We start from the raw sequence: 288358 nt of genomic DNA, 5'->3' as shown, positions 1-288358 counted from the left end.
ATTGAGAGTATATGAAACCCAATGCTGCTTGAAGGCATTCGGCTTAAATCTGACCTCATGATCCATCACTAGTTCTGGCTGGACCACACCAAAATCTACCATTGCTCCCTCGCCTCAGTCAAATCAGGCTTCTTTCTCCGTGATCATCCATCGACCCAAAACAACCCGAAGCTCCTCTTCTCTACAACCGACCGCCTCCTCCACCCGTGCTTCATCCATCCTCACCTTCAACTCACCAGACACCTCCACGTTCTTCAGCTACTGACCCAAACCCCACCTGCCCTTCCTCTCCAAGGTGCTCAAATGAATATAAGTTCTCCCTGCTTCGTACGTCCTGCTTGCTATGTGTCCGTTCATATCCAAGTTCTCATATTAACCAGTGTTATTATCATCCAGCAATAAAGCTCCTCCATTTACCTAATGTTTGTCATGGTTGTGATTCTCTCAAAATCTTACAGCATCTGTCTTTATTGGACCTGAACCATGATTTCACCTATTAAATTATTTATGTACTCGTAAAGAGTTGAATGCTGAATTATAGAGCCCAAACAGCTTTTTCGAAAAACTCTCCATATATCATTAAATCTCCCCAGAACAGAATACAACAGTTCTATGTATAGCTGCAGAGTTATTAAATACTCATTGCAGCTCTGTTGAAATGCAAATATTAACTAATTTAAAAATAAAGCCAACATTCTTACACAGTAATTTGCAGAGCATAATTAATTCATTATTGGTAATATTCATTTAAACATTTTTCCCAGGGTTTTTCCTGTGATTTTTCTCTTGTAATGAACTTTAATAATAATATAACACTTGTATTTGATATAGGGTCTTATCACGTCTTCAGAGAATACATTGTAAAGTGACTTGACTGTACATTTTGTGGGCGCAACACGGAAGCCAATTGCGCACAGCAGTGTCCCACAAACAGTCGTGGATTGAGTGACCAAATTCTTATTTTTTTTTAAACTACTTCTACACAATACTGGTTGTGGTGTGATGCTGAGTCATACACTCTAGGGGGTCCATTCTCCAATGTCTTGCTGACAGAGAAGTGCTTTTGAATTGGGGAGTAATTTGACGATGGCTGTGCAAATTAACTCAGAAAATGAGACCTGCTTACACGAGATCCAAAAGAAAATTCACACTGGCACAGCTCAAATCTTTAAGCGTTTTGAGACGTGTTGAAGAGGTGATAAGGCGCTCTATTAAATGCAAGGATTATTGTTAGTAGTATTATGAATCCTTAATTGGAGCTGATGAGCATGGACTCTCAAATCCCATATGTGCACTTATTGCACTTAAACCTGTATCAAGGTGCACTATCACAAGACACAAGTGTCTGTAGGTCCCTTTAAAAGCACTATGCAACAGAAGAGAATCACCAAGTTTAACGTATCCCCCATGCACAACCTCTTCCCAACCGTAGATAAGGTGAGACTTATGTTGCCTAGTAACAGATTGCCTAATATAGTTTACTCCTACAGAATCATGCGTGAAATCAACAAGAAAAGTTCGGCTAAAGAAGACCCTTCAGCCCGCTTGATCTCATTCTTCCAGCAAACCCACCCTGTGATCATCCAGTTAACTTGCAGTGGTACCTTTGCCTGGTTTGCCATGAGTAAGCTCATCTCAGTGCTACAACACAACAATTGTTGACAGCTGATGTAACCCAAGGAAGCATAGAAAGCACTTTGCACAGTAGGACATCCATTGGCTCGTGCCATCTGTTCCGTAACTCCTTTTCTGAACAACGTTCATATATCTATTATATAATAGTTGTGGAGTCCTGTAGCTCAGTGGTTAGAGCACTCGCTTTGCAAGCGAGAGACCTGAGTTCAATTCCAGGCAGAGGGCGAAACCTTGGGCAAGTTTCCTTACTCCACACAGAGCCTAATAATAATCCCTCCAAAACCAAAAACAATAATAAATTGGTCATTTTCAATCCACAACTGTTTGTGGGACTTTGCTGTGCGCAATTGGCTGCCGCGTTCGCCCACAAATATAATTCACTTTACAGTGTGTTCTGTGAAGCGCTTTCGGACGTCCTCCCGACGTGAAAAGCACTATATCAAATGCAAGGATTATTATTATAATATATATAGTATATGTAGAAGGGAGGAATATGAATGTGGAATGAGATAACGCCACTGAACCAAGACAGACCTTAGTTTATTTATTATCTCATCCAAAGGATGGCATTTTCTGCGCAGACACACTGGAGTGTCAGTCGAGAAAGAGCTCAAGTTGCCTAATTTTAGTTGTGACAGAAAAAGAGTTACATATTTATTTATGCTCCTGGAACCAGCGTTCACAACCACTTTTGGAGGACTCCAAAACCAGAGCTTTGAGAGAAAGGAAGTTCCACTGGGTGCAATGCCTGTAGTGACTCCGGCTTGGCTGTTATCTTCCTGCCAGATTTTCTTCCTGGTTTTCAGCCTGGCTCTACACTCGCCCCCCCCCCCCCGAGGGGATGTTTTTGGAATGATTTGGCCAAAGAGACCGGGGAAGCATAGCTAAATCTGGCCTTCCTTTGCCATGCTTCTGCTTCTCATCCAGGCATGAACTGTGATGCCATTTCAAGTTCCAATTGACATCGATGTCATCCAGAGACACTCAGCGGCCAAGAATCATCTGACTGGGTTTGTTGAAAGCCAGTTCTAAAAGCTGCTTCCAGTTTCGCTCGGCTGCAAACTGCGATCCTGCCAGAAACTGAGAGTCACATTGAGGAATCTGGCTCTCCGTCCGTCCACTTGTGCAACTAAACTCCTGATTAGAGCAGCCTGATGAGCAGAATTTCAACCCGTGGACTCTCTCCAGTCTATTCAGTCTGACCACAAGCACGAACCCACTGTGACTGACGAGTAGAAAAGAAACTTTGAGAAATTTCTTCCTGATCCCAAAACAATTGAGTCAAATCTCAGAGGGAACAGTGATAGTCATGGGAAGAGTCCTGGTCATCTTCTCCACATAATGTCCTGTTCCTAATGTGCAACTGGCTGCCAAGTTTCGCCCACAAAATACACAGTCAATTCACTTCACAGTATATTCTGTAACGGGCATTGAGACGTCTCGAAGACATGATCAGGCGCTATATCAAATGCAAGGATTAATATTATTATACCTCGGCCACTCTTCCTTGCAATCTGTTCCAGTTTTTAATTACCCTCTGGGAAAAGCCTATGACTAATAGTTTTTGTTATACATTGTCACTAGACTTCACAGTAAAATCCTGTAAAGTGCCGTGAGTCGTAGCAACAACATGATAAGGTGCCACGAGATTGTTATAAATATTATTTTATTGCACAGTTTCATATCGGGAAATCCAAGTTCAAAGAGTAGCAAGCGTGACTCAAAAACAGTTGAAAAATACCATTCCTGCCACTGCTGATTTTTCATCCAAGAAATAAGCAAATATATAAATGATCATGTTCGGATAAACACAAAAGCTTTTTGCAGAATAAAGTCCCTGGCCAAAAAGTAACCTTGACTAATGAGCGTCTGCCTGAGTAATTCCAATAAAGAAATGATGAAATGCCCATCTCATAATCTAGTCACCGAAGAGCTTGTAAGACAATAATGTTAGATGAAATTGATCAGGTCATAAATTGTTGGGGATCTAAGGAAGCCCAGACAAATGCAGTGACTTATGCCTTCCTCCTAGGACTTCATTGATTGTTCTGTAGATCTGTGAGCAGCTCAATTGTTTCGTAGAGCAAGACAAAGAACTCAGTAGATAGTTTTCAATCTGATCAGATTGAAAACACTAATCACAAACAATCTGTGTAGGCCACCAGAATTTCAATGGCGTTCTGAGCCTTTTAAACAGTATGAGTAGTTCTTACATGCTGGAGATAAAATACATCGTCAATCTTGTTACATTCTAAAGCATGGCGACATGATTTGCATAGTACACAACATTAATTTTACAGTATTCGCTGCGTACAATGCTTGTCTGGGAAAATAATTGTTTTGCAAGTTATTGTTCTAGACGAACCAAGGCCAGACAATTGCTAAATACTCGCGGGATTAGGTCATTTAGGCTTCTTTGCAAATGGACAGAGCATAGTCAGTATGGATTTGGCCCATGTGATGGTCCTCTCTAAATTGGCTCAGGATGTCTGCAGAGACCTTAGGTTCCAATAAAGGCAAGAGTGGATATACCAGCAAGAATATTTCAGTCAATAATGCTCTATTATCAGATATAGTGCAGACATCCAAGAGTAACTCGTAGCTATTTGGTCACGTAGCAGTTCAAAGTTGATCAATTAACATAGGCAACAATTGGTGACCAACAAAATTAGGAAATAAACCAACAAATTCACAGTTACAGGATTGTTAACGTCCACCTGAACGGGCAGAAGAGAGCTCGCTGAAATCCGAAGGACGGCAACTCCAACAATGCAGCGCACCCCCAGCACTGCATTCGAGTGTCAGTCTAGACTATGTGAATTCAAAGTCCTGATCACAGGATTGGTGTGGACGAAGAAGGTCCTTCCGCCCATCTGACCTCATTCCCCTCAGAACACACCCCACAACCCCCTCGCCCCCATCACTGCATCAATTTTGTAGGGCTTAAACTTGCAACCTTCTAACTCAGAGGCAAGAGTACTACTAATCGAGCCAGGATGACACTGTGGTACCTAAAATAACATAGAAGAAAATTGCTTCATGCAGAATATATTCTTTGTAGTCTCATTTCTTCTTTCACTAATTGCTCAAATCAGTCCCTTTCGGTCTGTCATTTACAGTACCGGCTACATTGCTCAGCTGTCTGATGAAACCCATGAGATACTATCTTCAAACGGCAAGTCGGTCCTCAAGATGGACTGAAGAGAACATGCTCTGTGATCAAACTCTTCCCTTTTGCTCCCACGTTTGAGAAATCGTTCACTAAATAATTAATATTCCCATAGCAATGGCCGTGACACCACTCAACAATTAATTCTGTCCAGCGCTTTGGGACATCCTTCTAACATGAAAGGTGTTATACAAATGCAATTTGTTGTTGCTTCTGTTGTCCATCACATAGAATGATGTGATATGGAGGGACAGACGTAGGCAGTTTCAGAGCTTAAGGGTAGAATTAGAAAGCTCGGAGAGTTGTGCAAATAGCGTATAAAGAACTAATATGCACCTCTTAGATTCAGATTGATTCCAGAGTTAGGTGAGAAAAGTGACTCATAAATGTTACCCATTTGAAAGGTGTTTGAAAAACGTCTTTCACCTGTGACCTATACCTGACTTGAGCCTGTTAGCCTCTTTCAAAAGAGGTTCAATGGTCAAAGTTCACTGCACCAGCTATTTCTCACGAGAAGACTCGAAACTATCTAACCCTGACACTCAGTCCTGTAGCTACTAGATTTACAAATCACCACCAAGGCAATGAAAGAGGTTAACGAGAGGCAAGAGTGAATCAGTCGATACTGATCACTGTGACTTCAAGGTTAAATAAGATTCACGGCACAAAGGCAGTTCTCGCATCACTTAACGACTTCAAAAAAACACAAGTTGGTTTAAAAAGATAGCACAAGGAAAATCAATAATGAACAAACACATCAATTGCTCGATCCCGATTAAAGGGCACAAAGCAATTTTAACAAGCACCAATTGATGCAGAATTTCAGCAGGAGGCGGTTTCATGCTCGATCTGGTCTCTACCACCTCACAATTTGGCTACAAAACACCACAATAGATCAGCAAGCTCATAAATCCAGAATGAATAAGACATCAATGAGGGTCGTATTTCATATTATTGACAGAATGAACTGTACACTTCACCTTTCACTGGTGCTTCACTTTGTAACCTCTTCATACAAATCCCTGTCCTCCACCTCAGCCACAAGAACAGGAACAACAACAACAACAGATTACATTGGTGTAGCGCCTCGCACTGCAATCCCGAGGGGAATATTTGCTGTGTCCATGACTTACTGACTGTTTCCTTTTACAATGACATGAAGCGATTCTACATTGGACGGAAAACATAATCCGCCACTTAACGGTCCGAGATTTGGGATATTTCGGAATGATTGTGGGAACAGGAACAAAGGCAATGAGGTTCATCAGTTACAAGTGCGTCACAGCATTAAGTGGTCCTTCACAAACCCTACCGAAGATGGGCACAACAACAACTTGCATTTACATAACGGCCTTCACACGGGGTAGAGTCCCAGAGTTCTTGATATACTCTCTCAGCACAGTTGGTCCTCTGTAATTTACTTCCCCCCGCCCCTAATTTATCATTTGCTGGTTCATAACCAGATCTGTCGACCGTTCCCTTATAGGATTTGCTGGTGACGCCAATCTGTGTGGCCAGCTGTTTAGTTAATGGAGATTGAGAGTTTGGGATCTGTACCAGTTGATCGGATGGGCGAAGGAATAATGGATGGATTTTAACAAAGATAAATGCAATGTTACGCTCACTCGAACGGGAAACCAGAAATTTGGGCGTGCATTGTGAAAAATGGAGCCGGAAGAGGATTTGGGTGTGAAAATTGTCCACTTACTAAAAGCACCCAGTCAATGCAAAGCTGTTCTCAATGAAGCTGATCAAATGTGAACTCAAGTCCCATCATTCTGAGTCAAGTGGGCTATTTTAACCCTTTGCAATTCACTGGAATAATCATATTTGGAATAATTTGGTTGAAATTTCACTTAAGTAATGTAAATAGCATTTGATACAACACCTTTCACATCAGGGGGAACATCTGAAATTGCTTTGTAGGATTTACTGCAAAGAGTATTTTGTAGGCAAATGTGGCAAGCCAATTTGCACACAGCAACTGCTCACAGAATGTATCCCAACAGTTGCTGATTGATCCAGATTCTATTGCTATAAATGGTGCCTATCTCCTAGGATGCCATTTTATTTTGGCTAACTGACCCACAGACTCCATCCACCCTGCTGGGACTCGAACCCAAGTCTCTCGCTTGCGAGGCGAGTGCTCTAACCACCGAGCGATAGGACTCCACAGGAGATGTGCCTTCCCCCAGCTCAGCAGAATTTATGATAGCATTCACCGGGCTCATACGGGATAAAAGCAACAAGCCTATCCTCAGCAACGTATGGAAAAGACGATCAAAATGAGATCCCCCTCTAAAGTTATCCTCTGCCAGAATTTCCTTCCCATGTTGACTCACTAAGGAAGTCACGGGGCACTTTTTACATTACACACAACAGATGACTGCTTTGTTGGAATAAACAGATGCCGTTCCACCCCTGCAGTTATGCCTTACCCGAAGCATGGACATTTATACCTGTACAAATAAAAGGCAGCAATATCTCTTTTGGTCTCCACACATACTAATATTTATTGTTACATAGCAATCTCTTTTGAAGTGTTGTGGCTGCTGTAATACTGTATTGTGAGACACTGAAATATGAGCAAGGATTTTTTTGTTGTACTTGCAAGTGCCTCTTATTATTGCCTCCCTACCTAAATATCATTACCTTTCCTTGTTTATCACTCGTATTTTATATCCTCTGTGCTAACAATTAACTTGCTTGCTGGATGGTGTGTACTGCTGTACCCAGAATGATTCACAACATTTGGACTTGAATGAATTGGTGCCCAGCACACCGTACAAGTACTTCAACCCATGTGGCGAGAATTTCGACCTGGTCGACTTTGATCTTAGAATCACAGGATGCAGTGCAAAACTGCAACAAGCCACAAGTGAGAATGAAGATTGGAAAAATATCCTCCCCTCTCCCTCCCACAGAGACGTTGATGTGTGGCATTGACTCGAAGCAAAATAACGCTCCTGCGGTACAGGTACCATGGATGAGTTGCCTATAAAATGCAACAGAACCCTGAGGGATTATTATCCTGTAGGTTTATTTGATTTCTCCTGGCGGGGGACATTTCCTGGAGTTTTAAGCTTTAACTGCTTGAGTTGTTTCCATTAAGAGTTTTAGTTGGTGCAGTCAGTTCACGATGTGACTGGGTGAACAATGCCTTTTCTCATCCCATTCTCTCCTAGTTGCTTCCGAACCGTTCTTAACATAAAGCAATAAAGCGCTGTTGATGTTGAACATGGACAAACGTGCGTCGCGAACCAAAACTACATTTCAACTTCCTTCTAAAACACCCTAACTCGGTCATTAACGAAAGCCAAAACAAATCTTCTATCGTGACGAGAGCTGAATTTGCTAATTGATCTTTTCACTACTGTCTGTGTTTGTCTGGGTAGAATAGTGCCACATGGCAGGATACAGTTTTTGAACTGTGATTCCCCACGTGGTGAATTGTATGATTTCATAGGATGCGATAAGTACAAATCAGGCCACCGACCACAGGGAGATAGAGAGTAATATCACCTCACTCGCTTATTACGACGCCTTGTCACACTGAACTGTTCCACTTGAACTTAGAGCATCACCTCACATACCTTCCATCAAAGTAGTGCAGTTCGGATGCAGCTCTGAATTTCAAGCTAAGGATCAGGATCTTTGACTTCTGAGTGGTTGGAGGTTTGGTGTGGTTGCTATGAGTAGGGTGATGGATTGGAGGAGCCTGGCTGTTAAATCCTAATGTTGACTTGCAATGAGTTAAGTTGAATGATAAGAGTGAGACATCGGTACCAAGCCTTAGTGTGATGAAATAGGAAAGTGTCAGGCTCCATTCCCCAACGTGAGGGGAACTGGTCAGAGGTAGTGAATATCAAACATAGAGGTCTGCTTCGCGACCACATCACTCCCATCCTCGCCCTCGCTCGCCTCCACTGGCTCCCCATCCCCCAGAGGATCGAATTCAAGATCCTCATCCTCACCTACAAGGCCATTCACGGCCTTGCTCCCTCCTACCGCTCCGACCTACTATCCCCCTATTTACCTGCCCGTACCCTCCGTTCCTCTGGCTCCGGTCTGCTCCACACACCCCACACTAACCGCCCTACCATCGGTGGCCGGGCCTTCAGCCTTTCAGCCCCGAGGCTCTGGAACTCCATCCCCCAGTGCCTTCGCCGCTTCCTCCCTTTCCTCCTTCAAGGCCGGTCTCAAGACCTTTCTCTTCAACCGTGCCTTCAGCTCCCCTCTTGACTCTCTACCCCCTCCTCGCTCCCTCCCTTCCCTCCCCTCCCCTCACCCTGACCATTCCCCCCAATGCTCGGGTCCCGACCCAACTGTCCAGCGCCTTGGGACGTCCTCCCGACGTGAAAGGCGCTCTATAAATGCAATCTTGTTGTTGTTGTCTTGGCTGAGCAGTATCCAATAGGTCTGATGGAGGTCTAGGAACATAGAACAGAGTTCTATAAACTCTGAGACACAGACAACAACAACTTGAATTTATCTGGCACCTGAAGTAACGTCTCAGAGTATTTTGAACACCCATGTTAGGTCGGTTTTAGATTACAATAACTGGAGGTTAGTGATAAAAGAATAAGATGGTTATCCTTTGGTCTTTTACTAACCTCAGAAAATAAGACGTTAGAAAAACAGGATCCCAAAGAAAAGACGATATACGATTGATGCCTCCTCTAACTGAACACATCTTGATTAGACTGGGTTGGATAAAATGCGAAATAGAATATTTATGGAAATGCGTGGGCTGAGGTTACAATGGATTCAATGAAACTGGAGAAAGAGAGAGAGAGAAATAAAACATAAAAATGACACCTAACAAGCCTGCCTCCCTCTGATTACCTACCCCACTGAGTACTTATTGAGTGGTATTTGCAGTAATGAGATTATACATCCACCGATGATAACAGTCGCTTATAAAACCTGAAAACTTCAGACAAGAAGTGTGAATCCTTGGTTAAAAATCCGTCTTTCAGCTCAGAGGACTGAAACGGATCTCGCTGTGAAATTAATCAGCTCAACTGTTGACTTTAACCGATGATTAATTCATGCCAGGATTAATTTGTGTGTGTAAAACAGATTCACATATCACCCCACAATTACACGAAATGCAATTTAAAACCCATCAAAAGTGGGACTCTTTTCGAACCGTGTGATCCCATCGAAAAGAGAAAGAGTTTCTCTCAATGTACAAGGCAGGTAAAAATTGTCGTGGCTATTTGTTGCACATTCTGTGCGGAAATTGACTGGTGGGGTTACCAATTTACCCGACAGATTAATTAAAAATAGAAAACTCTGGAAAGGCAGCGGTCAATCGGGATTCGGAAAAAGCCAGTCGATGCGTTTAGCTCCTGAGGTCATTTGGGAGCAGAAGTCATGAAGGCGGATGCCAATAAGGGAATAATTTTGCATCAATAACTCGGATGCTGTTCATCAGTTGTGTAGCCAGGGATAGAGCACAAGCCCCAGCAAGTGATAATAAGCTTGTATAAAACGCAAAGCACTGGCTCAATCTCGCATTGCAACCGCTCACATACGTGGCTTACTTGGCATTCAAGGAGAGGCTCACATAAGGAGAAAGAGGAAGGTTAACCCTCGTTCTCCGACCTTCATTGAAATCAAGATTTATCACAATGCCTTCTACTCTAACTAATTCCTTCCATGGACCTGACAATTGTGAAACACCTCAGTCATTCCTGCCTTTTACATTCTACAGGGGACTACATCGCAAATTTAGCATCGGGACATCGGTATTTTTTGATTCAGATCTTGATCGTTCTGACTTTTTTTTATCTCCCTCGAGTCCTGCGCAATGGGACTCGATCCTTTGTTCCTAGTTTTTCATGAAGGGAAAAACACAAGGACTTTTAACATTTGTAATGAGTCTTTGAGAATATACTCAAAGTCTGACAGGCAGGCAGGGTTTATTCTCCCAGGTCCCTGAAAATGTGAGCCATCAATAAGAACATAAGAAATGCGAGACGAAAAAAAAAGACCAAAGCCCATCTAGTTCGCCTTCCACCTTCCTGCCAGTCGGATATACATATGTCTCGAACTACCTATCTACTAATATCCCAATCAGAGGGGACCAGACACAATTCTAAGGGGGAGTTGACAGGGTAAATAGGAAGAAGCTGGCAGGGGAGTCAGGAACTAGAGGCATAGATCTGAGTCACAAGAAGAGTTTAGGAGAATTTGTTTGCCAGGCCAACTAACGTTGTAGAGGCAGAGTCCATTGAAACGATAGAGGCTTGAAGGGGTATGGGGATAAGGTGGGGCAGTGGGATTCAATGAACCACTTCTTTTGAGCGTTGGGATAGACTCGATGGGCCGAATGGCCTCCTTCTGCACTGTAAATATCCATGATTCATTTTCAAACTCGCACCGTCTTACTGAAACCAATCCTCTCTGGATTGTACTCAGTCCATCTCCAATGAGGAAACAGTACAATGTTCCCCCTCAAGGATGAAATCGTACAGAGAGATAATGCTTTTGCAGGCAGCTATGAGCCTGTTTGTGACCTTGTGTATATAATCATATCAATAAAGTGCGATGAACAGTAATGTGAAATCAATCTATTCCTTATATAAAGATAGCACTTTCAGTTACAGGCACCAACCCTGGTGAGATCTGACACTTGATCCCACAGCCACAAGGCATTAACATTTAATCAGTCATCACCAGTGGCTATTACAGACCCTCTGGTTTGGAGGTTGATGAATACCTTGGAAGGCACTCGATAATAATATTCCTTGCATTTCATATAGTCCCTTATCACGTCTTTGAGACGTCTCAAAGTGCTTCACAGAATACACTGTAAAGTGAATTGACTGTGTATTTGGGGGGGGTGAAATGGGGCAGCCGATTGCGCACAGCAGTGTCCCACAAACAGTCGTGGATTGAGTGACCAAATTATTTCGTTTTTTTTAAGGAATCATTACCCCCGGAAAAGTGATCTGCCAATCAATTAACAACCGGGTTCCTACTTACTGCCAGGTAAACAGAGACGTATGGGGGAAGGAAACTTGCCCAACGTTTCGCCTTGCCAGGAATCAGAACCCAGGACTCTCGTTTACAAGGCAAGTGCTGTAATCACTGAGCTACCACCCGTCTCACAGCAAACATGTCAGCTCTGAACTCAGTGTGACACTGCGGACTGGGTTTTAATTTGTCTTCTCTCCCCGTCCTATTGAAGACGAGTGGAGGCAAGTTGGAAGCCATCAGATAGAAACTGGAAGGACATGAATAAAGCTCAAGACATCTACACGGAAACATTTGAACACCATCTCCGAGTTTAAATGCCTTGTCAATACTCCCACATAGGTATGTGTCCATTTAGGAAAACTGCCTCGCTGTTCTTTGGGGAGCTTTGACCCTTCATGACTTCTTATTAATGCTCCAGACCAGATATTATGCCTTTTCTAGATCATTTCCAGCCTCTCCAATCATAATACTTACTGAGTGCAGTGTGTGCTTTTGAAAATGTCACCAAAATCTAACTCCAACAAACGGCAAAACATTCTGGAACTTAACAATAATATTCGTTGCATTATCACATCGTTGAGACGTCTCAAAGCGCTTCACAGAATGTACCGTAAACTGAATGGACTGCATATTTTGTGAGTGAAACGCGGCAGTCAATTGCACACAGCAACCAGTTGTGGATTGAGTGGACAAATTATTATTATTTCTTTTAACAGACTGCCGTGAGTTTAATACCTACCTAAAGCAAGCCACTAAAGCAGCAAGAATTCACAAATCTAATTGCAGAGCTCGTGTGTGAAAGAATATGTACTTAATAGAGAAATTGACAGACTCTGTTCTCGAAAGACTTGAAACCAAAAGCCTGAAACGTCAGCAAATGTTGCTCATGCTGCCTGCAGAGCGAGTAGATTGTGCAAACCTTAACCTGTGACCTTTTCCCCCTCTTTACATCTGAATTGCAGGACATTTCGATTTGAAAAATATTAATGCAATTATATTTTACACTCAAGTCTTCAGGCATGCTTGGAATTGTAATTCTTGCTCTTGCTCTGTCCCATTAAATCACAGCCTGCTTTAAAGCTAAGCCTCGTTCCACCCTTACCAGAAAGCTCTGTGATTTGTCGTCTCTGGAATAAGGCCTCCCCTTCTCTGAAGAATCTGCAATTCAAGCCACATTATTCACTGCCGTGCTGACCTGGCTATGACCAAAAGATGTGGTCACCGTGGATTGCAATGACTTCCCCAGAATGGCCTAAAATAGGCCAATTTCCGCAGCAGCTTTTAGTTTGCCGCCAGCAAAGTGGTCGGCCCTACCCAGTGGGTTTTCACTGGGTTAGACGTTTTGACCCTACTTTGCTGGCGTGCCTGACCACTACAGGGTAAAAGTAGCAAGGTGTTAGCCTTAAGAGAATTATTGTTTAAGGTTAAACAGCTACCGGCAACTGAGCTTAACTGCTTTCATCCACCCATAGTGTGGAGTGAACGCATTGGTGAAATATCGTCACGTGCAATTGACCAGTAGAAGAGCACGACAATCTTTTAGTGACCCGAACAGGTACGCACTGAAACAACGGAGTCCAACACGCTCTGCCAGTGAACTACTTTCAGCTTTCATGAATATGGTTCCCATCAAGCGGAGAACAAAACATTTGCTTTCGCTAACAACCTGGTCTCTCTTTATGTTATAATACTAAGTGATCAGAATCAGGCTAATAGCAGGACAGTAAGAGGAGTGTGAAATGAGAGTGTATTTTCTGCCAGTGGATTGATCGGATGACACTCGACAGCCAAAACACAAACTGGACACATTTATACAAATTGCTTGAGATGCTACTCCAGTTACAGTGGGGAGTCGTTTATTGTAGTGAGTCTCAGATTTGGGAAACGATGCATTCCTCAAGGTGAGATACTATGAATCCAGGGCAATTCAATGTGTCTTTTTTCTAAAAATAGAATTCAACATCACAATTTGGTCACTTCAGTCCACGACTGTTTGAGGGGACGCTGCGATGCGCAATTGGCTGCCGCGTTTCGCCCGCAAAATATGCAGTCAATTGATTTTACGTTATGCTCTGCGACCGCTTTGAGACGACTCGAAGACGTGATGAGGCGCTATATCGAATGCAAGGATTAATAATAATACTAATAACAAGATTAGTTTAAATGAAGAAGGCCCAGATTAAATAAGTCTCTACATAGTCATATGAAATACTCCCAGGCTGAGTATTGCATCAAACTGGATTTAGAGCCAAGATCCTTTTTAATTCACATAAAGCACACTGAGTCAGCCACAGAACCAGTTAGATAGAGTAAATCTCCCTCGATACTGTCCTTTCGAGCACTTTCAGCTCTAGTAAAGTCAGGCTAGATACTGAATGGAGTTCCCTTTCCTCTTCCCTCCCTGGCCTCCTTCAAGACCCATTTCAAGACCCTCCTCTTTAACCGTGCCTTCGGTCAGCCTCCTTCAACCACTGATCTCCACCCTCCCCGATCCCGGCCCCCAGCTCGGGTCCGAAACACTGGCTGTCCAGCGCCTTGTGACGTCCTCCCGACGTGAAAGGCGCTATACAAATGTAATTATGTTGTTGTTGTCATCAAACACTCCAAAGTACAGTTAAAGCTTCCTCTACTCTCTTCCAGCCTCAAGATCCTACTCACGTGACATTTCTATTTCCCCAAACAACCACACCATCCTTGCAGAGTCAAACTGCCAACATGAACACCGTTATAGCCAGTTCTGTACCAAAGACTCAAACAGCTGGATGAGACTGTTCAAAATGATTTTGCAGAGGAGGAGACTTAAAAGTCCAGTACTATGTGCGTTCAAACCCCAAATTCCCAGAAGTACAACTCCGAGGTTCTTAGCCTGCTGCAAATCCATTTTTAGAATGACTTGAGATAAGGACGATTATAAGATAAAGATTTTTGGAAAGCTTTTAAAAAGCTTTGCACTCGATCTGCCTCACCCCTTCCTTGCTGGTGCGAACAGGTTTTCCTTTCAAACAACGGAAATTCGTGTGTTCAACGTTTGGTTTTGCTATCTTAAATTTCATTCTTGCCTTACGCGACATTTCTGGCACCTTGTAGCTGTTAAACTCTGTTGTGTGTGTGTGTGTGTTTTACAACTAACATTGGGAAAACTGCACCAACTGGAATATTGTATAATCTTTGTCCCTTAATCTTGTTAAGAGTTTCGTACCTTGTCTTTTTGTCGCTGCATTTGACACACGGCTTCTTGCCTGATACTGTACTGTATTTTCACGTCTGTGTTTTTTTTGTAAGTGGGAGAGGTAAAAAGTTCACATCAAGGAGCTTTCACAGTCTTCATTTTCTGTTCGACAATTTAACATTCTTTCTCCTCCCCATTATAATAATAAATAATCATCCTTGCATTTGATATAGAGCTTTTCACGTCTTCTAGAGGTCTCAAAGCACTTCACAGAATGGACTGTAAAGTGAATTGGCTGTATATTTGTGGGCGAAATGGGGCGGCCAATTGTGCACAGCAGTGTCCCACAAACAGTCGTGGTTTGAAGTGACCAGTTTATTATTGTTTTATTTTCTTGAGAGATTATTATCAGGCGTGTGGAGTAAGGAAACTTGCCCAAGGTTTCACCCTGCTGGGGAGCGAACCCAGGGCTCTCGCTTGCAAAGCGAGTGCTCTAACCACTGAGCTACAGGACTCCACTATTATTATGCCTACCAGGAGTGCCTTTATTTGCTGGGGTTTGGGAAGAAATCAAATGCAATTACTTTCCACAGAAGTGCTTTCCCATCCAGAGAATGAATGGTCTTATTATAAACTAAAACAGGAAAACTCTGTCTAAACCACTGACTAATAATGTTGCAGCAATGCCATGCACGTTTCCAGTCCTTCGAATGTACAGATAACCACAGTGGTCATAAAACCAGCAGTTAATCGCTCTCAAAGAGATCTGTCCAATTTGAACCCATTATTATTTGTCTTTGCAGAACCAATTGTGCAACAGATACACACAAAGGGCAGAGAAGTCTCCAGAAGTAACCAGCAGCGGATATATATTGTAAGATCTTGTCTACGAATTTCGTAATTCTGCAAACCCATTCTTATATCCTCCAAATAGTAATTTATACACAGGCGTAACTTAGCACAATGGTAATCATACAGGAATGATGTGACTGGTAATCACATTTCTACATGAAACTGTATAAGCGCTATGGGACCTTGTCCTATGTGAGGGGCGCTATATAAATGCAGGTTGTAGTTGTTTAAGAGTAATAGGAAATAACTGAAAGCATTTGCTTTCTGTGTCTATTCTGCATCTCATCCACTTAAGAGACTTGCGGCCAAACTAAGATGGAAGGGTAGCAAAGTGGATAGCTGAATGGTTTCGTAAGAGGATCCAAATCAGAGTGAGAATTCCACGTAGGTGTGTCACCTTAGACATGGACATTTTCCCGAGTCTGGAATGAAATGCCCGTTCTCTCCCTTGAGTGAGGACCCTGCTTACCTAATTCTGGAGAGAATTAGACGCAGGTTGGCAAGAACCAAGGCTTGGGGATCCCAGAGTGTATGTTGCTGGAGTTTACAGTACAATACAGAGTTTAACCAGCTAAAGCAACATAGCTTGCCATTGAGAATACTGGGTAGCAAGCGTCTTGCTACTTGTCCAGCGAGGACCACACTACATGTTAGGCTTTAGCTTGCTGGATGGGTTAACAGGAGCCAAGCGGGAAGAATCCAAACCACATGCCAACAGACGGTAGGCGAATTGGGAATAGGATGGTTTCTTGAGGATACACTCATACGGTGGATTTTCATTCATTTATACTTAACGCTTTGCCTTCCGACCTGTCAGCCAACTAATCCGGTGAAATAAAACGTACATAAGGATTTTTCGATCCAGAATCCCAAATGTTTATCTGGCACCAGTGTGGGAAAGTTGATGTGATTCTGCAGGAAAACTATCTGATTTTTAATAAAATGAACTAGTTTTCCTAGAAGCCAAAGAGCCACTCGGGAGATAATGTTGTGGAGCGTGGCAGACTGGAGAGAGGGAGAAAACGAGGAGCTACTCATTCTGCACTTTAGAAAACATGAGTTTATTATTAGACGTTTGAAACAATAATTACTGCTGCTGGCAGGTGCAGAGGGACTGGTGCTCCCAGGTAACGCACAGATTCATCGTGACTGCATTTGTTAGATATTTAATGTGCTTCAACGATCTAGAGCCATTTTTACATTTATCTTAATATGTGTTGATTAAATCAACAGTGTAGTGCTTAATAATGCCATAATTGAAAGATTAAACCTGATGTTTTCCAATTATATTTTTGGGGGCGAAATCCTTCCTCTTACAATCCAGACTGGTATTAAGGGATAAATCCGCAAAGAATTAAAAAGACACGAATGAAAAATTAACAGTTGAAGTCAGATTATTCCTTCTGCATTTGTTCTAAACAATCACTCTGTGATAATAATAATAATACTTGCTTTGGACATAGCCCCTTATCACGACTTCGAGACGTCTCAAAGCGCTTCACAGAATATACTGAATTGACTGTATATTTTGTGGGCGAAACTCGGCAGCTAATTGCGCCCGGCAGCGTCTCACGAAGTCGTGGATTGAGTGACCAAATTATTATTATTTTTTTGAAGTGATTCTTACCCCCTTAATGCTGGATTTGGATCATTTTATTTTGTTCTATACATTTTTACTGTTGTCCAGAATGGGCCAGTTGACTCCAAATTTCAGCATTGGTCGAGAAATCTCTAGGCAAAAGCTACACAAAAATAATTCAATCATAGAACCGGTGCCAGAATCGGGGGGGTGGGGGGTGGGGGGAGATGACTGAAGGAGGATAGAGGCTCTCTCGGGTGGGGAGATAATGTGGGAGACATGAAGATGGTTGGTGTTCACTAAGCAGATGGAGTGGCTAGGTCGGTACTGGAGCAAGAGGTCGCAAAGGTAGGGTACATTCATGACATCGAGGCTTAACTATGCAAACTCCTTGCTTGGCAACCTCTCCAACTCCTCCCTCCACAGGCTGCGGATCATCCAGAACTCTGCAGCCCGTGTCCTCACACACACCAGGCTCCGTGATCCTATCACCCCTATCCTCGCCCGACTCCACTGGCTTCCCATCACACAGAGGATACAGTTCAAGATCCTGGTCCTCACCTTCGAAGCCCTCCATGGTCTTGCTCTCCCTACCTCTGGGACCTCCTAATCCCCTACCATCCTGCTTGCTCCCTCCGCTCAGCGAGCTCCAGCCTGCTTCACGTCCCCCGCCTCACAAGCCTTCTACCCTCACCCTCTGAAACTCCACCCCGCAGTCCCTCTGCCTCGCCCCCTCCCTTGCCTCCTTCCAGACCCATCTCAAGACCCTACTCTTCGACCGTGCTTTCGATCACCCTACTTCCCCCCCTGACTTCCAGGGGAGAGAGGGGGAAAGGCAGAGGGATTGAGTGAGATTGGCTCCTATCAGCGCCTCGAAACCTCAGGTGCTGACAGCATCACCATCCATAGATGCACACTTGACTAAGCCAATGGTGGAAGTCAATGGAATTGGGCCAGCCTCCTTCCTCTTTCTCCACGGGAGTGTTGGGGCTAATTCACTGAAGAAATAAAGTTCTGGAAGTGCTCCAAGCACTACAGAGAGAGTTGAGGTGAGTGAACAGCTAACAGCCAGTAATCATCGACCCATGAACATCTTAAAATTATGTCGTGCTGCAATGTCATCACAAGGTTAAATCAGGAATTACATCACCCTGGCAGCACAAAACCTCTAATCTGTTGCAATATCTCAATAATCTCGCTATCCAGTCCTAGATGACCATCTGAAAATGATAAGTACTAAATGTATTGAACAGGATCCCTAGGGAGACGGCGGAAACAGAAAGTGTTGACTCTTTCAAGAACAAATTAGCCAGATTTCCGTTAGGAAATAATATTCATATTAATAAGGATTATTATTATTAATATCTTGGCATTTGACACAGCGCCTCATCACGTCTTTGAGACGTCTCAAAGTACTTCACTGAATATACCGTAAAGCGTAGTGACTGTATATTTTGTGGGCGAAACGCGGCAGCCAATTGCGCACAGCGGCGTATAGTCCGGGAATACCACGTGCACGCGATTGCCAGGATGGTGGAAGGTGAACTGGAATGGCGTAGGTGGCAATCCTTATGTACTTAAGATGAAATGCGCAGGCTTTTCTTGGACACATGCCGGGTTATAGCTGTTTCATGGTTGGGTTGCAATGTAAACAATCCACATCCGTAAGCGTTTGAACTCTAATGACTCCATTTGACAGTACAAGTGGGCCGGTGGTGTCAACCAAATGGAACTGCTGCTAATTACATGTTGAAAATTAATTCTTGCCACAGGGAAGCTCATCCATACAAGTAGTGGAGCATTCACCTGCCCTTCTACCAGATGGTCATAAGCTTCACTCCCAAGGCTGCTTTGCCTGGCACCCGAGCTAACCCGCTACGATCAGGAGGCAGTTCAGTACTATTTCGGGCTTTGCTGCTAACGTCAGGCTCTCCCAAAAGCAAGGCACTTCATCTGGCGTGTGGTAAAAAGGCCCATCGCACAGTTTGGGCTATACTCGGGGTGTTTCGCCCAGAAAATACAGTTAATTCACTTTACAACGTGACCTGTGAAGCGCTTTGAGATTTCTCAGCGACGCGATAAGGCACTCTAACAAAAGCAAGGCTTATTATGATTACTTTTCATTGGCTGATCACAGAATAGCAGGAGGGTCTTGGCAGAAAAAGACTCGTCTTGTGGACTTGTGACACGCTGCACAAGTTTGCAAAAGCTGCGTGTTGCTCCTGTGGGGAAGTAAATAATCAATGTAGCTCCTTATCACCTTGTCAAACCATCTCAAATCCCTTGGCACGATTTGACTGTGAGGTGCAATGACTGTTTGCTCTGTAGGCGAATCCATAGGCAACTTACGCACAGCAATCTTCCAGAAAGAGTCACAAAGTAAACGTCCAATTTTATCTGGAGGATTGTCGGCCAGGACACCGAGGGAAACTTGTCTCTTTGCACGCTGCCATGGAATCTTTAACATTTACCTAACCAGGTGGACAGGACCTCAGTTTAACGTCTCCACTGAAGGAACGGCATCTCTAATAACAAGCCACTCGCTCAGCATTGAAGTGTCAGCCTAAGGTATCAGCCGGACACTTGAGAATTGGGAGGCTCATGAAATAAAATAAAACAAAATTACGAATTCACAGGAAAATAAGAGACACATCCCAACAGAATGGGTTCAGCAGAAGCTACAATGGATCATTGACACTCTAATTCCAAGTTCACTCTGCTTTACAAATCCTGGGAGCTATCAGATGAAACCATTGCAGTTTAATTGTTTTGAAGCTTGGTTTACAACTTGTAGCAGAATTTTCACATCAAAAGAAACACATAGGGACATACAAACACACACACACAGTTCTTATTCCACTCAATTCCTTAATATACTTGGCATATTCACCTTTCCCAAAAAAAAGTGGCCAGAGAGAGAGAGAGAAAAAAAATAATAATTAAAAAGGTTTAGCACATCAAGCAGCATTTGATCTTAAATCGTTCAACGACTCGAATTTGATTCTGGGGCCAAGTTTAATAAGGTGCTTTCTTCTCCATTTGACCAATTCGAAATGTATTAGTTCGTTCAGTTAATTGCTGCCAATTCACCTGCAGTCAGTCTCCACACACACACACACACACAACACACACACACGAGAGCATTCTGCTGTAAAATTATATTCAGTGCAGTGGAGGATGCAGGAAGGGTAATGCTGTACAGGAGATTTAAAGAAGATTTGTGCAGGATAAAGGGAACATTTGCAATGCATTTTCGACACCACCACCACCACAGCCTCTTTTGGAATCCTTTTCCAGATTGCAGCTCACAATTCTAGATGGATTTACAACCAGTATAACAGAGAAAAAGAGTATGGGGAGGGGGGGTGTGTGGGGAAAGGGGTCCAGTGATTTTTCAAAACGTTATATATATATATATATATAAGGAATCATACACTACTCACCCTCAGAATAGAGATAATCCATCAATAGTCCTGGTGCTTGGGTTAAGGAGATGGCCATAAAGGTAACAGTTGTGGGTTGTCCTAATGGAACAGTTTGGCTCTGCAGCACTTGATCAGTTTTCTCCTTGGAGGAAAACACAGAGAGAGAGAGAGAGCATTTGCTTTCCTTTCTCCTTACACTCCACCCCCAGCAGTTGTCAGTCGGTTCTTGTCTTGTGTTGTCTTGTGATCAAGGCTTTAAACAAGGTAGAGTAGGGGACAGGAGAGCTGTGGGTTGGGTGCACTGATGGAGAAGTGATCTGGGAGTGATTGGGTGGGGAGGAGGTTGTTGGGAGGAGGGAAGGAGGAGGATGGAAGGAAGGAAGGAAGGAAGGAAGGAAGAGGGGTGTAGGAAATGGGAAAGGATGGGGGGTTAGTCTACACAGCAGAGGTTGAGAACCCCAGAGAGCTTGTCGCTATGCAACACCCCTCCCTCAACACATCCATCACTTTGGAGCAGCAGCAATTAATGAGGTTATTACTTAGTAAAGGAGTGAGTGTGCCAGAGAGCGAGAGAGAGAGAGAGAGAGAGGGAAGGAGATAGATAGATAGGTGGAGATAGAGAGATGCAATGACAAAAGCCAGGGAGGAAGATGAGTGGGAGTCAGAGATATTAAGCCAAACCACAGGTCTTTGGGGAGAAGGGAGGGGGGGAAAAAAAGTACAGTCTGTTGCACACTGTTGTCCAATCTATTTGCAAACAGTACGAGTATTTGTTTAAACAGAATACTTAGGAGAAACGAGATCATTTTACAATCAAAGTCTGGGGTGGGGGGGATGGATGGATGGAGAGAGGGATGGTGTTAGATGGTTATTCTAGTCTCCAGAGTAATAGCAGGTAACGTTATTCCCTTTAAACTCAGCCCTGAATTGTGTGTATGTGTGTGTGTGTGTGTGTTTCTCTCTCTCTCTCTCTCTTCTCTATTGCAAAGACCAACAACACTTAAGACTTAAAAGAGAAGAGCAGAGTTAAGATCACATCTTACCTGGGATCATGTGTTGCCTCCAGTACATTTGAAACAGGTCCAAGGTTGGGGTTGGTGGGGGGGGGGGGGGAGAGGTTTATGCATTGATGGGATCAAAAAGAGGATTTGTCTCCTGGCAAAGCAAGAATTATTCAAAGTAAATTTGCTGAGAAAAAGAGAGAGACTGAGATTATTCCCTTAAGGAACTTCCCTGACCCTCTTTCCCTTAAGTTTGTTTCCCTAATCAGATCAGCTCAGCATTCATCATCATCATCATCATTATTATTGTTGTTATTATTATTTTGCATAGGAAGCAAATCTTCCTCCAACCTTCACGATTGCTGCTCATTCCTCTCTCTGTAACCCATCCACATCCACACACACACACACACACAGTCCCTCCCTCCCTCTGGTGCTCACAGTCAGCTCTCTGACATTGCTCTCCACACAGCTGACACTTTGCACCACTTTCTATCTACTAAGACCTTCAAAAGAGGGATTCTATCACAACGTGTGTTTGTGTGTGTGTGTGTGTGTAGTGAAGGGCTGTGTGTGTATGGATTGTGTGTGTGGATTGTGTGTGTGTGTAGTGAAGGGCTGTGTGTGTATGGATTGTGTGTGTATATGGATTGTGTGTGTGTGTGTGTAGTGAAGGGCTGTGTGTATGGATTGTGTGTGTATATGGATTGTGTGTGTGTGGTGAAGGGCTGTGTGTGTATGGATTGTGTGTGTGTATGGATTGTGTGTGGTGAAGGGCTGTGTGTGTATGGATTATGTGTGTGTATGGATTGTGTGTGTACGTGTGTGCAGTGAAGGTCTGTGCGCCTATGGATTATGTGTGTAGTGAAGGGCTGTGTGTGTATGGATTGTGTGTGTATGGATCTGTGCGCATCTGTGGGTGGGGGGACAGGACTCAGCGTGAGTGCGAGGAGCCTTGTTTACGGGTGGTGGGGGGTGGTAGGGGTTTGTCGGTGTATTAGGGGGAAGCTATATGTCAGGTACAGGAACCCATCATCATGCTTAAGAGTATCTAAACCAGACAGTGTTCCAAATATGTACGCCACCCACACATGGAATATTTCCGAGTGTCTGGAATGAATTGTGCACCCTCCGCTGGGAGGGATGCAGAGCTATGTAATTCCGGATGGTATTGGGTGCAGGTTGGCAAGAGCCAAGGCCCTGGGGGACCCCCAGAATGTGCGTCGGCGTAACTGTTGGAATTTAACCAGGTAAAACTGCACAGGTTGCATTTGAGCGCATTCGTCTGGCAAAGCTTTCCCGCTGCTTGTCCAGGTAGGACCACCTGTTAGGGCTTTGAGTTGCAGGATGAAGAGCAGCTGAGTTGGAAATAATCACTGCTTCCAGTAATTGGTTTGCCTCGCCAAGTCCTGCAAATGAACCAGGCTGTCAGGTATGCCATCAGCAGTACAACAACAACAACAACAACAACAAGATTCCATTTATAAAGCGCCTTTCACGTCAGGAGGACGTCCCAAGGCGCTGCCGGACGGACGGAGTACCCGGAGTACTGTGGACCTGCCTGGTTCAAGAACCACCACAGAGGGTCGTGTGTATATGTGTGGGGAGGGTGGGGGGGGGGGGTATTGTGTGTTGATATAAGAAACTTTGGGCATATGGGAAGTTGTGTGTGTGTGGAAGGCTGTGTGGGCGGGGTGGGCATTTATAGGCCGTCTAAAGAACAGGCTCGAGGGAAGCTGAGAACTAGGTTATGAGGTTTGAAAACAGCTAGACATCTCCAACACCCTCGAAAGCAGGGCTTACACACATAAAATAATAATAGTCATCATCCCTGCATTTGACGAAGCACCTTATCACGCCGTGGCGACGTCTCAAAGCGCTTCACAGAATATATTGGAAAGTGGAGTGACTGTGTATTTTGTGGGAGAAACGCGGCAGCCAATTACGCAGTTTCCCACAAACCGTCGTGGATTGAGTGACCACTTTTTTTTTTGGAGGGATTATTACGCCCGGAAAGCGATTCACCAATCGACTAACAACCGAGTACCTTACTGTTAGGTAAACAGAGGAGTGTGGAGTAAGGAAACTTGCCTGAGGTTTTGCCCCAATGAATCTGTGTAATATATACTAAACATACACACATATATATATAAAATGCAGTATTGTTCCGAATAAGTCAATCTGAATTATAAGGCCAATTTTCATAGTTATATTTGAGGAAAAAAAAAGAAAAATTGTGACACGATAATTATGGAATAGAATACTCCAAAACACATTTTGCATAATTCTAGAGCAATATTACGGCACATTAACATTGGGCTAATAAGGGTGCAAAGTTTTCCAAATTTTAAAACATTGGTGCTTCATTCTCCACGGTTGTCATGACATCACATCAATGCCAGCTTTCGCTCGCTCTGACTCTCTGAATCATTCTCCGACTCTCAACTTTCTGTCTCTGAGGGGTTGAAATGCCACACATTACATTGCAAGTGGAGGAAAAACATTCTGTTGTAATTTGGGCAGTGAGAGGAGGTGGATCCTTACATATCGTATTCCCATTTGCGTGTTATTTATCGGGAATATACTTCTGTGTCATCCGACCCATGGAAAGGAATTTCCTTAGGTTTTCAGGTAGTTGGGTCCTGATAACTTTCTCTCTCTCTGTTCTAACCTCTTCGACAATGCCTAGGGACACCTCCCCTACCTCACTGTTCCGAGACACCATCCTGTGAGAAGGATGCTATATACATGTAGGTTGTTGCGTGACTGTCAACAGAAACAGTGCTCACAGTATTATTAGAGATGCCATTGACCTCTATTCTGTTGGGAAATTTTAACAATAATAATAATAACCAATTACATTTATTTAGTGCCTTTCATGTCAGAAGGAGGCCCCAAGATGCGGACTTTATATTATTATAAATAATCAAGCTTGCATGTATGCAGCTTCATAATTCTCATTTATGCGTGCAGCTGTATTTGTGTATCATTATCTTGCAGATTTTGGCTCGTCTGTGAATATAAGGCAAGTAGCAGTTTGGAAACTTAGATTAGAGAAAGAAATATTGCCTTTTATTTGGAACAATATGGTGTATATACCATATTAATATTACCATAATAATAATCCCTCCAAAAAACCAAAAACAATAATTAAATTGGTCATTTTCAATCTACGACTGTTTGTGGGACATTGCTGTGCGCAATTGGCTGCCGCGTTCGCCCACAAATATACAGTCAATTCACTTTACAGTGTGTTCTGTGAAGCGCTTTGGGACGTCCTCCCGACGTGAAAAGCGCTATATCAAATGCAAGGATTATTATAGGATTATTATTATTATTACATTATAGGTTAGGCATCTTTTGTCTGCTGTGACTGACTGGCAATATTAGAAATATTTTGGGTAGCATTACATCAAAGGAACTAAACAGTAACATGCAATAAATATAAGAGGTATACGCCTTATGGAATGCTGCTATATCTGACACATTTCCTGTGGCTTAGTGGTGAAAGCACTCGCCCGCAAGCGAGAGGATCTGGATTCGATTCCTGGCAGGGCGAAATGTTGGGCGAGTTTCCTCACTCCAAACGTCTCTTTTTACTTAGCAGTAAGTAGGAACCCGGTTGTTAGACGATAGGTGGATCGCTTTTCTGGGGGTAATAATCCCTTCGCAATCCAAAATAAATAAAAAATAATAATAATTTGGTCACTCAATTTACGACTGAGTGACTGTATGTGGGACGCTGCCGTGTTTCGCCGACAAAACATACAGTCAATTCACTTTACAGTATATTCTGTGAAGCGCTTTGGGACGTCTAGAAGACGGGAAAAGGCGCGATATCAAATGCAAGGATTATTATTATGTATGTTATTCTAATTTATTAGAAGTCGTTTAGAATCAGATTGGCCTAAACGTGGTCTAGGATTCTGAAAGGATTCAGGAGCTGAAGGAGTGAGAGAGGAGAGGCTGCGGATGGGAAGATGAGTGTTTCAATTAAGTTCTGAGGGCAGATAATTTATATCAGTGGAAGACAGAAATATTATTAAAATATGGATTTGAATGTCAGAGCAAAGTGACCCAATCCTACCTATATTTGGATTGTTCCATGTGTGCTTAATATGTTGTCTTGCCAACGCTTTGTAGTCTTGGCTGACCTCAGGTTTAAATGCATTAAACTACATAACTATCTTATAATTTACTTTGTCGCATGGCAACAGTCCCAGGTTAGACAAACCTCTTGGCGAAACACATAAATCTCTCCACATGGAAGTTGTAAAACCTCTGCAAACGCACAGGTCGAAATCCACTGTGCTATTTTATCACCATAGCATTGGTAAAGTGGAGGGAGTTTGGGAGGAAAATATCACACAATCATATCTTACTCCCAAAGGAAATAAAAAAAACACACAACCAAATTCTGCGGGAGTACGTTTTGCTGTTTTTCACATGTGCAATAATAATCCTTGCACTTAGCGCCTTCGCATGTCGTCGAGACGTTTCAAAGTGCTCGAATTGATGAGAGAAAAACATTGACACTCAGCCTACGCTACGCACAGGGATGATTTTTTTTCAGATAAGAGGGTAGCTGAAAATTAAACCTTTTGGTCATCCTGTGCATTACACATAAACCTGCAGCTCTGCTAACTATCGTACGGCAAATACTGTCTTTCGTGGCAGGCACTTCAACTGTTCCTGAGTTGCCTCGAACTAAGTGCCGATGAATTTCCATTCTGCATCATTTCATTCACAAACGATCCCTGCAGGTGAATTACCTGTAGAGCGAGAGAGACAGAGAAAGGAGGTCCAGTGATTTTTTTTTTTAGTTACCTCAGCTCCAAGCCCCCGCTCTCAAAAAGGATCGTTTGTTGTTTGACAACAGGTGAAGGTTTATTAGGTGGCTAGCAGGTCGAATGAACTCCATTGCAAGCTTCCAGTTGAGAAGTACACCTCAGCCTGTGGAGTACCGTAGCTTAGTGATTAAAGCCAGCGAGAGGACCCGGGTTCGATTCCCAGGCGTAACGAAATATTGGGCGAGTTTCCTTACCCCACACGTTTCTGTTTAGCAGTAAGTAGGAATCCAGTCGATTGATGGATTGCTTTTCCAGGGATATTAATCCCTTCAAAAGAAAATAATAATAAGAAATAACTAATAATTTGGTCACTCATCCACAACCGTTTGTGGGACACTGTTGTGCGTAATTGACTGCTGTGTTTTGCCCACAAAATACACAGTCACCCCACTTTACAGTATATTCTGTGAAGCACTTTGAGATGTCTCAACAACGTGATGAGGCACTACATCAAATGCAAGATTATTATATCATCTAGAGACCCAAGTGGAATTTCTGGCCAGCAGAGATTCAACATAATTTTCAGCTTCTGTCTTCATTTGTCCAGGGTCCAGTTGATGACCTTGTTTATCAAGGCCGTTTTTGAGCTGAAAAATACTGCGGAGTAGGGATGTGATGCATGGCTGACAGTGAGAGATGGCCAAGAAGGAATTAGTTCAAAACTAATAACTCAGAGGTAAATAAAACTTTGTGAAACAAGGAGAAAAGACCGAAGGACGTACATGGCAACGGTCCAGGTTTGTGTGAAGCTCCTTGGTAATTCTTCATTGTTGGCCTCTTTGGTTTCTCCTTTGTTCCACCAAGAATGCTGCGATGTCCCATTTTGACTGGCTCTGTCGAAGGAGGGCACCTGGCGAGCTAAGCTGGTTGCTCCGTTCAGACATAGAATTGGTGTATTAAAGGAGGAAGCAGTTCCGAAGGCAATTTGTCTCACGGAAGTAGTGGGACTTGCAGTGTGTCTGCCAAACCCTGCATTGGGACTTGGAACTCATGTCCTCGAGGCTGACACTCCAATGCTGTACTGGGGCTGCGCTGTGTTGCTTGAGGTGCTGTCCTTTGGATGAGCTGTAAACCGAGGTCCTGGATGCCTGCCGGTCCAGGAGAATCTTAAAGATTCCATTGCAACTCTTCAAACAGAGAAGGGAGTTTCTTTTAGTATCGTGACCCGCGTTCCATAGAATTGGTCACTCACTTCACATTGGTGAGTGCAAATTGTCTGCCTCCTTTGTCCACGACATACAGAGTCACTCTACATTGCAGGAAAGCACTATTGAGATGTCCTCTCGACCTGAAAGGCACCATATCAAACGTGAGGATTGCAATTTGGAAAAGCTGTGTTGCACGCTGATATCTGCCACTTTGTGCAGTTATGTTCTTCACCGGATGAAAGTCCAGCATCCTTTCCAAGTAGAGACATATACAAATATTAATTCTTGCATCTGACACAACGCCTTAACACGTCGTTGAAACATTTCAAAGCGCTTCTCAGGAAATAGTGTGACTGTATGCGTGTGTTACTGGCTTGCTGTCATTCCACTTCGGAAAATTATGATGGATTATTCGAAACTCATTGCTAGTGCCTGTGTTCGGCGAAGCTACCCCTCCCAGGCTTCTGTTTTTCTGTTCAACCCCCCCCCCCACCCTCCTCTCCCTGTCATCGGGGAATCGAGGCACTTGTCTCCTCTCTTTGGACTGATTTGCTTGGATTTCCAAGCATGAACCCTCAATCCTTTCACCTTTCTCCAGCAAAGACTTGAAATGTCGGGTGACTTTTACGGATAAAGAAAAGCCACTCCAATTTAACTCTCTTCTCTCTGATGAGAAGGGCAGGAGTCCAGGGCATTCAGTTACCACGACAACGCAGACCACAAAATCCGAGAGAGTAAGCTCGTTGCACGGCTGAATAACAGTCAAACTTGCGGTTTTTAAGTTGACTGGGTCTGTATCGAAGCTGGCACGGTTATCTCCAGTTAATCTTTTAGCAAATAACAAGCGGAATTATCAACAAAGATGTGTAGTGGGAATAAACATCTAATACAAGTTAATTATGCGGAAAATGGTGTCTTCTTAACGACTCGGATTCACCAAAATTGCAGGAACGCAACAGCCTGTTACGATACACTGGGGACGCCACGTTTACAACATCACGTCGGGTTCAACGGCCAAACTTTCTGGAGGACATTGATCCATTGAAATCCAGGCAGAGAAGAGAGATGAGGAGCTCTCATCCACATCCTCACAAGGCCAAATATACATCCAGTCCCCTATGGACCTGGGACCAATGTCTCAAAGAGCCTAAGGAAGGAGACAGACACTGAGAGATGGGAACAATTTAGAGGAGTGAAGGCAGGTTGAAAGATACTGATGCGTTGCAAATGGTGAGCCATGTGATGGATTCTCACATCAGCTATTAGGCTTGAAGACGAGTTAATAGAATTGGGGTTAATCAATAAAGCGGAAATCAACAAATACTTGGAACTGAATGAGGAATACAAGACAAATAGCAGGCGTCTGCAGAGCAGCAATCAGTCACTGACACGGAATTCAGTGAGGATATTTCATTGAAGTCTGACTATTTCATTAGTGACCACCTACCTGCAAAGAATGCTTCCAACACCTTAGGAACCCGCTGGTTAGTTGATTGGCGGATCGCTTTTCCGGGGGTAATAATCCCTATAAAAAAAATAATAATTTGCTCACTTAATCCACTACTGTTGGTCGGACGCTGCTGTGTGCAATTGACTGCCGCGTTTCGCCCACACAATACCCAGTATGTTCTGTGAAGCGTTTTGAGACGTCTCGAAGGCGTGATAAGGCGCTGTATCGAATGCAAGGATTATTATTACTCTGTTTTGCAATAGTTTGAAAACTAATATGTAAATATATTACGTTAAAATTATGCAGGGGGATTGCAAAAGCAACCAGTCCTGCCTCCAGATCAGCTGTGGTATGTGATCAACTCGTTGCTTGTGCTCTTCTCCCACGCTCTCCATGTGAGAGACGGAAACCTGTTCACTCCACCCACATTCGAAATGCTCGGAGGTGTGCTGGTCTGGAACTTGCTTAAATAAAAGTAAACTTTTTAAAAAAATATTAACCGGCAGAATGTTGACGGTGGAATCTTAACATGAACGGTGCGAAAGAAGAGGACACTCTAACCCACAAACTTAAAACCTCTCCACGGACACAGACTCAATATTGCTCCCAACATCCATAAGCCCAATCCTGCCCACTCAATGTACAGCATCCATAGGAATTGGTAGACCAAAAAAGACCATCTTGTTTGCCTTCCACCACCCGTGGTAATCGCATGCTACAATAATGGAGATGTTGGTAGCACGGATCATGTTCTCAGTTGACCATGGATTCCAGGACATCTTTCTAACCTCCTGAGGAGGGCCTGTTTCTTGATCTTCCAAAGCAATCAAGCAGAACGCTAAGATATCTCTACAATCTTACAAATTACAACCCTAATCCACTGTCATTGTCACGGTCCCAACAGCAGAGGCATCATCATCGATCTGTGTCTGTACCTCCTGTGGAGAGCTTTCATGTTTCCAGCTAATCAAATCTTCTTCCAAACCTTTTGCATTTTATACAGCACCTTATCACGTTGTTGAGACGTCTCAAAGCGCTTGGCAGCACGTATTGTAAAGTGGATTGACTGTATTTTGTGGGTGAAATGAGGCAGCAAATAGTGCACAGCGGGGTTGCAGATGTCAGCTGTGGGGTGCTGAGGACACTCCAGATCGACTGAACTCAATGGGTCAGGGAGGAAAAATGATGAGGACAGGATCAGACTTGGCTGTGGCGTCTCCTGGCTGACGATCACAGCCCGTTCCGCTCACATCCCAGCACACAGGCATAATTTTGGCATTGATTATTTTGATGCTGTTGGAAGGTCAACTGACAACTGTCGATGGGCTGCGGAAGACAAATAACACATAGCAGCAGCCCTGAACTAGTGGGACAATTCCCTCGTTGTAAATAACAGCAACAACAACTTGCACTTATAGAGTACCCTCCACGCAGGTTAGCGTCTCAGAGCATCTCCCTCTAACGCCCGTAGAATCTTCAACTTTCTCCTCTGGTTCGAATTCGGCAGGAAAAACACTCTTGCGGCAAAACAATTTACATCAATTCCCTTTAAACAGAGAGAGACATTTCAGCGATATCAATAATTTAGCAAACGTGCCTTTGTTTTTGGAAAAGATGGAGGAAAGCCTCTTCCAATTAACCTCTTCCAATTAACCTCTGTCTGCCACAGCCACCGTTGAACTGGTGAGAGATGCACTCACAAGTAGAAATGTTATCAAATATCACCGCCTCTCAAGGTCATAGCTGACACCAGCCATTTCTACATTAGGGTTCATTGGATTTATCATGTTATCTGCATTCATTTACATCCTTTCTGTTTAATGAGTAACACTATTGATGAAATAAGATCGCTGCCAATGGCCCGAATCCCATCATTAAATATTTAACATCTCGAGACAAGGGTCACAAACTATAATGTCTCTGACTATTCCTAAATGCGTATTTTCTTAATGGTGCTGTGAATCTCTGACACTGGAAATCAACGAACATAAGCAGGACATTACCCTACCGGTTAGATGGAGTGAGAACATGTTTAAGACTATACTTTGTCTTTCTGTCCCAGTGATCACAGACAGACTTTCCTTGTGACACACGCCCGTCACTCCTGTAATCTCACCCTCCTTTGTTTCAGGAAGGTGCCCTCTAATAAATCGTTCGGTGGTTCGAATTTTGGTGCATTGAATACTGTTCTCTAAGGCTTCCCAACCATCCTGATCAATGCATCCCAAGCATTGTACTGCTCTGGAAGTGTAGGCACAGAAGAGGCTGCGAATCCACTTTTGCTCGCTTGACACTAGTAGAAAAGGATCTTGCGACTGACTGGAGTTGTTTCTGATGGACTGTGAGAGGGAGACACGGATCTTTCACAACCGTTTTCAGTTTGGGAGCAACCTGCCTGCTCAGGTCCCTGTGGCACAAAACACTCACATGGTCTTAGACTTAAGACGACTGTGTTAAAATATCAGACCTTCCCCCATCGGCATTGTAAATGCAGCAACAACATTTGACAATATCAGACGAGTCTCCATTTAATCAAGAGCACACCCAAATAAATTTAGCGGTTGCCTGGCAACAACGCTGGCCTGTGTATGTGCACTTTTCTGACTCCGTGTTAAATTCTACCTCCGCCGCGGTGAATTTCCACGCTGGTCAGGGAGTGGTGGGCGAGGTTTGGTAGAGATAGGTGCTGAAGCTGAGTTTGTACCAAAGTGCAAAAAAGGTGCGTTACCTTCACGGAGATATACCTGGCAAAGCTTTTTGTTGATTAGGCTACAAACACAATGTGTATGTTCACCGTAACAATATTGGAAGTTACTGGCTGTGATCAATGGTGAACTTCCAATCCCATGTGCAGAAATAATAATCATAATCCTTGCGTTTGATATAGCGCCTTATCACGTCTCAAAGCGCTTCACAGAATATCCTGTGAAGTGAATCGATTGTATATTTGCGGGCGAAACGCAGCAGCCAATCGTGCACAGCAGCGTCCACAAGCAGTCGCGGATTGAGTGACCAAACTATTATTATTTTTTAAAATTTTATTTGGATGGGACTATTATCCCTGGAAAAGTGACCCAACAATCAACTAACTATCAACCATGTTCCTACTTACTGCTAGGTCAACCGAGGTACGTGGAGTACGGGAAACTTGCCTAAGATTTTTTCCCAGCCCCGGAATTGAACTCGGGTCATCTTGCTTATGAGGTTGGTGCTCTCACCAATACGTTACAGGACGCCACAAGTAGAGAGGGCATCAGTCACGTAGAGCTAACATCAAAGGATGGCAGGGGTCGCTGCTGAATTGCGTCCTCCGTAATGCCTTCGCATACTGCCTGCAGACTTCTCTATCCCAGTATTCTATCAGCTTGTTGAATTACTTTGACATTGTCTGATTGACAGTGCGAGTGTAATATAATTCCTTCAGTCTATCTCTGCTCGAATTTGATTCATTCGTGGTACACAGTGGACATTGTTAGATTCTGAAATTAGGAGCTGTTCTGAGATCACATGCTATTTGGTAACCCAAAATGACAAAAGACCGTTTTGTGTAAAAAGCATCGATGAATGAAACAATCAGACTTTTTTTTTGATTACAGCGTTCAGCGATAGTCAAGTGATTGATGAATTGCAAGCTGTTGCCCCAAACAATATGAAATCACTGCAGCTGCTCAATTGCTGTATGGTAGGAACACTGTCAGCCTGACTCTGTTAATGGCCATTTTGCCCGCAAGTCGCAAGTTTGTGGTGCAAACTGCATTGTCGGAGGTGTCGACCTTCAGATGAGACGTGAAACTGAAACCGCCTGTACAGTTGCACTGTTTGTAAAGGAGAAGGGACTTTCTCCATGTATCCTGGCCAACAATCCCCCCCCCAAACAAAATTGAGCATTCAATTCATGGCTGTTGGGGCACGTTGCCGCGATCACCTACAGTCACTGCACGTCACAGGATATCCCGTGTGACCTGCTTCAAGACGTCCTCATAAAAACGTTAGGTATCTGCAGTTAAATCTTATCAGAGAATGTAACGGGTTGATCGAAAGAGAGACACTGCTGAACGATACAGATTTTCCGATCGCCAGGTGCCTGTACGTGAGGCCAGTCCTGTTGGGTTGTCCCTTTAATTAGTCGCTGCACCTGGCAGCTTTTGCAAACCTATATTTTATCAATGTACTTGAGCCTTCGGTCACACCCATTTCAGCAATGAACACTTTTATTGATTCGGGTTGGAGCACTGAATCAGGTCGGGTAATTATATATTCATTATGTGTCACATTTTTGCCCTGGGAAATAATCAGACCTTTTGCTTCAAACCTGTCCACTGAATTGTCGCAGGCTTTTTCTCCTCCTGGTGTATTTTCGTCGGATGTGTTTTTGTCGAATCCTTATCACATCGCTGAGATGTCTCAAAGCGCTTCACGAGCTACACTGTAAAACGGATTGACTATGTATTTTGCAGAATGCGGCAGCCACTTTGAGCGCAGCAATGACCCCACAAATGGCCAGGGAGTGAGTCACCAAATTTCATTTGGGGGGTTTATTAACCGGGACACCGGGAGAAACTCCCTTCTCTTTTCAAACAGTGCCACGGGATCTTTAATGTCCAACCGAACAGGCAGTTTGGACCTCGTCTCATCTGAAGGACAGCATGCGGCAACGTAAATTCCCAACAAGTCCCAGCATGGAGCCACGACTTTCTGACTTAGAGACGAGAGGGCTACCGATAAACTGGGCTGAGTGAGAGGGAGAGGGAGAGGGAGAGTACGTGCAAACCTGAGACTCAATTTTCAGATTCATAAAAGATTTAAAGTACATTTAAAGTGTAAAATGAAAACTTGGGGTGCGGGAGATGAACGGAAGGGGTGGGGGGGGGATGGGTTATGCAGTTATAACGGTTGCCAAGCTGATCCGAAGAAACTAGCGTTGGAAAATCATTGCATAAACTGTAAATATATTTGCACAGCTGTGGTTTTACGTTTCCAAGAGCTTGAATTATGCTCGTGGGGTGAGAGTCAGCAGATGTTTTGTGCAGAAAATCCCCCGATGACACAGTAAAGCTCCAACTCAGTGGCAATTGTGATTGGAAGCAATGGGTTAGCTGTTTCCTCACTTCGTAATGCCATAGGAAAGAGAACTCTGTGTAAAATACCTGCTCCCAGTCCGTACCTAATCAGCCCAGGGACCTGCCACGTGCCAAAACTCCTGCCATGGTTAAAAATCTCCAGTCGTGACTGAATACTAAGTAAAGCAGGGTTCCAGTTTGTCGGTTCATTCTCCTGGAAGCTACGTTTGACGCATTTAGAACACCGGCGACAAAAACAATAAGTTTCATTTGCAAGTAAAGGCCAAAATAAATAAAAATAATCCTTACATTTGATAGAGCGCCTTTCACTGCAGGCGGATGGCTCAAAGTGCTTCGCAGGATGCATACACCCTGAAGTGCAGTGGCTATGTATTTGTAGACACACCAATTTGCACACAGCAATGTCCCACAAACAGCCATGAAGAGCGAGTGACCAATTTTATTCGAGGGGGAATTGTTGGCCAGGATTCTGCAAGAAACTTTCTTCTCTCATCCTCCTTGCCTTTTGAATGCCTCAAAACGTAATTGATTAGAAATAAAAGTCAATAATACTAATGATCCTTGCTTTTGATATCGCGCCTTCTCATATCTTTGAGATGTCTGAAAACGCTTCCCAGGATATACTATAAAGTGAATTGACTGTATACTTTGCGGCCGAAACGCGAGAGCCAATTGCGCACAGCAGCGTCCCACAAACCGTCGTGGATTGAGTGACCAAATTATTATTTTTTTTAAGGAATTATTAGCTTTGGAAAAGTGATCCGCCAATCGATTAACACTGGGTTCCCACTGACTGCTAGGTAAACAGAGGCGTGTGTGCGGAGTAAGGAAACTTGCCCAATGTTTCAACCTGTTGGGAATCAAACCCAGGTCTCTCGCTTGCGAGGCGAGTGCTCTAACCATTGAGCTACAGGACTCCAATGATGTTAAATAGGCAAACACGGCAGCAGCATCCCATAAACAATGTGATAAATAGAATTAAATTGAATTTGGGGATGAATTTGGTTATGGAGGGGAATATTGAACAGGGAAAAGACTCCCTGTTACACCCTCTAGACAGGGGCTGAATTACGAGGAATCAAGCCTTTTGGAACGTGAAATGGCTTTGCTGGAATTTTCTGAAGAACCGGCAGATCTCTTCCAGCATGACGTGGAATAATTTTGTACAATTCAGTGGAACCTGCTTCCCCTTTAAATCCAAGATGAAAGATAACGCGGAAGATTTTAGTACCTTGTCAGGCCTCTGCATTCAATTTGCGAAAAACACAACCTCTGCTTATAGACCAAGAATTATTCAGCAAGCGTTCATCTCTTATCTGACCTCATTGATTCCCGTACTGATCAAGAGACATGCAGTGGCTCTCAAGCACAGGTTTATTTAATGGAGAAATATTTACAGCTCAGACCAGGAAATGTCTAAAAATCTGCTCGATAGTTAGTGGTGGGACATCTCACTCCGCCAATATCAGTACGTGCTACAGCATACACCTGGAAATTGTCTTTGCGAGGCGCAGTATTCCCATTTAAGGGAATGCAACACAGCATAGCCACATTTAGAGAGGCAACAACAGTGAGAGTCAGCTTTCTACTCTTTAGAGTGTAATCAAATAATAACCCTTGCAGCAGATCCAGCTCTTTTCACGTCAGGAAGACGTCTCGAAGCAAATTTGCTGTAAAGTATAGTGACCGTATTTGTAGGCAAATTCCTGCCATCACTCACTATCCAGGCCTACAGGCAAAAAAAAACAGTTATGCGTGCAAAATACTGATGAATATGTGGAGTCTATTTGAACTGTGCCCCAATGCAAGTCAGTGGCTTCAAGAGGAGGTTATATAATATAACAGGTCAAAATCTGCTCACTCAGTACCAAGCATCTGAGACAATCCCAGGCTCTATATCACAGCCACGACTGGATAAACCCAGAGATTTTAATGGCACATTGCACGTAATAAAAATAGAACAGTATTCCACTTTCACATCTGGGAACAGATGCAGTCGTTCATACCTTATGCTTTGAATTGAAGCACATTATAATTAACCTTTGCCGAGTTGAAGTATTGTCTCGCTCGTTCGCTAACTTACAACCAGAGAATAGCTTTGACCTGCTCCATAAATCAACGTCCTTCACGTAACCCAACACTGACACATCAATGTACTCAGAAGAGCCAGCTGGGCATTGTGTTCATGTACACAGAACCGTGGCACTCTACAGTGTGTTATAACTGGGTTGGCAAAGCTCATAGCTGGATAAGTCCTCTGGGATGATACCCTGCGTGAAGGGAGCTATATAAATGCAAGTGGTTGTTGTTCTTCTCCAAAAATAGGAATAAAAAGCGTGACCCTTCGTAGAACTGGGCGCACGTGATTGCCGGAGACCTATGCCTAAAATGTTAATCTTGGAGTCCTGTAGCTCAGTGGTTAGAGCCTCGCCAGCGAGAGGACCTGGGTTTGATTCCCGGGCAGGGGACCGTTGGGCAAGTTTCCTTACTCCACAAGCCTCTGATTACCTAGCAGTAAGTAGGAACCTGGTTGTTTAGTTAATTGGCGGATTGCTTTTACCGGGGATAATAATTCTTTCAAAATAAATAAATAAATAAAAATTTGGCCATTCAATCCACGACTGTTTGTGGGACATTGCCGTGCGCAATTGGCTGCCATGTTTCACCAACAAATGTACAGTCAATTCTCACTAGAGTATATTCTGTGAAGCGCTTCGAGACGTCTCGAAGACGTGATAAGGCACTATACCAAATGCAAAGATTATTATTATTATAAATGAGTTATATTGTTAACAATCCTCAGCTGCAGAGCAACCTCACTGGATTGCAAAGGATCGTCTTCGTCTACAGGAGACCAGAAAATCTCTCACAACCTGTTCCGTATGAAAACAAACCAATCCTACGCTCACTTGCTGCCTGGATCAAAGCACCTGCGATACGATAAGAATTAGTCAGACATCAGTATGGACGAAACAAATGGAACCAGCACCACATGGAAAGGATGAGCGACAGCACTATTCCTGGAGGATTTCCTCTCCGATTTTCTGAAGACACTGACTTGTGTTGAGTTGCCATCCCAAGGGCACGATGCACACACCAAAGCGAGCATTCTTGAGGTGTGAACTTAGACCAGAAGTGATCAGCTGGGGAGGGCAAAGAGGTTGGGGAGTGATCGCAACTGACTCAGATCCTGCTCTCACCTGATGTTGCCAATATCCACACTCTCTGACATGAATCACTGGATTAAAAAAAAGGCAAATGCACGTGTTTCACCTACAAAATATATACAGTCAATTGGCCATACAGTATATTCTGTAAAGCGCTTTGAGACATCTCAAAGACATGATAAGGCACTATATCAAATGCAAGGATTATTATTATTATAATAAAAGTGAAACACCATTACAAGAAATCTGATTGTTCCTAACCTCTTTCACTGGGTTGGTTTTAACAGCAATCTCTGTTAATCTCCGTGATATATATCTCTGTCGACTTGCTCCTTCCTCAGCTGTTTATCCAACTGTCAGAATGACCACAAAAAAACTAAGTGGTAGATTTGAGTGGCTGGTAGCCCAAGCAAGAGATTAACTGAATACATGAGTCAGATAATGTAGACACGAACAATTCAGTTCAAACTAAACGCAGAAATAGAGGGAATGAACAGAAGGTTCTGCGTTTATTCATTAAGTCATTGGAGAAAACTTATTAATTCCTTGTAGGCAATTCTCAGCATGGGGATTTGTTGGAATTAGTTATGAAGAAAGGTTTCTCCAATAGCTTAATGAACAAATCCAACACCTGGTGTGATATTGAGCTGTGGAAATCAGTTGGATGGTCATTCCTTGTGTGTAATGAATTGGGACACTGCTGTTACCTGATCGCTAAACAAATGTAATCTTGTTGTTGTTGTTGTCGTTTCCCCATTCCCAATGCCAAAAGATGGGTGTATATGTACGTGTGTGTAAGGATGTGAGGAGACTATCAGGCTCAACTCTGATCTCATGGGTGAATAGGTTGGCACCAGCCATTCTGTCGCCTCACACATCAAGGCTGGTGATTTGGAATGAGTTCTTGAACCAACAGAGTGGACTGTAGACAAAAAGGAATACGCAGAAAGAAGCAAACAGAAATGAGAAGATAGAAAAATATTGTTGTCGTGGTAGTGATCGTACCATTCTTCGGATCTATTGAACTCCATCCCACAGACCTTTCGTCTTGCTCCCTCTCTTGTTTCCTTCAAGGCTTGTCTCAAGACCCTAGTCTTTGACCGTGCCTTCGGTCACCCTCCTACCCTCCCTGCCTTCCACCCCCACCCCTGATCCCAATCTCTAGCTCGGGTCCAGATCCCTGGGCCTTGTGACATCCTCCTGACATGAAAGGCGCTGTACAAATGTAATTTGCTGTCATTGCTGGACTTATGAGAGCGATATGTTGAAGGAAAGTGTTAAAAGCAATTAATTATGCTAAGGACGCCATGTAGCACAGCAGCGTTGGATCTGTAAAATAATCTGTCCAGAAAATGAAATGTTTATCTAATTACCATATTCCTAATAGCCACTTCTCTGATATTTGAATTATTCATATCGTTAGAATATTGCAGATCTAAATAATCTTGCGTTAAACACAGGAATTTGTCAGCTCGTTAGAAAATTGCCCAATGTCAATCTTCTCCTTAACCTGCCCATTAAACGACTAATTAGAATAACATCTGAGGACTATTAGAAGGAACGATTCTGCTGCTGAAGGCCATACACTGTTGGGAACCATTCCTCTGAACTCCGTGAATTAATGCAACCAGCGCAAGCCAAGAGAAACCCAGTGAATAGGGAAATCGCACTCCTGCTATTGCATTTTGTAAAAGGTAAAAAAATCCCCGGTAGTAAATGGTGAAGCCGCTGGTTTCATTCACAACTCTTCTCAAGTGTTTAAGTGCGTTCGAGCGTCGCAACCCGCGAAATGTGCAGCCGCTACACTTAATGATATTTCGTTTGTGGGGACGCTGCCTCGTTTCGCCCACAAAATCTACAGTCAATTCACTTTACAGTATATTCTGTGAAGCGCTTTGAGTCGTCTCGAAGACGTGATAAGTGCTAATATCAAACGCAAGGATTATTATTTACAGTAAAAATAATGTAAGCACTTTTGAGATGTTCACCTGACATTAAAGGCGCCATTTCAAATACAAGGATTATTATTATTATTATTATTACTATTTCATCTGACCATGCAATCACTCTCTCCGCCCTGGCTGGTTGATAATAATAAAAATAATGATCCTTGCATTTGATATAGCGCCTTGTCAAGTCTTTGCGATGTCTCAAAGCGCTTCACAGAATATACTCTAAAGGGAATTGACTGTATATTGTGTGGGACAACTTCCGGATTATGCAATGCAGCAATTTTGATAAGGATTTGAGAGCTTCAGTACGTCAATCTCCAGAGTAGTGAGCTTGACACACAGTGTTGGCATTTCTGCAGATGCCACACACTCGCTGGAACAACAGTTGGCAACTTGTCCCACCTCAACAAACAACTTCGAATCCCTTCCCCCCCCATCGAAAGGGCAGGAAACTCTTGCTCATGATGAATCATCTCAAGGAATATACAGTTCAGTATCAATAACAACACCATTTTAATTCCTTCCCCGTTGCTTTGTCAACAAATTATTTTATTTTTAGAGTGTTAAATGGAATAGACAAGCAGCTTGCTAATGAGGAGAGAGATATAAGAGTTATGGAGGATTAATTAATGGGACCATTAGCGGAGGTGCTCCTCTCTGCTGAAGGCATCTGGGATAGCCTCCTGTTTCCAGCCTGATTCTTGCCATCAACTCATTGTTTAAGGAAAATGCGAGCGTAATCGATAGAGGACGAGCAGGACTTCCACTTATGTTTTAAAACAAAACATGCCAATTGCACTGGGGAAACAACTTCTACAATAGATCAAACCTAAAACCCAGATGTTGTGGTTAGAGCACTCGCCTCGCAAATGAAAGGATCCGGGTTCGATTCCCGGCCGGCAGGGCGAAACCGATGGCAAGTTTCCTTACTCCACACGCTTCTGTTTACCCAGGGGTAAGTAGGAATCCGGTTGTTAGTCGATTGACTGATTGCTTTCCATCATTAAAAAAAATTGGTCACTCAATCCACGACTGTTTGCGGGACGCTGCTGTGCGCAATCGGCTGCCGCGTTTCGCCCACAAATACACAGTTAACTCACTTTACAGTATATTCTGTGAAGCGCTTTGAGACGTCTCAACGATGTGATCAGGAGCGATAATTATTATTATTATTATTAAGACAGCAAGTTCCTAATTTGCAAAGATTCCAGCCCATTCTTAGTGGGTCTAGCAAGTCACAGCAGTCAACAAAGGATGCCTTGCAATGCCATTTGCCATCAAAAACTATATTAACGTCTACAGCTGGATCCTATTATAGACAAACATTGAGGACAAACCGGCAAGAAAATCAAATACAAATTGACAGCAATTAAGGCTCGTTGTACTATTATTCATTAATCATGGAAAAGGATATGTTGCTTTGGAACAATTTGCTTAAATAAATGATTTGACATTCAGCTGAAATGTAAATATAATTGTACCAATACAAAATTACATTTTTATAGCACCTTTCACGTCGGGAGGACACTGGACATCAGTTAGTAACCAATCTAGTAACCCAGGCCTAAAGGGAAGCCAGGACGGAACAGAATATTAGGTCAGGATAAAATTATGGCTCATTTGATTCTGAATTTGTACCTTGGCTGCATGGAACGATTGTGTATTCTGTTATACTTCCCAAGGTTTGGTCGGTAAACAGAAAGATGAAGGGAAAACATATCAGATTAACTAACCCACATGGTAATGATCCTTTTAGATGTCCTCTCTACGGTATCCCAAAACACAGTCAGTAACAGGCAATTAGGAAACACTATCTGTCGTAAGAAGTAGCACATTACAGATAAAAGGCAGCAATCTGGGTCCAATGTATTACTTGCCAGATTAATTGTGTGTGTGTGTGTGTGTGTGTGAATTTGGTTGATAGAATTGTTGCTGCATAAACGAAGAACACAGATCCCAACGCTCTGAGAACAGATAACCGCACATCAGAATGCAGATTCATTTAATACAGTGCTTTTTTTGCCCACAGGTATTCTAGTCTGGTCTGATTTTAAATAAATAACTTTCACGTCCAAGATAGGAACCGTGTAAACACCTAGCGAGGAGCAACGACTGGAACTTTGTCAAACTGTCTACTTTTTGTCACCTCCAACTCCCAATTTATGGGAGCCCAGAATCCATTCCAATTCCACAGGTTCAGTGAGCCATAAGAATTGCCCTTTCAGATAAGTACAGAAGCAAGTTAGCGAAAATGAGATCAGGAAGGTTGTTTTTGTTGGCCTGGAAATAGGAGACTTGAAAGCGATCTGACTGAAGGTGAGATTGAAAGATCCGTTGTGTCCTTTTCCCGAACTGACCCCCCACCCCTCTCTCTGCTCTCAGTTATTATGGAAAAGTAATCTCACTGCAATGTTAATACACAAAGTATTTCCTTCAGAATGGAAAGTGCAACAGATTGGGCCCCCAGATAGCTCCACTAGTATTGTCAATGTCATTTGTTAGGGAATACAGGGGTGTAGGAGAGGAGAATAAATGGGTATGAGAAAGGAGAATACATGGATATAGGAGAGGGGAAAAGAGGGGTACAGGAGAGGGGAATAGGAGGAGTGGGAGCTCATGTGGAGTAAAGCACCAGCACTGTTTAGTTGGGCCAAATAGCTTATTTGCATCCTGTATCACTCTGTGCAACTCTTTGTCAATCTATTGTTGAGCAGAATGTTGTGCTCGTGAACATCATGTGTGATTTGGCTCAGCTGGAGAACAGATGAAACGCTCAGGGCATAAGATCCTACAATGACAAGTAGTTCTAGGATAAACACAAACCTCCAGCCAACATTAACTTGCTATCTTTTCTATCAAAACAGCTATTAATAATTCCTTCAAATACAGTAGAAATCCCCACACCTGAACACAGTAAATTAGAAAAAAAGTGCATTAGAAAACAGTATTATATAAAAACAAGATGATTAACTGAAACACCAATCTGATGACAAACTTTAAGATGAAGGGTGGAGTCTTAAGAGATCAAGTCAGACTTCCGCACGATAGCTGTAACATCTGGAGACCAGCTGCTCGTCTTTCAAATTAACACCCTAAAGGAAAAAAATGGTATTTTGAAAGCAATTTTACCCCTTTCAAACACATGGTTCTTAAAGACTTGGATTAAAACGCAGCTGATTACGTTGAAGCTCCTTTGGATTCTCAAAACGACGGCAATAATCTCCATCTGGGAGCTGTTGTGCGATGCCAACTCTGAGAGAATGTTTGTGTGATTCCGGAGCTAGTTTTGCATCATTAGGTCTTGCCTGAGAATTCATTGATATCCTATCCTAGAATGCTGTTAATTTGGGTTAATTGTTGAAAGAATGGATGCTTTGTTCACTCTATTTATTGATTTGACCTCTGGTGTCAGCTGCTGTTAACCATTATCTAACAAACTCAGTTAGATTTTCCTATGTTGCAGTTTCTCTGACCTTTCTGTTTTAAAATGATTATATCCATGTGATTAATACCACCTTATCTTTTAAAGGGAGTGCCTAACTGATCAAATAAGATTTGCCATTGTTTCTCTACCCCAATGTTGTCCTCCCATTATCAGTGGGAGGATATAACATATAGTTTCATGAACAATACTAGCTGTTTAACAACACACCCAAATGGGCATTATTTATGTGTCAGCCAACACAATTGGCATAGGCAGACTATTCAAATACAGGGCACATCAGGGTCAATCCAGCACAAGGTACAGACCAACACAGTTCTGGACACACAATGGTTCGATTTCCAATAGCGTTCAGTAAACAGCAAGTAAAAAGGAGCAGCCATGAACCTAACCTGAGCACTCGTACAGTGAGCACTTGTAAGCTATTCGACTTGTTCAAATTATCACAGTCTTCCCATCTGTTGAGAAGATCCATCAAAAGCATCAACTGAAAATAAAGCAGGAGCTTGCAAAAGGTATTTGATAACCTCAGTGATTTGTCTCCACAAGAGAGAGCTTGACACAAGCCATTGGTACTTTAGTGCATGTGTCACACAGAGACCGTCCTGAGCAATAACATTTTGCAATCTCTCCCGTTTGGTTTGATGTTCTCCACTGAAAGGGCAAAAACAAAGCCCTTTGGATCAAAATACAATGCATTATCATTTACAGATGATGTGATGAGGTTTGATTTTATTATCGTGAAACTACAGGGAGGAATAGTATGTTGGATGGAATATTTGAAGCTAAGGCAGAACAAGACACGCGATGGAGAGAGAGAGACTTTGGAGGTTAGAGATGAAGTGCATTAACCACGGATTATGGATTGGTTACAACATTAACTTTGATTCCTTTCAATAGGAATCCAAACCCAGCTTCCAATGTAAAGATGATTATGATCATTAGCACTGAATAATAACACTTCCGACACAAACCTCTCCCGGAGGGAGAATAACAATAATCCTTGCATTTGCTAAAAGCGCCTTATCACGTCGTTGAGACGTCTCGAAGCGCTTCACAGAATATACTGTAAAGTGGATTGACTGGATTTTGTGTACGAATGATACATTTCTGTGCTTGCGGACCCTATCACAAATAACAAGCCCAATAACAAATTCCAAGACATTGCCCATTAATCCAACATGAATTCATCTCTTATCTGCTGACAGAGTCTAATGGTTCAGGTAATTTGCCGCTGTTTAGTAAACACATTTTGTGTAGCTCTGTGCTGTCTCGCTCTTGTGTGGTATTAGTGACATCCCCAATGCTAGTATTTCTGTCTTTGCCCTAGAAACAAAAGAGGTACTTTTTCACTTGTCTGGCACTTAATGTATTTGTTAGTCGTTTCTGCATGTGCTACACTTAAATAGTGGAGAAGCGGATACGAGATAGGGAACACAGGATTAAACACCTTCACACCCTCATTGCTCTCAGCAGGCACTGCTACTAACCTATAACTCCATCCTGTTTCTAAACAGTTATCAATTATGTCAACATACAGTCCATTCTGTGAAGCGCTTTGAGACGTCTAGAAGATGTGAAAAGCGCTATATCAAATGCATAGGATTATTATTATCATTATTATTAATAATGCAATCCCTTTGAAGGAGTCAATTGATCCAGGGCTAAGTACATTTCCCTGGAATCCGTGCCAAATGCAATATTTATAGTCTCCTGTGAAAAAAAATCTGGAGAAGAACAGAATTGTTCATGTCGCCTATCTGAGTTTCCAAAGCGATCGAGTTTTTAATCAATTTTTTAAAAAAAATCAGAGTGACTACTTCACGTGCGGAGTTGAAAGGTCTTGTTTGAATGATTGAACCCTCATTGGGATATTGTACCTCCACTCGCAATTACTTTCTAGTTTCATAATTAAAAGGCGTTAGAGGCTACATTTCTTGTTGCCCGAAAAATGTTGAATTCACTTTCAATGTTCTGTCAAACAAGACGTGGATGAAAATGCATTTGGCAGCAAGAGTCTGTGATTCCCACAACTCTTCTTTCTTACAGGGTTGTTGTAAAAAAAAATGGCTCAGGGTCCAAGTGGTAATGAATGTACTTCCTCCACATCCTAGATTCTGTTTTTTAATGCATACCTCTATCTGATACAATTTACATTTATATAGCACCTTTCATGTCAGGATGGCATGCATCTCAAATTGCTTGATACTCCCTGGCTAGGCATCTGAGCTGGGGTGGGAGATAATAATAATAATCCTTGCATTTCATATAATAATAATCCTTGCATTTGATACAGCGTCTTATCACATCTTCGAGATGTCTTAAAGCGCTTCTCAGATTATTCTGTAAATTGACTGAATTGACTGTGTATTTTGTGGAAGAAACGCGGCAGCCGATTGCACACAGCAGCGTCCCACAAACAGTCTTGGATTGAGTGAGCAATTTTATTGTTACTTTTTTTTTCAAAAAGGATTTATTATCCCCGGAAAAGCAATCCGCCAATTGACTAACAACCGGATTCCTACTTACTGCTAGGTAAACAGTGGCATGTGGAGCAAGGAAACTCGCCCGATGTTTCGCCCCTGCCCGGGAATCAAACCCAGGTCCTCCCGCTTGTGAAGCGAATGCTCTAAGCTCTTCTCTTTATAGTTCCTCCAATGGCTAGATATAGCACCAAGCATCAATTTGCTAAGGAATGGCACACTCTGGATTTTTCACATACCTGCAGTGCTCAAGATTTCTTCATGGTTTGATGCACGAATGTGGTTCACCTTTCATCACACGTTCTCATTGACAATCTCTAGGCTCAGTTCTAGCCCCAAGCAATGACTGCCTGACATTTAGCTTCCTTCCCTTCTAATAAGCGTTTCTGAAAAACATATAGTAACTACCGGTATTTTCCTTTAATCCAAGAAATACAAGGGTTGCCTTTCCTTACATCAACCAAAACAGGAAGAGCAGCTTCTCAATAAGATTTGGATCACTGGGGCGGTATTCTCTGAGGATTGTGATCAGCAGACAATCCAAATAGTACATTTCTCTAAGGGCACTGTGGCAGTAGCCTTTAATTTTACCACAAATATACCAGAAAGAGTTTTACTAGAGAGAATAAACCTATTCGTTCCCGCCCCTTCACCTTGACTGGAGGGTACCATTAACCTGTCCGCTCACCAGTGTCGCAAAAAATAGGTTCTGCCTCAAAGTTAAATACCTTTTATACATCAACTGCTCTGTAGGAAAAACACAGGATTGTAGAAAATTACAGCATAGAAGGCCATTCAGTCATAAATCCAAACACTCTAGAAAATGACTCATCGATCTGTGGATACATCTCTCTATCCCCACGCAGTTTCTTTGAGAAAGGCAACCCAATTGTGGAGTCCTGTAGCTCAGTGGTTAGAGCACTCGCCTCGCAAGTGAGAGATCCGAGTTCGATTCCTGGCACGGCGGAATGACGGGCCTGGTTACCTCACAGTAAGTAGGAACCCGGTTGTTAGTTGATTGGCGGATCACTTTTCCAGGGATAATACTCACTCGGGAAAAAAATAATTTGGTCACTCAATCCACTGCTGTTTGCGGGGACGCTGCTGTGCGCAATTGGCTGCCAAGTTTCGCCCACAAATATACGGTCGATTCACTTTACAGTATATTCTGTGAAGCGCTTTGAGACGTCTCGAAGACGTGAAAAGCGCTGTATCAAATGCAAGGATTAGTATTATTATTCAGTCCCACTTTCCAGCCTTTGTCTCACGCCCCTTCAAAGTACTCCTTTTCAAGACACCTATCTAGTTCCCTTTTGAAAGATAATATAGATGTATATAGATAATATACATCCTTCCTCGACCTCCACAATCAAAGGGTGTTCCACATCCTAACAGCTCTCTATATTAAAAAATTCCTCCTCATCTCACCTCCAATGTTTTCAATTGATACCTTCTAGTCAATAACTTAGCAACCTGTGGAAATAATTTCTCCCTATCTACTCTATCTAAACCAGACCTCTCTCAAAGGTCTCCCCTCAACCTTCAGTTGCAATGAGATCCAGTTCCTCTAGTCTCTGCTCATAAGTCAAACCCCACATCCCAGGTACCATGATAACAAATCTCCTCGGACCCAATGGTATCGGTTTTGTGAACTTCTTCGCACACCGATAGATATCTTCAGTCAGGGCTGCCCCCAATGGAAGATCTGGAGATAGCAAGAGCGCTCATGCTCTGAGAAATGTTCCCCATCATTAACCTCAGTCTATGGAAGGAGCGGGGAGTGTGCCTGAGCGCTCGTGCTGTCTCGTACGTTTACGTTTAAGAAAGATTAATGGTAAATGATCGCGGCTGGAGAAGCGTTAATTGTCTTACCGAGACAATTTAGTATTTGTTCCAGCACCTAATCATTTTTCATATTCCCTTCATCTGCTGTTAATGAACAACATTAATTTACATTTAACCTGAACTAATAGCACTTAACACTGCCATCAGAGGTGCTGATCAATCATGCCCTTCAAAAAGATGGTCCCGGTATCACACAAGAATCCAGAAGCACATTAACACTAATGAGCTCATTTATTTTCCTGACTTCTCTTGCAACAACTGATTCAATTTCTTTCTGAATAATAATGATAAATAAATTAATTATGCACTTAAACGATCATTTAACAAAAAAATCTTGAGCAATAACACTCGATAGAAAGTTCGAGGGAATGAGAGTCTCCATAGAAACAGAATATATCTGAATTAAATATATATGTAACATCATTTCTCAGGACTGACTGGGATAAGCACGGGTTCAGGTGAGGGATCAACTGTTTATAAAATGGCCTGCCAAAATAATAATAATCCTTGCATTTGATATAGCGCCTTATCAAATCGTTGAGACGTCTCAAAGCGCTTCATAGAATATACTGTAAAGTGAATTGACTGTATATTTTGTGGGCGAAACGTGGCACATAGCAGTGTCCCACAAACAGGGATATTGAAGGGATTATTAGCGCCGGAAAAGCGATCTGACACCTGGGCTCCTACTCACTGCGAGGTAAGCAAGGGATAACACAAAGTTTTTTTTTTGTGTTGGCATTTTCCGATTTTCCTACAACCTTGTGACTGTCCTCCTGACATCCCCTCGTCTCCTTGTTTCAGCACAATCCCATTCTCCGCGGTGCACAGCGTGAAGTCAGAAACGTGAGGAGCATGCAAAATGCTTTGTAATTTGCGCAAGTGCCACGTGTGGCCCAGAGCATCACATCTGCAATCGAGCGCTAGAAATATTTAAAATATAACAATTACAGGAGATCTGTGACTCCCTTTAGCAGCGAGTCACACATATGCGCACACTCTCACACATACACACTCTCACACACACACACATACTCTCACACACACTCACACACAACAAGAACAACAAAATTACATTTGTACAGCGCCTTTCACCTCAGGAGACGTCCCAAGGCCCTGGACAGACAGTCTCACACACACAGACACACACAGTAGCAATCCACTGTATTCTGCATGCCATTGGATTGAGTTTCCTCTCCTGCCAAATGTTTTGTCACCGCATCAGGGTAGCTTCCAAAGACTCGGGTTTAATTAGATTTTTCTGCGTTTCAGCTACGAAGGGACGCCCGCTCTGTGAAGGCAGAGTTAAACGGATCGTAAATCGGAGGGTGAGGGGTTAAAGGCTTAGCCGGTTCTCACATCAAGGAGCCCGAGGTGAGCTGTTGCCGTTGATTGATTCCAGTCTTCAGGGAATCTTGGTTGGTCGCCTCTTACACATCAAAACAGCTCGAACAGCTCCTGCATAATGGAAGCTGCGCAGCAAAGAAGTCGGTATTGGGCTGGAATGCAAAACGAGAAGTTCTCTCCGGATGTGTGTGTTTTGCATTTTTAATAATAATAATCCTTGCATTTTGATTATAGCACTTTTCACATCTTCAAGACGTCTCAAAGCGCTTCACGGAAGACTGTAAAATGAATTGACTGCGCAATTTTTTCTCATCAAGTCGGTCTGCCAGGTTTGTCCATAAGTATAGTGTAACTACACTTGACAGCAAATACTGCATTCGTGACACATTTCGAGAGATTGCAATGTGATCGATATTAATATTATCGTTAAGCTGAAATAAGGACAAATGAGATGAAACTCATGACGTTAAACTCAATATAGTCGAGTGCAACGCTAGGACGTGTGTGCTATTGATGGAGACTTTAAACTAAGGCTCTCTCACCTGTTCAGGTGGACGTTAAAAGTCTATTCGAAAGTGACGCGAGTTTCTCCCAATGTCCAAGCCAACAGTGCCCTGATTAAAGCTGTGCTGTTTGTTCGTGGACATTGTTATTGACAGTCATGGTCACCAACAAGGTACACACGACGATATCAATTTACAATACATTTGTGAAGTGCCTTTGAGATGTCCTCCTGACATGAAAGGGGGTATATCAAATGTAAGATTTATTATTGTGAGTAAACTGGCTTGATGGGCTGAATGGCCTCCTCCTGTCCTCCTTGGTTCAATGAAGTAAGACCCTGTTGGACAGAATTGGATGAATGAACAATTCTACTGGGGGTGAAGCTGCTAAAGCATTTGACAAACATTTGGGTGAGCCCAGGATGGTAGAAATTAAAATGCTTTCCCTGCGAGAGGACACTATATATATATATATATATCGTCACTTCTGGAGCCGTCTTCTTCTTTCTGTAATCATTTTACCAATATTCTGCTATTGTAATCAGTTAACACTATTCCTGCAGCATTCTCACTGAAATCAGCGCTCGCCCCATTAGACATCCAGCCTCAGTGGTTTGTAACTAATGAACTGTCCAGACAGCAGCTCCCCATCCTTTGAATGAGACGTTAAATCGGGTTGTGTCTGCCTGTCCAGTTGGACACGAAAGATCCCATGGCAACATTTGAGGAAGATTTTTCCTGGTCAACAGTCCCCCCAGATAAAATCGATCATGCTCTATCGTGGCTGATCATTGATCATTCTCTTTGTGGGACATCGATGCATGCAATTTGGCTGTTGCGTTCACCTACAGAATATGCGGTCACTACACCTGACAGTAAATCCTGTGAAGCGCTTTGAGACGACTCAACAATGCGAGAAGGACATATTCCAAAAGGTCACAACATGTGTCAGTTATTACTGTTAAATAGTGGTTTAAGCCGTTATCAAGCCTTTATCAATGGTCTGACTATATAAATTCAAATTCTTCCAATAGCAATCAGTGGTAATCCTACCAGTGCGGATACGGGCGGACCTGCAATGAACAGTTTAAAATCTTAAGTCGTTAAGACTTCAGCTGGTGTAATGGAAGAGAAAAGGCAGAATGTAAAGAAGTTCAATTATAATTTGCCGTGCGTTGTAAAGATGGAGCCCAAGACAGGCAACATACTAAAAAGCACCAGCAGTTTATGAATCTTTTATTTCTACTTCAACAACCTTAGATACTCATTTGTTGTGTAAATAAACAGGGGACTTGTAAATTAATCAAGGGGATTTTGCTGTGGAAAAGAGACTTGCTCAGATGAAAATGTAATTCTGGGCTTATGTCAGATAGTATGAGATGTGGAGGGAATGACAAAGCACAGAAGGGTTGAAAGCAAATAACTCCTGACGTTTGCTGCAATCTACCACTCTCCAGAGACAGTGATTAGCAGAAGGTTTGTGGCGTTGTCTGGACTTTAAACCAGAATTTGTTAGGGAATATGCATTAAACGCCAGGGATCCTGTGTACAGTACTGAGGTTCTGGGATTCAATAACCCTCAGCTATACCAGTCACCGCCACAATTCACTTCATGACTGTTTGAGGGACACCAAATTGGCTGCAGTGTTCGCCTACAAAATACGATAATAATCCTTGCATTTGATATCGGGCCTTATCATGTCTTCGAGACGTCTCAAGGTGCTTCACACAATATACTTTAAAGTGAATTGATTGTATATTTTGTGGGCGAAACAATCACTACATTTTACAGTAAAGACCTCTTAACATCTTGGAAACATCCAAGTAAGTGCAGAGATCCATTTAGAAACACTTTTGTCAATAGCTCAGGAAACGTACGTAAATTTTTTCCTAACACAGCCTCAATCCTGCAGTGTAATTGAAACCGATTGTGATGTGGTTCACAGAGGAACCAGACGTTTCCATCTCCTGTCACAAGTCTTGAGTATTTACTCAATGTCCTCCGAAGAAATGGAAAGCGTTGGCTATTACGGCAGCAAAAAACATTAACACGTGGAACAGATAAGAAAAGTAGAGATTAATGGCAGGGCCACAAAGCTTGTAGGTGATGGTCTGAACGTTCAACAATCCTGGAAAGTGTAGCATTGACATGAAACGAGTGAAATTATGTTCGTGAATGTCAGCACGAGATATCGGATTGACATTGCAGTGTGAACCATTGCCTGGCACAGATAGAAAAATCTAACTTGGCGCAGGAGATAAAAGCTCCGCAATCAACTTTAATGGTTAAGAGCCCGTCACAAGAGGACAGAATGAGGCAGTGTCCGGGACAACAGCAGCGATAGGGTCTGGGATTGGCTGTAGCTTAGTGGAGCCGGGCTATAATCACTCAGCTCTTGTCAGCGCTCGCTTGCCATTTAGCAGGCTCTGAAAAGTACCAGCTATGAAACGAGTGGAAAATCCTCAGCTGTGTCAGACAGTGTTAGCGCGCAGACAATGCCATCAAAAGAGTTTAGAGGGTAAAACAAAAAAAATGGGGTTAATAAGGTAGTTGGTTCTTTGTATCCACAGCCTTTACGAATGTGAATCACTCAACGTGCACTTTAAAACGATGGCTCTCAGGGCAGATGACCTGCCATTTCCTGCTGTCAGTGACAGACATCACATCCCCAACACTTTGTGGGGAAACGGCGACAGCCCCAGAGTCTTCACATCGACAAAGGCCCCGAAGGCAATTTCACCGGTTGTAACCGCAGTTCAAAGCCTCACAGTAACCTCCTTGATTTCTCCTTGGATCAACCATCCAAAAGCAACAGCAAAACCTTCTAACTTTGATGTTTTCAACCTCAAAGAAATACACCGATTCCGACCCAAAACGCAGCCTGATATTACCCATTCGAGCCATTTCTTTCTCGCTTTCTGTTTTCGCCTCCGCTTCGCCCCATCCTTCCCCATCTTCAGATCGTGCCTCAAAGAACTTCCTCTTCAACCGTGCCTACGGTCACCAACCCCCTGCCACAGTCAAGAACTCTGGGATGCTATCCTGCGTGAAGGGGCGGTGTGAATGCGAGCTGTTATTGTACACAGGATCTGGTGCAAGATTGAATTCAGGAAATTGACCATTAACCACAACAAATATCTTTTGCGCCGGCAGCTCCCAGTATTATTTGTACCTAACGTGGTCAGTAGGTTTAAGAACTTGCAGACTAATGAACTCCTCCGACAATTGGTTTCAGCTCTTTAGGGTTTTCTCGCATTTATTACACTTGGGCGGCAGGAAACCGTAAACCAATTTCCTGTGTTAACGCTGGTCTCAGCAGTGTCATCAGCAACAAAACAGTACGACCCTCATCTCTCCAATGTCCAATCCCTGAATTACCAACACGCTGGCTTTCCAATACTGTTCCATTCGCTCTGGCCGGTCGTTGTAATTTGCTACGTCGATTATCCCCACGTTTCTATTGAATTGAGTCATTAAGTGACAAATATAATTGTGGAGTCCTGTAGCTCAGTGGTTAGAGCACTCGCCTGGCAAGTTTCCTTACTCCACACACAGCCTAATAATAATCCCTCCAAAACAAAACAATAATAAATTGGTCATTTTCAATCCACGACTGTTTGTGGGACATTGCTGTGCGCAATTGGTTGCTGCTTTTCGCCCACAGACATACAGTCAAATCACTTTACAGTCTATTCTGTGAAGCGCTTTGAGAAGTCGAGAAGACGTGAAAAGCGCTATATCAAATGCAAGGATTATTATTATTGTCATCCAAATGTCGCAGAATTCACTTTCTAATCAGATGGTTGTTTTACTCCCAGCTCCGCAAACGATCGAGCTCCACAATGTAGGACACCAACGAGGTTTAAGCGTGAAACGTAGGCACCCTCCAGAGTTATTAGAGTGTAGGAAGAAGGGAAGACCGAGGAAAGGAATGAGGTTGAGTTAAAGACTTTTATTTGCTTTTCATCCGCCCCCACTCTCTTTGTCACCATGTTTGAGTGGAGCACCGGGGATAGTTGGATACAAATAGTGTCAGGATAATTTATTGGAAATCAAGGCAAGTGAATTAATTCAGTATAGTCCAAGGCATCATGTGGAGATCAGGAGACAAGGAGATGAGTAGCGAATGTACAGTATAGCAAGCAAACTAAACAGAACACTAAATCGGGTATGTTTTAAGCAGGCTGCACTGTGCTATTGGTATAAAAGCAATCCCTCAAATGTTTGTGTATCAGCACATCCTAGGTTAGAGGCAGACTTTTATAATAATAATCAATAGTAATAATCCTTGTATTTGATTTAGTGGCTTATCACATCGTTGAGATGTCTCACAGTGCTTCACAGGATATATTGTGAAGTGGACTGGCTGCATATTTTGTGGGCGAAACTTGCAATAGATGTTTACACATCATTGAACCCGGTAAAAATACACAAAATCCCAGATTGGGAAGGCGATAGGACCAAGGTTGGAACATGGCTTCAATTCTGATACTTAACAAAAACTTTAACGGTTAATGTTTACCAGATAGTGAGTCACAAGAGTACAGAGCGCGATTTATGGGCAACGGACAAGGTAGGTAGAGCAGTATTGTTCAACGTTGACGTGGACCTTCGGAACATGAAGGTGACTGGCACTCAAACTCTCCTGTGAATATCTTCCCCACACTGAAAGCAGATGTTCATCAAATAGCTGGTGAGAAACTCAAGGCTTGGGATGATCGCTTCTGGAGTCCAGCTTCATAAACACATGTTCATATATCCAGGGCTTGAAGTACACCTTTGTTTGGCGTGCAGAGAGGTAAGCAGCTGCAGCTCAAGCAAATCTGCCTACTCCGCTGTCGTGTCAATTTCCTCCATAGCTTTCTGCTGACTTCATCACTCTTAGTCTAACCTCCTGATTTACTGTCAAATTTAGACTTCATTTCTTCAACTCCTGGATCCAGATGATTGACACACAGCGAGAACCAGAGGGATCCTAATACCGATCCCTGAGGCACCCTCCAAATTATTCCATGAGTCTTTAGTTTGGGTCACAAGGCTTATGTGGCAAGGTTAAGCATCCAGGTTTCTACCCAACGTGTAGGATGCTATATAAATGTAAACTTTTGTTGTTGGGGAGATTTATTAGATGTGCGCAAAATTATGAGGGGCTTTGATAGGGTAAATAAGGAGAAACTGTTTCCTGTGGTGAGTGAGTCGGTAATCAGAGGACACAGATGGGCAAAAGAACCAGAGGGGAGACGAGGAGAATTTTTTTTACCCAGAGCGTTGTTGCGATCTGGAACACACTGCCTGAAACGGTGGTGGAAGCAGATTTGATAGTAGCTTTGAGTAAAAGGGAATTGGATAGGTACTCGAAAAGGAAACAATTCCGGGGCTATGGGGTAAGAACGGGGGAGTGGGACTAGTTGGATAGCTCTCCCAAAGAGCTGGCACAGGTACAATGGGCTGAATGGCCTCCTTCTGTTCTGGAAGATTCTACAATTCTGTCTTCTCGAAGGCCTTCCCAAAATGCAAATATCAACTGAATCTCCGTCATCCACACCCTTGATTACCTCTTCAAAGAATTCAATCAAATTAATCTGACGTAAGCTTCCCTTTACAAACCTTACAGGGGATCCTTTCCCCAACCCAGTTTGATGGGAGAACCAAGTAATATTGTGGTTCAGTGCAGCAATCCGTGCCTAAAAGAGGATTAGAAACCAGTAGAAGATTACGGCTTCATAAAAGCACACAGGGGAGTAAATTGCAAGCCTTATGAATATAATCTGAAAGAAGAGATGGTTACTGTGTTGACTGATCTTTCAGCGATTGACAAACTGCTGGAGAGAGAGAGAGAGAGAGAGACAAAAATAGATTCTATCCACTATACAAGAGTTGCGTATGTGCATCCACTGCAGGTTTGTAAAGATTTTATAGATCCCATTGATGTTTGGCAATTATTTATTACGAGTATGTATAACGCAGGCAAGCCAGAGAAACATTGTGATATATACGCAGGTACGCGATGAGAAAAGACCATAATAATAAGCCTTGCATTCGATATAGCACCTTATCACGTCTTCTAGACGTCTCAAAGCGCCTCACAGGAAATACTGCATATACTGTAATGAGTAGTGACTGTATGTTTTGTGGCCATTGGATGCATCACCAGATATCAAAGGTAACGAGACATTTTCAGACCCTACTCCACGCAAAGGACCGCTATATAAATTCAAGACGCTGTTGTAGTAATCAAATTAAACCTGGACATTCTCACTGCGCCCAGTAGTGTCCCAAAAATAATCATAACTTACTTGCTTTGAGCCCAGGAACGATACCCACCCAGTCCCTCTGCAGAGATGTCGCAGCTCAGGGGAACAGCGGTAAAAGCAATCCTGATTCAAGTATTGGATTCCATTGTTCCGAGTCATTCCCATTGGAACGGATGAAAGGTCTAATGTTGAGAGACTGCTTTTGGCAAAGTTATTGGGCATTTTTCATGTTAGCCTCATAATTAGTTCAGAGGAGAATAATAAGCAACTTCAAAAGACAAACGACTCCTCGCGATAAGTTCCCTTTGATATAAATGCCACGAGGATACATTAAGAAAGATTCCCTTAATCGTATTAATTAGCGAGTCATTGCATCACTTAATGTATGAACGGGTAGAGAATGAAACGGCTGAACACAAGGTCATCTGTCGACCCGAGCAGGTTGTCAGTTGTCGGACTGCACGTTTGAAGAGTAAAAAACACAATCAAAGCCTCGCAATCGATCAAAGCCATTGAAATAATGTCCTCGGGTGGAGGGATGTTGATGAACATGCTTTATAGCCCAGGTCAGCCACAACACAATCCGCGACCGTCTCCTAACTAACTAAGTGCACGTCACAGTTTTCTTACTGTGAGGCTTGTGTGAGCAATGCCACGCAACTGCAATGAATTCCTAGAGAAAAGCAATAGAATGTAACCCTCGAGCCCACAACCTTGTAGTCGAACTGAGCACAGCTGACGCTAGGAGGAACTAAAACTACTCCCTCCCAAGCGGACGTGTTTTAGAGATCAGCCAGACAACTGGTGTGCCTAGGCCAACTCAAGCCAGAGTGTACGAGGGCTGGGGATATAGACTTGTCCTGTTCGATGTTGCTAATCAAGCGCCTTGACTCAAACTGCCAGGCCACCCACCGGGATCTCAGTCATCTAATTCAGCCTCTGCAACCTAATGGCCTCACGCGGCTCCAGATACAAAGCTACTATCTTTCGTGTTAGTGAACTGCCAAACCACCCACATCACTCTCAGCTCACAGCATGATCTACTATGTGAAACCTTCTCTGGCACAAGCAAGTGTAAATAGAACTAAGCTGTTTAAACCATCTCTTCGAATCTAAAACGCCCAAATAAGGGCCATCAATCCAGTTACCTGATTAGATCCTTCAAAGTCAAGTCACAATCTCTCTCTGTCTTCTACCCCCCACCCGCCCCATTCAAGTCAACGGATTGCAGTGATGTATAACAGGATTCCTTGGCGACTTCATCCAGAATCCATGCACATCTCACTAACCCCTTTGAAATTAGACCAGGTTGAAGTGGAGTTCCCATGGGTGGCTGCGCTGTATTGCTGGGGATCCCTTATTGAGGAATCCCATTAAAGTCACCACATATTGGGGAAGACAAATTTTCAGGGCTATGGGGAGAGAGCGGGGGAGTGGGATTGAATTGCATAGCTCTTTTCAAAGATGAGCCGAACGGCCTCCTTCTGTCCTTCAGACTGCCTGTCGGACATCAAGTCCTGGATGAGGGCAAATTTCCTACAGTTGAATGTGAACAAGACTGAGGCCCTCCTGATTGGCTCGCGCCAGCGCCTCAGCACCTCCTGCTCTGGCAACATCAACCTCCATGGTTGCACACTACAACTCACCAGCCAGTCAGGAACCGAGGTGTCTTGTTCCTCCCTTAACTGTCTTTTCTCCCCCAAATTCAAGCCATCGCCCAACTCTGCCACTACCTCACCCCTCATGCGCTGAAACACTTGTTCGTGCCTTCATCACCTCCAGGCTCGACTATGCAAACGCCCTGCGTGTCGGCCTTCCCATCTCCTCCCTCCACAGGCTGCAGATAATCCAGAACTCTGCAGCCCGTGCCCTCTCCCGCACCAAACTCCGTGACCCCATCTCGGCTACTCTCACCCGACTCCACTGGCTCCCTGTCCTTCGGAGGATCCAATTCAAAATCCTGGTCCTCACATGCAAAGCCCTCCATGGCCTCGCCCCACCCTACCTCTGCGACCTCCTACCAACTCGCCCGTTCCTTCCGCTCAGCCGGCTCTGGCTGCTCCACGTCCCCTGACCACCTGCTCCACCATTGGCGGGAGAGCCTTCAGCCACTCTGCCCCCAACCTCTGGAACTCCATCCCCCAATCACTCCGCCTCGCCCCCTCCTTAGCCTCCTTCAAGTCCTGCCTCAAGACCCTCCTCTTCGACCATGTCATCGGCCACCCCCTTCCCCCCCCAACCCCAGCTCAGGTCTGAAATGCTGTACTCTGTCCAGCGCCTTGGGACGTCCTCCTGACGTGAAAGGCGCTACACAAATGTAATCTTGTTGTTGTATAATTCTATGATATTAGACCAAACCACCAGATTGTGCCTTGCAGCAGTAACCTCCTATTCAGAGAGCATTTGCACTGAGGTGAAAACCATGACCTTGGGAATCGTCTCAAGCTGCCCTTTGATTATTATATTTCTTGGACAAACATAAAAGCCCTGGGTTACTTGGAATCAACGAGCATTTCTTACACGCAGTATTCAGCTGCCATTGAGCTCACCCGCTCTGGGGCTTATACAGCTGGAGATTAAAGACGCACAGTGTTTGGGGATGTAGGCGGAATCAGCCTCAGAACCGTCATATCTCAAGTCACAGTCGTAATTGATCGGAACGCTTGATTCAAAAATAAAGCTTGCAAAGGAGTATTTGTGGTGTTCTCTGTTCAGCCCCGATTTTACGCCGAGAGATTTGCTGCACTTCTGCTTAAAAAGAAATGCTGCAAACAAAAACCTATTTGACGTGGAGACTTTCCCGACACGTTTGGAACGACAGAGAATGTTCTCCCATCGACTTTGCTTTTGGACAGATACGTTAAATTAAACCTTGCTCGCAACAAAGGGGAGAAGAGGCTCAGTTTGTCATCACAAACCCTTGCACTGGGTAGAAGGGTACAAAAGATGGGGGTCACTGCAAGCTCACGTCAGGTAAATAATAATAATTATTATTATTTGATGTAGCGCCTTATCACGTCTTCGAGACACCTCCAAGATGCAAGCTAGGAACAGTGCGAGGCCTTTCAGCCCATCAAGCCTGTTCCACTAGTTCATTAGATCTTGGCAGATCTTTTCGTCCAAAGGCCCCGCCACTTTATACTTCTACCGCCCAAGTATCTGTCAATCTCTCTGGTAAAACACTTCTATCGATATCTCTACCGGTTGCATCTCTGGAGCAGAGCATTCTACATCTTCACCAGCCTCTGTGTGAAGAAATCATGGTTCAAGCTGTCTTGGTTCTGAATTTAAGGCCAAACAATTCTGTTCTTACGTAGCTGGGACTGTTGTGTATGTATGCGTCATGTACGGTCTGCAATAGCGCTGGGTTCAGTAATGCACTGGGGAAAGTTATCCACAGTGTATCTTACCAACAGGGTAGGACAGCACAGGTCTGGTATATGTTCTCAAGCTACAAGTCCTTTGAATTTAAAAAAAGAAGTCGCTTAAAATTATCTTTCTATTCAATATTTCGCACACTCACCTCACAACTCCGGCTCTGCGGCATATTCAGCCGGCTACCATCTCACTTCGTTCACTTCTCAGCTCAAAGGGAACAGCGTCATTGATTCCGAGCTGTTCCCAGGTGGGTTTTGAATAAGGCAGGTTTGCCAGACATGAGTCCAGGTGTGACACATTATCTGGGGCATTGACTCGAAGAAAACTACACTGCTGTTTTCTGACACTGTCAATGGGACCCCTGCATCTTGTTTAAGTGTGGGAAACCTGGTCATATGCACAAAATCATGTGGTTAACAGCACAGGAGGAATTCAGTCTGTTGTGTACTCGCTTCCCCACTGGAGTATTAACTCGAATCCCTGCTTCCCCCGCAATATCTTTTCAAAGATTTATCAAGTTACTGGTTAAATGCTACCAGGGACCCAATTCGACAGGCGTTGCTCCAGTTGCTGCCGAGGTTTGATGTAAAAAGAGCTTTACTCTGTATCTGGTAAAGAGGAACACAGAAACCGGAGTAGGCCATTCAGCCCCTCGAGCCTGTTCCACCATTCTATAAGATCTTGGCTGATCTGTACCTCAATTCCAATTACCAGCCCTCGTCCCGTACGCTTCGATACCCTGACCTAACATATCTATCCACATCAGTCCGTTAACATAATGTACCTAATACAACAGAGTGTCCGTCCCGTCCGTGTGTGTGTGTGTCTGTGTGAGATAAGGAGTGAGATTGTGATGCCACTTAGTGTTTGACTTAACATCCCCATTATCTAACATCCAGTCACTTCTCTACTGTATCAATAATTGTATTAATCAACAAAGCACATTTTTTTTTGTGGGGGGGGCGGGGGAGGGTGTTTGGTTATTGTGACATTCCAAAAGAAATTCGCGATTTTCACCAAATTAACCCAGGATTTGTGTGGATTCCTCTCTCCCTCCCACGACAATTTTCTCCTGTTTTTCTCCCCCTGCCCCCCCCCGAAAAAAGTTCCAAAACCTGGTGGATTTAACAACTTACTTACCCACATCGTACCCGACCTGACATTTCGAACCAGCTCATTATTCTGCGCTGACTCGGCAACAACCGATGATGTGGAGCAAATGTCTTTTAGATTTATTTAATTGCCATTGATGTAAGACTGGTCTGCACAGTTGTTTCCAATAAGTGTCTGGAGCAATCTCCCACCGCAATCTCAGCGTGATAGCAACCTTGTGCCACCATATTAACCCCTTAACGCCTACGTCCGCAGTCTTCTACCTCCTTCCACTGCGTCCAATTGGTTCGGAGAGATTCAACTCGTTTCCCGCTGAGAACAGCTCACAGCACCCGATGACTGAGGCGAGAGCGGGCGGATTGGCAATCGCAACGCAAGAGGTCACAGCGACACATCAAGCAAGGCAGCCCGGGCTTAGCACTAAAGGGCCACGTTGAAGCAGAATGGACACCTCGCCTCAGCTTTTCACGCGTACGCGCGAGCGCACACACGCGTGCAGACACACGCAAAGAATAGCAAATCCTGCTGCTGCAGGGCTGCGCTTCCGATCATTATTTTAAATCGATTTGGAAGAGAAAGTTTTGCAGCATTTCCGAATCTCAACGTGTGAGTGGCACCCTCCAGTGGCTTAACAGCAGCGCCACATCCAGTGAAATATTTCCACAGCCGACAGGAGCGACAGCCACTCACGCCCCCCAAAAACACACGTGAAAGGTGCGAGGATTCGTTTCTTTATTAAGTGTACTTGGAACCGGCTGTGCTTTTCAATCGAAAGAACAGCAGGTGGCACTGCCTGACTGCAGTGGCCAAACATGACCTACTACGAGTGCTTTGCTTATTTTCCGTTAAACCAGTTAGTCATTAAGAGTCCGTGACCAAGGCACCTAGTGTCAGTGTGCTCACCGGGAGGGATCCCTCAATGGAATAGACCCAAAGGAGGTATTAAAAATGGGTCAAGTTGATTTTGTAGACTTTTGGGCATTTGGAACCCATTTCCCCTGCACCGTCACACATTAAACACCCAGGAGATATAGGCTTTGGTTTTAAATACCATTAATACCTTCAAGATCGGTGAGGTAATGTTTACGATGTTGCTTAGGGCCTTCCGTGTCTTGACTTTAGGACCCCCCGCACCTCTCCAACCCGCTCATACCCCACTGCTCTACCCACCCCCTTCGCTCAGCCGGCTCAGGGCTCTTGCTTGTACCTTGGCCCCCTCCACTCCACCATCGGCGGCCATGCTTTCAGCCACAGCTCCCCACTCCTCTGCTGGAACCCCTTCACCTCTTTGCCCATCGTCAGATCGAACCTGAAGAAGTTCCTCTTGAACCAGCTCGACATCAAACCACACACGGTATTGTTAAACCCCTTGAGATGCCACTCGGGGTGAAGGGTGCAAGTGGTTGTTGACGAGGCCTGAATTATCGTTGAGGGCTCGGCTGTGACAGTCTCCAGGTCTCAGATATCCGGCCAACACCCTCTGGGGACAAACTTGCCAAATGGATGGTTGCGGATCCATTCCTTAAGCACGAGCTCATGCTTCAGGGAAGGAGCAGGGAGGAAAATCGAGAGACAATTAATTAATTGAACGTGTGGCATGTCTATTTTTGGGAGGGAGAAGAAAGTGTGGGACAAAGGAATTGGTGGAGTTTTGGCAGATCCCTTAACCTTTCGTGAGAGGAAGTAATAATAATGATAATGATCTTGCATTTGACCCAGGGCCTTCCCACGCCTTCGAGACGTTCGCAAAGCCCTTCGCAGGATACGCTGCAAAGTGAATTGACTGGATAGTTTGTGGGCGAAACGCGGCAGCCAATTGCGCACGGCAGCAAACAGTCGCGCATTGAAGCGACCAAATTATTATTTCAATCTAATCTGAAGGAATCGACCAGAGGAACACGAGCGGTTGAAAAGACGCGGAGAAAGTCTTACGAAGAAATGCACGGGGTGGGGGGGTGGAGGGGGGCAGTCGTTTTCAAAATGCTGATACCATTTATTGCTCATTCAGACACGATACAATTAAATCCTTTCAAAAAATATACCAGCCTCTGTTGATCATTTAAGTGTCCAGTTTCTGCCTCGATGCTTTACGGTACAAAGCTGGGGTGGTGATGATTTCATTGCGAAACTGACACGAGACGACACCACATCGGAAGAGTTTGTGATGATGCACATGCAGTGTGTGGTCCGAGTTGATGGAAAGGCAATGTTACGCAGTTGTAGAGGGAGGGAGTGCAGTTTTGGCCAGATTTACCTTGTTAGAAATAAATCTGGTGCCATTGAAACTAAAGCTAACCAGTAACTGGTAACCAGCTGTACAGACAAACAGTAGGATGTCACGTTGATATCTCACCCCCCCCCCCACCACCCCACCCACCCCCAACCCCTTGGCACGGGCACAGGTGGCACACACTCTCCGTCTTTTACAACACACCTTTGGGGGAGTATTTTTGCATCCGTTAAAGGCAAAGGATGGTCGCGGTAAGAACAGAAGACTATCTTACGTTCTGATATTTAGGGTTACAACTTCTCTCCTGTTGTCAGGTATGTTTAGAAGTGGAGTACAGTCACTTTCGCACCTCTTTCCACCCCCCCCACCCACACACCCCACAAAATGCCTCATCTCCAATCGCAGGAAGTACAACCCAACCGCACGAGTGCAACCTTTCCAACTCCCCGCAAACTAGCCTCGTGGCTTTAACTGAGCGAGATTGCCCGTTCAGCGCCCAATTGCGGCAGGTCCTGTGCGCCTGGTCGGTACAGCGCCTTGGGACGTCCTCCCGACGCGAAAGGCGCTGCACGAATGTGATCTGTTGTCGTTGTACCCATTAACGAAGAGAGCTAACACTGATCCAATTCAGTGCATGTGGGTCTTTCTCCCCCCCCCCACACCCCCTTTTGCAGCCAGCGAAGGGAAAAGTTCTTTCGTCCCATCAATCGAACGAACAAAATGAAGTGCGCGCTGCGACATTGCTGAGCGTGGAACAGAACACGTTTCTGCGCCCGAGTGACTCCCCGGCAGCCGGACCGCGCTGGCCCCCCTCCCCTCCACCCCCACCCGACCCCGGTTCGCTCTCACCGACCACCAGCTTGAGCTGAAGAGGCCAAGGGTGCAGAAAGGTGGGACTGAGGTATAACGTACAGGATATTTACCCTCGGGGAGACTGACCCAACCCGTGCAGGTGACAGAGAGAGCAGCACCGACCTGCAAGTCAGTCAGTCAGTCAGTCAGTCAGTCAGTCGAGGAGTCGATACCCTGCGGTGAACGGGGGAAGCGCCTTGCGACGTCATCCGGACGCGATAGGCGCCCGTGTAAAGCTCAATTCGGATCGGACCGTGAATCGTTCAGCATCACGCGGTGGAGGACGATTCTCGGGTCAATTTTGCAAAGGCTCTTTTTTTTTTTGCAGCTGCAGGGAATGGTCAGAAGCTCGCGGGGGAAGCTTGCGACGCCTGTTTTTTTTTTGCTAAGGGTAAGGAACAACCGTTGAAAATGAAAGCCAGCACAATAATAATAATAATAATAACCCTTGCATTTGATATAGTGCTTTTCACGTCGAGAGGACGTCCCAAAGCGCTTCACAGAATATACTGTAAAGTGAATTGACTGTATATTTGTGGGCGAACGCGGCAGCCAATTGCGCACAGCAATGTCCCACAAACAGTCGTGGATTGAAAATGACCAATTTATTATTGTTTTTGGTTTTTTTGGAGGGATTATTATTAGGCTCTGTGTGGAGTAAGGAAACTTGCCCAAGGTTTCGCCCTCTGCCTGGAATTGAACTCAGGTCTCTCGCTTGCAAAGCGAGTGCTCTAACCACTGAGCTACAGGACTCCACAAAGCAATTCCCTCCCCCCCCCACCACCCACTCCCCCCCTCCCCGAAGATAAACAAAAATACGGATTGAACTTATCGCTCGCGCTCTCTCTCTCTCTCTCTCTCGCTCGTTCTCTCTCGCCTCCCTCCATTTGAGCGAAGAGGAGAGGTAAGGGCTGACATGTCTGAGCGTGAGCGTGTGCTAATCACTTGCTGTAGTGGACGAGAATGTGCTTAGACACATCGCTGTGGCTGAGGTCTGTTATCCAAGTTTCTCTCTCTCTCTCTCTCTCTCTCTCTCTCTCGTAATGTTAAGATTGTGGGTATTTTTTTAAAAAAAAGAAATCGATAAAAATATGGCACGGAATGAGGAATCAAAGCGTTCAAAGGTTCAGGATGAATATAATATCCTTTTGTGCTTCCACCCGGAGTTGCTCTGAATCCTTCAGGCAATTGACCACCTCAGGACTGACCAAGGAACCGTCTTCAATTACGTGTCTCTTCTCTGCGGAAGTGCTGAGTGGAGGCTAGACCCCCCCCCCCCCACTGCCTCCCACCCCACGCCCTGCTGCCAGAGTGGGGCAGGAATGATGGGACCCCCCAGCTGACCTCCTGAATGCTTGATGGGGACTTAGAATATCTCTGGTAGGATCCTCGGCTAGAGTTCTGCCTGAGGCTGGAGGGAGCGGGGATTTGGGGAGGGGGAAAGAGAGGAGGACGAGTGGAGAGATTGGGGTGGGGGGAAGTGAGAGGGGAAAAGAGGGGGAAATTATTCGATCTTGTGGTCTATACTTTAGACTCATTATTCCAGACACGGGATTCAGGTTGTATCCTCAGTTCGACTGCAGAGGTCATGAGGGCCCACAAGACAAAAACAGTCTGAGGACTGGGAAAAGTGGGGAAGGGAGACAGTCAGACTGCACACTAGGGTTGAACTGGCTTTGAGGAAACCTGCCTGAGTAAAGGCAGGTCAACTGTAATCTATGGCATTGCTTGATGGTTGGTTGTCCAGCCTGGGTGGTTCATTAACGAGAGGTCCTGAGCTCTGTGAGTCAAGGCCATAACAGTACAGGTTATAATAACTCTAGGGGGTCACGGACTGCGAAGGGCGCAGCTTGCATTGAATAGCCACGACGTTCTCTCAAGATCAGTGACTCACCCAGTGGCAACGGGGACTATGTGGCTTGAATTGCAGCGATAGCTGTAAAAAAATAACATAATAGCCCTAAAAATGCCCAATACTTTTATTTAGACGGCATGAAGTGCTGATAGAGGATTGTGAGGGTGGGCGGTGGGGGGAGAGTGTAAGGGAAATGCCCTAACGAAATGCTGTCATGTTCCTGACAATAAGGTCTACACTAGTGTCTGAAGCAAACCTGACCACATCCGATTGAGAAAACTCAGGGAAGTGACCATGGTCCACATGATCAAGGTTGGAAACCGAGGCAGAGAAAACAAGAATTCGGCAAACTGAGGTTCAGAAAGAAAAAAGATCTGGCAAGTTGCCCCCCACCCTCACCCTCACCCCACACCCCGCCACCCCCCCATGAGGGTAAAATGCAGAGCTTTGGATGGATGAATGTTAACGATTGAACAAAAAGCTTCTGCATATGGCCAATCTCTGCAGATCAACCAAGCATGAAGGAAGCTTGTGACTGATACAGCCAAATGGGGCCTCTAAACCACTTCACCTCCTATCTGTGCAGGGCGTTAGATCAGGGAAGAGTCATTGCAGTTGAACCTGCCAGTGGTTTGTTCGAGTGCCATGTTAGAGCCAACGCTGGTACTTCTATAAGCTCTGAGATCATCCTTCTGCCCAGCACAAACCTACCAGAAACACAGTCTGGATCAACATCCCATGTAACTGATTGCACCATTGAAAGCTTTGACTCCTGGAGGTCGAGTATGTGATGGGAGTACAGGCCACACAGCTGTGGGTTTTTCTAACCGCTACGTGGTCACAAAACACGGAGTATATTCTAAAAGATAGACAGGATTGTAAATGCACATGGCTGAGATTCACAACTTTCCACGCTCTCTACAAAACACATCAAAAAATGTCACGAAAGGGTAAATGGGGAACAAGTGGCAAATGTCAATCACAGAGAGAAGCTGGCCTACGTTGAGAGAGTGCGCTTGGATTTCAAGGGTAGATATCAGGCCCCTTTTGACCGGTTGCTAGATTATAGTCTCTTTTTCCTTCAGCTCCTCTGATGGTGGAATTTTTATTTCCACCTCCAAGGTCATGTACTGCAGGTGATGGGAGCCCCAGATAGGAGTGGTGAGGTGTCGCCAACGCTGTAGGGGCAATATTAACAGGTTGAGTTCCACATTGAGGTCCATACTGCAGTATGAACCATTGCCTATGTTGCCCTCAAAGTGCTTCACAGGTTATCACAGTCAGGTCAATTTACGCACAGCAAAATCCCGCACACAGTCAAAATAATGATAACCTGGCATTTGATACAGCGCCTATCACTTTCATGGTCGGGGACTGCCTCAAAGCACTTCACAGGATTTACTGTACAGTGTAGTGACTGCGTATTTTGTAGGCGAATGCAATAGCTAGCCCACAAACAGCCATGAAGTGGATGACCAACTTTATCTTGGAGATTGTTGGCCAGGACACCGGGAGAAATATCCTTTTTCCAAATCCTGTCAGCAGACCTTTAACATCCACTTGAGGACGGGCGGAGAGGACCTTGGGTTTAATGTCTCATCCGAAGGGCTGCACCTCCAGCAATGCAGTGCTCCCCAGAGCTATACTGGAGTATCAGCCTGGACTGTGAGCTCAGGTCCTATCAAGGAGCTTGAACCCAAACGTTTGACCCAAAGGCAAGAGTGCTACCAACTGAACCAGGAGACCAAGGGGAGAAGAGATTCAAAACAATCGGTGGGACTATTCTTAAAGTGTGACCAGTACATGTTCACTCACACACACATATTATACACACTCCCACACATCAATCTTCCGCCCCCCACACAACCGCACACACTCACCAACGCTCACACCCTCACACACACATGCTTCCTTAGGACACACACAAACGTTCAGCCACACACACATACACACATCCTCCCATACACCCACAAGCACTCCCACACTCATGAACACTCACACCCATTCCTACACACACTCACCGCACCCAGAGAAAGACAGACACACACAACCTCACATACACAAGTTCAGTCTCACATATACAGTCATACACACACACACCTCCCTGCCACCCACAGGCACACAAGACCACCCACCCAAACCCGCCCGCCCACCCACCCACTCACTCACATACAACACAAACACATCCTCCCATACACACACAAGCACTCCAACACTCACGAACACGAACACCCATTCTCTCACACTCACAACTCCAAGACACACGCACCCTCCACACTCACACCGCTACACACCATTCCAACAGACACACACCACCCACACAATGAGAACGTTTGCTCTTTGTATGTAGCTGTTCAGTGGGACAGAGCCTCACTGACCTCTCGGAGTGTCCCTTTGCTGCGAAGCATTTTGATGATCACGGTCAATGGGATGCAGACCATGGAGGCCAGAGCCAGGCTCCAGCCAAAGGCCTCTCCCCACCACGGGTACACGTAAGTCTTGTTGTAAGTCAGGGGCTTGTAGTTCACAATATGAAAGAGAAATATTCCCTGTGTAAAAAAACAGCAGGTCAGCCACAACACTGAGACAAACTTAGCCTCTTCCTGAAAATCAATGTGTTATTAATAATAATCCTCGCGTTCGAAACGTTTCACCCTGCCCGGGAAGAGAACCCAGGTCCTTTCGCCTGCGAGGCGAGTGCTCTAACTACTGAGCTACAGGGCTCTGTGAAGTGTAGTGACTGTGTGTCTTTTAATAGTAACAATAATACAATCCTTGCATTTGATCTCGGGCCTCATCACGTCGTTGGGACGTCTCAAATTGCGTCACAGAATGTACTGTACAGTGAATTCTCTGTATAATTTGTGGGTGAAACGTGGCCGACAATTGAGCACGGCAGAGTTCCCACAAACAGTCGTGGATTGAATGGCCGCTGTAGGCAATAATAAGTAGTGCCACAGGATATTTAATGTCCACCTGAATAGATTTTGATTGTAACAAAGTAAAGCACCACCAAAGGAGCTGGCTGGGGTATAGGAGGTTTATTGTGAACTTTCAATACCTCACAGAGCGGGTAGAAGGTAAATGAAGATCGCGGACAGAGAGAATCAGCACTAGTCCTGGGGCAAGGAATCTCGCCTGGTTACCTGCTCCTGAGACGAATAATTGTTAGGTCAGTGTAATACTTGTTAGGTCAGGGTATTGAGGGATATGGGGCAAGGGTGGGTAATTGGACTTGAGGTATAGATCAGTCGTGATCTTACAGAGTGGCGGAACAGACTCGAGGGGCTGGATGACCTACTCCTGTTTCTATGTCCACTTAGTTCACCCTCTACCATCCTGGTAGTCGCATGCTACAAACAATGGAGGTCGCTATCCAATGCTAAGTGTGCGTGAGTGGGCATCGGGATTTTGGGCTCAGCTGGGACGCTCCACAGGCAAATAGAAGGTCGACGGTTCAATGCTTACCACACAGACGCACGGAGTTATGAACAACCAACACCACTTGATCCAGGGGAGTGGCCGGTACCCGATCATGTGGGCAATGTCGTCTGTGAAGCGGTCGGCACCTGTAAGCAGAAAGCAACAGCCTTCGTTCAGCTTTCCTCTCGTTCAGCAGTCCCTTCGTCTCCCTCCCTCCCTCCCTTCGCCTCCTTCAAGGCACGTCTCGAGATCCTCCTCTTCGACCGTGCCTTCAGCCACCCTCCTACCCCTTACGCTTCCTACTCCCTACCACCCCTCCTGATCCCAACCCCCAGCTCGGGTCAAAACTCCTGACTGTCCAGTGCCTTGGGACGTCCTCCTGGCGTGAAGGGCGCCGTGAGTGGATTGACTGTGTATTTTGTGGGCGAAACAGCAGAAGCACATTTAGCAACATTTTCCTCCGAGCTGAGCCACTCACTGGTTTGCTCTTTCTCTAGCCTAGGGAAGCCTGAGTCCAGTTGTATTGCCCACCTCCCACCCTTGGCTGAGATCATCCAACTCAGCACAAAGCCAGGCAGTGTAACTGGGCCATCTCATCTTTGCACCCAGTAACTACCACAAGCTATCACTGATACAACTGCCCCCAAAGCCAAGTGCAAGCAATCTTACCGTACACCCAGGCGACCACCACACACTCCCAGAACGCCTGCCACAGCAGTGTGATGCCACTGGCTGAGTAGTAGTCAAACAGCTGGAAGATGTACATTCCTCCCTGTCACACAACACAGCAAAGGTTCAGGCAACGGCGATGGGGCGAGGGGTAGGTGGTTGGGGTAGGGGCGAGGGGTAGGCAGGGACAATGACAAGGGGGGGCGGGCCGCGTGGTGGGTATAAGGGGCAGGCAGGTTGCAGACTCCTTGCTTTCATCTTTGTACAATGCAATACAAAATTACATGTGTATAGCGCCTTTCATGTCGGGAGGACGTCCCATGCCGTTGGGTGCTTGGTTTGGGTGGGTGCTTGGTTTGGGTGGGTGCTTGGTTTGGGTGGGTGCTTGGTTTGGGCGGGTGCTTGGTTTGGGCGGGTGCTTGGTTTGGGTGGGTGCTTGGTTTGGGTGGGTGCTTGGTTTGGGCGGGTGCTTGGTTTGGGTGGGTGCTGGTTTGGGTGGGTGCTTGGTTTGGGTGGGTGCTTGGTTTGGGCGGGTGCTTGGTTTGGGCGGGTGCTTGGTTTGGGTGGGTGCTTGGTTTGGGTGGGTGCTTGGTTTGTGATCACTTCAGAACGTACCAATGTTCAAAATTGTGTCATTGCAATCAGTTAGGAAGCGGTGATGTGTTGGTGTGGCAGAATGAGGCATTCCTCTGAGGTTTTGCCTCAGGCAGAACTGTTAGTGAATGGCTGAGAAAGCTTTACCCTGTATCGAGTCAGTCCTTGCCAGATTGAGGATCCAATAGAATAAGGTTAAGGTTGGGAAGGAAAAGTTTCACTCAGTTTTAAACCATGGATTTGGAGAAGAAGAATCCTTACAATTGGTATAGAGCCTTTCACATCAGGAAAATGGCCCCAAAGCATTTATACGTCCCAAAGCGATTGTGCATTTTTGTGGGTAAATAGACTTGGATTGAGGGGGGAAAAAAGCTGAGACTGTGAGTTCAGTCTGAAGCCTGTGTCCTCTCCTGAACCATTGTTGGTCAGGCCTTTGGTCTTTCTGCCCCCACCTTCTGGAACTCACCCCGGATCCCCTCTGCCTCGTCCCCTCCCATGCTTCCTTCAAGGCCCGTTTCAAGGCCTTCCTCTTTGACAGTGCCTTTGGGTTATCTTCCCCCCCCCCCACTCTCGAATCCAACCCCAAGCTCGGGTGCAAACCTCCCGACATGAAAGACGCTACATAAACCTAATTTGTTGTTGTTATCAATCCCGTGGGAAGAAGCTTAGCCTGCGACTAGCAACACTTACTTCGGTCACCATAGAGAGGTCGATGATGAAGCAGATCGAACAGCAGATGGCAACCACGAGCTCTCGTCGCATGCCCCCGGCAAACGAGGTGGGAAACAGGTCCATGATGCCGGTGATAAACCCCTCAACTCCCACAAACTGCAGACGTTGAACAGACAAGTTAAATGAGTGATGAGAAGATGGAATGTTTCCCTCACCCGCACCAAACTCCGCACGTCCCTTCACCCCGATCCTCGCCACTGCCTGCCTACCTCCGAATGGTCTGCACCCTCACATATAAATTCCTTCACGTCCAGGCTTGTTGCTATCTCCCTGAATCTCCTCTATCTGTGTCCCTTAGGTGAAAATAGGCTTGTTCCCCCAAACCCCTCCGCACCACCATCCAACTCTTCAGGACTGAGCTGGGTGTAAACTAACTTTCGCATACTTGTCAGAACACCCACTGGCTCGATTATTCCAAACGCTTATTAAATATATTATTGCAAATATTTTACGCATGTCGATTCTGTTTCCCTTTTCAACTGCTTTCTTTGCAGATTGCGAAGCTAACCGTGTTACCCACGGGGTCAGTTTTGCTGCTCTTTCCTAAATGCAAGTTTATCTTAAGGTGAGGTTTGAGCAGTATGAGGTCACATCATGACCTCTGTATACAGTGGTTATATGCTGTGATCCATGCAATCCTTTTATTCTAGCCCCCTGTTTAATAGCTTGTGTGGACATTGAAAGGCCATTATTCATTCCTCTTGACTCCCATTCTACACTCAACGCTCAAATTTAATTCCATTTGCTGTAGGTGTTTGTCAGCCCCTTCTGCGATTCGAGCCGTGACGGAAACAAGAACGAAAGTCTAGGAGAAGACTGGAACAGAAGCAGCACCTCCACCCTTCAGGACGACACCTCAACATGTACCTGGCTGTCCAATCCGAGAATTAACAACATGAAGAAGAACAAAGCTGCCCAGAGTGGAGCGATGGGCATGAGTGTCACCGCTTTAGGGTACGCAATAAATGCCAGACCAGGCCCTGCAGGGAAAGAAAAACGTCAGTAAATCTACATCCGGATGTGTGTGTTTCACCCCATTAGGACTCAACTCAACAACTGAACAGATGCTCCCTCGCCCTTAAGAGACTGGAGATCTCCCCAATGGTTGGGCAAGACCATCAGCAGCCACCTGATGAATACTAAAATCGTTCTTCTATTGCCTTGGTGGGCAATAGAATTGCCAATTGCCAATCTAGACATTGTTGGATTTGTTCCCGATGCAATAGACATTTAAACGGCGCCTTTCACGTCAAAGCGCTTTGCGCTGGCTGGAAGCACTAGCGACTCATTCCAAGCGAACGAATCTCACCGGATTCTGCCACCTTCGAGATATCCACTCCTTGTTCGGATGCCATGAAACCAAGCACGGAAAACACGACGAATCCAGAGAAAAAGCTTGTGGTAGTGTTAATCAGCGCTAAAAGGTAGGCGTCTCTGTAACAAAACACGGGGAAAAGGGGCAGGTTATGAAGGATCACCGGGCAGGTCTGCTCTGCACAGGTTGATGTTCCAAACTGAATACTATTTAAATGCTTGGCACAAATATAGCTCAGCACTCAGTTGCTTATTTTTTTTATTCGAGGTTTACCAGTGTTACGGAGCTTGCAGGAATTCAATCCGACTTCAATCCAAGTCAAAAATCAGAAATGGAATAATTACCAACACGAGTGTACTTGCTGATGGCAGCCTCTCTAGACTGCCAGGAAAACCTATTCCTTGGTTGCAAAGCCAATAGGACCATCAAGGAAACAGAATGGATCGGACACATACAATAAAACAAATCATTAATAGACATTGCTTGTTCGGTTTTTAGAATCACACAAACCACCTACGGCTGCCTCTGGGAAGCAGCAGAACCTGGAGGAGGATGAAACTCTGGGGCTGGGGGTTAGATTCCATTTTGGGGCCTCGGGGCTTGAAGGTAGACGCAGTAAAAAGTGAGCGATCTTTCATCTCCTAGTGGTGTCTGGCAGCAGAGTTCAACATTGACTAGGGACAGGTTGAGGTCAGGAAATCCCAATATTGTAACTCACTTCATTCCAGAAATTGGGACTTTCACTGTCCATTGGAGGCAGGAAAAGGAAGAGAAACAGTTTATAAATAAAATAGCTCAAATCACTGAACTACAAGAATTAAGGCCCCGTTGAAGTCTGTAAATTTAGCCGCTTACAATCCTCTCCAAATCTCAAGCAGTCAAAATACCAATGTTTTAACTTTTGAGCTCAAAACAAAAAGTTGCCGATATTTGCGGACACAAGTTAGTCTGAAAGGAAAGCAAAGTCATTTTATCATGCAGCAAAGGGTGTAACAGACACAGACACAAAAACCTTCTCAGCATTTTCAATTATCTGTTTTCCCCGAACCTGAAGTCTTTTGATACCTACAGGGTAACGGTTCTGTAAGACTTCCTCAAGTGACCATTACTCATGACGGAGCCTTGGCAGTTTAGTTGGACAACAAGGCATCAGATCCCAGTTTGACTCTGTCCTCCTCACCCAACGTCCACACGCATACGGTTTCAAGCAAGGGTCACTTGAAAGCAATTGGCAACCCTGACCATAATTTCCAAATCCAGCTCAGAACAATTTTAGTGCGTCGGCTGAAATCAACTAACTCAGCACATGCCGAGAACGAGCCATTCTGGCCCATGTGATTTGTGCTGTGGTGCTTTTTTCTCCTGGACCATCCATAAAACTAAAGCCTCCTGTCCTGTAAAGTCCTCTCAGGATTCGGGAGTGGGAGGGGGCAGGTGAGGAAGCACTGTGTATCAGAAGATGGTAAGCATCACTTAGATTTGAAGGTCGAGGAAATGCATTCACTGCATTGCAATGGAGGTCGAAGTCCTGTAGCGTTGGGTTACCTTTGACGCTGACAAAAAGGAAACGCTGACAATGCTGGAATTAAGGGTTGCTCAATGTTGGTGTAATGTAACCAATTCTAACACAACCTGATGGGCTCTCATACCAATCTGACAAACCTTTCAGGAGGCAACACTGAAAATCCCCAACATTGCAGGGCGGACATTTATTTTAACGCAGGTGGCATTCAGGAGGAGGAAGGAGCAAATGGTAGCAACATTGAGGCGGGACTCAACCGTCTGCAAGACATCAATCCTGGACTGGGGGTCCTTTGGAAAGGGCCCTTCTTTAAAGGACATCAGGTTGGCATCAAATGGTTCCCCAACTGCCAGCACTATGTTGGCCATTGATGAGACTGGCATCAGCAAAGTATCAGATAAGAAAACTGGAGAAGCTAATATTGTGTCAGTTTTGGTCAGACTCTTATTGTTGCCACATTTGGTTGGACTCCCAGGTCAAGCAATTGCCCAGAAGCAGGTTGGCTGTAATACCAGCAGAACATAGCAGCCCTCGATCACTGGCAATGGTGCGGACAAAAAGATTCACGCTCGGTGCACTTAAGGCATGTCAACAGCAGACTCTCAGGGAAGAACAACGGGCCCTTGTGATGGAAGGTAAATCTGAAGAAAAATAGCTCGCAAAGAATTATTAAACAAACAACATTCACACACGTTAGACAGGAGAAAAAAAATACCCACGTTTTGCATAAAGCACTGTGTTAAGACCACACCTGTGATTGAGTAAGAGTAAGAGGCCCTCATTCCATGTGAACAGTACCAGCCTGGTTTGAATGAGAACCCTCCCTTGGTTACTTTCATGTTGACTTCCCCCTTCCCCCCACCCCAATCTCACCCATTCCTCTCCCCTGGAGGCCGCAAAGCTTAGGAAGGAAGAGGAAATGATTGAAATGACCGATTCAGTGCCCCACCCCCAAAATATCAGACACTGAAGGAAAACAGAATGGCCTTTAATCCGATACCCTTTACACTGTGTGAAAAAAAACAATTCACGCCTAGACGCCACTCTCATAGTGAGGAACGTGTTTTTCATAGGGGGGGAGGGTGTGGGGGTGGATGGGGGTTAAGGTTGTCCAGCACAGAACAGTGCCAACCCCTTTAACCGTACAACTGGAGAAAGAGTACCACAAAGAGACCCTACCTAATGTAACTTCATCAACTGATTGCATAATTAAAAGGGTGATAAACTTAGATAAATGACCAGTCGAGAAAAATAACCCAAGTTCACACACAACTGATGGCAGATTCATTGAGTGAATCGATAAGGGCAGCTGCATGCTAATAAAACTTTGATGGAGTGGGAGAGGTATACACATGTCAGTATCAAAGTGCTGAATCATTGACATCCGATTTGTATCGGCAGAACGCGCTAGAGAGCACTGGTTGAAAAATGGGCGGGTGGAGGGGTTTGGGGAGGGGGTGCAGGTGGGTTGGGGGGGGGGTGGGGTTCTGACAGATGGTTACGGTACCACGGAAAGGAAGCTTATTTCAAATGGCCACCTGTTAACAGCAGAGCTTGACATGTTCTTAAAACGCTCTTCTTTCCTTCCATTGCGTCCCCATGTGGATCATAAGAAAGCTGCTTTATTAACCGAGGCTTCTCACTAGACATTAATATTCATGAGAAAGTATTTGTGCTGAGAGAACAATCTGACGAGGCCCTAACCACAAAGCTCTTGCATATTATCATGTCCTGAGCCACAGATTGATGGCAAATTTCACTGAGCCCCTGCACTAAGTTTTAAGGATAGGGAAATAAACAGCCATTGAATCTCTGGTCAAGTTTAGCGTGGAAAATAATGAGTTTGGTTATTGATTCCATCTCTGAGATGGAAATCAAACATTATTTGTTAGATGCCAGGTATCTTGTAAGATCCTGCTTACAGCCTCAGTTCAGCAATACTCACCCAATACCCTTGACCCTGTCTAAAAGCAGATCCAGTGGCTGTTGGTAAGGGAGGAATTAGTGATGGGATCTCTATTCCCTGGAATGATTGTGAGCGACCTAATGGGTTACCCATTCAGAAGGTGGGTTTGGACTCAAGTGCAGGGAGGGGTCAACTTTCAACGACAAAGGTCACCATTTCCAACCCCTTATTAGTATTTGTCGTTTTCTCCTACAAAAGGGTGAGGATCTTCCCTGGGTAGTGGGTTGGCACAGATGTTGGCATTGGTGCCAATGGCCTGGGTCATTTTACCAGCATGCTGAGCCGAATGGATGGGCCTTCGAAAGATCATCAACCTGAAATGTTGACTCACTTTACTCTCTCCATAGATGCTGCCTGACCTGCTGAGTGTTCCCAGCCGCTTCTGTTTTTATTGGCCTTCTGTACTGTTTGTTTCTATGGTTCTGTGAGCTGCACTGTCTGGTGAGGGTTTACTTTAGCTCAGTACCCTTTCTCAAGCAGCAGGAAAATGCTGTAGAAAATGACTCCGATAGCTCTCATTTTTGGTCTAAGATTCTCCTGCTCTCTCCTCTCCTCTCCCCAACTCCAGGGTGAACCGCAAAGCTTAATAATGGAACATGATGAGCCTGGTTCGGAGGAATAAGCAGTGGGAAATACCCAGAAATCGACAGAGCTGCACCCCAGCCAGGACGAGGTATTGGCAGATATTTTCAGTCTTACATAGTTTGGGGCAGGAGGAAGGAAGGCAAACAGAAGCTGGGATGTAGAAATACTGCAGATGGCGCATAAGTCATAGCAGGTGATGGCAAACTTGTACAAAGTACTTGTCTAGTACCACCTAGATTATTGGGAGCAGGTCTAGTATCTGGGCTGCAATAGGGACAGCCTGGCATTGGAGAGGGTACAGTGATGGGGAGTCACATTGATATGTGGGTTCAGGCACCCGAGAGCCTGGGAGATGGTGGAATCTGGGAGTACTTAAACTGAGGAAAAGGTTAAATAGGGGCATCTTATTGACGTTCCCCCCGCCACCCCCCCACTACCCCCCCCCACCACCCACCCCCAATTCCTAAAAACATATCTAACGCAGTCAGTCGAAGAGTTCAGCACCAGGAGTCAAGGTCTCGGACTCGGAAAGGGGACGGTGAACAAACAGCATGGATTTAATCCTTACGTTTGATACGGCCCCTTTCAGATTAGGACTATGCCTCAAAGCGCTTCACAGGATTTACTGCGATGAGTAGTGACTGTATTTTTTTGTAGGCCAATGCGGCAGAATGTCCGGCAAACAGTCATGAAGTGAATGACCGATTCCATCGTGGTGGCGGGGGATGGGGGGTGGTGTGTGGGGAGTGGGATTGTCGGCCAGGACACCGGGAGAAACTCCCTTCCCTTTGACAAATAGTAGCGTGGGATCTTTAAACGCAGACGGGACCTCGGTTTTAAGTCTCCCAGAGACTTGATGACCGTATCAACAGATAGAGGGGGAAAGTGGGGGAACTGGGCCATTAGATTGTACCCTGTCCAATGCCAGGAGTTAGATGGTATATACAATGGTGGTGGTGGAGGGGTATGAGGGAGAGCGAGCCATGGTAATTTAGAAATGGGAGCAGTGGGCAGATGGACCACAGTGGACAATTCCCAGGCCTGTACAATTCGTATTGCTTGCATTTGAAACAGCTGGGGGGGGGGTGGTGGGTGGGTTGGGGGGGGGTGGGGAACGGCGTGTGATTGATTCATCAGGCGGGCAGGCCATTGCCCTGTGTCGTGCACAGTTATGGGCGCGTGCTGACCATTTGGGTTTAGCACTCGTTCGCTGCAAAGCCATGCAGGCAGCAAGGTGCCGGCACAGCTTTGGCATGCGACGCTAAGTCTTAGCAGTTTCTCTTCGCTGCTGGAGACCTGGCTTCAAGTCCAGCCTGTGGAAAAGGAAAAAAAGGTCAGCTTCCTCTTTGTGATCACCGTTCAGGGTCAGCGGGGGGTGGGGCGGGGGTGAAAAAAACACTCGGAATGAAAAAAAAGGCCGCTCTGTGGGTCAGGGAGGAGTGTGGTGGGGGGGGGGGGGAGGTGTGGAGGGAGGGAGGGAGGGAGGGAGGGGGGGCAGTCGGTTAAGCACCATCATTGAATAGCCAGCACTTCATGACATTTTTCAGCAACCATCATCATCAGTACCACAAGCAGTACCATAACTTACAGATGATTGACAGCTACAGGAATGAACCGTTTCCTCCTATAACCCACTAGTGAACGACCATCGCTGTCTCCTCTCCGCTCCGCGCCATTCCGATCCACTCCGGACTCCGGCCATCGCTCCTGCGATCCGACTTCGTAGCAGTCCCACTCACAGGCCCCCCCCCCCCCCACCCCCACTCCGATCAGTCGCCTCTTTAACCGCAGCTGCACTTGGCACCCCGCCCAGCCATCACCACTCCACCCATCGCTCTCTCTCTCTCCTCTTCCCCACCCCCACCTCCGATACTGACGTTGCACAGGCCAGGTACTTGTAGCTGTCAATCACTCGTTCATAGCATGCTGGAATTACACTTGCGACCAGAGGCAAACTGATGGGTCTCGCCCACAAGTTTCACAGCGGACCTCATTAGTTGAGGGTGGGTGGGTGGGAGGCAGGGTGGGGTGGGGGGGGGGATTACCAGCATTGTGAAAGGCATTCTCAAAGCTCTCGTCACTGATGTAAAAGGGAGGGGGGAATTGGGGGGTTGGAGGGGGCGGGAGGGGTTGGAGGGTGGGGGGGGGGGGGGCTGGAGAGACGGACTATTGACACCAGAGAAACGTCCTCAAAAGCATGACCAGCCTTTCACTGCGATAATACCCAAATGGTGATAAAATAAAAGGGAATGAAACAAATTGAGCTCCTGCGTTACTAGGTTACCTGTAGCAGTTGTTGTGAAACCGATTGTAGCTGCCTAGTGCTGTAAGTGCTCCTAATCCAATCGCATATGAGAAAAAGATCTGGGTCCCTGCATCAATCCAAACCTTCAAGAGAAATCAAGTAAAATAAAACATTCTATAAAGGCAGCAGAAGTATGCTCGGAAGACTAAAGGGAACACGATCGATCCTTTTGACAAACTGGATTGAAGGGTTCAGACTTTAGGAACCTACGGATAGCGAGCAAACGCTAATTTTCCAATGAACTCATTTAAAATACGAATGCAGAAGCTCGATATTCGCCCCTATTTTCTCCTCCTCCTCCTCCTCCTCACCACCACCGAAAAAGGTTAATAAAAAAAAACCTTCAGCCCAGTCCTATGTCGTTTAAGAAATCTCCAAGAATCAGCAAATAAGAGAGAGGCAAAGAAAGAAGGAAGGAAGGGCGGGGGGAAGGGGAGGGGTGGGGAGAGAGAGAGAAAGAGAGTGAGAGGGAGAGGGAGAGAGAGAGGGGGAGAGAGAGAGAAAGAAAGACAGAAGGAACGAGGAAAAGTAAGATCTTTTACCTGAGCTTCGGCAAGTTTGGACCAATCTGGTTTCAGATAGTAAATGATGCCATCCAGAGCACCAGGAAGCGATACGCCATGGGCCAGTAGGACGATCAGTACAATGTAAGGGAACACTGCTGTGAAATACACAACCTGCGCACGGAGAGAACACAAGAGGCATCAGTCCAGCTGTTCTTCAAACATTACTATTACAATAGTAACCTTTACATTTGACACAGCGCCTTGTCAAGTCGTCGGGACGTCTCAAAGCGCTTCACAGAATATACTGTGAAGTGGATTGACCGTATATTTTGTGGGTGAAACGTGGCAGCCCATTGTGCACAGCAGCGTTCCCACAAACAGACGTGGAATTGGATTGACCCAATTCTTCTTTCTTTCTTTATTTTAAGGGATTATTAAGCCCGGAAAAGCGATCTGCCAATCGACTAACCGGGTGCCCTGATTCAGCGAGTTTATCCAGTGAGTAGCCGAGCCACAAAGACCAGGACGATCCCTGGTTTGATCACCGTTGTTGGTTCTCCAACCCAGGGACAGATAATTAGGATCAGCGGCTCTGGCTGCGGAGAAAAAAAAACAGGGCAAAAATCCCACTTGTGATTGAATCTAGAGAACCATATGGTACGTGTGTGTGTGTGTGTGTATCTCTGGGTGAATGGCAGATGGGCTCCAGTGGACTGGAGGCAAAAATTCCTCTGAGAAATAACACAGCCTCTGCTGCACTCCCATCCATTCGTCACGTTGAAACCTTTTGCCTCTATCAAGGGCACCCGAGTATGACATGCTCTGAATGAGCAGGGAAATCACTGTCATTTACAGTTCAGCTTGAAGTGTGTGTGTGTGTGTGTGTGTGTGTGCGAGCGAGCGAGGAGAAATCCTAAACTGCGTGTATAGGTGTGCGTGGAGGGGGGGGGGGGGGGGAGGATGGAAGGGAAAAGGTGTGAGCCTCAATCTTTCACCCAGATTTCTTATTATAATATTAATCATAATAAATGTCAGCTTAGACTATGTGATTCCAAGTCTCGACCTGGGGGCTTGAACCCACAAGTTTCTGACTCGGAGGCGAGACACGCCCACGGAATTGTACGGAGGAACTCAAACCGCTTAATCGCACGGCCATTCCTGCGGTGTTCGACCTCCCGAAGCTGGATTCAGCATCACCTGACCTCGGTTCTGTGCCCGCTTCAGAGCCTGACTGCTCACTGCGGAGGCGTTTTGTGAGACACAATAAATCTGTCGCAATAAATTCCTTCTGCCAGTCAAGCTGCTAGACAATGTGCCAACACTGCCTTCGGTGTTGCTGGAGGGTTTGGGACGAAGGAGGCATCATCAGATCATTCTTTGAGACATCCTTAGCTGGGTATTTTTGGGGGAAAGAATTCGAACATTTCTTGGTGCAATTTGCCAGAATTGATGCAGTTTGTACTTAGAAAATAGCAAATGGCAATTTAACCTCACCTCGGTGCCTGCCGTGAAACCTCACCTACAATAATAATAACTCGGTCACTCGACGACTGTTTGTGGGACGCTGCTGTGTGCAATTGGCTGTCATTTTTCGCTCACAAAACACACAGTCAATTCACTTTGCAGTATATTCTGTGAAGCCTTTGAGACGTCTCGAAGACGTGATAAGACGCTATATCAAATGCAAAGGATTATTATTATTATTGAACAATCTTTGTGGGATAGGAGCGACTGTTAAACTTGATCTTTTACCTTTCCTGTTGACTTCACCCCTTTCCAGATGCAGAAATAAACTATGATCCAAGTTGCCAGGACACAGAGCAACATCTGCCAGTTGATTGTTCCAGGTTGATCTATTCCTCCCGAGATACGAAGCACTTTCTTCCTGAAAGGGTTAACACGGTCATTCCATAAGCGCAACTCGAGACAGGTTAACGTTCCTCGCTGAGACGCACAGAAATGATTGTGACACATGCTTGACGGTCAACAACCTGCAAAAACACCCCTGTTGATCATATGATTGATATCTTCTCTTTGTTTGTGTCACTTTGTTCAGGACACGTCTGAGAACCTGGGTTGAAAACAGCACAGGATGATGGCACGAGACTGCATGTGCGAAATGAGTCTAGACAGCCTCAAATCAGTCCCTGCTCAGAGCAAGATTAAGGCACAAAATCCAGCCTTAATTCAGCATTCAACTGGTCACCTCAGTCAGAAGGGACAGGGGATGGCTAGGGGGAGAAAGTTATGCTGATGGAGCTGTGTTTCAACCAGAGGCACCGCATTGGGAAAAAGTAGAGCAAGGTTAACTTCAATACTCTGTTTGAATCGTTACCAAGTTTGGTCAACTTCACGCTCAGCAAATGTAAGGTGTGCTCAACTGTGAAAAGGGACACACACCGCTGTGTGAAGCACCCAGTACTCAGCACTAAGCACTCCCCAGATCAGGTATAGCGTTGGTTGAGTTCAGTGTTTAGAGTAACGCTCCTACCACAAAGTCTGATCAAACATGTCCTGGTCAGGTAGTTGCAGAATAAACCCGACCTCACAAAATAACAATCCCTGCGGAGTCTATCTTGTTTTAACAAACCGTAAATTTGGAACCAATTTGTGCTGAACTAAAGGCAGTTTGGCTGCATTCTCAATCAGTGGAAAGTAGGCCTATGAGTGCGCAAACATCCCATTTCACCTGCATTCCTACACTTACTTACCATCTAATTGGCAGTCATTGGTAACTTCTCTCTCAGGGAAGACACAAGATCCGTTAATGTATAAATGATAACATGCACATTGTTGTACTACCCCGGACTAAAATTGGAATTATTATTATTGTTAATCTTTGCATTCGATACAGCGCCTTAGCATGTCGTTGAGATACCTCAAGGCGCTTCGCAGAATGTATTCGAAAGTGGATCGACTGTGTATTTCGGGGGCCAATTGCGGCTGGCAATTCCACGCAGCAATTAAAAGTCCCTCGTTGAGAAGTGCAGGAACTTGCACGACTCTGTCTTTAACACACACTGCATCCGACTTAAGAGCGTGGACGGAAACGAAGCTTGTATTGGACGCTGATGAAACGTAGAAACAGGAGGAGACCATTCAGCCCCTCGAGCTTGTTCTGCCGATTCTATAAGATCACGGCTGAGTCTGCACCTCAAGTCCAATTGATGCCCCCCCCGCCCTTGCCCCGTATCCCTTGATGCCCTGACCTAACAAGTATAGGAGCGCAACCTTTGACCAAAAAGGCAGCGAAGCAAAAATCGATCCAAACGGCCATGGTACATCTGCACATCTTATCTGCGTGGTTACAACGGAGAGAAAGAGAGAGAGAGGTGGTACTTACTCCCAGAATTCAATGATGGGGGAGCGTTTGTCTGCCAACTCATCACAGCTGAAGTTGAAACCCGGCGAGTTAATGACTGTTCCGTTGTGGCACTGATCGTGCCGGAAGACTTCGGTGCATTCGGGAGAATTCCACGAGTGTCCGCAGGTCGCCCAAGGAAGGTTGTTGGTGAAGGAATGGATGAGATAGTACAGGCCCCAGGCAAGCACCATGATGTAGTACGTGTTACAGAAAAACACAATGACCATTGAAGCGAAACCCAAACCTGGAAAGGGTTTTAAAAGAAGACAAGGACAATAATAATAACAATAATAATAACAGTAGTAATCCTTGCATTTCATACAGCGTCTTATCCCGTCGACGAGACGTCTCAAAGCGCTTCACCAGAATATACTGTAAAGTGTGTGTTTTGTGGGATACATGTCATTATAATAGAGAAACAACGGTTGCAATAACCACCCATCAGGAGCAGTGTGCTAAATAATAATAATACTAATCCATACATTTCATATAGCCCCCTTATCTCCAGATGTACCTCCTTGACTATCTTTCCCCCTCCCCGTCCTCAGCTTTGTTCCCCAGGCAGACGCAGCGTTAAATGCTTTGAGGCATCCTCCCGAAGTGAAAGGCGCTGTATCAGTGTAAATGATGTCACATTGTCTAAAAGCGTTTCAAAGGATTTTACTGTAAAGTGTAGTGACTGTATTTTGTAAGTGAAATGTGCGTGCGTACGTGTGTGTGTGTGTGTGTGTGTGTTGGGGCAGGAGGGGTTCAGATGAATTAGGGAGTATAGCCCCACTCTGTTTACCTAGCAGTATGTAGGAACCCGGTTGTTAGTCGATTGGAGGATCGCTTTTCCTGGGGTAATAATTCCTTCAAAAAAAAATAATAATAATAAATTGATCACTCAATCCACGACTGTTTATGGGGTCGCCGCTGTGTGCAAATCGGCTGCCGAGTTTCGCCCGCAAAATATACAGTCAATCCACTTTACAGTATATTCTGTGAAGCGCTTTGAGACGTCTGGAAGACGTGATAAGGGGCTGTATCGAATGCAAGGATTGGTTCATTATGATAGCGGGAACAAGGTGACTGAATGCAATTGAGGCGTTGATCTACTTTAGTTGATCAACTCCCAGGTGCAGTGTCATCTGGAGCACAGTAACTGGCTTGAGCTGGCGAGCTGGAGTGCCACCAAACATTTCTGAAAATTGCATTCGGAGTACAGCCAAAGATTTCTCCTGGTTTAGCGTATCACTGACCGACGGTGAAACAGCCAAGCTCCACATCGAGGTTCCAATGGCTATTTTTAAATCTACTACATTTCTAAAAATACAGCCCAAATCCCCCGACCAAAAATAGGCCCGTCTATTGGTCTACATCAGCGGTGGCGGCCAACCTTTTCGGTCGGCCAACAAAGTAACTGTAGAAATAGCAAAATACTACAGATTCGTGCCATAAATCAAGATATATTCAATCAAGAGACATTTATTTTCTTGGCCAACCAAAGAGGTGAGCTCCATTTTGGAGGCCAACAGGAGACTTTTCCCATTGAGCCATTGATCCCCTTGAGCCAAGGGGCTAGACAATTCCTCTCTGCTTCCGATAAAGGATGTATAGTTGTTATCGGCGTTATTTCACGCACTGACTTATTTTCCAATAACAGCAGCAGCAGTGCTTAGCGCTACTCAATGCTCCTCAGCCCCTTAACATTGCCTGGTGTTGTCTATTGTCTATCTTTTTACATATAGGTAATTGCTCTAGATGTTGTCTGTGCTCTAGATGGCACTGCATTCAACATGAATGTTCAAACCAGCTGTATCATTTGAGCACTGGGAATGTACTTGACGCACACACACACACACTCAGTTGGACAGAATCACGCTCTCTCGCTCACACACACAGTCACACACACACATACAGGCACACACACACACGCACAGCCACACGTGCGCGCGCACACACACACACACACAGTTGGACAGAATCACGCTCTCTTGCTCACACACACAGTCACACACACACACACACACACACACGCAGAGTGAACCACATCAAACCAAAGACACAATAATATTAATGTAATTTGTCTCTTACCTTTGAACAGCGGCGCGATGTTCCAGGCCCCAATGCCACCCTGCTTCATGAACTGCCCCAGTGCGATCTCTAAGAAAAAAACTGGAATTCCTCCCACCAGGACAATCAGCATATAAGGAATAAGGAAGGCCCCTGGAAGACAGAAGGAGACACAGAGAATGAGTTGCAAGTTGCAGCTTTATCTATAATATTTGTTATAATAACAATCTTCGCGTTCGATATAGCATCTTAACATGGTGAAAAGTCTCAAAGCGCTTCACAGTAATTACCGTTTGGCGCTCTGGGATGCGTGAGGTAGTGCTATAGAAATGCAAGTTGTTGTCGTTAAAGACATTTTGTGTGGTTGCCATTAACAACTGCCATTGTGGTAAGAAAGTGGGCAAATTTTCTCGGATATTCCTTGACACTAGGTCACACTGATCGCTGATCACTGATCGGAACCAGTATGTGGTTCCTGTGCAGGCAGCAGTTTCTGCACTACAATAATAAATAATAACAATATAGATCCTTGCAATTGATATAGCGCCTTATCATGTCTTCAAGACATCCCACCATTAACAGATTCACCCCCCCCAGGTGTTCACATTGTGTGAACGGCCATCTCTGGACGCAAACAGGAACCATTATTATTTGATTATTCTGTACATGAATGCAGCAGCCAATTTTCATACAGCAGTGCTCCGTAAACAACCATGAAGTGAATGACCAATTTAACTGGATTTCTTGGCAGGATACCAAGAGAAACTGCTTTCTCGTTTGAATAAGATCATGAGATCTTTAACAGCTATCCAAACAGGCAGATGGGACCTCGGTTTAACGTCTCATCCAATGCTGAACTGGAATATCAGCTTAGACCATGAACTCAAATTCCCCACAACCTTCTGACCCAGAAGTGAGATTGCTACCAACTGAACCATTTACTGACTCAAGTTGGAAGAGCAGCATTCAGAAGAATGTTAACATTCCTACGGCTGGAATTCTGGTACAAGTTGTAACCATGAGATCAGAAGAAAGCACAGTCCAAGAAGAGGCCATTCGGTCCATCGAGCCCTCTCTTAGCTCAGATCACCTTAACCTGTGTCAACGGATTCCAACGTCACTCAATCCCCCCGGGGGGAAACGTTCTGCACCATTAATCACTCTACACCAGTAAATGATCCGATGAATAAATTCATGACTTCTTGCCATTGCATTATTTATTCAAAAAATAAAATGAATTCAATCAGAGAATAGAATCTCACAATCTGGCTTGGCCGCCGCAGTGTCTGGAAATGTCTACGGTTATCAATCTCGCATCACTCAAAGGTCACACAGGAAAACAATCCTCACATACTGCCTGCCATGGTCCAAACATCTGAATTACAGAACACTAGAGCAGTGCTACTCGCATTATACTTAACCTGCATATCCTTCTCCAGTTCGCCAGTCACTAACCAAACGTGCATTGAGGAATCTTGTCTCTTAAGCCACAGAAACGTGAAGCAGACCACCTAAAAAAATGGGTGTTGTTCCCAACCAACGAGCTCAGCGACCCCTTCAGAGTCACTAACGTTCGGAGTTATAGAGTCACAACCCGACCAGCAAGCTGCCTTCCACTTTCAGACCCTGATCCCTGATCCAAACTGCTGTGATGTCTCCAGTTTCAGTTTAATAAACAAGTAGAAGAGGATAGATGTGGAATCAATATGGAGGGATGGACGGATGGATACGTGGGAACTAAAGGTATAAAGTGGTACGGAGAAAGCGGGAAGGGATGAACAGATCTGTGGGATTGTGTGTCAGGCTGACGCAGTGGTAGCACTCTTGCCTCGGAGTCAGAAGGTTGTGGGATCAAGCCCCACGTCGGGATTTGGAATCACACATAACACTCCAGTGTGGGGTGGTATTTTGGATTATCGGAGGTTTTGTACTCCGGATGAAACGTGTGCCTGTTGAGATGTGCGTTCAAGGATCCCATGGCACGGTTTGAAAGGGGACTTTCTCCCGGGGTCCTGGCCAACAAATCCCTGAAATAAATTTGGTCATTCCCTGAAGTCTGTTTTATGGGTTGATTGCTGTGTGAGCATCTGGCTGCCGTGTTTCGCCCACAACTACATAGTCGATTCACTTTGCAGCGTACCCTGCGAAGCGCTTTGAGACGTCCGAATGACATGATAAGGTGCTGTATCAAATCCGGGGATCCTTATTGCTTTTATTATTATCTGAAATGATCTGATAAACTGGGAAGACAAGCTCAATGGGCTCCATTTCCTCAGTTCCTTAAAATAAGTTACCGTCGCTGGACAATGATCACCTGTGAAGTATTTCAGAATGAGAAAGCCTGAGGGATGAACATTCATTCAGTCATTCATTCATTCATTCATTGAGTGCTGTTAGGACATATGCGAGTTACATCCAAAGTGCTTATAATATAACCTGTAACAATACAACACAGCACATCCCTCTGGAGAGCAGAGGAGACAAGTTGGCGTGTGGTTGAACGTACTGCTGTGGTTATATGGGAGCGGTGGCATTGCAGAGAGGACACGGGTGACATAACGGACATTAATTATCACTGAATAAGTCTGTTTTTGAAGCCAAGCGGAAAATGTTCCAGCCTCCTGCCCCCTCGAGAGCACAACAAATCATCTATTTATAAAACTCCCGTCGATGACCTAAGATGCCAGCTTCAGTTTGGGCTAAATTTACCAAACGAATGCGCCCAGCATTTCAGACAGCTGCCAAAGCCAATTAAATATTTGGGATGGGATCGCGCGAGAGAGAGAGAGAGAAAATGTTTTACGATCATTCATTTTGAAATGAAAACGTTGTCCGTCTCCCATAAAATCTTCGACGTACGTGTATCTGCAGCATTTTCGCTGACATCAGTAAAACTGTACAATGCGCAGCGATCATTAATGTCAAACCTTTTGCCAAAGTCGATGAAAGGGCTCCCGGCTCTCAATCCTCTGGCTACTTTGTCCCTGAACACAAATATCTGCTGGATACTGGCACATTCCACGGGTTGCCAAGACGATCCTTAATAACCCCAGCGATACGTTTGGGAAGTTTTCAGCGGGAAAGATTTTGTTTAAAAAAAAAACAACCTCCCGCTCTAAAAAAAAATTCACTTCAACCCTTATGAATTTACGCGCAAGGTTTATTTGTGACGTCCCCAACTTCTCAGACAGTAAAGGTGGGGGTGGCGGTGGGGGTGGGGGGGCTACTGGGTGGGGGAAACACTTCGAGGTGAAATTATTTTGGCTGAGTTAATTTCTCAAGATGAATATGTTAGATTATTCCTGATTTGCTCATGTGTTTTTCTCTCTCGGAAATGGAAAGAGTTAGGCATCACCGAACGAAACTAGTTTGGCACTAACTAGCCGGGTCTTGCAGTACCCTCCTTGGGAGAATTTGATGCCCCCGGCGGGCTCCAGCCTACTCCATATCCCCCTGCCCAACCCGCTCCACCATCGTCGGTCGGGCCTTCAGCCTCTCTGCCCCCACTCTGGAACTCCATCCCACATTCCCGTCGCCTCGCTCCCTCCCTTGCCTCCTTCAAAGCACGCCTCAAGACCCCCCCCCCACCCCGCTTCTACCGCGCCTTCGGCCGCATTCCTACCCTTCAAAGTTCTTGGATGGATTTGCTGTGGAGTTCAGTGACTGTGCATTTTAGAGGCGAACGAAGCAGCAAAACTGCGCACAGCAAATTGCCATTTTTTTTGTGTGGGGATGGGATTGTCGGCCAGGATAATCCAAACAATTCAAACGAAAGTGAATTCAATGAATGTCTTTTCTACCCGTGTTCCCAAATCCCTCGGTTCTTCTGCTACCTGCCTCGCACTCACCTCGCAAGCAAGAAATTTGCGTTCGATTCCCGGGCATGGCGAAACATTGGGCAAGTTTCCTTACTCCACACGTCTGTCTACCTAGCAGTAAGTAGGAACCCGGTTGTTAGTCGAGTGGCAGATGGCTTTTACGGGGATAATAATTCCTTCAAAAAAAATAATTTGGCCACTAATCCACAACTGTTTGTGGGACACTGCTGTGCGCAATTGGCTGCCAAGTTTCGCCCACAAATACACAGTCAATTCACTTTACAGTATATTCTGTGAAGCGCTTTGAGACGTCTCGAAGACCTGATAAGGTTGCTATATCAAATGCAAGGATTATTATTATTATTACTACTATTATTACCACAGACAGTCAGCAGGACAAAGGCTCAAAATGTCTCCATCTACAATTTAAGAGAAAATATTCATTCTTGGAGATGGGGACACAAATGATGATGTCTAATTTACTGGCTCTACCCACAGCCATAATCCCAAGAAATAATCAAGACACCGTGAGGACAGTTATCAAAGGATCACTCATCTAAACACTGGACCGCCATTTGTCTTCGAAATTGACCTGTCAAATGGGAGAGTTCTGAATTTACTCAATCATCCTCAGGCATCGATCAGCAGCCTCTGCGCAACCGCAAATATATCCCACGCTAAAAAATAAGGTACAGCATAAGTGGCCTCTTTCGTCATTTGTTGCCCTCTTGGGGTATTGGCGGATCGCTCTTCCGGGGGTAATAATCACTTCAAAAAAATAAATAAGGATAATTCGGTCACTCAATCCACGACTGTTTGTGAGGAATTGGCTGCCACGTTTCACCCACAAAACATGCAGTCGATTCCCAATATATTCTGCGAAGTGCTGTGAGACGTCTCGAAGACGTGATAAGGCGCTGTATCAAATGCAAGGATTATTACTGTTATTTGTCCCTCTTGCTCGGACTCTTTAAGCAGCGCACCTGATCACCTCGGTGCAGACTGAAATGACTGACTGCCCACATTACTGGCGATCGAAGCGAAAGCGCGCAGCCCCAGCATTGAAATCAATTCATTACAAAATGCCAGCAGAATAATCGCACGGCTGTGCACGTGTGCGTGCGATAGAGCTCCCAGCGCAGACGAAAAGGAGCCTCGCCAACATTACGAGGTGTCCCACACCCATTGACACCAAAAACCCACAGACCGCAGGTAATCTGACGACCTGCGAGAGGTGGTTGCTGGCTTTCTCGCACGTACAGTGCACCAGAATTGATGTCAACTGCACGGTTCACGTTTCATCTGCAAATCGTGCCCCGGAGGCTTAATGGGTCTGATACCCCCTTGGATAACGTGCACACCAGACGTCACGAGAAAGCACTTGCTCTTCCCTCTTCTGACGTTATACGGACCTGACAAGCAGCCCCTGCCTTGTGGCAACTCCAGCTCCCGCTAAAGAACGGGAACAAACAGAGAAGCATTTAATCTCCTTTTAATTCTTAGGGGAAGCGAATGGATTGTTTGAGAAGGGGCGGGGGAGGGGGGGAGTGGGAGTTCTTAACCATCACTTTAACTTGTCTCGCTGCTGAATCATTTTAGACAATCCTTAAATATTCATTGGAAATGCTGCGGGTCCCAAATCTACTGTGAAATGTCTGCATTATACTATAGCCTTGCATTTGATAATAGCGCCTTATCACGTCTTCGAGACGTCTCAAGGGGCTTCGCAGGACACACTGTAAAGTGAATTTCCTTTCAGTCAGAGATTCGACTGCAGGAAAGCCACAGAATTCACTTGTAAGATAGTAAGTGTTGGTGATTGTGACCACAGCTGTGATCCTGGAGATTGCTGAGTGACAGTGTGTGTGTGTGTGTGTGGGTAGTGTCTGTGTGGTGTGTATGTGTGTATGTATGTGTGGTGTGTCTGTGTGGTGTGTGTGCGCGTGTGTGGTGTGTCTGTTTGCGTGAGCGTGTGTGGAGTGTCTTGTGTGTGTGGAGTGTCTCTGTGTGTGTGTGTGTGGTGCATCTGTATGGTGTGTGTATAGGTATATGTGTGCGTGGTATGTATGTGTATGTGGTGTGTATGTGCGCGTGGAGTGTGTGTGTGCCTTTGCTTCTCTAATACCCTTGTAAGGTCGATGCACTGCTGCAGCCTGAGTGAATCAAGCCTTCAGCTCACGTACATCTGCAGACAGAATCTGCAACGCTGCTCCCTCCAGCTGCTCTGGCCAGCCTCCACTTGGCTTCTCCTGTTCCAGCCGGGATTGATGGACCGCTGCGTGGGAGAACTCTAAAAGCTCTCTCCCTATTCCAGTGACTGACCGATAAGCTGCAGCTTTGCACTAACAACACATCTTTCCCCCCCGCCCCCCACCCCCCAGAAGATGAGCGCAGGTTTTAGGCTTTAGGAGATGGGGTGACATTTGCTGTTGGAATGCCAGTTATTCCTATGGGAACTCATCGCCAAAAGTGTAAGCACCAATACACGGGAAAATCACATCAACGTCATTAATCCTAGTCGGCATAACAACAACAACTTGGATTTGTATAGTGCCCTCCACGCCGGATGGCGTCTCAGAGCGCTTAAAAAAAGGGGGAATTGGAGTTTCAAAATCAAAACACAATCTGCATCGTATCGCATTGGATAGCCTTCAGATACAGGATCCCACAACTTATCCAAAGGCCTACGATAAGACTTTACTATCGTAGGCATTCAGCAAACCGCTTGACATGGTAAGATGAGACCAAATGGATCGAAGGGGCCTTCTTCATCAGTACCTCTCTTGTGGATGATCCTGTGATAAAATCTCATGATAAAATCTCCGAAGGAGGCCACCATTGTAACCAGTTCCCTTCTCTCACTCCCCCCCCCCCCCCCACACTTTCCAATGTTTGATCCTCTAATTTTCTGTCCTCCCTCCAGTCCTCTCCCCATTCTCCAGTGTGGCCCTCAGCTCCCCTGAAGCTGCTAACACACACAGGTGCTCAGATCCTCATCCAAGGGATCATTTTAATGTGAACGTCAGCAGTGCCTGGAGATTATCAATGCTACAGAAACCACTGGCTAGGGCTTTTACTAGCCTGCCTTGCCCAGCCGACTGAAGCCAATAACGTGGGACAGCTTTGAGAAACTCCGTTGACAGCAATTTCTGTCTGGAGTACGATTTCCTGGCCACACTGCCTACTCAAGGCTGCTGTGTGTGGATAATGCTTACCGAAGCACATATGCAGATGAATTACGTGAAACGAGTGATCATTCATTCTTACGCTGTTCTGAAACTGTCCGTCTTGCTCTCACGGGGATGTGAGGGGTGGGGGGGGGGAGTGGGGGGGGGGGGGTGGGGAGAGAGCTGAGGGTTACTGTTCTCTGAACAAACAAACAGCTGCTCTGAGGCGCACTGCAGAACTCAATGGGCCGAATGGCCTCCTTCTGCACTGTAAATTCTACCGACTCCAAAGGATTTAACACCAGTTTGTAAAGCAAGTCAGAAGCAATTCAATCCTTGCTCTGTTGAACCTCTCATCTTTCCCTCCTGCTTTTCCCTCTACCTTACAGGCTTCAGGATACTAAGTGCAAACTTGGCATCACCCAACTCCTGCCACTTGATATATTTATATTATGTATAATCCTTGCATTTGATACAGCGTCCTATCGTGTTGGGAGGATGTCTCAAAGCGCTTCACGAGATATACTCTAAAGTGGAGTGACTGTATATTTTGCGGGTGGAACGTAACAGTCAGTTGCACACAGCAATGTCCCACGGACAGTCGCGGAGTGAGTATATTCTGCGAAGCGCTTTGAGACGTCTCGAAGACATGATAAGGCTCTATATCAAATGCAAGGAATATTATTGTTATTATTGCGATGCAGATGCTTTGTTGGTGCCTATAATGAAGAGTTGAGTACAAGCTGTCCTGTGTGCTGACTCCCACACTCCACAACCTTCATTTTTATTTCATGTTTCTATTGGCGGAAAAGCCCTGCTATTATCAAGTCCTCGTCCCAATTACTCATCCATGTAGCTGACTGATTGGAAGCTACAATGGAAGGATTCTGCCAGAATCGAGAACATAACAAGGACAAAGTTCACACACAAAGAGAAAGTACCAGCCTCTTTCTGAAGGCACTGTGAAGAAAACATAATATCCCAATTGTCTACTTGGCTTATACCTTATGTGAATAGTTCCGCCGATCGTGTGAAGTCTGTCTCGATAGAAAAAAATGGAAAGGTTAATGTTAATAGGTAGGGATTGAACGATTCAAATTCCCTAAGATGCCAGATTGGAAGGAGCTGGGATTGAACCTGAGTCTCTCTAAGAAAGCCGCCTTCCAGAAAGCAGAAAAGATGGATCTTTTCATTTTCTGAGGCTTCATTTCTGTCCATGAACTTTCTCCCGTCCCTGGAACAGCTATGACCATTCAACAGCGATGCAACACTAAAAATCCTTTCGTTTGAAACAGCGCCGCACGTCAGGAGGAAATCTCGGGTTGACTCGCAGGATCAGCTGTAAAGTATAGCGACTGTGTATTTGGAGCTGACAACTGCAGGCGTTAGAGAGGAGAATTTGACACATCACGGTCTGAAGTCAAGATCCTTTCGTTTTTGCTCTGCTGAGCTGAAAGGTAATTCAAACAAAGCTCCAGGCTATGCCGCGCACCTCATACTTACATTGTATATTGTTGCCTGGTTCCTCTCCAGCACTATTCATACCCTCATGGCTTTCAATCTTATTCTGTCTCCAGCTCTTTGTCAAGGAGGTTATCAACACAACATTAAGTGCGTGGCTTACAGTGGGCTATCACCCTCCCATCTCTGAGGCACCATCACTCTCTCATATGAAGAGTCTCATTCCCTTTCCTCTGCCCCCAAACGTTAGGAGCAACCTCTGTACTGCGCCTCCTGTTGAATTAGCAGCTAACAACAACAACTAACATTTATACAGGGCCTTTCATGTCGGGAGGACACCCCAAGGCACCGGATAGTCAGGAATTTTGACCCGAGCTGGGGTTGGGATCAGGAGGGGTGGAGGGCAGGGGTAGGAGGATGCTCGAACGCTTTTCTGGGTTAGATTCTCGATTTAGTACTAATTAATGCTGGATTGCGAAGAGTTTTGTAGTGTGTGGGTCTGGCTCAACTCGAACCAGCCTCTGAGACTCACTTCACAAAGGAACCCTGCGGCCCACAGAGAAGGGAGATCCAGAGATAAATGGTGATTGCGCTAATCTGCAGCATCTCTCAGAGTCCCCTCCCCTCCCCACCACCCTACTCTTGTCAGCCTTAATCTGGTCGTCATGCATCGCGATCAATTGCGCATTTTTCATTCACCCTTTGACAGACGCCTGCTTGAAAGCTGCTTGCAGGACTCCTGTAGGATCTGCAGCTAGGTTCACTGAAGTGTTAAAGGGCTGCATTATCACGCCAGCCTTTTGGCGCAGAAGTAATAGGTGCACAAGGCTGGGACAGTGAACGCTTCTTACCTTTGGCGTCATTTTCAAACCTGAATCGTTTTAGCCAAACGACTGCCGCAGTTTGTAAAAAAAAAATCACCTGAGCTGCAGATTTTTATACCAGAGCACCCTTTAAATCTGGGAAGTGGCTGTCTTGCTCTTTCAGGATTATTAATAAGAGGAATAATTAATAATAATAATCCTTGCATTTAACATACTGCCTCCGTGATCGGGGAGGGGGGCGTGCTTCAAAGGACACTGTAACTAAATTTGCTGGCGCCTCCGATTTGAGTGAATAAGATTGCAGCGACGTGTAGAGGGATAGTCTGTTCCGTGGTTGTGTTTAGGGGCGAAATTAGGAGGCAGCGTTTCACCCAAAGAGTAGTGAAAATCTGGAACTCTCTCCCCCAAAAGGCTGTGATATTGGATCCGTTCACATCTTCAAGACTGAAATGGATAGCTATTTGTTAGGTCAGGGTATTAAGGGATACGAGGGGGGGGGGGGGGCAAGGGCGGGTAATTGTACCTGAGGTACAGATCAGCCAGAACAGCGGAACAGGCTCGAGGGGCTGAATGGCCTACTCCTGTTCCTATGTGCTTTGAAAGATCTCATTAACGTGTAGCTGCTGCCTGGAGACGTATCATCGCGGATGGTTTCGTACGTTAGAACTGTGAGCGCGAAAGATGACTCCGAGAGAAAGTTTCTGCACAGAAAAGGTTGCATGAGCCTAGTCTATCTCTCAAGCAAGAGGAACGAAAGAAGATGCTTCAGCTTTGCAGAGAACACGGCTTCTGTTGCTGGGTTTAAAATCTTCGCTCCTGCTTCACTATAAACACTTTGAATCAAACTTTCTTTTAAACTCATTCTGCTCGTAAATCTCGGCTAAAGTAAACATTCTGCTCTTCAATTCAGTGAAAGAAATACTTTGAGAAAGCGCCACTCAATCCTCGGTGGTCACGGTGGCTGTTGTGTTGAAATGACTTAACCAAGGTTCCTGGACCCAGATCCGCGACATGCGGCATAATTTGGGAGTTTGGGCAGAAAACAGGAGCAATGGTCACGGTGGTTTCAATCAAACAGAGACGGTCAGTGTAAAAGTTTTACGGAGAGAAAGAAAGAAAGCCAGAACTGAAGGAAGCATTTTTTTAAAATCTTGAAATCTGTCCAAGGGAGAGGAGATTTGCTGGAAGTCTCCCCAGATGTAAGCAGCGTTCAAGCCTTGGAAAGACTTGGCATTACGAGTTCATGAGATGTACATAAGTATTTGGCACAAGTTGGCTTGCTGAATGAGGCAAAAATAGAGCTTGGACTTCGACCTCTCTGAGTTCAGGTAGCAAGAGAGGCTGCAAAAGGCATTAACAACTTGAATTTATATAAGAACATAGGATAGCGTAGAGAACATAGAAAAGCTGTACGGTGATGGAGGGAAGGTGCTAATGATAGGGGGGCGCGGGGTGGGGGGGGGGAGATGTGTTACACTGTTGGATGTAACCTCAATTGGAGACGTCAAACCAAGGTCCAGTCTGCCTGTTCAGGTGGATGTTAATCATTCCATGTAACGATTCAAAAAGGGAAGGGAATTTTTCTCTCTCCTGGTGTCCTGGCCAACAATCCACCAGATAAAATTGGTCACTCACTCCATGGCTGTTTGTGGGACATTGCTCCATGCAACTGGCTGCCCCGTTTCGCCCACAAAATACACAGACAATTGACTTTACGGTATATCTTGTGATGCGTTTTGAGACGTCTCTTAAAAAAACGTTTATTCACAAGGCTCTGTGTGTAGTAGGTCTGAGGCAGGTCTGCAGGTGGGGTTTAAAGATAATTAAAGAGGCAGATGGATTGAGACAAGCATCAGGCCTGTGTTATCTGACCAAAGGGGAGTGAGGTACCAGCAGTGACGGTCATATCTTGTGTAATCTAATCCGAAATAAAACTGCAAATATACAGAACAAAAACTGCCAGTCCTCAATCTAAAAACAATGAGATGGATGTATTCCAGTGGGTGGCTCAGTCTTTAAGACTACATCACTTTTCTCATAACCCCATGTCTATCTCTGATCTATTAATTCTGCTTTTACATCTCCTCAGGCAGTTAGAACGCTATTGTTATTCCATGCACGCAAATGCTGCAACCTCATAGCCTCTACAGTGCTGCTTAGAAGAGGCTGAAATTACCATGAACCCGTGTGACCTCATCCCCTCCCCACCCCACCCCCCATCGTAGGATTTCTAAGGAGGCAGGAGACAGTTCCTTCTCACAATAGACCCGTTATTCAGGAGGCTTGAGAAAAAGGAACCGGGGGGCCAAGAATTTGGGTCTCAATGGTAGTGAACACAGTAACACAGGCACTGGTGTATTGCTGGATTGAAGACCTTTATCACTGTCTCATACCCACTTGTTAGGTTTCCAGTTCGATTTCAATGCTGCGGTGACGCAGAAACTACTGATAGATAATTGTCCTTGCATTTGATGTAACGCCTGATCACGTCTTTCGAGGCGTCTCAAAGTGTTTCACAGAATACGCTGTAAAGTGAACTGACCGTATATTTTGTGGGCAAAACGCGGCAGCCACTTGCGCACGGCAGCGGCCCCACAAACAGCCGTGGATTGAGTGACCGAATTATTATTATAATTTTTTTCACACATTCCCGGTGGTGGCGAAACTTTGAGCAAGTTTCCTTACTCCACACCCCTCTGTTTACCCAGCAGGAAGTAGGAACCCAGTTGTTAGTCGATTGGCGGATCGCTTTTCAGGGGGTAATAATTCCTTGGAAAAAACGTATATTACAGTATATTCTGTGTTTTGAGACGTCTTGAAGACGTGATAAGGTGCTATATCAAATTATTATTATGAAGTTCCAGAAGCCAACTGGCTCATCAGTTCTCTGGGTGACTCTTGATATAGATCAATGCCACAAGCCTCTACAGCTCTAACTCCGCCAGGCGAGGCTTTGCAAAGCTCCCCTCTCCCAAAGTAGCTCAGGCTAAAAGTGGCTCCTGAAACATAATCACGGATCGCCTTTCAATCCATATTCAGGAGGCCAGGAATAGCTTGCAGAGTCAATTAGCCTAAATGGGAATAAGCGACTGTCCTTAAAATGAGGGTTTGGGCAAAAGGTAGCCAGGAATGAGATTTACAGGCCACGGTGTGAGAGAGAAGTCATCTCCCTGAACACTAGTCTCACCAGATCCAAATTCCTTCTCACCCCGACCCCCACCAAAGGAACCTTCAACTTAAACTCCTTCCATTGCCCTCTTCCCTCCTGCCACAGTGATTTCTCATTGCGATCCATTGTCCCCAACCCACCAATGTTATGGGAGTGCATAACATTCACCATCACCATCGAGATTCGAGCTCTAAGAAAGGGCATTTGGGTGAGGAACTAGGAGGGTGCCCAATTCCTAAGGAACAGTACCCCAAGGGTAAGGTAAGGTTCTTCAGCAGAGCGGGCAAGATAATTGGAGAGAACGTTAAAAATCATTGTCTGTGTCAGTGTTTAAGGGTGTGCGTCTGTGTGGGTGTGGTTTGTCGATGTAGGTGGGTGTGGATCTGGGTGGGGGTGGATGAGGAATAAAGGGACTGATGGCCTAATGATGCCCTGTGCAGTCTCTGGTTTTCTTTCTCAGTCCAGATAGTGCACCTGTTTTTTTTCTCTGGGAGGAATCAATAACCATTTAATAATTGTAATGCATGTGTGTGTATATATATATATATACACACACACACACTTATATATACAACTCGCTTGAGTCCTGGTTCTCAGCAGTTCAACACAATATTCTGCTTTAAGCTGTTGCGGAGGAGATAAGCTGCCTAAAGGTGGATTACAGAGGTCACTGTGCGTCATAGGGCTCACTTCTGGATTATTGACATAGTTGTCACGAGTTCATCTTTAACAGGGATTAGCTGACATGGGTCCTCTCCCAGCTACACTGCTCCACAGCCACGAACAGCCGTTCTGGTACACAGTAATGTGAGCCCTGGGTGTCATTTGGCCACTCACTTGCATTCCCTTGGCTGCCTCCTCCGATCGCACATGCTCCCCACCCCTCCCCTGAACTTGGTTTTGATCTTGAAGTGTAATTTTCTTGCAATGAGTGTAAATCCAAGCTATGTGGAGTCCTGTGGCTCCGTGGTAAGAGCGTTCGCCTTGCGAGAGAGAGACCTGGGTTTGATTCCGAGGCAGGGCGAAAGGTTGGGCAAGTTTCCTTACTCCACACACCTCTGTTTGGTAGATCGCTTTTCCAGAGATAATAATCCCTTNAAAAAAAAAGTGGTCACTCAATCAATCCACGGCTGTTTGTGGGGACGCTGCTGTGCGCAATTGGCTGCCGCGTTTCGCCCACAAATATACAGTCGATTCACTTTACAGTGTATTCTGTGAAGCGTTTTGAGACGTCTCGAAGACGTAATAAGGAGCAATAGCAAGTGCAAGGATTATTGTTATCCAGAATTGTTATTATTATTATTATAAGTTTGAGCATAAAATAAGAGTTATGACTGGGATGTATTTTTCCACTGCCCTTGTCCCAAAGCTGGTCTTGTCCATGTGTGGTTAGCAGCTGACTTCAATGGAGCACAATATTTGCAAGTTAACCTGCCAGAAGCCATGTCTGACCCCGAAATGCTACAAATACATTTGAGTTCACAGCTGATTTACTATCTGTGCTGCAGGAAAACTGAACTCAGATGTAATCTGAATTCAAATGACTTCTTGCAATAATCCTCGCATTTGATATAAAGCCTTTCAGGGTCAGAAGTATGTCTCAACACGCCTTTCACATCTCAAACATCTCTGCACGGAAGTTTGCCGCGAAGTAGAGTGACTCTGTTGATTTGCGTTCAGAAGCAGCAGCTAATTTGCGCACGATATTGCCTGGCCAATAATAATAATAATCCTTGCATTTGATATAGCGCTTTTCATGTCTTCAAGATGTCAAAGCGCTTCACAGAAAATACTGTAAAGTCAACTGACCGTATATTGTGGACAAAATGCAGCAGCCAATTGAGCACAGCAATGTCCCACAAACAGTCATGGACTGAAGTGACCAATTTATTACTTTTTTTTCTTGAGGGAGTATTATCAGGCATGTGGAGCAAGGAAACTTGCCCAAGGTTTCGCCCTGCCGGGAATCAAACCCAAGTCTCTCGCTTGCAAAGCGTGTGCTCTAACCACTCAGCTACAGGACTCCACAAAGTCAGATTCAATCGGAATTCATAGCCTTGAAGTGAGTGATAAATTTTATTTGGGGGATTGTTGACCAAATGCCATGATATTTGAAGTCCACCTGAACCAGCAGATAGGACCTCAGTTTTACCTTCCATCTGAGTGTTGGGTAGATTCTATACCTATTAATGTGCCCTAGACAAGTCTTGCATCTCTCTCCGATGGGTTTCACCTTGTTTGAAAATCCCCTTGACGTAAGCGAGCAGCAAAATTAAAGAGGAAAATGAGGCTTAATAATACGGTGCACATTTTAAAATGTGGTCACAGAGTGGATTAACGTTTTTAGTTTTGTGGACCATTGGCTTTCAGGAGCATTCATGTCACCTTCTGGTCTCAAAGCAATCTCCAAACGCATGTCTGCCTTGTTTTGGTTCATTGTATTTTCCAAGAAGATGAGAAAAATCCATTGAGGGCTTGAAGACCAGAGCTCTTTACTGACTGAATTTCCCAAAAAAGTAGTCTGGTGTAAAGATGAACATTTGCCAACCACCGTACGGTTTCCGATTGAAGGAATTATCTAACCTTGTGTTACTGGCCATCAGAGAACCCACACAGCCAAATTCCGAGTGGGTTTCAAGACAGACTGCAAATTCTTCCGCTTCCTTCAGAAATGCCAGAGGCCAAGACAAGAGATTTTGTCTATGACATTAGCGCTGCAGGAAAGCTGAAGTCAGATTCAATCGGAATTCCAATTATTTTTTTCTGGCTCAGTGACTTTAGTTTCCTTCTGCGCCCATTTCTATAGAGACTGGGTAAATGCGAATGGAAAATCCCTGACTGGCGTTGGGGAATATTCTTAGTGATTGTGGATCAATCATCTTCATGAGCATCCCTATCAGCCCCAATCTTTAGGGCAAGGCTAGTGGCAAAATACAGCCTAGACATACGTAACCCAAAGACATCATTGGTTGCGTGAGAGAAATATCAGAGCTCAATTCACAGGATGAGGAGAGCAATTGTCCTCGTTTGCATCAATTCTTCTCGATTTTCCAGAGCGGGTAGCTTCTGAAGCGAAGCAATATGTTTGCCAGTGATAGTGTGGTATAAACTCGGGTTTAAATTCATGGATTTTTAAAGCATTGAACAGGAATGAATTTAATCGGTCCAAGTCGCTACCCGGGGTCAAGGCAACAGTTGTTGGCGTTGTCGAGATGCCCGGATTTGTGCTGACGGGCACACCTTCTCTAGTGCAATGACCACATCATCGGAACCCTGCTGTGCATTCGTCTTCAACTAATGGGATCAGGGGCTACACTCTAACCATTCACAGTAATGAAACCATGCAAACATCAGCAGTGGTTGGTTATTGCATACGGATGGCCTAATTCATCCAGCATGACTGAGTTCTGCATTTTAACTGGTTACGTTAGCAATTATAAGGACCAATTTTACTGTAGTAACCAAGTCCTTTGTTTCTACACAATGGTTAGTAGGATGCAGAATGCATTATCACAAGTGGCCGGCCATTGATGGCAAGTCAATTACGGCATTTCAAAGGGAATTGGATAAACACTTAAAGAATGGAGATTATAAATGAGCCCAGGGAAAGGGCAGGGAACTGGGCTTCATTTACATGGTTGGCTCTGACAATGCTCCTCATTCTGTACTGTATTTATTCTGATTCTAATAAAGCTACTGATATCTCAGGATTGCTTGATTACTGCACCGATAATCAGACAGGCGGTTAAAACACAATTTAAGTTAAAAAAATTGATTCTTTATCCCCGTTTCCCCCCGCAATTGTCTTTTCCCGCCCCAATTATTAGTTTTAGCTTTAACCTCATCAGTTTTCTAAATAAAACTAAATAAATGTACAATGCACATACCACACTTCTTTAAGAAATCAGACATCCTTATCCCAATTCCCACCAACCTCCTCAGCAACCCCCGAGGAGGCTCCATTATTTCATCATTGACTTCCTATAATCTTTAACATTTTTTTCTTTTTAAAACCATTTTCCTCCTTTCAAAGTAAGTTTCACTCAGCTTCGATCTCCAACAGGAACTTTCCAAAACATTGGTCGTTTTCAGCGATTAAAATGGCTGCAACAACGATGACTTGACTGGCTTCATCATTAATGCAGTGTGATTTCCGGGGACAGCCAACAGATGAGGTATTGTGCCTCTGGAGCCACATTTGGCGTATCTTGAGTTCAGCAACAGATCAAGCAAGGACAATAAAAATTATGAAACAGAAACACTCATCAGAGAAACACAGCCATTAATCCAACAAGCTTTACCAGCAACTGAAATTGCATCAGCAATTATGGCAAGTTCAATTTTTTTAATGCTTCTTCTAATGCAAAACCTTGCATTTGGTTCACAAATGACAGTCAATCCTTTGTTACTGAACGTCGCTCTCAGAGGGCACTGGAAGGGTTAATTTCCGACGTGCATCAGGCACCATGCCCTCTGAGCTGCTCTCCTTTTCGGATCAGTCTTTGGCTGGAAGGTTCCTATGTAGCTTTGAACATCTCCTGCGTGATGTCAAAAGCTATATATAGCCAGCACTCAGAAAGTAATGAGATTCTAGTACAGACTCACTAAATAAAAACAATCCCGTCTGCCTGTATGTCTCATGACCAGCGATATTCACAGTTAAGCCATGAAAAATACCTTTAGAGGGCACTGTGTACACTGCGCGGCTTCTGCATTGCATCATATGGATCTCCCCCACCCATCTCTCCCAACCTCACCTAAGAGGAGACTGTCTAGACACGGGGGTAACAGTGTGAGGGGCTGCGATCTCTTTACAGAGCACGACTGAAGCAGAGCATTTCTGCGCAGAGTAGGAACTGCTGCGGGGAATATTCTGATGGGAAAAAAAAGCCATGCCTCTGAATACATTCTTTCCACATTTTAAGCCTGGCACAAGATTGATCAACATACGCCTGCTTTTAATCCATCATCATCTCTCTATGCATGTCCTTTCCGTGCCTGCACACATATACACGCACAGCACACGTTTTAAGTGAAAATGATTAGAAATGCATGCTTTTAGAGCTATTTGGGGCTCCCAATGTTTGACAATATGCGTCTGCAGCAATGCTTTTGGAACGATTTGGGACTGTGTCACAGTAAGCCAAGACCAAGCCTTCAATATGTTCCTGTTGTTTACAGAGCTCAAAAAGAAGGCGCTCAACTTCATCCCGTACAGCCGGAACATTTTAGACATCAGCTTAGACACTGATGTTGCCACAATACACTATTATTTCCTGCTTCAACCACAAGGGAGACAGGAGTGTCAACATTCCCCCCCTGAAGCCAGAAGAGGTTCAAGTTTGGGCATATTCTGTCCGTTAATCTTTTGTAGCTGACAGCTCATCCACTTGACTAAACTCGTCACACCATGTCCTCTGGTAATGTGTGGACACGTTTACTTTAATCCATTTTGTGGTCTGAACAATTATACAAGTATAACTACTCACTGGAAACCTAGCGATGAGTTAAATAAAAGCTGACAGGCTCATTTCAGTTCCCCTCCAAAATAAACAGTAACTCCACAGTGCATCCCGTGAAGCACTTTGAGAAGTTCTCCTTGTTATATCGAATGTTAAGGATTATTATTATTAGGATTATTATACTATGGAGAGCGTAATAATTTAAAAGTTGCTCTGGTTTATGATTTGCTTAAGAAAAAAAATGACAATCCTGAAAGGACAAAGGGTGATGGGTGTTAGTGAGCTCTGTGTAATGAAAAATAATGGCAACTATAATGCTGGTGTCCATCTACCAACCCCCCTCCCAAACACGACTGGAATAACTCTATAACTCTTTGAAATTCAGAGGTTTGAGGTTCAGTGGATAATAGCTCCTAGACTGAAATGGTTGGTTGAAGCTCAAAGAACGAATAGAGATTGCGAGCGCAAAGAAAAACTGTCCCGAGGAAAGGGCTCAATTGTGAAGGAACTTTTAACAGAGGCGTATGCTTCAGGTCGACAGCAAGTTTGGGTACAGAGAGAGACGTAGACAGAGAGCGCAGCGGGCAAGTGTGTGCGACCATGAAAAGTCTTCTTTCAAATCAAACCCGTCCAAAATCATCGTTTTTAAGCGCTTGGTAGTCCTCACGTTGTATTTTCTGTTATTTTGTTTATTTAATCCTTTATATTTTGGGCTTTGTGTGCGTACAGTAAGTTATCTGAACTTAGGTATTGATCAATTAAACTATTATTGGTAAGTGTCCAATTTTGTGAGAGTTATTGATAGTTTTGTCTTTCTGAGGACAGGACTGTGAAACAAAATCCTGGTTTGCAAAGTGTCCTTCCTGGATTTATCTTCTGTACCCACAAGAGATAAGAGCAAGCAACACAGACTTCAAAAGGGTGACCCTGGAGACAATTATTTATTGTGATAGAGAGTTGGGGAGTAACAATATTGAGGGATATGGTAGGGAGGTTAGATAAGGGGAACCAGTGGTTGGTACAAAGTAATAATAATAATCCTTGCATTTGATATCGCGCTTTATCACGTCTTTGAGACGTCTCAAAGAATATACTGCAATGTGAATTGAACTGTATATTTGGTGGACGAAATGTAGTTCCTAGTGTGGTCTCAATGAATCAAGAACTAACTTCCAGTTTGTCTAATTTCCCCCAAGTTTCTAGAATTTTATCCCTTTGAGCCGCAACACGACCACAGATCCAGCCTGTACCTGAATAAGGACAGTAAGGAAAGAATGCAAAAAAGTCCGTCAAAAGATGGAGTGGAATGGTCTGGACTTACCACCTCCGTTTTTGTAACACAAGTAAGGAAATCGCCATACGTTGCCCAGACCCACTGCAAACCCCACGCAGGACATGATGAAGTCCATCTGCCTGGTCCAGGTCTCTCGCTCTGGAGCTGGCACTTTGACACAGCCATTTGTGACGAGCGGTGTCAGTACAGATTTATCTTCCACAACAGGTTCCGGATCCCCAATCAATTCTGCGCCCTCTGGTTCAGGAGCCTTGGTGCACCCATTTCCACCTAGACAGGAGAGAATGGAAGAGTTAATCGGGTGGTGACTGAGGCACTGCCTGCAGACATTGTAGAGTCCTGTAGCTCAGTGGTTAGGTTAGAGCTCTCACTTCACAAGCGAGAAGGCTGGGTTCGATTCCCGGGCAGGGTGAAACGTTGGGCAAGTTTCATTACTCCACGCGCCTCTGTTTACCTAACGGTAAAGTAGGAACCCACTTGTTAGTCGATTGGCGGATCGCTTTTCCGGGGATAATAATCCCTTCGAAAAAGAATAAAAACTAATTAATAATTTGGACGCTCAATCCACGTGGGACGCTGCTGTGCACAATTGACTGCCGTGTTTCGCCCACAAATTGTCCAGTTAATTCACTTTGCAGTAGATTCTGTGAAGTGCTTTGAGACGCTTTGAAGACATGAATATCAAATGCAAGGATTATTATAAGCACTTCCCAGGATATAGTGTAGAGTGTAGTGACTGTGCATTTTGCAGGCAAGTGAAACAGTGAATGTGTGCGCGGCACTGCACTCTCTGCCTTCTTATAAGCTATGAAACTAGTAATTATTAATACCGTGATCAGGGTATGGGTTTAAAATTAACAAACAGGCGATTAGGTTCCTCCCTCCTACAGCTTAGTAGTAGATTCCTGTTGGAGTCACAACTGCTTGAGGACAAATACTTGATGAAGAATATTTAAAGGCTACGAGGAGTGAACAGGAATGTTTCATGCCTCATGTAGAGGAAAAATAGTAGTGCCAACTGCTCCCTCCTGTTGGCTCCATATTCCCCTACTCTGCCCGCCCCCACCATCGGGGATCAGGCCTTCAGCCTTTCTGCCCCCACCCTCTGGAATTCCATCCTAGAATCCCTTTGCCTCACCCCTTCCCTTACCTCCGTCGAGGCCCATCTCAAGACTGTGCCTTCGGTCATCCTCCTACTCCCTTCCACCCTTGGCCCCCCCACCACTCTCAATACCAACCCCAGGTTCGGCTGCTTTGGGACGTCATCCTGACCCGAAAGGAGTTTATATCCGTGCAAGTTGTCGTGGCACAAGGATTCTGGCACAAGGACCAGAATCCTTCCCAAAGTCCCCGAGGTACAGGTTTGATTCCTGTTTGTGCATCACTATGATATCAGCCTGAATTAGTTGGTACCACTCTCCCATCCGAGTCAAAGATTTGGGGTTCAAGCCTCATACAGGGACACTACCCTGAACTGTCAATGTGTAGAGCTGAGGTAACACTGCATTGTCAGAGGAGACATTAAAGCAAGATGTCCCGTCAGCCTGTTCAGGTGGAAATTAAACGTTCCCAGGCACAATTTCTCCCAACAATCGTCCAGAGAGAAAAAAAATAGTCATTCACTTCCAACGAGCCATGATCTAACAGAATGGCAGAACAGGCTCAAGGGGCTGAATGGCCTACTCTTGTATCTATGTTCGGAGGACATTCTGTGAAGATTCTGTATTAGATATTACACTGAAAGTCTAATTGCGACGCTTGATGATTTTTTAAAAAAGTTTTTTAATTAATCTGTATATACTTTTAGAGTACAACCTGCCTCATTGGGTTGGTTGTTTTAAATGACTAACTTGGGGCCCCTGAGAGGGTACGTGTGACAACCAGCTTCACAAAGGTAAAGATGCGTTGGTTCGACTCCAGCTGAGGTCAGGTTCTGACAACTTTCCCTCATCTGGTGTCTGGGTAGAATTGAGTAATTGAGTAATCGTGTCCTGGAGCGTAGGCGTGAAAACATGGAGGCTCACAGAGAGCGAGAGAAGCGCACACTCCTGGACATCTGATTATCTCGAGACTAAGAAACAGGAATCCTCCCGAAAAGCTGTCCATTTCTCTTGCTCCTTATCAGTTATTTTCCCCAATGACAAAAAGCTCATCAGCAGCTGGAGGTCGGTGGGGGTTAAACGCTGTTTTCTTTCAGAGGAAAAACTACGAGAAGCCATCTTTTACAAGAGTAAGGTGGAGTAAGGTTTATCCAACTGGATAAACAGAGATTGTTTCGGGAAGAGAATCAGGAGGAGTCTGGAACTTGGAGTCCCGAACGACATTCCAGCTTCTAAAGAAGGAAATTGAAGACTAAGACGACTGTCAACAATTTTATCGACGCTTTTAAACTAAGTAACAGTACCGCAAGACCCGGATACCTTTTGGTGGACATTAAATTGGACAATAAATTGGACATTACTCCTCAATCTGTTCTGCAACGTTTGGTTTGGCCGACCTTAATCGTTGTGAACTGTACTTATAGGTAAGCATTGTTCTGTTGTATTCTTTTAACTACCTATAACCATTGCTAGTTTGAATTAAATAATCCTTGATTACTTGTACAAGATTTGTGTCAGTCTTTACTTCCTTCACCCCAGGGTTAAATTCGACATTGTACATTATGATTAAGTTAACAGTCCTTCCTACATATGTATCAGACTCCCTCCTGCACACTATCCTGTGCAAAAACTCAGTGTTGACAGAGTCCTGTCCTTCCTTGATTAACAACTGTTCCATTGAGAAACTCCTGTCATATTAATGGCAAAGATATTCAATCAATCTATGAAAATGAAGAGGTGTCAACCCTCAGGCTCACCTTCAATGATGTTTGTTAAGAAACATTGCCCTGAGATCTTTGGCTAAACAATTCAGCTGAGAATTTGGAAAGGCTTTCCATTGCCCCTCGTTATCTGATGCTCCCGATCAAGTTGCAGTTGACTGTCTGCAGGCTGCTCTCTGAACTAGAAGGTTAGGGTTTCAGCTGACACGAGCGCACCAGCACCAAATAATAATAATAATAATAATAATCCTTGCAATTTGATATAGCGCCTTATCACGTCTTTGCGACGTCTCAAAGCGCTTCACAGAAAACACTGTGAAGTAGATCGACTGTATTTTGTGGTTGAACACGGCAGCCAATTGCGCACAGTAGCGTCCCACAAACTGTCGTGGATTGAGTGATCACATTTTTTTTGTGTGAAGGAATTATTACCCCCGTAAAAGCAACCTGCCAATCGATTAATAGCCAGGTTCCTACTTATTGCGAGGTAAACAGAGGCGTTTGTGGGATCCTCTCGCTTGTGAGGCGAGTGCTGCAACCAATACGCTACAAGACTCCACTTAAATAAAATTGGACGTTCACTTCATGGAGTAAGCGAGACTCTGCTGTGTGCAAATTGGCTGCCCTGTTTGCCAGCTACCTGATACCAGCTAAATGAGCCCAAGTAGGCCTGAGATTTGTAGCGAGAATCTTAGAGAGAGCGAATCTCACTCTCCGATACCTCGGTGGAACGTACGCTGACCTTAAAAGTGTGAACTGAAACTATTGCACACAGGTACTAAAATATGTGGCTGACATAGTATGGAATGAGCCACAATAATAATAATCGTTGCATTTGATATAGCGCCTTATCACAACAACAATAACTTGCATTTATATAGTGTCCCAGAGCGGGTGGGGGTGGGGGGAGGAGGTGACCGTAGACGCGGTCGAACAGGAAGGTCTTCAGGCGCGACCTGAAAATGGGGAAGGAAGGGGGAAGGCGGAGGGATAGAGGGAGAGTGTTCCAGAGGTTTGAGAACGTCTCAAAGCGCTTCACAGAATATACTGTAAAGTAAATTGACTGTAATATTTTGTGGGCAGCCAATTGGGCACAGCAGCGTCCCACAAGCACTCGTGGATGGAGTGACCAAATTATTAATTTTTTTTTGCTTGCGACATCCTCCCAACTGTGTCAAATGTAAGGATTATTATTATTATTATTACTACAATGAGGGGAGCCTCCCTAATCAGTAAGGAAGAGCATTTTATAGGATACATTGGGTAATTATTTAGGAGTAGTTTGAGGAAATACGATTTGGAGTTTGGTGCAGACTAACGACCTCCCATATCTCTCCATCTTAAGACTGCCTTTCAGCATTAAGAGTAATTCATTGTCTTTGCCCAAATAAAATTACAAAGATTACAATGTGCATCTGTTAAATTAATAAACAGTCAGGGAAATCAGGTACAGTGCTGTGTGTGTGTATACAGAATACACTGTAAAGTGTAGTGACAGTAAAGAGTAGGGACTGTATATATTTTGTGGATGAAACGCGGCAGTCAATTCAATTTATAATCCACTCGAAGGTTTTTAAACTCCCCCTCCCCCACAAGGGTCTCCCCTCACCGCCCCAGTGGTGTTAACAACCACATCTATCCCCATCCTCACCCCACACACTCACACACACACACATTCCTCAAATAATAATAATCCTTTCATTTGATATAGCGCCTCATCACCTGGTTGTTAGTCGATTGGTGGATCACTTTTCCGGGGGTAATAATCCCTCCAAAAAAAAAAGATATGATCACTCGATCCACGACTGTTTGTGGGGACGGACGCTGCTGTGCGCAGTTGGCTGCCGCGTTTCGCCCACAAAACGTACAGTCGAATCACTTTACAGTGTATCCTGTGAAGCGCTTTGAGACGTCTCGAAGACTTGACGAGACGCCGTATCAGACGCAAGGATCCTTATTATTATGGACTGAAAGTGTTTTCGTTTGACGTGGAGCTGATGGTGTCGGGATGACTCGCGGCGCTTCACAGGATCTATTACAAGCGGAAGCAAACTTGGCGGAAAAAGCGGCAGCCAACGTGCGCACAGCCACGTCCCACGTTCGGCCACGAGGCGACATTGCGCCCGATTGCAGCGGAGGTCGCAGAGCGGGTCGAACAAACAAAACTTTGCCCGTAAGTCGTGACATTTCGAGCACAGATTGTCAAGGTCAGACCAGTGGAGACGTTCGCATTTTAAATGGCAGTCTGCCAAAACAAAGGTGCGATTTGCTTTAAAAGCAAATAAACCCAATGAAATGTTTCCTCCCCGTGCCTTCGGCTGCTCTCCTGTTCCCCCGCACCCACCCACCCCACCCACCCAACTCGGTCCAAATCCCTGACTGTCCGGGGCTTTGAGATGCCCTCCCGACATGAAAGGCGCTGTGTAAATGTGATTTTGTATTGTATTGCGTGAGTCATGCTTGTTGCTCAATGGCTGCAGCGAAACACAACGGCTGTCGCTGAAATATTAAGGCATCGATTTCCTTTAAGATTCCGATAAAAGCAAATCAATAGGTACCGATCAGAAAAAGAGCTCGCGTTGATCGGCAGTCTGGAACCGTGGCTTCCTGCAGGCGATGGTGAGACGCGGTGAGGGATCGTGCTGCATCTCGTGACCTGGGGGTGGGGGGGGTGGGGGGGGTGGGGGTGGTAGGACACCGATCAAGTGGTGGCAGACTGCAGAAGCCGACTTGCCGATCTACCCCCTCGATCAGGCCCACTTTCCTTCTGTAACTGGGGCAAACCTAGTGAAGCCAGGAACAGTGAGAGTGGTACCGACAACAACAACGTGCACTTATATAGCGTCCTTACCACCCCCCCCCCCCACACCAGGGTAGGGTCTCGGAACGCTTAACAGTGGCGGAGCCTGACTCCCGAGCCGGTGGGGGTGTGGGGTGGGAGGTGGCCGTAAGCAAGGTTGAAGAGGAGGGTTTTCAGGCGAGGCTTAAAAAGGGAGAGAGAGGGGGGGGGCAAGGCGGAGGGATTGAGGGAGAGCGTTCCAGAGTTTCGGGGCGTAGTGGCTGAAAGCGTGACTTCCAATGGCGAGGGCGGAGGGACGAGCAGGAGGCCGGTGCCAGTCAAGAAGAGGTGCCGGGTGGTGGATTGGGGAGTGAGGAGGTTGGAGAGGGTCGGGAGGTGCCAGGGAGTGAATCGAACACAAGAGTGAGAGGATCTTGAAGTCAAGAGAGAGTGTGAGAGACAGAGAGTGTGTGCGTGTGTGAGAGAGATAGTGCGAGTGAGTGAATGAGAGAGAGAGAGAAGCACTATAATGATATACAGTATATGTATTCTGCAGGAAGCAGAGCTGACATTGAGGTGACCTTGATGTCTGTGTAATTACCTGTGGGGCAGTTAAGTGGAACACGCACAATGTTAGGAGATTTCGAGACTTGGTTCCTCTGTTTAGCCCTCAGCTAATTTATGTCCTGATAACCTGCAGCGAGCTACGCATATTCTGCTTCACAACAACTTCAGAGCCGGGGATTAAGAGCGTTTTCTTCCTGGCCTTTGCCGAAGAAAGGAAAGGGCTCCCGGGTGACTCTGTGGCTAAATGCATCACACAGGGTGACTATCACCTCTGGAACCGTATTCGCAAAGGTCCCAGATTCGATGCTCAGGTCTGGGCCTTCCTTGTTAGCTGATCGGATAGGCAATAATTGAGAAGTTTGGGCTAGGGATTACTGTCTCGTGATTCCTAGCTGGAAAGTGCACGTACGCTTGAGGTTAGCGGGGGAAGGACTGAGGTAGCAGTGACGTCTGTCCCTGCAGTGAAACATGTAGCAACACAAAACACTTCACCCTGCTCAGGATATCTCAATGCCTTAACGCACATATCAAATGGACCTGAGCCACGATAGGTAGAGTGCCAGTCAGGTCAAGCGTAACCTGCCTCCATGCTCGGAAGCTGACAAGCTGTGTTTGAAGGCCAGCGTAGAGGGGAATTGTACCCTGCATCGAACCTGGGCAGCTGCTACTGAGCTTTGGAGTGCTGAAATGGGGCAAATTAACCTGTATCGAAGCAAAGTGTTTGATAGATTCAGGGGCTGGATAGAGGGGATGGTTAATGATGGAATGGGAAAATAAAAATAAACGGAGCTTCATTACAAACTATCTCTACCTTCACGTGGAGCTTTCCGAGATGCTGGATGCGCGAAGGGTGCTATGTAAATGCAAGTCGTTGCTGTTGAGTTTTGGCATCCAACAACCTCCGACAGGAGAGTTGAGGTTTAGTTAAATGTCTTGTCAGAAGGTTCAACAGACAGAGGTTGAGGAATCTAGCTTCTGGAAGCTGCTTTCTGTGCTGTGACGTCTGCATTTGTGACCTACACTTCTTTGAAAGAGCAGCCAGCCTCCGTGCTGCAAAGCAAGCACCGACCATCAAAGCAGGACTCAACCCCGTTTTACTAATAAGGCTTGTCGGTGATTTGCATGTGTCTGAGGCAACAGCAGAGCAGTCTGGCTTGTGACAGCCTGTCAAACACATCACTAACCACAGCCCCTTGAAGCACAGTCCACAAAGAAAATGGTGGAACAGAGAAAAGGTTGGGCATTTCGAGACTATTTCACTGTATTTCAGAGTGTGCACTGAAAGTATCACTAAGTAATCTGCATTTAAAAAGACCATTCACATGTTTTGGTCAGGGATTTAACAGGACAATAGGTTCCCCTCACCTCAAACATAGATTTAAAATCTAAATGTGAGCCTGGGCTGAGAGGAATATTAAAAGGGAAATATTAATAATAATAATCCTTGAATTTGATATAGCGCCTTATCAAGACATCTCAATGTGCTTCACAGAATGCACTGTAAAGTGGATTGATTGTATATTTGTGGGCGAAATGCGACAGCCAATTGCACACAGCAGTAGGACTCTGTACAGGGAGGGAGAGAAAAAAAGGGGGAAGAAACAGTATAGATGTATAGATACTGTACTTCCTCACGCCCAACATTACACAAGTTGGGAGTAACATCTTTGTTTGTTTACCCCACTGTGCACAATTGGCTGCCGTGTTTCACCCACAAAAAACAGTCAATTCACTTTTGGGTATATTCTGTGAAGCGCTTTGAGATGTCTCGAATGATAAGGCACTATATCAAATACAAGGATTATTATTATTTACCTGGGTTTAGCTACCCGTTCACAATGCCCCCCCACCACAGCCATTCAGTATTGGTTTGGCTTGAGGTGAGTTCATTGTAATAATAATCTTTGCATTTGTTTTTGCACTTTTTCACGTTGTTGAGACATTTCAAAGGGCTGGACAGGATGCTGTAAAGTGGTGTGACTGTGTGTATTTTGTGGCAGAACGCAACAGACTATTTATGCATTAGCAACATCCCACAAATAGCCACAAAGTGAATCACCAATCTTTATCCGGTGGATTATTGGCCAGGATACCAGGAGAAATAGTGCCAAAGAATCTTTAACCTCCACCTGAACAGGCAGACGGGACCTTGCTTAACGTCTCGTCTGAATGACGGCCCCTCCATTAACGCAGCCTATCCCAACCCGGCAAAGACTGGAGACGTCCCAAATCCCAACGTGGGGCTTGGACCTACGAACTTCTGACTCAGCAGCGAAGGGTGCAGCAATTTGAGCCAGGCCGACGCACAAACATTTACGAGAAATGTAACCCACGTGGAAAAAATAAAGTGGACCTTAATGTTATTGAACTGAAATGTCACCAAAAGGCAAGGCTTCCAAATGGCACTGCCATTTTGAAGCTTGATCCCATTGAGTGCCAGTTGGGTTGACTCACCACTAGATGGGGCTATAACCACAGGTGTTGGAATTCCACAGGTGAGCAATCGAAGTTGGACAAATGTCCAAGGCATCAAAAAAAAAGCACCTCAGCTGATTAACATGTTGTCTCATCTAACATTTGGACTCGGGTCCAAATCCAGTCCCAGGCTAACAGGACAAAAGTCCCTTTTGTCTGTCTCGTCTCGCGGTCAATACAGACAAATGCAAGGCACTGTGCGTAAGATAAAGGCAAGAGGCAAACATGACTCAACAGCAACAATAAAATTGCATGTGCACAGCGTCTTTCACATCGGGAGGACGTCCCAAGGGGCTGGACAATCAGTGTTTCGGACCCGAGCTGGGGGTTGGGATCGGGGAGGGTGGAGGACAGGGCACTCATTACAATATTCCCTTCAAAAAAAATAATATGGTCCCTTCATTCTTAACTGTTTATGGGGCACTGCTGTGTGGCTGGGCAAGTTATATGCCGCGTTCCGTCCATAAAACGTACAGTCCATTCACTTTATAGTGTTTTCTGTAAAGCGCTTTGAGACGTCTCGAAGACGTGATAAGGCGCTGTGTCAAATGCAAGGGTTATTATTTATTTATTATAACACAAAGGGTTAGCCCAATGCCTGAGAGGCACTGGAGAGCAATAAGGCATGTTAGAGGTTAACATTAACTGCAATATAAGAGAAAATAGCAGCAAATAAGACAAATGAGGGCTCTTCAGTCTTCAAAGGCAACATATCAGAGAAAACCTTATAAAGGCATCGAGAAAGTAAACCCAGAACAATACTTTCAACTAATAATAATAATAATCCTTGTATCTGATTTAGTGGCTTATCGTGCCATCAAAATACTTTGCAGAATGTACTACAAAGGGCAGTAATTATTATTCATGGGAAAAGCCCACAGTCAATTTGTACACAGCCATGAATTGAGTGACCAACTGCAAGATTGTTGGCCAGGACTTTGGGAGAAACTCCTCTTTTTGAATAATGGCGTGGAATCTACAATGTAGATGGACAGGGAACCAGCGACCTCATTTTAACGTCTCTTCCTGAAGGAACGATGAACTGAAGCAGCAGAACAAGTTTTGGGTTACAAAAAAGGGCAGTTTCGGGACAGACAGACTCCAGGAAGTTTTTCTATACTCTGAGGGTAATCAACCAACCAACTGAAATTGAGTTATACAAGGAAGGGTTGTTGAAACCAGGAATAATGGACTCATTTGACAAAAAAAAAGAGGAGGTTGGTAGGGTGGGTGTACTGGAAGGATGAGACTGAATGGGCTGATGGGTTTTCTTCATCTGAACTCTTTTGTAATCTTGTGAATGAGTTTGGGAGCGTTCTCCATACGGGTGAAAGCAACAGCTTCTGGCTATTGACAGATTCAAATGACTGATTCATTTGAACTGCTGGAGGCCTGCCTGCACGCTTAAGTGTAGAGCTATTCCATATTATTACAACAACATTTGTTGCATTTATTTAGAGCCCTTCACATGGGATAGCGTCCCAGAGCACTAGACAGCAGTGGAGTCTGACCCCGAGCCAGGGGGAGAGGGAGGTGACCGTAAGCACCATCAAAAAGGAAGGTCCTTAGGCGGGGTTTGAAAGTGGGGAGGGAGGGGGCGAGGCGGAGTGGTTGAGGGAGAGAGCTCCAGAGTTTCGGGGCGTAGCGGCTGAAGGCACGGCCACCGATGGTGGACCGGAGGGGACGAGGGACGAACAGGAGGCTGGAGCCTACCGAGCGGAGGCAGAGGGTGGTGGAGTGAGCAGATCGGAGAGCGAGGGAGGTGCGAGGGCATGAAGGGATTTGAAAATGAGTGAGAGGATCTTGAAATCGATCCATTCGGGAACTGGGAGCCAGTGGAGCCTGACAAGGACTGGGGTGATGGGGGTACAGAGTTTTCGTGCGGGTGAGAATCCGGGCATTGGGAGTTTGGGATTAATTGAATTTCGTGCATGGTGGAGCTGGGGAGACCAGCGAGGAGGGCATTTTTGGAACAGCCCAGCCAGGTGGTGACGGAGACACGGTCGAGTGTTTCAGTCGCTCTGGGTGTGAGGGACACACTGAGGCAGGGGCAATGTGACAAGAGGTGGAAAAAAAAGCGGGTCCTGGTCAGGGAACGGATATGGGGCAGAAAGGAAAGCCGGGGATCCAACCCGAGCCCGGGGAGGTTGAGGACTTCGGACCCGCAGGAGAGAAGATGTTGACGGGAGCCAAAGAATATGGCTTGCGTCTTGCCCACATTGAGCCGCAGGAAATTTTTCACTCACCCAGGCCTGTGGATGCAACAACACGTTCTAAAACTTTGGCCAGGAAGACGGGTTTGAAGTTATTATATTATTGTATTACAATATTATTCTGTGAAGCTTTTTTAAGACGTCTCAAGCACGCGATAAGGCACTACATCAAAGGCAAGCATTAAGAATACACTACTATTATTATATGTAAACGTGCTGCTACAGACCTGAGGGTGATGGTGCAAAGGGAGCTTTATTCTCCGCCTAACGTGAGAATGTAGAGGAAGCTTTGCGGACATAGAAGCACACCGGAGCAAGAATTTGTTCCATTCCCCAGCACCAACCAATCAATCTCTTCTACGTGCTCCCAATTCAACCAAATTAAAACCTGACCCCGCTCTCTGCTGATCAACGAGGACCAAATTACAACACATCACAGCTGCCTCCCTCAACCCACAACACAACACAGATTACAAAGGAGGATCGGAATTAGCATTCCCCCCCCCCCCCCCCCCCCCCCCACACACACACACACACACAAAATGCAGTCAATTCGCCTTACAGTCTTATCCTGTGGAGCGCTTCGAGACGTCTCAACCACGCGATAAGGCGCTGAATCAAATGCAAGTGCTTGTTATTATTGTTGGATTCCTAAAATGGAATTGATTGCCAGTTATTGCCTCCGCCAAAGGGAAAGGAAACACTGAATAGATTCCTTAAACACACAACACACTCACTCACATACACACAGTAGACTCAGGAGCTCCCAATAACTAATACCTACATTGTACTGTAACTTGCGTTGTAACGGTTTTCAGTGCAAATGCATAGAATCCAATAAAATGCTCCAGAAATAGCTGCTTTACCTTTTATGTGAGAATTGATCTCACATAAATAACACCCCCCCCCACCCCCCCACCCCCAGCCACAGGATGACTTAAAAAGCCAAATGCTGGGAAGGCTCTCTGTAAAAGGGCTAAAAGAAAAGAAATACGTTTTTGCTTTTGGAAAAAAAAAGGTTCTTTCAATTGAATTTGTTGCAAAAAAAAAGGAAATGAAAACGACATGAATTTTTTTCGCAGTCAAATCAACCACCAGGAAAACATTGCAACCATCTCTCTCTCTTTCTCTCCCCCCCCCTCTCTCTCTCTCCCCTCCATCCCCCCCCCTCTCTCTCTCTCTCTCCCCCTCCATCCCCCCCCTCTCTCTCTCTCTCTCCCCCCTCCATCCCCCCCCTCTCTCTCTCTCTCTCTCCCCCCTCCATCTCTCTCTCTCTCTCTCTCTCCCCTCCATACCCCCTCTCTCTCTCTCTCTCTCCCCCCTCCACCCCCCCCCTCTCTCTCTCTCTCTACCCCCTCCATCCCCCCCTCTCTCTCTCTCTCTCTCTCTCCCCCTCCATCCCCCCCTCTCCCTCTCTCTCCCCTCCATCCCCCCCCTCTCTCTCTCTCTCTCTCTCTCTCCCCCTCCATCCCCCCTCTCTCTCTCTCTCTCTCCCCCCTCCATCCCCCCCCCCTCTCTCTCTCTCTCTCTCCCCCCTCCACCCCCCCCCTCTCTCTCTCTCTCCCCCCTCCATTCCCCCCCCCTCTCTCTCTCTCTCTCTCTCTCCCCCCTCCCCCCCTCTCTCTCTCTCTCTCTCTCTCCCCCCTATTTAAAAGCCATCATTTCCAGGGATACTCAAAGCCCATCAATCTGTGGTTTGGGTCGGATCTGTCTGAATAATGCAGGAGAAGGAGGAAAAAAAAACACACACACACACACACATTGCACACACTCTATAATCCTGAATTAAAACCGGATTCAAACCCACCTGCACCAACAAGCTCTTCTGGTGCTGCCAACATGATTCGCGATATGGGGCTGTTTTGGGGCTCTGCTGTTGGGTTTTTGTTGCACCTTTTTGCTTTGGATGGGGAGGGGATGGATGGGGAGGGGATGGATGGAGAGGGGATGGATGGAGAGGGGAGGGGATGGGGATGGATGGATGGGGAGGGGATGGGGATGGATGGATGGGGAGGGGATGGATGGGGAGGGGATGGGATGGATGGATGGGGAGGGATGGATGGAGAGGGGATGGATGGATGGGGAGGGGATGGATGGATGGGGAGGGGATGGGGATGGGGATGGGGGGGAGAGAGGCACAGAAACAAAACGATTCAACGCAAATCGACTGGAGGGGAGCAAGGAAGAGGGGGGAAAAATGCTTTCAAAAGCAATCCACGAAGCACTTGAAGGTGAGCCTGAAGAATCTCATGGAAGCTAATGTCCTGCCTGGGAGAAGCTGTGAGCCTCAGTGAGTTTAGCACCCAGACACTGCAGAGAAACCAAGGGGATGCTGATGCTGCTGCTGCTGCTGTTGTGATGATGCCTCCCAACCTCTCTCCTCTCCATCAGATGCCTCTCTCCTCCTCCTTCTTCTTCTTCTTCTTCTTCTTCTTCACTGCATCTCTCTCCTCTCTCTCCTCTCTCTCGCTCTTCTCTGTCTGTCCTTCACACACACACACATTACACATAGCACCGGTTCCTGATAAAGGCAACACCTCCTCACTTTCTTATTGGGTGGACCTCTTGTGTTCATGGAAAAAAAAAGCTTCTGCAAATGCCACTGCATGTTGGGATTTGTAGTACTGCCCTTTGCTGTGTCTCTTGTCTGTGTCTGCCTTGTCTCTGTCTGCCTTGTCTCTGTCCTGTCTGTGGGTGGGTGGGAGATCCAGTTGTTTGGCAAAAGGGGGCATTTGGCAACGTTTCACCATCACCTGAGGATGGGTCCCAGGTCTGTGTGTGGGCAGATCTACAGGGAGTAATTGATGAGAACCAGAGAGAGAGAGAGAGAGAGAGAAATGCACAGAGAGAGAGAGAGAGAGAGAGGAAAAGGCTTCACATTTGCAGCTGACAGTGAACATGAACTCCAAATGGGTGGCAATAGGACAGGCAGCAAATTCTGCACTGAACACTCCCCCCTCTCATGAGGGTGTGTGTGTGTGTGTGTGTGTTTTTGTTGTGTGGTTTGCTGGATTTGAACTGGTAATGAATTCACACGTTATCAGCCTCTTGTGGGGTTGTGGGGTTGTGGGGGGGGGATGAAAGCAGCACTGGTCAATCCTTGTTCCATGTTAGACTGTCAGCAGGTGCTGTGGGTGGGTGGGTGCTGTGAGGGTGGGTGCTGTGGGTGGGTGCTGTGGGGGTGGGTGGGTGCTGTGGCTGGGTGGGTGCTGTGGGTGTGGGTGGGTGCTGTGGGTGTGGGTGGGTGCTGTGGGTGTGGGTGGGTGCTGTGGGTGGGGTGCTGTGGGTGTGGGTGGGTGCTGGTGGGTGGGTGCTGTGGGGTGGGTGGGTGGTGCTGTGGGGGTGGGTGGGTGGGTGCTGTGGGGGTGGGTGGGTGCTGTGGGTGGGTGGGTGCTGTGGGGGTGGGTGGGTGGGTGCTGTGGGGGTGGGTGGGTGGGTGCTGTGGGGGTGGGTGGGTGCTGTGGGGTGGGTGGGACACAAAGGGGTGATTCAAAATCTACCAATTGCTTAGAGAACCGACCTCTCAACCCTCACAGTTTATTTCCCCTCCTCTGCTTTGGAGATGTTTATTTCCAACACCACCCCCACCCCCCAAACACTCCCCACCCCCCAAACACTCCCCCACCCCCAAACACTCCCCCACCCAACCCCACCCCCCCACCCCCACTCCCCACTCCTCAGCAAAGTGACTACTGTTCAATTTCCCAGGCTCTGGAGAAGGACATGTAACAGGACATCAGTTGGTTGGTCTGTGTGTTAAGAAAGGAAAACCTCCCATGTTAAAGCCTTCTTTGGTTGTGTGACTGGAGGTTGGACAGTGTCCAGCGTTGCTCTGGTGTGTTTGTGTTTGCACTGTGTGACTTGTTGGATCCAACGAGTTGGATACGCATTGATAAAGAGCAATGTTACTAATCTCAGTGGGAGGAATGGCTCAGAGACAAAAGCACACAGATCCCTGGAGCATAACACGTCTCCACTCAGGATCATTAACTCCCCAACCTCCACCCCCCCCACCCACCCCCACCCCCACCCACCATCTCCTCCCTCCACACACACACAGACAGCCTTCATCTCAACACCAGTAAAAAAAGAACCTCTTGGAACGTCTCGGTGATGATCATGATGACGACGACGCTAATCCTTGCATTGGATGACAGATAACGTTGAGACGTCTCAAAGCGCTTCCCAGGAAACACTCCGAGTGTTTTGACTGTGCGTTTTTCTGAGCTTGATGCGACATCCCATTGCGCGCAGCAGTGTCCCACGATCAGCCGTGGATGGGGTAACCAAATTATTATTTTGTTTCGGAGGGATTATTACACCAGAAAGCCAGGCGCCAATCGACCAACAACTGGGTTCCTACTTACCGTTCAGTAAACACAGGCGTGTGGACTAATGGAACTTGTCTTAAGATTTTGCTCCGCCCGGGAATCAAACCCAGGTCCTCTCACTTGCGAGTCGAGTGCTGTAACCGACACCCTACGGGACTATACTGTAAAGTGGATTGATTGTGTATTTTGCGAGCGAAACGCGGCCTTGTCCTGCAAACAGCCACAAAGCGAGAGTGGCCAATTTTATTTGGGGGGGGAATTGTTCGCTGAGACACAGCATGAGAGAGAAACTCCTCGCTCTTTACGAATAGCGCCGTGGGATCTTTAACATCCACCCGAACAGGCAGACGGGAAACGGTTTCAGAGTTTCTGCTCGACTGTTTCACTTTCGGCACGTGGGTTTCAGTTCCAGTCAAACTCTCTCTCTCTCTCTCTGTGTCTACTGGGGGACAGAATTATCCTTTCACCCAGTCTCGGGGAAGAAGCTCATTCGGCGCCTTATGGCTGCTTGGGAAATTTCCCCAACGCCCCCCGCGTTTGCCACCCCGCTCACATTCCCTGGGGTGAGGGGGTGGGGAGGCAGCCCACCACTGGGCACGTTACTTATAAACAGGGGCACATGAAAACGAGGGGTTTGCTCACCAATCATCTGGGTGCCAGGTCCACGAAAGGTTACTCTAACCCGGCTTTCACTCCAGGATCAGAGCTGGACTCCACCCCGAAATACTGTAGACGGGAAGGAAGCCAGTGACCTCTCTGCCGGTTGTGACATGTTCCTCAGTTGCTCAACACAGTTGGTGGGGAAAGAGCTCTCAATCACCATAGCTACAAGCACTCATCACTTTTTTTTGGCAAATTTCAGAGGATGTCACTCGGTGCCTCCTATTTATCATGAAATTGACTCATATTTTTGGTCAACCATCGGGGATGGTTTGGGGGCATCAAAGGAAAGCTCCGGGGAACAGGTAGGAAGAGCACACAAGGCAAATTGGTTGAGGTTTCGACTTCACAGCTGCGAGGAATCAGAAGCTGGAAGGTTGACTTGCACAGTCCAGCCCAGTACACACTGAAAGTGAAAGTGTAACAACAGTCTACACTGCTCTGAGAACCTGGAGTCTGCGTTCGTGAACATACGCTCATATATACGGGGCTTTGTACCTACCTTGGTTTGTGTGCAGAAGGGCAGGTGTTTGGCGAGATGGTGCAAGCAATGTCCTCACACATTTTATCCGGAGTTGTGCCTCACAAAGAGTTCCTGGTACCTCCCAGTTCCCTAACAAAGGCTCATTGCCCAATAGAGAATGACACATGAGTGGCTATGCTTCTGGGCGATGGCAGGGGAGGACGTAAAGCAGGGTTCTCTTTGATGCTGAGGTGCATTCTAAGATGCCACACCTGACAAATGGAAGATCGGAATCAAGTGATTTGTTTTGTGACGGTCTCAGTAGTTCAGTTCTTAAGTCAGGTCGGTCCTCGGTTCCCCCAAGTCAAGCCAAGCTGCTCGTTAATGGGACTTGGGAGGAACAGACCATTGACTGAGATAGTTTAGCAACTGTTTCTATGCCACTGAGGAGCGGGGGGAAGGGAGTGTGGGGCCTGGGGGTGGAACAGAGTATTCACCTCGATTATTTGACCTGACCTTGTGTAGTCAGCTCTGTATGCATCAACTTGTCCACACTTCAGTGACTGTCAGGAATATAAGGGAAGTCTTTGGACACATTTGAAGTGAAGGCCAACGCTAGGCGTTATTTTTTTTTAATCAGGTTACATATGACGCTCTCCAACAGCTTTTGATGTGCCTTGCGACGTCCTCAGGCCGTGAGGACATCGTCTCCACCGTCCCACCAAAACACCGGCCCATTGGTGTTTCTACCCTGAAGCAGCTGTTTCCTCCTCTGCACACCGATCAAATGTAATCTGTTGTTGTTGTTGTCGCGAGTCCCAGCGCTCGCTATGTGCACGATCGCAAAGGAACAAACTGCTTGAAGCAGCCTTTGTCATCGCTTGGCACGTTCGAGATTTGTACCTTGTCATTAAAAGCAAAACTGCTTTTAAGTATCAATGTGCTCTGGTTATAAACAGGCACAGAGAGAGAGAGGGAGATAACAGTGAAGCGAGAAGAGATTGGAAACTAACTCGTTCATTTAAACGCAATTTCTCTGATAAATTTGCAAGACAATGTCTAATCTCGCCCACGTGAGTTGCCTCGCACAAAATAACCCTCACTGTATTCAGATTGGTGCTGTGTTTCTATTGAGCTTGTATGGGCTTGGACTGAACCCTAACCTTTCCCTGTCGTGTGAATGGCGGGTGGTTTGGGGGGGTGGGTGTTGGGTGTATATAGTCTCTGTCCACCCACTGACACTCAGTTTAGCCACATTCTTAAATAGAGGAACGCAGAAAGGCACTAAGTGCGCAAAAACCTCCCTCAACCTTCCCTGCCATAACATCGGATTGATGTTTAGGAGTCCTACCCATAGACTGAGATAATTTTCCTTGAAAGGCTTTAGTGCTTGTTGGGTAAAATGGCTTGGGATAGCACACCGGGACCGCAGATCATAGTTGCTTCCAGATTCCACCATGCTAAACAAATATATATTTTTATGTGAATAAATAATAATCCCAGCATTTAACGTAGCGCCTTATCATCAAAAACTCTCACCGTTTTCTGCAAATGAAGACTGTACGCAAACCCCGCTGAGAGTTTCAGCGCAGCAATGTCCCACAAACAGCCATGAAGTGAGAAATGATGCCAAAGAATTCACTGAAAGGCCCTTCTCTTTCCAAGTTAACGTCCACCTGAACAGGGAAGGAAAGGCCTCGGTTTGTCGCCTCATCTGTAGATAAGACAGCGCAGCTGCCTGGCACTGCACTGAATTGCCAGCCTAGTCCTCGCGCTCTCCCACGTGCGACTTGAACCCACAAACTTCTCACTCGGTGCTTACCGACTGAGCCAGGCCGTCACCAACCAGTCTGTGCCGAGCTTGCGGACCTCTCAGACAGGTTAGCAACAAGGGGGCTACAATGCTACAGATGTAATCTGCGTTCCCCCGGGCCAGCAAGCGAGCGGTAATAAGAAAAAGAAATCCAGCAGGATTCCCGCGCTACCCCCCCCCCGCGCCTCTTAGTGGAAAAGGTATAAGTTTGGCAAGGGCGGAGAATCAGGCTCTCTCTCTCTCCACGGTCGATTGAAGAGCCTGCTGACACTATTTGGACAAGGCGGAGAGCCAACAAGGCAAGGCTGAGAAAACCGCAACGAACGAACTGTCTCGAATAGCTTCCACCACCATTGTTGGTTTGGAGGGCGTGGGTGATTTGGACTGCAGGGTGACTGGGCAGAAAATATACGGTTCAATTCAACCTCACAGCACTTTGAGATGTCTAGAAGCCGCGATAAGACGCAATGTCAAATCCAAGGATTATTATATTATACTTTTATTATTATTATTATAACCCACCACCAGCGTCAGCCAGACTCTTGCTTGACTTCAGAATCACGTCCGAGAGATTTTGCAATGTAATCCGGGACCTCACCACTAATTTGCCGTTACTCAATTACACTTTCTTTGCCAGACCAGCATGACTCCATCGCACAGGATCCAGAGAGCTTTCACCATAGCAACAAACAGAGCGACTCTGTGGAAATCTTCCTGTGGATCCTGCAGAGGCTGTTATTCCAAGTTATTAAAAAGAAATTCAAACCCACACAGTTCTCTCTCTAACCCCATGTACATTCTTAAGTAAAAACGTAAAGCTGCAAAAACAGTTACATTCTTTGCTTCTTTAAGCTGATTAATTCCTTTCAGATTTTTTTTCTTAAGAAGTTTAACCACTTATCACATTTCCCCTTCAGGTTATACACTGGCTAAAGTACAATAAAAATCACTTATACAGCGCCTTTCACATCGAGAGCACGTTTCCAAAGTGCCAGACAATTCTGTCTGAGGAGTGGAACTGAGGGTGACCATAGATGCTGTTGAAGAGATAGGTCTTTGGGTGGGATTTAAATGTTGGAATTCTGCCGCTTACTTACTTACTCTGTTAGTTACTAAAAAAAAGTGCTGTTAATACATATGTGACAATTGGGTTTCCAGGTTTTATGTTTACAATCTTGGGTTTGGACAAACACACATAAATTACAATAATAATCCTTGTATTTACATAGCGTCTCATCACGTCATCGAAACTTCTCAAAGCGCTTCACAGGACGTACTGTGGAGTGTAGCGACTCCGTATTTTGTAAGCAAACGGTCTATGTTTCATGTTCTGTAAACAAAATAAAAATGCTATAATATGCAGGAAAGACGAGTGTTAAAATATACACAAGAGCATGCACGCAAGAGAGGGTTAAATTAAAACAGGTATTTTAGTACTTGCAGAATTCTACATTTTAATTTTAATTAAAATTCATTTAAAACAGGGAAATATAGTTGTCTATTAACGAACCGAATAATTAACTGAACATCAGAATTTCATCACTTAAAACAAAAGTAACAAAGGGTGACTTAATAGTGTGAAAAAAAGACTTTGTAAATTATTGCACTTCATACAATTACCCAATTATATCTGTAAATATGGTTTAAAATTTAAATTTAAAATTCAGAATTTGAAATGAATTTTAATTTCGCCCACAAAATGTACAGTCAATTCACTTCATAATATATTTCTCTGAAGCGCTTTGAGACGTCTCGAAGACACGACAAGGCGCTACATCAAATGCAAGGATTATTATTATTATTATTATATACATTAGATCAGCATCATATGGAGCGAATAGACTGACATCTCTGTGGATCCAGTTCAGCTTTGTTGCCCAATGAGGTGCTTTTCAGTCTGTGTGAGGCAAAGCAGAGTGTTGCGTGTTCAGCAGCAGAGGTTAAACGAGTTAGAAATAAAACACAAGATATTTTAATATTAGAAATTTCTGGTTAGTGACTTTACGATAGGATAGAAATCATTTACGGTACTTGCTGCTCCACTGTCAGTGACTGACTGGCTCAGTCGCTTGTCATCACTTCAGGTTTTCTTCTGAGAGGGAAGTCTGAAAAAAAAAGGCTTTAAAATGTACTCATTTAGTACTTATCAACATCCCCAAGGAAATGAGTTGAATCTGACCTAAATCTGTTGCTGACAGCCAGCAAGAAATGACAACGCATCAGCCTATCTCAGGTTCCAAGGGTGAAGGGATGGTGTGCGAAGTGTGTTGAGTACATTTGTACATCGCCTTTCACGTTGGGAGGACATCCCAAGGCACTGGACAGGGACCCAAGCTGGGGATTGGGATCAGGAGGGTGGGGAGAGAAGGGGTAGGAGTGTGACCAAAGGCGCAGTCAAAGGTTCTTGAGATGGGCCTTGAAGGAGGCAAGAGAGGGAACGAGGCAAAGGGACTGTGGGATGGCGTTCCCCAGAGCGGTGACAGAAAGGACACAGGCCAGACTCCCGATGGGACAGGGGACATCGAGCAGGCCAGAGCCTGCTGAGCGGAGGGAGCGGACGGGTCTGTATGAAGTTAGAGGTAGGGAAAGGTAGGGAGGAGTAAGGCTGTGGAGGGCTTTGAGGGCAAGGATGAGGATTTTGAACTCTAACCTCTGGGAGATGGGGAGCCACTGAGCCGGGCGAGGATGGGGGTCACAGAGCTTGTTTGGGAGAGGACACGAGCTGCAGAGTTCTGAATGATTCGCATCTTGTGGAGGGAAGAGTTGGGACACAACTATATACAGTCAATTCACTTTAGTGTGTTCTGTGAAGCGCTTTGGGACGTCCTCCCGACGTGAAAAGCGCTATATCAAATGCAAAGATTATTATTATTATTATTATTATTGTGGTTGGGAGTGAAAAAGCGAGAGAAAAACCTACGAAACCTAAACTGCTTAAACCGTGAGAAATCCTTTTCGCTGCAAATAAAAAAAAAAATCTGCTCAGCACCAGAAGATTAAACTCGAACGTAAAAAAAAAAAAAAAATTGCTAAATTCCTTGTGTATCAAGAGTCGTTTGTAGGAGACAAATCAGTCGGAATAGTTTGGATATCTCATTGCTATAATGTATACCAATTTTATCTTTACATGGTTGCACACAAACCTTCGCTTGTAGACTCGTGTAACATTTGTTGCTTTGAGCCTAAATGGACAGTCACCAAGATTAAACTCTGGCGTTGAACTACATGGAGTAGGAAGACATAGCGGTTCACTCCTTTTGTGTTATACGTACACAGTGTTTCACAGTAATTCCTACCAGCCAGGAGCTCGTGCCTTCCATTGGCCAAGTCCAAGGAGGTACTGTTGTGGTAACAGGTTGTCAACCTGAACTCAATCTTAACAACAGAGTGAGATTGGCAGAGCGGGGCGGGGGGGGGGGGGGGGGGAAGCGAGAGATCAAAGACCTCGTGATAAATTGCATTGCATTGCTACTTCAGTGGTTTTTTTTTCCAGTTAGTTCCTGGTTTCTCAATATCTTGAATCAATAAATTGAGCAAATCTATTTGCGTAAGATTCACCGGAAATCTTGGTTGCGTTTTGAAAAAAAAAACAACACCCCACATTCTTGACAAAACTATTTCTCTAGTTTGGTGCTCGAGGATCTGCGAAGGGTCCGAAAGTCAGGTCGAAGAGGTGGTTCTTAAGGTGGGGGAGGGAGAGTCAGGGCAGAGGGGCTCTACGATGGCATTCCACAAGGTGGGGCTCAGGGGGCAGAATGGCTGAAAGCCCACCCACCCATTGAATGCGGGGCAGATGGGGCAAGGGACATGAAGCAATTTGCTGAACAGAAAGTGACCGATAGGGTCAGTTAGGGTCACGTGTGAGGGGTCAGAAGAGTTTGCAAATGCACAACGTCCACTGGTCGGTGAGTCGGTGACTAGATTGCATCGAGGCGAGCAAGCTTCCTGCTGTTTGTCCAGCTAGGACAATCCTACTTGTTAGAATTCCGGCTTCTGGGTTTAGCAGGAGCCGTGGAAGCTGTTCCTGGTGACTGGTCTGTCCTTCCAAGGGCTGCCGATGAAACCAAGCTGGCAAGTCTGTCAATAGCAGTGCCCCAGAGAACTGTGGACCGGCTTGGCTCAGGAACTGGACAACCAACGCCACCACATTATGTGGCCAAGGGTGTCACCTTGAAGCCCCCCCCAGGGAGGATCCGACTGAAGCAATGGTCATATAGCTTATGTGCTCATTCATTAGTTATCTTGTATACAGTGTCCTTGCATACAATATACATGCCAGCATGAAAACAATCACGGACTAGTTACAGAGACGCTACACCAACATGCTGAGGACAGTATTTATGCATTCAGAAAGCCCTTGGATAAGGAAAGCACAATGATTCGATTCCTCTCGTACACAGTGATTCCAAACTGTAAATAACCTTTCGTAATCCCATCTCTGGATATTTTTAAATGTCGCATGATCCATCCTGTACCATGACTCGAACAGATATCTAAAACATATTACACAGGGGTTACAGACTCACTATTAACTTGACGATAACTATGATTACCATTTGGAAAGCGTGGAGATGTTGACAGACCAAAAATGCCACATGTACAGTGTAGCATTGTTAAGTTTCTGTTCATGTGGCGCTCTAGATGTAGGACTGAGTGGAGCTTGTGTCTGTTGCAGATACAATAAACCTCACACAAGTCACATCAGTTGAGACCACACATTTAATATGACTTGTGCAAAGTAAATAAAAACTCTTAAACGGGGACTTGGGCAGATGCACAACTTAGGCGATTGTACAATTTGTACAGATCAGACTTGTGCGAGTTTTACTGGTCTGGCTGTAGAGGAAGTCTGTGAACGGCCTTCTCTTCTTCCCAGATCAGAAGGTCATCCAGATCTCACTCCCCGATGCGACCGTACAGGCTTCTGGTACACTTTGTTCTCAAGTTCTCTGCTGACGAGTAGAAAATTTCGTATTGGATGCTCTGCGCTGTAGAGAATGGGGTCAGTTGGAATGGGGTTGATTTAAAGAACTCTCAAGATCCTCACCATTTATAAGTCTGCTTGTCCTGCACAATATGTACCTCAACGTGAGCTTTGTTGCAAGATCTGGGAGAGGTCAACTATTTACACTAAATATGCCTGAGGATATGATTGAACTCAGAAACTAGTTAGATCACACTAAATCGGTACCATAAATATAAAACTCTCACATCCTGTGAAATCTCTCCCCCTTTCTCTCTAGAAATAGCAAGCTGGCTATTTACACACTACAAGCGCCATGGGCAAGATAGTGTGACTGTTACCAGCAATCCTTGGTAGGCGGGGTGACTGACGAAGGCAGAAACCTAATGTCGTGCTGAAGAGCAGCCAATAAAGACAGAGGTCTAGACATGAATGACATCTTTCTTGCAAATATCTCTATATCTGGAATAGAACTCCCTCCTTGCTCCCAGCTTACCCAATTCTGGAAAGTATGAGGTGCAGCTTGGTAAGAGCCCAGGCTTGGGGCTTCCAAGGTGTACAATGAGGTTCTGATGGAGTTTTACCAGCTAAAACCATTGTGAACACTGTCCGAACAAGCTTCCTGCTGCTTGTCCACCCTAAACATCAGGCCTTTGACTTGTCAGGCTAACAAGAGCCAAGTAGGAAGAATCGCTGGCCCCATGAACTGATTTCCTCCTCTTTTAATTGTTGCCGATGAGCCACTCCGGCTAGTCTGTCATCAATAATGTCTGGCTCAGGAATTGGACTCCCAAGATTGCCACAGAGGGTCAACACAATTTTGATATTCTATTGCCAGGCACATCACTTACAGCCTACCTATCTACAAGGAAATCTCACTTGCAATCCCAGTGCAACTCAGTCCACTATAACATGGGGTCTTCCAGGAATCGCTGGTATGAACTAGCGTCCTGACAACTTCCGTCCTAACGCCCAAATTCCCTCAGTAGTGAAATTGAAATTAGCAAAAACACACACCCAACTGGAGAAAAGCAAAACTGCTTTTTTTTTTAATTAAGGTGAAATTAACAAACTGAAGTGCAGACAATTCATTTCACAACAAATTTGTTCACAGCAACAGAGCGAGTCTGAGGGGGAAGAGAAAGACTAACAATAAGAGAACGTGCACAAAACAAAAAGGACATGCACAAAAGTACACCTTTAGACAGTATCCCTCTTACTGTCCTGCAAGTATCAAAACCTAGTGAAAAAATTTCCAATATCCCCATTTAAAGAACTCTAGAGTAGAAACATTTACAGTTAGACTGCGTTATTAGTCCAAGTGCACTTTAAGAAAACTAATTTCAGCACCAAACATTCAACGGCTGAGAAATCTTCCAGTCCCCACCTCCACTCCTCCACTTAGCAAGTCAGCATTGATGGGAAGCACTGAAACCCATTAAAATCCAGGATCTTAACATGTGCTTTGTCATTTTGAAATCATGCTGGAATTTTGGGAGGATAACCCATTGAAAGCCAAGCACACATTGCTTTCATAAATGGTAGATTTTGAGTATTTTACTCAAATTGGATTATGCTGCTCCCAGACAGATGACATTAAACTGCTATCTGCACCTCTATTTTATCCACGTTGGATTTAGATCAAATTTCAACCAATTCAGACGTGGATTAGGGCAGAATAATCGCCAGCACGTTCTCCACCTCAGCCTAAGCACCAACACTGGAGGCAGGTCATATTGGAGTTTGGGACCTCTATTCTGGCAAATAAAGTTCCATAATAGAGTAGGGAAAAACTTGAGTAAAGCAAGGTAAAAGGGATAATGTCTCCAAAACAAATAATATTCATTAGAAGAAAACAAATGCATCAACAGATTGGTCATCTGGGACCAAGGTGTAGATATCAGCCTGTGAATCTACAATTAATTTACATACTTAAAAGGTGATGTGAACAGCATGGATACTTTTTTTGTAACTAAATATTGGGTTATTATGCAAGAAAACATATTTATACACAAAAGAATCACGTCTCACAGGTTTCTGCTTTCACTGAGAATGACCTGGGCCACAATGGATATTGTGATAAACTGACCTTGGGCACTTAGGTAGAGCCAGGCCACTGTTGGACTGATATGTCAAACCGACACTTCCAGGTTCCTCCAACACTTTAAAGATTCCAGTTTACTTACTTTCTCTCCCTCAGGGGAGGGCACGTAAATGAGCATCATATCATTCGAACTGGAAGTTACCACTAGTTGCATTTGGGTCGGGCTATAGCACGGGATGCTTTGCAACGCCTCGGAAACTCTTCCCCCCCCCAATAAAGGCTCTGCACCAAGTGTGCACCCTGATGGATGGCATTTGCATTGCAGGAATTTCTCCAGGTAACCTGGTTTCTCAGGTGGTGGAAGAGCCATTTCACATGGAAAAGGAGAGGAAGGAACAATCATCCAAAAAAAATGAATTCAATTATAATTTAACAATTTTCACAAATATGATAGAAAGAAGATTTCAGTTTTAAACAGCGCTGAATCCCACAATGTTCTGCGATAGGGACAGAGTTGCCCGGATTAGTGAGGCGTGCGTGCTGCACTAAAGTTAGATATCTGCATTAAGGGAAAAGATTTGTTTTAAAACCAAAAAACAATCCTTGAAACTTTTCTGATGAGATCTCTCTCCAACAACTTGACCGTGAAAACAGAAAGCACAAGCGCCAGATAATAATAAAATATCATGGGTCTGAATCTGCAGCTGCAAAAGCTCGTTATAAAAAAAAACGAGCTTGCAAATCTTTCAGCACCTCTAAACCTCTCTCTCTCTGCCAGAGGTATACATGGTGACTTATGCCCCTCTGGGGAAGGGAAAATTTGCTTTTAGACTGAATTTAATCCTTACCAATTGGCCTATCAACAGTGCAGACCGTATAAAGCTCACACCAAAACAAGCTGCAGCGTTTAACCCTTAGCCCAGCATTTTAGAACCTGCATTTATTTTGGCAAGGAACGGTACTTTGGAATGTGCCGTTTTATTTTCTGTCCTGCAAGGATATTATACAAAGACCCATCGTCCACCCACCCCACCCAGCAATTGGAATAAGGAACGGTTAAAGGTGCCGAAACAGGCCCCACATTCCAAAATGTTGCGCTGCCCTAATCTTATCTCTCCGAGTGCAGAATTGCAAGAGGGTACAACTTCAACAACACTGTTAACATTCTCGTAGGCAGGAACTTGACTGGAGAAACTGAAAGGGAACTGCTCATTTTCTTTGCTTTGATGGGAACTGCTCAGTTTTAACCACTTCTGCTTTAGCTTTAATTGCCAGAAAGCCCAACCTCCAGTTTTAGCGTGCCGCATCTGAATGAAATCAGAATGAAAATCTTAATCTGAATCAAACATGTAAAATACAATGTATTGTACCCAAATTGCTTTATGTGGAGCACCCGTTGGCAGCCAACAAGCCACCTTTTACCTTAACGTTAGTATTTGCATTTTATTCAGCAATAATTCTTAACTTGCAAGCTAGGTTTTTGGGACTAGGATTTTACACGGGTGGTTAAAGTGACTGATGGGATGGTTCACTTTCCACATGATACAAAGGAGAACATGGAAGGTTTAGATCAAAGGGGGTGCAAGATTTCAAGTCACTTCTTTGCTGGCGACTACAACCGTTTTGCCGTAAAGCATTAAACATTCAAAAGTCACACCATCACCGATATGAAAAGAAAAGTCTAGATTCAAAGCAGCTGCGTCAGGTGAGAAGGCGTTCAAAATTTTTTTAAAAATGACCTCCGGACATTATGGCAGCAGCGTGAGAATTAAAAGCAGCTTCGATGAAAAGACCTCGCTTTAGTTATGGAAGTATCCACGGCCAAACAAGAATGAGCCACAGCCAATCCAGAAGAGTTGGCTCACAGGAGATTTAACAGGTATTGGATTATTACCTTGCAATGCTTTGCCATTCGACCAGAGTGGTCAAGAAATTACTTGAGAGAGAGAGAGAGTTCTTTTTTGCGGTTTATTTTGTTTAAAGCGTGAAGTATCCGTTCTCAATTCCCTCCTTTTATCATCTCCTCAAGGACGTAAATTCAACTCAACGTACGCCGAAGCAGATCATCGGGTTAACTGCAGGGACGGGGGTGGGGGGAGAAAAGCACGTGCCACTTCGCTTGATAAGCACACTTGCACAACAAACACACTTAAAAGAAAGAACAGGCTGGGAATAATCGTTTACAGATCCAAATAGGATCAATTTTTTTTTGGTGGTGGGGGGGCGGGTTGTGTAGGAGGGAGAACATTTAAACAGAGACCTTTGGTGGGAAACAAAAGCTTAGTAAAAGGGATACCATGTCTAACAAGTTGGTGATCCAATCGTTATTGCTTTATCATAAACCAATCCTTTTTTTTTACTTACATGTGCACACAGCTAAGTGCGCCTGATATAGTGGTAGAATTTGGTATTCAAATACATTTTTGTTCACATCACCTTTAAAAGTCATTTCAGCAGCATCTTTGCCCCCAAATGGCATTCTATGATACAAATACCACAGAGACAAATCGTTCCCAACCATCTCTTTCTAGCGGCTACGATTCTAGGACCCAACAGAGGAAAATAAATATTAGTTTTGAGTCGAGAGTTTTTGTTTGTTTTTTTTTGTCCAAAGTGCCGGACCTCTTGCGGTGGCATGCAGTTACACAATCCCCGTTTATAACACTGGCTCCAGCCGTAAAACCCCCACTCAGTCTACTTCTTCCACGTTTCCGTAGGACGGGGCGGTGCAGTCCGAGGGATGGGTGAACAACTCAGACACTGTATCCGAGCTCAGCTGTGGGGGCACTTCAGGATCCAGGTCTGTCCCCAACACTGCCTGGCTAGAAGCCTGCAAATATATCAATCCCAAGATTTAGGATGAAACGTACAAAATGCTGTGCATCTCGCTGGCTGAAAAAAAAGTACATTTTTTTTAAATTTAAAAAAAAAGTTTATTTTACTGCACCAGCAAAGAAAATGCCAATCCTGCCACGTCAAGTGTCCCTTTAAACTATTCAAGTGTCAAATACTTAGGTCAAATCTACCTCTTCAGATTATGTATTCTTAAGGCTGCAATTGGGTTTAAAAGTCTCAGTATTTACAGTTTTTTAAAAAACATTTTAAGGCTACAAATATGATCCTTTTTTTTTAAAACAGAACCGTTGAATGCCCTTCCATAACTGCCTCTCTCTTGCATATTGTTCCTCAATATTCCGTGGGTCAATCCCCTCAGAAATAATCAACATTCAGTTTAAAATCACTTTTGAGCGGCATTCAATTTACAATCAATTTAGATTTTTTTAAATGAGTCTTAATAGAACTTTTTAAAAAAAATAAACAGGCATCCAGCAGTCCTAGAGTCTATTCCATTTAGAACAAGTTCTGGCATTCTATGAGGATATAATCAATGTTTGAGGTCTTCCTACCCTGAGTTAGGTTATTCAGTCTAACTGGGTTTGCAGTGAAGAGTTTTACATTCACTTGCTATTATATAGACTTCTGAGAACAGTACTTTTTATAATCTTATACATTTAAGTTCATGACTATACATTTTGCTTTTATAAAGCCTGGACATCTCTGAGACTCTGTCCCCACGGAGGTAGTTAGAGATGCTCTTTAAGTGTCTTTTCTACTTGGCCATACAGCTTGGCTGACTTATCCTATGACTTTTTGCTCCATTCCTAAAAATCTCATTTCACCCTCAAAGCCTCAACATCTAAGATGAGGCTGGGACGGTGGACACTTGTGTTTCACATATAGGAGTAACGCAATGTTACGCTTTCTATTCATTTACCAAAAATCCGGAAGATGGGACGATTGCACCTATTCATATCTCCCCATTAACATGGCCCAAATTACCAGTCAAATATTAATACTCCCAGTATTAAGCTTTATTTCATTTTTTGCTCTTGAAGAACAAGATGAAAGCAGTTTGAATAGCTCAGTCACCGTTCCCTCCATTTGTAACCTTCCTGTATTTTTGGGCTTATGGATTAAACATGGAATGCTCACAGGGCTTTTTGTCGAGAGAGAGAGAGAGACAGACAGAGAGAGACAGAGAGAGAAAGGAAAAAAAAAAACAATTTGGTTGGAACCAGGGACAAAAGTAGTAACGTGAAGGGTAACGCACAAAAGGCTGCCATGCAGCCGGCCACCACACACATTTAAAAAAAAAGGGGATAAACAGAACATTCGAGACAAAATGAAGAACTCATGTACCAGACTCAATGTGCACCAGTATTTTGTGTATGTGTGTGTGTGTGTGTATATGTGTGTGTGTGTGCGTGTGTGTGAGCAGCATCTTTTTCTCTCTGCTATAATCCAAGTGCCTAAATAATTAGTGGGTACAGGAGGTTTACAAAAAGTGCTATCATCGCAGCTAAAGTGCTGAGGACAAAGTATTTGATGCAATCTTCATCTGAGTAGTCTGGGAGCGGAGTTGCTGAGAGTTCCTCGCTGATCCGAGTCCGCAGTGGCCTAACTCCCTGAGTATGCCTGTCTGCTGAGTGCGACGTTTCGTCCCCAGTCTCTTCTGCCTCCAGCTCCTGCCATATTAGAGAAGCCTGCGATTTGTGGAAACTCCTGTCAGCCTCTCAACAAGAACACAATGCAATACAGGCCTTCTCTAACACAGCTCTGAACAAGAAAAACACGCTACATTTCGCTGCAACAACTTGTATTAAGACAGTGCCCTTTTACGTAGAATAACATCTCCGAGCACTTAAATAATGTCCGAGCGCTTACGCTGCAATAAGGGCAAGAGATGTGCAAGACGTTCGGAGCGGTTCACACGTATCTTATAAGTCACGAACAACGGGGCAACATTGCGTCGAATGCAAGGCTGACCATTTGGCAACTTTCTGTACAACGTACAAGGCAAAACTGCTTCGAAAATAAATAGGAAAAGAGGGATTGCTTCTTGAGCTAGTATTAAAAACCAAAATTGAGTTGTTTTCAAATTTTAGAGCTTTGTTTGGTTTCAAGCATGCGCTACGTGCAGAAACTACCTGATCAATTACAGAGGCTCAGAACCTTTTGCACGTCTATAGCTAAACGCGATAACCCAGTGCGAACACTAGACTCAAAGACAGGTGTACTTGAGAGGAGAGCCTTCTTCAGAGATGAGATTTCACAGCTAGCTTAACTTTTTTTTAAAAATATATATATAAATTGAGCCTCCTCCATCTGGGAGGCTTCAAATAACCCGCACTGCTCTCAAGCCAGCTCGTCTGTGAAGTTCCTACAAGAGGTCAAATAAATAAATAAATAAATAAATTCTTCCATTTGATATCGTTCCTTCCACATTGGGAGGACGTCTGAAACGTGCTTCACAGGATTTACTGTAAAATAGTGACTGCATTTCGTAGGTGAACAAGGCATAGATCAGAGTACATAGAATGAATGCTTGACAGAAGTACTATTGATACAGCTGCAAATCACCTTGTATAATCCATTAATAAGGACCAATAATGTCCACAGAGTTAAAAACCTGGATATTTTTGGTGTCCATTTTTGTCTCAAAAGCCTGGAGAAAATCAGGGTGGGTGAGGGGCATTGACACGGAAAAACTGATTAATTTGGTGAAAATCAGGGCTTATTTTGGGAATAAAAACAAGCCAAAAATATCTGCTTTATTGCTAACAAAATGGTTGTTTTATTGATGAGCAAAATACAATAGAGCTGACTACCCACACTTGTTGCAGATAAGTCAGTCACACATGAACATAGTCCGTCAGTTTCTCTATCACACACACACGCGCACACACACACACACAAATACATGCACCCAGTCTGTCAGTGTCTCTCTCTCTCTCTCTCTCTCTCTGAAACTGACACACACCCAGTCTCACGCACACTCTCACAGAGAGAGAAAAAAAGACTCCCTCTCCCCAAGAAAGAGTCTCTGTCCCTCCCTCCGAAACTCTCCCTCTTTTTCTCTCTCTCACACCCTCCATGAAGATATCACTCTCTCTCACCCTCCCTCTGTTCCATTTCTCCCCGAGGATGCATCGCTCTCCCCCTCCGCTCCCCTCTCTCACCCCCCCTAGCTTTGTGCTTCGGGGGGGGGGGGGGGGGAAACATTTGCACACAATTGTGGCCACTCTCCCTCACTGCTTGAGTGAGTGCTGAACAGCGGAGGCTAATAAGTAAGTGCTTTTTAACCCAGAACTTCCAAGAAAGCTGCAAAGATAGCGACATCGAGACACCGTGTACCAGAATGAGAGAGGCACATAACATTTCCAGGGTATATTGTTTGTGGAGGAATCGCCTAATCTTCGAGCAAGGCTTTCAAGGACAGATTTCCTTTCGCAATTTAAATTGGTTCCCCTTAATAATGAAAGTTTCGCTCGCAAATCAGGAAATCACAGGACCCTGAAGGGCACCTTTCGCCGGCAGCACTGATCGGAGATAGATACTGTAGCAACGGACAGGTCTTGTTTAGTATTGAAAGCACGGAACAGGAGAATTAACCATTTCTGGTTGCCAAAGTGACTGGTGGGCAAGTGTTAACAAAATTAAAATTGGAAAGCAAACTAAAAAGTGCCTGAAGTTCTTTTTAAATGTAAAAGTCCTGCACGCATTATTACTTCTGTAAACCAGGGGGAAAAAAATCCTTATTGGTACGGAGACAGTTGTTGATCAGTGCGTTATTGCTGCTCACTCCGCCTTTCAGAAATGACTTTGACGAGGACTTTAGCCATAGCTGCATAATTAAAACAAAGGACAGCCATCGTTCACTCTTTTAGATCACGGGGGTTGCTTTACGCACGTCCAAAAGGTAAGGCAAAAACCCAAGTTAGCCACTGATCATCTTGGAAATTATTCTCGCAATCCAAGCGAGGTTGGCGGTGAAGAATATACAGTATTTCCAGTTACATTTGCACCGCGATTCAAGTTCAATAACTCAGATCAGGCTGAGGGGTAGGTTATTGGAAGCTGACAATAATGGTGCCATAATTTAAGAAATGTGTGCTGGCCTTCTCAAAATTCTCCCTCTGGTGGTGATCGGGCAGTTGTGAGATCAGCCACATTCTGTGAGATTATGGAGCTGATGAATGTGCAGCGTTACTAGATATCAGTGGAGATCAGGAACAGTTGGCATCGCAGCCAGCAATGTGTAAATATTTCCAAACCTTCACATGAAACGCCGGCTAAATGACAAGAGAGTCAGCTTTGAATGGCAACCCTTGAATTCAGCCCGTGGTGTTAAAAAAAAAATCTGGGTATGTTGGGTATTGTGCGTGGGATTATAGACTGGGTGAAATTGTGAATATAGAATTATTTTTAATCACCTAAAACATTCTATCCCTTGCCTTTGTGCTCCAGTGATACAAGTGACAGGATGCCATTATTTCAGCTAATATAATTTCATAAATGTTCAAAAATGTTTCAGCCCATTTTTCGATGCGTTTTTCTTTAAGCATAAGTTAATTCACAAACCGAATATTGTTTTGTCATTAATTCCTGAGATTAGATTGCCTCAATTCATAATGACAGTCGCATTATTTACAGTGTTTAATAGTCCAGGTTCTTCAAAAAAAGGATTGTTTTTAGCTGCACTAGCTTTGACATAGAGTACAGTGCCACATAGCTGATGGCAGATCAGAGGTAGGGGTAATTTGGATGAATTATAATTCACTCTGTTCTATGAAACATAACACCAGTGCCAGGTGCACAACTCATTTTTCTCTGCTCGGCAAAACCCCATTTTGAAATGAGAGAAAAAAAATGCTGTGGTGTTCAGTGCACGAGGGTGGATCCATTACCTAAGCCTGCCTTTTGTTCAAGCCCTGCCTTCAGTGGAGTAAAGATGAACTGGGACTCGAAGCTCAGGGTTGAGTCATAATGACTGTCATTACCTCCAAAAAAGATGGAAGAGATGGGAGGCTAGCAGCAAAGGTTACTTACTACCGAGTTACAATGTGACACGTACACAACTGGGAAGCTAATTTAAGGTCTTGTCCTGCTCGTTTTGGCCAGCTCGTATCCGATATCCAGAAACCCATCCACTTGCTTCACTGCCTTCAATCCAATCTGCTGAGAGTTTTACATATGAATGGTTTCCGCGTGTGTGAAACGGAGTGGGCACTCTTCCCAGATCGTTGTATCTGCTCGTCTAATCCTGGAATACTTAGATGCAAATTGGCAAGAGCCGAGGCTCGAGAACCCCAGGGAGTGCACTGTGGGGGTAATGCTGGAGTTTGACCAGCTCAAGTACTGACCAGCTTCCCAATTTTTTTGTCCAGTTAGGATTGCCGACCTTTGCTAGCATCTTTGATTTACATGATTTAACAGTGGCTGAGTGGGAAGAATCTCTACCCTCAGTCTTCTCCTGCAGGCTGGTTGACCGGTCATCAACAATGCCCCGAAGTACCGTGGATTTGACTGGCTCGGGAACTGGATGATCAAAACTGCCACAGAGGGTTGATTGCATTTTGGTCTTCTATGGCCAGGCCCACCATCTTGGAGCAAAATGCGCTCCAAAGACACCCATGCTTACCCGAGAGAATTTGTCACTCGTGGGTCATTAGAGAACAATTTACACTGATATAATGCCTTTCACATTAGGAGGACACCTCAAAATGGCTCATGCTTACTGGAAGCCCGAACTTGCTGGGAAGGAAAGGTTGGCAAAAGCGTATTTTGAATGATCCCTTTAAAGGAGCGAACATTCAGCCAGCCCAAGGGGAACGGGAACGATTTGTGCTAAGGCAACAATCACTCCGCTGCTGCTGTGAAGTTATTTTGGTACAAGGTTTAATTCTGCAACAATTTCACATCACGTTTGACTTGGGATTTCAAAAGATTCCCAGTCCATCAACACTGGCTTCTGCGCCTGCAGGAATTCTAGGTCATTCAATGACCTAGTTCTCAAACTCATATCTAGCAGGCCTGAGTAAGAGTATAAAGAAAGCCTGGAATGTGATAAAGTTTTAGGTTTATAAGCTAAGAGCTATTGTGTTGCAGGGTATAGAAGTGACTATATTGGTCTATATTTCTCTATAGTGAAAGAAATTCAAACCAATACCAGTTTCATCGAAGTTACAGGGGGCGTGCGGTAGGCATCACACATCGACTAAGTATTCCCCAAAGGAACACTCTTCCTCCATGGGCCTTCCTTCTCCTGAAGACCTTCCTATTCGACCGTGCCTAGTCACCTGCCCCCCACCCACCCACCCAGCATCATGCTCAGTCATTGCCAAGTGCTCTGGGACGCTACCCTGTGTGATGAGGACTATATAAATGCAAGCTGTTATTGTTGACCATTTATTGTTGCTCCCATTGTACCCCACTGGCAATGACATGTACCAACAAAGAAAAGGGCAAGTGGGGATCAGCCAGACTTTCTTCTCCTGGTCAATATCCAGGGACACCTGTTGGAAAGTGTGTGTTTATGGCTGAGGGGTGAGGATAGCAACAGTCTTAGCAGCAATGGACTCCACAATCCTGTCATCATCTGACATGTATATAAGCGCACACACACGCATTCACCCACAGAAGAGGTCACTGGATAGCAATGAGCAGCTGGAACCTCTGATCGACTTTTCCCTCCCTACTACAAAGTCACCGTTGAAAGCAAACTGTGTGTGCTCAGTACCAGGCTATGAGCCTATGCCACGTGGCTCAGAGATTTACACTTGGACATTGAGGAAAGGACACGCACAGGTTTTAAATGAAGAAGCAGTCAAATCTGAAACTTTAGTAGTGAACAACAGTTAATAAATCCTCTATGGTCCAATTCAAGTTGCAACATTGCACAACTGGGAGTAACGCATATACTGCTTCATTATACACCTTTCGGCCATGGAGTCACCTAGAAGATCTGTGGATATCCAATTGGTGCCTAAGTTTACTGATGTTTAATAAGTGATTCAGTTACATTGTGCAGTTGCTTCTTTAATAAAATATGCTAACTGACATTTGAACCTGCTCAACCAGTCTAAGAGAGACAGTATCCAATGTATGGGAAAGACTTGTACACAAGTCACGAACGGTAAAACCCAAACGGTCTGATTTACTCACGGGCTTTCAGAGATAGGTTAGCCACAAAATACATAGAATGGGAAAGTTTTAACCCAATAGCCTTGCAGGTTAAATACTACAATTGACTGAAGTAGTGCAGAGGAAACAAAGGATTTAAAATTCCAATTTCTTATTGATGACAACAATTTGTTTCCTGATTTTATCCGTGCTTGGAGGGGCAAGTGAAAATTAAGTGCCACTTCTCCCAAGAGGCTCACAGAAGATAGTGAGAAGACTGTCAGATACTGTTCAGATATGATAGAAAGTGAATCATAAAGTACCATCAAATACAAACCATTGCAACCAATGCTAGCTGATTTACTGGCTCTACTCATTGAGAGAGAAAGAGCGAGAGAGAGAGAGAGAGAGAGAGAGAGCGAGCAAGCACTTCAGTATGAATTGCTATTCATCCAAAAAACGGGCAATTTATTACAATATACTGTGGTTTTAAAATTCCCCAAAAAACATACACGAGAAACAGACTTAATAGAAAAGCTCTTACGCAGCAATACGTTTAGTGCAGAGGCTGCGCTGGAAACAAGGAGGTGTCAGCATTCCTCAACACTGACCACGAATGCAGTGGCAGTGAAGGCGGCGATTATATCGAGAGTTTTAGAACCGCCTCGGTCAGATAAGCTACGTTAACAGATGAATTCTTTTGACCCGATTCACAAAATGGACGCAAACTGGCCCACTCTACGAACCTGCGTCGATGCTCCTTCTGCTCCAGTGGCGCACTCAGCCCCCCGCCCGCCAGCTCTTGTCCGGACCGGCCGCACCACTGGAGAGTTGCGGCGGCGATAAAACAGGACGTAAGCGTGCCTCGCGGCAACCTGGCTTTCGTCCACTGTGGTCACGGTACTGTCATCGAACAGACGCCAGCCTGAGAGACAAAAAGTGTACGGGTGGGGAGGGCATTAAGGGTGTGCACTTTCCCAGGAAGCATTACAACGATCACTGCATTTAATGAAGAGGCCGAAATGTCTCAAAAGAGTTTCGGTTTTTCCTGTAAAATGCATTGGAGCCAAACAACTAGGAAGTGAAGGACCCATTTTTTTTTATAATCTGGGATGATTGTTGGACAGGACATTGGGAGAAATTCCCTTCTCTTTTTAAATAGTGAGTGGGAGTGATGAGGAGGGGGGGGGGAAAAACACAGACGCAACCTTGTGTCCTGGGATCTCAGTTTAATGTCTCCAGCAATGCAGTGCTCCATTGGGAGTTTCAGCTTAAAATTATAATAATCGTTGCGTGTGATATAGCGCCTCATCACGCCTTTGAGATGTCTCAAAGTGCTTCACAGAACATACTGTAAAAGGGAATTGACTGTATATTTTGTGGGTGAGCCTAGATCCCCAATGCAAGGCATCGTCTCCCCCCCCCCAGCATTCTATCTCGGGAGGCGAGAGTGAGTGCCCGCTGCAAACTCAGCCAAGCCGACATTCACAAGAACGTAAAGAGTCAGTGAGGTAACAGAACATTCAACCTGAAGAATATCAAGAGGCTGGAACATCAGCAATTTACACAGATCTTTTGAAAATATAGAACGCCTTCCCTGAAATGAAGTAAGGGAGGCAATCTCTGCCTTCTCCTTCAGCCAAGCCACCCTCTGTGGTTACAAACGTGCTCAGATCATCACTGTCACTCACCAACATCGCTCCGTTGGCTGTTTTTGTCACTCGGTAAACGTGCGTAGGCCGTATAATGCCCTCCAATCATACCGCCGTAATGATTAATCACAGCGTACAGGTCATAAATAGGCTGTTGCCTGTCATCTTTCTGGCCGATGCAGAATTTACTTAGATCCAGATTTCTTTTTAAAAAAAAGGCAAAAAAGAGAATTAAGACAAAACCTTCAACAATAAACCATAAACTCAAAAAAAAAAGCCGTGCTCGCGCTGCAGTAAAAGCTCAGCCCACTTTCATCTTAAGATACAAGACGACGCAGAAAACATGTTCCGTCTCTCGGCTGCTTACCGGATGGGAAATTCTACCATGTCGTTGATCTTATCCCTCCAAATGAAGTTGCGGAAAGAGAAGCGCTTCAGCTGAATAATGAGCACGTTCGGAAGTCGCCACAACATCAGCTGTTTGGAAGCCTCTCTGTGTTGCTTGCATTTAGGACAATACCTGGAAACGACCAGCAGAAGGAGTCAGCACTCACCTACACACCGTGCAAAGTCTGATCTTAAACAGTGCTTCAGATTTGATGTGGATTACTCAATTGCTGTGTCGTGTTTTTTGATGAAGTAACGGAGAGGGTGGATGAAGGTAGTGCAGTTGATGCAGTTTACATGGATTTTCAAAAGGCGCTTGAAAGGAAAGTTTTCTGAAGGATCAGAGACACCTGGGGGTTCATATCAGTAAACCTTTGAAAGTGGCAAGACAGGTAGATAAAGCTGTTTAAATAAAGCATATGGGATACTAAGCTTTATAAATAGGGGCATAGAATACAAAAGTCAGGAATTTACGATGAACACTAGTTAGGCCTCAGCTGGAGGACTATGTTCAGTCACCACACTTTAGGAAGGATGTCAAGGTATTCGAGAGGGTGCAAAGGAGATTTACTAGGATGGTACCAGGAATGAGGGACTTCAGTTATCAGGAGCGGCAAGAGGCGCTATATCAAATGCAACGATTATTATTTCAATCTTACCATGCTTCCTCAGGTGCCAGCACCTCTGGTTTTGTGAAGAGATTCAGGCACTGCTCCAGAGTGAAGTAACCCGCCCTGGCTGCATCACTCGCTGAACATGGATCTTCCATATACTCCAGCTCTCTGGATTCCACCAGCACATACTCCTTCTGTCGCTCATTATTCTTCCAGATCATCGCCAGTGAGACACAGTCTGGAAACTCCAACGGCATATCACCTGTGCAGGAGAAAATCATCAATGATTTACTTCAATCAATCTGTCTACTGCTGCCAACTGTTTCGCCCACAAAATATACAGTCAATTCACTTTACGTTGTATTCTGTGAAGCGCTTTGAGACGTCACGAAGACGTGATAAGACGCTACATGAATTGCAAGGATTATTATTATTACTTTCGTTAAATGAGTGCTGTTTTGTATAGCAGCCCTGAAATTCTTAATCCTTGAATTCTTAATCCTCTTAGTAAAGCAGGCATTCCTTACATGTTAAACAAAAGTGCCCACCAACTATTTGTACTGTGACTCAATTCAGCAACATTTTGGTTGACATAAGGTCTGTAAGCTGTGAGCTAACACAGAGAAATGCTCAAAGCAAGCGGTTATCCCCACTTCAAAGCTCCAACAACAACAACCTCAACAATAGGAGTTCAAAGACCCGATTTAGGGTTTGAACCCACAACCTTTTGACTCTCACAGACGTGAGAGTGCTACCAACTGAGCTAGACTGACACTGAAGAAACAAAGGTCATGTGGAAAAGAAGACCATAAGTAGCATATCATTAGAATTTCAACAACAACTTGCATTTATAAAGCACCCTTCATGCGGGGGTAGCATCCTGGATCATTCCACAGTGGCGGAATCTGACAGCAAGCCAGGGGGAGGAGGGTGGCTTCAAAGACCACTCATCCGAATTACCCTGTTAAATTAATCGGGTTGAGCACTTAGCATGTAATTATTTGCTTGCGCCAGTTTCTGTGCTGAGTTAGTATGGTTTAAAGTCGCAAAGATAATTAAATCAATGTGCAGTCAAGTCTTTTCCTGAACCACTCGGCATCAATACTTTTACCTCACCTTTGTCATCCACTTTCTCTTCTTTGCGTGAAGAATCAATGAACTTGATGTGGAACTGTGAAGTGTGGGAGCGCGCAGACTCAGCCCGCTGCTGGTAACCAGGCACGGCAGCTGTAAAGGAAAGAACGGTAAGGGAAGGAGCAAGTATGGCGACAACTTGGGACTTAAGAACCACAGAAAAGTCCAGCACAGCAGGAAGCTATTCGGCCCATTATTTCATGTTGGAGTTTGTTCCTTGAAATAGGCAACCATCCTAATTCCCTGCCCTTTCCCCATACCCCTCTAATATTCTTCCTCTGCTTGTCCAATTCTTACAGCACAATTACAATACAATTATTTTGTTCAGGAAGATATTGCTCTTCTAAACCTCTTATTTTTTTTAAAATCAGTGAAACAAATTCACTGCAATAATCCTCCAGAAGCAAGGAGTTTCAGATTTCGCATAAACGTAGGGAATACATTGACTACATCAGAAGCAAGTGACATGATGGATTGTTCATCTAACATGAGGCATTATTTTGCATCTAATCAAGACTGGAGCAGGTATACGATATTTCACCTTACTCTGAATGGACTCTGAGTGTAAAACAAATGAGATTAATGACAGAATAAACTATAGGAACCCAAAAGGCAGGGAGGAGTCTGAATTAGGTAACAAGTTCTGCAGGAAGCCTGATAAAGGGGAGATAAATACCTTCCGGTTTTGCAGCTTTCTCATAAGAAGTTTCCTTCTCACATCCCGAATCCTCATGCGATTCCGTCCGTGACTCCGAGAATCCGGAGTCATAACTGTGTACGGAATCCCGGTCTTTGGCGGGCATGTTCAGCTCCTTTGTAAAAGCAGAGGTCAGAAGGGGCTCTGAAGCAGAACCGGTTAAGTGGGCATGGCGGACCGGCTTAAAGTCTCTTTCCTGGACCTCAGCGGTTGGTGGGAGCTTCTTCTCACCGGTTTCAGCGCTGGATACGTTTGCAGAGACCAAAGGTGGGGCATCAGGTTTGGAGGGAGGAGGTTCTGGTGTAATCCGTCCAGCCTGAAATGGTGGCTGGAACACATTGACTGAATACCTGTCGTAAAACACACCACAAACTTAAAGATTGTTTATGGGACACTGTTATCACAGATTAGCTGCTGCATTTGCCTTATGTAACAATCATTTCATGTCAATTATGAAGTGTTTTTAATAAGAAATACACCCTATAAATGGAAAGCATTTTATTATTAATTCCATTTACATCAAACATACACAGATTCACTAAAAGAACACTTAGTTGGCACCAAAACACACCACTAACACAAGACCAAAGGGGAAGCTTTGAAGGTACCTGCTCCTTAAGCAAGGAACTTAAATCTTTAGGTTTGTGGTGTGTTTTACGACAGGTATTCAGTCAACGTGTCCCAACCACAAGGGGACAGGGGAAATGGAAATGATTCGAAAGGAAAATCCATGAAGCACACAGCATGTCAATGAGCATCTACAAAAAAGCCATTGCTTCTTCTGCATGTGACTAACCGTATATCAATCTCCTAACTCCATATCAACCTGTCCGCTCCCTCCACTCAGCAGACACCGGCCTCACTGCCCCACCATGGGCGGTCAGGAATTCAGCATCTCTGTCCCCACACTACGGAACTCTATCCCGCAATCTCTCCTCCTCACCCCTTCTCTTGCCTTCTCAAGTCCTGTCTAAAGACCTTGCTCTTCGATCGTGCCTTTGGCCATGTTCTCACCCCCACCGCACTCCATCCATCCTGGCCCCAAATCGGATCAAAAAAACCCTGACTGTCCAGCGCCCTGGGAAGGCTTTCCTATGTGATGGGTGCTATACAGGTTTAATTTGTTGTTGCAGTTACGATTATGGGAAAACAAGTCTTGCTAAACAGTCGTGAAGAACTGGCATTTTTATAAATCCCTATCGCATCAAATGTCTTAAAGCTCTTCACAAGTAATTACTATTGTGTGGTAACTGTTTTTGTACACAAATACAGCAGTCATTTACACCAGCAAGTTCCCCCAAGCAGCCATGAGGCAAGTGAGCAATTTATCTGGAGAACTGTTGGTAAGGGCACCTTGAGCAACTAACTCCCTACTTTTTTTTGAATAGTTTCCTGGGATCTTTAATGCACGCCTGAAGAACAGGCAGACAGGACCAAGATCAGCAAACAAAAGGAGAAAGGATTGTCATTAAGGGCTAAAGAGAAATAAAAATCCGGGCGAGGAAAGAAAACTTCAAGGCTATTTATGTGCAGTGACAGTAGCAGTAAAATAGCAGTAAATCAAACAGTAAAGATAAGACTGCAGAGATTCTCACCCAGATCGTTAACCCTACAAGCTAAAGTCTGCCTGTCAAAAAATCCATAGTTGTTATACTTTACAGTATATCCCCTAACCCTGACCATTTCCCTCCTGCTCGGGTCCTGACCCAACTGTACAGCGCCTTGGGACGTCCTCCCGACGTGAAAGGCGCTCTATAAATGGAATCTTGTTGTTGTTGTGAAGCGCTTTAAGACATCCTCCAGATGTGGAAGGTGCTATATCAAATGCAAGGATTATTACTATTATAAGGAAAAGAGATCAGAAAAGGGAAGCAGGAATTTAGTTATAATTAGCACCCATTTTTTTCATGAAAGCAATAAGGATGTTACAAAGTAAAGGGATATTTCACCTCTCGAATTTGTAGCACCAGCAAATTTTCAGCAGAAATAATTCTTAGTGAAAGGACTGCGGAGTTTGCACTGGCAAGATTGACGTCACAATTTGAGATGGTGCTCATTTTAACATTTCAGACGGACATTTTAACATTTCGGTCAGCTTTCAGTACGGATTTTCGAGCCCACGGAATAATCCCAAACATGAATCAAGTCTTTTAGAAGATTTCATTTTATCACGTATGAATTTCAATATTGACGTCAATGTGTTGGCGGAGAGATGGGATCAGCAGCATACCACAGCCACGCGCAAGCAACAGTGCAGGTCAAAGCAAAGTGCACGTCCAATGAATACAGCTTTTTTTTTGTATCACTTACACACAATGAACTCCTCTGCAAGTGCTGAGATAATGTTAAAAGCATGTCACTTGCTGTGTTTCTGAAGCAGGGGGTAAGAGGAGAAACTTACTTAGAACCACCACAACACCAACAACAACTTGCGGTTATATCGTGCCCTTCACGCTGGGCATCGTCTCGGTGCGCCATCTGTACGGCAGATTACACACTCTCAGAACTTTTATTTGTAAATAGAGAGAAGTGACTGGCAGTGAGATCGTACCTTGAGTATCCTTCCAGCAGTTGTGTGAGTCTCGAGAACGTGAGCCGTGACTTGGGAACACTGATGAGGAATGGGTATCCAATGTTTTCTGGTCTGCACTGATTTTTGTGGTCAGTCCAGTGATTGACTTGACAAGTCCTAGGAAGGGAATACAGCAGTATTATTCCTTTGTTGACAAGCTAATGTCCACTTTTGATTAAGAAGGTGACTGGCGTCCTGTAGCAACTAGTTGCTAAAAGCTGGGCGTATTGCTCTTTTTAAAAAAAATGGCTGAACTTATAACAATCCAAAGAGTAAGTGCTTGTTAGACAAACTCTGTCTTGACAAACTACACTAACAACGCAAAAAATCTCTCTATGACCTGCAGAAAAGAAATGAACTGAAACTACTTTTTTTTGAAAAAAAAGACTGGAGAGATATGTAATACATCAGAACTTCTGATGTTTTGTGCCATTGAAAAGGAGAACATGGGTTTGTGTTCAGAATAGAACATCATGGAGCGAGAGAACAGCAGTGCGCTCCCATCTTCCCTGTTAAATGTTCATGTTATGCAAAGGCAAGACACTAAAAATTCAGACAGCTCCAACAGGGAAGGGAGCCCACAAAATCCACGTCATGGTGTCCTGACCAAATCATTGAGCTGAATGGCCTCTTTTTGTTGCTGTTGCTTACTCCGGTGTATAACGGGATCAAGGAAAATCTCGCAGCAAACAAAGAGTTTTACAAATACTTTCAAACAACCTGAGGGCACCTCACTACCTTTTCTGTTAAATTTTAATACTCGGTATGGAGAAATCTGATGATTACAAAGCATCAGTTCATAATAATCAGGGGGCGGCTGGTATGGGCAGAGGGCAGCTGGGGTTTGACTGACTCACTGATTGCAGTAGGCCACACGGTAACAACTTGTGCAGCGTCGCAGTTTCTCATCCGGTTGCTGTGGCTTGTGGCACGCAGCACACTTGTTGATGGGTATTTTGGGGACCATTAGACGCTGTGGAAACAAAGGGAGAGAGAGAGAGAGAGAGAGTTTTAAAATCGCACAGAACAACAGAAATATACATTACAGAAGGTCATTTGGCCCGTCATGTCTATGCTGGTTCTTTGAAAGAACAATCCATTCAGTCCCATGATTCTTTCTTTCCCCCAATCCCTCTACAAGTTACTAATTATACAGTAGCCGTGACTCAGTTATCAATGGAGGAAAAGTGGATCCATCAAAAAGAGGGACTGTGGCTCAAACAGAAAAGGAAAATCATCTGGCACGCAATGTGCAAATTGTTTAAATGTTTAAATGTTGTGCAAGAGTACTAGAACCCAGTAGGGTGTAGGAATTCCTTTCTGTAGGTGGAATGTACATGAATGCAGAATTGTATTGTTGTTGAAAGAATTTAAGTTTGAAACAATATTTAAAGCAGTTAAACCACTCTATCCACTGTTCAGCAATCCCAGGGTTATCAGACACTCTTAAAATTCATCCAAGTAACTTCAGTCTGAGGCGGAACCCTCTATGCTATATCATAGGAAAGATTTTCCCCCAGTATTACACACTGAGTCTTAGTTGGATATAGGAGCAAATTAGGCACTGGACATGGTGACGATATGAAAATGGTAACCCCAGCATGAGACAGAAACTATAAACTATGTGTTCCTCAGCACTGACCAGCTATTTGTGTGATATTAAATAATAATCTTTGCATTCAACATAGCACCTTATCACTTATTCGAAACGTCTCAAAGCGCTTCACAGAACGACTGTTAAAGTGAATTGACTGTATATTTTGTGGGCAAAACATGGCAGCCAATTGAGCACAGAAGTGGATTGAGTGACCAATTTATTATCATCAATTTTTTTTTGAAGGAATTATTACTTCCGGAAATGCAATCCTCCAACTGGGTTCCTACTACTGCCAAGTAAACTGAGGCGTGTGGAGTAAGAAAACTTGCCCAATTTTTTGCCCTGACAGGGATCAAATCCAGGTTTCTCGGTTGCGAGGCAAGTGCTCTAATCACTGAGCTACAGGACTCCATATAGTCATTAAGAAACATAGTCGGGATGGAAACTAGCAAACGTGCAACTGCTGTAATAGACACCATATAGAGTACAAATGTACCTGTTGAACTTGCAGTTCAACCACCTGCTCCTTCGCCAGCTCTTTAGTCAGTACTTCAAAGCAGAGAAGAGTATCACTCGGGGACGTATTTTCCAAGGACTGGCATGGTTCAAATATGCGATGGAATCGGTTTCTTACAACCTGCAAAAGACATTTCAGATGAAAGAATCAAAGGAGACAGCACCCAGCCAGCATCAATTTGTCACTCTCTATGCATAACATTGCAGCATATCAACATAACAAGACTGCAATTATCATCACTGCTCCTCTCCTGAAGTAGTGACTCACCTGGGTATGACTCACTTCATGAGTACCAGCAGTGCTATTTTATCTTAATAATAATAACAATAATTATTATGCTTGTCTGCCTATTAGACCGATGCTCTCAAGCATACGTGTCCCTGAGCATTGATCAGCCATTTGTGTCATATTAAATAAGAAACATTGCACCTTATCACATCGTTGAGGTATCTCAAAGCAATTCACAGGATGGAATGTAAAGTGGATTGACTGTATTTTGTGGGCGAAACGAGTGACCAATCTTCAAGTGAAAGTGTGAACAATAACAGAGTGTTAAACAAGCACCTGCACAGTGAGCACCTCCCACACAATGGGACATTCAGATATGTAGCAACAGTCACTGTCGACAAAACCTCGCATTTATATAGCACCCCTCACGGAGGGTAGTGTTCCAGATGCTTGACAAGCTATCAAGATCAGGAATCCTGGCAGATATCCCCCCTCACCAGGCCAGGAGCACTGAGGCCAAATCTAACACCTCAACACCTACCCAGATTTATATCAGCCAAACCTCAAAACAGACTGGGAATCAAAAGTGGAGACTTTCACTAATGATATTCGTTATAACTTCATTGGGGTTTAACGCAAGATATTCATCACAGGAATTACCTTTGTGATTTCTATTGCAAATATCACATTTTAGATCCTGCTGTTAGAATTTCAAATATGTTTAGAAAAACAAACAAAAAAATCTATAAATTTCACTGAAAAAAAGTTTTAGACTTTGCCCAAGAATTTTCATCAATCCACTTGAATTTTTATTTCAGAGGCACCTTCGAGCAGTCTGAGTGACTCACCTCAGTTAGTCGCAAAGTCTCAACTTTCACTTTCAGGTTCCTGGAGATAGCGTCAAGGACATCAGAAGCGTTCGAGTTTTCCTTGCTCACACTCACCAAGATCTAATTGAATAAAAAAAAGAGTTTATTATTAAGATATTATTTAGAGTCCAAAAGGCTTTCCACGAATCAAATCGCTTTTCAGTCTAGGTTCTTCAGCTGTTGAGTAGCAATCTTACCATTAGGCCTGATGAATGTGTGTCTTGACGATACTTATTTATCACTGGAAAGATAACAGCAAACACAGCTTCCAATGGTGCCCGGCCTTTTCCAGGAACTCATCCAAGCAGCCAATTTTCACACGTGAGCTTAGGCAGCCTCAGACTCACAGCCAAACCCAACCCTGGCCTCACCCAGAATCCAATCAGATATCTATCAGAAACGGGATTCCTGGCAGCGACTTTTAACAAATGGGGCACTGAGCAAGTCAGTGTTTTAACCTTTGATAAAAGGCTTCTTCATTGAGCGCAGAAGACAACAAATAACTAAACAACAACAAATTGCATTTATGTAGTGCCCCTCACGCAGGGTAGAGACCCAAAGCGCTTAACTCTGCTCCAGGTTGTGCCAGCTCTGGATTACACAAACGCTTCAGTAAAACCTTATTTAATAACGCTACAAAATTGCTATGGAGAGATGGAACGAGGGAGAGAAGAAAGTGCTGTACTCTGCCTGTTAAAACAAACCATTTTAAAAAAAACGCGGTATCTCTCACCTTGACGGGCTTCTTATGAGGCTCTTTAGCAAAGAAATACACAGTCAGCACCTTCTGTTTCTGTGGCAGGGGAACTGGTAAGTACAGGAAAGGATCAAACGTAATAGACACCTGAAAAACAAATTTCCAGCGGTCAATGTCACGATGTTAAGCTCTTCACAAACTTCTGTACCAACGTAACGTTTTCCCTTTAGTAGTCATTAGGTGCACACTAGACAGGAGCACCACTGTGCCCGAGCCACGTCTTCCTCAAGTGGATACAGTCAGGATGGCCGACCCAAAGCCTTATTTACTACTGTTGAAATAAGCCTTCACTCTATTCCAATCAGTGCAACAATTATTGAATCTGTCGCCAGGCATATTCAGATATTATGCACTTGAAACTATCACTGCGAAGAGATGTGCAACACAAGAAAAATTCATAACAAAAATAAGCTCTCTCTCAACTCCCAACCTACCCGAGTCACCGAGGGAAGATTTAAACTTTCCCAATAGAAAAAACGCAGCAATAGTTTCTCACCTTATAACACACGGGACAAACCAGCTTGGATTTGTACTGACCCTGGAACAAATCCACGATAAAAGAATCATTCCGCATTTTGTGACGATCCCAAGCTTCCTCTGCCACCACCTGTGGGAAGATGTGCACGTCAGAGTGCGAACAGCTTAATAATAATAAATAAAGATAATCCTTGCAATTGAATATAGTGCCTTATCACGTCGCTGAAACTGCTCAAAGTGCTTCACAGAATATAATGTAAAGTGTAGTGATTGTGTAATTTATGGACGAAACACGGCAGCCAATTGCGCACAGTGAAACCTTAAAGCACTGCGACCAAAGAGGGACACAGTGACACTGCTCTTGAACTAGCGGATATTCCCCAACAAAACACCGCAACTGTTCAAAAGATTTCATGGCACTATATTTCACGCCATTTCTTAGTCACTGAATAAAGTTAGTTTAGATGTTTGTTCATGCCATTGAAAATAATTTCTCCAGTAACATCTAAACGAGCTGTTGGAAGCAATGTAAATTGCACAGCTCAGGCAAGGTGCATTATTGTGGATTAACATGAGGTTAAAGTAACATTATAAGAATAAAATTGCATTTGATATAACGCCTTTCCTGCCGGGAGGACATTTCAGAGCTTTCACAGAACTTTACTGTGAAGTGCAGTGTCTCTGTATTTTCTAGGCAATGACACACCATCCCACATGAACTTACTTGCCTATGCCTTTTTTGAGCATTTCTGAAGTTACCAGTTGGAAATTAATAGAACACAGGGATTTAGACAGTAACTTCAACCTTGTAGTTACAGCACCAGCCTGCTGCTGCTTCTACTACTGTTAGAAATAGCTCCACCAGGAGGCACATGGTGTCATTAATGCTGTTAGAATATAACTCTCCAGAAAAGAGCTGAACCCCAACAAGCCCGTTCCTTGGTACCTATGTGAAAACCAATTTCAGACAGGTGCGCAGTTAGAGAATTAATAATGAGCAATTGACTTTTTTTTCGCCCACAAAACATAGTCAATTCACTTTACAGTTTAATCTGTGAAGTGCTTTGAGATGCCTTGAAGATGTGGTAAGGTGTTAAATCAAATGCAAGTATTTCTATATATTATATTATTATTAGCACCTTGGGACGTCCTCCTGACGCGAAAGGCGCTATACAAATGTATTGTATTGTTATTAATTATTATTATTAGGTCATGCACCAACTATACCTCATCCAGACGTCCGTCAGAATCCACTGTTTCTGTGTAAGGTTTATTCTGTATTCGGTTGAGGTCCTCATGGAGGCCGTCCAACAAAAACGCCATGAACTCCTGTGCATCGTGCTGCGCGTAGCCAGTGAACTGGCTAGCCTTGCTCGCCACAATAGCCTAGTGTGAAACACGGTGACCAAACGAGTTATGGCGAGCTGACTTTTATACCAGGACAAAACCGTTTATAGTGTTTTTTTTATATAAACATACTCGTGCAACCAGTAACAAATAGCGGGGGCGGACACACTGGGAATTCCTTCCCAGTGGGATTTCTTCTTAAGGAATCTGCCCCACACGGATGAAGTGTTCTTCCAGGAACTGGAAACGCATCACCCCCCCCCCCCCCCCCCGGACTCATGTGAACTCAGTTCCTGTGTTTTTTTCAAGGTGGGAATTCCGACAGGTCAGTGGGAAATCTAAAGGGATTCCTTAACCTGCTAGAGAAAACTGCAGTTTCAACTCTGGTGACACACACACACAAATGGTCATCCGGAGAAGTTATCCATTCCTCTGGGCTGGTGCTCACTCACCTTCAGTTTGGATGGCTGGTAGGCATGATGAGTGCCCTTCCACAGAGCCTGAAGTAACACAGCAAACCCGATGGCAAGCCGGCCACCAGTGCCTAGAGGGTTGTTGTAGTTTATTTCTGTCTCAAAAGATCGATCTGACCAAACATTAAAAAAAAATGAGCTGTTATTACGCTTTCCTGTACGGGCCAAAGAAAACGGGTTCAAAAACAACAGCGACAGCTTTACTCCCAAAATAAATATAAAACATTCCAAGCATTTGATCAGACTTTGGAAAGGAAGGTCCAAAAGTGAGCCCAGCAGACTGTTTGCCTTGTTTATTGTTGTCTCATGCGTTTTTGACATGGGGATGAGGTGTCAATTAACACCCTTCGATCTCTTCCCTTTTTGATAAATTCTAAGTCATCTGTGGAGTCAACATGTCCCTCTTATTCTTACTTGCTGTATGATGCACCTTACAAAAAGGTGCTTACATTTACAAGCATTTATATTTACAAGCAATAAGCTTGCTCTATTTTGGCCTCCTGGTCTGCATCAAAACCCCAAATGTCCGTTTCTCGTTGAGCACATCTAACCAGAGAATTTTATACATGATTAATCCTACTGTGCTAGCTTAATCACGAGCCTCTAATGCATCCCTCACATGCATGGAAAACCCTTCACCTTTCCTAACCCTACTCTCTTTCCTGAATAATCTGTACCCTTGTAAATTGCAGTTGCTGCTGTTATCCTGCCACAGCCATGTCTCTGGGATACCTACCATTGTAATTACCGTTTCGTACACAAATATACGGTCAATTCACTTGACAGTCGAGAAGACGTGAAAAGCGCTATATCAAATGCAAGGATTATTATTATTATTATTACCGTTTGCCACCAGTGCCTTGAGCTCCACTATTTTATCCAGAAAAAACAGCTGTTTCCATCAGGATTAAGGCAGTTAAAAACAACAACTTGCAATATGATGCCTTTCACTCATAGTGTCTCGGATTGCTGGAGTTAAGTGGCTAAAATCTATTCATTTCTCAGCTCCTTTACATGACCTGTATTGTCACAACATTTGACACCACTGATTCTTTCACATTAGGTAATTCATGACCGGAATTGTTCACCAGGAACAGTGGTTAAGGCCAGGATCGGGGACGCATTTAAGTACAGACTGATGCTGCAATCGGGAGACAGCAGAGTGAGTTCTGCTACTAGACGGACAAAATCACATGATCTGAAGGTGCTTCTTCATATGAAGCAGCTCTTGTGATAAGCTCCAAGAGTCAGCCCTCTCCTCCTCACAGAACTGTTGCACTCACCGTGGAAGTAGTCGCGGAGCTCGCGGGTGTTTGAGAGGGACTGAATAACGCTGTTCATGAAGCAGGTGTTCCCCAGATTGACCAGCCCGGTGAACCCAGGCAGACACACCTTCTTCTCCTCCTCCTCTTCCTCCGCCTGCTCACCGCTGGCCAGGCTGTGCGTCATAGGAGTCACCATGCAGGTTGGTTTGGGCTTAAAAAACAAACAGGGTTGCAAAATAAATTTCGTACACGTGCACTTCTGGGATATTACTGCTGTGTGCAATTGTCTGCCTCATTTCGTCCACAAAATATAGTCAATTCACTTGACAATTTGTTCCGTAAAGCGCTTTGAGACGTCTCGAAGACGTGATAAGGCGCTATATTAAATGCAAGGATTATTACTATTATTACACCAATGGGCATCTTAGTCTATTGTACATGTTTAGAAACATCCAAAATTCCAACATTTTTAGTGACTCTTTTCAAGAGGTCAGGGAAGACGTTTAAAAATAAAAAGCTTTTTAAGCAAATCACTTACCAATGTCAAAAGCGCGTCTTGTTTGATCTGTACACTCTCGGGTCCTGACCTGACGGCTACGGAGTCGAGGCTGGCTTCCTCCGAGCGGACTTTCTCCTTGTCACTTGGCCGTGGCTCCTCCTTAGGAGGGAGTGCGTGCTGACTGCTTCCCGGCTGTGCTTTGTCCAATGAGGGCGGGCCTGCGGGCACAGCTACCTTTGCGCCACCCACTGCACCTTAAACAGAGGAGGGAAGGGCTTGTGTTTAGAAGGTCCCGCTGTCAAAGCACACCCAAAACCAGGCTTATACTAACCGTCGATACTATGCTTCAGCCTCTCCTTGGGGATTTCTTGAGTTCATCAATAGGAGGGATATCAACGTTGAGGTAACTTAATTGGGATTCCTTCAACTCGAGATTGATATGGACAGCTGAACCTTTCAACCAATCAGTCGTATTTTGATGCAGACATAAGATCCGCCTAGCCACGCTCTCCTTCCCGCTTCTGCTCGGCGGAGGCACTGTTGTGGCTGCAACTCTGTGAGCTGGAGAAAATCGAACGTGCACCCTACCCTTCACGACTCTATTTATTTGGACCCCGACAGGCTTATGTCAATGCAATGCCAAGCTAGCGTTAAAAAGAAATCCCATTAGCCTCCCTGTAAACATGTGCATCAATTGAGCAGCAGAGTGAAACTGCTTATTTAAAGCTTGACACACACACACACAACAATAAATTAACATACAATATTCCCTATTGCTGGCAGCAGTAACTGAATCAGAAGACTAAACAAAGAGAAGCCGGGTTTCAGCTCAATCACACAGTATCAAGACAGTATTCTATAGACCTTGTGCTGCTAAAGCCTCAAGTCCACCCCAGCGCTGGTTCTGTCTCTTCTTCAAGCAGATGTCTATGCGAGAGGCCGTGAAAGTGTACATGCACTGCTCTGGGTTTAGGAGGTTTCTGGGGAAAAAAAACACAAATGAAAACATGAGTACAGTAGAGATTTTCAGAGCATTTTTTCTTTCTCTTCCTTCTCGTAAAAGGTGAAAAATACACATTTAGAACCCACATTTCATACAGTAATAATGTTACTTTCTCAAATACCAGGTTTTATTTCTAAGTTGACCTTACTAGACAAGATATTTGATTTATTTATGCTTTGAGATGTCTCAAAGACATGATAAGGCACTATATCAAATGCAAGGATTATGAGCTGTATATTAAGTCAAGTCTGTCAACATCAGCCAAAATATCTGGGGAAATAAATAATGTTGCCCCGAGAAGTAAAACAAATAAATTTTGGTGGAAGTTTCGAGTTGAGTGCAGTAAGAAAGGAAGCTATTTGATTTATTTATGCAACACAGTGGAAGATGTATAGGTGAGTTGAACAGAATAGAAATTTCAACAAGTAGAATGTCTGGCATTATGTACCAGTCAGTAGCAAGTTGGAATCAATTGGTAATTTGCTAAGATTTGAATTATACATAAAAATTAATACCCAGTATATAATGCAGATTGGTTTATAGTCTGTAAACCAGAGAAGGCATGCTCCTACCTAGTGGTGTTTTATCCACAGCCTGAAACGCTTGTGAGAGTTGTTGCCTGTTCCCATGCATGCAAGAAATTGCTTCAGCAGTGACCCGATGACCCAGAAGTATTGAACAGTGTTCATATTTATAATACAAGGTATGATTCTATGGAGCTAAACCACCATATTATAACATGGTCAGACTTATATATAGATTCTCTCCCTCTCTTACGTACCAACATTTTCTTAATGGTTATAATGCTAGTTTCCAAATTAGTACTAAAATCTTACTAATCAGCAAGCACTTATATGAACGCTCTTATGACTTCTAATCAGAAAACAGGTAATTAAACCAGAGGAATGGGAAAGGGAGAGAAAGGGGGAGGAGAAAAGGTACAACCCTAAAATGTTAACACAAAAGTGAACATTGAAAACAATTTTAAAAAATAGTTCTTACCGGACTTTAACCTGCCATTTGAAGATTGTGTTTGGTCCACAACCAGGATGTAACCGCAGAAAAACATTGTGCCTTTAAAACAAGAGTTTTACAGTCATTTGATGAAGTCCACCATCATCCAATTAAAGGTTAAAAGCTCAGCATGAGCACTGACTTAATGGGTTATGCCATTGGAGGCCACTTGAGCTGAAGCGTATGGCTCAAAACCACACCAGTTCTGGCACTTGGTTGGAGTCTGTACCTTGATGGTTTTTCAGACCATCACCCTCCACGGTCTTGCTACCCCTTACCTCTCCGACCTCCTAACCCCATATCAGCCATTCACATACCGGCCTGCTTCAGATCCCTTACAATTCCTGCCCCACCATTGGCGGTCGGGCATTCAGCATCCCTGCCCCCACCCTCTGGAACTTTATCCTTCAATCCCTCCGCCTCACCCCTTGGATAGATTTTTCACCATCTTGTAATACCACGTAAATAGAGACATGAGCACTCACCTGGTTTGAAAAATGAGAGTGAAGTCCTGTTCTCTGAACAGCACCTTGGATGTAGATTTGCAAATCTCTTTCACATACACGTGTACCACCATGGAATCCGTGCCCTTTTCATAAGAGTCGTACTTCACGAAGCTAAGATTTACATAATGCTCTGGAGCTTTTTAAAAACATTAAAACAATTATTGGTAATACAATTTCACATCCAACACATACTTAATTAGCATTGTGACTGCTTCCTGTTACAGGGATGGGTCTAAATAAACCCATGGTTCTACCTGATCTGTACAAAGAGCACAATACAGACCACCTTCTGCCCTAGCTCGTACCAATGGAAAAAGATTTCCAATTGAAGAGCTCTCGAAAAGATTCTCCCAAAGAGGAAAACACACTACATCCTGCACACACTCCAGCTTCCAGGAGTTTCCAGAAACTCCCCCTTACCGTGGACTGAATTCATCAGACTAACATCCTTGAAGCCCCCTATTTGGTAACTGTTAAGAGAAAGCTGTAACCTCGGAAAAGTTTCTGGTACCAATGATGGAATGCTATGAGGGTCTGACACATCCCAACTGAAGAACTTTGGCTGACATTTCTTTGACATTGAAGATCTGGCACTTTGAGCTAAGTCTATACGCTATGAAAACCCAGCCTTCGAGTCTGCGACTATCAGTTAGCAGAGGGTTACTGTCTTTAACTTGGCTTCCGAAAGATTTCTTCTATGCCAAGGATACAAATACCAGAGAGGAAGGAGGGGGATATTGGAATTGTAAGGCGAAAGGTAAGATTAAGTTCTTGTTTAAACAGAGTTCACCTTTGGAGTTACTGTTATGAGGCACAATGTTGGCTTAAATTATGCCCATTTACTTATTCATGTAACACTTGTTTTAAATGCATCAAGCTTAAAGCTAGTACAGCTCACAATTTTTAAATGTCAATTAAATATAATTGCTTTTGGAAATGGTGATTATGATGTAAAGCATTTTAACTGTGGCTTTCACTGCAGATTGCACATGTATATTCTGTGTGTGTTCTGCTCATACCTTCAGCATTTTCCTCTGACGCCACCTCCTTTGGCTGGTCAGTTTTTTCCACATCAGTTAGTGGGTCAATTATTGCTTCAGCATCTTGAGCAAGTGCCTCCATTAAGAGTTGTTCTCCTGCTGCTTGATCAATTTCCTCTCTGACTGAACCCTGAACATCGTCCTTCGTCAAAGGCTTCTCCACTGCATTTTCAGTGCATCCCAGCATCTCTCTGACAGAACCATCAGCCTGCGTTTCTGCTGTCATTTCATCCACTACCTGCTCCACAGCAACACTAACATTGCCTGATGTTGTCTCACAAACGTCTTCGCTGGGTAGCTGAGTCAGTGGTACATCATGAGCCTGGCTTTCAAGAAAGGGTCTCTCTTTCTCGGTAACTTCAATCTTTTTCAAAGAGCATATAGATTAAATTAGAGGCAAACAACAATTCACTCTATGTTGAAATCAATCCATTCACAATTAAGACAGATCTTATTCAGAATCAAATTCTCCTCTCAGAACTGGGGTATAATTCACAGTGGGTATAGGCAAGCTAGCCCCAAAATGATTTAGTACAAAAACTAACTTTCAGAGTGGATTGTGAATAACTGAGAGCCAGTATGCGTTATCCGTTCAGTATAATTAGCATACCAACAACAATTTGTGTTAGCAGATGATACAATATTGACTGCAGGCATGGACCAAATTTAAATATTTTTTTTAATATTACGTACAAAGATCAACAGAATATTGAACATTAAGATATAACTGGCTGCTGCATTTCATCCACAAAGTATAGTCAATTCACTTTACAGTATATTCTGTGAAGCGCTTTGAGACATCTTGAAGACGTGTTAAGGCACTATATCAAATGCAAGGATTATTATTATTGGAGCATGGCAGAGTAGCTCAGCTCAAATTGTGAACTCATCACAATTCGCTCCTCTTTTTCTGAGATCGCCTTCTGGCATGTACAGAAAGTATTATACTTTGTAACCCGTAAAGAGGAGTACATGAGCCTGCCAGCTCTTTCAGGTTAAAGCAAATTAAAACAAGAACTTTAGAAAAAAAGTTAGAAACTCAAAATGAAGGGTACACTCAGTCATAATATCAAACGATCAGGTCTAAAATGACCAGCATCTGAGACTGGATTTGAAAATAAGATTTAGTGCATTTGGATCTTATGACTTTCGTGCATTTGCATCGTGAGATTTCCACTGATTTGTTCCACTATGTGCAATGTAACAACAGATTAAAGTTTCGCTTGTTTTCAGCAAATCACAACCCTCACTGTACAGCGCAGAAGAAGGCCATTCAGCCCATAGTGGCTGTGCCGCCTCCTTGAATGAGTTACCAACTAGTCCCACTCCCTGCTCTTACCCCATAGCCCTGCAAGGAAGGTTACTTTTTTTTTAAAAAAATATTCTCAAAAACAAGCGTATTTGAATCATGAGACTTGAAACGTAATGTGTTCAAAGCGCTCCTGATCAAGATTACCTCAGCTCTCTCCGAGGAGCTTTGTCCAGTCCCATTCCTCTTCTCTGCCATGTGTCCGTCTCCCTGAGGGCCTCTGCCATCTCTTTTTCCTTTGCTTTCAAAAGCACCAGCGGCTAACCTTTCATCTGGATTATTGGCACTACTTTCAGTCTCTGCACTTTTTCCAGGAGCTGCACATTTTGCGCCCCGCTCCTGAGAGGCGATGTCTGTCTCTTTGTTGGGCTCATCGACAATCTTTTGTTCTGCCACCGTCTCGGGTACAAGTCGAGGTTCTTCTGGAGCCTTGTATAAGATGGTGCGTTTCACACCAGGTTCAGGCAAACAGTCGTTTTTTTCCGGAGTCTTTAGGTTTATTGCACGTTTAACTCCCCGGTCAGCCTTCGTTTTTTTCTTGTCATTACTGTCAGACAATCTCAGGGATCTTCCTTCTTCCATGATATTCTCAGTCCTAGAAATCTTCTCTTTCCCATTCTCCTTCGGCTGAGCCACAATGGGCTGCTCCTTGCCCTTTTTCTGTCAAAGTGATTTAACCACAATGAGAAGCATGGAAAGGAGAGACACTCGGGCGCAATAATAACTAGCTAAATAGAATGCAAACAACTTGTAAAGCTTCAATCACACAACCAGTAAACCAAGTGATTGACTTCCTATTTATTTTAGGTTCAAGGTGATAAGAGATTCCTACCCAGACAGATTTTTACTTTCAGACTCACACTTTCAGGCTAACCTTTTGAGCTGTGACGCGATGAACACAAACTCTACTGTAAAAAAAAGACTGTTCTTAGAAACATTCCCCGAGGTATAAGAACTCCCTCAATTTCTCCCATTTTGTACGAGTTTCATGCTAACAATAATTGACAAGTACATGTCAATTACTGAATCATGAGCTTATTGCCAGGAATCCTTATGGTCAGATCTCTCCATCCGCAGGAATGCATGCATTGTGTTTAGGACCTTGGTTGATTCTACAATTAAACCATACCATAAAGCATACTTTTCTTATAGGTTACCTACACTGAACAGCTTCAAAAGGAACATGATAGATATATACTTTGGCTATTAGATCGACTCATGATCTGACATAAATTGTGTTATCGTACCCAGAGGGAAGGCCACGTATGTAAAGGGATCTTCTTTTGCACGAGGAGCTGGAGAATATTTCCCTTCTCTTTATACTGCACTTTACTGCACGAGCTTTCAATTTCTTCGTGGAACTGGCAACTCCACTGGCGTCCATCTGAATACAAACAAAGAAAGCGGTGTAGATCACATATTCAGGAAGTTTAAGAGACCAATGTAAATAAGGGAATGATATCAGTGACTGTGTTTCACTTCAAGGGTGCCAACCAATTCAGCTTCAACTAAGTAAAGCTAGCTAATATAATACAGCCATAACAGATTAGGCAGGTACCAAGTTAATCTTTGATCTGTGCTAAATTAGCTAATCTCTGCCACAATTGGCATCTATGTTTTAGATTGGGATGGGGGGGGTCAGAAAGAACCAAAAAAAAGGCAAGTTGCTGATCATGATTAGGTGTGCCCAGTTGCAAAATGCACTCAGGCCGGCGTCAAACAGCTTGCCAATACTCACTCTCTGGGCATTATTAGTTGAGATATTGGAGGGGCGTCAGCCAGCGCCCAGGGAATTGCACCTCAGCCTGAGGCAGTGCACCAAAGTTCACATTCAGTGATTATTGACGAACACAAAGGAGGATACTTCAGTCTGGACCGAACAAGATATCTTTTGTTTGGTTCTGAGTTGTCGCTCTTCTCTCACCTGGAAGTGTAACCACGCAATCGGTGTCTGTGAAAGCTGCATCAATGTCATCGACTTTCACGGCTCCCTCTCCCAGCTTCAGCTTTACAATAACTTCATCTGCATTCTGCTTCCACTCACTGAACAGGTCTGCAGAAAGGAACACAATGGTACACCTTAAACTGTGTGTTGAGCAACTGTGCTTCGAACAGTTGTGCTGTTTTCGATATTATTTTCAATCAGTTGCATTTACAACTGCGCAGTGCCATAGGATCATTAGTGTCTACCTAAACAGGCATCGGGACTGATATAAAAAAGGCATGGAATTAGATAAAATAGCTTCTGTAGATTTAATGGGCTAACTATCATAAATATTTTGAAGGACAGAAATATTGACTCAATTTATAATAATGAGACTTGCATTTGATATAGCGCCTTAACATTGTTGAGATATCTCAAAGACTTTCACAGAATATACTGTAAAGTGAATCGACTGTATAATTTACAGGCAAAATTTCAAAACAAAATAAACTCTTTCCCAATACACTGCAGTACCTTTCTTTGGTTCACTGCTGACGGCATTCTTCCCTTCCTTATTTTCCTGGTTGACTTTGTCCTTCAGCTTCTTTTTGCTTGTAGCCTCCTCCTGATTGCGTCCCAATCTCCTCCTGCCACTTTCAGTCACGTTGGCCATTTTCAGCCACTTGGCTGACACAGGAGGTTTGTTAGTGTCACTGATCGGGTCTGGCTCAGGGTTTCGTCGTTTTTTGCCTGGCCCAGCTATTTTGGCGACTCTAAATGGATGAACAACTCTAGGACGAATGACTGGCCTGAAGATGATGAAGAGTCAGACTGCAATAAAAATCAAGTTTACGTTATTGAGCTGGCAAGTCAGAATTTGTGCAAGGTTATACAACTTTGAGCAGGGTTAAGAAACAAAAGAAATCCAATGGAAAGAGAAATTGAGAGAAGCTTTGTTAAAGACTGAATGCATGTTCTGACTGTGTCTCAACGGTAACCGCTCCTCCCCTATTGTACAAAGCAGCAAATACTTGGAAGCATTAAAGTCTAGTCAATCTGTGGGATCAGGTGGCACCATCTCAATCTGAGAACTACAGCCTTGTAAATTAATTCCAAAGTAATATTCTACATAGAAATACACATCAAAACCATCGACAGTATTTTCTTCACAATTAATAGATGAGAAACAAATGCGATCACAAAAAATAGAGTTCCTCGGACTGAAAGACATTGCAGGGCAGCATAATGCTTCTGGTCAGATGCTCTAAACAATGATATGCTGAGAAAGCATATAATTAACCTCTAACATTCAGTTCAATCAATAACTAGGAAACTTTAGGTACCTACAAATAACAGTTGTTTAAATGTTTGATGGTTCATACAGGAGATGTTTTCCTTCCACCAGCAGTACACCACTGTGGAAACACCATTTTACTAGCCTTTAGCTCACCCGGTCACACTAGTATTTTAAACGTAGTGACTGTAGTTAACAAACCACTATGGCTCCAGGATGCTCTTTGCTGCTCAATCTACCTCTCTGGAGATGAACAAACTTCACACTGCTCATTTTGATTTAAAAACCTAATATGTACGATTGCCTTCTGTTTACATCGTCACAACAGTTCAACAATGCAGCAGAACTGGTTTGAATTGGTTCTAGAATCTACCATACAATGGTGCCAGTTTAAACACCCGTATCACGCCCTTCACGTCGGAAAGAAGTCCAGATTATCCAGCAAAACCTCACAGAAGTCGTATCAATCAGGGCCATAACATTTAATATGATTTTCGCATAGTTTGAGTCACAGGCAGACGTACAAACATACAAAATCCGATTTCATCAATAATCTACACTGCACATGCGCAATTCAAGTGTTAAGTAAAGTGAGAACGCAGTAATTTGGCACTTCAGCTGGTAAGTGCGCGTGCGGTGACCAGTCAAGACTATGTTTCCTGTGATTCAATGCATCTTGACCTGTCGCTGAATGTACATTTACTGGCAAGCATTGGAATCACATTGAATTGTGGGAATTTAAGTTTTTCTGTGCATTTGACAACAGATCAAGGCTACGTTTCCTGCGATTCAATGCAGCCTGATGTTAAATCTGCATGGTTTGAAGAGCCAGGACGTCATCTCCCGCAATTCATTGCAGCCGGTAAGTGCGGGAGTAATGGAGGATTGGGGAGCAGCGTTATGAATTACGAGATGATCAACATGACAATTGCAAAGACATCTAAGTGGTTTTGATAGGAAACTCCCTGTCTGCCACATCATTCAATACTTCAATTCTCAAACAGCTATACAACTTCCAAGGGGAATTTTAAGAAAAGATAAGCTGGGAGTTGCAATGTATTTTTGTATACTGGTCAAGTGAAGTCCAGCTCAGAACAATAACAGAACAATTGGGCGTTTTGATGTCACAAGTGAGGACTGTTGAAGACATCACCTACGAATAGCAAATCAGAACATAAGGAGGAAAGTAGGAGTGCAGTACATCATATGGAACAATTTTATTTCAGGTACAGCAACAGTTGATCTGCTATTTCAGGTGAAAGATTAGTTATTTCTCCCCCCTCTCATAACACTGCACTGGCCTAGCCAAGAGGGCAGCTGTCCCCCTCCTTTGGCTTCTGCATCTGCTTCCCTGAAGGTTTGGTAGATCAAATCGGATTTTCCAGTACTGATATTTAATTATTTTCTTACCGTAAATCTGTAACAAATGTTTGCTATTGGCAGTGCACAACATGGAGTTGGTTTACTGGAAACCTGAACAAATAAATGCAACTGGATGTGGAGGAGAAAACTGAATCTGCACTTAACTGGGGACACTTTTCAAGTAGTCGGCACAGACTAGTCCAGATGGGGTGATAAGATGCTGGCACAGAAATATAACTGAAGTAATTGGGATTCATTTAAACAAGATTGGATTGGGGAAGAGGGAATGCTTTGATATATAAAAATAAACCGAGTTCTGGTCATAAACAGGAGATGTGAAAGCTTGTAGTTTAGATCGAGGGGAAACAGAACAGGCAAAAAAGGAAAGTAATTCAAACCAAAAACATGAGGAAAAAAACACTGATATCAACGTCCGACAAACAGACAGGAAAAAAAGGAATAGATAAAGTGGCCAGTCAGCCCATCAACCTTTGAATCCCAAAGCTTTACTTTTACTGTTCTCTACGACCCAAGAATCTGTCCATCATTAAACATTCCTAACGATTCTGCTTCTACAGCTTTCTGGATAGAGCTAATACTCTGTGACATCAGTCTGACTGTCTTGGTTCTGATTTAAAAGCTTTTCCTCCCACCCACTCTTATAAAAGATCCTTCTACCAAAAGGGAAGCATCATGCACCATCTAACCCATCAACTCTTTCCTTATTTTAAATATCTTTGTCAAACCACCTCTTAACCTGCTCTGCTCTAAAGAAATAAAATCTCAATCCATCCATCATCTCATCATAGCTAATCCCCGTCAAACCAGGTGTTAATCTAGTGAACCCGTCGCAGAACATCTTCCAAGGCTGGTTATTTCCTTTCTAAGATTGGGTGTCCAAAACTAAACACAGCAATCAATGTAACTGGAGTAGTTCCTCTTGATTTTATATTCCAGACCTCCTGTAATAAAGGAGAGAATCCTATCTGCCCTATTTACTGATTTCTGCACCTGCAAACTAGATTTTAATGATCTACAATCCTAGCGAGCAGCATGCCAGGTTGCATTGCCAAACCTGTTCAGTTCAGATCACCATGAGTAATGCTGTAACTGTATAGTGCTTATTAGAGCACACCTAGAATACAACATGCAGTTATGGTTAGCATGGCATAACAAGGCCATTGAGGCTTTCATTTCAAATGAGAGCAACAAAGTTGGTCCCTGCTGTTGAGAGGGGTGAGGTAAAAGAAACTAAACAGTGGTAAGGATGGACAGCGTCCCACTGCAGGATGGGATGAACATCACAAAAAAGCTCAGTGCAGAGTCTCTTTGAATGAAACATTATACATTAATGTATATGTAGAAAGAGACCAGCTAAATTAGGGCGTTTCCATTGAAAAAAGTGAGACTGAGAGGGGATACTTAATATAAGAATCATGGGAAATGTTAGCAGAATTTCTTCACCCACAAGGTTGTTCGCATGGGAAATCCTTTGCAAGACTCCATTGATGCTGCGTCAATAGAATCATTCAAAAGAGAATTTAATAAGCACCTCAGAAGTAAAAATATTAAGAGCTTGAGGGTAAGAAGAGTTATGAGTGAAATAACATGATAGAAATATTAGGACAGACAAGATCGACTGAATGGTTTCCTGTGCTGAAAATAACAACACTTTCATTTGATAACAGGAACAACTTGCATTTATATAGCGCCCTCACCCTGGGTAGTCTCCCAGAGCACTTGAGTATCAGGAATATGCCTCAAAGCACTTCAAAATTTCCTGTAAAGTGTAGTAACTGTACTTTGTAGACAAATGCGACAGGCAATTTGCACACAGCAATGTCCCACAAACAGGCATAACTGTTTAATGGGTCATTTCTGTTACGCAACTGGCTGCAACGTGTCACCCACAAAATACACACTTTACAGTGTATCCTGTGCAAGGCTTTGAAAAGTCTCCGCAACATAAGTCACTATATTAAATGATAGTATTATTTATTATTACTATGATGTGAATGTCCAATTTTATCTGGGGGATTGTTGGTCAGGACCCTCGGAGAAACTCCCTTCTCTTTTCAAATAGTGCCATTGGATCTTTAACATCCACCTGAAAAGGCAGACCAGAACTTGGTTCAATGGCTCATCCAAAGGGATGCACTTCCGACACTGCAGCATTTCCACCAGCACAACATTTTCAGAAATGTCAAGGCAAACGATGACAGAATAAGTGCTCTGAAGGGCAATTTAAGGACAGACACCAGGAAATATTTATTTGCATAAAGGAAAATCCACAGCTTGGATGGCTAACAAGAAAGAGCAACTGAGAGAGTAGGACATTGGAATAATTTTTAAAATGCTTTGATGCTCTCATAGGAAAACAGTAGAGTAGATATTCGGGGTAAGTGTCAGCTTGCTTCTGTTGGTAGCACATTTTCCTATAAAATACAGTCACTACACGTAACCGTATAACCTGTTTCAGAAGTCCTCCAGGTGGTGACTTATCAAATGTATGGATGTATTTTAATTCAGAACCAACTACTTTTATCTGTATTCGGTGCTCAGGTGCAGCCTTGAGAGGCTAGCATCCCCTCCCCCCACCACCCAAAAAACATTGTGACATAGTTATCATCAACTGCATAGAAATGACAAAGGTAAAACAACCTGCATAAACACAGTAAACCAAAGTTATTGGTCATTGCAGTGATAATCTCACATTCATACAATTTCCCAACTTCACATACAGGAAAGTGGTGGATGCAGTATACAGGATTTATAAGTACCAACTACAGCAAAAACTTGCACTTATATAGCACCCATCACATAGGATAATGTCTTGGAGCAGTTGACAGTGACAGAGTCTGGGAAATACCTCGTCTCAGTCATGCTGTCAAGAGTGGGAAACAAGTGAAATTTAAGTAAATTAAATGCCATCCTCTTCTTCAATCAATACTCTCACAGCGGTCCAAGAAAGTCTACAACAGACAGCATCCTCCAACCGCAGACGGGTTCAGTTTCTTACAAAGTGATGGATGGACAAGTAGTAACGCCGGTCTTATCAGAGTGCTGATCCCCCACTTAAAGATTAGTTTGACAAACAGACAAGATGTCACCGAAAACGATCTGACTCAAGACTCCGTAACCCCGGCATGACATCCCAACCGGTTTGAGGATCGCTCCAGATCCGCTTCACGTCGATTCCGCAGCTCGCATCCAAGTCGGGAAAGGAAGGATAAATCCTGAACTACTGCGCGAAGCTCCCCTCCCCTCCCCTCCCCGCCCCTCCCTCCCTTTATAGACTTTTGTTTACAATGTCAATGCTGAGAACTCGGATTGGTTCCAAGAGGACTAATCTCATTGCAGGGTTCACAGGGTCATCGGAAACCCGAGTGATTAAGGTCCGCCTGTCATGGTGTAGTGGCATCTGAATTTCTCTCTCTTCTTCTTCCTTCTCCTTTATATATATATATATATATACACACACATATAGAGGGAGGAGAGAGAGAGAGAGAGAGAGAGGGGGGCGGGGGGTGAAACAGAATTTTACAGGAAGAATCCCTCTTGGAAACAAAATACGGTAACAAAAAACACAAATACGTGTTTGATGTGCGTTCGTGAACAGTGCGGGTCAGTGTTTTTCTGACTCTCTCTCTCTCTATAAACACCAGTTTACACGGAGGGGTGGGGAGCAGGTGATGAGCGCCCCCCCCCCCCTCCCCCTCACACACACACACTACAGCTCACGTTACCTGAAGAGCTTTCAAACGCCGCCACCGCCAAAAAAAAACCCAGTTCGCTCCTGTGACCCTCGACGACCGACGAGACCCTTTCGGGTTTTTTCTCTCTCTCTCTCTCTCTCTCTCTCGCCCGGGGAGGGGTGTGGGGGGGCAACTTCCGAAACCCCCCCCACACACACACACAAAAACCGAGCCTCGACTCGACGCCCCAGAGTCCAGCCTCCGCTCCCTCTCTCTCTCCCCCCCACACTCTCTCTCTCTCTCTCTACCCTCCTCGTCCTCCTTCACGGTGAGGGGTGGGGGGGGGGGGTTGGTTTACACGAAGCCTCGGGCCTGCGAAACGAACCCGAACCCGAGCCCGAGGCTGAGGACAGGGCAGCAGGCCCGAGGGGTGTGAGGGGTGGAGGGGGGGAGGAATGTGTGTGTCTCTCCCTCTCTCTCTCTCTCTCTCGAGGCTACGAGGTGGCGATTGGATAGAACCCCATTGCCCTTCAGTGCGGCTCGGGAAAGCGGTCCTCCTCCTCCTCCTCCGCTCCTCCCGCCCAGTGGCCGTCCGTCAGTCAGTCAGTTCCTCTCAGAGGCGCCCGTCTGTCTGTTTGGGACACACACACAGAGAGAGAGAGCGCGCGCGAGCCGGAGACCAATCTAAACTTCCGCTCAAGGGAGCTGCTCCTCTGCGTCATTTCCTGAAGTCGTTCCGCTCCGTCAGACAGACGGCTCCTCCCCCCTCGCTCACTCGCTCCGTCTCTCTCTCTCTCTCTCCCCCGTCACGTGACGGGGGGGCGGGCGGGCGGCGGAGGTGGGTGGGCGGGGCCAAGGTGGGTGGGTCGGTGGATGGGTGGGGGCAGAGTGGATAGGCGGGGCCAGGGTGGGTAGGCGGGGCCAGGGTGGGTGGGCGGGGCCTGGTGGGTGGGGTGGGCGGGGCCAAGGTGGGGATCAGGGACGGCCGAGGTGTCGCTTCGTCGCCTCGTGCCGTTCGATACAGCGCCCCCCCCCCCGTCGCGGGTTCGAGACCCCACCCTCCAAACGCGCCCTCGTCGAGTCAATGGGGGGCGAAACGCGGCAGCCGATCGCGCACAGCGCTGTCCCGCACGAACGCTCGCGGGTTCAATCAATTGACCCATTCATTTGCGGATTTCAATTTTTTTCCTACTCACCGCAGAGTAAACAGAGGCGAGCGCGCGCGAGTGTGTGTGCGTGCGTGTGTGCGCGCCCGCGCGCACGCGTGTGGAAGTAAGGAAACTTGCCCAACGTTTCGTCCTGCCCCGGGAATCGAACCCGGGTCCTCTCGCTTGCCAGGCGAGCGCTCAAGCCACTGAGCTCAACCCGTCCATCACCGTTGCTGGAGAGTTGTCCGAACCCCAAATGAGATTTCCACGCATCCCACCTAAACACGTGGAAATTTTCGGAGATGGATTGTTGGAATGGAATGGAACGCGCACTCTCTCTCTCTCGCCGCCCCCCCCCCCCCCCCCCCCCCCCCCCGCCGCCGGAGGACCTCTCCATCCTGCTTCCCGAATTCTGGACAGTGTTAGGCGCAGGTTGGCAAGAGCCAAGGCTCGGGGGGAACCCAGAGCGCACGCTGTTGCAGTAACTGCTGGAGCCTCACGAGCCCAAACCACATAGCTTGCCATTGATTTTGCTCTCCGTCAAGCTTTCCCGTCGCTTGTCCAGTTCAAACCACCCTAACCTCCAACTCGCCTTTAAGTCTTTTCATCCAAGCTCTGACCAAGTTTGCTTTCCTCTATCTCGGCAGTAACACCTGGTTCCACCAATGTCTCAATCCCCATCACCCCACACAAGCAAAGCCGCCATCAGGTCTTGGTCACCCACAGACTATACATTTCCTTTCCTACAAGTCCCAGACAATCCAAAACGATGTCACCCAGATCCTCTGCACCAGCCTTCACAAACCCATCCTTTGCCGGTCAACTGGTTCCCTACCCCCAGACCAGCAGTGGCTTCACTCTCCCCTCTGAGTCAGAAGGTTGTGGTTTCAAGCCCCACATCAGGACATGGGAGTCACAAAGTCCAAACCAATACTTCCAATGCAGTGCTGGTGGTGTGTTGCATTGTCAGAGATGCTGTCTTTTGAATGAGACGTTAAAGTCCCTTCCAACTGTTCACGCTTTCCCCCCATAAAATAAACAGTCAATGCCCTTTCCGGTATATCCTGTGAAGCAGGTCGGGATGTCTCGATGATGTGAGAAAGTGCTATATCAGATGTAAGGATTATTATCATCAGCTTTATAGTTTACACCAAAGGTTAGGCATAATAGAATATGCAAAATTCTTTAATGCCATGTCCAGAAGGTTATCCAAACGGATTTATTCAGGTAACAGAGGCTCGGTTTGTCTCAGTGTCCAGATAAGATCCTAATCTAATTTGTCTTTCATTCTGAGATGATTTTTATTTTTATCGGACATTCACAATGAAGCTGCAAAGTGTAAATCATTTTATATGACCATAAGATTAAATATAATTCAAATGAATGGACACTCAGGAAGGAGGAGAATGGAGAGTCCTGGAACAACATTCAATTATGTGCAGATATTTCAGGTGTCCACTTACAGAGGTTTATGGACAGCACTTAAACAAATTGATTTACTGAACAATACCCTGCTGGCAAGGGATTTTTTTTCCAGTTAGTGTAACGGTTAAAAGTAATTGCAAAAAAGTCTCTCAAAATTAACCTATTTGCTAAAACTGAAAAAAAATCTGTAAATACATGAAAAACATGTTATGCATAAATCTTTAAAGGTGGAAAGACAGACGGACAAATTGTGAACAATGCAATTCCTAGAATTTATAAATAGGGATATAGAACATAAACCTGAAGAGGAGATGCTTACCTCTATAAATTGCAGTTATCAAGCGCGTTATCATGTCTGATTTTGGTCGGTGTCATAGAGAGGATGAGGGGGAATGACTGTATTTGTAGGCAAATGTGGCAGCACAATTACACACAGTAACGTCCCACAAACAGCCATGGAGTGAGCGATTTAATTTGGGGTCTTGTTGTCCAGGACGTTGGGAGAAATTACCTCCTCTTTTTGAACAGTGCTGTAGGGTCTTTAACATCCATAGCACCTATTCAAAACAGGTAAGTAGGACCTCAGTTTAATGTTGCATCTGAAGGATGGCACCTCCAACAATGCAATATACCCACAGCACTGCATTGGGATGTCAGATTAGATAATATGAATTCAAGTCCCAACGTGAGACTTGAACCCACAGCCTTCCGACTCAGAGGTGAGTCAAGCTAAATCATTAATTATAAGTGGGGAACAATTATATTGGCTTCACTTGGAGTTACATACAGCATAAAATCATGCCATTTGGCCCAAATATTCCATTTATACTTGGGTTCTACCCTTCTTAATGCTCACTCCCTTACTCTTCTATTCTCTTCTTCCTCACGTATGCATGCAGTTTTCTCTGAAATAAATCAATGCTTTCTGTTTCAAATTCCGGGAGTGAATTCCACATTCTCACTACCCTCTGCCCAAAGAAATTCCTGTAGCAATAACAAGCCCAAGTCGGGATGTGAGGAAAAAAACATAAACTGTTATAATTTGTGTCAGTGTTTAAGGGCATCTCACACAACTGAAGATAATGCAGAGACAGACACTCAATCAAACGAACATCTTATGAAGTTCCGCCATCAGAAAAGGGTGCCAAACCAAATCAGAAATGCATCTGCAAGCTACACTGTCATCTCTACAAGGATGAAGTCATGAAAGAATTAAAACTTCCGCACGTTAGAAGTTGGGGGTTATTCATTGACACTTCAGCTCTAGTTGTCCGGTAAGGGACATGAAACCCAAGATAATTAATTATTAGAATTTGTGATCCTGATGATTCTTTTGAAAGGGGGTTCAGAACGATGGCGATTTTTCCAACACAGAGATATCTTCGCAATAATGGTTGACAGGTAATCCCGAAATAACCCAGAGCATTGTAATCACTCTTACTATCTAATCCTCAGACAAATTATTGCCACCTTTAACTACTCTTCTGAAACCCATTTCACGCAAACAAAAAAACTAGTCAAGCAATAAGTAGATGCAGTGCTCCACGTTCAAGGGCCATTCAAGTGCGTTTTTATTTATTTATTAAATTGCAATTTTTTCTGTGTGTTTTCCAATATCAGGCGGAAGAGGTGCGATGATGCTCGGTTGAAAAATTCTTCACAGATTCGGTTAACAAAACCGAATGAACTATTTTTCTCGGGGTCTGGGTATGGTGCACGCATCGGAAAATTGTGAATCTACTTGTGGGCATGCAGTGCATCAATAGCAACCTCACACAGTTGCAAGCAATTGGATTTTATTCATCTACAATAACTCATCATTTCTAATCGTTGTGCAATATCAAATTAGGGATAGAAAACGTCACACAGAGAGAGAGAGAGAGAGAGAGAGAGAGATAGAGAGAGAGACAGGAAATTAAAGCCTTGGAGAGGAAAAGAGGTTCAGGGAGAGAAAGAGAAAGAGTCCGGAAGTGATAAACAGAGATGGAAGGAGGTGAAGGCAGAGAATCTACAGCAAAAAGGCAGAGTGAGAGTTGGGCAAAGCACAGTGCAGTACTAATACTGACAGGACAACAACTCCTGATTGAAGAATTTTTAGGCAGAGCTGTAGCCAATTTGTATTTTGTGTGCTAATTTGCCCACTTACAAGTGAACGTCATTTATTGAGACATCCTTCTGACACGAAAGGCGCTATACCAAATGCAGTGATTAATAATAATTTTTATTATGGGGCATGGTTTGCTTATCTGCAAGGAGACGTATTGCCCCCAATTGGTCTGGGAAATCACTTCTCTATTGAATCAATTGTTAGTCGCTGGATTATTTGCTCGAGTTTTTGATGATCCAAAATAATTCCCAATTTTAACATCATTTATCTGGATATGCTGTGTCGATTTTTTTGTGGGGAGGAGGGATTATTACCCCAGCAAGCTAGGGTTCTTACTTACTGATAGGTAAACAGAGGCGTGGTTGGATTAAGGAAACTTGCCTAACGTTTCACCCCGCTTGGGATTCGAACCCAGGTCCTCTCACTTACGAGACAAACACACGAACCTCTACGCGATGGGACTTCACTAAGACACTTTTCTCGCTTGTATGTGTTAAAAGTTGCTTCACTTGAGAAACTGGTGAAGGGCTACAGCCCAAAGTGCAGATCGCCGCTCACACGGAAAAGAGCACGAGAGAAGACTGGATAAGTCAAGGTACAGGCAAACAATGGATAAACCGCAGGAAAATCTGTATTACGTAAGCAAAATCTGCACACAATTTCAGCACACCGGACTGATTCTGAATGATAGCCATACCCCATGTAATATTTGGGTGATTTAATATCCTTTCGGCTTTCCTAAGGGTTTGAACGCAAGAGCTACTACAAGTGCTTATTTGTGTCATTTGGCATTTGTCCATTTACTGGCAGGTGTTGTAGATTTGGATCTGCAGGTTAATGGCTTTCAAGATGCTCTTCATCTTCTCTTCTAGTTTGTCCAACTGCTGGGCTTTCCCCTCCAGAACGTGTTCGTTCACTACGTACTGCCGTTCAAGCACTGTTCGGGGCAAAAGGAAATCCGCAGTTAGCGTCTCGGTGTCAAAGAAAGACTGCACCGAAATTATAAATTATAAATTATAAATTGTAATTATAAATTATAAATTGTAAAGAGAGCCCTTTACTGTACTGAGATGTGTTACATTTCTGTATCAGCCAGGCTGTGGCTTCTGAGTGAGATTGGCAATTTAGTGCCAAATTAAACGGGGGTTTAATTTGCGCTGAACTAAACCCATTTCCAATTTAATACTTACAACTAGCAGACTGTTGCGACTATCAGATTGCACTGCATTCAACCCATTGCATTTTCCCAAAGATGGAAGGTTATTTTTTTTTAAAGGGTATTAATCCCTCCCTACAAAAAAATGTGGTCACTCAATCCACAACTGTTTGTGGGACATTGCTGTGTGTAATTGACTGCCGCCTTTCACCCACAAAATACGGCCAATCAATGCACTTTAATACATTCTGTGAAGCGCTTTCAGACGACTCAATGACGTGATAAGGTGCTCTATCAAATGCAAGGATTATTATTATTATTATTATTACTGTTATTATTATAAGGTTAGGTTGCGAGCCCATTGCACTGTTCCAATGTCCTCCAAGAACTTTCTTATTGGCAAATCACTTTTGTAGGTTACACTTCTGTGGCATCGTGTCACCTGGTACATTTCTCTTACCATTCAACCTCTCCAGCTTGTTTTGTGCATCTCTCAGGAGTTGTCTTGCTTCGTCTCTAAGTTGTTCCGCTTTACGTTTGGCGTCAATAATCGTGCTGGCCTTTCGGTCTATGAGACCTTGCACCATTTTGTATTTGTCTATGAGCTGCCCGTCTAATATCTGATAACAGAATCACGGACAAATTACGTTTTGCAGCACATTAGTCAGATAAATTTCAACCTGGATACGTTAACCATCCAATTGTCTCTGTTGCACGCATTCGCAGCCAATTGCGCACATATTTTGTCTACAAAACACAGCCACAACCGTGTTACAGTGAAGCTTTTTGAGATGTCTCAACGACGTGATAAGGCGCTATGTCAAATGCAAGGATTATTATTATTATTATTATTATTATTCTGTACCTGCTTAGCCTCGTTGGCCTTATCTTGGGCCACTGAAGCCGTTTCCTCTGCTCTTGACGCCGCCAGGCTATTATTGGCACGTTTCATCTTCAGCATATCGATCCTGCCATCCAGCCGTGCCAGCTGGTCCATGGCATTGTTCAGGTTCCTCTCTGCGTTCGCCGTGTCAGTCTGTATCTAAAAGCGGGCGGGTGGGGAAGCAGAGTCGTTACTACTGTATCGCTTGGATGGTGCGATCAGAAGGTTGGCCGGTTGACTACCACTACCTACCACTACCCTCACCGCCCTCCACCCCTCCTGATCCCAAACACCCGCTCGGGTGCAGATCCCTGAGCGTCCAGCCCCTTGGGACGTCCGCCTGACGTGAAAGGCGCTGTACGAAGGTCAAATGTGGTCGTTGGTCAATGTCGCGAATGGTTGGTTCATCTGCCTGAGGAACTAGGAGCCTGGAGAGGAGCAGGTAAGGGAGCTCTTGTGGTGGGTGCAATATTGGTTTACCCGATATGTTGGTTGCGGTCCCTGATAAAGTCGATTGGGTTTGTTCGCAGCTACACTTGGTGTCCGCTGTTCCTTCCAGTCACCTCCAACACTGGGTCCTTTCGTGATCTCAACTGGCTCGAGCTTGGCTGGCCTGATTCTGGTTTACTCTGCGCCCACCTCCCTCCTCTTTCTCCCCAGTTCTCACCCCGCTCAGCGTCCGCTCGGTCTCCTCGATGTCCCCCGCCGCCCGGCGGATTGCATCCTCCGCCGCGTGTTGTGCACGGCGTGCGTCCTCCAGGGCTTGCTTCACGGCCTCAGCCGTGTTCTTCACGTTCTCCGCACGGTTCCTTGCGAATCAATAAAAAAAAACACTCTACATCTTCAAGCAGACTAAAACGGACAAGTCCCTCACCCGGGGTCACTCCCCCCCTCCCCTACCCACCCCCCCACCACCCCTCTCTCTTTGCCTCCATCAAGGCCGTCTCGAGATCTTCCTCTTCGACCGTGCCTTCGGTCATCCCACCTCCCCACTCTCCATCCCTCATTAGCGCTCCACGCTATGGCTCCAAATATCAGTCCTATGGAACTCATTACTATGTACGTCCCTCAATCCTTTATTCCTCCCACAATCTGCAAGCCTCGAAACTCAAACTTCACATTGGGTTAACGCCAGTTAAACTTATTCGGATTTCCTTCCTACTTTTTTTCCGCCGGGCGCAATTCGCTGCCGCGTTTCGCCCGCATAATAAACATTCGATTCACTTTACAGCGTATCCTGTGAGGGCGCTTTGAGACGTCTCAACAACGCGATAAGGCGCTGTTTCGAATGCACGGATTATTATTATAACTACGGTGAAGGTCCTGCACTATGGCCCTTGCATTTGTTCCGCGCCTCTCAGCAAAACCAGGTCAGAACCATTCTATATTTATACTCTACCGGGCCCTTCTTGCATCCTGGAGAAGTTGCTCAGCTTTCCTGACGTCACCAGCAGTCTGATCAAGAATGGCATCCACGTTAGACAAGCTGTTCACTTTGTCTTTTATCTCCTCCGCAAGGTAGCGGATCTGCTGAGGGGACGCAGGGATCGAGAGCTCCAACACCCGACTGGCGACCATTTCGATACTGTCTGGGTCTGCACCCTCCTCTGCAGGGAAGGCGAGAGAGAGAAAAAAAAATACATTGATTTGAGTAACTGAGAAGGGTTTGATTTTCTTCAATCGTTCATTCATTCCCCAATAAATGGTCATCTCGCACTCGAAAAGGATTTTGTGCAAAACAACAGAACTACTGTTTCGTCGCTTCCAAATATTCACCCTTAACACAGAAGATTACATGATTATATGTGTATAATAGTCGTAGGGAAATGTTACTGACAAATGGAAATGAGGAACAGAAAATATCGAATACGTTCGCACTCTTTGGAACTCCATAACACAGTCCCTTCACCTTGCCCCTTCCCTTGCCTCCTTCAAGGCCCATCTCAAGACCCTTCCTCTTCAACCGCGCCATTGGTCACTCTCCTATCCCCCACCCCCCACCCTCCCTGCCCTCTACCCCTCACAGCGCCTTGGGACGTCCTCCCAATGTGAAAGGTACTCTATAAATGGAATCTTGTTGTTGTTGATCCCAACCCCCAGCTCGGGTATACATCCTTGACTGTCCAACGCCTTGGGACAGTGAAAGGCTCTATACGATTTGTTATCGCTGTTGAAAGTGGCATCCAAATAAATTTCCAGGAGGTTAGCCTGCAATATACGTGGTGTTCGTTTATGAGCTGCACGCGTAAGGGACACTTCCTGACCAACCAATCCTGCTTACGTGTGAGAAAGTCTCGGATTTGCTGGATGAGATCACGCAGCTCTTTGTTCGAGCGATTGATGCGATCCTTGGTGTCGTTGGCTTTGTCCAGGGTGGCCTGGGCTTTTCGTTTTGCTTCGTTTGCTTTTAGTTTAGCTTCGGCAACCTGCCAGGAACAACAGGCCGTTCACAGTTTAGCTGCATAACACACAATCAATTCACTTCACGGTATATACTGCGAAGCGTTTTGAGACGTCTCGAAGACGTGATAAGGAGCTCTATCAAATGCAAGGATTATTATAAACTCTGTACTTGGCTCGTGACTTTCAGAACGTCGCAACGTACCGACACAAAACTAACTGCCGACTGCATTTTATTACATTGTGAACTATTTGGGAGCGTTTGAGTATTTCTCCTCCTTAACCACTCTGACTGACTTGTGAAGGCCACGACACAGGGTGAATCAGTAGTCCTGACTCACAGAGGTTTGAATGATTAATTGTGTTCTATCTTTTAAGACAACGTTGGTAGAAAGTGTGCAGCTGTCAAAGGAGTCTTTCATCGAGTTCGTGAAAGTTTTTGTCACCGAGTTGACAAAAAAAAACTGTGTGTAAATCCTTTCATGCCGTTTGAACATTTTTTACAGACCCAGGATTAAGGATTCACACGGTTATAAATGCAAGTAGTTGTTATTGTATGTTGCGTTATTACTACATCGAAGTCAAATTCGGGCATTAAACATACAACCAACAACCACAACCTGAGATACAGCACCACTTAAATGAGGAAAAAAAAATATTCTTATTATTCCGGACTGATAGCGTGCCTGAGATTAAACCTCGACAGAGCCTGATACCCAAAGGCATTTCCATTTCCCATAACAGCCATCACCCCTGGGTTCTTAAAAGCGAGATTGTTATTCAGAGCTGAAGGTATTTTTGTGCTTTTTGGTGACTGTTTTGAGACTCCTCCAAATTTCACACCGTGGAGTCCTGTAGCTCAATGGTTAGAGCACTCGCTTTGCAAGTGAGAGACCTGAGTTCAATTCCAGGCAGAGGACGAAACCTCGGGCAAGTTTCCTTACTCCACACAGAGCCTAATAATAATCCCTCCAAAACCAAAAACAATAATAAATTGGTCATTTTCAATCCACGACTGTCTGTGGGACATTGCTGTGCGCAATTGGCTGCCGCGTTCGCCCACAAATATACAGTCAATTCACTTTACAGTGTGTTCTGTGAAGCGCTTTGGGACGTCCTCCCGACGTGAAAAGCGCTATATCAAATGCAAGGATTATTATTATTATTATCCTTGCAGGAGGGGAAGTCGATGTTACGTTACGATTAAATTAATCCAAACTTGAGACTGAGTCACGTTTGTTCAGGTTTCTGCTAATCTGGAGCCCGATGTTTATTTCAACCGAACTCGTAATTTAATTTGTTCCCAGAAGGTCCAAGGGCTTGCAGATTTGGTTCAATATCAGTAAAATACAGTGAGATATATGCATCTCTGATTCTAAAGTGCTCACAACAAGACTATATTATGCAAAGAGCTTTGAGACGTCTTGAGGACCTGATAAGGCGCTCGCTATATCAGTTTCTTGTGCCCTAAATCCCGAAGTTCTGATCCATTACTTAACGGAACAGCACGCTACATGATTATTTCGCCCCGAAACATGCTGGGCGTCACGAGCTCACCTTCTGGAACAATTCCTCCACCTCGTTCATGGCTTTCTGGAGCTCCTCCTCCGATTGCTGAGCTCGATCGAGAGCGGTATCAGCCACGGCAACGGCGCCGTTGCAGTTAATCCCTCCACAGTGTCTCGAGCCATCGTCTTCCCGACATCCCGCTCCGCCACAAGGGCTCTCTATGCAGAGCAGATTTCCAGGAGCGCCACAGACCTGCGTGAACGAAGCACGTGGGCGGGTGGGTTGAGGGAAGAAAGTCCCAGAGTTTCGGGGAGCGGAGGCTGAAGATACGGCCACCGATGGTGGAGCGGAGGAAATTATATATATGTGTGTATATCCCAGCTCAGCATCGTCCTCGGCCACTATCAAGGGTTCTGGAACGCTACCGAGTGAGGGACGCGATATAAATGCAAGTTATTCAAACCGTATTTATTTTGCATTTTTTATCTTCACACCCACCACCCCCCGCAATCGAGGAAGGTAGAACTCACTGACCTTCTCGTTAATCTTCTTCAGATTGAGTGTTTGCACTTTGGCGGACAGGTCGTTGAGGGCGCGCCTGTTAGCAGCGTTCTTGCGGTTAAACTCGTCCTTTCGGGCTCTCATCACCAGCTCGGTCCGGCGCCGGGTGTCGGCCGATTCGCCGACAATGCTGGGGAAGGTCACGGTGGACCCGTTCACTCTGCGCTCTGCCTGACACGACTGGTTGTGGGAGCCCAGGATACTGTCGTAAGCGCCTGCCGGCAAAGGAAGGGAAGGTCGCTTGACTAGGGATGATCTTAACTCTTTCTTCGCAAACCCTCCCAAGGAACTGATGCACAAACACGGCCCGAGATAATTGGAGACTCGTACCAGACCCACGTTTAATATCAGGAATTTAGGGGATGGATCAATGTGAACGTAAGAACGTAAGAAAATAACGGTTTGAGACATCTCGGAGATGGGATAAGGCGCTATATCAACTGCAAGGATTATTATTATTATAAGAACATAAGAAATTGCTCAGCAAAAGAAGACTAACATCCATTTAGTTTGCCTTCCACCATCCTGGCGGTCACTTGACACACTGTGTCCCAAACTGTATACTGTATCCCCAAGATATCGTCCACAAAATCTACAGTCACTTCACTTTACTGTATATCCTGCGAAGCGCTTTGAGACGTTCTCGAAGACGTGATAAGGCGCCGCATCAAATGCAAGGGTTATTTTTATTATTGTGTTATTTTCTAGCAGAGATCCACCCGATCTGTTCTCGAAAGGTGCCTCGGCTGGTCTGCCTGGCAAAAGCAGGAGGAGCTCTTACCCAGGAAGTTGGAGTGTTTGAGGACATCGAGTTGGCGGTCGAGCTCCTTGGCAGAGTGGTTCACCGCTCGCGCCTCACGCTCCAGGTTATTCAGATCGTTGTTGGCTTTGCTGTTCTGGTCCTGGGCCTCTGTTAGGTCGGCCTCCAGTTTGGTCAGCGTGTCCGTGGTCTCGGAGATTTTGTCCCTGTTGGAAAACGAGCGAGATTCTCCATTATTCCTCTTCATGTGCGAACCCAGTGATTTGTTGATGATAATAATAATAATAATCCTTGCATTTGATACGGCGCCTTATCACGTCTTCGAGACGTCTCAAAGCGCTTCGCAGGATACGCTGTAAAGTGAATTGACCGTAGGATTTTCGTTGGCGAAACATAGCAGCCAATTGCGCACGAGCAGTGTCCCAGTGGTGGACTGAAGTGACCAAATTATTATTTTCTTATTATTTTATTTTGGACATGTTATTATGAAAACCCCCCCCTGATAAGCGATCGCCAATCGACTCACAACCGGGTTCCTACTTACTGCTCGACAAACAGAGGTGCGTGGAATACGGAAATTTGCCTAACCTTTCGCCCTGAACGTTTGAACGGTTCGGATTTACAGGGCAGAAGATGACTATTTGGCTCATCGTGACAGCACCGGCTCTTTGAAAAGCAAATCTATTCAGTCCCATTTCCCTCTCGTTTCTCCCTGCAAATGACTTCTGTTCACACATCAATCCAGTCCCTCTAGAAAGCGACGATGGATTCTGCCACCACTTCTCCCGGCGGAGCATGACGTACCCTAACGTCCAATCGTGGGGTAATTTCCAGCAGAGCTCAATGACAGTAGTGGAAATCCTGACAATTTGCCCCCTCTCTCCAGCCCAAAGTCACTGAGCTGAATTGGAGGCCCCTTAAAAGTCCGCAGCTGAGATCGTGTAACTCTGGGCAGATTCCAACCTGTTCGCCTACAAAGTACAGTCATTCCACTGCGCCTTTGAGATGAAGCACTTTAAGATGTGCTCCTGACTTGAAAGTGCTCCAGGATTCTGCCCTACCTGAGGGACGCTATACCAATGCAAGTGATCGTTTTTGAAAGGCCGAATACCAAATACAAGGATTATTACGGCAGCGGTGTTACAGCGGGGGGATGGACAGGAGCGCTGTGGGCCCAGTTCTTTCCAACCTCTCGGCTCACGGCGCGAAAGACGTGGACACAAAGAGCTTCCCTCACCGCAGGTCAGCAATGAGGTTCATGAGCTGGGTCACAGCCACTGCCGTGGCGTTTCGGCCAGTCACGATTCTCCGAGCCTCCGTCAGCTTCTCCTCCAGGACGCGGAAGTTGTCCCCGTACACTCCGCTGACTCCGCTGACCCGGATCTCCCTGGCTCGTTCGATCAGAATCCTGGTCTGCGCCGACAGATCCTGGACAACCCGGTCCCAGTCTCCGAAGCACTGGTGGCAAGGGTGACAGTCGGGGAACTCTCCAGAGAAGCCTCTGGCGCATTGGTCGCAGCGCACTCCGGACACGCCTTGACGGCACACGCAGTGACCGCTCCCTCGGTCGCACTGGTTGGTCTCGATGCCCTGTTGGTCGCAGTCACACACTGAGAAGGGAAACAGCAGATAAAAATAAATTAGCACCAGATTTTGCAGAAACATCAGAATGTCTGTCTGTCTGTCTGTCTGTCTGTCTGTCTGTCTGTCTGTCTGTCTGTCTGTCTGTCTGTCTGTCTGTCTGTCTGTCTGTCTGTCTGTCTGTCTGTCTGTCTGTCTGTCTGTCTGTCTGTCTGTCCGAGTGTCTGTCTGTCTGTCTGTCTGTCTGTCTGTCTGTCTGTCTGTCTGTCTGTCTGTCTGTCTGTCTGTCTGTCTGTCTGTCTGTCTGTCTGTCTGTCTGTCTGTCTGTCTGTCTGTCTGTCTGTCTGTCTGTCTGTCTGTCTGTCTGTCTGTCTGTCTGTCTGTCTGTCTGTCTGTCTGTCTGTCTGTCTGTCTGTCTGTCTGTCTGTCTGTCTGTCTGTCTGTCTGTCTATATTTTGTGGGTGAAATGCGGCAGCCAATTGCGCACAGCAGCGTCCCCACGGTATCGGGCGTGTGGGCGGAGTAAGGAAACTTGCCCAAGGTCTCGACCTGCCGGGAATCGAACCCAGGTCTCTCGCTTGCGAGCTCCAGGTCTATCTATCCTATCAGCTTCTCTTCCCCCCGCCCTGTGGAACTCCATCCCACAGTCCCTTCACCTCGTTCCCTCCCTCGCCTCCTTCAAAGCACGTCTCAAGACTCTCCTCTTCGACCGCACCTTCGGTCACCTCCGTCCCTCCTGATCCCACCGCCCCCCACTCCCGTTCGGGTCTATCTAACTCGACGTGAAAGGCGCTGCACAAACATAATTTGTCGTCGTCGTTGTTGTTGCAGGTTGACGCTCACCTCGACACTGTGTATTTGGGTCTCCCCAGTAATTCTCTTGGCAATCCGTACAGGTTTGTCCTCCAAAGCCGGGATGGCACAGGCACTGACCCGTGAACTGCAACCAAGTGACACACACGCACACGCACACACACCGTCATATTACCCATCAGAGCCCAAACACTGCACGCACAGCCGACCCTCGCGGCTCCCGTCGTTCTCGCAGCCGCATTGCGTTGGGGAAAAAGGGGACATTCTCGGCGGCCGGTCGCTGGAAGGAGGGACACCTTTGCTCTAGCGATAACACAGTTGGGCTTCCAGACAATCGAGCCGTTTTGATCGCAAATACAGAGCAAAGAAGAAAAAAAACGGTTTTCACTGAAGCGTAAAAACCCTTCACCGTCTGCCCGGCGGGTGGTACGGATGGTAACTTTTTTTTAAGCCTCACGGGGACGGCGCGGGCGGGTGGGAGGGTGGGTGGGTGGGTTGGGATGGGTTCAGGGTTTCCCGCCCAGTCGGAGGACTTACCTCGTTGCAGGTCGGACCGAAGGAGTTGACGGGGCTGCATTGGCACGGCAGGCAACCACCTCCGCTGGCCAGTTTCCAGTGGTTGGCGGTGCAGCGGTCGCAGTTCTGCCCCATCACGTTGGGCAAACAGGAGCACTGGCCTGTCAGCGGGTCACAGGTACACCTGTCCCTCGACGCGCAGTGTCTGTGGTCGGTGCCCAGCTGGTTACAGGCACACTCTGCAAAACCCCAACCCCCCCCACCGCCACCCACCACCCACCCACCCACCCGACAAAGGGCGAAAAAAAAAACACACACACCAACTCGGTGAGAAATTAACCGACGCCGTAACACTTCATAATAATAATAACGATAATTAACGCTCGCATTTGACACGGCGCCTCATCACCGTCTTCGACCCGTCGCAAAGCGCTTCGCGGGACACACCGTCAAGTTTTGTGGGCGAAACACGGCAGACAATTGCGCACGGCAGCGTTCATCACCCCCCCCCCCCACCCCACCCGTCCACGCAAACGGTCGAGGATTCAAGTGACGAAATTATTATTATTTTCTTTTGAAGGGATTATTATCCCCCGGAAACCGATCCGCCAATCGACTAACCAACCGGGTTCCTACTTGCTGCCGGGTAAACAGAGGCGCGTGGCGTGGAGGGAGGAAACTTGCCCGAGGTTTCGCCCCGCCCGGGAATCGAACCCAGGTCTCTTCGCTTGCGAGGCGAGGGCTCTAACCACCGAGCGACAGGACTCCACCGATGAATTCCGAAGGCGAGTAGCCTCGATAGGGCAAATCGTTCGGGAAACGGATGCGCTCTCGAGCTGACCTCTGCAATTCCTTCGAGACGCTTGACCGAAGTAGCCCAGTTTGCAGCGCTCACATTGAAGGCCCTCCGTGTTGTACAAACACTTGAGGCACTGGCCTGTCTGCCGGGAACACGATCCGGGTTGGCTGACGTCAATGTTGCGGTTACACTGGCACGGAAGGCATTTGCCGCCTCGCTGGGAAGGGTTTCCATAGTGACCCGACGCACACTCTTCGCAACGGGAACCTGCCCAGAAACGAGAGCCGTTGTCGAGCTTCGATCATGATAATAAATAATAATAATAACAGTCCCAATGTTGTGGGCGAAACGCGGCAGCCAATTGCGCACAGCGGCGTCCCCCAAAAAAACTGTCGTGGATTGAGTGACCAAATTATTATATTTTTTGGAAGGGATTATTACCCTCAGAAAAGTGGGACTAATAGCCAATCGACTAACAAACTGGGTTCCTGCGTACGGTTAGCAAACAGAGGTTGCAGAGTAAGGAAACTTGCTCAATGTTTCGCCCTTGCGCAAATCAGTGTCCCACGGACAATCGTGGATTGAAGTGACCAAATTATTATCATTATTATTATTTTTTTGAAGGAATTATTACTTCCGGAAAAGCGATCCGCCAATCGACTAATAATCGGGCGCCTATTGGGTAAACAGAGGCACGTGTGTGTGTGTGTGTGTGTGTGTGTGTGGAGTAAGGAAACGTGCCCAACATTTCGCCCTGCCTGGTCGGGAATCGAACCCAGGTCCTCTCGCTTGCGATGTGAGAGCTCTAACCACTGGACCCCACGTAAATGTAAGACGAGCATTAAGATAGGCCTCAGTCTCGCCACACGCCTCCCTTCACTTTGTCCTACCTGTGTACCCCTGGTTGCAGTTGCAGATAATCTGCCTTGTCCTGTGCTCTTGGTAACACGAGGCAGCAAAATGTCGGCCACTGGTGGGTCCATCAGGACACGGACAGGGACGGCAATGGTCCCCGGAGCCAAGCACCGGGTTTCCGTAGTAACCGGCTACGCATCTGTGTGACGGGAAGGAGGAAACCCAATTCATATTAACACGTCTGTAACGCAGCTGGTGTGAACGCAATGGCGCACACTCTAGCGGACTCCACGCAGAATTTCAATTTCCCTCCTCAATATTAAACAGGTCACACGATGGCGGCGCAAGCGCAGCCGTTTGTTCGGAGGACGGGCATTCCGCGGTTCTTTACGTCCCCCAATTTCTCCGCGTAACATTCGGCGACGGATAGACAGAGACGTCTTAAGAGTTAGGAAACGGATCGGGACAGAGAGATGGAAAATGGTGGGAAGTGTTTCACCAAACAGCCACTGGAGGGAGCAGGTGACCAAAGATTGGCGTCCGAAGTCATAAAAAGATGGTTAACGACTCAAGATTCTGTTGATGCACCAATTCGGCAGAGTTAGGACGGTGTGCGATTGAGGAAAGCACCTTAAGTCCAGGTGCAATTCAACAGCAAGCGTGCTGAACCGTCTCAAACAGGGAAACCGACAGACAGAGTGTTGTGCGAGTGGGAAGCTCAGTGGGGACTGACTGACTGGCAGGTTGGAGGCCGATTGGATCAAAGGGCTTCCTTCGCCCGAATCTCACGTGGTCTTACGTGACGGGCGGACAGGCAGTCAAAGAGGCGGTTTGCCCACGGACAAAAAAAGACCCACGAGGACAAAAGACTGAAATGTCGATCCAGTTCCCACACCAGATGGGCTCCCAATCCACCTGGGAACCAAGGCAGCCCAACCGAACAAAGCCACACGGCTTATCTTCCTTTTTTGAGCTGTTCCGAGTGAGATTGTTACTTAAAAGAGATTACTTTCGAGGAGGGACGTTTTAAGGAGAGCTGTTTTGCTTTTCCGGTTGTACCACTGGGTTAATTACCTCCCTCGGGAGATGAGATCAAGCTATAATAATAATAATAATAATCCTTCCATTTGATAGAGCGCCTTTAGCATGATTCTCCATGATACTCTCCCAAGTGTGTCTGCCTCCTCTGTGCCCGCGACTATTACTCTGCAGGAAATGGTCTGGTTCTGAGGTTACCTCTCGCAGTTTGGCCCCACGGTGTTGCTTCGGCAGTTGAGGCAAGCGCCCGTTAGCTGCTCGCACGCCTCCGTGTGCCCGTTGCAGTGACACGGGCGACAGGCTGGGAAACCCCAGTGTCCGGGCTGACATTTGCTGCACTGAATCCCGAAGGCTCCCGGCCGGCACTGACACTGGCCGCTGAAGGGGTCGCAGGACGTGCTGTATGATCCCTCTGAGCTGCATCTGCAGGCTGAGAGCAAAGGTCTCGGTTAGTCCGAGAGGCAAAGGGTTACACAGCAGGGTTCACAGCATCGCCACCCGTGCAGTCATAATAATAGCACTATTACTAATAATCCTTGCGTTCGATACAGCGCCTTATCACGTCTTCCGGTCGTTTCAAAGTGCTTCGCAGATTATACTGTAAAGTGAAGTGAGTGTAGGTGCAATACAACATAATAATAATCCCTCCAAAAACCAAAAAAAAAAACAATAATAAATTGTTCATTTTCAATCTACGACTGTTTGTGGGACATTGCTGTGCGCAATTGGCTGCCGCGTTCGCCCACAAATATACAGTCAATTCACTCTACAGTGTGTTCTGTGAAGCGCTTTGGGACGTCTTCCCGAAGTGAAAAGCACTATATCAAATGCAAGGATTATTATTATTATTATTATTATTATTATTATTATTATAACATCAACGACAACAAACAAGAGAGTGCTACCACTGGGCCAAGCTGAGTTATATATTACTGTGCGTAAACTGCGTGGGAATCCCGAAGGTGCCGACATGCCGGGGGTAGCTTTCCGTGGGCGCTGGGTGCTCTCCAGGGCATCACCCAAGCGGCCGTTGCCACGTGCTGATGGCTGGGCTCGCAGCCGAGCCTGATCGAAGCTTATAAACCTCCGCAAAGACCTCCACACATGACCTGCTACGATTAGAAAAAGCCGGGGGTTTCGATCGCTGCTCCCCCACCCCCCGTGTGGCCGCTTCGTGAAACAACGGGAACAACGGCGTTCCCACAGGGTTCACCGGCCAGGGATCAGGAGCAGGGCGTCAGATGACGTCACCTTTCCATCCTCTAGCCCAAGGCCACTGAGGTCACCAACTATCACCCCTATTGACATCAGGTACTCAGCACCAATGGAGACCGTACCTGGGACATCTCAACAACAACAACAACTTGCACTTGTATAGTGCCCTCCACGCCGGAGAGCTAAACGATGGCGGAGCCCGAGGCCGAGCCAGGGGGAAGGGGGAGGGTGGATGTAGGCGCAGTCGAAAAGGAAGGTCTTCATGCGAGGCCTGAAGATGGGGAAGGAGGGAGGGCAGGGGGGTGAGGAGAAAGGGGTCGAAAGAGGGATTTCCAAAGTTTCGGGGGGGGATATTGGCTGAAGGTACAGCTGCCGACGGTGGAGTGGAGGATTCGGGGGATCTCCGAGTTGTTCAGTCCAGTTCAAGGCCTTTTCCTGGGTCTCGGTCAAGAAACAGACGGCACAAGTCAACAGCGGGACATTTCCGGTTTACTTACATCTGCAGCCCGTGGGGCCAAACCCGTAGGTCCCCGGAGCACACTGGTGACAGCGGCGACTGATCACCCTGGCCTTGCATCTGCAGCGGCCTCCGTTCGGGTCACACACCAAGCTCAGCGAGCCTTGGGGGTCACATTGGCAAGCTGAAGAACAAAACGCTCGTTACAGACACCGCAACACAGCACCAGGTCCGTGTAAAAGTCGATCTAATGGCGACGACATCCGAATAAAATGGACAGGGAGAACCGTCGAGAAACAGCAGATACAAGGTCACTACTGCTGATTTCATTCCGGGAACCTCGCTTGGAGTCCCAGTAAGACAGATGGGATTGAGGTTTCCCCCACCCACCCCAGTTTGTTGGCTAACGGTGTACCGAATGGGTTTGGGCCTAATTTATCTCATCGCCATTGTCAATTCAATTCTGCTGAGCAGAAAGGGAAGGAAATCAAAACGCCCCCGAGTTGCCAAATTTACATTTTGCCCCCATTAACGATCCCTTCAAAATAAAAATGTGGGTCGCTCACGACACGACTGTTTGTGGGGACGCGGCTGTGTGCAACTGGCTGCCGCGTTTCGCCCACAAAACACACAGTCACTTCACTTTACAGTATATCCTGTGAAGCGCTTTGAGACGTCCGAACACGACGTGATAAGGCGCTATATCAAATGCAAGGATTATTATTATTATTATTAATTCCTTCCCTGGAACTTCCAGGTTTGGGAACGCTGCTCGGTCAACAGTAAAGGACGTGGAGCCAAATTGGAGGCTTCAACCACTAATGGGGATTCCCAGATCTCAAAGTGCTTCACAGGATATACTGTAAACTGCAGTTACTGTGTGTCTTGTGGGCAAACGAGGCTGCCAATTTGCCCACAGGAATGTTCCACGAACAGCCGGGAAGTGAGTGATCAATTTTATCAGAGGAAATTGTTGGCCAGGAAACTGGGAGAGAGAAACTCCTTTCTCTTTTTTGCCACGGGATCTTTAGCGTCCGCCTGAACAGACAGACGGGACCTCGGTTTAACGTCTCAACCGAAGGATAAGTCTTCAGACTTACACAGGGCTCCGTCGTGGATAATGGCCGACAAACTGCTTATGAGTTTGGCACAGATGTCGGTCATCGGAGACTTGACGATGTTCCTGCTGTGGTCATGGCAACGGTAGCGCTCGAAGGTCTCCCTCCGGCTGATAGACCCTCGGTCTCCAGCGATGAACATCTCCATTGCAGAGTAGCGAGGAATCAGAACCATCTGGAAGCGAGGAATCAGTGCATCAAAACCACCTTCTCACCACGGTCCCTGAATCAGTGCAATTCCTCTACTCCCTGCCTCCCACCCAACACTGTCCGACCGTCAAACAAATTACAGGAGAAGATCACAGGAAGATGCATCCATGACAGACATATCACTTCCTGTTGTGCCTTATGCATTATCAACGATAATAATAATAATAATAATAATCCTTGCATTTGATACAGCGCCTCATCACGACTTTGGGACGTCTCAAGGAACTTCACAGAATATACTGCAAAGCGAACTGACTGTATGTTTTGTGGGCGAAACGCGACAGCCAATTGCGCACAGCAGCGTCCCACAAACAATAATGGATTGAAGTGGCCAAATTATTATTATTGTTTTTTTTTGGGGGGTGGGGCGGGGAGGGATTATTAACCCAGGAAAAGCGATCCGCAAATCGACTAACAACAACAGTTATCTGGAGAGATGCAGGATAGAAGAACAGCGTAGAGTGTTGGTGGCCAATCTCTTTGGTTGCCCGACAGAATAAATGTTTCCCCGATTGAATATTTCATGATTTACGCCACGTGCTTTCGCGCTTATTCAAGCCCAACCCGCAGTCAGCCTGCACTACTCACAGAATCCACCAGAATATTGGCCCCGGGTATCTTTTCCCGTGAAATGTAGCGTTTGAACTCCATCCGGATGGTGTAGCTGACGGAGCGTTCTAGGCACACCGGCTGTGGCAGGCTCACAAATCTGAGGACGTTGAGTAAAGACGTGAACGACTGAGAAGTTACAACAATGATATAGTACTCCTTGTATTTGAGATCGCGCCTCATCACGTTGCTGAGATGCCTCAAAGCTCTTCACAGGATGTTCTGTAGAGCGAATCGATCGTATGTTTTGTGGGCGAAACGCGGCAGCCAATTGCGCACAGCAGCGTCCGTCCCCACGAACAGTCGTGGATTGAGTGACCGAAATTATTATTGCAGNTTTTTTAAGGGCAAGCGATCCACGAATTGACTCACAACTGAGTTCCTACTTACTGCGAGGTAAACAGAGGCGTGTGGAGTAAGGAAACCTGCTTAAGGTTTCGCCCCGCCTGGGAATCGAACCTAGGTCCTCTCGCGAGGCAAACACGCTAGCCACTATGCTACAGGACTGAGGTTATAACTTTGGATGCTCATGGGGACAGTATTCACAAGGGAATTCTCACTCGCACGATAGCTATTCTGTACTCTCCACCCACTCACATCTTCCATGGTCTCCCTCGATTTAATTTTGCTGCTCTTAATCTCGTCGTTGCTCTTTAAAATGTTGATTTCGCCCACAAAACACACAGTCACTCCACTTTGCAGTATGTTCTGCGAAGCGCTTTGAGAAGTTTCAACGACGTGATAAGGCGCTGGATCAATTGCAAGGATTATTATTATTATTATTAAGCTCCAAAATTGGCTGTCTGCGCTGGCCTCTTCCTCGCTGAGCTGAAATCAATCGCACACTCACTCCTGCACTAACTCAGGATATCGAGGCTGTGGAATCCTCGGTCTTCTCTTCCTCCCACGATGTGCAAGTTAATAATCCTGACATTTAGTGCAGTGCCTTTCGCATCAGGAGGATATTCCAAAGCATTTCACTGGATATACTGCAAGTGCAGTCACTGTGTTTGGTTTGGCGAACGCCACAGCCAATTTGCACACCATCCCAATTTTATTTGGGGCGGTGGGGGGGAGGGAAGGGGGGAAATTGTCGGCCAGTACACCGGGAGAGAGAAACTCCCTTCTCTTTTCAAAAAGTGCGTTGCATTTGATATAGCGGTTTATCACGTCTTCGAGACGTCTCAAAGCGCTTCGCGGGATAAGCAAATTCAAAGCAGAATGGTTCACGGTGAGAGCGCAAATCACATCCATGCACATCTTACCTGGAGCTTGATGGCAAGGATGTAACTAATAGATCATCGGCAGGGATGGTGTTCCCACAGGGGCTGCTGGTGGGGATGGGCCCCGGACGGATGATTGACACTAACACCATCTCCCATTCCATTGGGAACTGCAATCAAAACAAAAAGCCACAGTGTCGATTCGGCAGGTTACTCAGCTGTGCTGTCGTAAGATATAATAAACCTTGCGTTTGACACAGTGCCTTATCCCGTCTTCGAGACGTCTCAAAGCGCTTCATAGGATACACCACAACGTGAATTGACTGTACATTTTGTGGGTGAAACGCGGCAGCCAATTGCTCACAGCAGCGTCCCCCACAAACAATCGTGGATGGAGCGAACAACTTAGTATTAGTAGTCATTTTTTTTTAAAACAGGTTGTACTGAACCACTCACACAGACTCCTCGACAAAACAAAACAATATTAAAGTCAACTCCAAAGTAAACACAGAAGCATCCTTCCGGGTATCAAGGCCCACAGCTGAGGTTTTATTGAGCAACTACGTACAAGGCAGATACAAGGAAGGAAACCAGATTATGGGAATCGCCGTAAACGCGTCTTACGATGAACAACGTTGATTTTGGACAATCAGAGATAGCGGGAAATAAGCGATGACTGAGAGAGAGAGCGCACGGCGAGACTAGGTTTCAAACCAAGGCCAGACTGAAGGGACGAAAAGTTTTTCCTCTCTGCCAGCTCTGAGTGCAATAACCCTGTTGGAGGTTTTTGTAGCCATGTGTAGGAATAGCAGAGACATTTCATCCATAATAAGGCCAACCAGCCTTGTGCAGAGCTGTTGTGTTTCACTGGCTGGATTGAATTCATCTGTGTTCATTTTTATCAGTGGATAAACACAACAGCTACTCTAACAGTCACAGCAAAAAAAGGCCATAGAATGCCATTAAAGTTGTTGGCTTTACGTCCCGTGGAGTGGAGTATAAAACTCAAAATTATATGAAAATTGGAGATGATTGAGAGGGGTTCCTGATAAGAGGAGTTCAACATTTTGAAAGAATTTGACAAGGTGGACGTTAATAAACTCGTCCTCCAACTTGTTGGTAAGTCTAAAGATAGGTAGCAGTAAATCTAATAAGGATTCTAAGAGGAACCTCTTCACGCAGAGGGTGATGAGAACGAGGTACTCACTGCCGGAAGCTGTGGTCGAAGCCAAAAAAAAAGCATCAACGTTGATGAACGACGGGAATAGGTTGCCAGGGAAAGGTGGTTGAGGCCAGGACACTGGACTCGGGTGGATGTTCTGGGAGAATGCAATCAAATGGGCCGAAAGGTCATTCATCCACACCACTCTTGTGAACATAGAAGGAAAAGCTATAGGAAACGTTAATAGGATGGAGTTGCACAGTCTACAAATTTGCCTACAAATACACAGTCACGACACTTCACAGTACAATCGGGATCAAGCGTTTTGAGATGTGATAAGGCACCACCCCCCGCAAAGGTCCACGATAGGAAACCATCTGCCGTCAATACCTGCGGCTCGTAACGTATCACCAAGTCGTACTCCATGGAATAAGGAATGTTGTGGATCAGGAATTCCAACATGCCACCTTCCAGCACCTTCGCGAATCCGCTACCTGTCCAGGTGGCCGGCCGGCCCGCCATGTGCTCCCGATGTACCTTAGTCACTCCCTGCATCGCAGCGAGCAAAACCAGAGTCACTCGATTAGTCCCACACACCAGCACATCACTGCAGTCATATATATATATATATGGATAATATACTAAACTCCCACACAAATAGCAAGCACTAGGAAACGTCACGTGTCTCCTCTCCCAATTTCCTCCCCGCCCTTGGTATTCTTTCCTGAAAGCAATCAGCCATTTCATTGTTCCTTTCCACCTGATGAATGCAATGGGAAGTGGCCACTTTGGCGGGCACTTTTCCGAGATCAAAAGCCCTTGTGTGCTTGTTTTCGAGCATTTTATACTGCTAAGACGAGGGGATGGGGAGGTGGTGGGGTGGGGTGGGGGGGGGGGGGCAAAGCAGATTGGTGTCAGCACACGAGTCTGATCTGTGTAAATCGTATAATCAGCCGAGTCGTACATCTGCCCAAGCGTTTACATTCCCGGCATGGTTTACGCGATTCATACTTTGCGATAAGTCAAATTAAATAATAATAATATTCCTTGCATTCGATCCAGTGCTTTATCACGTCGTTGAGTCGTCTGTGATTGATACACTGTAAAGCGAATTGTCGGTGTATTTTGTGGGCAGCCAATTCAATATGTGATCCCCAAGTGATACGACCTGCGTGAGGTTTTACTGGACTCAGAGACACGCCTGATCTCACAGAAAAAGCTACACATCACATGTGGCTGGATTAGAGGGAGGCAGAGGGATGGGCACTTGTTAATCATTCTGCCTCGTCGTTGTTGCTCCGTCCGTTTAATCCTCAAATCCAAAGCCCACAGGAAGCACTTTGACCTCCGCATCCCCCAGACAAAGGGATTTTACAGCAGCGATCAGGCAGAAAATTCATCATCCATCAGACAGAAACATTCCACAGGCCAGCCGACAGTCTCCGCATCATTTCAGACGCACAAAAGATAGAACTTAGTGGCGTTTATTCAAACTTCTGAGAAGTAGAGATTATTATTATTAATATTATTATTATCCCGCAAATTTTCCCCCCGTCATGAAGCGCTGGAATTGGTGACTGACTGGCCTTTTTCACCCGAGCAGTGAGTTCTGTGTGTACTTGTGCGTCGGGAGAGCGTGCATTTGCTCAGCCTCACAAACTCCAGCTCTGCACTAGGCTCCCGATCCCTCTGCGGTGAGCCCTGCTGAAGAGTGTCCAGTGCGAACCCACGATCAGCTTCCGTGCTCCATGCCCTCGCAGGGCAATAACCCGTTGGGACTCATAGAAGCATTGGATTGTTCACCTACTACTACTACTACTACTACAGCAACTTGCATTTATATAGCACCTTCACACAAGTAGAGTCTGAGCGTTTCATGCACTGATGAAGAACGTGAGCTGGGATAAGACTGCTATGAGACAGGTTAGATTTAGCCTCATGCTGATGTGTTGTTGCAATAGTTGTTGAGTTTGGACGAGATAATAGGGTGTCGGGAGCCCCATACTGCAATGAGAATCAGCGGGAGAGGGAAAACTCTGGCCAAAATCAATGGACGAGGATTGAATGAACTCTGCATCCTATTCTCTCAACCCCCCCCCCACCACCCCCACACTCCCCCCTGTGCTAAACCCCTTCCTACAGCAAAGGCACGCTCGAAGAGGAGGGTCTTGAGAGGCACCTCGAAGGAGGCGCGGGAGGCAGCACACAAGTGAACGCACACACACACAGACACGTGCGCGCACGCACACACACACGCAAGCACGTGCGTGCAATTCAAAAGCAACCCGCGGCGTTGTTCTTACCGAGCCAAACTGTGCCAACTCCGCTTCATACGTGTAGTGGTCGAGAGCCATGAAGAAATACCCAGATTCCACCTGATCACACCGCCGACCGACCATATGGCCACGGCAGTGACATTGACCGGTTTCCATGGAGCACCTGGAGACGCAGAAGAGAGCAAGTTATCTACGGAAGGAACACTACTCGTCATCGAGGAAATCTCGCATGTCAAAGTGCTGTCACAAGCCGTGCGGTACAGGTCCTCCCACTATGCTAAATAATGTATAATAATAATCCTTTGCATTTGATCCAGCGCCTTATCGCGTCTTTGAGACGTCTCAAAGCGCTTCACAGGATATACTAAAAAAATGTAGTGACTGTATATTTTTTGTGTGGGGGGGGGGGGGCGAAAGGCAGAATACACAGTCAAATCACGTTACAATCCTGTGAAGCGCTTTGAGACGTCTCAACCACTGTTTGAAAAGAGAAAGGAGTTATAACTATTATTAATATTAATTATTATTATTATTCATTAGTAGTAGTATTATTATCAAACAGCTGATGAGAAAACTCTACGGCTTGGGACGGCGGCCGCCGGGAAGGAATTCCCGGGCTCGTATTTTAAGCACCGAGTCGTATTTTAGTGAGATTTTATTTTGGGTCGGTCACTTACTGGTTGTTGTAAGCTCCTCCTATGCTGCAGTCACAAGGCCGACATCCGTTCAGGTCGTGACTCAGAGCCCAGTGTTCGGTCTGCCCCCACAGTAGAGAAAAACACTCACCAAATAGCCGCTAAAGCTCGCACAGAAAACGTCTTTCACCCCCGACCATCTCTCTCCTCTCTCTCTCTCTCCCTCTGCGGAGCCCACGCACACCTCAACCCCTCGGTAGCTCCTCATCACCCACTTCGAGACGTCTCAAAGCGTTTCATGGAACATGCCATAAAGCGAATTGACCGCGTGTGACGTGTGGGCGAAAACGTGCGGCTGCGTGGGAGGTGGTGGGGAAGGTTGGGGGCGGGTTGGGGGATAGGGGAGGAGGGAAAGGTGTTTGAGGGGTAGGTGGGTGTTTTTGGGGTGGGGAGGGGGTGGAGGAGAGAGAGAAAGAGAGACGAGGTGGGGAGTTATAGGGGAACTCACCATACACTGGTTACAGCTGCGTCCGGTTACCAGTCTCTTGCAGAAGCAGTCGCCACTGATGGGATCGCAGGATGGCCCGTCTGTCACAGTCCCCCGGGGGTCACAGCGACAAGCTGGGGGCGGGGAGGGAACACAACGCAACAGTGGAGTAAACCATGTACGTACTCAGGTCAGCGCCGGAGCCGAGAGAACGCGCAGAGCACACAATCGGGGCAACTTACGTTGGCAGCCCTGGGTGTTGTCGGCGCTCAGCCCAAAGTATCCGGCCTTACACTTGTCGCAGCGAGGACCTTCCACGTGGCTCTTGCAGCGACACTGCCCGGCGATCATGCCCAGGCTGGAGTCATCGTGCCCATCGCAGATCCCTCCGTCCACCGAGCCGTCAGGATCACAGTCGCAGGCTGCGGGAATGGAGAATAGCATGGCTACCTGAGGCCAGGATTCAACCAGGTGGGCATTGCCCACCCCCCTGACCCTCCACCTCCCCTCCTGCCCCACCTCCCCTCCCTGCCCTCCCCGCCTCGCCCCCCTCCCCTCCCCGCCTTGCCCCACCTCCCCTCCCCGTCTCGCCCCACCTCTCCGCCTCGCCCCACCTCCTCTCCCTGCCCCGCCTCGCCCCACCTCCCCAACCAGTGTAGCCTCACCCGTCCCCCTGGTTGCACCTCATCCCACCTCCACCATACTTTAAGCTGCCACATGTCCCCCCACAAAATATACAGTCAATTGACTTTCCGGTAGCATATTCTGTGAAGCGCTTTGAGACGTCTCAACAACTATATCGAATGCAAGGATTATTATTAGTAGGAATATATTATTATTATTATTATTATAACGCTCCAAGATGCTCCCTTGCTTTGAAACGTATATAAATGCAAGCTGTTGTGTTGTAACTTTTTCAAATAATTTGTCTGGATCCCTCATTGTCGGCGGAGTAAGATATGAGGCGCGATTACACAAGTCAGAGGCCTTCAGGTTGGAAAAGAGGCGTCGCAGAGGGAACCTCATGGAGGTAACGCGGAACACTACGTTAGATTTAAGAAGGAAAAGACACAATGCTGTCAGATACGCCGAGGCAGAGGGACAGAGGAGAATGGCATCCGAGTTCTGAAGGACCACTTGAAGGAAGTTATTCCTTTACGCAAGGGGGCAATTGCACAAGTCGGCTTCTACCCAGCCAAACATTTTAAATAGAAGTGAAAGTGTCCTTGAAACTACTTCACCATCTCCCAGAGAGGAGTGCGGGCGAGGAGCAACAATAGTTGAGCTTGTCTAATCGCTGCAGAAAATATTGTGGCTGCACTGTGAGCTTTGGCGCAGCGGAAAGAGGAGGAGGAATTCCTGACTGTCAGCGACCGACCGACCGCCTTCCCTCTTTCCAGTGCAAAAGATTGTTTGAGCTCCCGAGGACGCAGGGAGAGGGGAGCACAGGGTGAGGGGGTGAGTGTTTCTCAGGCGTTTGCCAACGACGGAGCTGTTCCAGATTTCCATGTGGACACATTTCCAACCTTTTCCCTGTGGTTTACCACGAGGGAAAAACCACTGCTGGGGATGGAGCAGGATCTCTTGGGAGGTGCGAGTGGGGGACGGTGGGGGTGTTTTGGGGGTAGGGGTAGGGGAAGTCCTTGTATATTTTTTGGAGGGAGGGGAATTTTCGTTGTATCTTTTAGGAGAGGGGTGCGGGTGGGGGAGGAGTCAAACCGGGCCACTTCTCACAAGTTTATATTATTTATAAGTTGGCGTCTATTACCTTTTCATACAAAAACAACAACAACAAATTACCCACAGTCCCAGGGCGCTGGACAATCAGGGGTTTTTGGACTCGAGCTGGGAGTTGGGGGTCAGGAGGGGTGGAGGACAGGGTTTACAATACACCTTACACAGCGCCTAACTAGCGCTTTTTAACCTACAAGAGGACGTCGCGAGGATTCTGAAGACCACGACCACAAGCGGTCCTTTCCCCAAGTACCAACACACAGCTCTACGAAGACGGGCCCTTTCAATACTCACGGATGCAGACTCTGGGGTCACGGATGTCTCTTGCCGGGTCCTGGTAGTAGAAGGGTTTGCAGAGCTCGCAGTTCCTGCCCATCGTGTGGTGCAGACAGTCGTCGCAGACCCCACCGCTCACGTTTCCCGTGGCCATGTACACCGCCATGTCAAAGTGGCAGCTGCTGGCATGGTTGTTGCAGGTACACCCTGTAAAGAATCGACAACATTCGCGTGTTAACCGAGCTTCCAAACATAATGCAGTGTAGGCGTACATTTATACAATCCCCTTCGATGAAAAAATAATGATGGCTGAGCGCACGACTGTTTATGGGACACTGCCGTGCGCAATTAGTTGCCACGTTTCTTCCATCGTGTCTCAAACTACATACTGTATCCCGAGATATCGCCCACACAATATACAGTCAATTCACTTTACAGTATATTCTGAGAAGGGCTTTGAGACGTCTCGAGGGAGTGATGAGGCGCTATATCAAATGCAAGTATTATTATTATGCAAGTATTACTATTATTATTATTATACAGTGCCTTTCACGTCGGGAGGACGTCCCAACGTGTTTAATCCTGGCTTGGCGCACAAGCATACCTTGGCGCCCTTGGCATCAAATTCTTTTCGTTTTACGTTTAATAAAATTCTTGGTTTGGAATCAAATTTTGCCCGACTGGATAACGGATATAGCAGCAGCAGTGTCCCTCAAACAGTTGCGGATTGAGTGACCAAATTATTAATTTTTTTTAAAGGAAAACGGTCCGCTGATCGACGAACAACCGGGTTCCAACTTACTGCTCGGCAAACAAAGGTGTGTGTGTGTGTGCGGAGTAAGGAAACTTGCCTAAGGTTTCGCCCTGGCCGGGAATCGAACCCAGGTCCTCTCGCCTGCGAGGCGAGGGCTCTGATCGCTACCCCACAGGACTCCACCTTGCTGGTCTATGGCGTTAGCTGCATTTGGTGCTGTGTTAATAACTCAACATATTCCTCCGCAAGTGTTTCGCTGGCGGGACACTTGCCCTGTCCTGTTCCCAGCACTTACTTTTGCAAGCGTTGGTAAAGTGTCCCTCAGCTGGCCTCCAGGGAAGGTCGTTGTGGAAGCTGCCACACTGCTCACAGTTCAAACCTTTGGTGTTGTGATTACACATGCATCTACCGTGAACCTGTGTGTAACAGCAAAAGTCCACCATTAAAGCAACTCAGACATTTTAACAACAACAACTCGTATTTATACAGGGCCTTTCACACTGGGTAGCGTCCCAGAGCGTCCCAGGGGGAGGGGGGGGGGGAAGATGACCGTAGGCACGGTTGAAGAGGCGCGACCTGAAGATGGGGAAGGAAGGGGCAAGGATCCAGGAAGAGTGTTCCAGAGTTTCTGGGCGCAGCGGCTCGGCTTAAACCGTGGAACATTTTCCCACCAAACGTAAAACAAAAAAGAGCAAGAGTCCAATTCAACTTGTGAGTGGGTGACCCTCCATTTTGGGGGTGGGTGTTTGGGGGTGGGCGCTGGTGCAGGACAAGGTAAGTGGCAAGAGCTCGCCAGAACCTCTTGAGGCTGAGTTGGCTTCGAGGCGACATGCCGGGCTATGGAAGATATGAATTGAATCAATCCTCTGAGGTGGGCTTGGTAATCCAGTTCCTGGGCTAGTTGGTCCACAGAACTCCAGGGCACTTGACCACAAAGCAGCCAGCTTGAATTGTCAGCGGGACTTGGAGGAATAAGATCCCCAGCGATACAACAGAGCATCAGCCTAGACTTGGAACTCAAAGTCCCGATGGGACTTGAACTTTCTGACTCAGGAGTCAAACCCAAGTGATTCAATCGAAAGGATTGTTCCTTACCATCTGTGCTTCCCGGGGAGACATACTTGATAATAATAGCATTTCAACCAACTGACTTCATTCCCCAATGAGACAGGCAGCCTTTGCAAGCAGCTGCCGTTTAAAAAACTTACTAAAGAAAAGCCAACATTCCAACTTCACAACAACATACGCAGAGGATAATGAGAATGTGGCCCTCGCTGGTCAAAAACACCGGTCGAATGAGACAGTACAGAGGCATTTAAGAGGCAGCTAGATATGCACATGTACTCGAGGGCGAGAGGGGAATAGAATGGAGGGAGTAAGGACTGGATGAAGAGTTGGGTGGAGTTTGAACACGGACCTGTTGGGCCAATTGGTCTGTTTCCGTGATGCACATTTTCTATGTAAAACCTCATAGAACTTTCAATCATCTTCCCTAAAATCATTGCTATTTTGGGGTAGTACAACAATAACAACAACAATAAGAACAGCAACAAATGACATATATATAGCGTCTTTCACGTCAGGAGGATGTCCCAAGGCGCTGGACAATCAATGTTTCAGCCCCGAGCTGGGGGTCGGGATCAGGGAGGATGGAGGGCGGTGGGGGGGGTGGGGTGGGGAGGAGTGGGGGGGAGGAAGGATGGTGACCGGAGGCACAGTCGAAGAGGAGGGTATTGAGACCGGACTTGAAGGAGGCAAGGGAGGGGGCGAGGCAGAGGAGTTCCAGAGGGTGGGGGCCGAGATGCTCCTGAGTACCATTCCCTCGATGTCTCCCCGGATGCCCTGGATGGGGGCACACTCGCTGGCGTGACCGTAGCAGAAGCAGTTTCCTCGGACCACCAGCTCATACATCGCATAGTAGTACTTCTCTTTGATCTCATGCCGGGAGTCCAGCAGGTTGTCCCCCAGCGTGTGCAGTTTGGTGAAGTTGACCCGCAGGTTGGTGATCTTCAGCAGATCTTTGAACAAAAAAAGGAGAGAAACGGTGAGAGATTCTCGCCGGTCGCTGCGGAGAGAGCCACGTCACCGCACACTCACGCAACGTGGTGAGCCTGATCACATCTTCGAGACGTCACAAAGCGTTTCACAGGATATACTGTAAAGTGAATTTTTTTGTGGGCGAAACGCAGCAGCCAATTGCACGCAGGAGCAAACAGTCGTGGATTGAGTGACTAAATTATTATTATTATTTTAGCTTGAAGGGATTATTACCCCTGGAAAAGCAATCCACCAATCGACTAACAACCGGCTTCCTACGTACTGCTCGGTAGAGGCATGTGGAGTAAGGAAACTTGCCTAAGGTTTCGCCCGGCCTGGGAATCGAACCTAGGTCCTCTCGCTTGCCAGGCGAGTGAGCTAACCACTGAGATATAGGTCTCTAATACAGTAACAGCTTTAATGGAAATATTTTCCTAGCACCTCCGGGACACTCCAAGACTTTAATCACAGTAAAGCACGGAGCTTACTCTGAATGGAAGGACTATACGGATCTTCGATGCGGATTGCTGGGTCCAGAACTCTGTAGATCACCTAGTGAGAACAAGGAAAAAAAGGGAAAGAAAAATGTAGTTCAATCATACTGGGGAAAGATGAACACTTAAGTAACGTGGGGATGCTTTAAGTGGAATCATTGTAATAATTGCATTTGGTATAGCACCTTATCACGTCTTTGAGACATCTCAAAATATACTCTAAAGTGAATTGACTGTATATTTTGTGGATGAAGCACGGCAGACAATTGCATACGGCAGCGTCCCACAAGCAGTCGTGGATTGAGTGACCAAACTAGTATTATTAACATGATTGCGAAAGGCAAGATTTCGGAGCCTGGTCCAGTCCCTGTGTGAGAGGCTGGGCACACATCCTCCTTCAAGACCTCTGCTATTGTCAGTCAGTCTCGTACCAACATCAGGAAGTACAACTGCAGGTCCAAAGACTCTGGATCAAGGTGGAGCATCGGTTCATACTAGCGTGTCCCATTTTTCTTTTTAAGTCAGCCAGGTGTCTGACACATGTGGAAAAGCGTTACTTAAGAGTATCTTAACCCAATAGAGTTCCACATAAGCCTGGCAATTTCTGTTGTCTGTAATGGAATGCGCACTTTGTCCTTGAAGGGACGCACCTTGCTTAACCAAGGGATATGTTGGGTGCAGGTGGTCAAGGAGCCATGTCTTGGGGACCCCAGAGTGTACTCCAGACAATGTTCAACTAACTAAAGCTTGCCAATGAAAGCTCCGTTTGGCACTTCCTATCGCTTGGCCATCTGGGATCTACCTGCAGGAGTAACAGAAATAGGAAGAATCCTTGCTCCCATTGATGGGTCTGTTCTTCAAAGTCCTGCTGACAATCCAGGCAGGCCGGCCGGCCTGTCAGCAACAGTGTACTTGGAGCACTGAAGATTTGCCTGGGCTCAGGATCTACCACAAAGAATTAACTAAGTTCTGATAGATCCAGGCACGTCGCCTTAGAGCCAACCCAGTCCCAAGGAGACCCTGCTTACTCACCCACCCCCACCCTCCCATGGACATCCTGATCCATGGACATCTGAGGACATCCTAATTAGCAAGCTCTGGTGTTTGTATGTTGGGAAGGAGCAGGGGTGTCAATGAGTGGTGACTCTGCAACCACATTGATGCTCTGATGCTCAACGCCTTATGAAACTGTGAAAGGCTTCAGAAGAACAAGTGGCGACTCACTTCTCCCTCAGTTGACGGCTCGATGTCAGAGTAGCGGGATTCGCAGATGATGTCATCCACCTTTCTCAGGGGTCCTCGAGACACGTGGGGAAACTCAGACGCGCAGTCGTAAGCGAAGTATCGATACACTTGCCAGGTGCGGCCAAAGTCAGCGGAGCGCTCGATCAGCATGGCAGCCGGTCTGAACGTCTGCGGAGAGATAACACCTTATTACTCGCTTCAGTCTTTCCCTTTTCCAAACCTCTCTTGGTGGCTCACCTAACGCCGGGTCCCACTGACACAATCATCAGTGAACATGTGTGTGTGTCTAGACTAGCAGAGAGTTCTACCCCAGGAGGACGTCACAGTACAGTCTGATCTTACTGTTACTGTCACTTACTTGGGGTTGGGATGTCACTCAATAGCAATCGAGAACTCTTGACCAGATTTCAATCCCCCCACCAACCTCTGCATCCAAGCCCGGGAGCACTGAAGCCCCATTGTAGCTCGGACTCGGACTCCCATCACAAATGGGATCAGCTAAGTCTGCACAGACCGGGGATACCATCACATCCATCCATCCATCCATCTAATTTCTCTAGTTTCTCTTTATTTTTCCTGAAGGTACATGTTACTTGGATCAAAACGAGACGCACCTTGAAGGTCATGATGAGGTGGGTGAAGTGGAATTCTGCCTCCAGATCCAGACGGAGGAAGACTTCAGATACACCTGCAACAATGAAAGGATGGGTCAGCCTCACACATCAAAGGGCTCAGACGCAAAGAGCCAGCCGTAAAGGCTCGATATCTCCCACAGCAGAAAGTGACCAAATTCCCATGATTGGTCATCTTGGATCTAGGTCTAACTGAGGACTTCTGGTCAGCGTTTATAATAATAATTGTCCTTGCATTTGATACAGCGCCTCATCGGGTCTTCGAGGCGTCTCAAAGCTCTTCACAGAATATACTGTAAAGTGAATTGACTGTATATTCGCCCACAAAATACACAGTCAATCCACTTTACAATATATCCCGTGAAGCACTTTGAGACGTCTCAACGACATGATAAAGCGCTGTATTAAATGCAAGGATAATTATTATTATTATTATATTTTGCGGGCGAAACGCAGCAGACAATTGCGCACAGCATTTCAAGTGAATTGAGGAAATAACATTTAAAAATTCGACTTAATTTTTACACCAATTTGCTACCCTCTTCCCTGCCCCTCGCAGTTAGAAATGACTGACAAGACCCTCGCAAGTGGTGAACATGACACTGAAGCTCTCACGTCTGCTCTATTGCTGAACCAGCCTCCACAACGCTCTGCTTCCTCTTACTTACCAAACATTTAATTTGCCCTCATCAACAACCACAGTGGTGGAGTGTCGTAGTGTAGTGGTTTGCGCGTTCGCCTCGCATGGGTTTGATTCTTAGCGGGATGAAACCTTAGGCAAGTTTCCTTGCTCCACACACCTCTGTTTTCCAAGCAGTAAGTAGGAACCCGGTTGTTAGTCGATTGACGGATCGCTTTCCAGGGTAATAATCCCTCCAAATAAAAAAAACGGTCACTCAATCCACGACTGTTCACTGCTGTGCACTATTGGCTGCCGTATTTCGCCCACAAAATACACAAGTCCACATTTTACAATATCCTGTGAAGCGGTTGGAGAACGTTTCAACAACGTGATAAGGCGCTGTATCAAATGCAAGGCATTATTATCATTATTACAGTATTACTCTTCATATTTCCCCCAAGGGTTCAACATGATTCCTCGAAGGAGGAAGTGTCCTTCAGGGCCTCCCTCCTTATGGATGGGATACAAGAAAAAGCTCGTCACCTGAGAGAGAGAGAGAGAGAGAGAGAGAGAGAGGGGGGGACCCAAGTGAATAGCGCAAAGTTCAATTCAAGCAGGAACAATATTTAGGAGGAAAGAATGAGACAGTCGTTCCTTTTTAATTCTGTTGAGTGCGCTAGCCAGGCATCTCACTGCTGGGAAATGCACAGCATTTAATACAAGGGTTGAATTCATTGAGAACTGGCTGTCCTTGGAACCCTCCCAATAACTTGGCAGGCAGCTCTAGGTTTTAACACGGAGCTTGTCCGATCTCTCGTACGAAGGAATTTAAGACAAACAGCGACAGAATCCTGTAGCTAGCCCTAACCCTCAACGCTCCCCGTCAGCTTCCTGGCTTTTTGACCCAAACATTCCCAGCAACAAGAGCGCAGTCAATGTGCTCTCGCTCCAACTGCATCCGGTCGGGATGTAACGGGATGGAAATGAGAGGCAATTGGTCACCGCGAGAGGGGGGGGGTGGGGGGGTGGAAAGGGTCAAAACGTTTCAATGGGAATTTGGAAAATGAGCATTGATGCCAATAAGCAGAAAAGTGGCATTTCCAAGAGATTTCAAAGCGATTTCCGAGGTGTGGCCCCCCCCCTGAGCTGCAAAGGCTTCTCAAGGCTTTGTTTCGCTCACAAAACATATACAGTCAATTCACTTTACAGAATGTTCTGCGAAGTGCTTTGAGACGTCTCGAAGATGTGCTAAGGCGCTATATCAAATGCAAGGATTATTATTATTAATAAGGCTCAGGGAGAAAACACACTCCTCTTATGATAAGTTGAGAGAAATCTCTGATAAGAGGAGTTGCTTCTAGCTACACGGAGACACCAAGAGACAGAGATGAACTCAGACAGACCCATCGCATAGAGCACGATCACTGGGATCACGATGAGGCCATTAGCTGCCAAGTGACTAAACATTGTGAAGGAAAGTCTCAAGCAGCTCACGAGTGGCAACTCTCCTCTCTCTCTCTATCCGTCTTTATTCTGCACTAAAAATGCCCCAATATCTCATAAAATATCTTGTTTTGTCCTTCAGGTATTCTGAACATTTATGTGTCGAAAGGGAGCATTTGTTCTGATCTTTTCTGAACAGAATTGTGCAGATGATTACTCAAAGGACCAGCGGATGATCAAAAGGGTTACATACATTTGCGAGTTGGGAGTTTGAACAGCAAATCACACACACACACACACACACACCACCTAGCAAATCGAGTACTGCAATAAAACTCGTGCAGTGTTCTCAATAGTAACTGATTTCCAAGGTATTGCTCCCTCCATTTCAAAGGCTTCTCGAGGTTAAGACACAGAAAAACATCTTTTCTCTGTGTTAAATTGAGAGAAACCTCTGATAAGAGGAGCCACTTTTAGTTGCGCAGCGACTCCGAGAGACGGAGATATTAGGCCGTCAGCAGCAATGGTTGAAATTAAAGAATGTTTCACTTGGACAGAAGCCTGTTGTTTGTCAGCAATCAGATCCAATAGTCTTATATCAACATTGGGATCAAAAGCCTCAGAAAAGATTTTGAATAGGGAAATAGAGCTGCTTTGAACCCCATTGATGAATGAGGACGAATTAAGGCTTTTACTCTAATAATCTGGAAATGTTTGTACCAGAAAGAAGAAATATTTTTTACATTTCTCCCTATATATTAGTATTAATCATATTAATAAAATATTAAAAATCCTTGCCTTTGATATAGCACCTTATCATGTCGTTAAGATGTCTCAAAGCGCTTCACAGGATAGACTGTCGAGCGGAATGACTGTATTTTTCGGGCAAATGAATAAATTCCATTAATTTCAAGCAATTTTGTTGATAGAGAATTGCATGGATTTGAGATCCTGCAGTCGTGGAGAATTCTCAGACACAAAGATTAAAAATACCGTTCAATGATTTCAGTGGTCCAGAATCTCTTTTGGTGACGCTTTGAATTGGAGGCACTTTCCCAGTGTTTGGATTGGTATCTTGTTATTTTCCATTGAATTTGCTGGTCCTACTATCTTGGCTCACTTCGAAGTAAGGCTGTGCATATGTATATCTTATCTAAACCCCTGGTAAGGGAGTCAGTAACCATGGGATACAGTTTTAAGATAACCACAAGGAGAACGCAGGAGAATTCTTTTTCACACAGAGAGTTGCTGGGATGCGGAAATCCTTGCCAAGTAGGTGAGGCAGGCAAAGTCCATTGTGGGTTTCAAGAGATAAGCAGATGGACATATGTAAGTTGGAGGCTTGAAGGGGTTTGGGGATAGGATCGGACAATGGGTTTGAAAGCAGTTGGTAGAGACTCAATGAACCAAATGGCCTCCTTCTGTGCTGTAAAGGTCTGAGATTCTATGAAACCATTTTATATTTGAGGTTCCCCTGAAATATCTTTGAAAAGCTTAAGATTCACAAAGCTTTTTTTCCCCACAGATCATCGCCATTGTCCCCGAGGATCAGTCGTGTAAATTTACCAGAGGTTACGTCTTTACTGGTGGTGCACATAGTGCGGTGAGGTCTGGACAGCATTTTGGAAAGCCTCAGTCCCAGCTCCAGGAAAGACTATTGCCCTGTAGTCCAACACTTTACAAAGAATGTCTGCCTGTTTGGGAAGCAGCTTTCACGAGGAACGAGGAATGTTCCAAAGGTCTGGCCTTTTATGGCAATGAGTTGCTGCTTGAACAGCTGTTAGCGTGTGTGACACACAACACACACACACACATACAACACACCCGCACGCACACATACACACACAGCACATGCACACACAACGCGCACACGCGCACACTTCCTTCCCCATTTGCATTTGTGTTATTTATGGCAAATCTATCTCCAATACGAGCAGCCGTTACACACATTCCAGAGAAAAGGGAGGAAACGGGTACATGAAAACCTAGACGTTCACATGTATTTTGAAGTAAAGGGGTCACACACTGAGCTACTGTTCCTAACTCACCTCAGGGCACACACATCTGTGCTTTACATTTACACAGTCCTTAAAAAGCAGAAGGTGAGCAGAGTGTTTTTGTGCAAAGTACTCCCACATGTCAACCGTCAAAAGAAAACTGCATCTTATTTCTGCGGGAGTGCGGGTGAGGTGGGGTGGGAGGGAGGTCATTTCTGCACCAACCCCCCTCTTCTGAGGTGCTTGGCAGACCTGATTCCTCACGCCCTGAACTTTACAGCACGGAAGAAAGCTATTTGGTCGTTATATTTGTTCTGGCTTTTGGAAAGAACAATCTATTCATTGACAATAATATTGACAACAATAATAATAATCCTTGCATTTGATATAGCGCCTTATCACCTCTTCGAGACATCTCAAAGCTCTTCAGAGAATATACCGTAAAGTGGATTGACTGTATATCATGTGGGCAAATCGCGGCATCCAATTGCGCACAGCAGCGTCCTACGAACAGTCGTGGATTGAGGGACCAAATTATTATTATTTTTTAAAGGGGTTGCTACCCCCGGAAGAACCAATCGACTAACAACCAGGCAAACAGAGGCGCGTGTGTGGAGTAAAGAAATTTGCTTAAAGGTTTCGCCCTGACCCACCCGGGAATCGAACCCAGGTCCTGTTGCTTGCGAGGCGAGAGCTGTAACCGCTACGCTACATGACAAGCACACACTCACCATTCTCCGACTGCCACCAGGCCTTCTTGCGATGCGGGGCAAAGGTGGTGATGACGTATTCCACGCGGTGGCTGATGGGATTGCGGACAGGGTGGTAGGGCCTTCGGGAGTCGCAGAGGAAACACTTCTTCTCATCCTGTTGGCGTTTGGGATGAAAATGCCGAAAATCAGGGTCATCCAATGTGAAAAGTATCTCATTTTTAAAACCAGTTTTCTCCTTCCTGCCTCCTCTTCCCATTGAAGATCTACCTCGTTGACTGCGCTTTTGGACATTGCTCCCTTCCCCCACCCCAAGTATTGTTAAGCCCCGTGGGATGGCCTCCTGATGTGAAACCATCGACGGTTGGGCCTTCAGCCTCTCCGCCCTCACCCTTTGGATCTCCATTCCACGATCCCTTCGCCTCGCTCCTGCCCTTGCCCCCTTTGAGGCACATCTCAAGACGGTCCTCTTTGACCACGCATTCAACCACCTTCCTCCCCTCCCCTCCCTTACCCCAATCCCATCCCCCCTCCCCTGCTCGGGTCCAAATTCATGACTGTCCAGTGCCTTGGGACGTCCTCCCAACGTGAAAGATCCTATACAAATGTAATTTGTGGCGTATAAATGTAAATTTGTATGGTAATGGTGTGCTGGAGGATTCTATCCTGGGAGAGACAACACAGCTGATCCTGTACTGCCCACACACAGTCGCTCTCAAGTGACTGAATACTATCACCAGCAAAAGCCACGGTTAATTCCTTCCTTCACTCAGTGCAGGGTTTTCTTATGTTTTTTAATGCATAGCGCCTTTCAGGTCAGGAGGACGTCCCAAGGCACCGTATGTACACCAAGGATGTACACCTGAGCTGGGGGTTTGGGTCAAGAGGGGTGGAGGGCAGGGAGGGTGGGGGTGGGAGGGTGACCAAAGGCACGGTCGAAGAGGACGTCCCAAGGCGCTCGACAGTCAGGAATCCGCAGGTGTCTTTCCACTGGCTGCACTGAAACTTGGAGGTTACATTGCAAAAGGGTTTGACCTCACTCACCTGCAAGTGACTGACGATGCAATAAGGCTGCTGCTTCCTCAGGCCACAGGTGGACGATGCGGACAGCTTGCTTTTCCGACCGACTAGCAGATCTCCGGTGGCGGGATAGCAGCTTCCTTGGGAGCAACCGTGGGCTCGGTCAGGGGCCTGGGCAAGACAGGCCCTCAGAGCTGAGGACATGAAAAATAATAACAGTAATAAATTGGTCACTTCAAATGTTTGCGGGGACGCCCCTGCGCGCAATTTGGCGGCCGCGTTTCGCCCACGAAATACGCAGTCAATTCACTTTACGGTATATCCTGTGAAGCGCTTGGAGACGTCTCGAAGACGTGATAAGTCGGTGTATCAAATGCGAGGACTATTCCGATTAATACAGAAGTGCGGAATGAAAGTAAAATTGGCTGGCAACTTTTGGGACAATGGAGTCAGCGTACACCAGTATAAAGCCCTGCAATCTCAGGGTCAGCTCCTCCAGTTACTTTACAGAAATTTAAGAGTAAGATCGGAAGTGCCTTGAGCTAGATCACCGCACAGACTGGCATGAAAGAGTTAAGGAGAAGATAATGCGGAGAGGAGTTGTGGGGGAGAGCGGGGACGGACATTATGGCGGGAATGAGGTACAATCAGACAGGACGACGGAATTGCAGATCTTTTCTTTCACTTGACAGGATGCTCCACCCCACCCTCCTCCCTCCCTCCCTCCCTCCCTCCCTCCCGACATCAGCATCCACACTTTCCAGATCTGATAAAGAACAATCCCAACTGATTATTGAACGAAAATACAGAGCTTGCCAATCTCGGCTCACAGCAGTTGCCTGGCTTCTGTAGACTAAACACCGTGAGCAGCTCTCAACAGGACAGACACCCAGAATCTCAGATATGCACAGAGCACCATAGGTTGGATCAGTCCCATAGAAGCCGGCACAGGCGCAAATTGGCCTCAACAGTGGGATATTATCACCTTGTGTAGGTTGCTTGTGGGACGCTGCTGTGCGCAATTGGCCGCCGTGTTTCGCCCACAAAATCCCACTTCTGGTCACTCTTCAGGCCAGTGACTGGGGCTGGTCAGGACACAGATGGGACCGTGTGAATGACAGGATTGGGCTCAAGCATCCCGGTACTCACTGCCACAAGAATATGTAACAAGAATAAATCCTTGCATTTGATATAACGCCTTATCACATCGTTGAGATGCCTCAAAGCGCTTCAAGGCATTTTGCCGTGAATCGTAGTGACTGGGTATCTTATAGGTGAACTCGAAAGCCGATTTGTGCGCAGTGATGTCCTACAGACAGCAGGAAGTGAGTGACCCATTTTATCTTGGGGCATTACTGGTCAGGACACCAGGATAAAATCCCTTCTGTTTTTGAATCTTTAACGTCCACTTGATAGAGCTCGCATAAACCTTACGCACACACGCGCTTAAATCTGTACGCTACATATAGTGTCAATCCTGACGTGGGGCTTGAACTCACCACCTTCTGATTCAGTGGCAAAAGTGCAACCGCTGACAGGAAGCAGGTTTATCTCACATCCTCAAAGCAAAGTTTGCTTTAATAGAACAATCAGTCCTGCCCATAGGGAAGAATGGCTGGTTTGTGTTCGGCGACTGTGAAATGATTGAAAGCAGGAGTTTCGTGTGAGCGGAGATTGACGCACAGACACAAACCCACTTCCTAGTCACTGTAACACAGGAGGACTCAGAGCGGTTCTCTAAGTAATACACTGGGTGGGGTTGTGACCCTCTAAGACCGAGGATTGTTTGGTAATAACTGAACTTTCCAGTTACAAAAATAAATGTGCAGATGAGAGCTACAAACTCGCCTCTGTATATCTATGTTTTCTGATGTTCGACCAATTAGCACTTCAAACCGCATCAAAGGCAGTTGCTTAGCATCCAAGGCTTCGGAACAGCTGTCGCCAGAATTAGACCCAGACACCCTGAAAATACACCAGCGCAGCCCGATACCCTGCTCCCCAAACCAGGTCTCCGTGTTCGCACATCCCTTACCCCTCGTGGTCAATCCTGTTCACATTGTGGATTCCCGTAGCTCAGTGTAGCTTGAGCGCTCGCCTCGCAAGCGAGAGCACCTGGGTTCGATTCCCAGCAGGGCGAAAAGTTAGGCAAGTTTCCTTACTCCACACGCACACACACACACACACACACGCCTCTGTTTACCAGGCAGTAAGTAGGAACCCAGTTGTTAGTCGATTGGCGGATTGCTTTTCCTGGGGTAAATAATTCCTTCAAGATAAATAAAAAATTATTTGGTCGCTCAATCCGTGACTGTTTGCGGGATACCTGCTGTGCGCAATTGGCTGCTGTGTTGAGCAGCGCTTTGAGATGTCTCGAAGACGTGACTGTATATTTTGTGCGTGAAGCACAGCCGCGAATTGCGCAGAGCAGTGCCCCACAAACAGTCACGGATTGAGTGACCGGATTCTTTATTTTTTGAAGGGGCAAAAAGCTCCGACACTCGACTTAACAACCGGGGACCTACTTGCTGCTGGGTAAACAGAGGCGGGCGGGTGTGTGGGGTAAGGAAACTTGCCTGAGGTTTCGCCCTGCCTCGGGAATCGAACCCAGGTCCTCTCGCTTGCGAGGCGAGCGCTCTCACCACTGAGGACTCCACAGTGAAGCAGCACGATCGGGTCCTCATTTCGAGGCCTGCGGAATCGTAATCTGAATACAATGAGCAGCAATGTGGATCCAATTACTAAATCCCTTTGGGGGCCTCGGGTTCCACCCAGGGATCCACACCCAGGCTAAGCCGCCCTCTCACAATCTCTCCGCCACAGGCTCTCCACCGGCTGGACACAAACCCATTGTGTGTTGGAACAAAGATCATTCGTGGCGGCAGATTGACCTTTTGATCCTCGGAGGAAATCTCTCTCCAATTTGGATCGACTGAACTCCCTTCAGGGGGTGGGTGGGGGGGGGGGGGTGTGGGGGGTGTGTGCTGTTTGCAGCCGTGGATTACGGAGTCAATGTGTGTGCGTTACTCAAATATTTAGCCAGGGCGACGGGTGTGTCATAAATCACAGCCTCGGAAAGAGCTGGAGAGGTCGAAGCTTGTAATGTGTTGCAGTGAATCTGGAGCCTGACACAGAGAGAGAGAGAGAGAGAGGTGAAGTTGGCTTGAGCCCCTCAGACTGGCAACCCCCAAACCACACTCCCCGTGCCCTCACTACACACCCAACACTGGGGACCGAGGACTGACTTTCCAGTTGACGTTCCATGTGTCAACCTTGAGGGTGTGGGGCCACGGAGACACTTCCCAATCAACCTTGAGATGTTTTGGGGCAGATTGCCTGCTCTGACTCGCTTCCCCCCCCCCCCCAGCCACCACTCGCCCCCCCAATCCCACTGCTTGACACCGATCCCATTCACACACTCTGTTATTTCACTTTAACAGAGACGAAGGCGGGGGTTTGGTAAAGTCTTCCTCTGGGAGAGAGAGGATGAAGTCTGCACGGCTGATTACAGCCCAGTTTGGCTGGCTTGTCGTCAGGACTTGGAGGAGCAGACCAGTTACTCAATTGCTGTTAACCCTGCAAGCCAAAGCCTCGATGGGTAGGGTGATCCGAGCTGGACAAGGAATGGAAAGCTTCGCCCAGGTGGTACTTTCTATGGCACGTTATGTGGTCGTAGCTGATAAAACTCCAGCAGTTGCCCCAACGCACACTCTGGTTTCCCTCAGCTTTGGCTCTAATATCCGCCAGAATTGGACGCGACTCTCCAGGGAGAGTGCGCGCTCGCTTTCTATTCCAGTCACAGGGAAATTTCCATGTGTAGGCGGAAAACTGGAACTCTCAGTCTGGTTTGGAAACTCTTAGTCACGGTGATGGGGTTTTCTGAGCGTTATCAAACACACACTGGCCTGATCAATGTCATTCTCTGAAAGCTAAAGTCTACTTAGCATTGGGACAAACAGTTAAAACAATCTTCTAACAGGAAGAGACGCGAAGCAATATCTTCAGGCAAGGGTAAAAAGTTTTACCAAAGGGCCACAGCACCCTGGCTGTGACACGCAGAGCAAGAGAACGGCTTCGCGTCTGCTATCTCGAGCGAGCTGTGCGCTATTTCGGAGTTAAAGACTCACAGGAAAAAACAGGAATTAAAAATAGCCTCTGGAGAACGGACATCGCACAGGGGTGATATCAGGCAGTCTCCAGCAACTGGGCTGCTTAAAACACATAGCCAGACAACAGTTTAATTAATGGGGTGTCGTCTACCGAACAAGTGCTGGAACTTTTAATTGTCTGAGGAGACGAAGGTTATTTTTTCTGTGGTTGGATCGCGGGTACTGCAAGGATACAAATGCAACAAGTCCAGACCACAGCTGCGGTGCATCGCTTGCTGAGTCCAGTTGAGCAAAGCTTACGTCATTCCAGCCCGGCTCAGACACAGCGTTCGTACACTGATTGATTGACAGGTCAAACTCAGAGGACAACTACTCTGCTTAGTTATAAAGCTCACAGCACTGGACAAGGTCACATTCCAGTATTATAATTGAATCATTTAATAATAATAATCCTTGCATTTGATGTGGTACCTTATTATGTCGTTGAGACATCTCAAAGCGCTTCGCAGAACGTATCGTAAAGTGTATATTGACTCGGTATTTTGTGGGAGAAAACCCGGGCAGCCAATTGTGCACAGCAGTGTCTCGCAAACAGTTGTCACTCAATCCACGAACGGTTGTGGGAGGTCGCCCACAAAATACACAGTCAATTCACTTTCCAGTATATTCCTGAGAAGCGCTTTGAGACGTCTCGAAGACGTGATGAGGCGCTGTATCAAATGCAAGGATTATTATTATTATTACTATGGGAGCTGCAACATTAGACTGGAGTAATGGCAGGTATCACACCACTGTCAGTACACAGACAACGTTCCACTGAGCTCCAGCTGGCAAGTTACAGATTTCTAACACGGAGGCAATACATGACAACCAGTGGAATCATACTGTACTGACGAGAACATTTTAGTAGCTATGGGGTGAGGCCCATCACCAAAAGAGAAGGAGCATGAGAAAGAGAGAGAGCGAAAGAGAGACACACACACACACGCGCGCGCACACACACACAGAACAAGAGAGAAAGTCCAGACCGGATAAACAAAATTTGAAGGCAATATGAAACGGAAAGACGTTCTTACAGAGACACACACACACACTCAGACCTATTCAGACTGACACAACAACTTGCATTTATACAGAGCACTTCAGGCTGGGTAGCGTCCTGGACACACATCCATACATACACACTGACGCACACACATACACATTTACATGCACACACTAACATATACACACCCGCGCACTCAAATACACACACAGACACACACACACACAAATTGCTCTCAAAATTATTTGGCGGCAGTTAAGTTGCTCTCAAAATTACTTGACGGCAGTTATGGTGCTGTGTGTGTGTGCGCGTGTGCGCGTGCTGTGTGTGTGTGTGCGCTGCAGATCTCAGGGAACTGGAGGTCGGAAGTGACTGCTGACACCTCAGGCCCATGCAACAAACTAATCACTGAACTGATTTGATAACTGCATATTTCGAGGTCACGAGGGCAGAAAAGGCAGAGAATGGAAGTCCTGGTCCAGGGTGAAAGGGCAAGCAGATAGTGAGAGATTAGATTTACATCTCTCCTCCAGACACACACACACACACACACACACACACACAAGCATAGCGCACACACTCAGAAACACAGCACGCGCACACAGCGCGCACCCACACATACAACACGCACCCACACACAGCACACGCGCACACAGCACGAACACACACACACACACACACGAGTAATGAACTATAATGCATTAGAATGTAAACAATAAGCGCAGATTTGTTGTCAGATCAGGATATGATTCACCCAGACATAAGCACCTCACTGAACTCACTGGTTACTGGATGATATTCAATAGTCTCCAAATCCACAACAACATGCATTTATATAGCATCCCTGACGAAGGGTAGTGTCCCACAGCACTCACACACACACACACACATAGGAGCTCCACCCCACCGCGCTGGGAACCCTTCTTGAAATCACCGCTACCCTTCTGCACCGGCAACCCCATTATTTTTCATTTCATTTCACTGTATCAATGTGATCGTTGCTCTTCAGAATTTTCCGCTGACGCTCCACATCTACAAAGCATGTCCTCGGCCCATTATAACCCACGGCTCAGCCCACCATCTCCTGCCGGAGGCCGTGGAAACTCGTTCCCTTCCTCTACGATCGATAGGTTTAGAACTCCGAGTCTGCAGTCACCTAATGACGGCTCCGCATTCATCTCGTCTTCTCTCCTACTCTTGGAACCTTGGACCTTTTCTTGGGTTTACCCCCAAAAACTTACACCCCAACACCCCGCCCCCCCACTGTCAAAGGATCCTGATGATGGACGGACACTTTGACAGGGTTCAGTGCAGTAATTCACCTTCTAACGCAGCCTTGAAGAATAATCATTGCGTTGTTGGGACAGCTGTTGGCAGCTGTTGTTGTCTGTGAAGTGTCCAGAAAGCTGGTGGTGTAGGAAATCTACTTGTTGCTGTGTGACTGACAAGTTGGGAGTTTGCAGGATTTTTGTGGGTGTCGCTCTTCAGGCTGAGCGTCTATCTACCTGCTACCTGTGCGGATTCCCAGTGCGTACAGTTATGAGGAACTTGGTCGGGCAGCACCAGAAGCTGGAGTCGCGATATACTGGTCCACAGTACACGTACCTTAACCCAAAACGTGTTAGAACTGTACTTTTGAACTAAAAACCCATTTTCCTGCCGGGTCTCCCCATATTCTCCAGTTTCCCCTCGTCTCCTGGAGGATTTGATCTCTTTTCCCCATGATTTTGTGACGGTTACTTGCCTTAGACAGCGAGTGTCTGCAGGCTACTTGACCACAGGGAACAGAAAGAGCTTTGAGTCATCTCAACATGATAAGGCACAATATTAAATGCCAGGATTATTATTATATTTCCACTGGATACTTCCGCCTTCCCATCTCTCTGCCAACTAAATTGGTCTTCACAGGGTTAGGGAGGGGAAAAACTAGCCAGGGTTCCTGCTCCCGGTCCCTCGCCAGTACCCTCTAGTGGTTCTGGGAGCATGTGACAGCCGGGCGGGGAGAGGGCGGGCTCGGCTGTGATGCTCTCTCTCTCTCTCTCTCTGCCAACACTTGTTAAGAACCTCCCGCATGAACTGTAGGCAACAGGGGGAGAGGGGAGGGGTGGGGGAGTAGGGGGTTCAGGAAGCTACCGGCACCCAGCCAGTGGGGAGAAAATTAGGATAAAAATTGGACACGCTGTTTTTCGTTTGCAAAAGAACACTCACTGTTCACTCACTCGCTCTCGTTGTTTCTGGAACATTCTAGATTAGGATCTGGCCGGAGAGAAAAAAATAACACAGCCTGGAACACACAAACACACGAGACGGTCGTCTCAGGCCACAGCTCAAAAGATCGCTCTGGAGCACCAAACCATCTTCACAGCTTTCAGATTTGGAAGAGGTTTCCTTTCCACATCTGTCAAGATCATTTTCTGGGATCCGTCGATGGCGGTGGAAAGGGAACTGCGGAGAATGCAGCGAGGCATTGCAGGATTTTTCACCCACAAAATGCACAGTTATTTCACTTCGCCGTGTATCCTGTGCAGCGCTTTGAGACGTCTCAACGACGTGATAAGGCGCTGTGTCAAATGCAAGGATTACGAGGCACTTTCCGGCCTCTAAGTCCCGCCTGTCTTGAGGGCAGAGGAAATCAATCAGCGTTTTGCAGCGGATTTTCTTCTAAAATATTGCAGGATGTTACGAGGTGACTTGGCCAAGTCAGGACAAGTTCACTAATGTTCTCGCTGACAAAACAGACACAGTTTATTCCTCTGTAACACGCCAAGCCCCACGCCTGACCCCATTTAATTTCCTCGACCTGGGAGGGTCAGGAGAGTAAAAGAGAAAGAAAAAAAAATCCCAAAGCGGAACGACAGTGAGAGAGAAAGAGAAAGAGAAGGGAGAAAAATGAGAAGAGAGAGTGAGTCGGGGCGGGGGGGGGGGGGGGGGGGGTGAAGAGAAAGTGAGAGGGAGGGGGGAGAGAAAGGGAGAGGGAGGGGGGGCAGAGAAAGAGAAGGTAGGGCAGAGAAAGACGGGGTGAGAGAGAAGGAATGAGGGATTGGGTGGGGGAGAAAGAAATACACAAAAGGATGCACGAAGCATTCACAAGAGAGAGCGGGTCAGATTTAGTAACTGTCTGAAAGCCCCATAGACAAACTGTTTGAAAGCTGCTTCCCACTGCAGTGCTGTACGTAGCCTTTCAAGTGTTACTGTTTACTGCGCGTGGAACTGGAAGAACTGGATCCATCCTCATTGTAAGCAGCTCACAGCATCTCTCTCTCCCCCCCCCCGCCCCCCCCACGCCCACACCCTACCCTCAGCTAAACCCCTCATGCTACAAGTCTGAAACAAATGGTCTGTGCCTGCCCGCCCATTGTCAGCAAGAATCCACAATCAGGGACCAGCCGGTATGTGGGTCATGTTGTCTATTCACTGGAATGTGCTCAGAGCCAAGAAACGTTCGTGAAAAAAAAATAGATGCATTCTGTTGCTCAGCTGCCGTGTGCGTGCTGTGTTCAGCTCTGGTCAGCGAGAGACAAGGGTGTCCTGGAGGCAGAGGAGAGCAACGAGGACCTTATGCAGGGTTGAGCAGAGGGAATGAGCAATAAGCACAGACAAGCTAGGGCTCTGCTTGAGAGGAGAACTCGGGAGGGGACCTCGAAGAGGTGTGTCAAATGCGGAATGACAAAGTAAACCCAGAAGAGTGCTTTTGGGACGCGCCCAGGCAGTAGGACAAAGAAGACACGGGTCTGGATCACAAAGGGCAGACACCAGGAAGTACACCACACTACTGGTGCTACCTGGGGCAATAAAATCAGAAGGCGCTGGGAACACTCAACAGGTCAGGCAGCATCCGCGGAGAGAGGAAAGCGAGTTAATGTTTCAGGTCGATGACCTTTCGTCGGAACTCACTTTCCTCTCTCCACGGTTGCTGTCTGACCTACTGAGTGTTCTCCACGACTTCAGATTTCCAGCATTGTTTTGGTGATAACTGGGGCATTATGTGGGGCGTGTGCACATAGGAACAGATGTTACCAGCAAGCTGATGACCTGGTTGATTCTTCATGCTTTGCTATAATGTGACCTCTACAACAATAATGATAATTCTTGCATTTGATACAGAAAAAAAAACAGAAAAGCTGGAAGAATTAACTGCTGAACATTAGCTGTCGATCAGATTGCTAGGGATGATAGCTGACTCATCCCTTACTGTGTCAAAGCAACGCGAGGCAGAAATAAACAAGGCAAACAGGATGCAGGTCTATATTGCCAAATAGTTTAGTGCTCTGGTCAGAGGTATTGCATATTGTTCCTGTTACTGCAACATAAAGGGGCTGGGGCTGGAGCGCAAAAGCCGTAGAGATAGTTCACAGGAGAACAGCGAGGATGATTCCCAGTGTTAGAGGAATGAGCTATGATGAGCGACGATTAGAATAACTAATGACTAGAATAGACTCTCAGGAAGGGTGGTTGAGGCCAGGACGCTGGACTTCTTCAAGAAAAAACTTCATGGCTGTGATGGGAGGACTGTATTCTGGAAGGATAGGATCAAATGGGACTTAGTCTCGTCTCCTAGGGCTTTCAGATCAAGACTGTGCGATGCGAACCCAGCTCACCCAGGCTAAACCCAAGGAATTCATGGACAATGTATCTAGAATGACAATAATAATCTTTGCATTTGATACAGCACCTCATCACATCTTTGAGACATCTCAAAGCGCTTCACAGAATATGCTGTAAAGTGAATTGACTGTATATTTTCGCTATGGGCAAAACGCAGCAGCCGATTGTGCACAGTCGTGTCCCACAAACAGTCGTGGATTGAGTGACCAAATTATTATTTTTTATAATTTATATTTTCCCGAGGGATTATTGCCCCCGGAAAAGCCATCCGACAATCAATTGGAATTTCTTACAAGTTACTGTTTCCATCATTAAATCATTGAAACTCTTTCCCAAAATAGAAACCTCATCACACCGAGAAAAAAAAACAAGCAGAAATATCATTAAACTCTTGGAACTGTGGTGATGGGGAGTGGATGGGAGGGAGGGAGGGAGGGAGGGAGGGAAGAGTTCTCTCCCAGCTTAGATTATTTTGGGAAACTTTTTAGAAGCTATTTTGGGGTAAGCTGGAGCAATGTGCAAAATTTGATCTGCTTCCATTTTAGGAATGAATCCTGGATTTAAGTATGGAAACACTTCTCTGAGCTAATGCAATGGAAACTTTCCTTTTCGTGTGTGTGTGTGTGTGGGGTGGGGTGCGGAGGGGGGGGGGGGGGGAGTGGTAGAGGGAGAGAGACAGAGAAATGGTCATTCAAATTCCGAATAGTTTGACTTGTTAACTTACCGCAGAACAGGAACAGCAGAAGTTTCATGTTGTCGGATCTTCGAGAAGTTAACCTGCGAAGAGATGAATTATAAAGGAGTCGTGTTGATGGGGAGGGTCATGTTTCTGGACAGATGTCCGCAGACCAGATGTGATGACAACTTTTGGCCTCCCCAGAAAAAAAGTTTCGGCCCGAACTGACCCCAGGAATAGTTGGAAACCTGTCAACTTCTGTCCGCAAACTTCAACAAGATTGAAAAATGCCTTTAAAGGCACCTGTTAGATGCAGCGCTCTTTTTTTTCTCTCTCTCCTCTCCCTTTAGACAAAGATCAAATAACTGGAATCCCGCTTATCCCCCTCCCTCCCTCCCTCTCTCTCTCTCTCTTTCTCTCTCCGCTCCTCTTTTCTTCTGTAATCTCACAAGAAATAGACAAGTTTGTGCAACTTTTTAAAACTTTTTTTTAAAAAAAAAGCCCTTTCACAGTATTTACTTGGATAAAAGTTGCACAGAGTTTGTGAGAGCGTACGGCACTCACCATCAGCTCTCCAACCCAAAGAGAATTGGCTCTGATTCAGCTGTTTAGGTATTTAAAGCTGACTTTTTGTCACCAAGTAGCTCGGAAAACCCGAGGTGGTTAACAGCTGAAAGCCGGAGCCTGGTTTGGTCTCTTGCTTACTTTCTCCCATGTGAACATACACACAGCACACACACACACATGACATGCACGCACGCACACACACACAACGCATATACACAGCACACTCACAGCAAACACATACGCATACACACACGCACGCGGTGATGAGGACAGGAATCAAATTCTGTGCCCAGCGCAGGTGTTGGAAACCGATTTTCTTTTCAAAAGTCTGCGTTTCATCGATCTCAGAACCACTTCAGGTCGTTTTGCTTCAGTTGCCATGTGTCAGGCTGGCGCAGTGGTAGCTCTCTCGCCTCCGAGTCAGAACGCTGTAGGTTCAAGCCCCCACATTGGGGTTTGGAATCACATCGTCTACGGTGACTCTCCAATGCAGTGCTGGAGGGAGTGTTGCATTGTCGGAGGTGCCGTCCTTTGGATGAGACTTTAAACCGAGGTCCTATCTGCCTGTTCAGGTGGATGTTTAAGATCCCATTGAGCTATTCGAAAAGAGAAGGGAGTTTCCTAATCCTCCAAATAAAATTGATCATTCACTTCATGACTGTTCGCGGAAAATTGCTGTGTGCAAACTGGCTGTCACAAAATAGTATATGTGAAGCTCTTCCAGGCATCGCAATGACATGATAAGGTACTACATCAAAGTGCTGGCTGGAACTGGTGTGATGGGGTCCAGAAGGTTGGGTGGGACACCTCAGAATCTTCTCGTGACAAGTCGTCAAAGTGCAAGAGACACGGTGAGTGAGTGAGTGAGCATCAGTGCCACAAGCCATTCAATGAAGCCACCCGGGAAGATGACTCCAAGGCTCGTTCAGATCAAGCCCACTCTCACCGTCCAAAACTCTTGCTCCAAGTTCCCTGAAATCCATCCCAGGATTCCGCTTCTTTCCTGCATTATTGAAGGCTAGGAATTCCCACTCCTCCTGCTACAGACTTCAGTTAACCCATTATCACTGTGACGGGGAGAACCCCAAGGTATGTGTGCTGATCCAACTGCTGGGAGAAGATGAAAGCGTTTGGGGTCAGGGTTGGTGCACGGGAGAAACTTTATTCCCCGGGTCTTTTCTTATCGTAAGTGATGAGAAAAGTGAGTTGCGTTCCAGCAAATTCTAAGCCTCACTTCTGAAAGAGTCCAGATTTCACTTCAATCTCAGAGACGTTAAAGAACAAATTGCTGATACAGGGTGGGAAATCGCGTTGGAACCTTTGAGTGATCTCAGAAATAACGCTGCATAATATTCTCGCGGTGGTGCGTTCTCAATGCGCGTAGCACCAGGCTTTGCCCTGACTGTAATAGGAGCATCAACGACAACTCGCAATGAGCGCTTCAAAAAAAAACAATGATAATTTGGTCACTCAATCCACGACTGCTTGTGGGACGCCGCTGTGCGCAATTGGCTGCCAATTTCCTGTGAAGCGCTTTGAGGCGTCTCGAAGACGTGATAAGGCGCCGTATCAAATGCAAGGATCATTATTTTATTTTAGAGCCTGAGTTAAAGTTTAGAGCGTGAGACAAGGACAAGGCATAACAGTATTTTTATTCCACTGTTATAATAATAAATACAGCAGCAGATCATCAACATTTACTGCACCTGCAATTTATACAAAATGACTGAGACACAACTGGTCCTTAGCTTCGCAAAAGGGGGGAAAAATATATCTCAGAGAGTTTGATCTTGCGCCCCACCCTTTGTCAAATCAAAGGCATCTTTTTCTCAGACTTTAACAACATATATATATGAAAAGTTTAGCCCCGCCAATTACATTGCCACGCACAGCGCAAATCTTTGGCAGGTGCTAGTAAATATCACCTTGGGTTCCTGCCACATCTTAATGTTTTTTTAGATGCCTTCAAAATTATTGAGAACATTGCCTGGGCACCAAGCCTCAGTCAAAATAAAATGATTACATATTTGTATAAAAACTAAGCATTTACATATCTATAAATATATAAGTTCTCCGAGATGCTGCCCCTTGTCAAGGGCGCTATATAAATGCAAGGTTTTGTTGCAAAATGTGTATATATATATATATATATATGTTCAGTGTTCAAATCATATTTGGGGAAATTAAGTCCAGACTCGGAAGGAATTGGATACTTTTTCCATAAATAAGGAATAAGACATTTAAGAGTGGACAAGGAGTCTGGTTCTGCCTATACCAACACTTACAGGACATTACCCGCACTGGCAGGATTTCTGCTCCAGAAGTAGATGGTGTTGGAGAAGAGTTTCAGGTCACGTGCATCTGATTACCGTTCGATTGACTGGTCATGTCCAACCCGCCTTATTGAGCGCCTTAACCTTGTCTGTTTCTGGAACACCACCAACAGTAACTTTCACTTACACAGCGCCCTTCATGAGGGGTGGCGTCCCGGAGCGCTTGACAGTGGCGGAGTCTAACTCCAAGCTACGGGGAGAGGGAGTGGTGACCGTAAGCACCATCAAAAAGGAAGGTCTTTAGGTGGGATTTGAAGGGAGGGAGAGAGTTCCAGAGTTTCGGGGCGTAGTGGCCGAAACAGAAAACGAGTCAGAGACACTAGGTTATTTCAAAAATAATTTTATTTCCATTGAACGTGATGGAAAGGTTACAATTACGGCGGTATTCTGAAGTACAGAAGGTCACGTTAGTTTATTCTCACACAACCAAAATAGGTATAATAGTTTCCAAAAACCTGTTCAGGTTCTGCACGTTTTGACACGATAATATTTTTGCAGCACGTCCCACGATACCTCAGAACCCTCGTCAAAGTCTGACTGGGTTTGCCGTTACTGTGGACTAACAAGAAGCTATGGGGTGGCTACAAAGTCCCATTGACTGCGTGTGAATGGACGGATAAGGCAACTCTTTGCGGAGTTTAAGTCGAGCAGAGCATTAACGTGGAACCAGGCCTGGTCGGCCAACGCAAACTTATCAAAACAGTCTTTGTCAACCCCACTGATAGATGCTCGAGTTATACTATAATTAGTTAAAGGTAACCCATTTTATTTTTAACACATTACTTTCGTTCTTTGAGATTCACATTTGGTTCGAGTGAAAGGTTTAGTGGTACTTCACGGCCTATTTGATGGAGCGACGGGCCACGGGATTCCTCCCTCTCCAAATACGAGAAATGTACTTTTTTTGCTGCGTCACACAACATTCGAGCACAGCTGATACAGACTTCACAGCTGTCAAATGGAGGGACTTGTTGTTGAGTAGATGGGGCAGGTTGAGTGCGGAAGCGAGAGGTTAGACAATAACTCAGTGATTCCCTTCTTTCCCTCTCTGTCGTGAGCGCACTCTGACCCCCCCCCACCGGCTGATCTAATCGGTTGCTGTTATTCTGGACACGTTCGAGGATGGAGCAACACAAATATAGAAGCTTCCTCGCTCCCATGAGCTACGGAGGGGATTTTGCAGCAAAGTAAACCCACCCAGCCTCTGTTCCCATGCCACATCATTTTCCTGAGCAGCTTATTTGGGATTCAGGAATTTACAGTTGGCAGGGGATCACTTGTGGGAACGTCAGGGTAATAACGTCTGGATTCAAGCTCCATGACTTTCAGTCCAGCACCTGCTGGCATTTCCCATCGTAATTGCGGATCAGGACTTGTGATCATCATACATTAGACACCCACACCTCCACACCCCCATAACACTAACCAAAGAACCTCACTGAGGCAGTGTCTGACTCGGGATTGAGACTAGTTCCTTCTGTTTAAATATAGAAACAAGATCTTAATTACAGTTCCGCTCAGACACATGAGGAATGCACTTTACTTGCGACTTGTGCGGTCGAAACGAGGGGGTTTGATCGATCCCGGCTCTTAGGGAACACTGACACCCTGGTCCCTTTTGGGATGTGTAACCCTGCTCTGGTTAACTCTATGGAGTACGGTATCACACTGACAATAACAATAATAATCCTCACATTTGACACAGCGCCTTATCACGTATTCAAAATGTTTCAAAGCACTTCACAGAATAGACTGTCAAGTGAATTGACTGTATATTCTTGTGGGCGAAACGCGGAAGCCAATTGCGCACAGCAGCGTCCCACAAACAGCCGTGGATTGAGTGTCCTCTCTCTTGATTCTATATGCTTTTATATAGTGCCTTTCACGTCGGGTGGACGTCTCAAAGCGCACGACACTGCTAGCTGGGAACCTGCACTGGAGGTGGGAGATAATGTGGGGGAGGTGGGGGTTAAGATGACTGAAAGCCTGGTCAAGGAGGTAGGTCTTGAAAGAGGCCTTGAGCAAGAGGAGCGAGTCGGAGGGACTCCAGGAGGAGTTTCAAAGAGTCATTTTATTCAGGCCACTGTTTGGGGTGTGGGAAGTGAGAGTGGGGTGGGTGGGTGGAGTTGAATCGGAAAAATCTCTTACAACGGGACCTCAGTAACTTGTTTAAGAACGTGAAGCTCAAGCTTGACTCGAGGGCAGAAACGAACAGAACTGAAACACAAGGAGAGAGACTGTGATACACGGGCACAGAGAGAGAGAGACTGTACATGGACTGAAACACACAGACAAAGGGAAGGGGTCATGGGCTGCTCGAGTGGTCTCGTTGCCAGTTGTTAGTTGCAGGAGTTGTAAAACTGGGACCGTTCTCTGATGCTGTCCAGCAGCTCAATTACGTTACCTTGCAGATGTCGCAGCTGTTCGATCTTCTCGTTCATTTTCTTTTCGTTCCGTTCGAATTTCTTTTGCAAGGCTTCAACAAGAAACGAGCGATTAAATCAGCAATACGTCATTCCCACATTTAAAAAAAAAATCCCCATTTTACAACCCGACAAATGACCAAAGTCGTTGGGAAACGTTCCAATCCTGACTGAGATTATTTATCTTCTCACCCAGCGAATATCTTGGGCTGTTGACGTTGGCCACGGATCTAAGCCCCACAAAAAAAACAGCTTCCAACCCCAATGGTGGTCAGAATTCATAACAGTGGTCAGAAATCTTAGTTCCCCCTGACAGACAAGTTCACTCCCTGGTCTGCGCTGAGTTAGCAAATGCGCCTATCCAGAGAGGCGCTATGAAAATGCGAGTTGCTGTTAGCAGATCTCAATGGGATCCGCAAATAAATAGGGAAATAACTTCCCTCCAAAGGCTCAATCAGTGCATCCAGTCAACGAAGGAAAGAACTTTGGCATTTCTCAAACCAGACCAATATCTTGCATTTATGTAGCGCCTTTCAAAGCAGGGCAGCGTCCCAGAGCGCTTGATAATGGTGAAGTCTGACAACGAGCCAGGGGGAGAGGTGACCGTAAGCACTATCAAATAGGAAGGTCTTTATGCGGGATTTGGAGGGAGGGAAGGAGGGAGGGATTGAAGGAGAGAGTTCTAGAGTTTCGGAGTACAGTGGTTGAAGTCACAACCACCAATGGTGTAACGGAGGGCGTGAGGGACAAACAGGAGGCCGGAGCCAGCCGAGCAGAGGCAGTGGTTGGTGGAGTGAGGGTGTAGGGAAGGAGGTTGGATAGGGGAGGTGGGAGGTTATTGTAAAAATTACACGACTAGAGATCACAAGGTTGGTTAAGGAGGGAGAAGGCCCTTTGGTTCATCTGATCCCATCCTTCCAGACCGCAACCCCCCCACCGACCCCCCAACCATCCTTCCCCCTCTCCATCACAGCATCAAACCACTTTTTAAATGAGTCCACTGTCCTGGCCTCAACCACCTTTCAAAACAATCTGTTCTCTGTGGTCGATTACCCTCTGAGTAAAGAAAGCCTTCCTGGTAATTGCCACAAATCCTTGTACAACAAGATGCAACACTCTCTGCTGCTGATTAAACAGTACCTACCGGTCACTCGAACCAGGCTATTGGTGGCGATGTTTTTCAATCTTTCTGCCTCCTGTTTGATCTTTTCCACGCGATCTCTGGTCTGAAAGGTCCCGTTGTCCAGACTGTTTATTTTGTCCTTCAGCTTCTCGTACTGACTCTCCACTAGGCTCATGTCCTGTCACACAAACAGAATAATAATAATAATCCTTGCATTTGATATGGCGCCTTATCACATCTCCGAGACGTCTCAAAGCGCTTCACAGAATATACTGTAAAGCGAATTGACTGGACATTTTTGTGGGCGAACTGCGGCAGCCAATTGCGCACAGCAGCGTCCCCACAAACAGTCGTGGATTGAGTGACCAAATTATTTTTTTTATTTGTATTTTCTGGAGCGATTATTTCCCCCGGAAAAGCAATCCACCACTCGACTAACAACACGGTTCCTACTTACTGCTAGGCGTGGGGAAGAGAGCTCGAAGCGAAATGGGCTAAATTGGTTTAAAAATCGTAGACCATTAATTTGGATGAAGAAGAGCCTTCGAACCATCTGCTCTAATCCTTCCAGAACACCGACCCTCCCACAGCATCAAACAAGTCCACTTAAATGAGTCCAGTTCCCTGGCCTCAACCACCCTTCTCCAAAGCAACTTGTTCCAGTTCCGTTACCTTCTGCAGCTTCTCTGCCTTTCTCTTGGCAGCTTTAGCTCTCCCTTCACTATCATTTGCCATCTTCCTGTTCTGGTTGGTTTTATTTTTCAGGGCATCCACTTGCGAGGAGAGGTCAGTGAGCTGTGCCATGGCACTCTCCTGCTTGTCGTCAATGCCACCCAGAAGCTTATCCACCTGGAAACAACACAGACATTGGAAACATCTCAGCATTTTCATCCCGTGCCTGCTGAAGGGAAACTAATCCTCGTTAATGGCCCATTCACTTGGCCCATTCATAGTAATGACATGTCTTCCGAAGGACGGGATCTCCTTTGAGCCCACAGCCTTCTGACTTAGGGGCAAGAGTGCTACCAACTGAGCCGGGTCGACAAACCTATCTAGAGAGTGTCCAGAGACGCTGGTGTGTGGGGATCATCACTTTGCCAGTGGTAGTGAAAATGCTCTAGGAATTTTCAGGTGTAGATAATAACAATAAGCATTATCACGTCTTCGAGACATTGCAAAGCGCTTCACAGGATATACTGTAGAGCGGAGTGACTGTGCGTTTTGTGTGTAAAACGCAGCAGCGAATTGCACACAGATATCGCTCTCTTTCTCAGAGTCGTTGCTGTAGGAAGTGCGGTAGGTTTAGCGATCTGCTTCCTGAGAGGCATCCTATGGTCATCTCCCTTCCCCACCCCCCCTCTCTGCAAGACCCTGTAATAACAAGTGAGGGATGAAAGAGGAGGGGGTTCGTACCTTGCTGATGGATTCACTCGCTGTTGAGTTCTTGGCCTTTTCCAATGCTTTCTCAGCCAAATCCAGTTTGAACCTGGCAGCATTTATAGTATCCTGTATCTCATCTACAATGCCTTTTACGTCCAAGGCTGCGCTCCTACAATAACACGTAATTCAGTCAGAAAAAAACAAAACTGGTCTCATCTTTATTATTTTATCTGTAAAGGTTCTGGCTTAGGGACTTCCCATCTGGGCTGAGTTAGTTGGTGTCAGCCAGGGATTACAGTAAATTGGCCTTGAGAGAGATCGAGGTAAATCAGCCAGACCTTCTGCTCCTCATCACTGTCCATAAGGTGTGGAAGTCAAGGCTATACAGTGCCAGACATTCTCATCACACACATTGTGGTCAAATAAATAACATCCTTGCATTTGACATAGCGCCTTATCACGTCTTCGAAGACGTCTCAAAGCTCTTCATGGAATATACTGGAAAATGAATTTGACTGTATATTTTCTGGGCGAAACGCAGCAGCCAATTGGACACAGCAGTGCCCCACAAACAGTTGTGGATGAGTGTCCAAATTATTATTTGTTTTGAGGGGATTATTATTGACACAAAGGCTACATGTGCCCTCGCACATCAGTCAATCGGGCAAAGTACCAGAGGCTGCTGAGGGCTGTGAATCCAGGCTTCACTGGGGAGCAGTTTCTCTTCAATAAATATAGTACAATTCATTACAAAATGACATTTATATTGTGCCTTTTACGTTGAGAGGACATCACAAGGCGCTGGGCAGTCAGGGCTTTGGACTCGAGCTGAAAGTGGGGGGAAGGCAGCCGAAGGCACGGTTGACGAAGACGTTCTTGAGCCTTGTCTTGGAGGAGGCGAGGGAGGGAGCGGGACAAACGGCATGTGGGAAGGAGCTCCAAGGGGTGGGGGGAGGCGGAGTGGCTTGAAAACCCGACCGCCGATGGTGGGGCTGGGCCGGGCTGGGGAGTAAACCGGCTTCCGAATCAGAGTGAACTCAAGAATTCTCGTAACTCTGCGAGAGCTGAGATTGTACGATAGAACGATCTTAAAAGCAGGCGAGGAAGACTAGGTGAAATCTCAGGCCTCCTACGTCAAAGGTGGTGTGGGGAAATGGCGTCTAAGCCCGTCACTCAGACACTGACCGGACTTCCTCCGCCTTCTTAAGGAGAACTTGTGCTTCCTGCAGGCCTTTGGACGTTTCGTTGAGAACTCTATCGGCTTCGGTGATGCTCTCGATGGCGTCTCTGATGTCCTGCACGATCTTATTGATGTCCTCGGAGCTGATGGGGAAGGAGATGTTCAGCACCTTGTTGGCCACCAGTTCGATGCTTTCTGGGTCGGCTCCTTCCTCTGCACACACGCACACACATGAAACACGCACACACAGGAGAAGAGATGGGAATGAATTACTTCAATGGGGCAACGAGCAGCAACACAGACTGCCCAAGAAACCTCTCCGTGAGGAGTTCAGATCCCAGCCGAAAGATCCACAACACAAATGGCTCACAATTCAGCAGAAAACATGAACCAAATTGGTTATTCCACTCAGAACATTGGTCGCAAGAGCTTGGACCGAGAAACGGGAATGAGCGTGTGGTGAGTGCGCAGTGTGGTGTAGTTTGGAGATTGGAGTCAAGATGGGACGTCATTGATAATAGTAATAATAATAATCCTTGCATTCGATATAGGGCTGAACCACATCATTGAGTCATCCCAAAGCGCTTCACTGGATATATTGTAAAGTGAATTGACGGGATATTTTGTGGGCGAAACACAGCAGCCAATTGCGCACAGCAGCGTCCCCACAAACAGCTGTGGAGTGAGCGACCAAATGGCCAGGACGCCGGGAGAAACTCCCTTCTCTTTTCGAGTAGGGCCATGGAATCCTTAACGTTCGCATGTGGTTTAACATCTCATCCGAAAGAGTGGGGGTGAGGGCGGGGTGGGGGGGGGAGAAGAGAGAGAGAGAGGAGAGCAATTAACAACTGGGTGGGGAAGGGGCTTCAGATTTGGTGCAATTTTATTCCAACTCGGTTACAACAACAACAAGTTGCATTTACACAGGGCCCTCCGTGCAGAGTAGAGTCCCGGAGCGCTTAACGTTACAGCGAGACTCACCATTGAGGAAGTCTTTCACGGTTTTGATGAATCGTCGCAGATCTTCCACGGAGTTGTTCAATGTGTCCTTGGCTTCATTAGCTTTCTTCAGCATCTCCGCGGCCTGCAATTTCGCCTGCTCCGCCTTTCCTTGGACTTCCTGGATCTGGGAACAGCGCGACTGTGAGTTTCTTGCAGAGCCTCAAACCCGCATCGGAACGAGCGCAACCTGGAGAATGACACCGATCCTGTCTCGATTTCTCTTCCCAGGTGAGGCAGCTCGTCCCTCCACTCTTCCTCGCCACGTCTCCTAAAATGCCGGCGTGGCTCTCTGTCTACTTCGTAGAGAAACACGACAGGCAATTTGCACGGGGAAATGTCCCACAAACAGCCGTGAAGTGAGTGACCAATTTTATCTGGAGTGAGGTGGGGGTGGGATGTTGGCCAAGATGAAGGGAGAAATTCCCTTCTCTCTTCACATACTGCCACCGGCTCTTTAACATCCAACTGATGGGGTAAAGAGGATATAAACAACAACCTTACAGTTGTATAGCGCCTTTCACATCAGGAAGACATCCTAAGGTGCTGGAAACGGCCTCAGTTTAACATCTCATCTGAAGGACGACATCTCTGACATTCCCCCCTCACCCCCCAACACCACACTGGGAGTCCTTAATCGCTCCTTAAATGCCTCCAGAGGCAAAGTTCCCATCCTGTGCCTCCTCCAGTGGGAACGTCCCCATTCCCCACGTCTCCAACCTACACAGCAAGTCTCCAACCTCCGCCCCTCGGAGGTGTCACATACCTTCCGGGAGATGTCGCTCAGCTGCTCATTGCTGTCCGTCAGGGCATCGCTGACGTTCTCCGCTTTCTTCAACGCCCCCGAGGACAGGGTAAGGGCCCCCCCGCAGCCGTCCCCCCCGCACTTGCGGTTCCCGAAATCGTCTCGGCACCCGGCACCTCCGCAGCGATCCTGGATGCACGTCAGGCTGCCCGAGGAGCCACAGACCTGAATCACCACAGAGAGTCACGTCGACAGCCACAACCACCACCGTTTACACAGCGCCCTTCGTGCCGGAGCACTCGACAGTGGTGGAGTCTGACACCGAGCCGGGGGGGAAAAGGGACGGAGTGGGGGAGGAGGAGGTGGCCGTTAGCACGATCAAATAGGGAGGTCGTTAGGCGGGATTTGAAGGTAGGGAGGTGGGGGGGCGGGGAGGGGGGCAAGGCGGCAGAATTTCGAGGCTTAGTGGCTGAAGGCACGGCCACCGATGGTGGAGCGGAGGGCGCGAGGGGACAATTACAAGGCTGGTGTACGATAGCAACTGCGCTGGGTTTGTTATCACACACTGACCACCCACTGTTTCGCCCACTAAATACACAGTCACTCCAATTTACGGTATATTCTGGGAAGCCCTTTGAGACGTCTGAATGACGTTACAAGGCTCTATATCAAGGATTATTATTATTATTATTACTATCCACGCTTTGTTTGAACATTACACTAGCGCTGCCTAGTGGCTAGACATAACACTTCATCACAATAGTCACCGCCTGTACCAAATCTGAGCAGAGCAACTCGCGTCTTGTGGCTCCATCTAACGAAGCCATTCACCCGAATCTCACAGAAACAGAAGTAATTCGGTGTAACAATAGTAATTATGACAATAATCCTTGCACTCGACACAGCGCCCGCCTTATCGCGTCTTCGAGACGTCTCAAAGCGCTTCGCGGGATGCACCGTAAAGTGTAAAGTGACTGTGTTGCTGCGGGTGAAAGTATCAGTGACAGTGGGCGCTGCGGACGTACAACACGCACTCTACAAAATCACCCACAGGGCTGAGCGCTGAGCTGCGGCGCTGTGCGGCGTGTGAGACCCCTCTAACCTTTCGGCTGATGGGGTCAATGGTCAGGCTCATCACGTTCGACTCCAGCTCCTTCAGCTGCTTCTTCTGAACGGCCCCCGTCTTCCTCAGCGCGTTCTCTCGCTCCAGCAGCAGCGCGCCCACCCTCTCCCGCGTCCTCTCCGATTGCTTGACCGGCCCCCGCGGCCCGCTCACCGTCGCGTTGGCCCGTCGCTCCTGGTCGCGGGACGTCTCGTAGTACTTGCGGATCAGATCGTAGAACTCTGCCAAACGGGGGGGATTCACAAAACTGTAGCCCGCCATTGATATCGCTGTCTCACAAGCTTCCCCGCTGCTTGTCCAGCTAGGACCACCTTAATTAACCGTTAAGGCTTTGGCTTGGAGGACTATATACTTATATAAAACATACATTAAAAAAAGAGAGAGAGAGAGAGCAGGAGTGACCTCACGTTTGGCTGCTAAAACCGAACAACTTGTAGATCGTTATGAGGAAGCGTAGCCTACAAATCAACAGTCACTACACTTTACAGCAAAATCCTGTGAAGTGCTTCGGGATGTTTCCAACCACGTGAATCAGTCGAAATATCACACAAACGGAAAGCTTTGTTACTGAGACTGAAATATCAAAGGCAAGGTTTATCAGGCGGACTGAGGAAGGAGGGAAAAGGGGTTTCTCAGTCTTAAGCGCTCGGGAAAGAAAGAGGATAGACGTGGAGATGAGTTTGACTGCAAAGAGACGAATCCAGTGAAGGGAATAATCCTAATAAAAATACAGCACCTTAACACCTCATTGAGAAGTCTCAAGCGCTTCACGGGACATACTGTAAAGTGTATGGACTGTGTATTTCGTCGGCGAAACGAGAAGAATGAACGAATGTCAAAGGAGGACAGGCACAGCGGCAATCACAGCGATACTCCACGCTGTCATACGCATCGACAATGATTTGTGCGCTCGCTTGTGTTTTCATTTGTTCGAAAACTCGCACCCGTTCCCCCCCCCCACCCCCCCAACAGCAGGAGCCGTACCTTTAAAATTGGAGCTTATAAGTGCCTCCAGTTCCTTCTCCTTCGCAGTGGTGGATTGATTCAAAGCCCTGGCTTTCTCCTCCAGCTGTGCCAGGTCCCGTCGGCTTTGATTATCCCTGGCCTCCGTCACGGAAACTCCTTCGTCCAATCTGTCCACCCTGTTTGACAAGTGTTCCATCTCCTGTCTGGCACACGAGTTGTTCAGCGTCAACATAAGCACACATGACAAGTCAGCACACTACACTACAGAAGCCCCGTTGCGATACACGTGCGTTCATTACAGGTTCAACGCTCGTAACGTTGGTGGGACTCCTGCGTAGATTCCTATGGATGTAGTAAAAAGAAACTGGATAGGTTTCTGCTTTCCTCTCTGGAGGTGAGATGTTTGAGCGGTGGACTTGATGGGGGCGTTTAAAGTTATATTTTAAGGTAAATATCACTGCACGCTTACACGAGGTCTGACAGGGAGTTTAGGAGGAACTTCACGCAGAGGGTGGCCAGAAAGCGGGACTTGCTTCCAGGCGCTGTGGTTGCCGTAAAAAAAAAAAAAAGCATCGATGGATTTAAGAGGAATCTTGATACCTTCTCATCTCCCGAACACTTGTTGGGAAGGAAATGTCAGAGAGACGATAAGCAGGGATCTTTCAAAAATCTGCTAGCCTCTGCTCGTGCAGTTTTTCTATTATATATGAATACAGCAGCTAGGACAACATTATTTAAATTATCAAAGCGGTTCCATGGAGCATGTAAAGGCACTGGCTTAATGCGATGGGGTTGGGTGGGGTGGGGGAAGAGTGAATACTGTTCCTGCGGACTATAGTTAGCAGCTAACCGCCTGAGGGGGAATGGAATGAGTTAAACCAGGTCACAATGTGGTGAACCATAGCTTCAGAGCTGGAATCCTGTCACTCTGCAGTTCAAATTCAGCCAAGAGGGTCGTTGACGGGGATTGTGGCCCAGGGCGATGGTGAGTGAGCAAGGTCCTACCTCACTCTGTTGATTAGACGTCGCATTTGTTTGAACAGCTCCTCGGCATTAAAGGCGTCTTTGCCGATCAGCCTCTGGACCTCCTCGAGTTTCTCCTCCAGCTCTTGCAGCTGCTTCTCGTTCAGCCCTCCTGTGCCCCCGCTGTCCAGGATCCTCTTGACTTGCTCCTCGAGGTTCTGCAGCCTCGTCCCAAGCTTCTGGACCTCCGGGTCCCACAGGTCGAAGCAGGGGTGGCAGCGTGCGCACATGGGGAACCGTCCTCGGTAGCCGCGGTCGCACTGGTCACAGCGCGGCCCGGTGAAGCCGGGCTTGCAGGAGCAGCGGCCGGTGGTCTGGTGGCATTGCTGGGATTCCGAGCCGTCCGGATCACAGTCGCAGGCTGCACGAGATGGGTCAGCACAGTCAAGCTTAGCTCGTATACTCCTCCCCCTCTCTCTCTCTCTCCCCCAACCCCTCACGACCAGAGCCTTGGGACGTCCTCCTAACGCGAAAGGCGCTATACAATTGCGATTTGTCGCTGGTTGATGTTGTCACCTCCTCCCTACTCCGGCTCAGCATCAGGCTCCGCCACCGTTAAGCCCTCTGAGACACTGCCCCACCCCACTCTAGAACTGGGAAGGTGCGGAGATCCGAGCCTAGACTTTGGCACCTGTCTTCCAGGAGAGGAGACTGGGATAATGGCCGCATCTTGCCAGACAGGCAAAGCGAGCAAAAGACCCAAATTCCACCCAGTCTTAGCCTGGAAGATGATTTTCGCTTAGGATTTAATCTCGTGCAGAGCTGCGGAAAAGTCTTCCAGTCAATTCAATTCTCCCGCTCTCACTGGTCACCCTGTGCTGGAATCCTGACTGTTTGCTCCCTGTCTAGTCTAGAAACTCTGGGACTGATTGTAGACAGGTTCCGTTGTCGGGAATCGCTTACCTTTGCATTCCAGCTCCGGATTTCCCCAGTAAAACTCTCTACATTCAGAACATCTCTGCCCTCCAAACCCTGAGCGGCATTCACATTGTCCGGAAAACTGAAAGGAAGACAGAGGACAGCGATATCAGCCACATTATCAATCGTATCTCAAGCAGCTTTATTCTGTATCCGATCTACCTATCTCTGGAATTCTCCACGTATAGGTCGGATGCAGGGAATTCTCAGTTGGGTTTGGATACTCTTAAGCACGGCGATGGGTTTCCTCGTGTGTCAGACAACCGGCTGACCAAAAAAAAAAAAAAAAAAACGATGGGGGAGAGCTGGATGTGACAGTATCGAGGGGGCTTTGCATCTTTGCATCATGTCGGGACTTCAAATTCATAGCCTGAAGCAAATCTCCAGCACATTGTTGGGGGGGAGCAATGCCTTGTCAGAGGTGCCATCCTTCAGACGAGACATTGGCATGAGATGTTGCTGTGCACAAATTGGCTGCTGGGTTCGCCCACAAATGCACTACACATTTAGTAAGTCCTACAAAGCTTTGAGACATCCTCCTGACGTGAAAGGCGCTGTGTTAAAACGTAAGTATTATCATAGAATCGTACAACACAGAACGAGACCATTCGGCCCATCGCGTCTGCGCCAGCTCTTTGACCTCATCAGTCCCTCTGCCCCACTCTTTCCCCATACCCTTGCAAATTTTTCCTCTTTTAATTACCTATTAATATTATCATTATTTTAGGGCTGTAGCTGACACAATGGTGGACGAGACAGTGTAACTAACACCTGATCTGGGAGAACTTGCTCCCAAAGTTGAGACGCGTTCCATTTCATTCCCTGAGAAACCAAGGTCCTCGAGCGACCGAGATATTGGGATAATGCCTGTGAAACAACGAGGGTCGAGGAGGGTCCTTACCATGTTGCATAACTGCCCGTAGGAATGTTGGGGATCGCAGGCACAGGGCTCACAGCCTCCGCTCTGCCCGAAGTTCCAGTAACGGGGAGCGCACCGATCACAGTTCTTGCCCGTGACTTTCTCTCTGCAGGTACAGTCTCCCGTCACTCTCTCGCATCTGCAGGTGTTGCCCAGATCATCGCACTGGTCGCTCACCGTCCCCTGGATGTTACACGTGCAGCCTGAAATCACAACCACGGGAGAGAGAAACAGTTCACTTCTTGTGGGACTCCACGTTTACTTTACTTTCCTTTCCGCTCGAGCCCGTGATTTTAGAAGGCGCTGACTAGTGCTGGGCTTCGAATCCATTCATCTCATCTCCCAACCCCTCCTCCAAGTGACCGTCCCTCAGGGGTGAGCTCTAATGCAGTGACATCTCATGTCTAGTGCAGCTCACGCAGACACACTCGCGTCTAGTACAGCTCACGCAGACACACTCGCGTCTAGTACAGCTCACGCAGACACACTCACGTCTAGTACAGCTCACGCAGACACACTCACGTCTAGTACAGCTCACGCAGACACTCACGTCTAGTGCAGCTCACACAGACACACTCACGTCTAGTACAGCTCACGCAGACACACTCACGTCTAGTACAGCTCACGCAGACACACTCACGTTTAGTACAGCTCACGCAGACACACTCACGTCTAATACAGCTCACGCAGACATACTCACGTCTAGTACAGCTCACGCAGACACACTCGCGTCTAGTACAGCTCACGCAGACACACTCGCGTCTCGTGCAGCCCAGACAGTCACCCTGATGACAGACACACTCACGTCTGCAGTCCTGTTGCAGGGCGTTCCCGTAATAGCCTTGCCGGCACTCCCCGCAGTGGTGTCCGTGGGTGTTGTGGAGACACTTCAGGCAATCACCAGAGCGAGGGTCACAGGAGTCGGGGTCGCTCACGTCAATGTTGTTATTGCACTGGCAGCGACGGCAGCTTCCGCCTGGCACCTCCGGGGCCCCATGGTACCCAGGGGCGCACTGGTCACAGCGAGTGCCTGCGATCAGCAAGACAACAGCTTTCAGGGGGACAAACACACTCTCTGCAGCGATCGACCTCTCAAGCCTGGATGGCCGGGATGGTGTGAATTATGCAATAAACACCGTGCAGTGACAAATAACAATATTAATAATCCTCGCAGTTGATCTGGCGCCCCATCACATGGCCCACAGAATACACTGCAGTGACTGAACATTTTGTGGGCAAAACGCGGCAGCCAATTACGCACAGCAGTGTCCCGCAAACAGTGGTGGGATTATTACCCCAGGAAAGCGATCTGCCAATCGACGAACAACCAGGTTCCTTACTTATTATTAGCGATGTGTAGAGCGAGGAAACTTACCTAAGGTTTCGCCCACCACCCCACCACCCCCCACCCCCTTCCAACACCCACAGGCAATCGAACCCAGGCTCTCATTTGCGAGGCACTATACGAGCGGAGTACAGAAATAACTCGTACAAAAACAGTCACTAATGTAACACAGTGCCCCTCACCTGTGTAGCCATATTTGCAGTTACACACGATGCGGTTGCTGTCGAGGTCAGCGTGACACGAGATCCCGTGGTGATGCCCGCTGCCCGGAAAGCCAGGGCAGGGGCACGGGCGACACTGCTTCCCGGACCCCAGCACTGGATTCCCGTAGTATCCGTCCGAACAGCTGCGGGAGGACGGGGAAAAGGTGCGTCAACAGAAACGGGAGAGAAATCTCACAAAATCAACGCTCCATCCTCCCCTGGTAAGCGTTTTTACGGGCCATCGTTCGCTCTGACACCCGACCCTGTGTGAGGAGCGCTTGGTAAATGCAAGTTGTTGTTGTTGTTACCCTGTTATAACGGGGTATCGAGCAAAGGCACCTCTCTTGACAAATGCAGCGATCCCTATATTGGATTCTATTGGAGCGTCACCTTAGACATTGGGGTCCAAGTCCCAATGTGGGGGCTTGAACCCACAACCCTTCTGACTCGGAAGCAAGAGTGGCCACCCACTGATCCGGGCTGACCCACGGCAGTACTGGTTGAGACGTGGACTGGAAGAGGTCCCTCCAACGGGGAGAGCAAGAGAGAGAGAGAGAGAGAACATACCATTCCAACAATCTACTGGGATTTCCAGGTGTAGGTGGGATGCGTTAGAATATTCTCAGTTGGGTTTGGAGGCTCTTAATCAACGGGGATGGGTTTCCGAGAGTGTCAGATCGCCCCCCCCCCCCCCCAGGCTGGGCAAAAAAAAAAGAGACACGCTGCCAAGCGGATGACTAACCGATCACAGTTGTGTCCGGCTGTATTCTCCCTGCAGTTGAGACAGGCTCCAGTGCTGTGGTGGCAATCCTCGGAGTGCCCGTTACAATGGCACGGTTGGCAGTTGGGGAAGTTCCACTGGCCAGGGAAGCAGCGGTCACACTGCCGGCCGTTTGCCCCGTGTCGGCACAGGCACTGCCCGGTCACCGGGTCGCACACGTTGCTGAGAGAGCCTTCGGGGCTGCAGTCACACTCTGCGAAGAGGAACACGAGAATGTTCATTGAATCCACGCGTACAATGGGTAACAGTGGGCACCGGCCTGCAACAGCCCCCCCCACCCCACCCCTCCCACGGCCTGCTCCACTATCGCCGGTCGTGCCTTCGGCCTCTCTGCCCCCACTCTTTGGAACTCCATCCCGCAGTCCCTTCGCCTCGCTCCCTCCCTTGCCTCCTTTAAGGACCATCTCAAGACCCTCCTCTCTGACCACGTCTTCAGTCACCCTTCTACCCCTACCCTCTCTGCCCTCCATGCCTCCTGATACCAACCCCCACCTCCTCCGCTCAGGTCCAAATCTACTCACTGTCCAGCACCTTGGGACGTCCTCCTGACGTGAAAGGCGCTATACCAATGTAATTTGTTTAGGTGTTCTTTTAATAATCCTTGCATTTGATGCAGAGTCCTACCGGGTCGTCAGACGTCTCAAAGCGCTTCACAGGATTTTACTGTGAGGTGCAGTGACTGGGTATTTTGTGGCACATCCCAAGCGCCTCAATCTTTAAAGACTGAGGATTGATAGAAAGCAACGAAAGGGAAATAGGTAAATCAAGCGAAGAAACATAGACATGTGCAGGGCAGAGGGAGGACATTCAGCCCATCAAGCCTGGACCGGACCAAGGTGTGCATTCAATCCCACCGCCCTGCCCTATCCCCAGAACCCTTCAACCCTCTTTTATACACTTGTCTAATTCCCTCTTGAAGCCTCTGGACTCTGCCTCACCCGGAAGAGTTAGATTTGACCAGCATTCTACCGTTAAGTGTAGTGACTGTGTATTAACACATAAAACAGTCACTACGCTTAACTGTATGTTCTGTGAAGCGCTTTGAGACGTCTCGAAGACCGTGATAAGGCGCTATATGAAAATTCAAGGAATATAACAGTACCTTCCTCATAGTCATACTCCCCCCCCACCCCTCAGTCACACCTGATGTGACACCCCATGCTGTGCTGGGAGTGTTTGTTGTTTACGTACCGGAGCAGCCATTTGGCCCAAAGCCGTAGTTTCCGGGGATACAGAGGTCACAGCGTCGGCCCATCACATTGCTCTTGCACCGACATTGGCCCCCGATCTTCTCACACACGTTGCTGTAGGAGCCTTGCCGGTCACACTGGCAGGCTGGAGAGCCAGGGCACAAAGGACAACCATCAGCAACCAACAGAGGGCTTTACATGAACCGGACATGGACTTACACGCCTCTCACACGCGCCCGTCACCGTCAACTTACACAGCTCCTCACGCACATCAGACGGCCTGTCACGCAGACGTCGCTGTCGCGCTTACACGCCACAGAGCCCCTCACGCACGCACCCACGCACACACACACACACACGCACACACACACACACGCACATCGTCGTACTTACGCAGAGCCCCATCGTGCATGATGGCCGAGATGCTGCAAATCAGTTGGACGCACATGTCAGCCAGCATGGGCATGGTGGCCATTTTGAAGGATTCCAGGCACATGTAGCGTGTCATCTCCTCGCGGTGATGCACGGAGGTGGGGTCACCGTTGGCAAACCCCGGCAACTCTGTGTACTTGGGCAGCAGCGCCAGCTGGTAAAATAACAAGTCCCTCGCCAATCATCCCCAATCGAAAATGATACCGAACATTATAGACAAATGCAGGTCTTTGGTCCCTATTTAATGATCAACTAGTGACTATCCTCCCTGGGGAAAGGAGGTAAGGTCTCTTGAAGCTGAGCTGACTCCAAGGTAACGTGTTTGACAGTGGAATTGGGAATTGAGTCAGTCCTCGGTGATGTTTAGATGGCCTGCAGGCCAAAGCCCTAAATGGCGGGAGTGTGGTCCTAGTCGGACAAGTAGCAGGAAGCTTGCCAGAGAGTGCTCCCTCAACAAAACAAGCTACTCTGTCTTAGCTGTTTAGACTCCCGCAGTTACCCCAACGCACACTCTGGGGACCCCAAGCCTTGGGTCTTGCCAACCTGCGGCTGACACTCTCCAAAATGAAGTAAGCAGGAATGCGTCCCTTGGGAAGACACATATATAATATATATGTGTAATATATATATATGTATAATATATGTTGTGTGTGGAACTCCTAGTTTGGCGTTCAGACTTGGTAATAGTTTGTGGCCTTTCTGCAATTCTGCTCACTGGCCAACAGGCGTCAGACTGACTCCTGTTAATGAACGGCAGATTCGCAATGGGCACAACAGCATCAGTCAGTCTTACTCCACAACAACAATAATCCTAACATTTTATAGTGTCTCGTCACATCATTGAGACTTCCCAAAGCGCTTCGCAGGACACGCTGCCGAGTGGCGAGACCTCGTGTACTTTGAGGGGCAATCACTTTGTGTGAAATGGAACAGCATCACAAGATTGCTTTAGAATAAAATAATAATCCTTGCCTTTGATACAGCGCTTTATCACGTCTTCGAGACGTCTCAAAGCTCTTCGCAGGATAGACTGTAAAGTGAATTGACTGTATATTTTGTGGGCTTTACACAAAAGAATATTGCAGGAGAAGCTGGTCAGTGCAGTGAGTCAGGAGGGGGATAAGTGAAGAGGGGGGTAAATGAGGAGGGGGGTAAATGAGTTTTGTCAGCAGGGGAGATATCATGTCAGGATGTAACAAAACAATTGGAAGTGTTTCTGATACAACTGAGGCACCGGGGAACTGTGCGGGGGTGGAAACAGCCATTGAATACTCACAGAATCCACCAGGATGAATGCCTTGTTTTGCCGGTAGTGAGCCTGGTGAAGCTGGAAACGGATCTTGATGGTGTAGTGGACATCAGGCTCGAAGCAGAAAGGGCCTGAAAATACCACGAACCTGAGGAAGAGAAAGTGTCTCAGAGCCTTGCGCTGTCTAGCCCGACCCCTCACTGTTTGCATTTGATATAGAGCCTTATCACATCTTCGAGACGTCTCAAAGAGCTTCACGGGCAACTGTAGTGTCTGTTTCTTTGGCAAAACGCAACAGCCAATTTCATGCAGTGGTGTCCCGCAAAGAGTCGTGGATTGAGTGACCAGGTTATTATTTATTTGATGGGATCATTACCCCCGGCAAGCGATCCGCCAATCGACTAACAAATGGGTTCCTACTTATTGCTAGGTAAACAGAGGCGAGTGTGTGGATTTACGTAAACTTGCCTAAGGTTTTTCCCTGCCCGGGAATCAAACCCAGGTCCACTCGCTTGCGAGGCGAGTGCTCTAACCGCTACGCAACGGGACACCACACAATCCTTGCATTTGATATAATGCCTTTCAGGTCGGTAGGAGATGTCGGAGTTGCAGGATTTACTGTAGAGCGCAGTGACTGTTTATTTTTGTATAATCCAAGGCCCTAGCGAGCGGGTAATGTCAGTCAGGTGGCGTGATGCGTTGAGACAGCTGGTGGGTCTCTCACACACACACACCACACCTCACTCTTTCCCCCCACCCCAGCGACCACGTGGACTGCATCCCGCTTTCTGCGAAGAATTAACAGCAAAAGCCAGTCAGCCAGACACCGGATCAAATGCCCACTCAGGAACCCGGTGACATTCCACAAAGGCGAACCGTCCTTTTCAGAGAGTGAAGCAAAACAGCCTGCGTTGGCGGAACAGGCTTTGACAGGAGCTCAGCTATAATTGACGGTAAGTGGACAAATCGGAAACAGAAAAGGGCTTTTGTGCAGCCCGAACCCCTTGGATTTCGCTTCCAATTAGTTTTTTGTCTCGTGTGTGTTTTTTTTTAAAAAAAAGAGGAAAAAAAAGAAGAAACATCCTCTCGTTAGGTCTGGTGTTCGTTTCGCAAGAACGCACCGAGCAAATCCACACACTCAATTCGCCCCCAAACTCCTCGCCTCTGCTTGCAACCCAGCCTTTGATTGATCAAACAAATCCAAGGGCTTAAAAGCAGGGAAGATAAATCGAGGGGAGGAATGAGCTTGGAAGAGGGAAGCACGTACACAGCTCCGCTCTTCCCTTCCACCCCACCACCACCCCACCCCAAGCAGATACTCGCTCGCCCAAATCTGAGCTGCTCCGAAACCGTGACTATCTTTTTTTACATCGCAAAACGGCAGTGCAGTAAAAATCCAATCAAAAGTCACTGACAACATACTGGCTCAGTCGTTAGCTCTCTTGCCTTGGAGTTAGAGGGTTGTGAGGGATTTTGAGATCGCAGTCCGATACAGTGTTGGGGGAGCGGAGTATTGTCAAAGGTGCCGTCCTTTGAACATGTTAGACCAAGATCCGGTCTGCATGACTGGTCATAAAGATCTCATGGCACTACTCAAAGAGACGAGCGAGTTTCGCACAAACGTCCCATGCCCCAGACAGCTTTAGCCCTAAAACAGGCGACTTCCAGGTCATTAGGTCCCTATTGTTTATCATTTGCATCTTCTTAATTAATTTACCAGCACACGAGTGGCCCCCAGATGATAGCCATGGATTCCCCTCCACCCCATACCCACCCCCATCCTCACACACACACACACACACACACACACAGAAGGGCAGCGACTGAGAGCTTCCGCCACTGCATAGCGGTATCCAGTGAAATGAACAACAACTTGCATTTATAGTGAGATAGAGTCTTGGGAGCGCTGACAATATCAAAGTGTCCCTGTTTGCTAATTTTAATCATGTTTAATAATAATAATAATCCTTGCATTAGAAACGGCGCCTTATCACGTCTTCGAGGCGTCTCAAAGCCCTTCACACAACAGACTGTAAAGTGAGCTGACTGTGTATTTCTCTCTCTCTCTCTCTCCCGCCCTCCCCCCCCCACCAAAAAAAAATAAGTGACTGAAAGCCACCCCTAGTGGGCTCCACCTCTCTGTGTGCCGCAGGGTCACCGGGTACGGCTGCTCGTTGGGGATGAGGTTGCCGCAACGACGGGATGAAGGCAAGGTGGTGGGATGTACGGTGGTCACTGCTTCCCAGTCCACTGCAGACTAAGGGAGAGAAAAAGAGGGCATAATGTAGCAACGACACTGATCTGCACATTGGTCCTGGACAACAGCTTCCCTACTACTATGACGACAACTTGCATCTATATAGCGTCCTACACGCTTACAGATTGGGGGGTGGGGTGGGGGGGGGGGGGGTCAGCCGTGTGTCTGACACACGCAGAAACCCATCACCGTTGCTTAAGAGAGTCCAAACCAAGCTGAGAATTCCATGCAGCCCACCTACACATGGAAGACCCAGAGATAGCTTGTTGGGATGGAACACGCTTTCTCTCTCTCTCTCTCTCTCTCTCTCTCTACCCCTGGAGGGATGCATCCTGCTCACCTAATTCCAGAAAGTATTAGGCGCAGGTTGGCAAGAGCCAAGGCTTTGCCGGGGGGCGGTGGGGGCGCGGGTGAAGGGGAGGTGGGAGGACTCCAGAGTGTGCGTTGGGGGGTTAAGTATCGCGTGGAGAAAGATTCTCTCTGCTCGTAGCGAGCCCTACCTCCGGCTCGTAACGCAGAAGGATCTCATACTCCATAGCGTAAGGGATGGTGGTGATGTCGAACACCAGGCCGGCTCCGTCCCGGACACGTGCGAACCCAGGACCCGTCCACGTAACCATTTTCTCCGTGAGCCGCTCTCGGTGAACCGTCTCCACGTCCGGCTGTAAATCAGAACGAGAGGGTGACCAGCCCACAGCGGCGGCAACAATTTTACATTCGTGTTGGGAGTCCTCGGCGCCTGGTAAGATACAGCGCTTAAAACCTTCCCTTAAATCGTTCACGCTTTCGTTGCGTCCAGCCTCAACGATTCAAAAGTCCCGCTCACTGGATTGCCCGCATCCACCCTCCGCGAGACTCCATCCATTACTCTACAGGCCATGTCCTCTCCTCTCCCAGAGCCCCACCGCTATCACCCACATTCTGGCTGGGGTCCACCCGGCCACCCCAGGCTTCTACCTCCGCTCAGCACGCGTCAATCCACTCCACCACTGGCAGGCATTTTGGCAGGAAGCGATCGAATGGGTCACGTACCTTTGGTTGCGACTGGCGCCTCCTCCTGGCGTTGGTCCTCTTCTGCGTCTCCCTGCGACGGCCTGCGTGGCGGTGGACCCTCCTGTGATGCAGGTTGTGTCTGGCGCCGACACCAGGCTGGTTGTCTTCTTCCACGCAATCGTTATCGAGCAGTGGCCGGAGAGAACCCTGAGACAGGGAGGTGCCAAAGTGGACACGATCATTCAGAAGTTGTATTGACACTGCACCCCCAACCTTCTCACTCGGAGCCAAGACTCCTACTCAGCTTAGCCGGGTTGATAAACACGATGGCTGACTTGTGCCATCGCCTTCCCACCAACAATGAGATCAACTGCTCTGGGTCCTGATTCCCGTGACTTTCGCCACCAAACAAATTTCTGTACTTTCGCCTTTATCAATAAAATCCACGTTTATACGGTGCCTTCCACATCAGGAGGACGCCTTAAAGCTCTTGACTGATAGTGATGTCGGGGGACCCAAGCTGGGGTTGGTGCTGAAGGAGGTTGGGAGGAGAAATATTATAAGGAGCCACTCGGTGCTCAGGCTAGAAAGGATTTGATGAAGGGGAGAAAGGGAATAATGTCGATGGCCATCAATGAGTCAGACTTCGCCTGAAGCTTTGTGGTTTATGGCGTATCAAAATAAGAGCAGCTGCCAGTATGTCTCTGATCGTATCTGCACCCGCCTTGTAACAGTGTACTTTACCCAGGCCTTAGGAATGCCTACCCAGCCTCGAACTCCATGCGGGCGAGTCCTCTTTATCAACAGAAAGCACTTTAACTATCTGGGCGCTTTATTGCGAGTTCGTGTGTGTGAGGTCGATGGGTGAGACTGCGAATGGGTTACAGTCAGAAGAGAGTCTTTGCCCCTTCCTCCACCGAGATCCATCAAACTTCACTTCAAACCATTCAGTGTCGTTCTGATCACAAAACACACAGTCACTCCACTTCGCGGTATATTCTGGGAAGCGCTTTGAGAGGTCTCGAGGCGCTATCTCAAATGCAAGAACGTGTATTTATATTGTTCACGTGGACATTACGGTGCGCCAATTGCGTCCGTGTTTGCCTGTTTGACGAATCCTTGTGGATAAGTTTCTGTATCAAATGCAGAGGTCATTATAACGACAGTGAAAGAGGGGTCGGGCTTACGGGCAGAGCGTCAGTCGGTGAGCGAGGGGAAGCTTCCTCGGCCTCGAAGGTGTAGTAGTCGAGCGGCATGCAGAAAAACCCAGGCTGGACCTCCGCGCACTCACGCCCAATGATATTGGGACGGCACTCGCATTGCCCGTCCTCCATCGAGCATCTGGTGTGGAGAGAAGAACTCAGCGTTACGCCCCGACATCTCCCACCCTCACGTCTCCCAGTGAGATACACAGCAATGGCAACTCGTGCTCAATGCACGCACCAGCCGCTGATTCCTGCATCTTCCAGGATCGGACCCAGCCTGGCTGTGCCACCCTTAGGAGCCCCAACACAGTAACAAGCCCAGCCTCTCCCCTCCACAGCCCCCCCCCTTCTCCACCACCGTTCAGCCTACAGTGGGCACAAAGAAGGCGCTGGAGGCTGGCAGGTTCTTTACCTGTTGTTGTAAGCTGCCCCGAAGTCACAGTCACAGTCCCGGCAGCCACGCAGATCGTTGCTGAGACCCCAGTATTCCGACTGCACCAGAAAAACAGTCGTATTGAACCACAAGGAAGACACCAGAGAGGAAAATAGCAGCTCCTGCCTCCTGTCTAGTTGTCCCCCCACCCCAACACACACAAACACACATGCACACACACACACGCACTTGAGATGAACGCTCTCTGAGTTTCCTGCTCCGCCTCAACCAGCCCCGGAAAGAGAATTGTCCCAGAAACTATAGAAATGCACAACAATTTGCATTTCTATAGTTTCTGGGACAATTCTCCGGCTTTATCTGAAAGCTCGGCTTTTGCCCGAAAGCTAAAATCGCCAGCGTCAACGCTCGGCCTCCGTTGGAACTCACCTTAAAGGCCGGCCGGGGGAAACGCGGCGGGGTTTGGCCTCTGCGATCGAGCGGCTCCGATACTCACCAAGCACTGGTTGCAGTAGCGGCCAGTGACGTATCGCTTGCAAAAGCAGTCTCCGCTGATCTGATCACACGCCGCGCCATTCATGATAATCCCCCGGGGATCACACCTACAGGCTGGGAACACACACACACACACAACACACAGGGGGTTAGATCACGCAGAGATCATGTTTTTGGTCATCTCTTCCCTCCCAACCCACCCACCCATCTCTTTGACTCACCCACCCACCCTTGCTCATGTCCGCTCCCAGCATTGTAAAGCTCTTCGAGACATCCTTCCAACGCGAAAGGCCACCACTCAACGTAAATTGTATGTTTCGCCCACAAACTGCGCAGTCAATTCGCTTTGCCGTCTATTCTGAGAAGCGCTTTGAGACGTCTCAAAGACGTGATAAGGCGCTGTATCAAATGTAATAATTATTATTATTAATATTATTATTATGTGAATTCGTGCCCAGTCCAGAGAGAGAGAGAGAGCTGGTAGGGGTTCATGGCCTGACCTTCCCTGAAGCTTTGCCGTGTACCAGGGAAACACATACCCTGACATCCCTGTGGGTCGTTCCTGCTCAGACCGTAGAATCCTTCCTTGCAGCTGTCACACCGTGTCCCCCGCACGTTCTCTTTGCAGCGACACTGTCCGCCGATCATTCCGAAATTCAAGTCCGTGTCCGTGTCGCAGATCCCTCCTTCCAGCGAGCCCACGGGGTCACAGTCACAAGCTGGACAGCAAAGCAAAGTCACACAACCACCTCTCCATCCAAAGCATTCTGTGCCCAATTGGCTGCACAATTGCTTTTTTCCCCACAAAATGTACAGTCAATTCACTTTTCACATGGTGTGAAGCTCTTTGAGACGTCTTGAAGACGTAATCAGGCATTGTTTCAAATGCAAGGATTATTAATATTATTATTTATAAAGGGATTTTAGATATTTTGTGTGCATTTGTATCAAATGCGGTACTTAATATTATGATTACTATGAATTACTATGCCTGATTTGAAAGCAAAGATGTTGGAAAGTGCATTCACAGCTTACTACCGAAATAATATTCCTCTTAATAGAAGCGTTTCAATGGTATTGCTCCTTAAGGAGCACATCCGTTAGATACACTGCACGGTCTTGTACTGAACCACTCAGTCTGGAAGCGTTACAGCGTTGCTCTGTGCCGTATTAGCTGCCCAGCGAGTGGAACAACGCCAGAGACATTGCGTTGCTGGAAAGTCCACAGGAATGAGCTGTACCCTGTGAGCGATAGCCTGCCGACACCCGCTGCCCAGGTGCATGCGGAGACACTGGAGAGCTGCCAGCGGTCGTGGAAACTTACACCAACCATCAGTCACAAAGGGTTTTGTCGTACAGTATTGAGATTCTACCTATGAGAAAGGCCACGAGGATTGTCCACACTGGGAGTGAATTGTGAAGCGATTCGGTTTATTGGAATAGGCTTCGGTGCACAACGCGAGTGAATCGTTTGTATCTTTGGATTCCAAACTCGATCAGGTGCATCTGCACCCGGAGCTGGTTTCAAACGCTTTGAGACATCGTCCCGACGTGAAAGGCTCTGTAGAAGTGTGAACTGCATTGCATTGGTGCCTACAAACCGATTTCTCCGTCGTGTCTCCTGGCAGCACATTAAACATTTCATTCCCGTTAAGCTTTTCTTCCTTCCATCAACCGATCAATCTGACCTCATTAAAGGACGATCGTTTGTTAACTATACATAAATACAGCTTCAAAGAAAGAAGTCAAACTGTGATATCTTTTGCCTAGAAAGTACAGCTGATCCTTTCCCTCGCCAGTCTGTGACAGGTACATTAACGCAACCCTCTGAGATCTGTTAGAAGTTTGATTGATTGAGTACATTAACCCACAATCATTGCAAAATAGCTGGGTGATTTAACCCATCACCTAAACTCCGATCAAAGCATTCACACGCCTAATAATAATCCCTCCAAAACCAAAAACAATAATAAATTGGTCATTTTCAATCTACGACTGTTTGTGGGACATCGCTGCGCGCAATTGGCTGCCGCGTTCGCCCACAAATATACAGTCAATTCACTTTACAGTATATTCTGTGAAGCGCTTTGGGACGTCCTCCCGACGTGAATAGCGCTATATCAAATGCAAGGATTATTATTATTATTATTCATGTAGCTCAGTGGTTAGAGCACTCGCCTCGCAAGCGAGAAACCTGGGTTCGATTCCCAGGGCAAGTTTCCTTACTCCACACACCTCTGTTTACCTAGTAGGAAGTAGGAACCCAGTTGTTAGTCGATTGCAACTGCATGGATTATTCCCAGGGGTAATAATACCTTCAAAAAAAATTAATAATATTTATTTCGGTCACTCAACCCATGACTGTTTGTGGGACGCTGCTGTGCGCAATTGGCTGCCGCGTTTCGACCACAAAATACACAGTCAATTCACCTCACAGTGTATTCTGTGAAGCGCTTTGAGACGTCTCGAAGATGTGAAAAGGCGCTGTGTCAAATGCAAGGATTATTATTACAGCTCCCTGCTGGGGGGGGCGCGGGGGGGAATTGTTAGCGCTCACTGCACTGAGTGAGCCCGAGAACTCAAGGACTTACGAATGCAGGCGCTGTGAGAGCGGATGTCTGCCGCAGGATTCCGGTAGTAGAAGGGTTTGCAGAGCTCGCAGTTCCTGCCCATCGTGTGGTGCAGACAGTCGTCGCAGACCCCACCGCTCACGTTTCCCGTGGCCATGTACACCGCCATATCAAAGTGGCACCTGCTGGCATGGTTGTTGCAGTTGCACCCTGGAATGAAACGCACATGTTGTTGGGGGTAAAAAAAATCTAACACAGTTCAGACTATTTGCTTTGAGAGGAAGCCAAACAATCTTCTTATCCACAGTGCAGGATAAAGCTGCTTGGTTTAGATACTTGCATCTCGGATATATGCGTCTCTGCTGGGCTACAATTATTTCCATCCCCGGCTTGGCTCATTAATGGGCAACAACACTTTATTTCCAACAATAATCCCACCTTTACTTGCATCCTGAACTCCATTAAGTCAGACAGATAGGCAGTTACTTGGGCAACGCGTTCAAGTACAGAACACACTCCAGCCTATTTGCTGTGAGAGGAGACCAATTCAATCTTCTTACGCGCAGTGCAGCGTAAGGCTGTTTGCTTTGGATATTTGCGTTTCCGATACTATTAAAAAGGAAATTCTAACTGAGAAGCCAATGTGAAGGGCGCTACATAAATGCAAGTTGTTGTTGACTTTGGTGATAGTACTGAGACGTCTGTCACCCAGATGTTAGGTATCATCTCAAGAGGTCCTTTTCCCTTGTCCCTCTGAAGGCTGGATCTTTGGAGTGATCGACGGTGTCAAAGACAGCAGAGAGATAGCGGTAGAGGCAAAGGGAGAGCAGAGGAAAAGAAAAGCTTAGGGTTGCCTTTAGCCTCCAGGATTCCTGGAGTAAGAGACAAATTTAGCAGAAGTGAGAGTTGCATCAGTCGACCTTAACGTGGGTCCAGACAGACCTGATGATGGAATGAGAGGCCGGGTTTGAGCCAAATGCATTCAGCAGCACAGGCCTTGGATCTCAGGGAGCAGAGATGGCTGTCATATCAGAGGGAACTGAGGGAGGAGTGGGGGTTAAGAGGCACATCAGGATTTAATATGAGTGAAGGTGTTGAGGACGGCAGGAAGGCAATTGCGTAGAAGATCGACAGAGGAAGATGGTGTGGGAGGAGACGAATCCACTGGAATCGAGAGAGAGGAAATTGAAGTAGGTTGAGAGTAATAAAGAGGAGAGAAGAAACAATTCTAGCTATGGCTTTTGAGGGGGGTAAACAATGCGGACGTTCAAGATCATAAAAGCGGAGGAGGGGGAGCGATGGGAACAAGTTCTGCACCTTTGCAGGCGTGCGGATTCCCAGCCTCTGCTGGACTCCATGGCAGGTCATGGTAGAAGTTCTTACACTGTTCACAGTTTAATCCCTTGGTGTTGTGCTTACAGATGCACCTTCCATGAATCTGAAACGTAAAGATAAGATTTGATCTTCCAACTCAGGAGAGAGCTCCCTGCGTCTCACACTCCCCTCCTGTAGCTTCACAAGGGATAGTTTCTGTATCGAGGAATAAGTTGGAAAGCATTGGACATCACCAAGATTAAAGAGAGGAGGGAGGACAAGAAGGATGAAGAACTAGGTGTTAGATGGCCCCAAAGTTGGGGTTTAAAGGACCTCACATTGTAAGAAGGGAAGATTGAGTGACAGAAGGAAGTTCACGGTTTTGAGATCCTGCGAAAGTTTCAGAGAGACTTTGTCGAGTTTCGATTGCAACAGAAAGAGGATACAGGCAGCAGGAAGGACGAGGAGGTCGTTGTGTTTAGCACAGCACTCTTGAGGAACGAGAAGAGAGGCCACAAAACCTAACAAGTTAATATCAATACGATAGAGAAAGACAAGAAAGGTTGCGGTGGAGAGAGAAAAAATAGTCTAGCAGAAAAACATTCTTAATTTTGTCACAAAACGTACAATTTATGTACGAGACTTTTTATTATTAGATGATTTCTGTTATTACAATTAGTTCCGCTGCCTCCTACTAAGATAACAGTGGGTGATAAGGCGCTAAATCAAATGCAAGGATATTATTGTTATAATAAAGGGGCTTTATTTTATATATTTTGCGCGCGTTTATATCAAATACAATATTCAGTATAATTGTTATTTTTATTAATATTATTATATGAATAATAATATATTATTAGTAGTATTATTATCATAGCTCTATTATCACTATTAATTATACTTAGCGCTATATCAAATGCAAGGATATTATTACCATGCCCTCTACTCCTCCTCGTATGCCTCGACGGGAGAACATTCGGATGCGTGTCCATAGCAAAAACAACTGCCTCGAACCACAAGCTCGTACACAGCGTAATAATACTTCTGAAGGACTTCCACCCGCCTATCCAGCAGATTGTCTCCCAGGGTGTGCAGCTTCGTGAAGTTTATTCGCAAGTTTGTAATTCTTAGAAGATCTGAAACAAAAATAAAGAAATGACTAAAAGAAATGTCAGTTCTTGAGAACTGAGAACCAAAAAAAGAAAAGAGTTTCAGCAATTTGGAGACATTAATAAGGCATTTCTAAAAAGATCAAATAATAATGATTTGGTCATTTAGTTTGTGGGACACTGCTGTGCGCAATTGTATGCCATGTTGCGCCCACACAATATACAGTAGGTTCCCCTTAAAGTATATCCTGTGAAACGTTTTGAAACATCTCGGAGACGTGATAAGGCGCTGTATCAAATGCAAGGATTATTATTGTTATTATTAATACTACTACTGATGGCATTAATAACTCAACCAAAGGAAAAATACATTCAGACCAATTGCGGACGTCTACACAACCACAAAACCTAGGAAACCCTTCATCGGCAAACTAGATGTGTGAAAGATATGAAACTTCCTCCTCGTTTACCTTGTATCTCCAGGCTGTAAGGGTCGTCCACTTTGATGGCAGGATCCAGCACTTTGTAGATGACCTGCAGAAAGGGATTTGAACAGCTGTGGTAACGCACATGAATTATATACATATTCTAGGTTGCACAAACTGGTTTGGATTCGCTGGAGTTCAGAAGGTGGAGGGGTGATCTAATCGAGGTGTTTCCTCTGGTGGGGGAATTATGAACAAGGGGGGGGGCATCATCTTGAAATAAGAGCTAAGCCATTTAGGAGTGAAATCAGGAGCACTTTTTCCACACAAAGGGGAGTGGAAACCTGGAGCTCTCTTCCCCAAAAGGCTGTGCGTCATTGGCATTTTCAAGTTTGAGGTCGATAGATATTTGTTTCCAACAGCTTCAACGAGCCAACGAGTTGAGATGTGGCACGATTTGGCACAAAATCCTCACCATGTTTCGAGACGGACACAATCAACTGGGTGATCGAGAACGTGGATAAATTTGGAGCGGAGGACAATGGCACAATAAAGAATGTGCACAATGTATTTGAATACCTTTGATGTTCCTTTAGCTTAAACATTATCTGGCCCTTCACTGGTCTCTCTCTCCTGCCGCTCCCACTCCCTGAATTACTTTAAATCAGAAAGTTTCACCATAAATCTGGCCAGAATTTCGCTGCGAATTACCAACCTCACCCTCCGTAGAGGGTTCTATGTCAGAGTATCGGTGTTCACAAATAATGTCATCGATCCTCCTGAGAGGGCTTGTGTGTATGGACGGGAAGGCAACCGTGCAGTTGAATGCGAAGTAGCGATAGATCTTCCAGCTGCGACCAAAGTCCGAGGACCTCTCAATAAACATGGCGGCCGGACGGAACGTCTGTCGGGCAGAAAAGTCACATTGACAAACACGCACAAGGGAAAGTTCAGTGCAGAAAGCTCCAGGTATGAACAGCAACAACTTGCATGTAATATAGTGCCCCTCACACAGGGTAGTGTCCTGGAGCGCTCGAGTTAGATAGATATGTTAGCAGAGGGGCCAGAGTTGTGGCAGATGAAGTTCAGTAAAAAATAAGAACAACTGTGAAGTGGCGAATTTTGGGAGAAAGAATAGGGAAAGGAATAACGATAATAATGATAATTCATGCATGTGATATAGAGCTTTATCACATCGTCGAGACGTCTTAAAGCACTTCACAGCATTCACTGTGGGTGAACTTGGCAGCCAGTTGCATACAGCAATAGCCCACAAACCCTGGATTCAAATGCTATTGATTTTGAGGCAGAACGAAAGCCAAACACGGACAGAAACATAAGGATGTCCTGAGGTTCATAATGCAGGACCTATCCAATACAAGAGAGGACAAGAGCTTGGCTCAGTCAGTAACACACTCACTTCTGAGTCAGAAGGTTGCGAGTTCAAGCCCAACATTGTGATGTTGAAATCGCAGTCCAGAAATAATTAGAGCATTATTACTCTAACGTGGTAATTTAGGATCGCGCGTCAGAGCGTTTGTGGGGATGGGAGGGTGGGGGAGAAACGGTGTCTCGATAGCCTTTGGGAGAAGGAATGGCCACAGTAACATTGATAAATGGAGAAAGACTGGAAGAGTTTGAGGCTACAGGTGACAGAAAGATCATCTCTCACCATTCAAGTCTTCTCTTGCATGCTTTCCAGGCATGCAACCGAGCTCCTGAAAGCATCATCAGCTTCCAAACAAGAAACGATTGTGTGCGTCTTTCTAATATAAATTTAGACAAAGTAAATTTAGGGAAAAATTCCAAATCTCTCCCCTGGCTCCGTATTCTGTGAATTAGCTCACATTATCGGAAAAAAGTTTTCTTTTTAAAAAAACACTTTTAATAAAAAAAGTATAGTATCAAAAGGAGCTAATTGCATTTTTTCTACTTTCAGAAAGAAAAAAAAAGGGCGAAATTATTGTCTGATGTTTGAAACTCTCCCAGAAGCAGTGCCCCCCCCCCCACCCCCACTTGCTTGGCTATGACCACAGGGTGTAATTCCAATCTGTCAAAATAAATCTCGTCAACATGTTTCCAACGAACCTTGTATTAAAGACCTTGCGGTTTTGTCAAATATCCGCTTACATGAGTAGTCATTTTTAAGGCATCTACAGAGAATGGGAGCAGTCTCCGCTCCTGTTTCAAAAAAAAGCCTTGTACGTTGACTTGTTGAGTAATGATAATTGTGAGGTTTGACGAGCGAGCGAGAGAGAGAGAGAGAGAGAGAGAGAGATAGAAACAGTATCAAATGACTTTAATTCAGATGCTGTTGCTTTGTCTATTGATCACCGAGATTTTTTACAGCAGCAGAATAGACATGGGTCAACAAGAAAGGTGTCAGGAAGAAGAGGGTGACAATGAGAGGTGGAAGCCATTCCGCTACCATTCAAGCCTCTTCCAGGACAAGCAACAACATTACATTTATAGAGCGCCTTTCGCGTTGGGAAGACGTCCCAAAACAGTCAGATGTCGGGGCGCGAGCATGAGGGATGGGTGGTGTAGGGGTGAGGGAAGGCAGAGAGGTGGGAGGGCGACCAGAGGCACGATCGAAGAGACCGACCTTGAAGGAGGCAAGAGAGGAAACGAGGCGAAGGGACGGGGGATGGAGTTCCAGTGTGTGGGGGCAGAGATGCTGATGGTAGGGCGGGTCGGGCAGGAGACATGGAGCAGGCCGGAGCCCGATGAACGGAGGGAGCGGGCAAGTTGGTAGCGAGTTAGCAGATAAAGCAGACAAAGGGAGCTTTGTCAGCAGACAAAGGGAATAGTGTAAATATTTTATTGCTCCAAGTACTGGTTCTCAGGCTGTAAAGAGCATAAAGAAACTGAAGCGCTTTGAGATGTCTCAAAGACATGAGAAGGATTATTATTAGTATTATAGTTTCTTTAGAAATTTCCCAGGTCTTGATGCAATCATAGTTCTCCCCCATCTCACCTTGAACTTCATGATGAGGTGTGTGAAGTGGAACTCTGCTTCCAAATTTAGCTGGATGCTGACTCTTTCCTCGCCTGTGGTACAGTGGGGGAAAAACAGAGCCAGATGGTGATTCACAACAACAGGAGGTAACATTAGCTCAAGCATCGTCTGGTGAGACAGGTAATGATTGTGCTGTCATCACTGTTGGGGCACTTTAAAGCAGGTGCAGGGACGTGGCTGATTACACTCAAGGACAACGTGATATATAGCACTCACCGTTTTCAGACTGCCACCATGTCCTTTGTCCAGTCTGGTCTGTCAGATAGACCACATTCTCCACTCGGTGACTGTTGGGGTCAGAAGGCCTCAACGAATTACACTGAAAGCACTTCTTATCCCCCTGCAAGAAAGAAGAGAAATCGCTTTGAGAGGAGACCAAACATTAACAGTCACCGAATGATCCAGTTCTTTGGGTGTTATGTGCCCTTCAATAAAACCCTTGCCCAAATGGTATTATTTATGTGCGATCCTAACACCGACACTGTGCTTCAGCAGAGAGCAATGTTTCAAAAACATAGTCTCTGGATAAGTATCAGCAGTGGGAATACTGACTGATTTTATCTTCACTAGTCTAGGTGGCCCATGGTAAAGCCAGCAGGTTGAGATCACCCACCGTACACACAAGTCTTGAATCTCTGATCTGTCTGACTTAATGGTGCACCGAGGCAGTGCCTTTGGCATGCGAGGTTGCTATCGGAAATCACCAGCACATTACCGCACTGTAGCAAAGTACTAGGCCGTGGATCTAAGTGAGCTGTATTATATGGCTCGCGATCACTAAATTACTGGGTTGCATTCATCTTCAGGCTTTTTTGAAATGTACACCCAGGAGATAAGAAAAAAATGCTCGACATGTCATGACAAAGAGCGGTGCGACTTGAGGCTGTGATGAAGTACGATGTGAGGATTTATTAGAGTGGGCAAGAAGATAGCAGATTGCACCCAGAGGACCCAAGGTTACATTGCTGCTATGTCTACCAGTGTGCTTAACGAGCAGGCAGGTATTTAAAAGATAAGTGAGTGAGAGAGATTTTACAGAGGTTCAGGAAATAGATTTTTTTATGTATATATATATGTATATACACACACACACACACGTACCAATCTTTGGTGATGAAGATTATGGCCAAATTCCAGATTTGATTGTTAACGCTGAGACCTGTTCTAACATGAATGGATGAATATCTGTAAAGCACCTTTTATGTTGAACTGCATTCATTGAAATGAACATGCAAACGAATGGCCCAGAGGATTATGATGTGGGCCCCCTCCTAAGTCCTGAAATTCGTTGTGAGGAAAGAAAAGACTTTGGGGGTGTCTCGCTGCCCTGTGCCTAATCTACTCGGAGGAAACGCACCTCAGCTTCTTGGAAACGTTCGATTGAAGGCACTGCAAAGTAACGACTACTGATACTAATATTTGAGGTGACGGTTTGCAATCTGGAACTCTTTCCCCCAAAAGATGCTGGATCCATTCACATTTTCAAGACCGAGGTGGCTAGAATTTTGTTAGGTAAGGGTATCGAAGGATATGGGGGAAAAAGGCGGGTAACTTGGAGTTAAGGCAAGGAGATCAACCATGATCTTCTAGAATGGCAGAAGAGGCTTGAGTGGTTGAATGGCCGACTCCTGTTGCAATGTTCCTATGGCACGGGATACGTTTCCATTGCCAGTGCTACCCTCAACCTCTTCCAAGTCAAGTAATAATAATAATCCTTGCATTTGACATAGCGCCTTATCACGTCTTCGAGACGTCTCAAAGCGCTTCGCAGAATATACCGTAAAGTGATTTGACTGTGGGCGAAAGTACAGCATGAGTTAGGTCTGGAGCAAACCCCCCCCCCCCGCTGTAAAGACCGTAGAATTTTGTCAAGGCCAGGATCAGACTTGCCTTTGACGACCAAACACACCCAATGCTTGAACACCCGGCTGACACATTAGAAACTTGTAGGTTGATCTCCCACAGACTGACTGTAAATTCCACTTTAATAATCCGTGTTCAGCAAGAGTACAGGTGTTATCAGCTGCGGATCACAATGAGAGCTTGGCTCAGGTACACCCTGAGCTACACTCGCTGGAAGAGGAGATTAGAGGAAAGGAATGAGGGGAATGTCAAACTGGCGTGTCACGTGATGTGCTTTGCTATAGCAACCTCACATGAAGTATCCCCGTGTAAAAGAACTTGGAAAAGAGTCAAGTTCGGAACAACCTTGAGTCCAAACAACAATTGGTAATCCACCCTCTGGTGAAGCAGTTTGCTACTTGAAAACTGATCGGACAGAACTCCTCTGTTCAATGCTAAATTCCGTCTGCGCTATTCCTATAAGGTGCCGCTTACGACTGTCGTCACAACTTGCCCAACCTCACGAACGGAGTGTGCTGTCTGCTTAGGCCGCGGAGAGGAAAATAAATGCGAGAGAATGGGCCGAAGCTTTCACATTCAATCTCCGTAGGACGCCTGGCATTCTCCCAACACTGGGAGTGAGCATATGGGAGAAGGACAGGGAAGAGCTATGAGAATCAAAAGATCTGTTGCAATTTCTCAGAAATCAATGCGTTCATTGAATCTGGCCAATATATACCAATGCCAAATCCTTGACTTTTATTATGTTTGCCCTCGGTAGGTTGGTTATTGGTGCTGTGCCCATCAACAACACCTTTAATCAAAGGAGTCAGACGAGTCTCTAGTGAGGAACATCAGCAGAGGATTCTAATGATTATCATAGAGACAACTGTGTCGGGCAGTATGGTTGCCAAGCTGCAGGGAGCTGGGAGATGAGTCAGTGAAGGTCAAGGATGAGTAATGATGGATGCGGGGTTAGATGTAGATGCCGCAGTTCTTTGCTATGTTTATCTGGGAGAGAGGGGGAGTGCGTCTTAAGAGATTGTTTGCTATGTTTTAACACCAAGAATAAGAGCAACAATTTCTGAAACAATGAGGTATGTGGAGCAGAGGACTGGAAACACAAAGGGAAGAGAGCAAAATGAAACAGCAACGCAATACATTTGTGTAGCGCCTTTCGCGCCGGGTGTACAGCCCAAATCGAAATCTATTCGATATCTTAATTGGGACTTCACCAACACACAACAGGTTCAGAGAAAGGCGAGAGATAGAGAGAGGGAAAGAGTTAGAGGAGGTATATTTTCATGTCGCCTGTAGTAGAATACGCCGCTGGCATTCACTGTCAAATCAACAGGACAAAGTTTTTTTCCCCCCAAGTCCCGGCCAACAATCCCCAACTGAAAAATTGGTCACTCACTTAATGGCTGTTTGTGGGACTTTTGCTAAGAGCAAATTGTCTGCCACATTTGCCTACAAATATAGTCAGTTCACTTCATAGTAAAGCCCTGTGAAATGCTCTGAGACATCACGAGAAGGTGGTAAGGCGGTCTGCCAAATGCAAGGATTATCATTATAAGTTTCAGTCCCTAGGGTGACAGTTGAACAATAACACATCGAAAAAGAATAGGAGGCAAATCTTCTCAGGAAGAGAAAAACAACAACAACTTGTTAAATAAAACTAAAGCCCCCTTTCACGCAGGATAATGTCTCAACCACAAAACACTTTTATATAAAAAAAATTCCTTTGACATGTTAAAACTGCAAGGAAATATTAATGTCTAACCTGTCTCTCCTCTCCCCACCCTGGTTAGTGATTTCCAACAATAGTGGTATAACTTACTGCACGTGGAAGACAGACCTTTAGACCTGCAGCTCCTGCAATGTATTAGTCACACAGTGCATCGCCAACGACAGTAAATCAGATCTTTTGAATTAGTTACACTACGCACTCACACACTGATGCCCTCACTCAGACAGTGACTTGTGATTCATCTTTGCACAGCGCGATTCTCTCTGTGCCTTGATGAATCCTCAGAGATCGAGTAGAGTCAGATTGAGTTTGGTGAGACCCTTTTTATCCTTTTGCCAAGCTGAGAGGTTTGGTGTGTCTGTGCCCAAGGCACCTTATGAAGCAGCCACCACATCTAGCATTGGTGTGAGCACATCACTTCCACAAGGTCTCGTTTGGTTTGGTTTCCTATCAGCAGCAAAGGTGAAGTGAGCCAAGTGGGATGTCACAAGTAAAGTGAGGAGGGGGCTGCTGATGTGGGGGGTGAGGAAAAGAGGTGAGTTCAGTGAAGCTGACATAAGGCAGTCAACAGCAACGCAAGTAGAAGTGAAATGACAGAGTTATCACAGGCAAGAAGAAACAAACAGGCTCTAAGTTATAAAGCAGTCACTGGTAGACGTTCAGAACCCAAAGGTCCTTCCAACCATGCTGAAGGCAGGTCACCAGACACATTACTCTAATGTGACATCTCATCGTAGTTAAACAAAACAATATTCCTGCATCTCTGAGGCATCAGAACAATCTGCTTCCAACTGATAAGAAGCTCTTGTTTGTTCAGTCTGTGCTTGAACTGATGGTAATGCTGGTACCTGAACTAGACTACACACGACTGTACAGCTTCAAACCCCACAAATTCTCAGATGATCGTCTCTTCTGAGGAAAAATTCATGCACACAAATCAAAGCTTGGGATCACTCAGCAAAAGACAGGGACGAGGACACTAGCTATTGTAGTACTGTATTGAGACGTACTACAGTTTCGAGTGAGAAAAATATGTAGAGAGAAATAAAGTTAGATTGATGTGTCAGTCTCGGAAGGAGTTGGGTTTTACAGAGTTAAGAATTTTTAGTGGAAAGGTACATTTTCCATGAGAGACTAAATTGAGTGCCTCTTAGAGATTCCTTTAGCGATGAAGATGTGAGCATTCCAACTGAGATTGGCGGAGATAGTGTGGACAAGAATGTTTGCAGATGAAGGAATAAGAAGGAGCTATCAAAGCTTTCTCAAAAAAAAGTTAGAGATGTTGATGATACTCTCAAGAGATGCAGGTATGAAAGAAAATGTTATTAAAGAAAAAGTGTTTGAAGCAAAATTGAATGAAGAAATAATAATAATCCTTGAATTTGATACAGCGCCTTATCACGTCTTTGAGACGTCTCAAAGCGCTTCGTTAGATATGCTGTAAAGACTGCACATCTTCTGGGTGAAACGCGGCAGCCAATTGTGCACAGCAGCATCCCACAAACAGTCGTGGATTGAAAACTCAATAACTAGAGGCATTAACGATGTTAACGATTTTTTTTTGTCTCCCGGATGGCAAGTTGAGAAGATACCAGGGTTGACCGCAGCGATGAGAAGGTGCCAGGAGTGGCCACAGACTTACTTGGAGATGGCTGACTATACAGTAATCGGTGGGTCTCTGGAGGCCGCATGTTGACGTGGCGGTCAAATTTGGAGCTCGACCGATCAGGAGGTTCCCCGTTGCTGGGTAACAGCTTCCCTCTGTACATCCATGTGGCAAAGATGGCTGCTCCTGGGCAAAGCCACTTGTCACTGTCGGGAAAGAAAAGGTAAGGGATTTAGAAAGACGTCCTAAGACTCTACATTATTATATTTATTACGTGAGTCGAGGCTGGGGCTGGCGTTGTGTGGGGACCATATTCTCAACTTGGCAACTTTCTTGAAAAGTTTCAATAAATTTCCTAACGCATATTTTAACTATCAATTCCTTTCTTTCTCAAGGACAACATTAGCTGAACTACTGAAAATTCAGTCAGACAATTGATTTAGGCAGCTGTAATGGCCTTATCAGTTTTGTGGCTGAAGTTCCTCGACTCCTACAATGTGGAACTGATAGAAACTAAACTGTGTTCTTGTGGGATGCACCGAATTACCCACAAAACATAGTCAATTCACTTTACAGTATCTTCTGTGAAGGGCTTTGAGATGTCTCAAAGTCGTGATAAGGTGCTATATCAAAGGCAAGGATTATTATTATTATTATCATTGTATATTTATGGTCATTTTGAAAACATTTATTTTACGTTGAAGGAAATTTGTTATGAGACGACATCCTAATATGAAGCTGATTTAACTAATTGCCAACCCTTGACTTTTGTAGCTCCTCAATTTATTTCGTACCCCTTTGGGCTTGGAAACAATGGTAAATTAGGCACAGATCCCAACCGAAACCTACCTGAGAGCAGAAACTCAGATGAATAAGTTGTCTCGACTGTTATAGCCGTGAGCAGTGGGAGATGTATGTGGTGGGAGGGGAAAGGGGAGAACAGAGCTGCTGGGAAAGAGCCATTGCCACAATTATTGAACCAGAGCTGACCACACAGGAGTATTTGTTATTGTAATCATTTTAATTAATATTCTTTGCTCAATGCAGCCTCTCATGTGAAGCAAGCAGTCGGCGTGTGATCCCAAAAAATGTATTTTCTCAACTGTCTTGCCTCTGCCTCCCCAAATCAACGATACATTTAATTTCCTCCTCTCTCTCTCTCTCTCTCGCCCCCTGAAGACACGGGCTGATGCTGCCATAAGGTTCCATAAGTGGCGTTCAATATCCTAGTGGCCTTTCGCCGCACGGGAGTCGAGACGAGGATCATCAGCAGACCATGTACGACTGGCATCGCAGCCTCTGTCCTATACTCAGGTTTTGTGTTAACTGGGCTCAGTTGGTAGCCCCCTCAATATTGGTTCCTGGCTGATTTTCCTGCTTCTCTCTCTGAGTCAAGGGGCGACTGAGACCAATTACACACCCATCCCAATTGAGATCAACTGGCTGCACAGACAGAGATTGAACTCGGGACTTTCCTGGTTTGTCTGTATAATCAGCAGAAGAGCGAGGAGTGCCTTTACCAGCTGAAGCATTGAGACAACCTTAAAACGTGTCCTTCTAAATCAGCACAGAGATTACCACTTGACACAGGAGACTTCAATGTAGAGGGGTCTTCAGACTATATGATCCCATCATTTCAGAATATCTATCTTCCCATCTCAGGATCAAACTGTGTGTTAAATGCCCAGTGTCGTAGATTAATATTAGATTTTCAATGGAGAAATTCACAACCGACCAACAGTTTTGGCAATCAGCTGTAGCTCCTACAGTTAATTCCACCTGTAGTTTAACACCCACTCCTATATCTCCTTTCCTCGTGGAATCCATTGAGAAGTTTTCCAAGTTTGACGAAAAGCAAATAAAACATGAAGGAATAATTCTGTCAGAACTGCAGTATACTGACATTGTCCCAGTACAGCTGACACAATAAGAATAATAATTCTTGCATTTGGTAGAGCGCTTTTCACGTCTTCTAGACGTCTCAAAGCGCTTCACAGAATATACTGCAAAGTGAATAGACTGCATATTTGTGGGCGAAATGTGGCAGCCAATTGCGCACAGCAGTGTCCTACAAACAGTCGTGGATTGAAATGACTAATTTATTATTTTTTTCTTGAGGGATTATTATCAGGCGAGAGTGGAGTAAGGAAAGTTGCCCAAGGTTTCACCCTGCTGGGAATCGAACCCAGGTCTCTCACTTGTGAGGCGAGTGCTCTAACCACTGAGCTGCAAGACTCCAGGTATGGTGCAATACCTGGACTGAAATAGACTCAACATGTGCACTCGATAGTGAGTCAGTAACAAGAGGGCAAAGGTTTAAGGTAAATCCAGAAGAGCAAAGGGAAATGTTAGGAGATTTATTTTAATCTATAGTTGTTAGGACACAGAATTTCTATTGTTTTTAAGGGGGACTTAGATCATTATCTGAATTGGAGAAATATAAAGAGATGTGGGTAGAAGGCAGGAGAATGGGTTGAACTAGATATATAAATAAAAATATAATAAGCCTTGCATTTGCTATAGTGCTTTTCAGGTCTTCGAGACGTCTCAAAGTGTTTCACAGAATATACTGTAAAGTGAATTGACTGTATATTTGTGGGCGAAACACCAATTGGCAGCCAATTGCGCACAGCAGCGTCCCCACAAACAGTCGTGGATTGAAGTGACCAATTTTATTATTGTTTTTGTTTTCTTGAGGGATTATTATCAGATGTGTGGGGTAAGGAAACTTTCGCCCTGCCAGGAATCAAACCCAGGTCTCTTGATTGCGAGGCGAGTGCTCTAACCACTGAGCTACAGGACTCCCTAGATTGTCTCCTTCAGGGAGCCAGTACGTGCATGATGGACTACTTCTGTGCTGTAACTTGCATTTATACAAACCCTTCACTAGGATATTAAATCCTTAAAGAAATAATAAATTGGTCACTTCAATACAGTCAATTCACTTTGCAGTATATGTTCTGTAAAGCGCTTTGAGAGGTCTCAAAGATGTGTGAGGCACTGTATCAGATGCAAGGATAATGTCTCCAAACATTTTACAATGAAGGGACTCGGGGTGGTGGGAGAGGGAGAGAAATTCTGGGCCAAGGACCCAGACGCCACCTGATCTCCTTGGAGCAGGTTCAAGTGATAGGCTTGTCAAATACCAGCCTCTATCTGGCCCTCGGTATTCCAGCTAAATTGGAAGCTGATGAGTTATACGGCAAGTTACATCGGTCGTTGCGGCATTTATACAGACACAACTTATGCAAACACGAATTTGCGAAGCACAGTCGTTACGTTCAATGAGCTTTTACGCACAAACAAAACACAGGGACAAGTTGTGCAATCTTTTTGCTATCCGGTACATTGCCCTCAAGATAGCCACATGCTTGTAGGATAGGGACCTCTAGGCCTGATTCAGGCTTGAAACACCTAACATAACATTGCGGAGAACTTCTTAATGATTGGAGACCCGAACCAATAGAGAAGTGGGGAGGGAGAGATAGGTGACCATAGGCATGGTCGAAGGGGTACTTTGTAAGGTGGAATTTCTCGTCTCCTTTCAGGCCCAACTGATTGAACGTGAAGTTGGTGAGAGACGAACAGATACCTGTATCTGGGTCTGTATCACTGAGCCGCTGCATTTAGCCGGTCTCCCCCAGACCGTAAGACACGCCCAGCTTTCAAATTGAGATTCTTTTGAAGAATTCAGGGGCGTTGAACATATTGTCAAAGCATCCTGACTATTCCAAACATTCCCATTAGTGCTACTCTAATGCACACACAGTACATACCATAACACACGCTCACCTTGGATTCCGAGACTTACTTCGTTCCTCTTTTATAAAAACATTTAGTTCTAATCATTAACTTATTGTGTTCAAACGAAGAAACTCCGAAGTTGAGTCAGCAATTTCAGTAACAGCAGTTTAGCTCTAGGTTATAATAATTTACAGTAACAGATCCAAGTTATAATAATAATCCTTGCATTTGATACAGTGCCTTGTCATGTCTTCAAGACGTATGAAAGCGCTTCACAGAATATACTGTAAAGTGTAGTGACTATGTGTTTTGTGGGCAAAAAGGTTAACCTTCGTCTACCTTACAGGCAAACAAAAAAAGCCAGCTAATGTCTGGGTCATTACTGACATCACTGTCCACCATGCGAAGCCGCAAAGAACTGATGGTATGGTACTTTCCGCACAGGAAGAGAGGTCAGCAGTGACCTGAAACTCAGCCATTTTTGTAGGGCAGGAAGCTGACCGAGTTATGACAGAGTTTCCTAAGGTTGCGGGCATGTTGAAAAAAAATTGAGTGGAAAAGAGAAGCCTGGGGTTGTCCTTTGCCTCCAAGATAACCTTGGAGTAGAAGGAGAATTTGGCGGAGGCAAGAGCGCAGGGGTAGGTCTTGGTATGATGGAGCCAAATCTGCCGCCCATTAGTTTAGATTTGGTCCAAGCACGTTCGGCAGCTCGCACTTGTGCGTTGAGGGAACGGAGACGGCTGGTGTACCGGGGATTTACGGGAGTATGAGGCAGTTCGGGAGGTGAGGGGGGGCAAGGGAGTCCAGAATAGAGGAGAGGGAGTTGTGGAGAAAAGAGTGAGGAGGGGAGATCGGTCAGGGAGGGCCAGAGGTGTAGGAGTTCAGATGACTCCAGGGCAGTGGAGAGGGAGGAATTTGTTTTCTTTACAGACGGCATGTGATGGTAGAGGGTTGAGAAAGGGAAGGGGTACGGAAGTATTGAGGGAGATTAAGTCCGAAATGGCTTTGTCAATGATGGTGATGTCCGAGACGGTGAGGCTCCGGGTGATCACCAGGTCAAGGGAGTGGCCACCTTGAGGGAGGAGAAGGCGGCAGAGGTAGAGCAGGAGGGGGTGAAGTGGTTGAAGTCACCTAAGATGAGGAGGCGTTAAGAGGAGAGGGAAGATAGGAGGGTGGAGATGTCCGAGAGGAAGGCAGGGGAGGGCCTGGGAGGGGACGGTAACAAGGAGGATTTTGAGGGAGAGCCTGGAAGGGTGGTAGAGGGTAAGGTGTTCAAAGGAGGGGAAGGTTTCAGAGGAGTAAGGGGAAAGGCCGAGAGGGGACCGGGGGATGAGAGCCACACCACCGCCACGGCCATTAGGCCGTGGGGTTTGGTGAAAGGTGTAACCTGGAGGTGTGGTCTGGGGTGACCCAGGTTTCAGTGAGGGCGAGGATGTCAATGTTTTCCTCGACGGTGAGGTCATGGATTGCGAGGGATTTATTTGTTAGTGACAAATAGTGACAATGCACACCCACAATGAGATCAGTGTTACAGACGACTCAATGATTAACTGATGATTAAACTGCAATAGGGTGGTACTGCCTGCAGAAAATCAGTGCAAAGTGCACGTTCAAGCACTTGCTAAACTTACACCAGAAATCCAGATCAATCCACTCACATAATCGTACATCATAAGACTCCCAACTAATCCTTTCAAGGAAGATTGTTTTGAGACTGACATTCTCGGAACATGCTTTTCCTGGCTGTTCTCTATTTATTACCAGCAGGAGGTATCCCAGTCAATTGGACGCTCGAGGGAAGGTCGCTGCACTTACATGAGGAGACAAGCTATCACTGACAGCTTAATTATCAGAGGTGATGTTTGCGCTGAAGCTCAAAGAGGTTCTGGATGCAGCACATCAGTTAATGAGGCTCTGCTGATGGAAATTCTTCCTTACGATTGATCTTTATAAAGGCACGGATTCATTGTTCTGTACGTTAGATGCTGTTTTGCTGAACATGTTGCTCTCTGCACAGAGATGTCTCCTTATCACTGTTTTACACTGGGGCTAACTTTCATTAAGGAAGTCACAATAACATGGAGAGGATTGTCCAATTGCGCACAGCGGCCCACAAACTATCGTGGATTAAATGACCAAATTATTATTATTATTAGATGAAAGAGATTATGCCCCCGGAAAGCAATCCGCCAATTGACTATCAATCAGGTTCCTACTACTGCTGGGTAAATAGAGGCGTGGAGTGAGGAAACTTGCCTGAAGTTTCAAAGTCAAACAGGCACAGACAGACATTCAGGTTCAAGGCTATGTTGGACAGAGGATTCAGTGTGTGTTCCAAACTGGGCTCAGCTTTGGATAGCTAGAAAACTCCACCGTAACTCCGTGCCGAAAAGGTTGCCAATAAAAGTCTGCCACACCTTCAATAGAGGAAGACGCAGAAACATATGCGGTTTAGGGTTATCCTAAGAGATAAGGGCATTCCACCATTACTTATTCCAGGAAGCCCAGCCCTACCTGGAACTCATTCATCTGGGAAACCTGCGGAAAGAGGCACTGAACTATAATACATAATTACATTGACCAGAGTTACTCCACTTTTACCTGCGGCCCCTTCCCAGGACGGGAAGCTATCCCAGATTGACTGGGAAGAAAAAGAAGTAAGTGTGGAATGACAAAGGAACATTTAGCCTATTGAAACTTGCTGCTTCCACACACTCAAGTAAAATTCACCTTATCTACTCTGTTTCCTTGGGAAAAGTTCTCCCCAAATCAGTCAAGTGAAAGCTTCAGCTACTTTTCCTTCCCCCTCTCCTACGATTCAACCCTGACCTCCTTCCCGCAACACACATTCTCTCCAGGTTCCAATCAACAGAGAAACCGCGATGTCCCAGGTATTTTTGTCCATCTCAGTCTGCACCTATACCTAAATATTCCAAAGGTATCGGTTTGGTTCAATTGGTAGCACTCTAACCTCTGAGTCAGAATGTTAGTTTCTCCGATAGCTGCTTCTTTTTGTAACGTCTCTAACTGCACCAAGTTTCGTGTTCAGAATGAGGAGGGTTTTGATACCGTGAATGGGGAGATTGACTGGATCAAATTTCTCCTGGTTGGTGAGTCAGTAAGTAAAGGTCATAAAATACAAAATCATTAGCAAAAAAACAACTGTGGGTGAGATTTGGGGATTTTTTAAAAAAAATACTAAATCTATAATAGCTCTTAACAGGGAAATAGGCAAAGGAAAATACAATAGGGTGTGGGGCGAAATGGATGGCTCTTTTGGAGAGCCAACACAGGAACGATGGGCTGAATAGCTTCCTTCTGTGCTGCGAGATCCTTGATTCCGAGTGAAGTCTTGCCTTGTGAAAGCCGTGAAAACCTTTTTGTACAAATTCCTAGCCATTAGGCAGAGTACACAATATTATTATTATTTTTGCGGTGCTTTCTGTTAGTTGTACCCTACCGCTAGTCAAGTTACTAGGCAACAAAACGGCTTTTCATTGAACGCCTCTGAACGAAACATCACTCACTCAGTCCACAAGTAGCACTTCCCATTGTGTGCCTTTGGTTTCCTTGACGCTTGCATTTTCATTGACAACACTTGAATAGGGTAGTGACCCCAGACAGATTTCCCCAGCTCCTGGGTCACAATGGCAACTTGACAGATCTGTTAAGAGTTAGGCTAGGGTTCAGCGTGTCTGATATTAAAAAGCGTAGAGGGGTCTCACTCAATGATTTATCCAGCGAGTGACTGACTCACACAGAACAGGAAGATCCCACCTTTGTGTTGCTTGCAGACCCTGGCAATAAGTGGGTACCATTCTGGGCATTTCGCCCACAAAACGTACAGTCAATTCACTTTGCAGTATATTCTGTGAAGCACTTTGAGACGTCTTGAAGACGTGATAAGACCCTATGTTAAATCCAAGGATTATTATTATCACTGGTCCTAATAATAAATAATAATAATAATCCCTGCATTTGATAAGCATACAAATGGAATTAACAGAGAGGTCAACGGTGTGAGAGGGAACTTACCGAACATCAAAAGAACAGTCAGGACTTTCATTCCTGCCGCAGGGCAATGGCTCCGCTCCAAAGCACGATCAGCGACTGCAAGAGCAAACAGTGACCATGAGGGTTACACAGACTGCCTCGGAACTCACCTGGGTCAGAGCCAGGTAAGAACACAAGCAAATGCCACGAAATGATACAAATCTCACACACACACACATTGTGTTCTTTGTCCTGTTGAAACCATGCACGTATACCATCATTTGTGGCCGGCAGAAGATCAAAACCCAATAAAGCAAAATCAGAAACATAAACAGATGTTCGGGAGTTTTACCTCAGTTACTTTCAGGGAGAGTTTTCAGCCGTAACGTGGTTGGTTCTGACCCAGCACGATGCTTCATCATGAACACATTACGCATTTCATTTCCCTAAGACAGATTTACACACACACCATCATCCATGGACATGCCTTCAGCTACTAGTTTCCTTCTCTCTGGAACTCCTTGCCTCAATTCCTCCTCACTCTCTCTACCTTCAAATCCCACCTGAAGACATATCTCTTCAATCACGCTTAAAACTATCTCCCCCTTCCTCAGCATCTAAGCCCATCTCAGTACAGCACTCAGAGATGCTATCCTATGTGAAATATCTATCTTTCATTTCTCTCTCTCTTTCTCAGAGAAGAGGAACAGGAGACGGGCAATAAATCACAGCTGGGACAAAGTTTCTGTTTTATTGCAGCTAACACAAGGTACGGACATTGAAGAGTATCTGAGAGACATGGAGACATTGAACAGTACCAGTCAGTCATTAACATTTACTGTATTGTACTTTAATACCTGTGAGGCTTTCAAAATGCAAGCAAACTTTCATTCCTCTGAAGAAATGTTACCTGAATGACCATTAATGCAAGTGATAAAACAAGGCAAGACACAGCTACAGGTCCAGACAAAGTGATAACTCTCACACAGTTTCTGTCTCAAGTTAATCTCCATCAAGACTACACCCCCGCCCAGATCTCTTGCCAACCCAAGCCTAATACTGTCTAGTATTCTGTCTGGGGTAGAGAGTGTGTGCTCCAATCCAGACAGAGGGAAACGTAGGTACAATACATATGTGAAGCTCTCAGTCTGGTTTAGTTATTAATCCACATACACAACCAGTCTGCACAACACACTCATGCTTGAACAAGAACTTAAATTTGTCTTTGTTTAACTAGTACAATAGATGCACTAAGGGTGGCAATGTTCGGTTGCTGGAAAGGATTTGTCCACTCAAATAGACTGAGATGGTAAAAACCTGCCGTTCTCTACCTGTGGCCTTTGACCGATTTATTGCTTTGTGTTAATTGAATGGTCTTTCACACCAAAACACTGGACGAAAGTTCATTGAATATCATCAAGAAACTCTGTAAAACCAGCGTCTCCCCCCAATAAACATCCTCCAATCTGTTCCTCGGCAGTGAAAAGTCTCAGAACAAGTAACGCAATCCCCAAGGAACAGGAGCCAAGAGACTTTTATTGTTAAAAGTTACAAATTAAACCATTTCAGCTACTTGGCACAGCTGGCCAGAATGGAATGCACGCAACAACGCACATTTTTCTTCCAAGGTTTCTGCACTAAAATAGAGTTGTGTATTTTTGAATGAACGAGACACGTTTGTGTGAGAGAGGTTTGATGACTGATGGCTTTTCACACCAAGCTGCCTGCTTAAACAGCTCCATAGCAACGTCTTAAAATCTGTAGCTAAACCACGTAGCGTGTTGGGTGCACAAACTCACGACCCGTTAGCACTGGGGTCAAATAGTGCACTTGACCAAGTTGGCTATGAGTGAGCACCAAGGATTACCTCCCATGGCAGGTGGGATCTGTTTTGAAAAGTTTGAAATAAACCAGGTTAAACGCATGTTCCACGTGACGTTAGCCCCTTGTGTGGATGAGGAGCGGTCACTCCTCTCAACACTGTACTCAATGGTTCAGTGGAGTCCCGTAGCGTAGAGGTTAGAGCACTCGCCTCGCAAGCGAGAGGACCTGGGTTCAACTTTCTTTACTCCACGCGCCTCTGTTGACCGAGCAGTAAGTTAGAACCCGGTTGTTAGTCGATTGGCGGATCGCTTTTCTTCTCTAAGACGTGATAAGGCCCTATATCAAAAGCAAGGATTATTATTATTTATAGATGCTTGAGTGCCAGTGCAAACACACCCCAGCACAAGTCAGGCTCCTCTAGGAGAGGGGTACAAGTCAGAAAGAGGCGTAAAAATCTGCACACTGTATTTTATTCCAAAATACTTTTCTAGGGAAGAACCTGGTTAATATTTCAGATCACAGGAGAGATTCTTTCTGCCACTGACAGCATTTGACAAGCTTGAGTGAATCAAGCTGGACAGAGAAAGGTTTAATTTTAAAGGGCACAGTATTTATTAAGATGGACAGTGCTTGGCAAATTTGGGGGTGGGGGGGGGGGGGGAGAAAGAGAGGGGGGGGGAAATGAGAGATCAAGTGTCCACCTACAGTGAAGTTAACCGAAACAAAAAATACGCAGCAATGACCCTGACTTCAATGAAGACACAGTTCCTTTAAGCACTGGTGCCTAGTCGTGTTAAAAAAAAAACACTGGACAAAATCCATCGCACAATCTGAATAGACGAAGCAATACAAAGTCAGGACAGTAATCTTATTTTCTCACCGCTTTGAACAGGGCTTGAAAGTTGCGCTGATTAAATTCGGCTTCTGGAAAAGAAAGTCAGTCGGAGGTGGAAATCCACAGGTTCTGGACAAAGGTTTCTCGCAACGAGAGAGAGAGAAAAAGGGGGCAGATCAAAGATCATTCTTCACATTGTGCATCAAAGAGCAGAGTATTCAGCGCACTTAGGTAAACTACCAGCAGGTACAACAGCAGCCAAGTATTGTGAAGAGCTGAATAGGAACATGATTAACTGGCAGGGTTTACTACTCGAAGCCACACATAAAAAGACATAGGGTGCGAGGCTTGCAGGCTGTCTGTCATACATCTTTGGTGGGGGTGGTGGGGTGGGGGGGGGGGGAAACAGAAGGAAAGTTAAAATGGGTCAAGGGCACAGCACAAACATTACAGGCAGCTGGAAAGGAAAAGCAAATTATTGCGAATAAAGACGATGGGAAAAGAAACCCAAAGGTGGATGTGAGAGGCAGAAAAAAAATAAGCTTTGATGCTGAACTTATAGAAAATAAAAGCGAGTGAACGAAACAGAGGAAGGGAGAAAGGAAGGTCACAGTTGAAAAGATTTTTGTGGTGGTGGTGGGTGGGGGGGGGAACTGGGAGAAAAAAGATAATCCTGGATCACTTTTGCACTCACCTGAGTCGCTTTAGCTCAGCGGATAACCCATGCAATAAGGATCCTAGTTCAACTGGCTCTTTGAGAGGAGGAGGAGGAGGAGGGAGTGGAATTGGTGTGTCGAAGGGAAGCTTTAAATTTGATTTCTCTTTGTAAAAAAAAAACTCTGGGACAAAAAAAAAGGGTATTTTTCCGCGCCCCCCACCCCCCCTCCACCAAAAAAAAAAAACAGCGAGCGGGAACACAATCAGGCTTTAGAAGCTCATTCTCTCGCTCTCAGAAGAGTCCCCTTCTGCAAAGCCGAGCCGGTTGCTAAGCCACTGGAATGCAACAGCCTATTCTCCTCTGAGCTCCGAGCCAAACCATGCTGAACTGCCAGCCAGCGCTCAGGCTGTCTGCGAGCGAACAATCCCGTTCTGTGAGCGAATTATTTCAGCCAGTTTTCATTTTGCAAAAGAAAAAAGAAACCCAGAAATTCCCCCCCTACCCCCCCGAAATTCTCACTCTGATTCCCTCTCCCCGCCTCCTCCCACACACGTACGCCAGCGTTATTACAGATGGTTGTTATTTTAACCGCAGTTCGCAACAAAGCGATCCATTAAAAAAAAATCAGTGGCGATAAACTAGTTCAGTTTGAGCCGCAGGTTGGCTCAGCTGTCTATCTATGGTTGTGCACGGAAAAGGCGAGACAGTCATCAGAACATTTCATACCGAGAAAGGACAGCAGCTCGAAGTGATTCGCTGGTTCACCGATGCTGAAGGTTTTTGGACAAGACCAGACTGAAATTTTGGCACAATTGGCGACTTGCTCCAACTCACAAGCCGATCATCGTTCGAATTGTGACCTTGAGTTGTATAAACCACGTTACACAAGTTTACTCATCATCTGATGGAAAGTGGACCTCCCCCCGCCACCCACCCACTCCCTCCCCTCTCAAGACTTGTGCTCAGTTACTATTGCATGGGCACCATCACCCTCTGGTGACATTTTTCTTGCTCACGTTATTCATGTGTCAACCCAGACACAGACAATGGCGAGCGTCAGAGCCCAGCTAAATCCTCCAGACACTCACAGTCTTTCCACTGGGGAGGAGTGAACAGCGCAAAACACTGCCACAAAAGCAGCTCTCAGTGAATGGAGGTGATGCAAAGCTTATTATTGGCGGTTCTTATGTCTAAGGATCAACAGGGTGAGGGCACAGTGGGTTATTATAATACAACTCCTGCAAGGATGTAAAGCAGGATCCACCCCTAGTCTTCTCAAGAGAACAAATGGATCCAAACACATTTAACTGAATATATATATATATATAACAAGCTTAAAATGACAGAGTAGCTAAAGATAGGGCAATCAGTTCAGGATTTCACACATCTATGGATGTTCTTTAGTCCCTTTGGCAATTTGTAAATGAAGACAATGTTTCCCAATACAAAATACAAACCAATTTACATTTGTACTGAACGTTTCATACCAGGAGGTTACCCAAGGTTCTTGATAGTCCAGGGCTGGATGTGTCAACCAAGGTGGAGGAAAAAGGGTGGGGAGGGGGGGCGGTGGGTGAGGGGAAAGATGCCCAAAAGCGCGGTCAAAAAGGAAGGCCTTGAGATGGACCAGTCATGAATTTTACGTCTGATGCATCAGAGCAACAGCAGAAAGAGCATATTCACAGTTATCTGGTGCAGGTCAACTCAAACATGACTCAAAAACATTCTGTAAGTTCATTTTCTAAAGACTGAAATTTGAGTCCGTTCCTGGCATCATTTCAACCTGCTTTCTAATACCTGCCCCAGGGACAGGTGGAACTGCTCAAGTTATTTATAACCGGGCTATTTGGCGAGAGAACACTGTTTTATTCCTCTATGATATCACGAATATCAAACAGCCCAATAACAAAAGAAGTCGTTTTTCTGCTGGTTGCTAGTGCTGGAATAGTGCCTTTGATCTCACAGTTGAAGGGGTTCAATGCGTATGAATCCTTTGGCACCAAAGAATGAAATGTTTGCTGAATATTGGGACTGGGGGAAAAGTCACATCCACAGCAAAGTCCTGGGTTTGCATTTGGAAACAAACACCGATCCCAGACAGGAAAACTAAGGTTATTCACAGCTATTAGTCAATTGGTGGATCGCTTTCCGGGGGTAATCACTTCAAAAAATATATGTTTTCGGTCAATCCACAGCCATTTGTGGGACACTGCTGTGTACATTTGGCTGCTGCTTTTTGCCCACAAAATTTACAGTCAATTCACTTTATAGTATATTCTGCAAAGCACTTTGAGACTTCTGAACGACGTAAGAAAGTGCTATATTTAATGATTATTTATGCTAAATATAGTTTATTTAGCATAAACTCATTTTGTTTGAGAAGTTTGGGATTTTATTGTTTCATCGAATAATGTAAAATGTATTATTTGTTTTCAAGATAGAGAATCTTACACAGAGAATACATTACAAAGACATGTTGGACATGATGGATGGCGAAAGATTACAATCAGCCCTAAAGGTGTGACGCAAATCTTAATAATAATCCTTGGGCTTTATCACCTCATTGAGACAACTCAAAGCGCTTCACGGATTATACTGTAAAGTGAATTGAGTGTATGTTTTGTGGGCGATTCCTGCTACTTGTACCCTGTGTGAAATTGATTGTTTAAAATGAGACACTAAGTGAAAGGCAAAATCTCCAATACTCTACCGCAGCAAGGCTGAAACATACCGGCGAGAAGGCGAGCAAATCAAGAAATAAGTGGCTTTAAAAACCTATAGACTGTAGGAAAGATTGCAAAAGAACTCCACAGTCTGGGTGTTCTGGGGAAGGATGAACTGTGGCATTCTTTTGTACACGTTCATAAAAATACGCACAAATAGAACAAATAATGAGAATTCGTCCTCAAACTTCAAAAGATGACAATTCCTGAGCTTGGCAACCGACAAGCCAATTGATGTTGGGATACAGGAATGTAAAGTATACAATGTGAAACGAACGTTCAGCTAATCACTCAGACCCCGCACGCACAAACCCTCCCCAAGCCATTAATCTACCAAGAGAGGTGAACGACGACACACAGGTAAAACTGAAAAGCCTCTAAATCCCAGACCCCGAAGGGTAATTGAGCAAAAACAGCAGGTTATCAATCTATGTTATTGAGCGCTGTCCAGACACATTCCACTGATGGCATTCCCGTGATCCCGACAAGACTCGAACTGCGTGGAACATTTGATCAACAAAAACTCTGTACTGTTTGTAACCGGGGACACTGCTGTGAGGGTTACGTTCATCCAGCTCCTCAAATGAGCTAAGATTTACCGAGGAAGGAGGGGGAATGTTCCCCCATATCCATTCCCCTGAGAAAAACCTGACCCTGCAGATCAACTATCGAGATATCACATCATGGAAAGGGTAAATCTTGGGTTGGATCACATTCAATTACAGAGAGAGCAAGAGGAAACCAGGACACCTGTCATAAACAGTAAAATAATAACCCTGCCATTTTATACAGGAACTTTCACACCAGGATGTCGTCTCAATTCGCTTCACCGTGAACTGGAGCGACTGTGTATTTTGTGGGCGAAACGCACCCATTTGTATACACGTAAAATGACACGAAATGTATATATGTGTGTGTACTATGTAAAGAGGCCATCTCAGTGGAATAGCACCCACAGATACTGGGCACTGACAGAAATATGGTCCAGAGAACTCCACAGCTGGGGAAAGGTATTTGGTGAGTGTCTGGTTCAGACTGGTCTCTGAACATATCCAAACCTCGTCAGGAATGTAAAATATGGCAATCTCAGCTCCCATCGAATGAGGGGGACCCTTGATATCCTGTAACACCTAATCATACACACACATGCGCACACCACATGCAGGAGAGGATCAAAGATTCCTTCACAAACTGGGAAAGAGAAACTCCCTTTCGCATTTTATTTTCTTCTCTGTGTCCAGTTTGGATACAAGATGTGAGGGAGGGTGTGCGAGGGTAAGGCAGAGGGACTCTGGGATGGAGTTCCAGAGCGTGGGGGCAGAATGGCTGGAAGTTCGAGGATAAGAAGGATGGGGTGTAGCCAGTAGAGCTGAACGAGGGGCTCGAGGAGCCTGGTGAGGTAGAGGACACGAGCTGCAGTGTTCTGGATGCTCTACAGCTTGTGAAGAGAGGAACTGGAGTCATTAGCGAGCAAGTGATGGAGGCATGGACGAGGGCAGCCGGGGGGAGTGAAGGGAATTAGTGGCTCAGGTGGACAATGATTATTCCAAACATTTATAACTAACTCTTAGAGTAAAGATGGTTTTCCTGATATCTGTGACATGTTTGTATTGTATCAGCCCATCAGTGGGAGAGTAATTAAATCCTTAACTCTATAAATAATTCTATACAGTTTGGGTGAGACGTTAAACTGAAGCCCCTTTTTTTTCTGTTCCGTTGGTTCAGATGTAAGACTTGTTAAAGATCCGAGGGGATTATTCTTTTGTTTTGCCCACAAAACATACAGTCAATTTACTTTACAGTATATTCTGTGAAGCGCTTTGAGACGTCTCGAAGACGCGATAAGGTCTAAATCAAATGCAAAGATTATTATTACTCTGGAGCAGAGCTCTCCTGCTGTTCTAGGCAATATGCCTAATACAAGACATCTTGTTCCTTGATAATAATAATCATCCTTGCCTTTAATAATTATAATAGTTATCCAGCGCCTTTCACATCGGGAAGATCCCTCAAAGCATTTCACATGATTTACTGTGAACGTGGACTAACTATGTGTTTTGTAGATGAACGCAGCAGCCAATTTTGCGCACAACGATTTCTCCACACAGCCTTGAAGGGAGCGACCAATTTTGAAGGGAGCATTGTTGGCCAGGACACCAGGAGAGAAAAACTCCCTTCTCTTTTTTGAAGAGTGCCATGGGATCTTTTAACGTCCCCTTGAACAGACAGACGGGATCCATGGTTTATTGTCTCACGCCAAGCAGGGCAACTTAGCAACACGCAAAGCCCCGAAAAATAACATCTTGTGAAGGGTTTGGGATAAAGGACCAAACCATATACAGTCCCTAGTATCACAAACAGTGACATTCCCTTCTACGGTTTGCTTACCTGCCTTGCAACCACACTGCAGACTGTACAATACACTATATAGCTCCGTATAGAATTCCAACTAGTTCCCATACCTTAGGGACACAGCAAAGTGCTACACCAAAGTCCAATGAAGAGCTTTATCCGGTTCTTGTAAGGAGCAGGTAAATTGATCAGCGTTACAGTGAATAAGTGAAACCCATTCACTTAATAACCTGTAAGCATTTCATCTAATGACTAACAGGCAGCAACACTTTAACACTGCTTAATCCCAGCTGCAGACAGGCAGTTCTCTGATGTTTCCAAATGAACACCTTTATTGCCGCCCGACACTAGACCCACGCAATAAAACTCTATCTTCTGCTATGCTGCTGTGACTCATTGTGGAAATCTACCGCGCAAAGGAACAAGATACTGTAAATGATTGAGAAAATGAGAACCTGAAGGTTAAAAACAATTAATGTGTCCACAGATCTATGTTGACGCATTGTACGTCTGATCAACTGAAGAAGCAAGTCCGGACTTTGCATCTGTGTTTTTATTTGGTCAGCCGGGTGTCTGACACATGTAGAAACCCATCACCGTGCTTAAGCATACCCAAACCGAGCTGAGAATCCCATGCATCCCACCTACACACGCACGGAAATTCCAGAGATAGATCGCTGGAATGGAATGCTCTCTCTCTTTCTCACCCTCTCTCTCTGGAGGGACGCAATGCTCACCTAATTTCCCGGGAAAGTATTAGGCGCAGGTCGGCGAGAGCCAAGGCTTCGGGACCCCAGACTGTGGCGTTGGGGTTCACCGTCAATCAAAGCCGCTCCTGACACCTGTCACTCGCATCGCCTCCCAACACCTGTCACTCACAGGCACTCCCACCGCAAATTAACACCCACAACAGTCTTATTTACTGACTTCATCTGAAACAATCAGGGGTAAAAATCTGGACTTTGCAACACACAGGGCTCCGGCATTTTCGGGAACATTTTGCAACCCATTCGGCAAAAAAAAAAGGTGAAATAAAAACTTTAAGTGAATTCGGGGAGTGATTTGGCTTTATTTAATTAAAAAAAGTGAGTTAAAATATAAGATTAATTAGTAAAAACCAAACCCCGAGGGCACAGATTATTATTTGATAGACTGCTTTATATAAATCAACCTTGCGTTTTTTTAAAAAAATAGGTTTTTATAAATTATTTTTTAAAAAGTATTTTGAATTTTTTTTAAAAAAAACATTAATTTTTAAACATTTTGTTTTTTAAAAGTAATTCTAAAATTGTTTGGAATGGATAGATTTAATTAAACTATCCCCATAAAATGCTTGCCTTACCTTTCCTTCCTTCCGCCCCCACCCCACCCAGGTAAAGCTCAGGTAAAGTAACAGATATAAAATGACCTTAACTCTGTCAGCACAACACGGCGTAAAGTTTTGCTCCGCATTTTACAGGTAATTAGTTAATGAGAAACATTTCTGACTTCTCCTGGTCACTGCAAAGTACATACAAAGAACCATATAAAACAGTGAAATGCCTTCCAGTAATTTGCCGCTCTATTTTTCTATAGAAAAGTGTCTTCTTACCTTTCACTTGCAACCCAGCAAACTGTCTCAGCATCAGCAGGGATGTTTAAAGGGCTCAAGTGATACTCTTTTTGGGGGTGATTTAACCTTATTTCACTCCAAGGCAACCTGTGTCCATTTCATTAGCATCTGACACCTGCCATGAGCTCCCATTTCATCTGTGTGTGAATGAGTTGGAGGAAATCCAGCATTAACAGACAGAGGACCTGGTAACCTGGTGTTTCAGACAGTTGAATGCTCTCCCTCCACTCAATAGGGCAATGCCTGTCACTCAGTCTCAACACAGAGGATCTCAGTCATTGGACACAAGGCGCTTGGGGAGGACAAAACTGGGAGGAAGGGAGGGAGAAAGTGCTGTATCTGCCTGGCTTGATTTGTTCTTCCCTCCCACCAGTTTCTGCTGAAGCGAGAGAGAGAGCGAGAGAGAGAGAGAGAGAGAAGCGTTAATGTCATTAATATTCTCCTGCCACGGCTTCTGTCCTGGGTTGGGGCCCCTCAGGGGAGGGAGATAGAGAGAGAAAAAGAAATGGAGTCCCGTAGTGTAGTGGTTAGCGAGAGGTGCCCGGGTTCGATTCCCGGGCGAGGCGAAACCTTAGGCAGGTTTCCTTACTCCGCACGCCTCTGTTTGCCGAGCAGTTGTTGGTCGATTGGTGGATTGCTTTCTGGGAATAATAATCCCTCCGCGACTATTTGTGGGACACTGCTGTGTGTAATCGGCAGCTGTGTTTTGCCCACAAAATACACAGCCAATCCATTTTACAATGTGTTCTGTGAAGCGCTTTGAGATGTCTCAATCACGTGATAAGACACTATATCAAATGCAAGGATTATTATTACAGGGAGTGTGTTGAAGTCCACTCCCATCTCTGCATTCTTTCCGCCGAATGCTTTCCCTGCCGTCTCACCAGGGGTGGTTGCCTACACACCTCTCGCTATTTAACCCTGATACTTCACGCTGCCTCGATTAATTGTTGCGCTTTCGCTTTGTCTTTCACTTAGAAAAAACAAAAATGAACGTTTCACCAAAAAGTGAAGTGCAGATATTTTCAGTGGGGCCTCTGCCATCTGCCCGCAACATAACTGCATATAATTATGCCTATATTAATGTTATCGTTTGTTTAAAAATATTCAAATTTAGCGTTTTTTCCTGTGATGTGTATTTATCTTGAAGCAGAGACCAAGTTTCCGAATGATCTATAAGTGACAGAATGGCGCCCTCTGCTGTATAGGTGGATTTAATTTGCCTTCAACATCGCAAACACCTTTCACAGGGAAGGGTACCTTTACGCCTCTGAAATGTGCTCTGCGTTTGGCTTCTCAAACGTACAGGTAATAATAATAATAATAATCCTTGCATTTGATATCGCGCTTTTCACGTCGGGAGGACAATGCAGAAGTTTGCCGTCTGCCGTGCAGTGTACGACGTACGCTTCACCAGATCACACACGGCGAGAAGCGGGGCCGTACAGATGGGAAAAGTCTCAGGGACAATATCTGGTCTGAGATGAGTTGGCTGAGCACTAGCTTCAGCGTATCAGTCAGGTATCCCACTCCCTGCTGGAAAGCCTGTGTGTGTGTGTGTACGCAATTGCCAAGGAAGAAGAGAAGAGTACACAGAGCAAGGAGCATCAGTCAGTCTGCTGCGACTAGATTATCAACTGGGTCATCTCTCTCAACTGTCCCATTTTTGGTAAAATAATCTCTCGAGAATTGGTCTACACCCACCAAAGATGAGGCCAATATTAAAATCCCTTCCGATTGTTGTTTGTTTTTTAAAGGCCGAGGAACAATTGATTATCAAGGGATTGATTATGATAAATTGGATTATCCCCAGTTCTCACTGTCAAGGCTCACATCTGAAGCGTGGCCCCTCGGGTGAAGCATCGCACTTAAACCTCCTACTTGATGGAGACAAATACACCACAGCAGCACTTTGGGAACCGAAGTTCAGTGAGAATCATTAAAAAGATAATCGCTTAGGAGTCGGAAGGGAAATAGTGTGGAGATTTTAATGAGCGATAATGTTGATGTGTCACACATTTCTGTATAGAAACAGGGGTTGGCTAATAAGCCCCTCGAGCCTGTTCCGCCAATTTTATAAGATCGTGGCTGATCTTTACTTAAAGTCCAGTTACCCACCCTTGCCTCATATCCCTCAATACCCTGACCTGCACGTGTCAGCCACGTTGCCAGGGCTCACTAGGAACACTGCCCACCCAGCCTAACGACTCGGTTGGCTACAGATTAGATGGTGGGCTCGTCCACTTCTGACTCTGAACAGGCAACTGTTGTTTTTTTTAAACCAATTTTCTCCGAATTTCCGTCCTTAAACATCGACAAATGGATGACTTCTGGGTGGTAAGGTCACCGCGGATGTCACTTGCCGCAGATGTGGAGCAACGGCTCTAACGTCATTTCCCGTCGCTGTTCACGTAAGACCTGATGACCTTGTAACCCAAAACTCACTTCAAATTCAAATCCAAAAGTAAAATAAATCTTTATTTCAGTAAAAAAAAATTGAAAAAAATTGGGGAAATCTATTCACGTGGCAAGGCATGTCTGATGTCCCTCGCCGCCATTCCATGTGTACAACTGCGGAAGGTACGATTCAGATCCAGCTTGACCCTAGAAATAGAAAAACATGGTTGCAATTGGTGCTCTGAATCCAACTGAGGTCCCAGCCGCCTGTTCAGGTGGGATGTTAAAGATCTCACGGCAGCAATTGAAATGAGAAGGGAGTTTATCTTCTTTCTGCACAGCACATTCCCCAATTTTCTCCTGAACGTGCTGTTGTTTTATTCTGGTTTATAATCCCTTGGGGGTTGCTTTGCCCAAGAAATCTACCATCCCATCCTCGCCTGACTCCACTGGCTTCCCATCACACAGGGGATACATTTCAAAATCCTGGTCCTCACCTTAAAAGCCGTCCATGACCTTGCATCTTCCCTACCTCTGAGGCCTCCGAAACCCCTACCAACCTGCTCAGTCCCTCTGCTCAGCGGGTTCTGGCCTGCTTCACGTTCTCCACCTTGCCCGCCCCACCATTGATGGGCAGGCCTTCTGCCACTCTGTCCCCACCCTCTGGAACTCCATCGCGCAGTCCCTCTGCCTCGCCCCCTCCCAGACCCATCTCAAGACCCTCCTCTTCAACCATGCTTTCGATCACCCTTTTCCCCCCCTGCCCTGCACCCTATCCAATCGGGTACGAAACATTGACTGTCCAGCGCCTTGGAATGTCCTCCCAATGTGAAAGGCGCTAAACAAATGTAATTTTGTGGTGGTGGTTGTTGTTTGAAATACATCAATCAAGATAGTAAGTGGAGGCAATGATGGTTGCAGGTTACTTGACTGTGTCTGTGCACGTGTGTGTATGGAGGGGAGCTAAGCATGATGCTGTCCTCACCTGGTGAGCTTACATGTTGGGGCTAAGATTCAAGCAGCCTCCAGTACCTCACCTGTCCAGGTGGCCATTCTTTATTTGACAGCCTTAACTGAATGTTTGCAGATGCAAGTCCAATCCTGTCCCCAAGTGAATCCAAATACACACACACACACACCCATACCCACACACACTTTCCAGCAGTACCTACTGGATAGTGGTCAGGCGTGGGAATCCTGGCAAATTCTCACCCGCCCAAAATTCCCTTTGACACAGATGTGCCAGAAGCCTTTCCCTTTTTATACCTGGATTGATTGTTCCTGGCCACGTTGCCCATTGGGTGTAGAGACTGTTGGAAAGTCACTTTCCCACATTTGGGCCCTCTTTAAATACCTAGAAAAAGAGGAATACCATCACTGAGAGCACGTCTCTAAAACACTGGTGACTAACCCATGGGACCCAGTCAAGAAGTGATCGCCGAACATTCACACTATCCTCAGTAAATGTGTGTTAAATTCAATATTTTGTTTCCAGTAGCTACTGAGTGGCAATAACTATTGCGCGCCCATCAATCAAGAAATATTCAATTAAGGACAAATGTATTTGGTTGGCCGACTAAAAAAGGGTGGCCACTACTGCTTTAAAACGTTCCCTCTAACAAAAAATATGAAGGCTTTCACTTAGCCAGGATCTGTTTCATTTGAGAACGATCCGTGTTGTAAAATGACTGCGCACCTTGTGTTACCGTTCGGCAGCGAGCAGATGTGGAATTCTCAGTTTGGTTTGGTCATGAGTTTCGGCGTATGTTACGACACCCGGCTGACAAAACAAAAGGGACCGATGCTGTGATGAGGGATCAGATCAGACCTGCTCATGCCCCTTGGGCAACTTGTGATTGTGCCAAGGTACATAATCTGTCCTCTATAGGACAGAGGACCCTCCACACGCTGAAGGCAGATGTTCGTTGAATAACTGATGGCTTAGGAGGACAGCTGTAGAGAAGATTGAAGAGTGATTTCCTGGTGATTTATTTAGTAAACTTATTCCCATAATATTCTTGTCAATACCTCTGGACCGCTCGCTTTCCCAGCTCCACTCCGGCGGGTAAGGAATCTCATGGGCCCCACTTGCCCCTGGCTGTCGTTCAGATCGGGCAGCAGGTTCTTGCTAAGGATCAGGGTGGTTTTGGCCCGGTTCAGCTGCGAGATGGTGTACATTGCATTCACTCTGCGCCGCTGTGACCTCAATGGATCCGAGGCTTTCGTCCCACTCCAGTTCCCCAAAGCACACGCCTAGCATCAGACACAGCGGTTGTATGAAGAGTGAAATTACTATTTTCCCCATGTTTTGATACTCAAGGCAAGTCAAGCTACTTGGTTCTAATTTCACTAAATTAACTGTAAAGCACTTTGAGAGTTTGTGACCAAAAACAAACTCAAATATATTGTACACATAATATATATCAAACACAAGGATTGGTGTTAGAAAGGTGCTGACTTGTGTTGGGGTACACCGCTACTGGTGCCACACATTCTCCAAAAAGATGTATTCATTGACCAGGCTCACACATCGAAGCACTTAGACAAAAATATCAGGAGGTGCCTATAGAAAGATAACTCCAGCAGGGAACATTGGGCAAAATTCAACGAGACGGTGAATTTGCTCATCTTATTGTTCGTCTTATTTGACATTTTCTCTGAGTTGAACAACAATAACAATCCTTGCATTTGATATAGCCCCTTATCACGTCGTTGAGGCATCTCAAACTGCTTCACGGAATATACTGTAAGGTGAATTGACTGTGGATTTTATGGGCGAAATGCGGCAGCCAATTGCGCACAGCAGTGTCGCACAGTCGTGTCAATAAATCCATCCGTTCATTGATAGTATTTTCCCATTGTAAAGGAGAAGTAACAGACTTAGCAAACAGCACAAGTTAGACCTCACGTTACCTGGAGATCAGGTGAGTGGATCTGCAACAGGTGGCTTTTGGAATCTTCTCGAATGATTCTCCACAGTTCTTCAGCCCCTACGCCATCTGGAGGTGCAATATACAGAGGACTCAGAGTCACGTCACCTACTTGGGATCCAATTTGAGAAATTCCTTAATAAGAAATCCCATTAGAATGCTGGTCGACTCTCATGAACTCTGCTCTAGATGCAGATGGTGTTTGAGTTCAGTCCTGCAGGAAATATCACCACCTTCATTTATACAGCACCCTTCACGTAGGATAATGTCTCAGAGTGCTTTAGAGTGACGGAAGTCAACAACAGCAACAAATTACATTTGGATGGCACTTTTCACGTCATGAGGACATCCTAAGGTGCTGGACAATCAGGGATCCACACCCGAGCTGGTGGTTGGGGTCAGGAGGGATGGAGGGCGGGGAGAGTAGAGGTAGGAGGGTGACCGAAGGCGTGGTCAAAGAGGAGGGTCTTGAGACGGGTCTTGAAGGAGGCAAGAGAGGGGTCAAGGCAGAGTCAGCCACTGAGCAGAGGAGGGGAAACGGGGAGGTTACATAGGCACAGTGAAGAGCTAGATTTCAAGGGGAGACTTGAAGACAGAGAGCGAGGGGGCAAGACAGAGGGGTAGAGGAAGGGAGTTCAAGAGATAGGTGTAGCAAGCCTGAGTTAGCTGAGAGAAGGGGGTGAGCAGAGGTGTAGCTCTTCCTCGTAGTTCGCATACACTCTCCCAGTGAGTCTTTATGATACAAATGTGTTAATTAAAAGTTCTACAAACAAAAAAATGCTGCGAAGTGGTCCCACTCACCTCCCATCCATTCCAGTAACTTCGACACCCACAGGCTAAGGTGGGGATTTGCCTGCAGTGGTTGGAAGAAGTAGTTTGCCATCCGAGGGCCGAAGAGCCTTTGAGAACGAGAGAGAAAAGGTAGACACCACAAAACATGATTCCAGGTTGGCAATTTACCCACCCACCCCCCAAATAATTATAAATCACGTTACTGAGTGAACCAGACGACTTTTGGGAGGAAGGTTAAGGAGCGGAAATCATACCCTGGGTGGCAGAATTCTCAATGGAGTGGAGGAACACGGATCAACATAATAATAATTTGGTCACTCAATCCACGACTGTTTGTGGGACACCGCTGTGCGCAATTGGCTGCAGCATTTCGCTCTCAGGGAAAATATACAGTCAATTCACTTTACAGTGTATTCTGTGAAGCGCTTTGATGTGATAAGATGTGATAAGGTGCTATGTCAAATGCAAGAATTATTATTATCATCTTAGAGGACAAATTCAGTGGCCTTAAAAGCTGGACGAAGGCTGTGGAGTTCTGGATCGGGTATTTTAAAACAGGATTGGATAAAGAAGTGCAGATGAAGGTGATTGTAGGATTTTGGAAAAGAGCAGGGAATTGAGATGAGGATGGATGGAACACCGATACAAAATAATGGGTTGAACGACCTCCTACTGTGCTGTACATCTCTCTATAGCTCGCTAGATCTTACCTGAACAGCTGCTTCTTGTATTCTGGTTCATCGTCGAGCTCTTGATCCCAGTCACTCTCCTCTCCCACTGGCCTCTGGTGAGACCCCAGGCTTCCAGCCTCCAACAACCATCTGCTGCTCCTCAGACGAGCCTCACTGTCTCTCCACATCCAGGCTGGCCTCCGCGTCGGACTACGTGGAAACAGGGGCCTAGAGACGCCAAAATTCCACCTAGTCTTTATAGGCAACACCATTATGTTCTAAACCCGGACAGCATTTTTTTTCAGCTCTTAAAAAGAAACAGCTTTGATAAACTTTAATCAACGTTTCAGAAAAACTTTAATAAAGATAAAACGTAAGAATTTTCCACTGTGGTTTCTTCCGGCTCTGTATTTTCTTCCAGGTGAACAATTCACCGTCCCACACAACTCGTGCCAACACTATCTCCTGTTGCAGCGAGATTTTCCGCTCAAAATTCCCTCCCTCTATAAATAAACCCCCCCCCAAAATCCCGGCTGCCCTTTCAGCAGCCCTCTCTGCCTGCAATCCCACTTTCAACAATCTCTGTATCTGTACCCCCATATCCCTGGCTTCTCGAACACTGTCCTGTAGGATTCTGAATTTTTAGCCACTGACTAAGGTGCCACACCTGAAACTTACAACACAAAGTGACTGCCCTGGTTGGAGTGACTGAACATAAGCGAAGTTCTGTAGCTCAGTGGTTAGAGCACTCGCTTTGCAAGCGAGAGACCCGAGTTCAATTCCAGGCAGAGGGCAAAACCTTGGGCAAGTTTCCTTACTCCACACAGAGCCTAATTAATAATCCCTCCAAAAATAATTATAAATTGGTCATTTTCAATCTACGACTGTTTGTGGGACATTGCTGTGCGCAATTGGCTGCCGCTTTCGCCCACAAATATACAGTCAATTCACTTTACGGTGCGTTCTGTGAAGCGCTTTGAGACGTCTCGAAGATAGGATAAAGCGCTATATCAAATGCAAGGATTATTATTATTATTATTAAGCTAGGGAAACTTTTCACAGGGTGTCTTGTTGCCATGTTGATACTTTGAAGATCTGCTCCTTACAGACTGCCGCTTAATGATCTCTAGACAGGATTAATCAAAAGCACGGCGCAATAAATCACAAGGCTGGGTTCAGAAGTTTATCTTTAATCGAGACACAAAGAGGAATGCATTCCGCAGGTTTGAGAACCACCCAAGCCAAAGGCTAGCATTCACACAGTCCTGAGCCACATCATAAATCACTCACAGAGATCCACCAAGGCGATAGAAACAACAGGACATGAGTTGCAATATCAGGACAGACACCTGGAAGTTTTTCCTTATTCGAAGAGTAATTAACGACTGGAACAGGTTGCCAGGAAGGGACACTGGACTCATTTTTGCCTACAAAATATACAGTCAAATCACTTTACAGTATATTCTGTGAAGCGCTTTGAGACGTCTCGAAGATAGGATAAAGCGCTATATCCAACGCAAGGATTATTATTATTTTTTAAAAGGGAGCTTGCTGCTGCGATGGGGGAATGGCAGGGTGAGCAAAATAATAATTACTCGCATTTGGTTTAGCCCTTTATCACGTCGGAAGGACGTCTCAAAGCGCTTCTTCTGTGAAGTCCAATTCTCTGATTCAATGAAGATTCAATCAAGGAACACTCGAGCCACCCTAGTGGCTGAGTTCAGCACGGATCAGGGATCGAACCTGGTACATGAGAGCATCCCACAGTTCATAGACTGCGAATTAACCCTTAAGGTGGCAGTAATCAAACTGAGAGAAGAAAGAGTATCAACTCACAGACCAAACGCTCGGAACTGAAAATCTCTCACGTGAGGAACCATTAACACACCCCCCACTGTTCCGAACAGACAATGCGTCGATAAATTAAGAAAATCAGGAGGTAGTAATTTGGCCACATTTGAGAATGATAACATCCAAATGCTATCGCTGAAAATTACGAGGTCAATGTCAATGAATCAAGCGCAGAACACTCTGTGCCGATCAGATCCAGGTTACATACCTGTGGAGCCCAGCCTCCTCTTGTAGCCCGTAGCCTTGTCCCAAACGTGTGACTGACTCGGTTTTGTAGTCGAGACTCCCTCCCCCTGCCCGTCACCATGCCGACTATGCCATCTTGCAACCGCAACCCTGAGTAATAATTAATTAAGTGGAGGAGGGAACTATAAATCTCCTCTCGGTCGTTCCACCGTGTGGGTTGGCCAAGATTGAGCGCTGCACAATCAGGATTGATTGGAACTGCACCAAGTTTAGACGTTTTATGTCTGCTTCGTCTCATGGAATGTCCTCCCAGTAGCCCGTCCCTTGGTTATGACAAGTTTCAGCTAACCCTGGCTTTGTTCCTTCCCAGCTTATTCTGCATGTTACAAGTAAAATAATAATCATAATCCTTGCCTTATCACCTCTTCGAGATGTCTCAACGCGCTTCGTAGGATTCACTGTAAACTGAATTGACTGTATACTTTGCGGGTGAAACGAGGAAGCCAATTGCACACAGCAACGTCCCACAAACAGGATTGAGTGACTAATTTTTTTTAAAAAGGAATTATTACCCCCCTGGAAAAGCGATCCGACACTCAACTAACAACTGGATTCCCACTTAAACTGCTAGATAAACAGCGACGGTTGGAGTAAGGAAACTTGCCCGACTGCTGGGAATGTATGCGTAAACACTCAGGTCCAACAATAAAACACCAGGGACCCACTCTGCCATCTCCACGTCAGGAGAACGGAAATATATCAACAATCACACCAGCTCCTTTTCAAACAAAAGCATAAACTTTGAACTCCGAATGCTAAACAAACATGATCAACTTATAGAGATTATTAAATACGTCTATCTTAAGCTTCAAAAATTTTAAGACATTGTATTTTAAATGCGAAGCAAAGCAAAAATGGAAGGTTTAACCTCAAAATAGTACTTCTTCTTCACACAACAGAAAACAGTCAACGTCAAGACAAATGCTAAAACTTCCGAGTGTGTTATCCGACCCTTAAATTATTGAGCTTCCACTATATCTATTTTTATTCCTGCACCTGTTTCCTCTCCTTCTCCCTTGACTCATTGTTGAGTGACTCTATTCCCTTATCTGGTCCAATACAGAGACCGGTGATAGTGGACAACTGTGATGATCACTACCTCAGCTGAGATCAGTTGAACTCAACGAAACCCAGAAGCTTTCTCCTCCACTCTACACACGTTACTCCACATGACCAGGAATTGAATCTGCCTTTCCTTAGTCTTTCGACAGAACCAGAGTTCTGATGAAAGGTCATCGACTTGAAACATTAACTCATTTTCCTCTCTCCATAGATGCTGCCTGACCTGCTGCGTGTCCCCGGCCACTTCTGGTTTTATTTCAAATTTCCTGCATCTGCAGTATTTTGCCTTTAGCCTTTCATCTTCCGCGACGACGACAACAACAACAACTTGCACTTATATAGCGCCCTTCACGCCGGACGCACGACATCTCGGAGCCGCTGTTTCCCGGATTCTTTTTGCGTCCCGGACGAAAGACCCCTCAACACAACCGATTTCAAATGGTGCTAGAAAATGTGGGGAGACTCTGAACACCAAAGGAAATCAGTCATCATGGAGAGGGTCAAAGGCCTACAGGAAGTGATGTTACGATGGTCCTCCTCGCCAGCTGAATCCCAGACGTTTGCTCTTCAGCTGAACCCACAATCTTCTGCCCAAGAAGCAGGGGAAGGACATCAATTGAGTCAGGCTGACAACTTCAAATAGAGAGAGAGAGAGAAAAAGAGAGAAGACCACCATCAACGCTACAGCCACCACACCTACTGCAAAGCTCTTGAGGGACACAGGGAGCACTGCTTGGAAAATGCTTGACCGCTCCAGATAAAGGCACTGTGTGTGTTGCGTTCCACATGAGTCTGGCATCACACTCACATAAGTGACCCAAGCGCCCCTGCGCTCTGGAAGCAAAGCAGATTTTGCCAAATGATTGTACTCACCTTTAAAGGCCGTTTCTCTTTAAGAAGACGCCTCGACCAAAGATTCCGAGCAGAAGGTCAACAACAACAACAACAACTTGCACTTATATAGCTTCCTCCGCGCAGTGTAGGGTCTCGAGAGCGCTTAACAGTGCCGAAATCTGACACGGTTTAACGTCCAGCGGGAAAGGCCTTTAAACCTCAGCACAACAAGACGCGTTGCAAAACGTCTCCAACACCGCACAAGTGTAAACAAAACCCAAAGTCCTGCAGATGCTGGAAATCTGAAACGAAAACAGAAGGAACACCGGGAACACTCAGCAGGTCAGGCAGCATCTATGGAGAGAGGAAAGTGTTTCAAAGTTTCGTCAGAACTGGGGCAGATTGGGAGGGAGAGGCTTTTAAGGGCTAACAGAGATGGAGGGGTGGGGGGCGGCGAGGCAGGGCAAGGAAGACAAAGGAGAAAATGGTTTCGAGGACAGGGGATGATGGGTTAAAGAGGCGTTAATGATGCAAAACAAAGGGGGGGGGGGCGAGGAATTGCAACAAAACAGGGGAATACTAATGCAAGTCTACAATAATTACAAGTGTACGTTGTGGGCTTCACCAGTGGAGTCACCAGATTGTATCGAGTGGCTACCGGGTCCCTTTGATGCTAAGTGTAGTCAAGAGCGGGGGGGGGGGGCAGAGCATGGGTGCAGTGGATGGTGGGATGAGTCTGACACTCAGTGACAGGACTTTTATGTGGTTCGGCTTTTAATGATGGCCTACAAGACCCCCGACAGCATGGGGCTGGAGTACAGGAGCCACTGCTCCCTCCCTCCAGCTGCCGCTTTCTTTGTCTGAGATTCTGGATTTGTCTCGGAGAATTCTCGCTTACTTTCCTCTCTCGTGACAGTAAACTGTCAGGTCGCGCTGCCCAAAGCAGACTTCGGGACTCGCCCCGCGGCTGACTTGGAACTGTTTTTTTCCCTTAAGAAACCGAGTAAAGGGACATTGCACAGTACAGGACCAACCAATGATACACGTCAAAGGGGACGAGCGAACAATCAATGTCGTGGGATAAGTTGTGGGAGACTGCTGTGCGCAACTGGCTGCCACATTTCACCCAACAAAATACACAGCCAATCCACTTTACAGTATATCCAGTAAAGCGCTTTGAGACGTCTCAATGATGTGATAAGGCACTATATCAAATGCAAGGATTATTATTAGTAGTAGTAGTCGTAGTTGTCCAGTTGGCATGGTGAAGTGCTTTGAAACGTCCTCTCGACATGAAAGGAGCTACAGTACATAAATGTAAACTGTATTGTTGACACTAGGTTTGGGTATTAAAAGCTGTAGATTGTAGGCGGAAGTGAAGCCTGAGGGAAGAAAGGAATTCTACAATGCTGAGATCTGGGAGGGAATCGAGTGGGAGATGAACAGTGAGTTTTCATTTCTACGCAGTGAGGCAGGAAGAGAGACTGGGACAGTGTGTTTGGAACACGAAAACACGTTGACGTGTAACACGACTAAGGTGGCAGCATGTGGATCCTTCCAGTGGTACAGTGTTGTCTTTCCTTTTTCAGGTTGAATAGACTCTAAAAACTGCAATGCTCCCCTTCCGGCTTCCACTCCCTCTGCAACTCCCCCGTCTGACACACTAACACCCACACCCACAACCCCACCCACCCACACACACACACACAACCCCACCCACCCCCTCTTCCCCCCCCCCCACCCTCCACTCCCTGCTTCCCGTCTCCCCCACTGTTGCCTCTTCCCTTCTCCCTATCACGCACTTCCCTTCCAACCCGTCGAGTTACTTTCTCCCCTCGCTCGCCCGGCCCTCTCCTGCAGAAATCTCAACGTCTTAAATTATACCTTTCAGAATCTGAAAAAAAAAAGGTCACATTTCCCTCTCCGAAGGGCAGGAGAACCAACACTCCCTCCTTACAGGCTGTGCGAGATTCAGCCAAACGCCCAGTATATAACATCAAACATTTAACAATAAGTTCCGCCACGTCAATCAGAACACAGGCAGTTCAACAGGTTCAGCTGCAAAAGAGGGGCATGTCACCAAATACTTCTTCTTCAAACTCGGGCTTACAGAACATCGCAGACGAGAGACCTGGGTTCAAATCCCTGGCGGGGCGAAGTGTTGGGCAGGTTTCCTTACTCCGCACGCCTCTGTTTACCCAGCAGCAAGGAAACCCGGTTGTTAGTCGGATGGCGTGTCACTTTTCTAGGGGGTAATAATCCCTTCAAAAAAATAATAAATTGGTCACTCAATCCGTGACTGTTTGTGGGGCCGCTGCTGTGCGCGATTGGCTGATAGGTTTTGCTCGCAAAATTCTGTATTCTGTGAAGCGCTTTGAAACGTCTCGAAGACATCATAAGGCGCTATATCAAACGCAAGGATTATTATTATCATTATTATTATCATCGTCGTCGTCGACGCTGACACAATCCCAGCCAAGATGCTCCCTTGCCTCAAAACGGAGGAGCATGAAATGCCTTTAAAGTCAGCCTTTTTTTCCGGCTCTAAAAAAAGCCTTCGGCTGACTTGGTAACTCGAGCTTGTCGTGCCTTGCAGAAGCCAATTCTTTTCTTAAGCAGGTAGGGAAGGAGGGGAGAGTTTGCAAATGCAGACTAAAAAGACACGAGGTGCAAGGGAGGGAGAGGCCTTCAATTGGTGACTTGACACAGCGTTTTCTAAACCTGCTGCTGACGAAACATGATTCTAGAGCAAAACACAGCGACTGGGATTCAGTACTCACAGCATCAGGAGGAAGGAGCCCCAGCAAAGAGAGAGAGAGAGAGAGAGAGGCTCTGGGCTGCCCCAGCACCAGATGCCCCCACTCCAGAGGCACTGAACAGCTTCTGATCATTGCAATGACCCATCGAGCTGACAGGTCCATGACCTCCACCCCCTCAGTGGGATGTCCTGGACTGCCCAGCTCAGCCCATCTGCTACCATTAGCATAAATGCAGGCTGGGCAGCAAGTCTCAATGCAGGGCATGGCCTCAAACTCTTTCTCCTTTCCCACACCAAACCCCAACCCCCCCCATCACACACAAACATACATACACACACCAATCTCTCACTCATTCACATCATTCAGAGAGGCAACAGGACACACAAGCATCTGTTCCTTTATTCAATCTCCAAAACTCGTTCATTCACACATTCTTTCTTTTCACCCCACCCATATCCATTCAGACTTCAAGACGTTTGAATCCCCTCTCCCACACACACACACTTTACATACACACACTTTACACCAAAAAAAA

General features: G+C 45.9%; 5 protein-coding genes across 21 annotated transcripts; all 5 read right to left on the bottom strand.

Moving 5' to 3' along the window:
* Positions 1 to 63716: 63716 nt before the first annotated feature.
* Positions 63717 to 115800, bottom strand: LOC103176696 (sodium- and chloride-dependent creatine transporter 1). 2 transcript variants are annotated; one of them, XM_042339536.1, is made up of 14 exons: positions 115662 to 115800; positions 103027 to 103269; positions 83826 to 83957; positions 81729 to 81993; positions 80138 to 80270; positions 78422 to 78556; positions 77859 to 77962; positions 71496 to 71620; positions 71054 to 71166; positions 70145 to 70282; positions 68861 to 68963; positions 68237 to 68337; positions 67147 to 67317; positions 63717 to 65946 (listed from the first exon to the last, which is right to left on the bottom strand). In XM_042339536.1, the coding sequence occupies exons 1-14, from the start codon at positions 115693 to 115695 to the stop codon at positions 65827 to 65829; spliced, it is 1917 nt and encodes a 638-aa protein (XP_042195470.1). In that variant the 5' UTR covers positions 115696 to 115800; the 3' UTR covers positions 63717 to 65826. The 2 variants fall into 2 exon arrangements, with proteins under 2 accessions (XP_042195470.1, XP_042195471.1); XM_042339537.1 differs by lacking the exon at positions 115662 to 115800 and adding an exon at positions 114639 to 114694.
* Positions 115801 to 120965: 5165 nt separating this feature from the next.
* usp19 (ubiquitin specific peptidase 19) lies at positions 120966 to 166508 on the bottom strand. Of its 13 annotated transcripts, none has more exons than XM_042339517.1 (27): positions 166375 to 166508; positions 160507 to 160803; positions 159973 to 160101; positions 159296 to 159432; positions 158196 to 158708; positions 156719 to 157103; positions 155679 to 155835; positions 155182 to 155253; positions 154041 to 154156; positions 153216 to 153430; positions 152696 to 152888; positions 151392 to 151525; positions 150820 to 150978; positions 149612 to 149722; positions 149092 to 149202; positions 148338 to 148439; positions 147241 to 147381; positions 146005 to 146120; positions 145127 to 145264; positions 142555 to 142925; positions 141861 to 141971; positions 140790 to 141006; positions 140111 to 140263; positions 139783 to 139946; positions 138838 to 139016; positions 123148 to 123226; positions 120966 to 120984 (listed from the first exon to the last, which is right to left on the bottom strand). In XM_042339517.1, the coding sequence occupies exons 2-26, from the start codon at positions 160643 to 160645 to the stop codon at positions 123197 to 123199; spliced, it is 4293 nt and encodes a 1430-aa protein (XP_042195451.1). In that variant the 5' UTR covers positions 160646 to 160803; positions 166375 to 166508; the 3' UTR covers positions 120966 to 120984; positions 123148 to 123196. The 13 variants fall into 13 exon arrangements, 12 of the variants coding, with proteins under 12 accessions (XP_042195451.1, XP_042195447.1, XP_042195448.1 ...); XM_042339514.1 differs by lacking the exon at positions 120966 to 120984 and adding an exon at positions 122387 to 122451; XM_042339516.1 differs by lacking the exon at positions 120966 to 120984 and adding an exon at positions 122417 to 122451 and having other exon boundaries at positions 123153 to 123226.
* Positions 166509 to 171492: 4984 nt separating this feature from the next.
* On the bottom strand, positions 171493 to 217259 carry lamb2 (laminin, beta 2 (laminin S)). Its single transcript, XM_007890390.2, has 34 exons — positions 217230 to 217259; positions 216714 to 216766; positions 206255 to 206424; positions 205232 to 205367; positions 200421 to 200494; positions 199786 to 199974; positions 198556 to 198619; positions 197846 to 198048; positions 196326 to 196446; positions 195295 to 195483; positions 193509 to 193688; positions 193288 to 193400; positions 192822 to 192901; positions 192172 to 192307; positions 190259 to 190417; positions 188749 to 188876; positions 187463 to 187583; positions 186647 to 186839; positions 185587 to 185730; positions 184073 to 184304; positions 182872 to 183035; positions 182024 to 182248; positions 181204 to 181421; positions 180697 to 180793; positions 179510 to 179882; positions 178294 to 178478; positions 177486 to 177727; positions 177000 to 177203; positions 175324 to 175468; positions 174442 to 174649; positions 173710 to 173851; positions 173025 to 173201; positions 172620 to 172779; positions 171493 to 171940 (listed from the first exon to the last, which is right to left on the bottom strand). Exons 2-34 carry the CDS (start codon positions 216739 to 216741, stop codon positions 171804 to 171806), a joined length of 5337 nt encoding a protein of 1778 aa, XP_007888581.1. The 5' UTR covers positions 216742 to 216766; positions 217230 to 217259; the 3' UTR covers positions 171493 to 171803.
* A 2630-nt stretch (positions 217260 to 219889) lies between these two features.
* lamb2l (laminin, beta 2-like) lies at positions 219890 to 274501 on the bottom strand. Its single transcript, XM_007890388.2, is given in 37 exon segments — positions 219890 to 221042; positions 221970 to 222041; positions 223133 to 223289; positions 223784 to 223960; positions 224525 to 224660; positions 225677 to 225884; positions 226653 to 226797; positions 227437 to 227640; positions 228518 to 228759; positions 229523 to 229707; positions 230510 to 230888; positions 231431 to 231527; positions 232347 to 232567; positions 233170 to 233394; positions 233892 to 234055; positions 234655 to 234886; positions 235885 to 236028; positions 236277 to 236469; positions 237592 to 237712; positions 239700 to 239821; positions 240322 to 240483; positions 240854 to 241021; positions 242002 to 242155; positions 242432 to 242511; positions 242907 to 243019; positions 243445 to 243624; positions 245497 to 245685; positions 246793 to 246913; positions 247724 to 247752; positions 247755 to 247925; positions 248369 to 248432; positions 249039 to 249227; positions 251301 to 251374; positions 251559 to 251682; positions 256577 to 256746; positions 264320 to 264394; positions 274261 to 274501. Coding segments are annotated over 37 exon segments (5577 nt in total). The 5' UTR covers positions 274295 to 274501; the 3' UTR covers positions 219890 to 220986.
* Positions 274502 to 276795: 2294 nt separating this feature from the next.
* On the bottom strand, positions 276796 to 287915 carry LOC103176692. 4 transcript variants are annotated; one of them, XM_042339665.1, is made up of 8 exons: positions 287845 to 287910; positions 285104 to 285366; positions 281111 to 281299; positions 280410 to 280507; positions 279592 to 279677; positions 278707 to 278931; positions 277945 to 278032; positions 276796 to 276885 (listed from the first exon to the last, which is right to left on the bottom strand). In XM_042339665.1, the coding sequence occupies exons 3-7, from the start codon at positions 281257 to 281259 to the stop codon at positions 278000 to 278002; spliced, it is 591 nt and encodes a 196-aa protein (XP_042195599.1). In that variant the 5' UTR covers positions 281260 to 281299; positions 285104 to 285366; positions 287845 to 287910; the 3' UTR covers positions 276796 to 276885; positions 277945 to 277999. The 4 variants fall into 4 exon arrangements, with proteins under 4 accessions (XP_042195599.1, XP_042195598.1, XP_042195597.1 ...); XM_042339664.1 differs by having other exon boundaries at positions 281111 to 281325; positions 287845 to 287909; XM_042339663.1 differs by lacking the exon at positions 285104 to 285366 and having other exon boundaries at positions 287845 to 287915.
* Between the last annotated feature and the right edge of the window lie 443 nt (positions 287916 to 288358).

This window comes from Callorhinchus milii, unplaced genomic scaffold, assembly GCF_018977255.1.
Source record: "Callorhinchus milii isolate IMCB2004 unplaced genomic scaffold, IMCB_Cmil_1.0 Scaffold12, whole genome shotgun sequence".
In the NCBI taxonomy this organism is placed as follows: domain Eukaryota; kingdom Metazoa; phylum Chordata; class Chondrichthyes; order Chimaeriformes; family Callorhinchidae; genus Callorhinchus; species Callorhinchus milii.
The sequence above is the reverse complement of the archived record's forward strand: the minus strand, read 5'-3'. Positions and strand labels throughout refer to the sequence as shown.

Excerpts from the sequence above, each read along its gene's own strand:
- LOC103176696 (XM_042339536.1), bottom strand. The coding sequence starts at position 115,695 with ATGTTGGCAGCACCAGAAGAGCTTGTTGGTGCAG. Across the intron at positions 77,963-78,421 it reads CCAAACTTGCCGAAGCTCAG|GTTTGGATTGATGCAGGGAC; the intron begins GTAAAAGATCTT and ends TTTCTCTTGAAG. Across the intron at positions 68,964-70,144 it reads ACCTCTCTATGGTGACCGAA|GGAGGAATGTACATCTTCCA; the intron begins GTAAGTGTTGCT and ends GTTGTGTGACAG.
- usp19 (XM_042339508.1), bottom strand. The coding sequence starts at position 160,645 with ATGGCCAACGTGACTGAAAGTGGCAGGAGGAGATTGGGACGCAATCAG. Across the intron at positions 159,433-159,972 it reads TTGCGTGGTTACACTTCCAG|ATGGACGCCAGTGGAGTTGC; the intron begins GTGAGAGAAGAG and ends GTTTGTATTCAG. Across the intron at positions 157,104-158,195 it reads GCTCCTCGGAGAGAGCTGAG|ATTGAAGTTACCGAGAAAGA; the intron begins GTAATCTTGATC and ends TCTTTGAAAAAG.
- lamb2 (XM_007890390.2), bottom strand. The coding sequence starts at position 216,741 with ATGAAACTTCTGCTGTTCCTGTTCTGCG. Across the intron at positions 199,975-200,420 it reads ACCTCATCATGACCTTCAAG|ACGTTCAGACCGGCTGCCAT; the intron begins GTGCGTCTCGTT and ends ATCTCTCCGCAG. Across the intron at positions 185,731-186,646 it reads TATCCACGACGGAGCCCTGT|CTTGCCAATGTGACCCCCAA; the intron begins GTAAGTCTGAAG and ends TTTGTTCTTCAG.
- LOC103176692 (XM_042339662.1), bottom strand. The coding sequence starts at position 283,229 with ATGGTGACGGGCAGGGGGAGGGAGTCTCGACTACAAAACCGAGTCAGT. Across the intron at positions 279,678-280,409 it reads GTTACTGGAATGGATGGGAG|ATGGCGTAGGGGCTGAAGAA; the intron begins GTGAGTGGGACC and ends TTGCACCTCCAG. Across the intron at positions 278,932-279,591 it reads TCCACTCACCTGATCTCCAG|GCGTGTGCTTTGGGGAACTG; the intron begins GTAACGTGAGGT and ends GTCTGATGCTAG.